The sequence below is a fragment of the Nomascus leucogenys genome, chromosome 9, assembly GCF_006542625.1.
Source record: "Nomascus leucogenys isolate Asia chromosome 9, Asia_NLE_v1, whole genome shotgun sequence".
Taxonomy (NCBI): domain Eukaryota; kingdom Metazoa; phylum Chordata; class Mammalia; order Primates; family Hylobatidae; genus Nomascus; species Nomascus leucogenys.
Window position 1 is genome coordinate 100,231,570 of NC_044389.1, and position 287,706 is coordinate 100,519,275.

General features: G+C 44.9%; 3 protein-coding genes and 2 non-coding genes across 12 annotated transcripts; 3 read left to right on the plus strand and 2 right to left on the minus strand.

Moving 5' to 3' along the window:
- Window positions 1-16,070: 16,070 nt before the first annotated feature.
- Window positions 16,071-73,369, plus strand: DHTKD1 (dehydrogenase E1 and transketolase domain containing 1). The gene is made up of 17 exons (XM_003257672.4): window positions 16,071-16,335; window positions 26,465-26,620; window positions 29,307-29,518; window positions 32,449-32,643; window positions 33,903-34,172; window positions 36,564-36,735; window positions 39,439-39,637; window positions 43,322-43,634; window positions 45,807-45,891; window positions 46,663-46,802; window positions 51,900-52,050; window positions 53,553-53,659; window positions 58,760-58,924; window positions 63,497-63,579; window positions 64,557-64,726; window positions 68,735-68,820; window positions 71,015-73,369. The coding sequence occupies exons 1-17, from the start codon at window positions 16,158-16,160 to the stop codon at window positions 71,114-71,116; spliced, it is 2,784 nt and encodes a 927-aa protein (XP_003257720.2). The 5' UTR covers window positions 16,071-16,157; the 3' UTR covers window positions 71,117-73,369.
- Window positions 62,108-62,214, minus strand: LOC115836883. The gene has a single exon (XR_004031875.1). It is a non-coding gene; the product is annotated as a U6 spliceosomal RNA (small nuclear RNA).
- Window positions 73,370-80,189: 6,820 nt separating the features above from the next.
- Window positions 80,190-189,385, plus strand: SEC61A2 (SEC61 translocon alpha 2 subunit). Of its 6 annotated transcripts, XM_030819259.1 has the most exons (21): window positions 80,190-80,366; window positions 83,754-83,821; window positions 86,953-87,018; window positions 97,094-97,172; window positions 103,585-103,716; window positions 103,842-103,951; window positions 109,878-110,031; window positions 111,004-111,164; window positions 112,002-112,199; window positions 115,019-115,210; window positions 116,296-116,372; window positions 134,805-134,933; window positions 153,013-153,202; window positions 156,082-156,153; window positions 167,329-167,386; window positions 167,663-167,695; window positions 169,568-169,663; window positions 171,171-171,277; window positions 183,200-183,248; window positions 187,280-187,355; window positions 189,339-189,385. In XM_030819259.1, the coding sequence occupies exons 1-14, from the start codon at window positions 80,360-80,362 to the stop codon at window positions 156,127-156,129; spliced, it is 1,611 nt and encodes a 536-aa protein (XP_030675119.1). In that variant the 5' UTR covers window positions 80,190-80,359; the 3' UTR covers window positions 156,130-156,153; window positions 167,329-167,386; window positions 167,663-167,695; window positions 169,568-169,663; window positions 171,171-171,277; window positions 183,200-183,248; window positions 187,280-187,355; window positions 189,339-189,385. The 6 variants fall into 6 exon arrangements, with proteins under 6 accessions (XP_030675119.1, XP_030675121.1, XP_030675120.1 ...); XM_030819261.1 differs by lacking the exons at window positions 153,013-153,202; window positions 156,082-156,153; window positions 167,329-167,386; ... (4 more) ...; window positions 187,280-187,355; window positions 189,339-189,385 and adding exons at window positions 136,842-136,979; window positions 149,830-149,847; XM_030819260.1 differs by lacking the exons at window positions 153,013-153,202; window positions 156,082-156,153; window positions 167,329-167,386; ... (4 more) ...; window positions 187,280-187,355; window positions 189,339-189,385 and adding an exon at window positions 136,842-138,291.
- Window positions 99,658-99,761, plus strand: LOC115836839. Its single transcript, XR_004031845.1, has one exon. It is a non-coding gene; the product is annotated as a small nucleolar RNA U13 (small nucleolar RNA).
- Window positions 122,070-153,027, minus strand: NUDT5 (nudix hydrolase 5). 3 transcript variants are annotated; one of them, XR_004031760.1, is made up of 11 exons: window positions 152,650-153,027; window positions 143,136-143,239; window positions 141,488-141,555; window positions 135,710-135,759; window positions 134,430-134,537; window positions 130,733-130,828; window positions 129,776-129,877; window positions 127,918-127,926; window positions 127,735-127,788; window positions 124,263-124,530; window positions 122,074-123,472 (listed from the first exon to the last, which is right to left on the minus strand). XR_004031760.1 is itself a non-coding variant. In XM_003257669.4 (10 exons), the coding sequence occupies exons 2-10, from the start codon at window positions 143,196-143,198 to the stop codon at window positions 124,421-124,423; spliced, it is 660 nt and encodes a 219-aa protein (XP_003257717.1). In that variant the 5' UTR covers window positions 143,199-143,239; window positions 152,650-153,027; the 3' UTR covers window positions 122,074-124,420. The 3 variants fall into 3 exon arrangements, 2 of the variants coding, with proteins under 2 accessions (XP_012354894.1, XP_003257717.1); XM_003257669.4 differs by having other exon boundaries at window positions 122,074-124,530; XM_012499440.2 differs by lacking the exon at window positions 127,918-127,926 and having other exon boundaries at window positions 122,070-124,530.
- Window positions 189,386-287,706: the final 98,321 nt, after the last annotated feature.

The following is a 287,706-nucleotide window of genomic DNA, read 5'->3' on the forward strand; positions in this document are numbered from 1 at the left end:
GGCTATAATTTGTATCACACTAATCCTTGTGTCTTATGGAAAGCACTTTGTAACATTTTGGTAGAAGGACTAATGTAAATGAATGTTTTCTTTGGAGAGGATGAGAAACTTGTGTACTGAAGCAGGAATGTTTAGGATTTTTTTTTTTTTTTTTTTTTTTTTAAAGACAGAGTCTCACTGGCCTGGCACAGTAGCTCATGCCTGTAATCCCAGCACTTTGGGAGGCCAAGGCGGACAGATCACGAGGTCAGGAGATCGAGACCATCCTGGCTAACACGGTGAAACCCCATCTCTACAAAAAAATAGAAAAAATTAGCTGGGCATGGTGGCAGACAACCTGTAGTCCCACTACTCGGGAGGCTGAGGCAGGAGAACGGCGGGAGCCCGGGAGGCAAAGCTTGCAGTGAGCTGAGATCGCACCACTGCACTCCAGCCTGGGCAACAGAGCAAGACTCCATCTCAAAACAAAAAAACAAACAAACAAAAAAGACAGGGTCTCACTTTGTCACCTAGGCTGGAGTGCAATGGCACCATCCCAGCTCATTGCAGCCTCAACCTGCCAAAGTTCAAGCAATCCTCCTGCCTTAGACCCCCGCCCCCACAAGTAGCTGGGACTACAAGCTTATACCACCATGCCAGGCTAATTTTTATGTATTTTTTGTAGAGATAGAGTTTTACCATGTTGCCCAGGCTGGTCTCGAACTCCTGAGCTCAAGCAATCTGCCTGCCTTGGCCTCCCAAAATGCTGAGATTGCAGGCATGAGCCACCGTGCCCAGCCAAGAAAGGATATTTTGGAGGAAACCATTACATTATAGCCTGGAGTTTCATTTTCATTTACCAAGTGATATACTAACTCTTAACAGACTAAACACACCCCTTTTGGTGATTTGCATGAAAGCTATTCAAGTTTTTATCAGTGAGAGGTTGAGTGGACACCTCTATCTTAGTATGTGTCAGGCATTAATCCATCTAATGCTTCTATTTGATAGGTGCTATTTTCCCTATTTTTATAGATGGAGGAAACGCGCTTAGCATAGTTAAATAATGTGCCCAGGATTACACAGCTACTAAATAGAATCTCAACTCAGGGCTGTCTGATGACAAAGTTCACACTCTTATATAAGATTTCCTTCCATTCTAAGATGTTTCCCCCACCTTATACAACTGACTACCACATACAGTGGTAATACAGATATCCCCATTAACATAATCAGAATATGGAATAAGAAAAGACATGATTTTACAGCACTCTGGGAGGCCGAGACAGGTGGATCATGAGGTCAAGAGATTGAGACCATCCTGGCCAATATGGTGAAACCCCATCTCTACTAAAAATACAAAAAAATTAGCCAGGTGTGGTGGCGGGTGCCTGTAGTCCCAGCTACTTGGGAGGCTGAGCCAGGAGAATGGCGTGAACCCGGGAGGTGGAGCTTGCAGTGAGCTGAGATCGTGTTACTGCACTCCAGCCTGGGTGACAGAGCAAGACTCCATCTAAAAAAAAAAAAAAAAAAAAAAGAAAAGACATGATTTTATAATCTAGTTCAAACAAGACAGACCAATATATATAATAAAACAAGAATGTCTGCCTGGGTCACACCAGTGTGTTGCTAAATCTATAACCATGATAATACAAAGGAAAGAAGGCTGAAGTGGGAGTGAAAGACGTTTGTCTAGGCTTAGAGCCCAGCCAGGGCACGTGCAACCCAGCGAAACTAGGGCAAGTCATTTGTAACTGCTCCGTGACTCAGAGCCCTCATTTTACAAACCAATGGATTAGACTTCACCATCCCTAACCTTATTACTTTAATTTAATTTTGGGATGGAGTCTCACTCTGTCCCCCAGGCAGGAGTGCAGCGGCACGATCTCGGCTCACTGCCGAGGCTGGAGTGCAGTGGAACGATCTCAGCTCATTACAACCTCCGCCTTCTGGGTTCAGGCAATTCCCCTGCCTCAGCCTTCCAAGTAGCTGGCATTACAGGTGCCTGCCATCACGCCCGGCTAATTTTTGTATTTTTAGTAGAGACGGGGTTTCACCATGTTGGCCAGGCTGGTCTCCAACTCCTGACCTCAGGTCATCTGCCCCATGGGCCTCCCAAAATGCTGGGATTATAGGTGTGAGCCACCACGCCCAGCTGCTTCCAAACATTTCAGAGTCCAAGTGAAAAGTGGTTGCATGGGTAGGGCGTGGCTCATACCGCTACTTCCCCACGTCTAAGTTCTGGCCATAATAAATAACCTGCATACACAGGACTTCCTCTTCCCTTAGTGCACATTCACTTCTTGTGTCAGTTGCTAAGAATAATAATGTAAAGAAATAGGTGTCATTTCTAGCTGATTCTGGAAGTTTCTGGTTTCTTCTGGAAGGTATACTGAGACACAATAATATATGCATAATATATCCCTAAAGTTTCTCCATGGAAGCTTGAACCCAGGAGGCACAGGTTGCAGCAAGCCAAGATCACGCCATTACACTCCTGCCTGGGCGACAGAGTGACTTCTTGGTTCGATGCAACCTCCCCTCCCAGGCTCAAGTGATTCTCCTGTCTCAGCCTCCCAAGTAGCTGGGATTACAGGCATGTGCCATCACGCCCAGCTAATTTTTGTATTTTTAGTAGAGACGGGTTTCACCATGTTTACCAGGCTGGTCTCGAACTCCTGACCTCATGATCTAACCACCTCGGCCTCCCAAAGTGCTGGGATTACAGGCATGAGCCACCGCGCCCTGCCGGCAGTTCTATTTTTTTTTTTTTTTTTTTTTGAGACAGAGTCTCACTCAGTCGCCCAGGCTGGAGCGCAGTGGTGCGATCTTGGCTCATTGCAAGCTCCGCCTCCCAGGTTCATGCCATTCTCCCTCCTCAGCCTCCCAAGTAGCTGGGACTGACTGGCACCTGCCACCGTGCCCACCTAATTTTTTGTATTTTTAGTAGAGACGGGGTTTCACTGTATTAGCCGGGATGGTCTCGATCTCCTGACCTCATGATCCAGCTGCCTTGGCCTCCCAAAGTGCTGGGATTACAGGCGTGAGCCACCGAGCCCGGCCATTCAGTTCTATATTTTTAAGTGACTTAATTATGTAATCCTCACAATAAGTTATGTGGTAGGTACTTTTTTTTTGAGCCTGAATTTCATTGTCACCCAGGCTTGAGTGCAGTGGCTCAACTCGGCTCACTGCAACATCTGCCTCCCGTGTTCAAGTGATTCTCCTGCCTCAGCCTCCAGAGTAGCTCTGACTACAAGTGTGCACCACCACACCTAGCTAATTTTTGTATTTTTAGTAGAGACAGGGTTTCACCGTGTTGGCCAGGCTGGTCTCGAACTCCTGACCTCAAGAGATCCATCTGCCTCGGCCTCCCAAAATGTTGGGATTACAGGCATAAACCACCTCACCCTGCCATAGATACGATTATTAAGCCCATTTTACTGATGTGAAAAATGAGGGTTAAAGAAGTCAGGTAACCTGCGTAAGCTCACACTTAAGTGCCAGAGCTAGGATTAGGAATCAGGTTCTTTAGATTAAAAGTGACTTAGCCAGGCGGGGCACAATGGCTGACGCCTATAATCCCAGCACTTTGGGAAACCAAGGCGGGAGGATCACCTGAGGTCGGGAGTTTGAGGCCAGCCTGACCAACATGGAGAAACCCCATCTCTACTGAAAATACAGAATTAGCCAGGCCTGGTGGTACATGCCTGTAATCACAGCTACTTGGGAGGCTGAGGTAGGAGAATTGCCTGAACCCAGGAGGCGGAAGTTGCAGTGAGCCGAGATCACACCCTTGCACTTCAGCCTGGGCAACAGAGAAAGACTCCATCTCAAAAAAAGAAAAAAAAGCGTGACTTAGCCACAACCTTATGCTAGCTTTCTCTAAGATAGGCTTCTTTATCTCCATTTTACAGCTGGAGACCAAGATGTGATCCCAGGTCACATAGCTAAGAACTCACAAAACACATTCAAACCCTCATATTTCTCTCCCAAGCCTTGTTTCCTAAAAATTATCTTGCTACTTCTCATTCTCCTTTGCTGGAACTCCTCATCCCAACCTTTAAACTTCTGAGTTCTTCGGCATTACGAGTCTAGGCTCTCTCTTTCATACGCAGGACCTCAAAAATATCTTTATTTTATTTTTTTGAGATAGAGTCTCACTCTGTTGCCCAGGCTGGAGTACAGTGGCACAATCTCAGCTCATTGCAGCCTCCACCTCCCGGGTTCAAGAGATTCTCCTGCCTCAGCCTCCCAAGTAGCTGGGATTACAGGCAGTCGCCATCATGCCCGGCTAATTTTCGTATTTTTAATAGAGACAGGGTTTCTCCATGTTGGCCAGTCTGGTCTTGACTCCTGCCCTCAGGTGATCCACGCGCCTCGGCCTCCCAGATTCTTGGATTATAGGCATGAGCCACCGCACCCGGCCAGATTTCTTTTTTTTTTTTTTTTTTTTGAGATAGAGTCTCACTCTGTCACTCAGGCTGCAGTGCAGTGGCGTGATCTTGGCTCACTGCAACCTCCGCCTCCCGAATTCAAGTGATTCTCCTGCTTCAGCCTCCTGAGTAGCTGGAATTACAGGCACATGCCCCCGCACTGCTAATTTTGTATTTTTAGTAGGGATGGGGTTTTACCGTGTCGGTCAGGCTGGTCTCAGACTCCTGACCTCGTGATCTGCCCATCTTGGCGTCCCAAAGTGCTGGGATTACAGGCATGAGCCACTGTGCCCATTCTCTCTCTCTCTCTCTCTCCTCTCTCTCACCTCGTGATCTGCCCACCTTGGCCTCCCAAAGTGCTGGGATTACAGGCATGAGCCACTGTGCCCATTCTCTCTCTCTCTCTCCTTGCTTGCTCTCTCTCTCTCCTTACTCTCCTCTCTCTCTCTGTTGTCTCTCTCTCTCTCTTTCTCCCTGCCCCCTCCCCGCCCCTTTTTCTCTTCTCTGAGGAAAGCAAGCTTCCACGTTGGGAGCTGTCCTTTGGGGAAGCCCACATGGCAAAGAACTGAGGGTGGCTTCTGGCCAGCAACCAATAAGGAACTCATGCCTGCCAACAGCCACGTGACTGAGCTTGGAGGCCAGTTCTCTCCCAGCTGAGACTTCAGATGGAATCACAATCTCACCGGAAGCGCAATTGCCTCCTAAAAGGCCTTGAGCCAGAGGCCCTAAGCTAAGCTGTCTGGCGTACTGACCTGAAACTGTGTGATAACATATGGCTGTTGTTTCAAGGCACTAAGTTGTGGGGTAATTTGTCACACACCAATAGATTACTAGTACAATGATAATCATTATTTTAATATTACCTATCAGCCGGGCATAGTGGCTCATGCCTATAATCCCAACACTTTGAGAGGCTGAGGCGGGAGGATTGCTTGAGCCCAGGTGTTTTGAGACCAGCCTGGGCAGCATAGTAAGACCCCATCTCTACAAAAAAATACAAAAATTAGCTAGGCGTGGTGGTGCATGCCTGTGGACCCAGCTTCTTGGGAGGCTGAAGTGAGAAGATTGCTTGAGCCCCGGAGGTAAAGGCTGCAGTGAGCCATGATCATGCCACTGCACTCTGGCCTGGGCAACAGAGCAAAATCCCATCTCAAAAAAAAAAAAAGAAAATTACTGTCATATACATGTACTTATATTCATATATTTTTGTAAATATGATACATTTCACAATGAGGGTGTTTAAATGAGGAAAAAGAGATGATCATGGGTATTAGCCAGAAGAAAGAAAAGAAAGTAAGTGATCATTTTAAAAATGTTATATATGTATTTTAATTTTATTTTATGAAATAGAGACAGGATCTTTCTATGTTGCCCAGGCTGGTCTTGAACTCTTGGCCTCAAGCAGTCTTCCTGCCTTGACTTCCCAAAGTGTTGGAATTATGAACAGGAGCCATCACTGTTGGCTGAAAATAAGTAATTTTTTGTTTTGTTTTGTTTCTGTTTTTGTTTTTGAGACAGAGCCTCACTCTGTCACCCAGGCTGGAGTGCAGTGGCTCTATCTTGGCTCACTGCAACCTCCACCTCCCAGGTTCAAGCGATTCTCCTGCCTCAGCCTCCTGAATAGTTGAGATTACAGGCAACTGCCACTAGGCCCAACTAATTTTTTTGTATTTTTAGTAGAGCCGGGGTTTCACCATGTTGGCCAGGCTGGTTTCCAACTCCTGACCTAGAATGATCCGCCCGCCTCAGCCTCCCAAAGTGCTGGGATTTCAGGCATGAGCCATCATTTTTTAAGGAATTTCTGTCAACCAAGGAAGAAATGAGAATAAGTAATAGCAATAGCAAAAGGATGTTTTCGTCTACCCTAAAGAGTTGATTTGAATAAATCCCATCTTCTCGCCCTTCTGGGTCTGAATAGTTGGTCATGTATACCCTACTCTTCTTAAAACTCTAGTAAGCTGGGAGTGGTGGCTCACGCCTGTAATCTCAGCACTTTAGGAGGCTGAGGCGGGTGGATCATGAGGTCAGGAGATCGAGATCATCCTGGCTCACACAGTGAAACCCCGTCTCTACTAAAAATACAAAAAATCAGCTGGGCATGGTGGCAGGTGCCTGTAGTCCCAGCTACTGGGGAGGCTGAGGCAGGAGAATGGCATGAAGCCAGGAGGCGGAGCTTGCAGTGAGCCACGATGGTGCCACTGCACTCCAGCCTGAGCAATAGAGTGAGCGAGACTCCTTCTCAAAAAAAAAAAAAAAAAAAAAAAACTCTAATTAAAGTGGGCAGGGGTAAGGAAAGCAAGTGAAACTAGTCCTCTGTTTTGATAAATTTTGAGTTACATATCAAATTCAATAATACATGTACATGCCCCATCATCATGATCATTTGAGAATTTCTATTAACAAAAAGTTGTTGGTAGAAAATACGGTATGCAGCTGGGTGCGGTGGCTCACACCTGTAATCCCAGCACTTTGGGAGGCCTAGGTGGGTGGATTGCCTGAGATCAGAAGTTCGAGACCAGCCGGGCCAACACAGTGAAACCCCGTCTCTACTAAAAATACAAACATTAGCTGGATATAGTGGCACGCACCTGTAATTCCAGCTACTCGGGAGGCTGGGGGAGAAGAATCGCTTAAACCTGGGAGGCAGATGTTGCAGTTAGGAGAGATTGCACTAGAGCACTCCAGCCTGAGCAACAGAGCAAGACTCTGTCTCAAAAAAGTTTTAAAAATAAAATAAAAGTACAAATTCCAGATGGGTGTGGTGGCTGGCAGGCCCCTGTAGTCCCAGCTACTCAGGAGGCTGAGGTAGGAGAATCGCTTGAGCTCAGGAGGTCAAGGCTACAGTGAGCCATGATCACGCCACTGCACTCCAGCGTGGGTGACGGAGTGAGACCCTGTCTCATAAATAAATAAATAAATGTGTTATTTTGTTTTATTTATTTATTTATTGAGACAGAGTTTCACTCTTGTAGCCCAGGCTGGAGTTCGGTGGTACCATCTTAGCTCACTGCAATCCTCACCATTCTGGTCCAAGCGATTCTCCTGCCTCAGCCTCCCAAGGAACTGGGACTACAGGCACACGCCACCACACCCGGCTAATTTTTGTATTTTCAGTAGAGACAGGGTTTCACCATGTTGGCCAGGATGGTCTTGAACTCCTGACCTCAGGTGATCCACCCGCCTTGGCCTCCCAAAGTGCTGGGATTACAGGCATGAGCCACCATGCCTGGCCGTTAATTTAAAAAAGTGTAAATTCTAGCATGCTCAGTGCTTTAAAAAAATAAACCAAAGAGTCCAAGCAAACACCTTTCTTCAAAAATAAAATAGTCCTGGGTCTAGCCTAGTGAACTGACCATTCGCATATTTGAACACTGTATTAATGAGAAAAAATAAGCCAATACCTAGAATATTCCAGCCCAGGCTGGAGTGCAGTGGTGTAATCATGGCTCACTGCAACCTGGGCTCAAGTGATCCTCCGACCTCAGCCTATGGAGTAGCTTGGACTGCAGGTGCACACAACCATGCCCAGCTAATTTTTTTTTTCTTTCTTTGCTTTTCTTTCTTGCTTTTTTTTTTCTTTTTTGAGATGGAGTTTCACTCTTGTTGCCCAGTCTGGAGTCCAATGGCGCGATTTCAGCTCACTGCAACCTCCACCTCCCGGGTTGAAGTGATTCTTGTCTCAGCCTCCCAAGTAGCTGGGATTACAGGCACATGCCAGCACGACTGGCTAATTTTTGTTTTTTTGTTTTTTTTTTTTTTTTGAGATGGAGTCTTGAGATGAGATAGCCGAGGTGCTATCTCGGCTCACTGCAAGCTCTGCCTCCTGAGTTCACACTGTTCTCCTGCCTCAGCCTCCCGAGTAGCTGGGACTACAGGCGCCCATCACCACGCCCGGCTAATTTTTGTATTTTTAGTAGAGACGGGGTTTCATCGTATTGGTCAGGCTGGTCTCGAACTCCTGACCTTATGTGATCCACCCGGCTTGGTCTCCCAAAGTGCTGGGATTACAGGCGTGAGCCACCCCGCCTGGCCTTAATTTTTGTATTTTTTGTAGACACAAGGTTTCTCCATGTTGCTTAGGCTGGTCTGGAACTCCTGAGTTCAAGTGGTCCACCTGCCTTGGCCTCCCACAGTGTTGAGATTACAGGCGTGAACCATCATGCCTAGCCTCATATTCCTATTCTTACACCCAGTCATTGCTAATTGTCTTGAACCCTGACGTACAGATTTGCTCACCAGGCCTCATCCATGTTCAAGATCGTTAAATCCCAGGAATCATGCCAAGGGCCACTGTCGTGAATAAGACCTTGTTATAATAATAGTTAATATGCCTTAAGTACTTACAATATGCCAGGGACTGTTGTAAAGTGTTTTACATATAGTTACACCAAATCTATCAGGTAGGTACTATTACAACCCCATTTTACTTATTTATTTATTTATTTTTATTTGCTTATTTTTGAGATGGAGTTTCGCTCTTGTTGCCCAGGCTGGAGTGCAGTGGCATGATCTCGGCTCATTGCAACCTCCACCTCCCGGGTTCAACCAATTCTCCTGACTCAGCCTCCCAAACAGCTGGGATTACAGCTGCACAACACCATACCTGGCTAATTTTTTGTATTTTTAGTAGGGACAGGGTTTCACCATGTTGGCCAGGCTAGTCTGGAACTCCTGACCTCATGTGATCTGCCCACCTCGGCCTCTCAAAGTGCTGGGATTACAGGCATGAGCCACCGTGCCTGGCCACAATCCCATTTTACAAATAGGGAAATTGAGGCTTAGAGGGTTTAAATAACTTCCCAAGGCCCCACAGCCATAAGTGCTAGCATCAGTACTTGAATACAGGCAGTCGGGTGCTGACACCCATACGTTCATTGGACAAATATTTACAATGCACCTATTTTGTGGCAATCACTATTCCAGGCACTTGGTTCTTCAGTGGTCATCTAGGCACAGTGATCAGTTCATCCAGGCATGAGGCTCATAAGCTCATCAGTGAGCAAGACCTACAGAGATCTTTACCCTCATGGAGTTTTCTCGTTAGTCAGGGGAGATAGACTTGGCCTCCCGAAGCGTTGGGATTACAGGTGTGAGCCATCGCGCTCTTTTCTCTCTCTCTGTCTTTTTATTTTTATCCCTAGTCCTGCAGTCCTTCTCTTGTCTGACCACTTGATTTCCCAACTGTTAGCAATGCATTCATCAGACAGGGATGTATTGATGGCTTATTATGTGCTAAGACCACAATACCAGAATCATTTCCTAGAAGGAAGGAATGGTTTTAACATCTGTGCTTCATCACATTCAATCCTGAAATACTTAATTTTGTGGAGTAGAAGATTAAAAGAAACTATTTGTAATAGCACTAATATAAGACCTTGACTTCGGTTATGGTAAGTAATAGAGAAAGACCATTTTGACGGATTTTGAAATCTTTACTTTCTTTTCTGAATCCCAGACCCAAAAACCCATCTCTGTTGAATGGAGCAAGCAAATTAAATGGAGCGTAAAATGAAACTGTGATACTGTGTCTGTCAGCGGAAACTGATGGGTCTTACGAGTTTAAGATTTGCAAGTCTAAATACTTGAAAAGTATGGCCACCTTAATTGTTTTCTGATTTAGCTCCTAATCCTCCTCAAGCAGTATTTATGCAAAAGCAATGCCAGCAGCAGTCGGGAGTTCTTAATTTTCATCCTGTTTTGCTTTATCCTAAAGTACAAGTGAACTCACGTAAGAAAGAGGTTTCTCAGCCAGGCGCGGTGGCTCGTGCCTGTAATCCCAGCATTTTGGGAGGCTGAGGCAGGCATATGACTTGAGCCCAGGAGTTCAAGACCAGCCATGAGCAACATGGTGAAACCCTGTCTCTACAGAAAGTACAAAAATGAGCCTGGTGTGGTGGCATGCACCTGTATTGCCAGCTACTCGGTGTAAGGTTAGCTGAAAGAAAGGACGAGAGAGAGACCCAAGGTCAGGCAAGTAATTTTATAAACCTGCCGGGCTGCTCCACCACAGTCAGAGGAGGCAGCCCTGAGCTTACAAAATGAGGGGTTTATATGGGGGAGACAGACCCTGGGGTTGTTTGTTGGTTAACTTTACCAATAGCATCTCCTGAACGGCTTACAATACATTATCTTGTGAAAACAGGAATTTACAAGAGGTGTAATTTAGGTTTATCCATGTTTCTTGTGACCTCCTCCATGCTGCCCGCAGGGCTGTAATAGCAAGTCCGGTGACCTTGCTGTGGTGCCTAGATAAGGGTTCAGGAATGCAGCTGCAGAGTATTCAGGGTAAGGGCCAGCTGCATTGAGGTGGGGGTTCCTGGGGCAGCTTGTCCCTAACACTCAGAAGGCTGAGGTGGGAGGATCACTTTAGCCTGAGAAGTTGAGGCTGCAGTGATCACGCCACTGCACTCCAGCCTGGGTGAAAGAGCAAGACCCTATCTCAAAAAAAAAAAAAAAAAAAGAATGAAGCAGCTCATTATTTATTGAATTGGAACAATTCCTAAGATATATATGTATGTGTGTGTGTTTGTGTGTATGGCTATATTTTTATTTCATTTCATTTCATTTCATTTTTTGAGACAAGGTGTTGCTCTGTCTCCCAGGCTGGAATTCAGTAGTGTGATCATGGCTCACTGCAGCCCGGACCTCCCGGGCTCAACCGATCCTCCCACCTCAGCCTCTTGAATAGCTGAGACTACAGGTGTGTGCCACCACACCCCACTAATTTATTTTTATTTTCTATAGAGATGAGGTCCCCCTATGTTGCCCAGGCTGATCTTGAACTCCCGGCCTCAAGTGATCCTCCCAGCTCAGCCTCCCAAAGTGTTGGGATTATAGGTGTGACCCATTGTACCCAGCCATGCTTTGTTCTATTTTACAACTCTATAGTATTCCATTGTATAGGACTTTTATGTAATCCCCTATTTTTGGATATTTAGGTGCTCACAAGTTTTTTTTTTTTTTTTTTTTTTTTTTTTTTTTTGAGACAGAGTCTAGCACTGTCGCCCAGGCCGGAGTAAGGTGGCACGATCGTGACTCACTGCAAGCTCCGCCTCCCGGGTTCACACCCTTCTCCTGCCTCAGCTTCCCAAGTAGCTGGGACTACAGGTGCCCACCACCACGCCTGACTAATTTTTTTGTATTTTTTTAGTAGAGATGGGGTTTCACCGTGTTAGCCAAGATGGTCTCAATCTCCTGACCTCGTGATCTGCCCGCCTCGGCCTCCCAAAGTGCTGAGATTACAGGCGTGAGCCACCGCGCCCGGCCTCACAATCTTTTCTTTCAATTATAGACAACGCTGCAATGAATATGTACAAAATTGTGTGTGAATGTGTACATGAAAGTCTGTTCTTTGTATGAATTCCTAAAGGTGGAACTGCTGGGTCAAACAGAATGTATTTTATTAATTTTGTAAGATATTGACAGTCTGCCCTCTATATAGTTCGTACCACTTTACATTTTTACCAACAATGTATGAGAGTACCTATTGCCCATACCTTTACCAACACAGCGTGCTATCAAACTTTTAGAAACATTTTGAACTCTGCCAATCTACATCAAGGATTCTCACCTGAGGTCCACAGGCCTCAGGAAGGGGTTTCTCTCGCTGTAGTACCAATGTCCACCTTCCATACAAAATCTCAGTTTCAAGCATCCCACTATCTGACCACCAGTTGACTCACACTAGTGTCTGCATTTCAACTCTCTGCCTCTTGTTACCCTCAATCCACTGGTCCTATCAATTTTTCAGTGTCAACCTCCGTTTTGCTTGTCCCCTTACCCAGCCCGGTTTCTATGGCTCAATGCTGTGAACACTCCCTTGCCTAATGTCTTCATCAAACCCGCTAAGCAAAACCCCATACTTGGGTAAACTCATCTCCATTCTGCTCTATACCTGCAAAGGGAGCTGAATATATCTGGAGAAAAACTCGCAACCATTCTGACTGGTCTTGAAGCCTCAGTGGGCTGTTGGCAACCCCCAAATCATGATTGTTCCCAATAAGTCCTCTTTCTCAGCCCATTATCTCAAAATTGTTTCTTCCGTTTCAAACCTCCTCCCGTATCTCCTCACTCCCTCTCTCAGCTGCTGATCTTGCTTTTTCACCAAAATTAGAAGCAGAAAAGAACTCCCATATCCTTCCATGATCAAATCTATCAATGCACATGAGTATGTATCTGATTCTTTGCCTTTCCTTTTTTTTTTTTTTTTTTGAGATGGAATTTCATTCTTGTTGCCCAGGCTAGAGTGCAATGGCAGGATCTCGGTTCACTGCAACCTCCACCTCCTGGGTTCAATTGACTCTCCTACTTCAACCTCCCAAGTAGCTGGGATTACAGGCGCCTGCCACAGCGCCCGGCTAATTTTTTTGTATTTTTAGTAGAGACGGGTTTTCACCATGTTGGCCAGGCTGGTCTCGAACTCCTGACCTCAGGTCATCCACCTGCCTCAGCCTCCCAAACTGCTGGGATTACAGGCGTGAGCCACCGTGCCTGGCCTCCTCTTCTTATATCATATAAATTCTTTTTTTTTTTTTTTTTTTTTTTTTTTTTTTTTTTTTTTTTTTTTTTTTTTATGATGCATTAGCATTCTCCTGCTCCTACTGGACTACAGGCCCGCCACTGCTAATTTTTTTTTTTTTTTTTCATTTAAATGTCTCGATTTGACTCTATGCCCCTGACTAAGTGCTGGATACAGGTGAGAGGGCAATTATCTTTTCATTTGTGGATCAACTCGAGGGACGTTGATCCTGTAATTACCCCCTCCTTTCTACTCAAAGCTCTTTAGATCATCCAGTTATCCCATATCTACTCTTCACTGCCATCTCCTTGGTGTGCTCTTGTCTTTGTGCATTTGCCTAACTCCTCATGCCTCAAGATTCTGTTCCAATGTCCCTTCCACTTGCAGGTTCCCCTAACACACTCAGATCTCAGAAATTTTCTTTTCCCACAGCCCTACCTGTCCAAAGAGCTAGGTTCCCACAGGTTCACAACCAAGGAATAAAAAAGACAAGTCCGGCCAGGCGCGGTGGCTCACGCCTGTAATCCTAGCACTTTGGGAGCCTGAGGCAGGCTGATCACTTGAGGTCAGAAGCTCAAGACCAGCCTGGCCACCATGGTGAAACCCCGTATCTACTAAAAGTACAAAAAATTAGCCAGGGCTGGGCACGATGGCTCACGCCTGTGATCCCAGCACTTTGGGAGGCCAAGGTGGGTGGATCACCTGAGGTTGGGAGTTTGAGACCAGCCTGACCAACATGGAGAAACCCTGTCTCTACTAAAAATACAAAAATTAGCTGGGTGTGGTGGCGCATGCCTGTAATCACAGCTACTTGGGAGGCTGAGGCAGGAGAATCACTTGAACCTGGGAGGCGGAGGTTGCAGTGAGTGGAGATCTTGCCATTGCAGTGAGTGGAGATCTTTCCATTGCACTCCAGCCTGGGCAACAAGAGAGAATCTCTGTCTCAAACAAACAAACAAACAAAAACAACAGCAACAAAAATTAGCTGGGCTTGGTGGCAGGCGCCTGTAATCCCAGCTACTCGGGAGGCTGAGGCAGGGAAATTGCTTGAACCCGGGAGATGGAGGTTGCAGTGAGCTGAGATTCTGCTACTGCATTCCAGCCTGGGCGACAGCGAGACTCCGTCTCAAAAAAAAAAAAAAAAAAAGACAAGCCCTTCCAAATCCAGGTCCAAACTAGCAAGATGGGGAGGCCACCAAAGTATGGACCTAAGGGGTCCCAGCTACAGTACCTGTGCTGGATGACGCTCCTGTGCTTGCAGGGGGCACCTACATGTGCCTACATTAAATAATCTATCATCCTGTGTGCTGAGTTCTACCTACGGCTAGACTGGGAACTAAGGGCAGAAACTGTGCCTTATTAATCTTTGTAACCCAGCAGAGTGCTTTATGAGTGTACTGGTTGAATGAGTAAGAAGGAGGATGTCTTGGGCTTGTATGTATAATATTCCTAGGAGTTTGGGGTATAGCTGCACAGCTTACTGGAACGAAGGATGACCGACCAGGTAAGGATGCAGACTCTCTCCCCTACCATACTGGCAAAGTTTTTTTTTTTTTTTGAGACGGTGTCTCGCTCTGTCGCCCAGGCTGGAGTGCAGTGGCGCAATCTCGGCTCACTGCAAGCTCCGCCTCCCGGGTTCACGCCATTCTCCTGCCTCAGCCTCTCCGAGTAGCTGGGACTACAGGCGCCCGCCACCACGCCTGGCTAAATTTTGTATTTTTAGTAGAGACGGCGTTTCACCGTGGTCTCGATCTCCTGACCTCGTGATCCGCCCGCCTTGGCCTCCCAAAGTGCTGGGATTACAAGCGTGAGCCACCGCGCCCGGCCACTGGCAAAGTTAAAAGTCAGCCACAGAAAAAAATCATTTGGGAAACTCACTCAGAGACAGACCAACTAATCGTTCATGTCCAATTTCTTTTGACTCTCATCCCTTTCTTCCCTGCTCCCTTTATCCTATTTTCTTCTTTCTCTCTTAATGTTTTTTGTTTGTGAGACAGAGTCTCCCTCTGTCGCCCAGGCTGGAGTGCAGTGGGCACATCTTGGCTCACTGCAACCTCTGCCTCCAGGGTTCAAGCGATTCTTCTGCCTCAGCCTCCCGAGTAGCTGGGACTACAGGCACCCACCACCACACTCGGCTAATTTTTGTATTTTTAGTAGAGACGGAGTTTCACCATAGCAGCCATGATAGTCTCGAACTTCTGACTTCGTGATCTGCCCTCCTCGGCCTCCCAGAGTGCTGGGATTACAGGCCTGAGCCACTGTGGCCAGTTTATGTTTGTTTTGTTTTGTTTTTTTTGTGACGGAGTTTCGCTCTTGTCGCCCAGGCTGGAGTGCAATGGCGCCATCTCAACTCACCGCAACCTCTGCCTCCCGGGTTCCAGCGATTCTCCTGCCTCAGCCTTCTGAGTAGCTGGGACCACAGGCACCCACCACTATGCCCGGCTAATTTTGTATTTTTAGTAGAGACGAGGTTTCTCCATGTTGGTCAGGCTGGTCTTGAACTCCCGACCTCAGGTGATCCGCCCGCCTCGACCTCCCAAAGTGCTGGGATTACAGGTGTGAGCCACCGCGCCCAATCTAATTTTTGTATTTTTAGTAGAGATGGGGTTTCGCCATGTTGGACAGGTTGGTCTCAAGCTCCTGACCTCAGATGATCCTCCTGCCTTGGCCTCCCAAAGTGTTAGAATTACAGGCGTGAGCCACCGCGCCCGGCCTCTCTTAATGTTTCTTAAGAAAACAAAAAAAATAGGGGTATTGATTTTGTAGCTGCGCTAAATAACCTTTGCTTTTTGTGTTCCCTGGTCTCAGTCCTAGCCATTTCCTATCCACCCTGTGGCTAATTTGTCCTTTCTGTAACAGACCCCCTAGACTGTGTCTATGCGGTTGGACAGAGGCGTGATGGGTGAACACTCCCGGCCGGAGACTACAGGCGCTGCAGCTACATCCAGTTTCGTACTGGGAGCAGGTGCCGCCCCGCGGAACACTTACTTGCCCCGCGCTGCGGTGTAGCAGAGCGGTCTCAGCCGCCCGCACCGCCCTGGAATCCCGCCCCAATCCTGGGCGTGGCTTCGCTGTGAGTGCTGCTGCCACGGATTGGCTTCCAGCGTCCGGCCCCTCGGCCAATCAGGGGTGGGGGCGTTGTCTGGGGGCGGGGCTCCGGCCTCCCCTTGGCGAGTCCCGGATTTACCAGGGCCGGTGGGACCCCTTCGGGCTCCCGCCTTAGCATGCTGGCAGGGAGATCGGTGAACATGGCCTCTGCTACTGCGGCAGCAGCACGACGGGGCCTCGGCCGGGCTCCCCCTCTCCTCTGGCGTGGCTACCAGACCGAGCGGGGCGTTTACGGCTACCGGCCGAGGAAGCCCGAGAGCCGCAAGCCCCAGGGCGCCCTGGAGCGCCCCCCAGGTCGGGGATGGGGCCTGGGCGGCGGGAGCGGGGCTGGGACGCAGAAGCTTCCCCTGGCCGACTTGCGGTGGGGTGTCGGGGTCGGGGAACCGGCCGCCGGCCTGAACGCGCGGCCGGTGGAGAGGAGGGGGAGGTGAGGGGAGCAGAGGGTAGGTGTGGGTGCGCAGTGTCGGGGTCATCCCCCGTCCGGCCTATGTAACTGAGGATCCTTGAGGTCCACGCTTGGGTGGTCTTCCCATCTTGCTGGTCCAGACCTGGTTTTGGAAGGGCTTTTCTTTCCTTTGTTGGAAACGTGTGAGAAAATCTTTTTTTCTTTTTCTTTCCTTTTTTTTTTTGAGAGGGAGTCTCGCTCTGTGGCCCAGGCTGGAGTACAGTGCTGTGCCCACAGCTCCCTGCAGCCTTGAACTCCTGGGCTCAAGCTATCCTTCCACCTCAGCGTCCTGAGTAGCTGGGGACACAGAGGGACCACCACGCCCGGCTTTTTTTTTTTCTTTTTTTCACTTGTAGTAGAGATGGGGTCCCACCATGTTGCCCAGGCTGATCTTGAAATGCTGAGCTCAAGCTGATCCTGCATCCTCGGTCTCCCAACGTGTTGGGATTACACGCTGAGCCACGGCACCCAGCCTAGAAAACCAACTCTTTAATGAGGCGGAGCTGTGGGAGAAGTAAAGTTTTAAGGTCTCCCAAGGATATATTTCCAGGACCATCTCTGAGGCTTTTATGTGAGCAGGTGGGGGGTCCAAGACTGCACTGCTTGGGAGAAGTGGGCAGTTAGTTCCAGACTTGGAAGACAGCCTGATATTTATTATGTATTTGTCTCCTTGTAGCTAGTCTGTTACTTTAATTTCAGAGTTTAACTCTTAACTCTGCTGAATTTGGAACTATGTGCTGGTGGGGTTTCTTTTCATTTTAGCCACTCTATTGACTCCTCGATATGTGCTGGTGGTTTTAATGAATTAACAGTCATGAGTATCAGTTTTTGGAACTTCTGTTGCATGCTCATTTGAGAGACTAATTTTGAGTATTTGGTTTATACTCTAAAATTATTGTATCATTATTTATCCTCACGGAGTAGAAGATAAATACAGATTGCTTATTAGAGGAAAATCATTTGGCATCTTTGATCTGATCATTAGATTAACGTTGAAGATCCCCTTCAGCATCTGGGCACCTGACCTTTGAATGTTCCATCAATCACACACTAGAACTTCAATATTTTGCTCTTCACTTCGGAGGGCATTTAAAATAAACCTCGTATCTCTGTCTCTCTCTCGTTTTTTAATCCTAAAATGGAGTCTGGCTTTGTCGCCCAGGCTGGAGTGCAGTGGCACGATCTTGGCTCACTGCAACCTCCGTCTCCCGGGTTCAAGCGATGGTCCTGCCGCAGTGTTCTGAGTAGCTGGGATTACAGGCACCCGCCACCATGCCCAGCTAATTTTTGTATTTTTAGTAGAGATGGGGCTTCACCATGTTGGCCAGGCTGGTCTTGAACTCCTGACCTGCAGTGATCCACTGGCCTTCGCCTCCTAAAGTGCTGGGATTACAGGCATGAGCCAGCCACCGTGCCTGGCCAAGAGGATACCTCCTTTTTGCAGAGCCAAATTCCCCTTCCTGTCTACTTCCTCATTAGGGAGCTCCAACTTGACCTCATCTTTCTTCTTGGGCCTTCCTGAAAGTGACAAGAAACAATGAACATACCCTCCTGAGCTACAGGTTTCAAGGGCATGTAGTCTGCCTCAGTTTCACCAAATGTTTTGTCCTGTAGGATAACACTGCCCATCAGCTTTCTAGGTGGAAATACCTGTGTCCTTGGTACCCATTGCCTGGCTGCTAATCCAATGCCATATATATTTTTAGGCTCTGTTAGGGCAGCAACCCACCTCTGGTACCAAATTCTGTATTAGATTGGAAGAGTTCAGGTGTTGTGATATACACAGAGAAGGGATATTTTCTTTCCTTCCCCTTAAGGTCATGACCCAGAAGTTGCATACATTGCTGCCACGTTCTCATTGTCCAAAACTTAGTCACATGGCCACCAGGTTATGGGGAAGGCTGGGAAGTGGCTCTTTATTCTGGGTGGCCATATACTGGGCTCTCTATTACTATCAAAGAGAGGGGAGAATGGAATTTGGGAATTGTAGCAGTCTCTGCCACAGAGGTATTATAGTAATCTGGGATGAGCAATCCACCTTTATCTTTTTCACCTCATATTTCATATCAAATCTTTTTATTTTTTAAATTTTATTTATTAGGCCGGGCGCAGTGGCTCATGCCTGTAATCCCTGCACTTTGGGAGGCCAAGATGGGTGGATCACGAGGTCAGGAGTTCAAGACTAGCCTGGCCAACATGGTGAAACCTCGTCTCTACCAAAAATACAAAAATTAGCCGGGCGTGGTGGCAGACGTGGGGCTGGGCGCAGTGATTCACGCCTGTAATCCCTGCACTTTGGGAGGCCGAGGCAGGCAGATCACTTGAAACAGGGTCTCACCATGTTGCCCAGGCTGGTCTCGAACTCCTGTCCTTAGGTAATATGCCTGCCTCAGCCCCCTAAAGTGTTGGGATTATAGGCGTGAGCCACCGTGTCCAGCCCCAAATAATTTATACTTCCTAAGGAATGAAAAGAGGGTTCTATATATGCAATTTATTTGTGACATATAGTATATTTGCATTTTGTATGTGCAAACATAACATTAATTATCAAGTATCTTTATATATGGGGCAACATATTAAACTGTTACTGTGTTTTATTTTTATTTTTGAGACGAGGTCTTGCTATGTCACCTAGTCTGGAGCGCAGTGGTGCAGTCACAGCTCACTTCAGCGTGCACCCGGTTCACTGGTCTTCTTTCTTCATATGTTTATCTTCTTCATGTGTTTATCACCATGCCCGGTTCACTGGCCTTCTTTCTTCATATGTTTATCTTGGCTAAAATAAATGTCTACATAGGATGACCACATCATTCACTAAGACTTCCCTTGTATTAAGGCTTTAAAGAGATATTGAGGCTGGACGTGGTGGCTCATGCCTGTAATCCCAGCACTTTGGGAGGCCGAGCTGGGAAGATCACTTGAGGCCAGAAGTTCGAGACCACCCTGGCCAACATGGTGAAACCCCATCTCTACTAAAAATACAAAAATTGGCCTGGTGGTGTGTGCCTATAATACCGGCTACTCAGGAGGCTGAGTCAGGAGAATCACTTGAACCTGGGAGGCTGAGGTTGCAATGAGCTGAGATGAGGCCACTGCACTCCAGCCTGGGTGGCAGGGCAAGACTCTTGTCTCAATAAATAAATAAATATGTACAAATAAATAAATAAATAGATATTGAATTTGCCTCTAGTAAGCTTTTGGATGGCAGTGGTTTCACTAGTTACAATTTGACCCATGATGAGTGTTCTTTGTAACTAGGTATTTGTAACAGCTTGTACTTTCACCTCTGTAAACCTCAATTTCCAAGGAAACTTGAATTTATTTATCAACAATGCCAATTTAAAATGGAGGTGGGTTTAGGAGTAGTGATTCACGGGTGTTCTTTATTTTTGAGATGGAGTTTTGCTCGTCTTGCTGAGGCTGGAGTACAATGGCATGATCTCGGCTCACCACAACCTCCACCTCCTGGGTTCAAGTGATTCTCCTGCCTCAGCCTCCTGAGTAGCTGGGACTACAGGCATGTACCACCATGCCTGGCTAATTTTGTATTTTTAGTAGAGACGGAGTTTCTCTGTGTTGGTCAGGCTGGTCTCCAACTCCCAACCTCATGTGATCCACCCACGTTGGCCTCCCAGAGTGCTTGCATTACAGGCATAAGCCACCATGCCGGACCTGTTTATTGGTTTTTTTGAGACACAGTCACTCCGTGGCCCAGGCTGGATTGCAGTTGGGCGATCTTGGCTCACTGCAACCTTTGCCTCCTGGGTTCAAGTGATTCTCTTGCCTCAGTCTCCTGAGTAGCTGAGATTACAGGCATGTGCCACCCCGCCCAGCTAATTTTTGTATTTTTAGTAGAGATGTGGTTTCACCATGGTGGCCAGGGTGGTATCAAACTCCTGACCTCAAGTGACTCACTAACCTCTGCCTCCCAAAGTTCTGGGATTATAGGTATAAGCCACCGCACCCAACCCATGAAAATATTAGCTCTTTTACTTTTTTTTTTTTTTGGACAGGGTCTCGCTCTGTCACCCAGGCTGGAGTGCAGTGGCATGATCTCGGCTCACTGCAACCTCTACCTCCTGGGTTTAAGAGATTCTCCTGCCTCAGCCTCTTGAGTAGCTGGGACTACAGGTGCTCACCACCATGCCTGGCTGATTTTTGTATTTTTAGTAGAAACAGGGTTTCGCATATTGGCCAAGCTAGTCTTGAACTCCTGAGCTCAAGCCATCTGCCTTCAACCAGGCTTTTCTGAAGGCCGCAGTCTCTGGCTAGCTCTTTTCTCATGAGCTATCTCTCAATTCCGAGTTTCAAAATCTGGAAAAGCTCAGTCTGGCCTAGCTTGACTCAGCCTCTCCAGCAGCAAGGCAGACTGGAGTAATGTGTGCATGCCCACCGGGCCCCACAGCTTGGCATGGGAGGGTGCACAGTGAGGGAGAAGAAGCTGCTTCAGCTCTTGTACTCTAAGTTTGAGGGCTCTGAAAAGCTTTTATCATGAAGCATGACTGTTGATCTCAGGACTTCATTCAAATAATAACAAGTATTTCTTGAGCGTCTACCATGTGTTAGTCTTCTTAGCCAGAAGCATGCCTCCGATATTCTCCTTTATTTTTAAGAGGAGTGCAGGCGTGTATCTGCTGTTGTTTTCTCTATTCTCTCTGGCTTCGTTAGGGACTTAAACATCAAATCTAATTCCTGTGACCTTTTGCAGATATTATGAACAGTAAACTGTTTGGGTGGTATTACGCCTAATGTAAAGGTATTCATTTTTCTCTTGTAGTAATTCTTTCATTTCTGCAGTAATAGAAAGTTTTGTTTTTGTTTTTGTTTTGTTTTTGTTTTGTTTTGTTTTCTTTGAGACACTCTGTGTCGCCCAGGCTGAGTGCCGTGGCACAATTACAGCTTACCACAGCCTCAGACTCCTGGGCTCGAGTGATCCTCCCACCTCAGTCTCCTCAGTAGCTGAGATCACAGGCACGTGCCACCGCAACCAGCTAATTTTTGTATTTTTTTGTTTTGTTTTTGAGACAGAGTCTCAGTCTCGCTCTGTCGCCCAGGCTGGAGTGCAGTGGCACGATCTCTGCTCACTGCAAGCTCCGCCTCCCAGGTTCACGCCATTCTCCTGCTTCAGCCTCCTGTGTAGCCAAGACTACAGGCGCCCGCCACCATGCCTGGCTAATTTTTTTGTATTTTTAGTAGAGATGGGGTTTCAGCGTGTTAGCCAGGATGGTCTCGATCTCCTGGCCTTGTGATCCGCCCGCCTGGGTCTCCCAAAGTGCTGGCATTACAGGTGTGAGCCACTGCGCCCGTCCAATTCTTGTATTTTTTGTAGAGACAGGGTCTCACTCTGTTGCCCAGGCCGGTCTCAAACCCTTGACCTCAAGAGGCCCTCCTGCCCCAGCCTCCCAAAGTGATTACAGGTGTGAGCCACAGTGGCCATCCAGTAATAGGAAGTATTTTATGAATAATTCTATTGCTGTGCTCTCATTCTTTTAAATTTTATTTTTATTTATTTTTCTATCCTTCCAGAGAAAAAGAATTAAATCTTTTAATTTCGTTCTTTATTATAAAGGTAGTACAGTTGAAGTACGTTTTATCTAGAGCGTTTGAAATTGGAACTTGATCAGTTAATTCCATTTATTTTTATTTTGCTTCTTTTTTTTACTTCTTTTTTTTTTCTTTTAAAACAATTTTGACAGAGCGAGACTCCGTCTCAAAAAAAAAAAAAAGAAAAAAGAAAATAAAGCAATCTGAATGCAAAATCTCTAGATTTTTCTGATTTCTCCCCCTAATTTTACTTTTTCCCACAGCAACTGGCTTAGGGACAAATAGAACTGATTCTTATAAGCACAAAGTCAACTGATGAGAGCAGTGCTGCATATGCTAGAGAGAAGCCACAAACCAAAGCTTTTAGAGTGCGTCAGGCAGCAAGTCCACTAAATGGCTGCATTTGAAAGAGCTTTATTGCCGGGTGTGGTGGCTCACGCCTGTAATCCCAGCACTTTGGGAGGCCGCGGTGGGCGGATCACGAGGTCAGGAGATACAGACTATCCTGGCTAACACGGTGAAACCCCGTCTCTACTAAAAATACAAAAAAATTAACTGGATGTAGTGGCACAAGCCTGTAGTCCCAGCTACTCGGGAGGCTGAGGCAGGAGAATCGCTTGAACCCAGGAGGCAGAGGTTGCAGTGAGCCGAGATGGTACCACTGCACTCCAGCCTTGGCAACAGAGCAAGACTCTGTCTCAAAAAAATTAAAAAAAAAAAAAAAAAAAAAAGAGCTTTATTAGGCTGGGCGCGGTGGCTCACGCCTGTAATTCCAGCACTTTGGGAGGCCGCGACGGGCGGATCACGAGGTCAAGAGATCAAGACCATCCTGGCTAACACAGTGAAACCCCGTCTCTACTAAAAATACAAAAAATTAGCCAGGCGTGGTGGCGGGCGCCTGTAGTCCCAGCTACTTGGGAGGCTGAGGCAGGAGAATGGCGTGAACCCGGGAGGCGGAGCATGCAGTGAGCCGAGGTCACGCCACTGCACTCCAGCCTGGGCGACAGAGCGAGACTCCATCTCAAAACAAACAAACAAAAAAAAGAGTTTGTACATGTTCACTGTGGAAAACTGCGAGAATACAGTAAGCAAAAAATAACAAATCTGCCTGGGTGTGATGACATGCACCTGTAATCCCAGCTACTTGGGAGGCTGAGGGAGGAGGATCTCTTGAGACCAGGAGTTTGAGTCCAGCCTGGGCAATATAGCCAGACCCTGTTTCTTTTTTCTTCTTTCTTTTTTTTTTGGGACGGAGTTTCACTGTGTTGCCCAGGCTGGAGTGCGGTGACGCAATCTCCATTCACTGCAAACTCCGCCTCCCGGGTTTACACCGTTCTCCTGCCTCAGCCTCCCGAGTAGCTGGGACTACAGGCGCCCGCCACCACGCCTGGCTAATTTTTTGTATTTTTGTAGAGACGGGGTTTCACCGTGTTAGCCAAGATAGTCCTGATCTCCTGACCTCGTGATCTGCCTGCCTCCGCCTCCCAAAGTGCTAGGATTACAGACATGAGCCACCAAGCCCGGCCAGCCTGACCCTGTTTTTGATGAAAAAAAAAAAAGGAAGAAAAAAGAACAAGTCAGCAATTTCTTCATAGGATTATCACTTACATTTTTGATCAGTTTCTTTTGTTTATGAAATATGTGTGTGCATATATATAAGTATATATAATTACATATACTAATATATATAGTAAAAGATAAAATATATATTATAAACTACTCGTATATACATACACAGTGTAACAACGTAGTGCATGCTTTATATATTGTGGTCATTCATTAAGAGTTTTTTGGGTTTTTTTTGAGATGGAGTTTCATGCTCGTCACCCAGGCTGGAGTACAATGGCACAACCTCGGATCACTGCAACCTCTGCCTCCGGGGTTCAAGCGATTCTCCTGCTTCAGCCTCCTGAGTAGCTGGGATTACAGGCATCTGCCACCAGGCCTGGCTAATTTCTTGATTTTAGTAGAGACAGGGTTTCACCATGTGGGCCAGGCCGGTCTCAAACTCCTGACCTCAGGTGATGAGGTCACCTTGGCCCGCCTTGGCCTCCCAAAGTGCTGGGATTACAGGCATGAGCCACTGTGCCGGCCATTCATTAAGTCTTGATGCTTTTTCATCAATCATTCTTCTACAATATTATTTTTTAATGGCTGTCGGCAATTTGAGATGAGTTAGTGCCATTGCTTGTCCCTCAGAGGATGGGTTTATAAAGACAGAACTAATGATAGGGGGCTGTCAGTGAAGAATGAGGAGGGCCTACCTTTGTCTTCAAGATGGGAGGGTGCGGGTGAGGGCCACTGAGTGCCTTCACGTTGTACTCATGCCCTCTAGGGACAGCCAAGTTCTGATTAAGCCCAGGAGTGTGAGGAACGTTCAGAGAGCTGGGGAGTACCAATATTTTATGTATTTTATTTTTTAGAGATGGGATCTTGCTCTCTCACCCAGGCTAGAGTGCAGTGGTGAGATTCCAGCTCACTGCAGCCTCGAATTCCTGGGTTCAAGCTCCTCCTTCAGCCTCTTGAGTAGTTGGGATTATAGGTGTGCACCACCATGCCTGGCTACCAATATTTCGAGATGGGCAAAGAGAAGTCCCCCAAAAGTGACTGAGGTTGAGTAGCTCTGGAGTTAGAAAGAAAATCAGGTTCCTGCAATGCTGTAGAGCCCAGGGAAGAATATGTTCTTAAAAGGAGAGAGTGGGAGCTGGGCGCGGTGGCTCACGCCTGTAATCCAAGCACTTTGGGAGGCCGAGGGGGCTGGATCACGAGGTCAGGAGATTGAGACCATCCTGGCCAACATGGTGAAACCCGATCTCTACTAAAATACAGAAAATTAGCCGGGTATGGTGGCACGCACCTGTAGTCCCAGCTACTCGGAAGGCTGAGGCAGGGGAATAACTTGAACCTGGGAGGCAGAGACTGCAGTGAGCCAAGATTGCGCCACTGCACTCCAGCCTGGCGACAGTGAGACTCCGTCTCAAAAAAAAATAACAAAATAAAAAAATAAAAGGTGAGAGTGGCCCACAGGGCCGTGCTTTAGACATAGTCTATCTGGATTTTAGCCACAAATATGAAGGCTTCCTACTTCATATGACAGTGATGGAGAACTTGAATAAGGTTCAAAATAGAATCCTTAGCAGTTTATAGGACTAACTCCCAAGCTGAAATCAGTTCATTTCCTGGGATGGTTTGATTTGTTTATTTGACCTATTATGGCATCACCTAACTGCTGTATTAGTGCAAACACATCCTGTGCGTGTTCAACACCTCTGTGTTCTTTCCTCACTAAACCTGCTACAAGTAAAGAGGTGTGCTTTGGCAGTGCCTAGAATACAAACCCAAATGCATAGATGGCTCTGAAATCATTCCATGGCAATGCTTGTTCATAAAATAGACCTTAGAAGTTTTAAAATATGTGGGCCGGGTGCAGTGGCTCACGCCTGTAATCCCAGCACTTCGGGAGGCCATGGCAGGCAGATCACGAGGTCAGGAGATCAAGACCATCCTGGCTAACACGGTGAAACCCTGTCTCTACTAAAAATACAAAACATTAGCCGGGTGTGGTGGCGGGCGCCTGGAGTCCCAGCTACTCGGGAGGTTGAGGCAGGAGAATGACTTGAACCTGGGGGGCGCAGGTTGCAGTGAGCCAAGATTGCACCACTGTACTCCAGCCTGGGCGACAGAGCAAGACAACGTCTCAAAAAAAAAAAAAAAAGTTTGAAAATATGCTAACAATTGTCTCTGGGTTCTGAAAATAAAAACACAAATTGTAAAAATGTGTTTCTTGGCCTTCTTTGGGAGGCCAAGGTGAATTAATCACTTGAGCTCAGGGGTTCAAGACCAACCTGGGCAACATGGTTAAACTCCATCTCGACCAAAAAAAAAAAATTAGCCAGGTGTGGTGGTGCATGCCTGTAGTCCCAGCTACTCGGGAGGATGAGGCAGGAGGATCACTTGAGCCCAAGTTGCAGTGAGCTATGATGGTTCTTGGCCGGGCGCGGTGGCTCACGCCTGTAATCCCAGCACTTTGGGAGGCCGAGGTGGGCGGATCACAAGGTCAGGAGATCAAGACCACCCTGGCTAACACGGTGAAAGCCCATCTCTACTAAAAATACAAAACAATTAGCCGGACTACTTGGGAGGCTGAGGCAGGAGAATGGCATGAACCCGGGAGGCGGAGCTTGCATTGAGCCTAGATTGCACCACTGCACTCCAGCCTGGGCACCAGAGCGAGACTGTCTCAAAAAGAAAAAAAAAAAAAAGTGATGGTTCTACTGCACTCTAGCCTGGGCAATAGAACAAGACCCTATAAAATAAATAAATAAATGAAAAGTAAGGTGTCTAGGGCTGTAAGAGCTTCTTTGAAAAACTGATTTTTGAGATTTGTAGTCGTCTCCTAAACTGTTTGTATTTTTAAATTTTCCCCTGATTTAGTTGATCACGGCCTTGCCAGGTTGGTGACAGCATATCGCGAGCATGGTCATAAAGCTGCCAAAATCAACCCCCTCTTCACTGGACAAGCCCTGCTGGAGAATGTGCCTGAAATCCAAGCCCTGGTGCAGGCACTGCAGGGACCCTTCCACACGGCAGGTATGGCTTCTGCATAGCAGACGGGAGCACGGAGCTGCACACCAGGCCAGGCTCCTGCCTCTGTTCTTGAAGAAGCGGCATCCCCACCGGAGCTGAGGCTCCCACAGGTGTGAGGAGACCCAAGGGGCACACTGAAGTGTGGTCAGGGAGGAGCATTCTTGGGATTCTAGAAGTTCTGAGGAGGCCTGTTTTCTCAACATTCAACAACATTGAATTGGCTGGGCACAATGGCTGACACCCATAATCCCAGCACTTTGGGAGCCTGAGGTGGGAGGGTCATTTGAGCCCAGCAGTTTGAGACCAACCTGGGTAACATAGTGAGACTGTCTCCACAAAAAAAAAAAAAAAAAAAAAAAAAAATTAGCTGGGCATGGTGGTGCATGCCTGTAATTCCAGGCACTCCAGAGGCAGAGATGGGAGGATCGTTTGAGCCTGGGAGGTCAAGGCTGCAGTGAGGCTTGATCATGCTACTGCACTCCAGCCTGGGCAACAGAGTGAGACCCTGTCTGAAAAAACAAACAAACAAAAAACCTTGAACTCTAAAGTGCCATATGTTTAGCATATGTCAATTTATTCTCAAAACCACTCCCAAAAGTAGTTATTGTCCTCTTTATGTTGTAGATGGAGAAACAAAGAGAACTTATATAACTCATAGCTGCTCAGTGGCAGAGGTGGGGTGAAATCCAGGGCTGCTTCCATTCCAAAGCTGGCACCCCCTCATTCTGTTTTCTTTCCCAGCATGGGAACTTCGAAAAAGTTGGGCCTGCATCATCAGTCATGATTTCAGGGTCCTACCTCATGTTACTTTTTGAAGTTAATCTTGCAAATATCAAATTCTGATTGTGTGTATCAGTGAGTCATGTTTCAGTCATCTAATGCCGTGTAATAAACTACTCCAAGACATAGTGGCATTTAAACCCTCAACGATCATTTTAGTGTCTCTTAGGGTTCGGGGGGTTACCTGGGCTTTGCAAGGTGATAGTTTTCTCTCTTTTTTCTTTTTTTTTTTGAGAAGGGCCTCCAAAGGCCCTTTTCTTGAGCCTCTGCAGAAAGAACTGATTCCTCAGCACCTCATAAAAGCAAACGAGTTAATGTGGAAAACATTAAGTGACATGATTAATGACTCAGCTGGAATATAGTGGGGATGCATCTAACTTCCTCAAAAGACCAATACTTTAAATCTTTTTATACAAAAAAGAAATACAATAAACTTTGTTGTAAGAAACCATAAGCCGGCTGGGCGTGGTGGCTCACGCCTGTAGTCCCAACACTTTGGGAGGCTGAGGCGGGTGGAGCACGAGGTCAGGAGATCAAGACCATCCTGGCTAACACAGTGAAACCCCATCTCTACTAAAAAAAATACAAAAAAATTAGCTGAGCATGGTAGCAGGCACCTGTAGTCCCAGCTACTCAGGAGGCTGAGGCAGGAGAATGGCGTGAACCCGGGAGGCGGAGCTTGCAGTGAGCCAAGATCGCGCAACTGCACTCCAGCCTGGGCGACAGAGCGAGACTCCGTCTCTAAAACAAAAAAAGAAACCATAAGCCAGGGGTGTCTAATCTTTTGGCTTCCTTGGGCCACGTTGGAATTAGAATTGTCTTGGACCACACATAAAATACACTAACACTAATCATACCTAGTGAGCTAAAAAAAATCACAAAATCTCACAATGTTTTAAGAAAGTTTATTCATTTGTGTTGGGCCACATTCAAAGCTGTCCTGGGCCACATGCAGCCTTGGACAAGCTTGCTAAGCAATATAAAGTAAAGGTTGGGGCCGGGTGTGGTGGCTTATGCCTGTAATCTCAGCACTTTGGGAGGCCGAGGCAAGAGGTTCACCTGAGGACAGGAGTTCGAGACCAGCCTGGCCAAGATGGTGAAACCCCATCTATACTAAAAATACAAAAATTAGCCAGACATGGTGGTGTGCACATGTAGTCCCAGCTACTCGAGAGGCTGAGGCAGGAGAATCACTTGAACCCAGGAGGAAGAGGTTGCAGTGAGCCAAGATCGTGCCACTGCACTCCAGCCTGGGCAACAAGAGCAAAAACTCCATCACACACACACACACACACACACCCACACACACCCACACAAGAAATTACTGTAGAAACAAAACTTGGCATAAAGCAGCAGCAGGCTCTGTCCTTGTGAAGGAAGTAGGGGTTTTCTCCCCTTCTAGTTTTACTACTTCATGACCTTTGACCATATTTTTAGTTTTTTCTTTAGAAAAAAATCTAGTAAGCATTAATAATGACCCAAGTTATTTATTTATTTATTTATTTTGGGACGGAGCCTTGCTCTGTCGCCCAGGCTGGAGTGCAGTGGCGTGATCTTGGCTCACTACAACCTCTGCCTCCCGGGTTCAAGCAATTCTCCTGCCTCAGCCTCTTGAGTAGCTGGGACTACAGGCGCATGCTACCACGCCCAGCTAATTTTTGTAATTTTAGTAGAGACGGGGTTTTACCATCTTGGTCAGGCTGGGCTTGAACTCCTGACCTCAGGAGATCCACCCGCCTTGCCTCCCAAAGTGTTGAGATTACAGGTGTGAGTCACCGCACCCGGCCAATAATGACCCAAGTTATTAAGAACAAAGCACTCTGTGTTGAAGTAATTATTTTGGTATGTTCCAGAATTAACTTGCCACGTGATTATTTTTTAAAGTGACTCCTTTGATTGTATTTCACAGGATTATTGAACATGGGGAAGGAAGAGGCCTCACTTGAGGAGGTGTTAGTCTATCTCAATCGAATCTACTGTGGGCAGATTTCTATTGAAACCTCCCAACTTCAGAGCCAGGAGGAGAAAGACTGGTTTGCCAAGCGGTTTGAGGAACTGCAAAAGGAGACGTTTACCACAGAAGAGCGAAAACATCTGTCGAAACTAATGCTGGATTCTCAGGTAAAAAGGAGCATCTAGGCTGGGCGCGGTGGCTACTGCCTGTAATCCCAGCACTTTGGGAGGCCGAGGCAGGCAGATCACCTGAAGTCAGGAGTTCAAGACCAGCCTGACCAACATGGAGAAACCCCATCTCTACTAAAAATACAAAAATTAGCCAGGCATGGTGGTGCATGCCTGTAATCCTAGCTACTCGTGAGGCTGGGGCAGGAGAATTGCTTGAACCCAGGAGGCAGAGGTTGCAGTGAGCCGAGATCGCGCCATTGCACTCCAGCCTGGATAACAAGAGCGAAAACACAGTCTCAAAAAAAAAAAGGAGAATCTAATAGCAAGGGCATAGGTCAGCCTCACTGCCTATAAAGATATATAGCCTGGCTGACATAGAGAAACCCTGTCTCTACTAAAAATACAAAAATTAGCCAGGGGTGATGGTGCACACCTGTAATCCCAGCTAATCAGGAGGCTGGGGCATGAGAATCCCCGAACCTGGGAGGTAGAGGCTGCAGTGAGCTGAGATTGCGCCACTGCACTCCAGCCTGGGTGACAGAGCAAGACTCTGTCTCAAAAAAAAAAAAAAAGATAAATAACTACTGAAGAGAGGGAATTGAGCCATTAACTCTGAACTTAAATCCCTCATTACTTCAACACAACAGATCATAAAACACACACCATTTTATTATTTTATTTTTCCTCAGAGATCCTTGTTCTGAGCACATCATTTTATTCTAAGTAGCAAAATGTTGGTTGCCAAAATATTGACCTATTGGCTCTCCTCAGAGTCAAAATACTTCTTGTGTATGTGTCTACTCACTCTATAGAAGATGACAAGATCCTTAAGACCTTACTTCTGACTGGGCACAGTGGCTCGCGCCTGTCATCCCAGTCCTTTGGGAGGCTGAGGTGGGCGTATTGCTTGAGGTCAGGAGTTCAAGATCAGCCTGTAATGGGTGCAGGAAATCAACATGGCACATGGATACATATGTAACAAACCTGCACATTGTGCACATGTACCCTAAAACCCTAAAGTATAATAAAAAAAAAAAAAAAAAAAAAAAAAGATCAGCCTGGCCAACATGGTGAAACCCCATGTCTACTAAAAAAAAAAAAAAAATACAAAAAATTAGCCTGGTGTGGTGGAGCATACCTGTAGTCCTGACTACTTGGGTAGCTGAGGCAGAAGAATTGCTTGAACCCAGGAGGCGGAGGTTTCAGTGAGCTGAGATCGCACCACTGTAGTGAGCTGAGATTGCATCACTGCACTCCGGTCTGGGCAACAGAGCAAGACTCTGTCCAAAAAAAAAAAAAACAAACAACAACAAAAAACACACATAGTTCTTAAGGTTTTATTTATTTACTTTATTTTTATTTTTATTTTTTTGAGATGGAGTCTCGCCCTGTCGCCCAAGTAGCTGGGATTACAGGGGCGTGCCACCACACCCAGCTAATTTTTGTATTTTTTAGTCGAGACGGGGTTTCATCGTGTTGGCCAAGATGGTCTCGATCTCCTGAGTTCATGATCCACCTGCCTCGGCCTCCCAAAGTGCTGAGATTACAGGCATGAGCCACCATACCTGGCCTTTAAAAAAAAAATTTTTTTTAATTTATTTAAAATTTCTTTCTTTCTTTTTTTTTTTTTTTGAGATCAATTTTCCCTGTCACCCTGGCTGGAGTGCAGTGGTGTGATCTCAGCTCACTGTAACCTCCGCCTCCCAGGTTCAAGTCATTCTTCTGCCTCAGCCTCCCAAGTAGCTGGGACTACAGGTGCGTGCCATGATGCCTGGCTAATTTTTTGTATTTTTAGTAGAATGGGGTTTCACTGTGTTAGTCAGGATGGTCTCGATCTCCTGACCTCGTGATTCACCCCCCTCAGCCTTCCAAAGTGCTGGGATTACAGGCGTGAGCCACCGCGCCCGGCCTAAAATGTGTTAGCCAGGATGGTCTCGATCTCCTGACCTCGTGATCTGCCCACCTCGGCCTCCCAAAGTGCTGGGATTGAGGCGTGAGCCACCGCGACTGGCCTAAAATTTCTTTTAATATGTAAGCAAAAAAAAGTCTTTTGATAACAGGACATACTGTCACCATTCAGGGCTATGTATAGTTGCAGTCCTTGAGACAGTCTTGCTCTGTCACCCAGGCTGGAGTGCAGTGGCACGACCTCAGCTTACTGCAACCTCCGCCTCCTGGACTCAAGCAATTCTCCTGCCTCACCCTCCTGAGTAGCTGGGATTACGGGTGCGTACCACCACACCTGGCTAATTTTTATATTTTCAGTAGAGACGGGGTTTCACCATGTTGGCCAAGTCTTGAACTCCTGGCCTCAAGTGATCCACCCGCCTTGGCCTCCCAAAGTGCTGGGATTACAGACGTGAACCACCATGCCTGGCCTGGTCTTACTTCTTAAGAACTAAAGATACTTAAGTTCAGAACTTAATCTGAGATGATCAAAAGATGACATGTGGAAGAGAGGCTCAATACAAATGAATGGAACTGAACCTCTGTTGGGGCTGTGACCAGGGCTCTGGAATGTCAAGATGGCAAGAAGCCCCTTCCTAATAGTTTGGGTAGTTGGATAGTTTGCAGCCTTGATTCATACCATAGAGCCCCATGTGAAAACTGGGATACTGGGAAGAGGCAGCAGAAATCTAAGGCCTCGCTTCCAGTCCAGAAGAACACACATTCTAAGGGGGTTTCCTTGGGGTGAGTTATTCTGCCGCTCAGGTTATTCTCCTCGGCCCCTCCTGCTGTCCGGGATCCTTGGAAAGCCATCCTGCTGTGTCCATGTTATGTCTGTCTCTGGGATATGTAGTAAAGTGGCATTGCTGTGGCCACTTGGGGAGTGTGGGGCCATCTCACAACACACACAGACTTATCTGCCTTCCACCGGAGAAGCTGGCTGTCTCCAGGCAGCTCATGTCTCACATGATGTTCTGCAGGAGTTTGACCACTTTCTGGCCACCAAGTTCTCGACAGTGAAGCGATATGGAGGCGAAGGGGCTGAAAGCATGATGGGCTTTTTCCACGAGCTGCTGAAAATGTCGGCCTACAGCGGGATCACTGATGTCATTATTGGGATGCCCCATAGAGGGAGGCTGAATTTATTGACAGGCCTTCTGCAGTTCCCTCCAGAGGTAAGGTTACTCGCTGTGTTTCTCAGTAGCACTATATGATTGATTGTGACAGAATAAAACTGCTGGTTTCATTCTGGTGATAAATGATGTTGATGGTGAGGGCTGGGCACTGTGGCTCACACCTGCAATCCCAGTCTGTTGGGAGGATGAGGCAGGAGGATGGCTTGAATCTAGGAGTTTGAGACCACCCTGTGGAACAAAGTGAGACTTTGTCTCTATCAAAAATAAAATAAGTTAGCCAAGCATGGTGGCATGCACCTGTGTTCCCAGCTACTCAGGAGACTGAGGCCAGAGGATCACTTGAGCCCAGGAGTTTGAGGCTGCATGAGCTATAATCTCACCACTGTGCTCCAGGCTGGGCAACAAAGCAAGATGCTGCCTGAATATAAATAAATTTTTAAAAAGTAAAACTCATGATGATCATTCATTTTAGGAAGTCAACTAAGGCTAGGCAAGGTGGCTCACACCTGCAATCCCAGCACTTGGGAGGCTAAGGCAAGAGGAGTGCTTGAGTCCAGGAGTTCAAGACCAGCCTGGGTAACCTCGCAAAACTCTGTCCCTACAAAAATAAAAATTAGGTGGCATGGTCTCTACAAACATAAAAATTAGGTAGTGCACCTATGGTTCCAGCTACTCGGGAGGCTGGGATGGGAGGATCTCTTGAGTCCAGGAGATGGAGGCTGCAGTGAGCCGAGACTGTGCCACTGCCCTCCAGCCTGGAAGACAGAGCCAGATCCTGTCTCAAAAAAAAAAAAAAGAAGAAAGGCGACTAAGCATACGAGCAATCGGTCCAGGAGGTAGCTTAGACAGTTTAGTTAATTGACAGAGCTGGTATTTGGATTGGTTTTCCATATATTCTTACTTATTTATTTATTGAGACCTAATCTCGCTCTGTCACCCAGGCTGGAGTGCAGTGCCGTGATCTCGGCTCACTGTAACCTCCGCCTCCCAGGTTCAAGTGATTCTTATGCCTCAGCCTCTCGACTAGCTGGGATTACAGGCGCCTGCCACCACGCCCAACTTATTTTTTGTATTTTTAATGGAGACGGGGTTTCATCATGTTGACCGGGCTGGTCCCGAACTCCTGACCTCAAGTGATCTTCCCACCTCAGCCTCCCAAAGTGCTGGAATTACAGGCATAAGCCACCACTCCTGGCTTTAAATTTTCGTTTTCGTTGTATGATTTCAACTCAGCACTTCTTCCCTAGCCTCCATTGTGATGAATGCCATGTTTTTCCTTTTGAATGTATCCACAATAGCTGATGTTCCGTAAAATGCGAGGCTTAAGTGAATTTCCAGAGAATTTCTCAGCCACTGGAGACGTCCTGTCTCACCTGACCTCCTCTGTGGACCTGGACTTCGGGGCGCACCATCCCCTCCACGTGACGATGCTGCCCAATCCCTCGCACCTGGAGGCCGTCAACCCCGTGGCCATGGGCAAAACTCGTGGCAGGCAGCAATCTCGACAAGACGGCGATTACTCTCCAGACAACTCAGCCCAGCCGGGGGACAGGGTCATTTGCTTACAGGTACTTGGAGCTTCTGGAAGTGAGGCCAGAGGTGGGGAAAACTGGGAAGAATGTGTCGGTTGGGAGGGCTGAAAGCAGATGGCAGACATTCATGATGAAACTAAGATGACCTTTTGGAAAAAGATTCTGGGATTGTTTTAAAAACTAACAGGAGATTCTTGAGGTTTAGTCTTGGGGCAACTGGCTTTAGCCTGGGCCTTCCACTTCTGTTTTCCTTGCTTGGCTCATGAATTAACTTAGGGGTATGGGCTGGCAAACCTGCTCCTTCTGAGAGCACAGATGTCATTATTTCTCTGGAAGTATGGCTCTCCTGGAAACTTCGTGATATCCATACATCTAACAAGACAAGTGTGAAAAAAAAAAAGACTTTAAGTGTAGTTTTACTTCGTTTCTTGTTTACTTTATTATCTTTTCTTTTTTATTGCTTTTTATTTTGAGACCAAGGCTCGCTCTGTCACTCAGGCTGGAGTGCAGTGGCGAAATTTCAGCTCACTGCAACCTCTGCCTCCTGGGTTCAAGTGATTCTCCTGCCTCAGCCTCCCAAGTAGCTGGGACTACAGGCACGTGCCACCACGCTCAGCTAATTTTTGTATTTTTAGTAGAGACAGGGTTTCACCATGTTGGCCAGCCTGGTCTCGAACTCCTGACCTCAAGTGATCCTCCCACCTCAGCCTCCCAAAGTGCTGAGATTACAGGCATGAGCCACACTATACCTGGCCTATTTTTTTTTTTTTTTTTTGCCTGTTTATTTTAAAATGAAGGTCTTTGGCATTAAGGCAAATAACACAAATGATCAGTGTGGTTCGTTCTTCTTCTACCCTGTCTCCCAGTTTTTGGTAACACAACAAGTATCTTTTAGAGGTTTGGGCTGTGGTGGTGTTTCTTCTGTGAGTATTCATTTAAATATGAACCTTTAACTACAGGAGATCATGAACGCTGGATTTCAGAATCAGTCTTCAAATTCCACAGAAATAGATAAATATATAAGGCAACCAAATATTCTATTATGCCTATGAATAGCCACGTTATCTTATGCATTTTAATTTTTCACAGGCCAGAAACATGTAGTGAATAAATTGGGAGTAGGCAGAATTGGATTTCATTATGATATGGCCGGCCCTTCCTTCCTTCCTTCCTTCCTTTTTTCCTTCCTTCCTTCCTTGCTTCCTTCCTTTTTTCCTTCCTTCCTTCCTTGCTTCCTTCCTTCCTTTTTTCCTTCCTTCCTTCCTTGCTTCCTTCCTTTTTTCCTTTCTTCCTTCCTTGCTTCCTTCCTTTTTTCCGTCCTTCCTTCCTTCCTTTTTCTTTCCTTCCTTCTCTCCTTCCTTCCTTCCCTCCTTCCTTCCTTCCTTCCTTCCTTCTTCTTTCTCTCTCTTTCTTTCAAGATGAGGTCTCAATCTTTTGTCCAGGCGGGAGTGCAATGGTGCAATCATAGCTCACTGCAGCCTCAAATGCCTGGGCTCAAGCAATCTTCCTGTCTCAGCCTCCTGAGTAGCTGGGCCTACAGGTGCGTGCCATCATACCTGGCTGATTTATTTTATTTTATTTTGTGGAGACATGATCTTGCTGGGTTGGCCAAGCTGGTTTCAAATTCCTAGCTTCAAGCAACCCTCCTGCCTTGGCCTCCCAAAGTGTAGATATTACAGGTGTGAACCACTGCACCTGGCCTGATAGGGTGTTTCTAAATAGAAATCTTGAAATCATCAGCCAGACATTCTGTTTACCTTTCACATAATTTATAATACTCTATTTTAATCCTTCATTTTTACCCAGTACATTGAGCTGATCTTAAGACTGTGATGGCGGGCGCCTGTAGTCCCAGCTACGTGGGAGGCTGAGGCAGGAGAATGGCATGAAGCCGGGAGGCGGAGCTTGCAGTGAGCCGAGATTGCGCCACCGCACTCCCACCTGGGCGACAGAGCAAGACTCCGTCTCAAAAAAAAAAAGATTGACTTCTGAAATAAAAGGTGAAAAGGCCATTTTCTTTAAAATGATGATAAATGAGGCTGGTCACTGTGGCTCATGCCTGTAATCCCAGCACTTTGGGAGGCCGAGGAGGGTGGATCACCTGAGGTCAGAAGTTCGAGACCAGCCTGACCAACATGGTGAAACCCCGTTTCTACTAAACATACAAAAAATTAGCCGGATGTGGTGGTGCATGCCTATAATCCCAGCTACTAGGGAAGCTGAGGCAGGAGAATCGCTTGAGCCCGGGAGGCAGACGTTGCAGTGAGCTGAGATCATGTCATTTTACTCCAGCCTGGGCGAAAGAGCAAGACTCTGTCTCAAAAAAAAAAAAAAAAAGAAAGAAAAATTATTCCAACCTGAAAACCTAAATTTCTTAATCCCTTATGTTTCTTTTCTCCCCACCGCTCCCCTTGCCTCATGATTTAGGTCCATGGTGATGCTTCTTTCTGTGGTCAAGGGATTGTTCCTGAAACATTCACGCTGTCCAATCTCCCGCATTTCAGAATTGGTGGGAGTGTACATTTGATTGTTAATAACCAGCTGGGTTACACCACTCCAGCCGAAAGAGGAAGGTCTTCTTTATACTGCAGTGATATTGGTACGTAACAGGGAGGAACTGATGTTGCTGAAGCCGACATGGAATTCCTAGGGAAACCTCTGGTGCACACAGAACAATGAGCCTCACTGATTATCCCTCCTTTCATTTAATTAATTAATTAATTAATTAAATTTTTGAGACGGAGTCTTGCTCTGTCACCCAGGCTGTGGTGCAGCAGCACGATCTCAGCTCACTGCAACTTCTGCCTCCCGAGTTCAAGTGATCTTCTTGCCTCAGCCTCCTGATTAGCTGGGACCACGTGCATGCACCATCATGTCTGGATAATTTTTTTTTTTTTTTTAAGATGGAGTCTCACTCTGTTGTCCAGGCTGGAGTACATGATCTCAGCTTACTGCAACCTCCGCCTTTCGGGGGCAAGTGATTCTCGTGCCTCAGCCTCCCAAGTAGTTGGGACTACAGGCATACACCACCACACCTGTCTAATTTTTGTATTTCTACTAGAGACAGGGTTTCACCATGTTGGCAGGCTGGTCTCGAACTCCTGGCCTCTGGTGATCCGCCTGCTTAGGCCTCCCAAAGTGCCGGGATTATAGGCATGAGCCACCATGCCCAGCCTATCAGTGTGATTTTTAAATCTAAAGAAATAAGACAAGGATGGAGCCACAGTGTGCCATCTGAAATTTCTTATAACTGGTTGGGTGATCTGGTGCAAGTCAGAGATCAGCACAATGAGTACAACACCAGAGTCGTTATCTCTAGGATATTCAAACTTGGAGCGCCTGGGGCTTAGTGAAAAGGGATATGTTCAACTACTAAACTTGGTGAAATAGTATAGTTAGAAATAAGATGTGAAGGCCGGGCGCGGTGGCTCATGTCTGTAATCCTAGCACTTTGGGAGGCCGAGGCAGGTGGATCACCTGAGCTTGGGAGTTCAAGACCAGCCTGACCAACATGGAGAAACCCTGTCTCTAATAAAAACACAAAATTAGCCGGGCATGGTGTCGCATGCCTGTAATCCCAGCTACTCGGGAGGCTGAGACAGGAGAATCACTTGAACCTGGGAGGCGGAGGTTGCAGTGAGCCAAGATCAGGCCATTGCACTCTAGCCTGGGCAACAGAGCGAAACTCTGGCCAGGCGCGGTGGCTCACGACTGTAATCCCAGCACTTTGGGAGGCCGAGGCAGGCAGATCACAAGGTCAGGAGATCGAGACCATCCTGGCTAGCATGGTGAAACCCCGTCTCTACTAAAAAGTACAAAAAAAAAAAATTAGCTGGGTGTGGTGGCGGGTGCCTGTAGTCCCAGCTACTCGGGAGGCTGAGGCAGGAGAATGGCATGAACCCCAGAGGCGGAGCTTGCAGTGAGCCTAGATCGAGCCATTGCACTCCAGCCTGGGCGACAGAGCGAGACTCTGTCTCAAAAAAAAAAAAAAAAGGCGAAAGTCCGTCTCAAAGGAAAAAAAAAAAGAAATAAGATGTGAAGAATCAAAGTCAGCTTCTTTTTTACCTGTGGAAATTGGTAGGTTTTTTGTTGTTGTTGTTGTTTTGAGAGTCTTGCTCTGTTACTCAGACTGGAGTGCAGTGCTATAATCATGGCTCACTGCAGCCTTGACATCCCTGGCTCAACAGATCCTCCCTCCTCAGCCTCCTTAGTAGCTGGGATTTACAGACACATGCTACCATGCACAGCTAATTTTTTTTTTTTTTTTTTGAGATGGAGTTTCACTCTTGTCGCCCAGGCTGGAGTGCAATGGCGCCATCTCGGCTCACCACAGCCTCTGCCTCCCGGGTTCAAGCAATTCTCCTGCCTTGGCCTCCCAAGTAGCTGTGATTATAGGTGTCCACCACCACGCCCAGCTAAATTTTGTGTTTTTAGTAGAGACGGGGTTTCACGTGTTGGTCAGGCTGGTCTCAAACTCCTGACCTCAGGTAATTCACCTGCCTCAGCCTCCCAAAGTACTGGGATTACAGGCGTGAGCCACTGCACCTGGCCACAGCTAATTTTTAAAATAATTTTTGTAGAGATTGAGTCACCGTGTTGCCCAGACTGGTCTTGAACCTCTGGTTTTATGTGATCCCTCTTCAGCCTTCCAGATTGCTGAGATTACAGGCGTGAACCACTGTGTCAGGCTGAAATTGGTCGTCTTAAGAGAAAGACAGGGCTGTTATTACCCATTCCCAGTTTCACAGATTACAAGGCTGTTTGATGGTAGCAGCTATTCTCCTTTTATACAAACAGCCTGGACTGGATGCCTCTTGGGCTTGTTTATGTGAATCCTTTATGATTAGTCTCATGAAGATACTGAAGATCCATTCTTGAGCTTCTTTGGAGAAAAATTATCTTTTTCTAGGGTACATCCTTTAATGACCCTTTTATCTCAGGGAGAAAGAGAGTAATAATAATAACAATAACAAAATAAATATTAACTACTATGTACCAGGCACTGCTAGGCATTACAATGGTATGTGCATTCACTCATTGAACCTTTGCACCATCACTAAGAGGTAGGAGCCCCATTCCCGGGTCATAGATAAGTAGGCTGAGATTTGTAGCTTTACCAAGGTCACACAATAAGTCCCAGAGTTGGAACTTGTCAGCTGGTCTCCAAAGCTGGGGTTGTTAACCAAACCAATATGTACCTGTGAGGACTGGGCTGTCTTTTGATGCAGGAAGTAGGGCTTAGAGAGAGCCAGTGTCATTCTGGGTTAACTGTCCTGTTTCGGCTTGGTCTTCTGTCCTTCAGGGAAGCTTGTGGGCTGTGCCATCATCCATGTCAATGGAGACAGCCCAGAGGAAGTGGTCCGTGCCACACGACTGGCTTTTGAGTACCAACGCCAGTTCCGCAAGGATGTGATTATTGATCTGTTGTGCTACAGGCAGTGGGGCCACAATGAGCTGGATGAGCCATTCTTCACCAACCCCATCATGTACAAAATCATCAGGTACAATTATAAACCCTTGTGTGATATGCCCCCTAAAAATTAAAATTATTATTTTTTTTCTTGAGATGGAGTCTTGCTTTGTCGCCCAGTCTGGAATGCAGTAGCACGATCTTGGCTCACTGCAATCTCCACCTCCCAGGTTCAAGTGATCCTCCTGCCTCAAGTGATCCTCTTGCCTCAACCTCCCGAGTAGCTGGGATTACAGGCATGTGCCTCCGTGCCTGGCTAGTTTTCGTACTTTTTAGTAGAGACGGAATTTTGCCATGTTGGCCAGGCTGATGTCAAACTCCTGACCTCAGGTGATCTGCCTGTCTCGCCCTCCCAAAGTGCTGGGATTACAGGCATGAGCCACCATGCCCAGGCAGGACATGAAACTTTCAAAGCTAAAGCTGACACAGTTCTGGGCTGAAATGCAGGTGGCACGGTCTTGGCTCACTGCAACCTCTGCCTCCTGGGTTCAAGCAATTGCAATTCTTGTGCCTCAGCTTCCTGAGTAGCTGGGATTACAGGTATGCATCACCACGCCTGGCTAATCTTTGTATTTTTAGTAGAGACAGGGGTTTCGCCATGTTGTCTAGGCTGGTCTTGAACTCCTGGTCTCAAGTAATCCACCCGCCTTGGCCTCCCAAAATGCTGGGATTACAGGCATGAGCCACCGTGCCTGGCCTCCCATACTCTTCACACTTGACATGGTTCCTCATTGAATAGAGAAAGGGCAATTTAGCAACGCAGCAGATGGGAAGATTGAATTAAGCAAACCTCGCCCAAATCTATTTACTGCAGTGTCGGCAGGACCAGAAATAGAACCTCAGTGATTCATTTCTACAAACCATAGCTGCAGACCTGCCTGGCACCTTGGTGAGAGGTAACTCGGAAGATTCTAATGAATGTTCAAAACCATGCTGTCCAAGATGGAAGCCACTAGCCATCGGTGGCTATTGAGTACTTGAAAAGTGGCTAGTCCTGATTAATGTGCTGTAAGGATAATACACACACCATATTTTAAAGACTTAGCTTGTAAAAATATAAACCCAAACTAGTATTTTTTAAATTTATTAGATATGGAAATTACAATATAATGAGTATATTGACTTAAATAAAATATATTATTGAAATGGCCAGGTGCAGTGGCTTATGCCTGTAATCCCAGCACTTTGGGAGGCCAAGGTGGGTGGATCACTTGAGGTCAGGAGTTTGAGACCAGCCTGGCCAACATGGTGAAACCCCGACTCTACTAAAAATAGAAAAATTTGGCCAGGCGCAGTGGCTCACCCCTGTAATCCCAGCACTTTGGGAGGCCGAGGCGGGCGGATAACGAGGTCAGGAGATCGAGACCATCCTGACTAACACTAATAAAAATACAAAAAATTAGCTGGTCGTAGTGGCAGGCGCCTGTAGTCCCAGCTACTCAGGAGGCTGAGGCAGGAGAATGGCATGAACCCGGGAGGCGGAGCTTGCAGTGAGCCGAGATCGCACCACTGCACTCCAGCCTGGGTGGCAGAGCCAGACTCTGTCTCAAAAAAAAAAAAAAAAAAAAAGAAAAGAAAAGAAAAAGAAAAATTAGCCAGCATTGTGGCGCGTGCCTGTAGTCCCAGCTACTCGGGAGGCTAAGGCAACAGAATTGCTTGAACTGGGGAGGCGGAGGTTGCAGTGAGCTGAGATCGTGCCACTGCATTCCAGCCTGGGCGACAGAGCGAGACTCCGTCTCAAAGAAAAAAAACAAAAAGAAAAGAAATTAATTTCACCTGTTTCTTTTTATCTTTTCTAATGTGACTGCCAGAAAATTTTAAATTACTCTTGGCTTGCATTTCATTTCTGTCCCATGGTGCTGATTCAGATGGTTAATGTGACAGAGGGGGAATTTGTTACTTTGGAACTTCCTTTTCTAGATACTAGAAAATAAAATAGATTCCCCTCCTCCAAGTTTATTTCCTTATAGATATAAATTAAAGCAGAGGAATACACATTTTATGAGCTTTTCTGATCCTTGGTACCAGAAAGAGGACTGCTCTCAGAAGAACTAATTGTGTTCTGTTTAGCTCTGAATTTAGCAGCTGAATGACTCAATGAACCTCAGGGCCCTATTTTATTTTATTTATTTTTTTGAGACACGGTCTTGCTCTGTTGCCCAGGCTGTAGTACAGTGGTATGATCACGGCTCACTGTAGCCTCGACTTCCTGGGCTCAAGCGATCCTCCCGCCTCCACCCTCTGAGTACCTGGGACTACAGGCGCTTGCCACTACGCCTGACTAGATGGGGTCTCACAGCATTAGCCAAGCTGGTCTCGCCGTCTGCCCATCTCGGCCTCCCAAAGTTCTGGGATTGCAGGCATGAGCCTCCTCACCTGGCCCCAGGGCCTTATCTTTAAAATCTATCCTGCTTTCTTCTCTCTTATCAGGATTAAATATGATAATACATGTGAATAGACTTTATAGTTTAAAGTATTACATGAATGTAGAGTGACATTTATTGTAACACCCAGGTGCTGATGATTGTAGTTAAAGGATGATAGACGCAACCTGAAAGATTGCGACTTTCAGAGACTGGGGCAACTTTGGACTCCATACCTTTTTAGATAAAGGGGGGTGCTGATTGGATAGACAGTGTGAGTCAGTCTTGGAAATAATTGTCAGAATTTACTAAATCATAGAAAAACTCTGTTAATTATTTCTGCTTGGATGCAGACAAAAACTTATAAAGATAAATTTGTTTTCTCTTACTTGCCTGGAAAAGAGGTTGTTACTATGAGTGCCTTCATTTACTAAATTAATTTATTATATTTAGGCCAGGTGCGGTGGCTCATGCTTGTAATCCCAGCACTTTGGGAGGCCAAGGCAGGCGGATCACGAGGTCAGGAGATCGAGACCATGGTGAAACCCCGTCTCTACTAAAAATACAAAAAAATTAGCCGGGCGTGGTGGCGGGCGCCTGTAGTCCCAGCTACTCGGAGAGGCTGAGGCAGGAGAATGGCGTGAACCCGGGAGGCGGAGCTTGCAGTGAGCCAAGATTGTGCCACTGCACTCCAGCCTGGGCGACAGAGCAAGACTCCGTCTCAAAAAAAAAAAAAATTTTATTATATTTAACATTGTCTATTTATTTTGTTTATGTTTTATAAACTTATTGAGATGAACATGACATAATATAAAATTGGCTGTCTTAATGTGAACAACTCAGTGGCATTTATTTACTCACAAAGTGGTGCCACCACCACTTCTAGCTAGTTCCAAAACATTTTTCCTGAATGCCTTTTTATTTTATTTTTATTTATTTTCAATTTTATTTATTTATTTTTTGAGACGGAGTTTCACTTTTGTTGCCCAGGCTGGAGTGCAATGGTGCCATCTCGGCTCACTGCAACCTCCGCCTCTTAGGTTCAAGCAATTCTACTGCCTCAGCCTCCTGAGTAGCTGGGATTACAGGCGCCCACCACCATGCCAAGCTAATTTTTTGTATTTTTAGTAGAGACGGGGTTTCATCACGTTGGCCAGGCTGGTCCCGAACTCCTGACCTCGGGTAATCCACCCACCTTGGCCTCCCAAAATGCTGAGATTGCAGGTGTGAGCCACTGCACCTGTCGAATGCCTTTTTAGAGTGCTGACACTCCACCGCCCTTGACAGTGACTCTGTCTCTATTAGATTGTTACATGTCAGATTGAGTTTTGTTTCTTCTCTTTCTTGGACAGAGCTCGAAAGAGCATTCCAGACACATATGCAGAGCACCTCATTGCTGGTGGACTCATGACGCAGGAGGAGGTGTCTGAAATAAAATCCTCCTACTATGCCAAGTTGAATGATCACTTAAATAACATGGCCCACTACAGCCCCCCTGCCCTGAACCTGCAGGCCCACTGGCAGGGCCTGGCTCAGCCAGAAGCGAGAATCACCACCTGGAATACAGGTGTGCCCCTCGACCTCCTGCGGTTTGTTGGTGTGAAGTCTGTAGAGGTGCCGAGAGAGCTGCAGATGCACAGTCACCTGCTGAAGACACATATTCAGGTGGGCAGCCTCCAAATGGCTGGTTATTGCTTCTCCTTCCTTCTCAGCAAAGGGACTGATGTTGGTCTGGTCTTTTTGGTTGGCTGATTCATTTGATAAATATTTATTGTGTGTCATTAGGTTTTAGAAACTGATCCTAGTGTTGTTTTGGTACTGATAGTCAGTTACCTCAGATTTTCTCTTCTTTTCTTTTTCCTCCGTGTACTTATTTACTTACGCATGTTCATACATTACATATACGTGGAATACATGCACACTATAAAAAATACAGAGATACAAGAATGTCTGTTTTTGTTTTTCCAACCAGTGAGTAGAAAACACTTTGTTTCAGGTGGTTTAAATAAAAGAAACAAAAATCAACACACATACCCCAAAGTAGCCCCTTAAACATGCTGATGTTTTACGTATTGTCTTAGGATCACTGTAGGATGACAAACCACCCTGGTGGGCCTGGGACATAGGGGTTTTCTGGAATGTGGGACTTTCAGTGCTAAAACAAGGAGAGCAAAGAGTTAAAGGTCTTTATCTTTCTTAAGCTTGGATGAAGGAACTTTGCCCTCTGAATTATTTTATTTTATGTTATTTTTGAGATGGAATCTCACTCTGTCACCCAGGCTGGTGTGCAGTGGTGTGATCTCAGCTCACTGCAACCTCCACTTCCCAGGTTCAAACGATTCTCCTGCCTCAGCCTCCTGAGTAGCTGGGATTACAGGCACGTGCCACCACGCCCAGCTAATTTTTGTATTTTTAGTAGAGATAGGTTTTCACCATGTTGGCCAGGTTGGTCTTGAACTCCTGACCTCAATTGATCCATCCACTTTGGCCTCCCAAAGTGCTGGGATTACAGGTGTGAGCCACCGTGCCCAACATGAATTATTTTCAAACACTAACTTGGCCAGGCACAGTGGCTCCTATCTGTAATACTAGTGCTTTGGAAGGCCAAGGTGGAAGGATTGCTTGAGCCTAGAAATTCAAGACCAGCCTGGGCAACATAGTGAGACCTTATCGCTAGTAAAGATTAAAAAATTAGCCTGGCATGGTGGCGCATGCCTGTAGTCTCAGCTCCTCAGGAGGCTGAGGTGGGAGGATTGCTTGAGCCCAGAAGATCGAGCCTGCAGTGAGCTGAGATTGCACCACTGTACTCCAGCCTGGGTGACAGAATAAGACCCTGTTTCTCCAAAAAAAGGAAATTAAGAAAAAACAACAACCCACTAACTCTAAGTTTTTATTATAGGTACAGAGACTATTACAACAAACTATTAATACATACTCATCACCCAGCTTAGGAAATAGGATGTTATAAATACAGTTCCCCACATACCCCCCTCCTTGTTCCGTCTCCTCCCACCTCCGCAGAGGTAACCAGTAACCTAAGCACGTGTTTGTTTTGCCTGTTTTAAAATTGTATATAGGCCAGGTGTGGTGGCTCACGCCTGTAATCCCAGCACTTTGGGAAGCTGAGCTGGGCAGATCGTTTGAGTTCAGGGGTTCAAGACCAGTCTGACCAACATGGCGAAACCCCTTCTCCACTAAAAAGTACAAAAATTAGCTGGGTGTGGTGGTGCGCACCTGTAGTCCCAGCTACTTAGGAGACTGAGGCAGGAGAATCACTTGAACCAGGGAGGCCGAGGTTGCGATCAGCCAAGATCGCGCCACTGCACTCCAGCCTGGGTGACAGAGTGAGACTGCCTCAGGGAAAAAAAAAAAAAAAGCTGTATGTAATTGCTGTCCTTCTCTAATGTATCCTTTTGCACTGTTTTTATTCAGCATTGTTTTTGATGCTTAATTTTGTTGGGTTTTTTTTTTTTGAGATCAAGTCTTGCTCTGTCGCCCAGGCTATATAGTGTATGGAGCCATCTCAGCTCACTGCAACCTCCGTCTCTCAGGTTCCAGTGATTCCCTGCCTCAGCTTCCTGAGTAGCTGGGATCATAGAGACACGCCACCAAGCCTAGCTAATTTTTGTATATTTAGTAGAGATGGAGTTTCACCATGTTGTCCAGGCTAGTCTTGAACCCCTTACCTCAAGTGATCCACCCGCCTCAGCCTCCCAAAGTGCTGGGATTACAGGCATGAGCCACCATGCGCGGCCTGCATTAAATTTTTTGTACTCATTGTGAAAAAGGAAATGGACTCTTAGACATTCCTTTTTTTTCTTCCTCTGAATTTTACAGTCCAGAATGGAGAAGGTGATGGATGGAACCAAGCTAGACTGGGCCACTGCGGAAGCTCTTGCCTTGGGTTCCTTACTCGCTCAAGGTAAGAATTTTCTTTCTTTTTTTTTTTTTTTGAGTCTTGCCCTGTCGCCCAGGCTGGAATACAGTGGTGTGATCTCAGCTCACTGCAACCTCCGCCTCCCAGGTTCAAGTGATTCTCCTGCCCCCGCCTCCCAAGTAGGGCGCGCCACCACGCGCAGCTAATTTTTGTATTTTCAGTAGAGATGGGGTTTCACTATCTTGGTCAGGCTGGTCTCAAACTCTTGACCTCATGATCCGCCTGCCTCGGCCTCCCAAAGTGCTAGAATTACAGGCGTGAGCCACTGTGCCCAGCCAAGGTAAGAATTTTCTGTCTAGCTAGTAGAGAGTACTTTTAATCACATTTGCTACCTGTTACCTTTGCAGTTTATTTGAGTTATAACTACCTCCCATTGTGTTCATTGACCAGAGAGGTTCTAAAATATGTTAATTTTTCTTTCTTGACAATATTACTTAATTGTAGTATAAGTCATGCTGACAACCTTCATCAGAGTGTAGACATAGGACAGTTATGCCTGGGAAACAAAGGGCTAGTGCTGGATGTACTGGAAAGATAGTTTTCTCTAAAAATTGCAGGGCACATGATACCTCTCCATTCTTATACAATCTCATCTTAACTATAGACTTTTGAATAGCGGACAGCATATGTTAATAACTATCTGTTATCCTAAGGAAAATTCTCAAGATTAAGCCAGTATATAAGAATTTAGAGTCACCGTGCCTTATTATTAGGTTATTTATGGGAATCTGACTTTTTTTTTCTTCCTTGCTTAAGGTTTTAATGTTCGTCTAAGTGGCCAAGATGTTGGCCGTGGAACTTTCAGTCAGAGGCATGCAATGGTGGTTTGCCAGGAGACCGATGACACCTACATCCCCCTGAACCATATGGACCCAAATCAGAAGGGGTTTCTAGAGGTGAGATGTTTCCATAGCTGTTGTAAAATCCAGGTGCCAGTGATTACACTTCCAGGATTCTTAGAACAAGTAGGAACGAGTGCTGGCAACTTTGGGTTCAGTACTTTTGGAAGTAAAGGGGTGCTAAATGGGTGGATGAGGTGGGTCTGTCAATTTGGGATGGAAGTAACCCACTAGAGAGTAGGCTGGAGCTTTCTTCTTCTGATGACATATCTGTAATTATGTAAATGTCAAATTGATGTGTGTTTTGTCAACTCAGAGTTGACATTATCATCTGCATATTGCTGTAATTCATTAAAGTTAGTCAAAGATGTGGATAAGTCAGTATTCCTTGCCTACTTAAGGAAAGCAAAATCATACATCCTCAAGGTTACCTGTTCCTTAAGGTATGATCGGCTTGATGAATGTACACATAACCGTGTATTTCTTTCTTTTTTTTTGGAGACTTAATCGTGCTCTATTGCCCAGGCTGGAGTGCAGTGGTGCCATCTTGGCTCACTGCAACCTCTACCTCCCAGGCTCAAGGGATCCTCATGCTTCAGCCTCCCGAGTAGCTGGGACCATGGGCATGAGGTGTCATTCCTGGCTAATTTTTTTATTTTTAGTAGAGATGGAATTTCACCATGTTACCCAGGCTGGTCTTGAACTCCTGGCCTCAAGCAGTCCACCTGCCTTGGCCTCCCGAAGCGCTGGAAGTATAGGTGTGAGCCACTGCACCCAGCCAGATATAACCATGTATTTCTGTGTGGCAGCCTCTGTGCCCTTCTCTTTAGTGCCTTAAGGGCAGTAGTGGAGTCTTCATTTATTTATCTCAAACAATTATTCAAGTGTCTAGCACATGATGTTTATGAAAATAACTTATTCCTTAAGGTAAGTTGAGTGGCATGTCGTCTTCTTTCCTACTCTAGCCATTAGTTTGAGAACATCATTTTGAGTTACTGACACCCTATAAAAAATTCACTTGGCAGCCGGGTGTGGTGGTTCACGCCTGTAATGCCAGCACTTTGGGAGGCTGAGGCGGGCAGATCACAAGGTCAAGACATCAAGACCATCCTGGCCAAAATGGTGAAACCCCATCTCTACTAAAAATACAAAAATTAGCTGGGCGTGGTGGCGTGCATCTGTAGTCCCAGCTACTCAGGAGGTTGAGGCAGGAGAATCACTTGAACCCGGGAGGTGGAGGTTGCAGTGAGCCAAGATTGCGCCACTGCACTCCAGCCTGGCAACAGAGCAAGACTCCGTTTCAAAAAAAAAAAGAAAATTCACTTGGCAAAAGCCACATTTTAGGAAGATAACTGAAGGGATATGGAGCTCATCTTTTCTTTAAGTTAGTCCAAAATCTACCCTTGGATCAAGTCAGATTGCTGAACTAGATACTGAAATGTTTAGCATTCCCCTACCTCAGATGAGGCTTTCATTGAATTGTGCTTTGATATTTATTATCAGTTTTGAATTTTGCTATTGAAAAAGTCCCAATTAAATGCCTTGTGTCTGTTTTGTGGATACTGTCGAAGATTTAATTTATTTTCATTCATTCATTCATTTATTTGAGACGGAGCCTCACTCTGTCGCCCAGGCTGGAGTGCAGTGGCGTGATCTAGGCTTACTGCAAGCTCTGCCTCCTGGGTTGGAGCAGTTCTCCTGCCTCAGCCTCCCAAGTAGCTGGGATTATTTGGCCTCCCAGAGTGCTGGGATTACAGGTGTGAACCACCACGCCTGGCCGAAGATTTAATTTATTATTTAGGCCTGGTGCAGTGGCTCACACCTGTAATCCCAGCACTTTGGGAGGCCAAGGCAGGCAGATCACTTGAGGCCAGAAGTTCAACACTGGCCTGGCCAACATGGCGAAACGCTGTCTCTACTAAAAATACAAAAATTAGTCGGGCATGGTGGCGCACGCCTGTAATCCCAGCTACTCGGGAGGTTGAGGCAGGAGAATTGCTTGAACCCAGGAGGTGGAGGTAGTGAGCCGAGATCATACCGCTGCACTCCAGCTTGGGCAACAGAGCAAGACTCTGTCTCAAATAATAATAATAGTAACTTATTATTTAATATCATGTCCTCTATGTGAAGACTCTGGGAGAAACTCCTGTTTGATCTTGGTAGTGAGAGTAGCTGTATTTTCCCGAGTAGTGATCTGCCTTCACTGTCTGTATTGAATTTTGTAACTGACCAGCGTTCCCTTATCAATAATGGCTTCTAGGAAGGGACCGACATCAGGCAGCCTTCATGATAAGTGAATAGGTCCTTGGGGTGTGTTTTTCCCCCAACTCTGTTGTACATCTCAATCTGTGTGTGTGTGTGTGTGTGTGTGTGTGACAGGTCCTCCTCTGTTGCCCAGGCTGGAGTCCCATGGTGCAATTATAGCTCACTGTAGCCTCCAGCTCTTAGGCGCAAGCAATCCTCCTGCCTCAGCCTCTCAAGTAGCTGGGACTACAGGCAAGCACCACCACGCCTGGCTAATTTTAAATATTTTGTAGAGATAGGAGTCTCGCTGTGATGGCCAGTGTCATCTTGAATTCCTGGCCTCAAGCAATCCTCCTGCCTTGGCCTCCCAGAGTGCTGGGATTATAGGCGTGAGCCGCCATGCCAAGCCTAGAGCGTTTTTATTTTTTTAAATAAAAGCTTTATTGAGCTATAACTCATAAAATTCAACCTCTCAGTGTGTACACTTGAGCAGTTTGTAGTCTATTCACAGAGTTGTGCATCATCACCACTATCTAATTTTAGAACCTTTTCATTACCCTAGAAAGCAAGCCCATGCTTGTCAGCAGTCACTGCCCACTCCTTCCTCCCTCCAGCCCCTGGACACCACTCATCGACTGTTTGTTTCTATTGATCTGACTATTTTGGATGTTTCATGTGAATAGAATGGTATAACATGTGGCCTTTTGGGACTGGCTTCTTTGAGTTGGCATCATGTTTTCAAGGTCCATCCATGCATGTAGCATGTATCAGTACATCCTTCTTTTTTTTGAGACCAAGTCTTGCTCTGTTGCCCAGGCTGGAGTGCAGTGGCACAATCTCTGCTCACTGCAACCTCAGATTCCTAGGTTAAAGTGATTCTCCCACCTCAGCCTCCCAAGTAGCTGGGATTGCAGGTGTGCACCACCAGGCCCTGCTAATTTTTGAATTTGTAGCAGAGACAGGGTCTTGTCACATTGGCCAGGCTGATCTCAAACTTTTGACCTCAAGTGATCCGCCCATCTCAGCCTCCCAAAGTGCTGAGATTACAGGCGTGAGCCACCACACTCTGCCCATCCTTCCTTTTTATTCCAAAATAATATTCTATAAAGATGTAACTTAAACATGTATTTTTTTAAAATTTGAAAGAAACACAAAATTACCAAAATGTTGTATACAGTAAGGAACTTTTTCTCATCTTTATTTTTTCTTTTGAGACAGGGTCTCGCTCTGTCACGCAGGCTGGAGTGTAGTGACGCAGTCACTGCTCACTGCAGCCTCGACCTCCTGTGTCCAAGTGATCCTCCTAGCTCCTTTTTTTCATCTTGAACCATCTGAGAGCAAGTTGTATCCCTAGTGTGTATTTCCACAAACAGGGACATCCTTCTCCATCATAACACACCAAAATCAGGAAATGAACACAGACATGACTACCATGTATTTCTCAAACTAAGATCAACAATTTTTTTCTTTTTTTTTTTTTTTTTTGAGGCAAAGTCTCATTCTATTGCCCAGGCTGGAGTGCAGTGGCACAATCTCGGCTCAATGTAACCTCCACCTCTCAGGTTCAAGCAATCCTCCCACCTCAGCCTCTTGAGTAACTCAATGCAACCTCCACCTCCCAGGTTCAAGCAATCCTCCCACCTCAGCCTCTTGAGGCCTGCATCACCATGCTCGGCTAATTTTTGTATTTTTTGTAGAGACTGGGTTTTCTCCATGTTGGCCAGGCTGGTCTCGAACTCCTTACCTCAGGTGATCCGCCTGCCTTGACCTCCCAAAGTGCTGGGATTATGTATTGCATTTAATTGTCATGTCTTTTTAACCTTCTCAGAGATATAATTTGTATTCTGCTTTTTTTAATGTTAACATATCATGATGGTTCTTTTGATTTACCATGCAAATACGGTGTTAGAATAATGATTTTAACCAAAGGTAGGCCTTTATTTTTTAACTTTCCTCACTTTGTTTTGTGACAATTTTTTTTCTCTTTTTTTTTTTTTTTGAGACAGGGTCTCACTGTGTCATGCAGGCTGGAGTGCAGTGGTGCGATTATAGCTCACTGTAGTTTCAACCTCCTGGGCTCAAGTGATCCTCCCACCTCAGCCTCCCAAGTAGTTGGGACTACAGGCATGTGCCACCACGCCCAGCTAATTTTTGTCTGCTTTTTGTAGAGACGGGGTTTTGCCATGTTGCCCACGTTGGTCTCAAACTCCTGTGCTCAAGCGATCCTCCCATCTCGGCCTCCCAAATTGTTGGGAGGCCACCACGCCCGGCCACAGGTTTTTGAAAAGCTTAGAAGACACCGTTGAATACTCAGCTCCAGAGGAGGGTCATCTGAGAAGTATATGTGCTTACCCTTGAAGAAACTCTGTAATACCCACATTCCGGCCTCTTTTATCTTTTCCTCTCTTTGTCCCAACTTTTCTCATCTGCATCACTGACACTGAAGATCAAATCTCTTCTCAAAAGAATGTGGTGATGAGGCCGGGCGTGGTGGCTCATGCCTGTAACCCCAGCACTTTGGAGGGCCAAGGTGGGTGGATCACCTGAGCTCAGGAGTTCGAGACCAGCGTGGCCAACATGCTGAAACCTGTTTCTACTGAAAATACAAAAATTAGGTGGGCGTGGTGGCGGGAGCCTGTAATCCCACTACTCAGGAGGCTAAGGCAGGAGAATCACTTGAATCTGGGAGGTGGAGGTTGCAGCAAGCTGAGATGGAGCCATTGCACTCCAGCCTGGGAAACAAAAGCGAAACTCCATCTCAAAAAGCAAAAACAAACAAACAAAAAGAATGTGGTGATGAATGAGAGCAAGGCTCCCTCTCCGCACCACCTCCCTTCGATAAGTTCCCAGGAGTCCAGTGCTCTGCCGTGGCCCTCACATGCAGCGTTTCCTTCTCTTTCCTGGGATTAGGTCAGCAACAGCCCCCTGTCAGAAGAGGCCGTCCTGGGATTTGAATATGGGATGAGCATTGAGAGCCCAAAGTTACTGCCCCTATGGGAGGCACAGTTTGGCGATTTCTTGAATGGTGCCCAGATCATCTTTGACACATTCATCTCTGGAGGTTGGTGTCAGCGTGTAGGGTGGGTACAGGTGGGGGTCCCTGCGTGGCCCCAGCCTCACGGGGACAAATGAATGAAAAGGGGCCGCTGCTGCCTTGAGACTCCCTTGTGCAGCGGCACCTCCAGGGAGTTGGGGGTCACCCTGTTATGATGGGAGTGTGGCCACTGTCAGGTTAATGTGTTACTGGGAAAAAAACCCAAGCTCTCTGTCAGCAGGAGCACTGGTGCCACCCAGCACCTGTGCCCAGGAGTCAGTAGGGCCATGAAAACCCGTTCCAGTGTCTGAAAGCTTCCGAAGCAGTACTTGCTCACTGTAAAAATTAGAAGTAATTGAAGTAAACGTCTAAGTCTCTCCCCAGACCCAGAATCCCATTTTCCAGGGATGCCCACTCTTGGGTTTTGAATACCTGCCTTAAATGTTTCCTATAGTTATGCTTCTCTGTAACATTTTCACTGGGAGAAAGAAAAGTGCCTGAGGGCCTGGACTTCTGACTTGTCCAGAGACTGTCCTGTCGTGCCTACCACCCCGTTTCAAGACAGTGGCCTGTGTTGTCAGCTGGGCTGTGAGAGTTGCCCATTCTTTTTTTTTTTTTTTTTTGAGAAGGAGTCTCGCTCTGTCGCCCAGGCTGGAGTGCAGTGGCGCGATCTCGGCTCACTGCAAGCTCCGCCTACTGGGTTTGCACAATTATCCTGCCTCAGCCTCCTGAGTAGCTGGGGCTACATAGGGGCTCATCACCATGCCCGGCTAATTTTTTGTATTTTTAGTAGAGATGGGGTTTCACCGTGTCAGCCAGGATGGTCTCGATCTCCTGACCTCATGATCCACCCACCTCGGCCTCCCAAAGTGCTGGGATTACGGGTGTGAGCCACTGTGCCCAGCCGGTAGCTGCCCATTCTTGTAAGAGTGGTGCCTGTGGTGGTGTTGGAGCGGCATGTGCTGTCCAGGAAGCTGGGAACGTTCCCTTTTGAGTTTGTCTTCCACTCGTAAAAGCCCAGTGCCTGTGCCGTGATAGGTTATGGTTTTCTTTTTTGAGACAGTGTCTCACTCTGTTCCTGAGGCTGGTGTGCAGTGGCATGATCTCAGCTCACTGCAACCTCAACCTCCCGGGGTCAAGTGATTCTCCCACCTCAGCCTCCTGAGTAGCTGGGACTACAGACATGTGCCACTACAGCTAGCTAATTTTTGTATTTTTAGTAGAGACGAGGTTTCACCATGTTGGCCAGGCTGGTCTCAAACTCCTAACCTCAAGTGACCTATCCGCCTCAGCCTCCCAAATTGCTGGGATTACACGTGTGAGCCACCGTGCCTAGCCCATGATAGGTTTTCATTCAATGAAATGGACATTTCCCTAAGTATAGCATAACGGTTCTAGAAGGTGCATGTAATGAAAGCAGTTCTGGGGGGTCAGGCAGAAAACTAACATTGATTTCCCTGGCTGAGTCACGTCAGGCCACTTTGTCCCCGCTTCGTAGAGCTCTCACTCCCCACATGGTACTTCTCCAGGAGAGGCCAAGTGGCTCCTACAAAGTGGCATCGTCATCCTCCTTCCACACGGCTACGACGGGGCTGGGCCAGACCACTCATCCTGTCGCATAGAGCGTTTCCTGCAGGTAAGGGCAATGTCTTCTGGAGCCAAAGAATCATTTTCCTGCTTCCTAGAGCTTTTCTACCTCCTGCGGATAGCTTATCGCCCACCTAACTGTAACATAGCTTAGCATTTGAGTGAAACAGATTTGATGCAATGTCAATTTTCTTTGGACACATAATGCCTCAGGTATAATTGTATCATGGTTTTATGGCAATTAAAGTTCTCTTGTGCCAGGATCAGCAGTTATTATACCAGGCTGATCATCAGAATGCCCTAGAGAGGTTTTTTTTTTTTTTTTTTTTGAGATGGGGTCTTGCTTTGTTGCCCAGGCTGGAGTGCAGTGGTGCGATCTTGGCTCACTGCAACCTCTGCCTCGTAGGTTCAAGCGATTCTCCTGCCTCGGCCTCCAAGTAGCTGGGACCACAGGCATATGCCACCATGCCCGGCTAATTTTTGTGTTTTTAGTAGAGATTGGTGTTCTTCCATGTTGGCCAGGCTGGTCTGAAACTCCTGGCCTCAAGTGATCCGCCCGCCTCAGCCTCCCAAAGTGCTGGGATTACAGGCGTGAGCCACCAACCCTGGCTGGTTATTAAAACATTTGAAATATCCTCCCAGAAATAGCCATTGTCCTCATTTGGTGTGAATCATTACAAATGTCTCTTTTTGCATGTTATTTCCGTATAGTTTATTATGAAGACTTTCAGATATACAGAAAAGTTGGAAAGAATTTACTGTGAATACTCATATGCCCACTCCCTAGAATTCACCATTATTTTTTATTATACTTGTTTTTTCACATATCTATTCATCTGTCATTCTGGTATCCTTCAATCCATCTTATTTTTTGATTCATTTCAAAATAAATGGAGACATCAGCTGGGCGCAGCTGTAATCCTGGCACTTTGGGAGACCAAGGCAGGTGGATCTCTTGAGGTCAGGAGTTCGAGACCAGCCTGGCTAACATGGTGAAACCCCGTATTTACTAAAAAAACAAAAATTAGCCAGGTGTAGTGGCTCATCCCTGTAATCCAAGCTACTCGGGAGCCTGAGGCAGGAGAATCGCTTGAACCCAGGAGGCAGAGGTTGCAGTGAGCCGAGATCGCGCCACTGCACTCCAGCCTGGACAACAAAGACTCTGTCTCAAAAAATTAAATCAATAAATAATAAATAGAGATATCAATACATGTCACCCCAAGTACTTCAGCATGCATATCGTTAATGATTTTGGCATGTGTGCAGCTAAAATGTATAAATAGATGATAGCTTAATAGATAGGTAGATAGAACAACAGATAGATGGATAGTTACATTAATGATGACATCGAGAATTTTATTTAAAAAGAGATTAGAGTAATGGTAGATAAACTAAAGAATGGCATGTGAAATACAAAACTACTAGTTTTTGAAGAAACGGAAAATGAGTAGGTGGGGGATACAGTTTCGGAGTCATCGGCCACTAGATGACATTGACAGTCATGAGTCTGGATGAAGTCATCAAAGCAGTGAACACAGTGGAGGAGAGAAGGTGCCTGAGCTCTGGGCCCTGGGATGGTCCAACCTCAGAGGATGCCGAGGAGAAGAAGAAGTGAGACGAAGAAGGAGCAACCAGTGAGGTGGGAGGAAGATCTTAGAAAGCAAGCGAAGGAAACATATCAAGGAAGAGGGAGTGTCAGTGTCAATTAAGATGAGGAGTGAAATAATCCCAGCACCTTGAGAGGCCGAGGTGGGAGGATCGCTTGAGCCCAGGAGTTTGAGACCAGCCTGGGCAACATAGTGAGACCCTGTCTCTACTAAAAATATATAAGTAAATAAATAGATGAGGCATGAGAATGAACCACTGGATTTAGAAATCAAGAGTCCATTTGTTGGTTGATGACTGCGGTTTTGATGGAGTGGTAGGGACAAAAGTCTGTCTGGGACATATTAAGGACTATCTAGAGCAACTTGTCCAACCTGTGTCCATGGACCGCATGTGGCTCAGAACAGCTTTGAATGTGGCCCAATACAGGGCGGGCACGGTGGCTCACGCCTGTAATCCCAGCACTTTGGGAGGCTGAGGCAGGCAGATCACGAGGTCAGGAGATCAAGACCATCCTGGCTAACATGGTGAAACCCCGTCTCTACTAAAAATATAAAAAATTAGCTGGGCACGGTGGCAGCCGCCTGTAGTCCCAGCTACTTGGGAGACTGAGGCAGGAGAATGGCGTGAACCCGGGAGGCGGAGCTTGCAGTGAGCTGAGATCACACCACTGCACTCCAGCCTGGGTGACAGAGCAAGACTCTGTCTCAAAAAAAAAAAAAAAAAAAAGAGAATGTGGCCTGATACAAATTCATAAACTTTCTTAAAACATTATTTGTGATTTTTTTTTTTTTTTTTTTACCTTATTAGCCATTGTTAGTGTTAGTGTATTTTATGTGTGGCCCAAGACAATTCTTCTTCTTCCAGTGTGGCTCAGGTAAGCCAAAAGATCGGACACCCCTGATTCCTGATTCTAGAGAAAGGAAAGTGTATTTATTTAAAAATTTTTAATTGACAAATGTACAATTGTATATATTAATGGTATAAAATGTGATATTTTGATACAGGTATACATTGTGAAATGATTGAATCAGTCTAATTAACAGACCCATCACCTCACATGCTCACCATTTTTTGTGAAGAAAACATATAAAATCTATCCTCTTAGCAATTTTCAGGTATAGAATATGTTAACTACAGTTACCATCCTATACAGTAGATCTCCAGAACTTGTTCAAGGGAGGAAAGTTGGCCTAGCATGGTGGCTCACACTTGTAATCCCAGCACTTTGAGAGGCCGAGGTGGGTGGATCACTTGCTCAGGAGTTTGAGACCAGCCTGGGCATCATGGTGAGACCCCATCTCTGCTAAAAATAAAACTAAAAAAATTAGCTGGGCGGGTGGTTCATGCCCATAATCCTCACTACTTGGGAGGCTGAGGTGGGAGGATCACTTGAGCCTGGGAGGCGGAGGTTGTAGTGAGCTGAGGTTGCACCACTGCATTCCAGCCTGGGCAAGAGAGCCAGACCCTGTCTCAAAAAAAACAAAAGGGAGGAAAGTCAACTTAACTCTTTTGAGGACTATTGCTGTAAATAGAACAAGAAAATGAGACAGTAGCTGGTGGGAAAATTTGTGTCAAGAGTTCTTTTTGTGTTTTGTTTTCTTTTTGTGATGGCGTCTTGCTCTGTCACCCAGGCTGTAGTGCAATGCTGCAGTCTTGGCTCTCTGCATCCTCTGCCTCCCAGGTTCAAGCAATTCTCCTGCCTCAGCCTCCCAAGTAGCTGGGATTACAGGCATGTGCCATGATGCCTGCTATTTTTTTTTTTTTTTTTTTTTTTTTTTTGAGGAGTCTTCTTTCACCAGCTGGATGCATGGCGATCTCCTCACTGCAGCTCCGTCCCCGGTTCATGCATTCTCTGCCTCAGCTGCGTAGCTGGACTAGCCGCACTCGCCGGCTAATTTTTGTATTTTTTAGTAGAACGGGGTTTCACCGTGTTAGCCAGATGGCTCGATCCCTACCTCTGATCCCCCCCCCTCCCAAGTCGGATACACGTGAGCCACCGCCCCCAATTTTGTATTTTTATTAGAGACGGGGTTTCACCATGTTGACCAGGCTGCTCTTGAACCCCTGACCTCATGTGATCCTCCCACCTTGGCCTCCCAAAGTGATAGGATTTCAGGCGTGGACCACCGTGCCAGGCCTTTGTTTTGTGTTAAAGGTAGGAAATAAGGCCTGTTTGGTGATAGGCATGATCCAGTAGAGAAGAAGAGCATGATGATGTAGGAGTGCAGATAGAAGAACTGAGTGATTTCCTTGCATGGGTAAAATGGGGTGGGCTGTAGTACATGATGGATTAAATTAGCTTTAGACAGGCGCATGGTTGGTGGCAATAAATGGAAGGCAGAGAAGATGGGTGCAGGTGAGAATGTGTGTGTAGATGGTCTGAGGACATGATCTTAGGTCATTAGCTGAGAGCAGTGATGGAGGAGGAGGTCCTGAGTTTAAAGGTGTGAATTAGTCACCTGGGAAAGAAGGAGAATGAGTGAGTTAGGGAAAGAGAGTTTAAGAGTCTAGGGTTATTAAGGGCCCACCTCAGGTTGTTGGTCAGGATTCTAAAGTAAGACCATCGGTGTGATTTTGTGTTGTCTCCAGCTACCTTCTCTGCAGACATGGAACAGGCAGAAAGTGGGGATTAACTAGGTTTATGGGTTGGAGTGAAGGGTCATGGGAATCAAGGGTGTATGCAGAAAGAAGATGATCATGATTGAGGCCAGGCACAGTGGCTCATACCTGTAATCCCAGCACTTTGGGTGGCTGAGGCGGGAGGATCACTTGAACCCAGGAGTTTGAGACCAGCCTGGACATCATAACGAGACCCCATCTCTACAAAAATATTAAAATTAGTCAGGTGTGGTAGCAGGCACCTGTAGTCCCAGCTACTTGGGAGGCTCTGGTGGGAGGACTGCTTGAGTCCAGAGTTTGAGGTTATAGTGTGCTATGATCATGCCACTGAACTCCAGCCTGGGCGAGAGAGCGAGACTCTGTAACAGCAACAAAAATAATTGTCCAGATTTTGTCAACTCTCTTTCTTTCCTTTCACTGCCTTTGGGGTAGGGTTAAGAGTTATGCCTCGGCTTTCTGTCCCACCAGGATCTTCTGAGATTTAACTTCCTTGCCCTCAATTTTGCAACCTTTCTATTAGCTGCTTTTGATTTTGTTTTTGTCTTAAAACACACACACAGACACACAATCATTTTGTTTATTACATTAGGAAAGTGAGATTCTGAAAGTGCTTCCTTCCCCTATCTTAATCCTGTAGTAATCAGAATATGTATTTTTTTTTTTAAGTCCTTTCCAGATGATTCTTGCTATCAGCCGTGTTTGGGAACAATTGTGTTAGATGACACAGAATTGGGCCAGTGAGAACTTTGGTTAATACCTCACCGTTAATAAATTCACCTGCTGGTATTTTTCTGTCATGTTGGGCAATAGCGTTTCTGCTATAATCGAGAACACCTGTTTTTCCCTTTGGCTCGCCCATTGTCACTACAACTGAAATAGATGATCTGAATGTTCGTCTCCTTTCTTGGCACTTCTCTCCCAGATGTGTGACAGTGCGGAAGAGGGGGTGGACGGGGACACTGCGAACATGTTTGTGGTTCACCCAACAACTCCTGCACAGTATTTCCACTTGCTTAGGAGACAGATGGTCCGGAACTTCAGAAAACCACTCATTGTCGCTTCCCCTAAGGTGTTACTCAGGCTCCCGGTAAGTAGAAGAAGCTGGCGAATAAGCCTTCCTCCTTTTGTCATTTTTTGCACTCCATTTTTCTCTATTTTCCATATCTAATTATATTTAAATTACAGAAACACCTTTTTAGTTTCAACTGACTTTGCTACTTTCATTTTTTTGTTGTTGTTTGTTGTTTGAGATGCAGTCTTGCTCTGTCGCCCAGGCTGGAGTACAATGGTGCCATCTCAGCCCGTTGCAACCTCTGACTCCTGGGTTTAAGTGATTCTCCCGCCTCAGCCTCCCGAGTAGCTGAGATTACAGGCATGCACCACCAAGCCTAGCTAATTTTTGTATTTTTAATAGAGACAGGGTTTCGCCATGTTGGCCAGACTGGTCTCTAATTCTTGACCTCAGGTGATTCGCCCGCCTCGGCCTCCCAAAGTGCTGGGATTACAGGCGTGAGCCACCACACCCCGGCCTGCTTTCATTTTTTAAACAGCCTTTTAAGGAAAGATAGGTTTCCTGGTTCAAACCTGGAAAGATAGGTTTTCTGTCAATTGTAATGAAGGACAGGGATGGCAGATGTTATACTAGTGTCCTGAGCAGAAATAATATTTAGAAAAGCTTTCAGGCTATTAGGCTGGGCATGGTGGCTCATGCCTATAATTCCAGGACTTTGGGAGGCCTAGGCAAGAGGATTGCTTGCACCCAGGAGTTTGAGAGCAGCCTGGGCAACATTGCAAGACCCCATCTCTAAAAAAAAAAGATTAGCTGGTGTGGTGGCTCACACCTGTGCTCTCAGCTACTCCGGAGGCTGAGATGGGAGCATCTCTTGAGCCCTGGAGTTCAAGGCTGCAGTGAGGTTATGACCATGCCACTACACTCCAGCCTGGGCAACACAGCAAGACCTTGTCTGGAAAAGAAAAGAAAAAGTTTTAAAGCCCAAATGGTCTAAGCAGTATTTTTGTTGATAGCAGCAATTTGGGAATTCAAAGTATTTTGTTGAAAATGAATGGCATTATTTGTCATTCTTTTTTTTTTTCTTTTTGAGATGGAGTCTTGCGCTGTTGCCCAGGCTAGAATGCAGTGGCGTGAAATTTATCATTTCATCATTTAACACATACGTAGGTTTACCTATTTATCTGTTAAGTGTACGTTATTTTTGAAATCACAAAAATATGCTAGTTTTCAAATAGAAATGTTCAAAATAATAAATACTACTAAGCGTGTATTTATCCCATCTGCTATAATTTTTCAGGTTCATAGGAGTTTTAATTAGAATTAGTATTAAATTTTTTTTTTTTTTTGAGACAGAGTCTCGCTCTATCACCCAGGCTGGATTGCAGTGGCACTGTCTCAGCTCACTGCAATCTTCAACTCCCGGGTTCAAGCGATTCTCCTGCCTCAGCCTCCTGAGTAGCTGGGATTAGAGGCACTCGCCGCCATGCCCAGCTAATTTTTGTATTTTTAGCAGAGATGGGGTTTCACTGTGTTGGACCAGGTGGTCTCGAACTCCTGGCCTCAATGTGATCTGCCTGCCTTGGCCTCCCAAAGTGCTGGGATTACAGGCATGAGCCACCGCACCCGGCCGGGAGTATTACAGTTTTTACATTTATTTGGATATGACTGCTGAGGTGAAATAAGACATTTAGAATTTGGCTGTTCAAGAATATCTTGTGCTGCTCGCAAAGGTTTGAGAGTGTATATTTGGAATTGAGAGGTACTGAAGAAAAGCTGCGAGTGATTTGCTTCCACCCCTTGGTTGGTTGGTTGGTTGGTTGGTTGGTTGGTTGGTTGGTTTTTTGAGACAGAGTCTCGCTCTGTCGCCCAGGCTGGAGTGCAGTGGTGCGATCTCGGCTCACTGCAAGCTCTGCCTTCCGAGTTCAGGCCATTCTCCTGCCTCAGCCTCCTAAGTAGCTGAGACTACAGGCGCCTGCCACCATGCCCGGCTAATTTTTTTGTATTTTTAGTAGAGACAGGGTTTCACCGTGTTAGCCAGGATGGTCTCGATCTCCTGACCTCATGATCCGCCCGCCTCGGCCTCCCAAAGTGCTGGGATTATAGGCATGAGCCACTGCACCTGGCCTGTTTGTTTGTTTCTTGAGACGGAGTGTCGCTCTGTGGTCCAGGCTGGAGTGGAGACTGCGATCTCGGCTCACTGCAAACTCCACCTCCCAGACTCAAGCAGTTCTCCTGCCTCAGGCTCCCAAGTAGCTGGGATTACAGGCTTGCACCACCATGCTCAGCTAATTTTTGTATTTTTAGTAGAGACAGACTTTCATCATGTTGGCAGGCTGGTCTTGAACTCCTGGCCTCAAGTGATCGGGCTGACTCGGTCTCCCAAAATGCTGGGATTATAAGTGTGAGCCACTATGCCTGGCCTCGTTGTTTTAAGCAGTTTTTAGCATTCAGAGGGGAGTAGGGAGGTACTCATTCTCAGGGGCGATATTTTCATGGCCCTAAAATCAGTGCCTCCTTAAACTTTTTGCACTAGGTACCTTACTTGACTCACCCTAGCCTGGCCCTAGGAGTCAGTATCTAGTCAATAGCCAGGAAATGGATTTCAGTAGTCTTACCAATAGCAGCCAGTGTTTCGCAAACAATCTTACAGATTTCCAGGTGACCTCATAAGCCTGGAAGCATCACCGAACATTTAGGAAGAGTTAATGCAATGCCTTTAGCACCATTTTTCTGATGGGGCTCTTTTTTTTCTTTTTTTTTTTTTTTTTTTATTTTGAGAGAGTCTTGCTTTGTCGCCCAGGCTGGCATGCAGTAGCATAATCTTGGCTCACTACAACCTTTGCCTCCTGAGTTCAAGCAAGGCCTCAGCCTCCAGCGTAGCTGGGACTATTAGGTGTGTGCCACCACACCCAGCAATTTTTTTTTTTTTTTTTTTTGAGATGGAGTTTTGCTCTGTCACCCAGACTGGAGTGCAATGGCACAATATCAGCTCACGGCAACCTCCGTTTCCCGGGTTCAAGCGATTCTCCTGCCTCAGCCTCCCAAGTAGCTGGGATTACAGGCATGCATCACCATGCCTGGTTCATTTTTGTATTTTTAATAGAGACGAGGTTTCGCCATGTGGGCCAGGCTGATCTCAAACTCCTGGCCTCAAGCGATATGCCTGCCTCGGCCTCCCAAAGTGCTGGGATTACAGGCATGAGCCACCGCGTCCAGCCTGATTCTTAATTATGTCGTGGCACCAGGCAAAAGGTAATCTTTTTTTAAATTCATTTGTCAATTTTTTTTGTCATCTTTGTGCAGGGGCCATGCTAATCTTCTCTGTAGTGTTCTAATTTTAGTATATGTGCTGCCAAAACAAGCACAAAAGGCAATCTTTTTACTTTTTTTTTTTCTTGAGATGGAGTTTCCTGTTACCCAGGCTATAGTGCAATGGTGCAATCTCAGCTCACTGCAACCTGCGGCTCCCAGGTTCAAACGATTCTCCTGTCTCACTCTCCCCAGTAGCTGGGATTACAGGCACGCACTACCACGCCCGGCTAACTTTTATATTTTTAGTAGAGGTGGGGTTTCACCATGTTGGCCAGGCTGGTCTTGAACTCCTGACATCAGGCAATCCATACACCTCTGCCTCCCAAAGTGCTGGGATTATAGGCATGAGCCACTGAGCCCAGTCTTTTTCTTTTCTTTTTTTTTTTTTTTTTTGAGAAAAGGTCTGGCTCTGTCACCCAGGCTGGAGTGCAGTGGCATGATCATGGCTCATTGCAACTTCTGCCTCCCAAGCTCAAGCTATCCTCCCACCTCATCCTCCTGAGTAGCTGGGACTACAGGCATGCACTACCACACCTGGCTAATTTTTGTATTTTTTTGTAGAGACGGGGTTTCGCCATCTTGCCCAGGCTGGTCTCAAACTTGTGAGTTCAAGCAATCCACCTGCCTCAGCCTCCCAAAGTGCTAGGATCACAGGCTGGAGCCACTGCAACTGGCCAGTTTTGGTTTGTTTTGTTTCGGATGGGGTCTTGCTCTGTTGCCCAGGCTGGAGTGCAATGGTGCGATTTCAGCTCACTGCACCCTCAGCCTTCTGGGTTCAAGCGATTCTCCCACCTCAGCCTCCTGAGTAGCTGGGATTACAGACACCCGCCATTATGCCCAGCTAATTTTTGTATTTTTATATTTTTGTAGAGACGGGATTTCACCATGTTGGCCAGGCTGGTCTTGAATTCCTGACCTCAGGTGATCCGCCCACCTTGGCCTCCCAAAGTGCTGGGATTACAGGTGTGAGCCACTGCACTTTTTTTTTTTTTTTCTAATAGAGGCAGGGCACCAGTGGGGATGGTGGAGTAGGAGGTGCAAAGGGAGTCTCGCTATGTTGCCCAGGCTGGTCTTGAACTGGCCTCAAGCGATCCTTCTGCCTTGGCCTCCCAAAGTGTTAAGATTCCAAAAGGCTATCTTATGTAACCTCAGAAACATAGTTTTACTCTGAAGTATACAGAACTGATATTTTTTGGCAAGGCATCTATTAGTACATGTGTTTCCTTGCAGTGCTAGGCTAGAACTTTGGTACTCATGTTTGATAGCGACCCTTGTAAGTGACAGCATCACATCTTTCTGTTGCTTGCTGGATATGTGGCCTCTTCTCCCTCATAGGCAGCTGTGTCAACTCTTCAAGAAATGGCACCAGGAACAACATTTAACCCGGTCATTGGTGATTCATCTGTGGATCCAAAAAAGTAAGATATGTATCTCTGTTTTCATACTCTGTGGCAGAATTTTAATTAATGGGAAAAGTAGTTCACAGTAAGAGATCACAGGTGATGCAGATCTCCCCTCTCCTATTTTTATTTATTTATTTATTTATTTTTGAGACTGAGTCTGGCTCTATTGCCCAGGCTGGAGGGCAGTGGTGCGATCTCAGCTCTATGCAACCTCCACCTCCCGGATTCAAGTGATTCTTGTGCTTCAGCCTCCCAAGTAGCTGGGATTACAGGTGCCCGCGACCACACCCTGCTAATTTTTTTATTTTTAGTAGAGATGGGGGTTTCACCATTTTGGCCAGGCTGGTCTCGAACTCCTGACCTGAGGTTATCCACCCACCTCAGCCTCTGAAAGTGCTGGGATTACAGGCGTGAGCCACCATGCCTGGCCTCCCCTATCCTAATATAAGTCCTTTAAGTCAGTGGAGTATGAGTTAAGTGTGGGTGGGAAAGGGGACTTTGTAGGTCCATGTTGCTGAAGAAGGATCTCCAGGAATAGCCTGTGACTGAACTCAGCTGCAGAGACCCCCACCACCTTGTTCATGAGGCCTTTAAATCTGCACCGTCTCCCCTTTCTTCTGACATAATTCTCTTTTTTTTTTTTTGAGATGGAGTCTTGCTCTGTCACCCAGGCTGGAGTGCAGTGGCGTGATCTCGGCTCATTGCAAGCTCCGCCTCCTGGGTTCACACCATTCTCCTGCCTCAGCCTCCCAAGTAGCTGGGACTACAGGTGGCTGCCAGCACGCCTGGCTAATTTTTTATATTTTTAGTAGAGACAGGGTTTCACCGTGTTAGCTAGGATGGTCTTGATCTCCTGACCTCGTGATCCGCCCGCCTCGGCCTCCCAGAGTGCTGGGATTACAGGCGTGAGCTACCACGCCTGGCCTCTTCTGACATAGTTCTTACTTTAAAAAATTTCTCCCCCGCCCTATTCTTCCTTTTCTGTCCAACAGGGTTAAGACTCTCGTGTTCTGCTCCGGCAAACATTTCTACTCCCTGATGAAGCAAAGAGAATCTCTGGGGGTCAAGAAGCAGGACTTTGCCATCATCCGAGTAGAGGAACTCTGCCCCTTCCCATTGGATTCTTTGCAGCAAGAGATGAGCAAATACAAACATGTTAAAGGTTAAGGGTTTTTCTTATTCTGGTTTTGATGTTCAGATACCTGAAACCCATTTCAACTCTTTTAAATGAAAAGACATGGTGGGGGTTATTAGAAAATAGAATCTTGGGCCGGGTGCGATGGCTCACGCCTGTTATCCCAGTACTTTGGGAGGCCGAGATGGGAGGATCACGAGGTCAAGAGATCGAGACCATCCTGGCTAACACAGTGAACCCCCCATCTCTACTAAAAATACAAAAAATTAGCCGGGCGTGGTGGCGGGCGCATGCAGTCCCAGCTAATGGGGAGGCTTAAGCAGGAGAATGGCGTGAACCCAGGAGGCGCAGCTTGCAGTGAGGCGAGACCGCACCAATGCACTCCAGCCTGGGTGACAGAGTGAGACTCTGTCTCAAAAAAAAAAAAAAAGAAAAAAAAAAGGAAATTGAATTTCTGCCGGGTGCAGTGGCTCACACCTGTAATCCTATCACTTTGGCAGGCCAAGGCAGGCAGATCACTTGAGGTCAGGAGTTCGGGACCAGCCTGGCCAACATGGCAAAACCCCATTTCTACTAAAAATATAAAAATTAGCTGGGCATGGTGGTGCACGCCTGTAGTCCTGGCTGCTTGGGTGGCTGAGGCAGGGGGATCGCTTGAGCCTGGGAGGCTGAGGCTTCAACAAGCCCAGATTGTGCCACGGCACTCCAGCCTGGGCTACAGTGTGAGACCCTGTCTCTAAACAACAACAAAAAAGTCCCAGCATGGTGGCTCACACCTGTCATCCCAGCACTTTGGGAGGCCAAGGTGGGCAGGTCACTTGAGGTCAGGAGTTCAAGACTAGTTTGGCCAACATGGAAAAACTCCGGCTCTACTAAAAATACATAAAATAGCCAGGCTTGGTGGCGGGCGCCTGTAATCCTAGCTACTCCAGAGGCTGAGGCAGGAGAGTCGCTTGAACCCAGGAGGCGGAGCGTGCAGTGAGCCAAGATTTTGCCACTGCACTCCAGCCTGGGCGACAGAGTGAGACTCCATTTCAAAAAAAAACAAAACAAGGCCGGGCGCGGTGGCTCACGCTTGTAATCCCAGCACTTTGGGAGGCCGAGGCGGGCTGATCACGAGGTCAGGAGCTCGAGACCACGGTGAAACCCTGTCTCTACTAAAAATACAAAAAATTAGCCGGGCGTGGTGGCGGGCGCCTGTAGTCCCAGCTACTTGGAGAGGCTGAGGCAGGAGAATGGCGTGAACCCGGGAGCCGGAGCTTGCAGTGAGCTGAGATTGCGCCACTGCACTCCAGCCTGGGTGACAGAGCGAGACTCCGTCTCAAAAAAAAAAAAAAAAAAAAAACAAAAAAAAACAAAAAAAAACAAAACAAACAAACTCAAAGAAAACAAATAATCCAATTTTTCAAAATGTGCAAAAGCTTTGAGTAGGCAGTTCTCCAAAGAACTGAATGGCAAATAAGCACTTGAAAAGATGCTCACTATTATTCATGTTAAAAGAAATGAAAATTTATCCAGAATGAGCTATGGCCACACACCTATTAGAACGGTTAAAACTAAAACAAAACAAAACAGCAGACTCATGCTATGAAGTGTTGATGAGGAGCAGAGCCACTGGAACCCTCACTCGCTGCTGGTGGATGAAAGCTGGTACAGCCACCTTTGAAAAAAGTAAGTTTGTTATAAAGTTAAACACCGAGTTACCATATTCCCCTAGCGGGCTCACTCATAGGTATTTATGCAAGAGAAATGAAAACACATTCACAGCCCAGGCATGGTGGCTCATGTTTGCAGTCCCAGCACTTCGGGAGGTCGAGGCAGAAGGATCACTTGAGGCCAGGAGTTGGAGACCAGCCTGAGCAATATAGCAAGACCCTGTCTCTACAAAAAATAAAAGAAATTAGCCAGGCATGATAGCACATGCCTGTAGTTTTAGCCTACTCGAGGGGTTGAGGTGGGAAGATTGCTTGAGCCCAGCAGTTCAAGGCTGCAGTAAGCCGTGATCATACCACTGCAATTCCAGCCTTGGTGACAGAGTGAGACCCACTCTCTCAAAAATTTTTATTTAATTACAAAAGAGAAAATAGTCCAGGCACAATGGCTCGTGCCTGTGCCAGCACTTTGGGAGGCCGAGGCGGGTGGATCACTTGAGCTCAGGAGTTCAAGACCAGCCTGGGCAACATGGCAAAACCCCTTTTCTAAAAAACAAATAGAAAAATTAGCCAGGTGTGCTGGCGTGTGCCTGTAGTCCCAGCTATTTTGGAGGCTGAGGTGGGAAGATCACTTGAGCCCGGGAAGTTGAGGCTGCAGTGAGCTGTGATTACACCACTGCACTCCAGACTGGTTGATAAAATGAGACCCTGTCGCAAAAAATAATAATAAACAGGTTTACAGAAAAATCTGTGGGCAAGTGTTTATAGCAGCTTTATTCCTAATTGCCCCAAACTGGAAACAACCAAAATGCCCTTCAACCAGTGAATGAATAAACAATTAGTGGCACATCCATATAATGTGCGACTCAGCAATGGAAAGGAGTGAATCATTGCCGTCCATAACAACGTGAATCAATCACAAATGCTTATTACAGTTCCAGGAGCCCCAAGACTGCATGATTTCATTTATATGACATTATGGAAAAGAAAAAAACTGTAGCGATAGAGAAAAGATCCGTGATTTTCAGTGGTGGGGGTGGGAGCTGGAGTCGACTACAAAAGGTCAGGATGAGGAAATTCTGGGGGTTGATAGAACTGTTCTGTATCGTGATTGAGGTGGTGGATACATGACTGTATTTGCCAGGAAAAAAAGAGGCAAGCAACACTATGCCATATTGGAAAAGCGTATATTTAATTGAATTTGAATATATAGAGAAAAATCTCTCTAAACATATCTCTAGATATTCCCCTTCATGTTTTGGTGTACGGATGCTCCTCAACTTACGAGGGGGCTACATCCCAATAAATGCATCTTAAGTTGAAAATACTGTTAAGTTGAAAATGCAGGCCATGCACAGTGGCTCATGCCTGTAATCCCAGCACTTTGGGAGGCCGAGGTGGGTGGATCACCTGAGGTCAGGAGTTTGAGACCAGGATCAGCAACATGGTAAAACCTCATCCCTGCTAAAAATACAAAAATTAGCCGGGTGTGGGGCACATACCTGTAGTCCCAGCTACTTGGGAGCCTGAGGCAGAAGAATTGCTTGAACCTGGGAGACGGAGGTTGCAGTGAGCCGAGATTGCGCCAGGCACTCCAGCCTGGGTGCCAGACTCTGTGTCAAAACAAACAAACAAACAAACAAAACACATGAAAATCTGGTACATATACACGAGGGAATACTATGCAGCCGTAAAAAGGAATGAGATCATGTCTTTTGCAGGGACAGGGATGGAGTTGGAGGCCATTATCCTCAGCAAACTAATGCAGGATCAAAAAACCAAATACCGCATGTTCTCACTTATAAGTGGGAGCTGAATGATGAGAACACGTGGACACAAGGAGGGGAATGACACACAGTGGGGCCTGTCCGAGGGTCACAGGGGAGGAGGGAGAGAATCAGGTAGAATAGCTAATGGATGGTGGGTTAATACCTAGGTGATGGATGATCTGAGAAGCAAACCTCCATGGCACACATTTACCTATGTAACAAACCTGCACATCCTGCATGTGTACCCCAGAACTTAAAAAATAAAAAAGAAAATGCATTGAATACACCTAAACTACAAAACACAGCTTAGCCTAGCCTGCCTTAAACACGCTCAGAACACTCACATTAGCTTATTGTTGGGCACAATCATTTAACACAAAATCTATTAAATTTTATAATGAAATGTTGAATATCTCAGATAATTTATCGAATACTGTACCAAAGGTGAAAAACAGAACTGTTGTATGGGCACTTGAAGTACAGTTTCTAGTGAATGTGAATCCCTTTCACACCATCATAAAGTTGAAAACTCCATTGTAGGTGGAATCATAGTAAATTGGGGGCCATCTGCATGTGTCTACTTGAAGTGCTGAAATGAATTTCTTCTCTCATAGATCACATTTGGAGTCAGGAGGAGCCTCAGAACATGGGTCCGTGGTCATTTGTTTCTCCAAGGTTTGAAAAGCAGCTGGCCTGCAAGGTAATCACACGTTTTCTCTGGTAGTGTTTTGTGTGCATGTTGTTTTTCTTTTCTGTTTTTTTTTTGTTTTGTTTTTTTGTTTTTGAGACAGAGTCTTGCTCTGTTGCTCAAGCTGGAGTGCAGTGGTGCAATCTCTGCTCACTGCAAGCTCCGCCTCCCAGGTTCACGCCATTCTCCTGCCTCAGCCTCCCAAGTAGCTGGGACTCCAGGCGCCCGCCACCACGCCAGCTAATTTTTTTTTGTATTTTTAGTAGACGCAGGGTTTCACCATGTTAGCCAGGGTGGTCTCGATCTCCTGACCTTGTGATCCACCCGCCTCCACCTCCCAAAGTGCTGGGATGACAGGCGTGAGCCACCGCGCCCAGCCTATGCATGTTGTTTTTCTTGGAGTATCAACAAATGGATTTCTTCCCTATTGCCAGTTCAATTCTGTAAAGTTAACTAAAATATAAAATCTAGTTTTAGGCTGTTCTTGCAGAAGAAAATACTTGAGTCTTTACATGTTTCTTTCTTTTTTGCGGTGGGGAATGAAGTCTTGCTCTGTCACCCAGGCTGGAGTGCAATGGTGTGATCTCAGCTCACTGCAACCTCCACCTCCCAGGTTCAAGCGATTCTCCTGCCTCAGCTTCCTCAGTGGCTGGGATTACAGGCACCCGCCATCATGCCTGACTGATTTTTTGTATTTTTGTAGAGACTGGGTTTCACCATGTTGGTCAGGCTGGTCTTGAACTCCTGGCCTCAGGTGATCCTCCCACCTCGGCCTCTGAAAGTGCTGGATTACAGGCACGAGCCACTGCACCCAGCCTACATGTTTCTTTTCTTTTTTGTTTTGCTGCATAACAACATTTTGGTCATCAAAATATTAAAATCACGTTCTAAAAAAGTGGTTATACTTGGCCGGGCACGGTGGCTCATGCTTGTAATCCTAGCACTTTGGGAGGCCAGGGCGGACGGATCATGAGGTCAGGAGATCAAGACCATCCTGACCAACATGGTGAAACCCCATCTCTACTAAAAATACAAAAATTAGCTGGGTGTGGTGGCCTATAGTCCCAGCTACTCAGGAGACTGAGGCAGGAGAATCACTTGAACTTGGGAGGTGGAGGTTGCAGTGAGCTGAGATTCCAGCCTGGCGACAGAAGGAGACTCTGTCTCAAAAAAAAAAAAAAAAAAAAAAAAAACAGTGGTGATACTCAAAAAAGTAAAAGCCCTTACCTTTCGGCTCCCCGTCCCACTACCCTCCTCAGCAGGTCTTATCCAAGCCTTGGACAAGCCAGAGGACGAGCAGGCTTGTTTTACAGTGTGGGACTGGATACACCCAAAACACTCGATCTAGGCCCATCGTATTAGTCCGTTCTTGCACTGCTGTAAAGAAATACCTGAGGCCAGGCGCGGTGGCTCATGCCTGTAATCCCAGCACTTTGTGAGGCTGAGGTGGGCTGATCACCTGAGGTCAGGAGTTCGAGACCAGCCTGGCCAACATGGTAAAATCCCGTCTCTACTGAAAATACAAAAATTAGCTGGGTGTGGTGGTGTACGCCTGTAGTCCCAGCCACTCGGGGGGCTGAGGCAGGAGAATCTCTTGAACCCAGGAGGCAGAGGTTGCAGTGAGCCGAGATCATGCCACTGCACTCCAGCCTGGGCAACAAAGAGCAAAACTTCGTCCCAAAACAAACAAACAAAAAAGAATAGGACAAATTCAAGAACTTGTCTTACCTTATCTTCCCTAGCACTCTATTAGTTGTTAATGGTGACATATTTGCCTCCAATCTATTTTTTTTTTTTGCTTAGGCTGGAGTGCAGTGGCACAATCTCAGCTCACTGCAACCCCTGCTTCTGGAGTTCAAGTGATTCTCGTGCCTCAACTCCCGAGTAGCTGGGATTACAGGGGCAGACCACCATGCCTGGCTAATTTTTGTATTTTTAGTAGAGAGAAGGTTTTTTCATGTTGGCCAGCGGTCTCAAACTCCTGGCCTCAAGTGATATACCCACCTCGGCCTCCCAAAGCACTGGGATTACAGGCATTGAGGCACAGAGCCCTGTCCCTCTAATCTCTTCTGTGTAACTCATTATTTGAAAGAGGTGATTTATGGTTAAACAAGCTAAGAGAAATACATGCACTGTCTTGTTGGAACTAAGCAGAGCTCTGATCTAGTCAAAATGTCATTTTATTTCTTCTCTGCTGCACTTACAGCTCCGTCTGGTGGGCCGGCCCCCTTTGCCAGTACCCGCTGTAGGAATTGGCACAGTTCACTTGCACCAGCATGAAGATATCCTCGCCAAGACCTTCGCTTGATGATGACTTTTGAAGAAACACTATTTCTCTTTAAGAAAATGGCCATTAAGGCCGGGTGGGGTGGCACATGCCTGTAATCCCAGCACTTTCGGAGGCCAAGGCCGGTGGATCACCTGAGGTCAGGAGTTCGAGACCAGCCTGGCCAAAACGGTGAAACCCCGCCTCTACTAAAAATACAAAAAATAGCCAGGTGTGGTGGTGGGCACCTGTGATCCCAGCTTCCTGGGAGGCTGAGGCAGGAGAATTGCTTGAATCTGGGAGGCGGAGGTTGCAGTGAGCCAGGATCACACCATTGCTGTCCAGCCTGGGTGACAGAGCAAGACTGTGTCTCAAAAAAACAAAAGGGCCATTAAAAGAGGCCTCCTTCCTCTGCTCTCTCTCCCCCTCTGTTGGGTAACATAAAAAGACTGTATTCCTTTAAGATGTTGGGATTGATATACATGATTTAATCTGGACTAGGTGGAATAACCAGGGGAACTGGTTATGAATATGTGAATGCAACCAGCAAATTTATCCTTGAAAGTGTGATGGTAGAAATAGGAAAACAACAAAAGAAAAACAATAACAAAAAAAGAAAGTGTGATGGCTGGGTGCAGTGGCTCACGCCTGTAATCCTAGCACTTTGGGAGGCTTAGGCGGCTGGATCACCTGAGGTCAGGAGTTCAAGACCAGTCTGGCCAACATGGTGAAACCCCGTTTGTACTAAAAATATGAAAATTAGTTGGGTGTGGCGGCATGCGCCTGAGTCTCAGCTACTCCAGAGGCTGAGGCGGGAGAATTGCTTGAACCTGGGAGGCAGAGGTTACAGTGAGCCAAGATGGCGCCACCATACTCCAGCCTGGGTGACAGAGCAAGACCTCATCTCAGAAAATAAAAGGAAAGTATGATATTGTTATGGATTTTAGCTCTGAGTGAGCTGGAAAACTAGGTCATTATCTAGATGATTTCAGACTTGACCCTAATTGACCATATATGACCAGGAAATACTTCTGAGTTTACAGCTCCACGGAGATGACCTCACTGCCTCTTGATTTGTTTGATGCATGTCACGTTCATTAATTTTCCCCCTCCTTTTTAAAAGTCCTGTGGCAGTACTAATATTTTCATTTTATGTAATCTCTGGTGTTGCTTTCCAGCCACTGTATGAAGTGTCTCCCCAACACTAGCAAATCTAGGTCCTACTAAATACAAATCTCTGGGTGGATGATCTTCTAGTGCTGTATTTTTAAATTAAGGAGTTTTAGTTATAATGAAATTGATTTATAGTCTGTTTTGCCGTAAACTTGTTTTTCTTTGAATTGTTCTTACAGTGATATCTTACTATTTTTAACTGTCTTGGGTTTCTGATATGGGAATTTCAGCTCCTAGTTAATCAGTCTTTCCCCTACAAGTCCCTGGTGCAGTATGTTTATTTGTGGTGTTTAAAGAACATTTCCTGGCTGGGCTCCGCGGCTCATGCCTGTAATCTCAACACTTTGGGAGGCTGAGGTGGGTGGATCACCTGAGGTTGGGAGTTCGAGACCAGCGTGACAAAACATAGCGAAACCCCGTCTCTACTAAAAATACAAAAATTAGCTGGGCATGGTGGTGCGTGTCTGTAATCCCAGCTACTCGGGAGGCTGAGGCAGGAGAATCACTTGAACCTGGGAGGTGGAGGTTGCAGTGAGCTGAGATCCTGCCACTGCACTCCAGCCTGGGTGACAGAGCAAGACTCCATCTCAGAAAATAAATAAATAGAGAGAGAGAGAGAAAGAAAAGAAAAGAACACTTCTTTATTTGAGGGACTTTTCCAGCACCAGGTGCTTGGGGATTTCTTAGAGATCACCAACCGACTCCCTCACTGTGAAATTAAACCGAGTACTGGAAGCATAACTAAACAGCGGATGATATAGCTTCACCTGACTCAGTGCTGGGGGCCTCTACCATCTACTGTTCTTGTGTCATGACGCTTTTTCTCTGAAGTGGTGTGGGAAGTACCAGGGGACTGGCAGAAGCCCAGGCCCTCTCTACTTTTACCAGCAACTGATGTCTTTCAGAATCCATGTACATACAGGCTGTTCTAGCCACAGTGGTAGATTTATGATTCACATCCAAAAGTGTGCCTTAGTTATCGATTTAACATTTCTCTAGTATTCATATCCCTATTCTTACCATATACCTCAGTGCATCCTTCCTGTGTCAAGCCTTATAAATCATGTAATTTAGCGCCACTCATGTAAATCAGTAAAATCACAAAGGTCTATTTAATGAAAATGATTTACCAATGTTGTATTTTTTTTTTTTTTTTTTTTTTTTTTTGAGACGGAGTCTTGCTCTGTCCCCCAGGCTGGAGTGCAGTGGCGCAATCTCGGCTCACTGCAAGCTCCGCCTCCCGGGTTCACGCCATTTTCCTGCCTCGGCCTCCTGAGTAGCTGGGACTACAGGCGCCCGCCAACACGCCCGGCTAATTGTTTTGTATTTTTAGTAGAGACAGGGTTTCACCGTGTTAGCCAGGATGGTCTCAATCTCCTGACCTCGTGATCCGCCCGCCTCGGCCTCCCAAAGTGCTGGGATTACAGGCTTGAGCCACCGCGCCCGGCCTGTTGTATTTTTTTAACAAGAAAAAAAATAAAAGCACATGTCATTTTTTTCCCTCAGGGCTCCTGGATTTCTTGAATCAAAAGATTTCATAAGTCTAAGCACAAAAATGAGATGGAAGATTAGATCCTTGTAAAAGTTTAGTTTAGGCTGGGCGTGGTAGCTCACGCCTGTAATCACAGCACTGTGGGAGGCCAAGATGGGCGCATCACCTGAGGTCAGGCATTCAAGACTAGCCTGGCCAACATGGCTAAACCCCATCTCTTACTAAAAATATAAAAATTAGCAGGGCATGGTGGTGCATGCCTGTAATCCCACCTACTCGGGAGGCTGAGGCAGGAGAATCACTTGATCTTGGGAGGCAGAGGTTGCAGTGAGCCGAGATCGCACCACTGCACTCCAGCCTGGGTGACAGAGCGGGACTCTGTCTCAAAAAATAAAAGTAAAAAAATAAAAGGTTCCTTTAAATCTCTCCAAATTTCTTTTTTTTTTTTTTTTTTTTTTGAGATGGAGTCTCACTCTGTCGCCCAGGCTGGAGTGGTGCAATCTCAGCTCACTGCAACCTCCACCCCCTGGGTTCAAAAGATTTTCCTCCCTCAGCCTCCCGAGTAGCTGGGACTACAGGCACGTGCCACAGCTAGTTTTTTGTATTTTTAGCAGAGATTGGGTTTCACCGTGTTAGCCAGGATGCCCTCAATCTCCTGACCTCATGATCTGCCCACTTGGCCTCCCAAAGTGCTGGGATTACAGGCGTGAGCCACTGTGACTCGTGGATCTCTCCAAATTTCTAATTTTACACCTCACAATCTGTTCATGGTTTCTTTTTATGTCTTCTCTAACTCGAGCCATGAAATGTGTCTTCTGTCGTCTTAACCTTTCTACTCTCAATCACTACTGCAACATGGATCAGCATTTTACATTCCCTTGCAGGGAGGGACCATTTGAGGAATTCCAAATCAAATACTCATTACTTTTTTTCCCTGAAAAATTTAGTAGGCCAGGCGCGGTGGCTCATGTTTGTAATCCCAGCACTTTGGGAGGCTGAGGTGGGCTTATCACCTAAGGTCAGGAGTTTGAGACCAGTCTGGCCAACCTGGTGAAAGCCCGTTTCTACTAAAAAAATACAAAGATCAGCCGGGTGTCATTGTGCATGCTTGTAGTCCCAGCTACCTGAGAGGCTGAGGCAGGAAAATCACTTGAACTACTCCAGCATGGTCAACAGAGCAAGACTCCATCTCAAAAAAAAAAAAAAAAAGTGTAAAAGGGATACTATTTTTATTGTCAACCAAGGAATTTTTAAAAAATAATAAAATTTCAAAGGTAATACAATCAGACTAAAGATGTCTAAGCTTCAGAATATTTTTCCCAAATAGCATGTGTGTGCAAGACATAGAAAAGCTGAGCAAAATAGTTCTTATTATTCTTACTAAAAATTTTTTCATTTTACTAAGAATAATTTGTCATTTCAGATAAAACTAAAATTTTTCCATGGTTGCTACTATTTCTACTTCTTGAATACCCAATTTAAGGTTTATTCCTCGTTGATCATGAAAATGGCATACATAGATATAAATAATAGATATAAATAAGATACAAATATAAAATTACTAAGGTTTTCTTTTTTTCTTTTGAGACCAAATCTCGCTCTGTGGCCCAGGTTGGAGGGCAGTGGCGCGATCCCGGCTCGCTGCAACCTCCGCCTTTCTAGTTCAAATGATTCTCCTGCGTCAGCGTTAGGCTGTCTTGGCCTCTTAAAGTGCTGGGATTACAGGCGTGAGCCACCACGCCTGGCCCTTTTACAAAATTGAAGAAATAAAAGGGTTACCCTGCGCCCCCCCCAAAAAAAGATTATACTGGAAGGAAGTCACAGATTAAGGATCAAGATATTGAGTCTTGAGGTTCCAAAAGCTTCACCTACATTTTTCTTACATGTATTTGGATATTAAAGAAAATAAGTTACATATATACAATGGAATATTATTCAGCCATTTAAAAAAAATAAAATCTTGTCATTTGTAGCAACATGGATGGAACTGGAGGTCATTATGTTACGTGAAATAAGTCAAGCACAGAAAGACAAAACTTGGATATTCTCACTCACATGGGAGCTTAAAAAGTGGATTTCAGCCAGGCACGGTGGCTCACGCCTGTAATCCCAGCCGCTTGGGAGGCCAAGGCGGGTGGATCACCTGAGGTCAGGAGTTCGAGACCAGCCTGGCCAAGATGGTGAAACCCTGTCTCTACTAAAAATACAAAAAATTAGCCGGGTGTGGTGGCGGATGCCTGTAAATCCCAGCTAATGGGGAGGCTGAGGCAGGAGAATTGCTTGAACGCAGGAGGCAGAGGTTGCAGTGAGCTGAGATCATGCCATTGCACTCCAGCCGAGGTGACAAGAGCAAGACTCCGTCTCAAAACAAAAAAAAAAGGGGGGGGGGAGGATTTCATGAAGACAGAAAGTAGATCGGTGGTTATCAGAGGTCAGGAGGGGAAGGGGTGGGGGGATGAAGAGAAGTAGATTAATGGGTACAAATATATGGTTTGAAAGAAGAAATAAGACCTACTGTTAGATGGATCATTAGGTGACCATAGTTTAATCAGTAGGTGACCGTAGTTTACAATATCTACTATACATTGCGAAATAGCTAGAGGAGAATTCAAATGGTTCTATCATAAAGAAAAGACAAATATTTAAGGTGATGGATATCCCAAATACACCAATTTGATATTTACAAATTATATGAATGTGTTAAATTATCACATGTACCTTGAAAGTATGTACATCTAGTATTCATCAATTAAAAAACCCCAAAAGCTCCTACTCTATAGAAATAGTAATTCATTGTCATTTTATTTAAATCTGATAAAGCACAATCTAAAGCAGACTCCTTTCCTCACTGCCAATTGCGATTTTATTTATTTATTTATTTAGAGACAGGGTCTCACTCTGTCCCCCAGGCTGGAGTGCACTGGCACGATTACAGCTCACTGCAGCCTCGAATTCCTGGGCTCAAGTGATCGTCCCATCTCAGCCTCCCAAGTAGCTAGAACTAACGTGCCTGCCACTATGCCCGGCTAATTAAACAAATTTTTTTTCTTGTAGAGACAAGGTCTCGCTATATTGCCCAGGCTGGTCACAAACTCCTGGCCTCAAATGATTTTCCCGCCTTGGCCTTCCAAAGTGCTGGGATTAAAGGCATGAGCCACCACACTCAGTCTAATTTTTAAAAATTATTTAAGTCAGACCAGTGGCGCATACCTGTAGTCCCAGCAACTCCGGAGGCTGAGGTGAGAAGATCCTTTGAGCCAAGGACTTTGAGGCTGCAGTGAGCTATGATCTCACCACTGCACTCCAGCTTGGGAGACAGAGTGAGACCCATACTGTGAAAAACAATAATACATAAAAAATTAAACAGGGCGCACAGTGGCCCATGCCTGTAATCCCAGCTCTTTGGGAGGCTGAGGAAGGCAGAGCGCTTGAACCAGGGAGGTGTAGTTTGCAATGAGCCAATACAGCGCCACTTCACTTCAGCCTGGGTGACAGAGCGAGACCCTGTCTCAAGAAAAGAAAAAAAAGTATTAAATTTATATTACTTTAATGTCGTGTCCCTGTTTTCTTCGACTCATATGGGGATCCAGCTAGAATTGAACTGAACCCCAGAAATGACCTTTTAAGAGTAAAATGGTATTTCATCAATAAATACTTTATTTGACATCTATTCCCTATATTATATTTTTATGGACCTTAGAAATACACAGAAGTAAAAGATAAAATGGGTTGCCCACCGTCCTCAATGGGCTAACAATCTATTTGAGAAGACAAAGCATTTTATATATAGAGACATTTTCTTGTTGGATGTGCTAACAATGAAAGATCAAGGTAGAGTGAGAGTCTGGATGGATGTAGATTAGGTGGCACATAACAAGGAAAAGCCCTAGGTGGCATGTAGTGGTAGAAAGAATGGTGAAAGGGGCCAGGAGCAGTGGCTCATGTGTGTAATCCCAGCAGTTTGGGAGGCTAAGGCAGGCAGATTACTTGAGGTCAGCAGTTCAAGACCAGCCTGGCCAACATGGTGAAACCCCGTCTCTACTAAAAATACAAACTTAGCCGGGCAGGGTGGCATATGCTTGTAATCTTAGCTGCTCAGGAGGCTGAGGCATGAGAATCACTCGAACCTGGGAGGCGGAGGTTGCAGTGAGTTGAGATTGGCCACTGCACTCCAGCCCAGTGACAGAGCCAGACTCTGTCTCAATGAGAAAAAAAGGAATGGTGGAAGGGTAATTCACAGTTTATCCAGAGTGTCAAAGTTCATTCCCAGGCTCTTACTTGAACCATGGAACTATCCCAGAAATCGGCAGTAAAAAGAGGCACAAGATACTCTTCACCTTCTGTGATATTTTCAATTTAGTGCATCTTCCCCCCACCACCCCCTGCTTGCTGGAGTACAGTGGTGCGATTTGAGCTCACTGCAACCTCTGCCCCACCCCCCACTGCTGGAGTACAGTGGTGCGATTTCAGCTCACTGCAACCTCCACCTCCAGGCTCAAGCCATCCTCCTGGGGCCTCCTGACAAGCTGGGACAACAGGCGCAAACCACTATGCCCGGCTGATTTTTCATAGAGACGTGGTCTCACTGTGTTGCCCAGGCTGGAATTCAGTGCATCTTTATTGAAAGGATATTGCATTCATGAAATTAGCTCGTAATTTAGTGTCAAAACTGCACTTAAGTCAATCATTTTGTAGGCTATTGTATATACTAGAAAAAGTAAGAACGACCACTCTAGAAGTTTACTGCATAACAGGGGAGATTAGGCAAGTATAAAAATGACTAATACAAAGTAGAGTGAGGTAAGGATGAATTAACAGATTATTACTGTGGCAGATTGCATTTCCCAAAAATTCCCACAGCGGTATTTTGAATCCCACATGTTCTTCCAGAATCTTGCCACAATCTCCCCTAGAGGTGGTGTCCCTAGGACTTGTGGCTGCCCCTGCAGACACAATGCAGTAAAAGATGCTGGTTCAGTTCTGAGGACATCCTTTGGACCCCAGCTGCCACGTTGTGAGGAAGGCCAGGCCACTTGGAGAAGCTATCTGGAGGTGCTGGAGCTGACATCAGCACCCAATGCCAGACTGGGGAGTGACAGAGCCACCTGATCATTCCAGTCCCCAGCCCTGGGGCTGTCCCAGCTGACCTCAAGTACAGAAGAGACTCAGGCAAGCTGGACCTAAATTGCACACCCCCCTGAAATATATAATTTATTTCATGGACATAGATCTGAACATTAGAACAGATTATTGAGGCTGGTTTTGGTGGCCCATGCCTGTAATCCCAGCACTTTGGGAGGCTGAGACAGCTGGATTGCTTGAGCTCAGGAGTTCGAGACCAGCCTGGGCAACATAGCAAGACTCCACCTCTACAAAAAATACAAAAATCAGCTGAGTTTGGTGGCGCAAACCTGCTAGTCCCAGCTACTCGGGAGGCTGAGGTGGGAAGGTCGCTTGAGACTGGGAGTTCGAGGCAGCAGTAAGCTATGATCGTGCCACTGCACTCCATTCCAGCCTGAGCCACAGAGCAAGACAGGCTCTTAAAAAGAAAAAGAAAAAGAAAAAAGAGAACAGTGGCTTCAGGAAAACTGTTCCACGGTAGGAGGCATACGATCCTGATCTCTGTATTTTGGAGAAGATGGAGAGGCCTAGCTTACGTCGGGACAGGGGAGTTCATAACTATTAACTATACACAACGACGTGTCACAAATTCTTACAAACTTCCAAGAGATAACGATAAGAAGGAAGCGGCCCGGCCGGATGGCTCACGCCTGTAATCCCAGCACTTTGGAAGGCCGAGGGGGGCGGATCACGAGGTCAGGAGATCGAGACCATCCTGGCTAACACGGCGAAACCCCGTCTCTACTAAAACTACAAAAATTAGCTGGGCGTGGTGGCGGGAGCCCGTAGTCCCAGCTACTCGGGAGGCTGAGGCAGAATGGCGTGAACCCGGGAGGCGGAGCTTGCAGTGAGCCGAGATCGCGCCACTGCACTCCAGCCTGGGTGACAGAGCGAGACAACGTCTCAAAAAAAAAAAAAAAAAAAAAAAAGAAGGAAGCAAAATAAGATTGGTTCGGTCCCGTCCGCTCTCAGTGGCTCAGCCCCAGGCCCCAGAACCGTGTTCCCCTCGCTACTCCGGCAGCGCCGGGATCGCGGCCTCCCCGAAGGGTGCCCAGGAGGCCTAGGTCGGCCGTGGCGCGCGAGGAAACCGCGGGTTCTCCACACTGAGCCGCGAAAGCCTGTAGGCGACGAAGAACCCGGCAGCCTTGGCCTCGGCGCGGCTTCCACGTCCCGCGGCTGCCGGCCCGAGCCCTGCCCCCAGGCGTGCCAGCCCCGCCTCCCGGGGCCCGGGACCCGGGCCCCGGGCCCGCAGTGCCCCAGAGCCGGTGGTCACCATGGCAATGCAGCGGACGTCGCCCAACGGCCGGCCTGGGGGCGGGGCTGGGCCGGGCCAGCGCGCGGGTCACGTGGCGAGGGGCGGAGCCTGCGCGGGGTTGGGCGGAGCCTGCGCGGGGCGGCAGGATCGCGTCGAGAGCCGGTACCTAGGCCCGAGCCGCGGGAGCCGAGCGAAGGCAGCGCCGAGGCCGCGGTTCCCTTTCTGGGCCTCCCCCGCAGCAGCCATGGGCAGTGAGTAGCGGCGGCTGGAGCGGGGCTCTGGCCGGGAACGCAGGCCCAGCCTGGGCTGCGGGCGTTGGGGCTGGTGCTCGCTCGGAGTCCTGGGGGCCGGGGATGCGCGGGCCGCTACGGGCCTTTGCGGAGGGCACGGGCCGGGGGGCCTCCGCCGAGGCTCCCCTAGCCGTGCGAGGCCTTGCCCGGCGGGTACCGGGACCCGGAGGCCCGGGGTTTGCGTTCGATAGAGGGCGAGGATGGCGCTGGGAGGCCGTTGGTTTTGGGGGCGGGGAGTTAGGGCACCAGGTGAACCTGGACCACTTTTTAATTTTTCAGGAGTTAAAGAAATCCTATGTTTTTGTTCCCTCGTCATCCTTCCTTGGCATGTTGCATTGAATAAAGCCCCCCTAACTCGTTTAATTTTTAAAAAAGTGATGCATGGCGTGTGTTTTAGGGAGGAAAGGAGTACATTGGTAACACAGCGTTTTCCTTAAACTGTTCATTCTGTAGCGTTTACTGAAAACTGTAAGGTTGTAGAAGCCTTAGGGACAAGGCCTTATGTTATAGGAATGTTTTTCAGGGCTCTCCCCCTAACACTCAACCCCACATATGTGCACGTAGCTACTTGCATAGCTGTGAAAATGTTCGTTGGATGAATGGGTCGTGCATACCCAAGCAGGGCACCCATTGGCCAACTAGTGGACATTTGGGGGAAATTAGAAAGGAGTAGGAGAGACCCTTGATAAAATTCTGCATCACAAAGATAGACAGGGGGCAACCAAAAGCTTTGCTTGAACATGAATACCCCTTACAGATGATCATGAAGTGTCAAGAAATCTGAGAGTGGCTTGGATTGAGGGGGGGAGGAAAAGGGATGGAGAGGTTCTAGGAAGCCTCCTGATGTGATTGATACTTGTTTCGCGTTAGCGATAAATGCTTTCATAATTCAGATTTACTTTCCAGAAAATCCAAAATATTAGGTTGCTGCAAAAGTAATTGCAGTTTTCAATGACCTCTCAAAAACCGCAGTTACTTTTGCACCAACCTAATAGTACTTGGGTAACAAACATCTCCATGACAATTAGTTAATCCTTCTATCAAACATCAGTGACTGGTGGGGCGCAGAGGCTCATGCCTGTAACCCCAGCACTTTGGGAGGCAGAGGAGGATGGATCACCTGAGGTCAGGTGTTCGAGACCAGCCTGGCCAACATGATGAAACCCCATCTCTACTAAAAATATAAAAATTAGCCTGGTGTGGTGGTGGGCGCCTGTCATCCCAGCTCCCCAGGAGGCTGAGGCAGGAGAATCTCTTGAACCCGGGAGGTGGAGGTTGCAGTGAACCGAGATCATGCCACTGCACTTCAGCCTGGGCGATAGAGCGAAACTCCATCTTGAAATAAACAAACTTACATCAGTGACTGCCCATCATTTGTAGAGGCTTTTTTAAAAAAGATAATATAGTCAACTTTAGGCAACTATGGAAACGTAATCACTCACGTCAGCTTTAAGACAATTTTGGGATGTTAGTATATAGAATCCAGTGTCTGTAGGGGAAGAAAAGCCGCAGAGCCTAACTAATACCTAGCTGCGGCTTGTCTTTCTCCACATTACGGATCCTTTGGCAAAGGACAGAAGCTTGAGAGATTGTCATTTTCGCCCTCAAGTTCTCTGGCAGGACTTGACTTAAGCCATGCCAGAAGACAGTGTTTATCCTTAAAGAACCTTGATTTATCTTACCTTTATATATTATAAAAGTAGTCTGGGAAAACAATACTTTCTGATGAAATGTAATTGTTAATTCTCTGGGTTATTTTACATAAACAAGTACTTTGATATTACCTGGGAGAGTAACTAGGCAATGAAATGTGGTCTGATGAAATGAAGCAGGGATTACATACTTTTTTTTTTTTTTTAGACGGGTCTCACTCTGTTGCCCAGGCTGGAGTGCAGTGGCTCCATCTCGGCTTACTGCAAACTCTGCCTCCTGGGTTCATGCCATTCTCCTGCCTCAGCCTCCTGAGTAGCTGGGACTACAGGCGCCCGCCACCACACCCTGCTAATTTTTTTTTTGTATTTTTAGTAGAGACAGGGTTTCCATGTGTTAGCTGAGATGGTCTTGATCTCCTGACCTCGTGATCTGCCCACCTCATTCTCCCAAAGTGCTGGGATTACAGGCGTGAGCCACTGCGCATGGCCTACATACTTTAAAAAGGTAACTATGGGGGTTGGGTGCCATGGCTCACACCTGTAATCCCAGCACTTTGGGAGGCCGAGACGGGCGGATCATGAGGTCAGGAGTTCGAGACCAGCCTGACCAACATGGTGAAACCCCAGCTCTACGAAAAATATAAAAATTAGCCAGGCATGGTGCCGTGCGCCTGTAATGCCAGCTATACAGGAGGCTGAGGCAGGAGAATCGCTTGAACCCGGGGGGCAGAGGTTGCAGTGAGCCGAGATTGCGCCACTGCACTCCAGCCTGGACGACAGAGGGAGAATCCATCTCAAAAAAAAACAAAACAAAACAAAAACAAACAAAAAAAACCCAGTTAACTATAGGGGCCAGGTGCCATGGTTCATGCCTGTAATCCCAGCACTTTGGGAGGCTGAGATGGGAGGATCACTTGACGTTAGGAGTTTGAGACAAGCCTGGCCACAATGGTGAAATACTATCTCTAGTAAAAATAAAAAAATTAGCCGGGCGTGGTGGCGCACGCCTGTAATCCCAGCTACTCGGGAGGCTGAGGCAGGAGAATCACTTGAACCTGGAAGGCGGAGGTTGCACTGAGCCAAGATCGTGCCACTGAACTCCAGCCTGGGCAACACAGCGACACTGTCTCAAAAACAACAACAACAACAAAAAAGTTAACTACAGAAGGTGATTCCATGGTTGTTTTGTCACCTATGCATTTCGGCATCTTTCAGTTGTTTAAGCCAGTTCTCTACAGAAGAGCCCATTTCCCGTTGTGCTTCCTGAGTGCAGAAGGCACCCTCCTGTCTTCCTCCTCTGATACCTGCTTTCTTCTGTCATGCATTGTCTCACGGGTACCACGGTAGAGTACATTTGCTCCCTTTTGACGTCGTGATGCCCTTTAAATAGCCTCTTTTCTGTATATGTAAAATGATTGGATACAAGTGTGAGGAAGAAAGTTCTGGGAAAAGGGTGCTTGGATTGCTTCACTTCTACTGACCAGCCATCAAACCATTTGGACTTCTTTATCCCTGGAATGATATCTCTTCCTTTACGTATCATTTGAAATGGAGAACAGTATGATTATTTAATTTGGGGCTGTAGGGATGGGGTAAATTGCTGGTGAAAGAGAATCTTTGTATTTGATTTTCTAGAAAGGTAGATCTTTTTTTAACTTTATAATAATAGGAACATTTATTCTTTTTCTTTTTACAGTCAAATTTTTAGAAGTTATCAAACCATTCTGTGCAGTTCTACCAGAAATTCAGAAACCGGAAAGGAAAGTAAGTATAATATTTTAGTAATATAGAGGGTGGCTCAAGGGCTTATCCTATGAAACCAGCAAAATTCATTTCCTTTCCTCAGTCCTTCTCTATTGGTAATTGGAAAACTATTGGTGCTCACCCTCCTTGCAAGAGGCACAAAGTGAATAAAACTAATATAAATATGTTTAAATCTAGATAGGTTAACTCATGCTTTCAAAAATGACTGTTCTTTAAGTTGCGACATTTCCAAACCAAGTGTTTCTTCGGCCTATGTGTTAGTTAAGACAGGGTAGTCCCCTGTCTGCAGTGATCCTTTATAAATCCTGTAGTATTGGGTGTGTATTGTGTTTGCTAATGATGTGACCTACTGGACTAGAAATAACCCAGTCTGCTGGATAGGTTTTGATGAGTACAGCTGTTATATGTAAATGAATTGCATTTGCGCAAATATATACCTCCTATTTCTTTTCTTTTCTTTCTTTTTTTTTTTTTTTTTGAGATGGAGTCTTGCTCTGTCACCCAGGCTGGAGTGCGGTGGCGCAATCTCGGCTCACTGCAAGCTCCGCCTCCCGGGTTCACGCCATTCTCCTGCCTCAGCCTCCCGAGTAGCTGGGACTACAGGCGGCTGCCATCACGTCCGGCTAATTTTTTTGTATTTTTAGTAGAGATGGGGTTTCACTGTGTTAGTCAGGATGGTCTCGATCTCCTGACCTCGTGATCCGCCCACCTCGGCCTCCCAAAGTGCTGGGATTACAGGCTTGAGCCACCGCACCCGGCCGCTCCCATTTCTTCATTCATTCATTGGAAAGAAAAATGACAGGAATACATTCAGAAGATATTGTGACTGGGTCAAATCATTCTTCCATCATTGCAAACTTTCAGAGTTAAGGTATTTAAATTCTGGAAATAGATAATCCTAGATTGGCCAATTTCTAGAAATTCTTCATCAAACTACAAATTTCTCATCAAACTAACAGGAATAGAGACATAGAGATAGCTAAAAAAATTTTAAACTTACTATTTGATTTAGAAGTATATATTTATTTGTTTGTTTTACTTTTTATTTTTTTTTGAGACGAAGTCTTGCTCTGTCCCCCAGGCTGGAGTGCAGTGGCGCGATCAAGGCTCACTGCAAGCTCCGCCTTCTGGGTTCACGCCATTCTCCTGCCTCAGCCTCCCAAGTAACTGGGACTACAGGCACCCGCCACCATGCCTGGCTAATTTTTTTGTATTTTTAGTAGAGACGGGGTTTCAACGTGTTAGCCAGGATGGTCTCGATCTCCTGACCTCGTGATCCGCCCACCTCGGCCTCCCAAAGTGCTGGGATTACAGGCATGAGCTACCGCGCCCGGCTAGAAGTATTTTTTTTATTGCTTTGAGATTGTAAAAATAGTTGTTCTATTTACATTTAAGGCATCCTGAGAAACCCTGGCTTTGCAGTCTATAAAATACTCATATGGCACTGTCACCAGCAGGCCCACCTTCACACAGTGCAGTGTTCACCAAATCGTGTGCATGCTGGATCCCTGTTTTGCTTTGTCTCCTTTTCAGTTTCATGTAACACCGTGCAATGCAGATGAGAACTGCCTGTATTTAAATTACCTTTTTTATGAAAAGTAAAGAAACGTGTATTTAGGAAGTTCAGCTGTTTGTTGTAGCTGCTACTAAGGTGAAAGGGACGTTAAAAAACAATCTAGGCCGGGCACGGTGGCTCACACCTGTAATCCCAGCACTTCAGGAGGCTGAGGCAGGTGGTCAAGAGATGGGGACCATCCCTGCCAACATGGTGAAGCCCCGACTCTACTAAAAATACAAAAAAATTAGCTGGGCATGGTGGCGTGCGTCTGTAGTCCCAGCTTCTCGGGAGGCTGAGGCAGGAGAATTGCTTGTACCTGGGAGGGTAGAGGTTGCAGTGAGCCCAGATTGCGCCACTGCACTCCAGCCTGGGCAACAGGGTGAGACTGTGTCTCAAAAAAAAAAAAAAAAAAAAACTACCTAGGATGGTACTTCAAAAGGGGCATTTAAGAGTGAATAATAGGATGTCACGATAGGGAACATTAGTTACGTTTTTGTGTGGATTTGTGCTTTAAATTTGCTGTTTGGAAAACCGAACACCACATGTTCTCACTCATAAATGGGAGCTGAACAGGGAGAACACATGGATACAGGGAGGGGGAACATCACACAGGGGCCTGTGGGGGTAGGGGGAAAGGGGAGGGAGAGCATTAGGACAAATACTAATGCATGCGGGGCTTAAAACCTAGATGACGAGTTGATAGGTGCAGCAAACCACCATGGCATATGTCTGCCTATGTAACAAACCGGCACGTTCAGCACATGTATCCTAGAACTTAAAGTAAAATTTAAAACAATAATAATAAAATCAAAACATTTAAGGTAAAAATTTTGAAGTAAAAGAGAAACTGAAAAATCTAGATTTGAAAATTCTTTCCTCAGTAAAAGTAGATTTAAAAAAATATAAATATAAGAAAGCTTAATTTTTTAGAGCACATTTCTCTTTTTAAATTTGTATAAATATAAGTAGCACAAATGCAGTTTTGTTACATGGATGTATTACGTAGTGGCAAAGTCTGGGCTTTGAGTGTATCCATCACCCAGATAACGTTCATTGTACCCATGAAGTAATTTCTCATCATCCATCTTTTCCTGCCACCCCTGTACCCTTTGGAGACTCCACTTCTGTCATTCCATACTCTATGTCCATGTGTACACATTGTTTAGCTCCTACTTTTAAGTGAGAACCCACAGTGTTTGACTTTCCACTTCTGAGTTGTTTCACTTAAGATAACCTCCTCCAGTTCATTCCATCCAGGTTGCTGCAAGGGACAGGGTTTCATTCTTTTCATGGCTCAAAAGTATTTCATTATTTATATACAGCATATCTTCTTTATCCAGTCATCAAGAAGCATCTGTGCGTGTGTGTGTGTGTGTGTGTGTGTGTATGTGTATGAGAGAAAAAATTGTTTGTAAAACTTTGTACCTAATAAAAATGCTTCCTTTGTAACACATATGGACATACCCAATTTCTGAGAATTAGGCCCCAAAGAATAACCTCAAAAATCCACTGCCCCCCAAAAATTTGCTGTTTCTTGGTTTTGATTGATGATTCTTTATATTTTGTTGTACAGATCCAGTTTAGAGAGAAGGTTCTATGGACTGCTATAACGCTCTTCATTTTCTTAGTATGTTGTCAGGTATGTAACTATACTATTAAATAAATGTCTCTACCATTGTTCTAAGGTTTTGATTGGTTAGAATTTGAGAATTTTTTTTGTTAAGATAAAAAATACATTGAGCTCAATATATTGAGCATTATCATCCTTTTATTTTTTATTATTAATTTTTTTTTTGAGATGGAGTCTCACTCTGTTGCCCAAGCTGGATGCAGGGGCATGATCTCTGCTCACTGCAACTTCTGCCTCCTGGGTTCAAGTGACTCTTTTTCCTTGGCCTCCCAAGTAGCTGGGACTACAGGTGCCTACCACCATCCCCAGCTAATTTTTGTATTTTTATTTTATTTTATTTTTTTGAGATGGAGTTTCACATTGTTGCCCAGGCTGGAGTGCAGTGGTATGATCTTGGCTCACCACAACCTCTGCCTCCCCAGTTCAAGTGATTCTCCCGCCTCAGCCTCCTGAGTAGCTGGGATTACAGGTGTATGCCACCAAGCCCAGCTAATTTTTGTATTTTTAGTAGAGATGGGGTTTCACTGTGTTGACCAGGCTAGTCTCGAACTCCTGACCTCAAGCTATCAACCTTCCTTAGCCTCCCAAAGTGTTGGTATTATAGGCATGACCCACCATGCCCAGCCGAATTTTTGTATTTTTAGTAGAGATGGGGTTTTTGCTGTGTTGGTGAGGCTTATCTCGAACTCCTGACCTCAGGTGATCTACCTGCCTCAGCCTCCCAAATTGCCGGGATTACAGGCATGAGCCACTGCACCCTTTTTTATCTGGGAATTTTTTGTTTTTAAATAGAGATGGGGTCTATGTTGCCCAGGCTGTTCTCCAACTCCTAGGCTCAGGTGATCCTCCTGCCTTAGCCTCCCTAGTAGGTAGGACTGCAGGTGTGCCCCACCATGCCTGGCTAATTTTTAAATTCTTTTGCAGGGAAAGGGTCACACTAAAACCAAATTTTTAGAATCTTGGGTTGTACTATGTTTAAAAATTACTAAAATTCGATGATAGTGTTTTTTTTTTTGTTTTTGTTTTTTGGGTTTTTTTTTGAGACGAGGTCTCACTGTGTCACCCAGGCTGGAGTGATCACTTCAGCCTCAACATCCCCAAGCCCAGGTAATCTTCCCACCTCAGCCTTCTGACTTGCTGGGACTACAGGCACGAGCCACCACCCCCAGTTAATTTTTTTTGGTATTGTGGAGATGGGGTTTTGCCATGTTGCCCAGGCTGGTCTCGAATTCCTGGGCTCAAGCCATCCATCTACCTCTGTCTCCCACAGGGCTGGGATTACATGCCTGAGCCACTACACCCAGCCCAATGAGACTTTCAAATAAAATGTTGCAGACATATTAAGTTCACAGTTTGAGTGTAAAATGTGACCTACCTGTGTTTTAGGGTTATTGTAAAGATTAAATAAGATAGTTTAGGTCAAGGTGGCTGGGCATGGTGGCTCATGCCTGTAATCCCAGCACTTTGGCAGGCCAAGGTGGGCAGATTACTTGACGTCAGGAGTTGAGACCAGTCTGGTTAACGTGGTGAAACTCCGTCTCTACTAAAAATACAAAAATTAGCCGGGCATGGTGGCGTGTACATGTAATCCCAGCTACTCGGGAGGCTGAGGCAGGAGAACCACTTGAACCCAGGTGGTGGAGGTTGCAGTGAGCCGAGATCACGCCACTGCACTCAAACCTGGGCAACAGAGCGAGATGCTGTCTCTAAATAAATACATACATACATACATACATACCAGATAATTTCGGTCAAGGTTTTTTGGGGAGTTCAAAAAGCTATTGTAAGAACTTTTAAAAAATTATATTAGGAAGCAGTAGAACAGATTAGGTACGTAATCTGGAGAAAAGCTAACTATATTTTCTTTCTGAAGGATGAAATGATCTGATAATTAAAGTACTTTTACTACTGTACTTGCTTTAAATTTGTTTTAAATGGTCAGGGTGAGAAGTTTAAAGAAACAAAGAAAAATACAAAGAAAAAAAGAATAATCATCTATATTTCTACCATTTACTTTCAGCATCTTAGAAACTCCTCTCCCCACCATTTAAAAAAAAAGTCAACCTTATGGAGGTATAATATATATACAGTAAAGTACACCTGTTTTTAGGCATACATTTTGAAGAGTTTTGACAAATTTGTACACCCACATGACTACAACCTCTGTGGATATAGAACATTTCTGTCACCCCCGAAGTTCACTGTAACCTTTCTCAGTGAATCTCCACAGGCCCAGGCCGCCACTCTTCTGCATCCTGTGACTGTACTTTGATTTGTTTTTTCTAGAGCTTTCATGTAAATGGAATCATACAGTAGTATATTCTCTAGTGTCTAACTTCATCATAATATTTTTGAGATTAATTCATATGGTCGTTACATCAGTAATTCATCCCTTTTTATTTCTGAATACTGTTCTGATGTATGAAGTTACCACAGTTTATTCATTCATTCTCTTGTTAGACGTTTGGGTTGTATCCAGATTTTGGCTACAACACATTCATTTGCTGTGAACGTTCATGTATAAGTCTTTCTGTGGATATTTTTCATGGGTGAGTACTTAGAAGTACAGCTGTTGGCTTTTATAGTAAATGTATGCTCGACTTATAAGAAATTGTCAGCTTTTTTCCAAGTGGTTGCCCCATTTTGTTTCTTTGTTTTTTTGAGACGGAGTCTCGCTCTGTTGCCCAGGCTGGAGTGCAGTGGTGCAATTTCGGCTCACCGCAAGCTCTGCCTCCCGGGTTCAAGCGATTCTCCTGTCTCAGCCTCCTGAGTAGGTGGGATTTCAAGCATGTGCTACCATGCCCAGCTAATTTTTGTATTTTTCGTAGAGCTGGGGTTTTACCATGTTGGACAGGCTGTTCTTGAACTCCTGGCCTCAGGTGATCTGCCTGCCTCAGCCTCCCAAAGTGCTGGGATTACAGGCATGAGCCACCACGCCTGGCCCTTGATTGCCCCATTTTGTATTTCCACCAGCCGTGTTTTGGAGTTCCAGTTGATCTGCATCCTGGTCTACTTTTGGTATTTTTGAGTATTTTAATAGTAGTCATCTTGCCGGGCGCAGTGGCTCACTCCTGTAATCCCAGCACTTTGGGAGGCTGAGGCTGGTGGATCACCTGAGGTTGGGAGTTTGAGACGAGCCTGACCAACATGGAGAAACCCTGTCTCTGCTAAAAATACAAAATTGGGCCGGGCGCAGTAGCTCCCGCCTATAATCCCAGCACTTTGGGAGGCCGAGGCGGGTGGATTACGCAATCAGGAGATTGAGACCATCCTGGCTAACACGGTGAAACACCATCTCTACTAAAAATACAAAAAATTAGGCGGGCGTAGTGGCGGGTGCCTGTAGTCCCAGCTGCTCGGGAGGCTGAGGCAGGAGAATGGCGTGAACCCAGGAGGCGGAGCTTGCAGTGAGCCGAGGTCGAGCCACTGCACTCCAGCCTGGGCAACAGAGCGAGACTCCATCTCAAAAAATAAATAAAAAAAACAAAAATACAAAATTGGCTGGGCATGGTGGCAAATACCTATAATCCTAGCTACTTGGGAGGCTGAGGCACGAGAATCGCTTGAACCGGGGAGGCAGAGGTTGCGGTGAGCTGAGATTGCACCATTGCACTCCAGCCTGGGCAACAAGAGCGAAACTCCATCTCAAAACAAACAAACAAACAAACGAACAAACAAAAAAATAGTCATCCTAATGCATGTGGTTTTAATTTGCATTTCTCTGATAAATGCTATTGAGCAACATCTTCATGTGCCTATGAGTGCTTGTTTATTTATCAGAAGAGTAAAGTGTCAGATTTGTAAAGTGTCTGTGCAAATCTTTTGCCTATTTAAAAAAATTGATTATTGTCTCACCATTGAATTATAACCATTTTTACATTTTCTGGATACAAGTCCTTTGTTAGATGTGTGTATTATAAATTACTTCTCCCAGTCTGTGGCTTGCCTTTTTTCTTAACAGTGTCTTTTGAAGAACAGAAGTTTAAACATTTATTTTTATTTTTATTTTTTTTCAGAGACAGACTCTTGCTATGTGGCCCAGGCTGTCCTCGAACTCCTGGGCTCAAGCAATCTTCCTGCCTCATCTTCCTGAGTAGCTGGGACTACAGGCGCGTGCCACTGTGCCCAGTGGGAGTTGTAAATTTTGATGAAGTTTAGTTTATGTTTTTTTGTTCCTTGGATGGCTTAGAGTTTTTGCTTCCTAAGGAATTTTTGCCTGTTCTAATGTCATGAAGATTGTCTCCTGTGTTTTTCCAAGCATTTTATAGTTTTAGCTTGTATGTTTTGGTCTGTGATCTGTTCCAAGGTAATTTTTGTGTGTAGTGTGAGGTAAGGGTTGATTTTCATTTCCTTTTACATGAGTATCCAGCACCATTTGCTGAGAAAAATTCCCCATTGAATTACGCAGGCCTCTTTGTTGAAAATTGGTTAACCACATAAGCACGAGTCTGTTCTGTGTTCTCTATTGATCTATGTATGTGTCCATCCTACTGTAAGCCAATTCTTAGTAAGTCCTGTGATCGGTTTGTAATCATTACTCCAACTTTGTTCTTCTTTTTCAGAAGGTCCTTCGTATTTCCATACAGATTTTAAAATCGGTTTGTCAGTTTCTACAAGAAAGCGTGCTGGGATTATCATTCGTGTTACTCTGAATTCAGAGATCAATTTAAGAGAATTACCATCTTGACAATATTGAGTCTTCTAATCCAGCGCTCAGTGAATTTTTTTCTGTCAAGGTTCAGATAATACATATTTTAGGCCCTGCTGCTAAAGTTCAAGAATCCAAGAAGAAAACAAAGAATGACATTTCACATGCCTGTTCTTTTTTTTTCGATTCTCCTGCCTCGGCCTTTCAAGTAGCTGGGACAACAGGCCTGAGCCGCCATGCCCAGCTAATTTTTTTGTATTTTTAGTAGAGATGGGGTTTCACCATGTTGGCCAGACTGGTCTCGAACTCCTGACCTCAAGTGATCTGCCCACCTTGGCCTCCCAAAGTGCTGGGATTACAGGCATGAGCCACCGTGACTGGCCTTTTTTGTTTGATTTTTTTAATGGGCCCAGCCTCACATGACTGTTTCATGTAATAAATTAATTTATGCATCTTAGGGTTATATTATTTCTTCTCTAATACGTTTATATAGTTGCCAAACTGTTTCTTTTCATCTTTCTCATGCTTAGGCAGCTCTGTCTAGTATGGGAGATTTCTTTATTCTCTTTCCTCTGAATCTCAAAGAGATTCTAGCCACTTTTCTTTAGGGAGTGGTAGGAGGTGAGATAAACTGAGATAAGTACAGTACATGCTGCCTGGACTCTGCTCTCTCTTCACTTACAAAAATTATTTAATTGGTATGTAACTGATGTATATATTTTCAGTGGACATGTGATAATTTAATGCATTTGTATAATGTATAAAGATTAAATCAGGGTAATGAGGATATCCATCACCTTAAATAACTTGTCTTTACGCTAGAAATATTTGACATATTCCCTTCCAGCTATTTTTTGTTTTTGTTTTTGTTTGAGACGGAGTCTCAGCTCTGTCACCCAGGCTGGAGTGCAGTGGTGCAGTCTCAGCTCACTGGAACCTCCACCTCCCGGGTTCAAGCAGTTCTTGTGCCCCAGCCTTCCAAGTAGCTGGGATTACAGGCGCGTGCCACCACACCTGGCTAATTTTACTGTTTTTAGTAGAGACGGGAGTTCAGCATGTTGGCCAGGTTGGTCTTGAACTCCTGAGCTCTAGTTATCCACCTGCCTCTCTCCCAAAGTGCTGGGATTACAGGCGCGAGCCACCGTGCCCTGACCCTTCTAGTTATTTTGGAATGTGTAGTATTTCTTGGTCTTTTGTTAACTGTCTTGAGAAGCTGTCTGCCATATGACTGAGGGGCTGTGTCTTTCATTCTAGGCTCCAGATTGCTGCCCTGTAGTGGGAGAATTTTTCATTCCCAATTCAGTGTAGCCCATTATACTTCACTTCCGTCAGAGAGGCTCAGCCGGTTGCTGTCTTCTCTTTTATCCATTTCTTCCCAGCTGTTGTTTCTCTTCCTTCTTATCCAGAGGAGGGAATAAGACAAGAATATCTGCGGTTTACTTCCTCCAGATTTGGAACGTTGGTGGGAGGTCTGAGATCCTGTCGACCTCCCATTGTGAGGGTCACGAGCAGCTCTGGTGCTGAGTCTCCTTCCTCCTCAGCTGTCTGGAGTTTTTCCCCTAGGACCACCAGGCTTCAAGTTGACAATCCCTTTTCTTGTTTGGGTGCTTCACAGATGTTTTTTCTCTTTCCATAGCTTTTTTTCATTCTTGGTAGCTTTTGCTATTTTACATGTTTTAAAAAATGTTTTTTAGGCTGGGTGTGGTGACTCACACCTGTAATCCCCTCACTTTGGGAGGCAGAGGCGGGCAGATCAGGAGTTTTAGACCAGCCTGGCCAAAATGGTGAAACCTCGTCTCTACTAAATATACAAAAATTAGCCGGGCATGGTGGCACACCTGTAATCCCAGCTACTTGGGAGGCTGAGACAGGATAATTGCTTGAACCTGGGAGGCGGCGGTTGCAGTGAGCCAAGATCATACCACTGCACTCCATCCTGGGTGACAGTGAGATTCTGTGTCAAAAAAAAAAAAAAAAGTGTTTTATTATGTGTCAGTGGAGGAAAATGCTGTGATTTAATTTCATCTTGCTATCTTCCCCCAGAAATACCTTGTTGGGTTTTCGGTTTGGAAATCCCTGGTGCTAATTTTCTGTTTCTCCATCTGATTAGTTCAGGTTTCCATTAGGGCATGGAATGCTTTGTTTCTCTAAGTACTATACTGTATTTTGTCAAGTTTGTTAAAAGAGAAACTTCAGACAAGATAAACTTAGGGTTTATTTGAGCATTAAAGGATTCCTGAACCTGACAGCACTCAGCATGGGTAGAGAGGCCGAGAGCTGCTCCATGGGTGTGGGCAGTGAGCTTTTTTAGCAGAAGTAAAGAATTGCAGAAGTAAAGAAATTACTTGATTGGCTACAGCTAGGCGTTTGCCTCATTTCATTATGTTCCAGTGAGAGGTTTCTGTGTAGCCAGTAGGTTGGTTGGCTGTCTGTAATTGGCTGAAACTCATTCAGAATTAAATATCCTCTAAGGTCATTTTCAGTTTTCTTTTGTGAGATTTCAGGGTACAGAAACAACGGCAGGCTAATGGCCATCTGCTTAGAGTGCCTTAACAAGTTGAAACTGATTATTATTTTAAATATAGTGCAAAGTTTGGAACTCTGCAACTGTGACAGATTCATACAGAATAGGCTCCTATTGTTGCCCACCTGTTGTTGTACATGATCCTCTAGCTCTGGAATTTACTAAGCGAAATAAAATTAGAAACCAATTTTAATAATCCTACTGGCTGCAGGAAAGGAGGGTATACCATTGATTATGGGAGGTTGGCTTGTTCCGTTTCCCACAGAGCACCTAACCATGGGGAATTAAAGAAGGTCTTTGGGCAGAGTGATCGCTCTCCACTTGTGGAATATTTTGGTATGGACTCTCCTGTAATGTTTCTCTTGTTTGTTTGTTTGTTTGTTTTTGAGACAGAGTCTCGTTCTGTCACCCGGGCTGGAGTGCAGTGGCGTGATCTCGGCTCACTGTAACCTCCGCCTCCTGGATTCAAGCGATTCTCCTGCCTCAGCCTCCTGAGTAGCTGGGACTACAGGCACGTGCCACCACACCCAGCTAATTTTTTGTGTGTATTTTTAGTAGAGATGGGGTTTCACCATGTTAGCCAGGATGATCTCATCTCAATTTCCTGACCTCGTGATCCACCCGTCTCGGCCTCCCAAAGTGCTGGGATTACAGATGTGAGCCACCACTCCCAGCCATTTTTGTTTTTTTTTTTTTTTTGAGATGGAGTCTTGTTCTTTTGCCCAGGCTGGAGTTCAGTGGCACGATGTCTGCTCACTGCAACCTCTGCCTCCCAGGTTCAAGCAATTCTCCTACCTCAGCCTCCCGAGTAGCTGGGATTACAGGCAGGAGCCACCACTCCCTGCTAATTTTTGTATTTTTAGTAGAGATGGAGTTTCACCATGTTGGCCAGGCTGATCTCGAACTCCTGGCCTCAAGTGATCTGCCCACATTGGCCTCCCAAGATGCTGGTGTTACAGGCCTGAGCCATCGTGCCTGGCGCTCACCTCTCACTTTAAATGAAGAGTGTCTACAGCTGCCAGGTGCACATAAAATATCCATGTTTCATGCTTCACCAGTTTTATTACCCAGTTAATAAATTCAGACTTTCAGAGAGGTTTAGGTTGACCACATGAGTTGTTTAAAATTGCTGCCAGCATCTTTTGTAACTTTCTTAAAAATCAGTTTCATATAGAGAAGGTTTTTGAAATGTCTTTGTCTAATCCCCACATCATTAAGGAGGGCTTAAGGCCAAGTGCTGTATCCTAAACATGGGTTGTATAATAGGAAGCAATCCGAACTTGAGTTGTTTTTTGGTGGTGGTGGTGTTGTTTTAATGAAAAGTTAATGTCCTCATTATGGAAAATTTGATACGTTTGAAAAGAATACAGAAGAAAAAGTCAACCATAATCCCACCATCTACAGATAACTGCTGTTTAGGATTTAAAAAGATATCTCCTCCTAGTTTTATTTTCTGTACATCTATTTACAGTGTCATAGTTTATATAGACACTTTTGTACTTTGTTTTTATACTAGGGCTTCTTAACAGTTGCACTCCTGAATTTGAGGTAGGATGACTCCTTGTCCCGGGGGTCTGTCCTGTGTATTTTAGGATGTTCAGCAGCATCTCTGGCCTCTACTAGCCATCACCCCCTGTTCTGTGAAAGGGCTGTATATGCAAAATGATCCCCATGAAGGAGCTACGAAACCAATGAATGAAGGAGACAAATCCAGTTTGTCAGTAGAGGGTGATTTTATGGACAGAAGCATAGTTTGGGGCAGCAGTAAGACGGGGAAAGGCCTGCATTCTTACTCCCGCACCCAGGGCTAATCTATCATAGGGAAAGGGTGTACGTGCTTTGTGCAGGACAATTGAAGGCAGCCTTCCAGAACATGCAAGAATGCTGTGTGTCACAGCCTGTTATTTGTGTAATAGCATCAAGGTTGCTTGGATCTCAGGGCAGGATTTATAGCGAGTACATGTTCTTACACTAAGGACTGTAAATAAAGCAGGAATCAGGAGTTATCCCTGGGACCAGGGTTGAGCAGAAGTCAACATGGTAGATTAGCATCGAAGATGGAGTCACTTTGGTCTCCACCTCGGCCCCAAGTTGTGATAACCAAAAATGTCTCTAGATATTGCCAAATGTCTTGGGTGGGGGCTAAAATCACCCCTGGTTTAGAATTGCTATTTTATATTTAGTTTTATGACATAAGTACTTCTTCCATGTTATTACAGGTTGAGTAAGCATAATTTTTAGTGGCCATGTAATATTCCATTGTGGATATCATCTTCAGTCTTACATTGAGAAGAGTGACCTTGGCTGTCTTTAGTACATAGAGCTTTGCAAAATTATTCTATGACCAGGCAGGTATAATATTCCATAATCTACTGGTGGGAGTGTTTTTTAAATTGTGGTAAAAGTATAGAAAATATGCCATCTTACCCATTTCTAGATGTGCAGTTTGGTAACATTAGGAATATTCACATTGTTGTACCACCACACTCCGTAACCGTAAATACTAGTGAGTATTTACTAGTGAATGCACTAAGTAATGATTTGTTGTTTTTATTTTTATTTTCACTTTCTGGTTCTTTTAATTATTTTTTTATTAACTCTTATCTGTGTGATGGAATGTTTTTCTTTTTATTTTCTTTTTAATAAGCAGCTTTACCTTGAAGATACGCTTGTTTTTGTTAAAGAACATAAGAATAGTTTTTAAAAAAGTATTGCAAACAGTAAGTGAATACACTGTAAATTAAGTGCACACTTTATACTTTTTTTTTTGAGACAGAGTCTCCTGTCACCCAGGCTGGAGTGCAGTGGCGCGATCTCAGATCACTGCAGCCTCTGCGTCCTGGGTTCAAGCGATTCTTATGCCTCAGCCTTATATAATACAGTTTCATAAACTATTTTGTGTACTATTTTAGATCCCACTGTTTGGAATCATGTCATCAGATTCTGCAGATCCTTTCTACTGGATGAGAGTTATTCTGGCTTCCAATAGAGGTATGCGTGTCTCTTCTGTCTCCACACTCCTACTCATAGCAAACAGATGGAAACATGTGGATTAGCAATGAGTTTTCAGTGTCTACAGGGAGGGGGAGGATATCATTGCCTAGAAAAGCCTAACATGTAGATAATGACACACCGTGTGATTACCATTATGATAGAGAAACCTGTTCTTGGGTTTTCACGGACTAGAAAACCCTGATCTTCAGTGTCAAAGAAGGTGATGTCCAGATAACATTGGAATTGGAGTCCAGGTGGGGTGCCGTGGCTCACCCCTGTAATCCCAGCACTTTGAGAGGCCAAGGTGGGCGGATCACCTGAGGTCAGGAGTTTGAGACCAGCCTGGCCAACATGGTGAAACCCCCTGTCTCTACTAAAAATAGAAAAATTAGCCAGGTGTGGTGGTATGCACCTGTAATCCTAGCTACTCAGGAGGCTGAGGCAAGAGAATTGCTTGAACCTGGGAGGTGGAGGTTGCAGCGAACTAAGATCGCACCACTGCAGTCCAGCCTGGGTAACAGAGTAAGACTCTGTCTCAAAAAAAAAAAACAAAAAAGGAGTCCAGTGTGTGTGAGCCAATGGGGGAGCTCAGCTGGAGCTGAGCCTGAAGCCTCAAGCAGCATGGTTCATCTGGGAAATTGTGGCTGGGGATGCTGGACAGTGAGACTAGCAACGGGTATGACCAGTCGTGAGGTTTCTTGCATTTAGGAACAGTGGTCGCCTCTTTTTTGGAAACACTTTTTTCAGGTGATCCTCCCACTTCAGCCTCCTGAATAGCTGGGACTACAGGCGCGTGCCACAATGCCTGGCTAATTTTTGTAGTTTTGTGAAGATGAGGTTTTGCTATGTTGTCTGGGCTGGTCTCAAACTCCTGGGTTCATGCCATCCTCCCTCCCCAGCCTTTCAAAGTGCCGGGATTACAGGTGTGAGCCACTGTACCCAGCCTGGAAACACTTTAAGTAGATGGCAGATTTTTTTTGATGTTTTTAGGTTATAAAGGTAATATTGATTTATTATTTTAAAAATGCACTAGCAATTTATATACAGATTTATAGGAAGCTGAAAAGAAAAGTGTGACTTCTGAGGGGAGCTCTGGAGGAGTTGGTAGATTGGTGACTATCCATTGAGGCCTTTTCTTTGCACATACGTTCACCTACATGTGTCTATATACTTCTTATAACTCAAAAGTAAGATGTCCTGTATATACTATTCTGCTACTTTGTTTACTTAATATCTTACATGAGCTGTTAATGGCCATGTTATTATTCCATTATAAGGATACACCGTGATTTATTTGATCATTCATTCAGCAAATACTTACTGAGTTCATATTGTGTGTCAGCCTTTGTGCGAGGTGCCGAGATTAGAGCAATGAACAAGACAATGTCCCAATTGTCATGGAGTTGATATTTGCTGTTTGGGGAGGTGCCTGGGGTGGGGAAGGTGCTCTAGGAAGGTGATCTTTGAAGACACCTGCAGGAAGTGAGAGAGGAGGCCACATGAAGACCTGAGGGAGGGACATTGTAGGGAAGAGCCAGTGCAAAGGCCCTGAGGTGAGCCTGTGCTTGGTGTGTTCAAAGATCATTGAGGAGAGGCTGGGCACAGAGGCTCACACCTGTGATCCCAACACTTGGGAGGCTGAAGCGGGCAGATCACTTGAGGTCAGGAGTCCGAGACCAGCCTGGGCAACAAAGCGAGACCCCATCTCTACTAAAAACACAAAAATTAGCCAGGCGTGGTCACGTGTACTGTGGTCCCAGCTACTTGGGAGGCTGAGGTGGGAGGATGGCTCGATCCTGGGAGGCAGAGGTTGCAGTGAGCCGAGATCACGCCACTGCACTCTAGCCTGGGTGACACAGCCAGACCCTATCTCAAAAGAAAGGAACATTGAGGAGGTGAGTATGGGGTGGAAGAAATGAAAGGAGGGAGGAGTGGTGGGACCTGATGTTGCAGATGTATCTAAGTCAGATCATGAAGGGCTTGGAGACCGTTGGATGGAGCACATTTGAAGGAAGATGGGAAACTTCTGCAGGCCACTAGCGTCCTTTCTTGTCATATATTATGTTTTTTCCCCCGATTTCATATCATTATAAACAATGCTACAATGAAGGCTATCACACCCTTCTGTAACTTTTTGATAGAATGAATTTCTAGAAGTTCAACTGTTAGGTCACAAGATAGGCACGCTAAAATTTTTGACAGAGAAAGCTAAATTATCTTCCAAAACAGTTGTTGGATTTTACACTCTCAGTGACAATATATGAGAATGACCGTTTCTCTTTCAACAGTGGATATTATTAGTATTTTAGTCCTTGTCAGTCAGACAGGTAAAAGCTGGCATCAGTTACTTAATTTTGATTTCTTTATAGATTGGTGAGTTTGAACATTGTTTTCTGTTTTTATGGAACATTTGTATTTCTTGTATAAGTGGACTTTTATTAGTGTGTTAGATTCCTTTTTGTTATAAGTAATAGGAAACTAGATGCTTTCATCGTCTGTAGATGTGATGATTGGATCTTCACGCTCATGTGTGAGATGTGCCTCTCTCCAGCCTTGTTAGGCTGTTGGGACATTACCCATCTGACATGAAAAGAAAAAAGAAAAAAAAATTTTTAAATAAAGGAGAAAATGAATAGGAAATCACTGACTAGCTTAAAGAGAAACATGATACTTGCTGGAAGGATACTGGTTATTTTTTGGAATCTAAAGTGGAGGTGAACAGCTAAGCCCCAGGAAGAGGGAGAGCCAGGCCAGCCCTTAGGCCTCAGCAGCAGGGATTGGTGAATATTTTCCATTTTCTGTGCGATTCAGCTCCACACTCCCAGATTTTTTTTTTTTTTTTGAGACCGAGTTTCGCTCTTGTTGCCCAGGCTGGAGTACAGTGGCGTGATCTTGGCTCCCTGCAACCTCCACTTCCCAGGTTCAAGTGATTTTCCTGCCTCAGCCTCCTGAATAGCTGGAATTGGAGGCACAGGCTACCATGCCCTGCTAATTTTTTGTATTTTTAGTAGAGACGGGATTTCACCATATTGGCCAGGCTGGTCTTGAATTCCTGACCTCAGGTGATCCACCCGCCTCTGCCTCCCAAAGTGCTGGGATTACAGGTTTGAGTCACTGTGCCTGGCCCCAGATTAGTTATTAGTTTAAAATTCCAGATGACCAGGGTTCACGCCAGGTAGGATCAGCTTCCATTAGAGTTCCAGGGTTGCACAGTACAGGTTTGGATGCTGGGGGCCTACTCCTGTGCTGCATTTTCCTGAGAAAGCTTCATCAGGAGCAGACACATCATGTATCTGCTGCTTCCTTTTTAAATTGGTTTGTTCATTTTTTTTTTTTTTTTTTTGAGATGGAGTCTCGCTGTGTCGCCCAGGCTGGAGTGCAGTGGCGCGATGTCAGCTCACTGCAAGCTCTGCCTCCCGGGTTCACACCATTCTCCTGCCTCAGTCTCCTGAGTAGGTGGGACTACAGGCACCCACCACCATGCCTGGCTAATGTTTTGTATTTTTTAGTACAGGTGGGGTTTCACCGTGTTAGCCAGGATGGTCTCGATCTCCTGACCTTGTGATCCGCCTGCCTCAGCCTCCCAAAGTGCTGGGATTACAGGTGTGAGCCACCGTGCCCGGCCAGTTTGTTCATTTTTTAAATTGATTTGTAAGAGCTCTTTGCATATGAGAGATAAGAACTTTTTGTCATTTGTGTTTAATTTTTTTTTCTTCTTTTGGGACAGGCTCTTGCTCTGTTGCCCAGGCTGGAGTGCAGTGGTGCAAACACAGCTCACTGCAGCCTTGACCTCCTGGCCAAGTGATACTCCTGCCTTAGCCTCCCATGTAGCTGAGACCACAACCAGGCACCACCATGTCTGGCTAGTATTTTAATTTTTTGTAGAGACAGGGTCTCACTTTGTTGCCTAAGCTGCTCTCAAACTCCTGGCCTCAAGTGATCTGCCTGCCTCAGCCTCCTAAAGCGTTGGGATGACAGGCTTGAGCCACTGTGTCCGTCTAAATAGTTTTATTTTAACCATTATGCTGCCTTTTGCGACGTGGAAGTTTTGTAGTTGTATCTAATCATATCTTCCATCTTTTTCTTTGTGGTTTCTAGATTTTTTGCCATGGTTAGAAAGACTTTCTTCCCCAAGATGATAAGCTACTCACCCATATTTCCTTCTAGTATTTTTGTCATTTATTGTTTATGTTTAAATTTTCTATACATGGAGGCTGGGTGCAGTGGCTCATGCCTGTAATCCCTGCACTTTGGGAGGCCAAGGAGGGCAGATTACTTGAGGTCAGGAATTTGAGACCAGACTGGCCAATGTAGTGAAACCCCATGTCTACCAAAAACACAGAAATTAGCCGGGCATGGTGGCTCACGCCTGTAATCTCAGGTAGTCGGGAGGCTGAGGCTGGAGAATTGCTTGAATCCAGGAGGTGGAGGTTGCAGTGAGCCAAGATCGTGCCATTGTACTCCAGCCTGGGTGACAGTGAGACTCTGTCTAAAAAAAAAAGACAAAAAATTTCTATACATGTAGCGTTTGTTTTGATGTGAAGCCTGAGGCATGAGGTAAGGAATCTAGGTTTAATTTCCTAAAAATGGCCAGTTTTTTTGCCAAGGTCCATTCTTTTTTTCTCTACTGATTTGAAATGCCGTATTTCTTATATCAAATACTCATTAAAGCTTGATTAAGTCTATTTCTGGACTAGAGCTATTTGCAATAATAAATTTTGGTGATTTAACTTAAGAAATGTATCTAATGTCTTTTTTTTTTTTTTTGAGACAGAGTCTTGCTGTGTCGCCCAGGCTGGAGTGCAGTGGCACAATCTCGGCTCACTGCAACCTCTGCCTCCCAGGTTCAAGCGAGTCTTCTGCCTCAGCTTCCTGAGTAACTGGGACAACAGGTGCCCACCACCACGCCCAGCTAATTTTTGTATTTTTAGTAGAGACGGGGTTTCACCATATTGGCCAGGCTGGTCTCAAACTCCTGACCTCATGATCCGCCCGCCTCGGCCTCCCAAAGTGCTGGGATTACAGGTGTGAGCCACCATGCCCGGCCATTTTTCTTTTCTTTTTTTTTTTTTTTTTTTGAGACAGAATTTCGCTCTTGTTGCCCAGGCTGGAGTGCAATGGTGGAATCTTGGCTCACCACAACCTCCACCTCCCTGGTTGAAGCGATTCTCCTGCCTCAGCCTCCCAAGTAGCTGGGATTACAGGCATGCACCATCATGCCCGGATACTTTTGTATTTTTATTAGAAATGGGGTTTCTCCATGTTGGTCAGGCAGGTCTCGAACTCCCGACCTCAGATGATCTGCCCGCCTTGGCCTCCCAAAGTGCTGGGATTATAGGTGTGAGCCACCATCCCTGGCTTTTTTTTTTCTTTGAGATGGAGTCTCACTCTGTCGCCAGGTTGGAGTGCAGTGGTGCAATCTTGGCTCACTGCAACCTCCAGCTCCTCGGTTCAAGGGATTCTCCTGCCTCAGCCTCCCGAGTAGCTGGGACTACAGGTGCACGCCACCATACCCGGCCAATTTTTGTATTTTCAGTAGAGACGGCCAGGATGGTCTCAATCTCCTGACCTCAGGTGATCCGTTGGCCTTGGCCTCCCAAAGTGCTGGGATTACAGGCATGAGCCACCACGCCTGGCCAATAAATCTATCTAATGTCTTAAACACTAAAACATGTTTTTATTTTTTACTATTGAGGAAGTATCTGAGACGACATCAAAAATCCCCCTTAAGTTGGACTATTTTCTCACATGAAGGCCACCTTTTCAGCATTTATGAAAACAGGATTGAAGGGAGTGATGTGACAGAGTGGCCCAGGAAAAGTCTCAGCACTGTAGAATTACTTGATTCCATACCTTCCTTATACAGTTGGCATATTTGGTTTTCTTATTTCTCCCTGTAAATTCTATTTTTTTGGTTTGTTTTTGAGACGGAGTCTCACTCTGTTGCCTGGGCTAGAGTGCAGTGGCACAATCTCGGCTTACTGCAACCTCTGCCTTCCAGGTTCAAGTGATTCTCCTGCCTCAGACTCCTGAGTAGCTGGGATTACAGGTGCCCACCACCACACCCGGCTAATTTTTGCATTTTTAGTAGAGACGGGGTTTCACCATATTGGCCAGTTGGTCTTGAACTCCTGACCTCAGGTGATCCACACACCTCGGCCTCCCAAAGTGTGGGGACTGCAGGCGTGAGCCACTGCGCCAAGCCTATAGTACTTTTTATTCAGGGCATTGCTGCAGGATTGTGTTAATACATGAGAACTTTTCTTAGCAATTAATGTTTAAGAAATGAAAATTTGCTTGTTAAAATTTACAGGTGTTTCAGTTGAGGTAATTAGGGAGTGCGACACCTCTAAATCAGTTTGTATCGTGTACAACAAACATTGCACACTTCTCTGCCCTTCCTTTCCAGGAACTTTAATGGAATTGGGTATCTCCCCAATTGTAACATCTGGTTTGATTATGCAGTTGTTAGCTGGAGCCAAAATCATTGAAGTTGGAGATACACCGAAAGATAGAGCTTTATTCAATGGAGCCCAGAAACGTGAGCATTAATGCAGTTAAAGAGCGTTTTCCAAATTTGAGACTGCTCGTGGTAAAGATGTTTTCTCTAGTGTTTTCTTCTCTTTGGTGGTAAGCATGCTCTCCTTTCCCCCCAACTTTCATCAGTGTTTGGTATGATCATTACCATTGGGCAAGCCATTGTGTATGTCATGACGGGGATGTACGGGGATCCTGCGGAAATGGGTGCCGGGATCTGTCTCCTGATCATCATTCAGGTAAGAAATCCTATATTTTCCTATGCAGATAACAAAACGGTTTGATTCCTTTTTCCTTTTCTAACAGTTTTTCAGGTGATTGGCTTATTCATTTTCTTACTTTTGAATTATTTAATTCTAGTATTTTGATCATTGAAGTGACACATGTAAAATTTTTTTAAAACCTTCTATGACCGTGATGTGTTCAAATTGTGTTGATGTGAAAAATTCAAATTTACTCTAATAGCTTCATAACTGCACAATACAAAGAATTATGGATCAACTGTATTTTACTGATTCTTGAGACACACATTTGTCACATTTTGATGTCTCTGGAGTCAGGATGTTTTTGTACAGTAAACAGTGCCTTCCACTTGCGGTCTGCCAGGAGGCAGTCATGGTGTTGTCACCGCCTGCGCGTGTGTCAGCCTGTTAGGTCATCCTGACCTGAGTTGGCTGAGTGTGTTCTTCACAGAATGGGTGTTTGAGTTCAATCGCTGTCTAAAGGTGTTCAGAAAATCTGTTGTGATTTGTAACTGAAATGAAAGTTATTGTTTATGTGTAGAAGGGCAAGCTAGATGATAAATATCTACCTCTAGGTCTAAAATACCTTTCTGTAAGTAGAAAATTAAAATTCTTTGCAATAAGGTGGGTATTGTGTAATAAGTTAATTGGCAGTATTCGTTTCTTAGTAGTGCACAAAATAATGATGTTTTAAATGGTAATATCTTAGAGTCCGTGAAACACTATTTATACACACATAAATATATTCCATGGGTTTTTTAAATGGATGCTTGGGAATGGAATTTTTAAAGGTCAACATAATTATCAGTGTCCTAAGTATCTTTTTTTTTTTTTGAGACGGAGTCTCACTCTGTTGCCTGGGCTAGAGTGCAGTGGCACGATCTCAGCTCACTGCAACCTCTGTCTCCCATGTTCAAGCAATTCTCCTGCCTCAGCCTCCTGAGTAGCTGAGATTACAGGTGCCTGCCACCACGCCCAGCTAATTTTTTGTATTTTTAATAGAGACGGGGTTTCACCATGTTGGCCAGGCTGGTCTTGAACTCCTGACCTCGTGATTCGCCGCGTCGGCCTCCCAAAGTGCTGGGATTACAGGCGTGAGCCACTGAGCCCAGCCCTAAGTATCTTAAGAGTATGTTAAGTTTAGAAGATATTTCTCTATTGTAAAATCCTTAAAAACCATTTAGATAAATTACTCAAGAACAGATCATACTTAAGTTATCTTTCTTGTGTTTTGAAAAGAAGTTTGTTTAAGTTAATAAACAATGGGTATCTGGAGTCCTGATTTTCTTGGAAATGCCTCCTCTTGTTCACTTTATGAAATTGGGATTAGTTTAGGAAATTTTTTTCTTTTTTTTTTTTTTTGAGACAGCGTCTCGCTCTGTCGCCAGGCTGAAGTGCAGTGGCGCGATCTCGGCTCACTGCAACCTCCCCTTCCTGGGTTCAAGCAATTCTCCTGCCTCAGTCTCCTGAGTAGCTGGGACTACAGGCGTGCACCACCACGCCTAGCTAATTTTTGTATTTTTAGTAGAGACGGGGTTTCACCATGTTGGCCAGGATGGTCTTGATCTCTTGACCTCGTGATCCGCCTGCCTCGGCCTCCCAAAGTGCCGGGATTACAGGCATAAGCCACCGTTCCCGGCCAGGTATTTTTTTCTATCAGTTCAAAAGATCAAGATCAAGCTGAGAAAAATATTTTTTAATAATCTCAAATACCAGTTTATTAATATATACATAGAAGGAAATCGGACTGTCTCAGACTGGCATGGTTGAGCATTCTGTTTTTTTTGGTTTTGGTTTTGGTTTTTTTTTTTGAGATGGAGTTTCACTCTTGTTGCCCAGACTAGGGTGTAATGGTGCAATCTCAGCTCAGCACGATCTCGGCTCACCGCAACCTCTGCCTCCCGGGTTCAAGCGATCCTCCTGCCTTAGCTTCCCAAGTAGCTGGGATTACAGGCATGCACCATCATGCCCGGCTAATTTTGTACTTTTAAAATAGAGACGGGGTTTCTCCATGTTGGTCAGGCTGGTCTTGAACTCCCAACCTCAGGAGAACCGCCCTCCTCAGCCTCCCAAAGTGCTGGGATTACAGAGCATTCTGTTTTTTAAATTAGAAACGTTATGTAGGAAGCAAAACATGATTATTTAATGAATGTGACTTATATCCAGGAAAGTTATGCTGTCCGAGTGTTTATTTAGCATTGTTAACAATAAACATGACTTTTCTAATGAGATGGAATTGTTTTGTCATTTGACCAGGGCAGGAATTTTTTTTTTATCTTTATTTTTTTGAGACGGAGTCCTGCTCTGTCTCCCAGACTGAAGTGCAGTGGTGCAATCTTGGCTCACTGCAACCTCCACCTCCCAGGTTCAAGCATTTCTGCCTCAGCCTCCCCAGTAGCTGGGATTACAGGGGCCTGCCACCACGTCCAGCTAGTTTTGTATTTTTAGTAGAGATGGGATTTTGCCCTGTTGGCCAGGCTGGTCTTGAACTCCTGACCTTAGGTGATCCACCTGCCTCGGCCTTCCAAAATGCTGGGATTACAGGCGTGAGCCACCACGCCCGGCCCATGGCAGGAATTTTTAATGAAAATCAGGTTATTTGGAAGCTTTCTGATCCCCAGTGTGTTCGCATTTGGTAAAAGATAGGTTTCCTTAAAGAATAACTGTCAGATGTGGTGGCTCACACCTGTAATTCCAGCACTTTGAGAGGCCGAGATGGGTGGTTCACTTGAGGTCAGGAGTTTGAGACCAGTCTGGCCAACATGGGGAAACCCTGTCTCTACTAAAAACACAAAAATTGGCCGAGTGCGGTGGCTCACACCTGTAATCCCAGCACTTTGGGGGGCCTAGGCAGGCAGATCACGAGGTCAGGAGATCGAGACCATCCTGGCCAACATGGTGAAACTCTGTCTCTACTAAAAATACAAAACTAGCAGGGCGTGGTGGCAGCTATTCAGGAGGCCGAGGCCGAACCCAGGAGGCGGAGGTTGCAGTGAGCTGAGATTGCGCCACTGCACTCCAGCCTGGCGACAAAGCGGGACTCTGTCTCAAAAACTAAAATAAAATAAAACCACAAAAATTAGCCAGGCGTGGCAGTGTGTGCCTGTAATCCCAGCTACTAGGGAGGCTGAGGCAGGAGAATCGCTTGAACTCTGGAGTCGAAGTTTGCAGTGAGCCGAGGTCACACCACTGCACTCCAGCCTGGGCGACAGAGTGAGACTCTGTCTCAAAAAAAAAAAAAAAGATGAACTTTGTCTTTGTCTTTATTTGTCCATTTACAAATCACTTGATTGGCAAATTTACAGCCCTTGGGGATTAGGGAAAGAGGCACATTGGATGGAGTCTGATTTTAGTATCGCTCAGGGCTTAGGCTTTCTCTTCATATGCTTTAGGCATTGTTGAGGGTATGGACAGGCCAGTTGTTGCCTGAAGTTTTGTTTCTTTACAGCATTTTCCTTCTGCAATCCAGAGTTTAGAATAATCTTGATTTTTAAAAGACACTTGGAACTGGCATGTAGCTCGTGGAACATTATACATCGAGAAAAGGTCTCTAGTGTCTCACTTGAGGATCTATTCGGATTCCTAAGGAATCTCCACTGAGCGATTCTCAGCCAGCTCGCTACAGGGTTGACTTCTTAAAGAGTCAGTTCTGGATTTAAATTGATATAAAATAGAGTTAAGCTATTTTGCTGTTCATTTTCAGTATTCAGAAGTCAGAAATACAGTCCAAGAATGAAACAAGTGAAGTGGATGTATACTGATTCATTTACATGCATTCTGATATACAAATATGTGTGTTATGGTTAATTCTTCTAGTGTTAATGTATAAAGAGGTATGTCATGTTTGATTATAGGTGGGCAGTGACCCATTTGTGTCTTTTCAAGGCGTTGCTAACATTGAAAATATGTGGATACACTGAAGAGCTATGATTGGATCAGTGTGTTTCACCCAGAAACATAGGTTTTGAAAACTGTTTGCATGCCGTTGTGGAAGGTATTTCTCACCCTATTTGTTCATGTTTCATTCACATGGTTAGTGTTTTTCAGCTAGTGAGTTTAGAAATCTAAATAGCAGGTCTTGATTAACATTTTAAAAAACTATTAGAGAATATCAATGTGCATGGCACATAATAAAGGTAAGTATGTTTTGACATACTGAACAAAAGATAGTTTGACAAAACCAAGTTGTGTGTAGGTGTTGTGCAGGGTTAAAATGTTAAGTGCCATATTTATACCAGCTCATCAAACATGTCGTCCATTCCCCGTGAACACATGGCAGTTAGGGTTCTGGGTCCCATCACTGTAGACGCTGCTGTCACTTCCTGGGTTCTCATCCTTTTTCACAGGCATGCATGATGTTTACTGGCTTTTATTCCCTTAATTATAGAAACCGTTTCTCATTTCTGTATAATTTCTTCCTCCCTTTGGAAAAACCCGAGTTTAATTTTCACAGGACATACGTGAACCACTCTGTAGTCCAACGGTCACTGTTCTGAACGGGGGTGTGGAGAATTAGAGTTGTTTCAAAGCTGCTGTGGGACTCCGGAGAGGTCCCTTCTCAAGGCCCATCACGATGCTTTCTGTGGCTGATGTTCATGGACGGCTGTTGCCTCCTGCATAGGATGGGTTTCTCTATTTATGATGGAGAGTCTCTGTTCACTCATTACATGATTGTGGTTGAATAGAATCAGTAGTAAGTCCTAACCTCTACATTATTTTGTCAAAATGTCAAACTTGGTTTTCAAGCAGTAAAGGATTAGCGTGATCTTTCTTAGAAGTTTGGAGAATCGTACCCTTTCTCCTGCCCATTGAAACTCAGCCTAAAAGCCTGTAAATAGACAAGTTAGGCTCTGTCCAACTACTGAAATGGCAGTTAAGGAGAAAAACAACACTGTGTAAGGTAAGCATGCCTAAAATGGTCTCATGTGGTTAGTTTGGTCGCTCTTCCAGCAGGTGATACTGGATAAAGTGAGTACAAAATGAGGGTGGGCGGCTTGAGAGCTGGGAGGAATGGAAGTGACTTCCTCACTTCTGCCGGAGGGTGTCTTTAAAGTGGGGACATGTGTGAGGTTGGAGGCATGGAAGCATATTGTCTTCCTGTCTTGATTAGGTTATTCAAGTGCAGGGAAGGGGTCATGTGACTGAGGAGGTCACTTGAAAGGCTAGGGACTGTTTTTAATTAATGCATGCTTTTACAGGAATGCCTTCTCCAAGAAGCAAGTTCAGAATTTTCAATATCCCATAAAGTCAATATGCTTTCATTTTTAAAAACATTATGAGCTTAACCTTAACTGTCTTCAAATTTACATTCAGTCTTTGTCACTATGTGTATAGAATGCATTTTTACATTGTTGCTCGAGTATGTATTTGAGTACATATTTGTGTTATAGTTTTTTATTCTGTACACATTGTATAGAATATACATATATATAATATATATAATGCTTTTTTCAAAGGATCAACACAGCCCTTAGACTTATCCTTTGATGGCAGTGTACATTTCCATCTTGCTATTATACCAGAATTCATCTGACTTTTTACTTCCTTGGAGGTATTTGGGATGTTTTCAGTTTCTTGCTGTCATAAATTCTAGAATACTGTGATCATTTTTTGTTTCAGTGTGCTTTTCAAACAGGCTTTATTTAAACATTGCAAAAGAAACTATTCAGATAAGTGTAAATAGACTTTAAAAGTTGAAATGTCTGCTTTATAATGCAACAGTATTTCCAGTCCTCTTACTGTCCTGGATTGGCCTGAGTAAATGAAAGCAGGCCAAAAGATGCAGTTGGTCATCACAGTGAGATTGCAACGATCAGGCCTTAATATTCAAAATGCCCCTAGCTTGGAAGTAGCCAATGGTGTTCCTCTCCCCCTTTCTTGAGTTTGTTCTTGCTTCCGCTTACTTGCATTTCTTTCCCCACAGTTGTTTGTTGCTGGTTTGATTGTGCTGCTGTTAGATGAGCTGCTACAGAAGGGTTACGGCTTGGGGTCTGGGATTTCCCTCTTTATTGCCACCAACATCTGTGAGACCATTGTCTGGAAGGCCTTTAGTCCCACTACCATTAACACTGGCAGAGGTACATCGCACAGTGACTGCAACTGCACGCGTTTTGCTGGATGTGTGCTGGGAACAAACCCATCGTGTCGCAGTACATGCCTAGAGCCATTCTGGTTTGCTCTCCTAGGGGATAAGGAATGCGAATTCTTCAAAACTTAATAAGCAGAGATTTGTGGAGTAAGCAATACTACCTCAGAGAGAATAGTATCAAAATTTTAGCCTCTGCTCATTTAAAATTTCAGTGGTTGCAAACAGATTTTCAAAATTTCGTTTGTTAACCTTGCTGAAGGCATTGCTGCAGAAGTCATTTATTTGACTGATTTCCGCATCCGTAGGGGGATAAAAAGGTAGTGGATTTTAGATTTTTCAAATGAAAAGACTGTTGTTCTTTGAATCCACCTGGAGCACCCCAACTTTGCTGCTCTTCTAATTGGCTTTGTAATAGCACCGAAGTTTTGAAATATTTCATTCTCTCTTTCCCCTTCCTCATCTCCACTTCTAACAGATACTGTCCTAAGTGGTTAATATCTAAACTCTCATCCCAGCCTTAAGAAAACTGTAATGATGATTAATGTTCTTGGTGCGGTAAACTTCGAGGCAGGCTCAATAGAGTGACATCTGTCTCTTATTCTGACATCTCTGCTCTGCTTCGCTGCTGTTTATTTTTCCTAAAAACACTCTCTCCCTTCCCTGAAGTAAAAGAGAGGCAAATCTCTATGAATGAAATTTTGCTTTGGTAAATTTTACGTTGTATGTTTTCTTCAAGAATAGTCTCTTGAGAAAACTTCGGATTTATGCTATAAAAACATAGATTTGCCTCAATGATCTAAATGTTTGTAGAACCTGCTCACATGGCTATATCATAAAGCAAACATTGGTAAATTCTTTTGACTCATATTTTCTGCTGTATACTGGACTTTCACGGTTAGTTTGAGCTTTGGGACAGCTTTGGACGATGAGTCCACAGGTCCTATCTGTCTTGATTTTCCAGGTACTGAGTTTGAGGGTGCAGTCATAGCTCTGTTCCATTTGTTGGCCACCAGGACGGACAAAGTCCGAGCTTTACGGGAGGCGTTTTATCGGCAGAACTTACCCAATCTCATGAACCTCATTGCTACAGTTTTTGTGTTTGCTGTTGTTATATATTTCCAAGTAAGTATAATCTTTTCACCAAAGTAAGTGGGATGTGGATTTTTCTTTTGCTCTTAAAGAGAATGCCATCTGACATGCTGTTGTTTAACAAGTCAGGGTTTAAGATCAAGGGAAGTATAATTTTGCAATTAGAGTCTCCAGACTCTGATTTTAAGGCGTGAAATATTGGAGTCTCTGTACTTTTTTTGTTTTTTGTTTTGACCCATCAGCAGGAAGCAGACTCTCGACACTTTAAAAGGCAGAACGTCTCTGTTAGCATTGTCTTTTCTTTTCTTTTTTTTCCTGAGACAGAGTTTTGCTCTTGTTGCCCAGGCTGGAGTGCAGTGGCGCGATCTTAGCTCACTCCAACCTCCTCCTCCCGAGTTCAAGTGATTCTCCTGCCTCAGCTTCCTCAGTAGCTGAGATTACAGGCACGTGCCACCACGCCCAGCTAATTTTTTTTTTTTTTTTTGAGATGGAGTCTTGCCCTGTCGCCAGGCTGGAGTGCAATGGCACAATCTCGGCTCACTGCAACCTCCGCCTTCTGGGTTCAAGCGATTCCCCTGCCTCAGACTCCTGAGTAGCTGGGACTAAAGGTGCATATCACCATGCCCGGCTAATTTTTTGTATTTTAGTAGAGATGGGATTTCACCACGTTGGCCAGGATGGTCTCGATCTCCTGACCTCGTGATCCGCCCGCCTCGGCCTCCCAAAGTGTTGGGATTACAGGCATGAGCCCCCGTGCCCGGCAGGCATTGTCTTTTCATCCTCCCCACTGTTCTTTGTTTTCCCTCTCTGGTCTCTGTTTTTTTCTTTACGTGTCTAGCTCCCCCACTTACTCTCAGTTTCGTTTTTTAGGGATTTCGCGTTGATCTGCCCATTAAGTCAGCCCGCTACCGAGGACAGTACAGCAGCTACCCCATCAAACTCTTCTACACCTCCAACATCCCCATCATCCTCCAGTCGGCCTTGGTGTCAAACCTGTATGTTATTTCCCAGATGCTGTCTGTTCGATTTAGTGGCAACTTTTTAGTAAATTTACTAGGACAGTGGGCCGTGAGTATTATGTTTATTTATATTATTTACAGTTTATTATAATTTGCATTTCATGGTCGTATTTTTAATGGAATGAGGTCGACATTGGAGCATTTGCTATATTTTCAGATTCACTTACCTATATAGCAGAGTTTAGTAGTTGGCTGGAAGAACTGGTAAATGTTGTAGAAGTAAGATTGGCCAAGTGCTTTTTATTATTTTGCTGTCTAGGAAGCACTTTCACATCTCATTTGAATGACCTTTTAAGCTAAAATTGTGGTTGATTTCATAAAAGTAATTTCATATTTTGTCATCTTATTCCAGTATTGTCTATAATAATGTTTTCTAAAAAATGCTATTTGCTGGCTAGGCGCGGTGGCTCACTCCTATAATCCCAGGACTTTGGGAGGTTGAGGTGGGTGGATCACCTGAGGTCAGGAGTTCGAGACCAGCCTGGCCAACATGGTGAAACCCCATCTCTACTAAAAATACAAAAATTATGCGTGGTGGCAGGTGCCTGTAGTCCCAACCATTCAGGAGGTCAAGACAGGAGAATTACTGGAACCCAGGAGATGGAGGTTGCAGTGAGCTGAGATCACGCCACTGCACTCCAGCCTGGGTGACAGAACGAGACTCCATCTCCAAAAAATAAAAACAAAAAACGCAATTTGCTGCTGCTAACATATGATATACTGGACTCATCCTAACCTTTCCTATCTCCCACCCCGCCTCCAGGCCTCCTCCATTTTTCATGGTCTGAATGGCAATAAACCAGCTTGTGATGAGCTAGGCTGGAGATAAGCGTGCTATTAACTAGATGGTAGAGACAGCGGTGCTGCTAGTAATATAATCCTGTGCATTCTCATATACATCCCCCTTGTCATAATTTTTTCTTTTTTTTTGAGACAGAGTCTCGCTCTTTTGCCCAGGCTGGAGTGCAATGGTACGATCTTGGCTCACTGCAAGCTCTGCCTCCCGGGTTCATGCCATTCTCATGCCTCAGCCTCCCAAGTAGCTGGGACTACAGGCACCCGCCACCATGCCCGGCTAATTTTTTGTATTTTTAGTAGAGACGGGGTTTAACTGTGTTAGCCAGGATGGTCTCGATCTCCTGACCTCGTGATCCACTCGCCTCGGCCTCCCAAAGTGCTGGAATTACAGGTATGAGCCACCACACCCAGCCCATAATTTTTTCTAAAGCCGTCTAGCCACGCTGTTATTGAAGCGTGAGTTACTGTGGGACTGAATTTTCATTGGTTTAAATTCTGTCACCTAACAAAGTGGTATTTTCCCTCTTAAAATTATAGATTTTAGCCAGGCATGTTGGCTGTCATCTGTAATCCCAGCACTTTGGGAGAACAAGGAGAGAGGAAAGCTTGAAGGCCAGGACATGGAGATCTGTATGGGCAACATAGCGAGACCCCATCCCTACAAAAAAATTTAAAAACTAGCCGGGCACAGTGTTACGTGCCTGTAGTCCTAGCTACTTGGGAGGCTGAGGTGGGACGATTGCTTGAGCCCAGGAGTTCGAAGCTACAGTGAGCTGTAATCATACCACTGCATGCCAGCCTGGGTAACAGAGTGAGACCGTGTCTCAAAAATAATAGAATTTTAAAAGACTAATGTCCTTTATTCTTTGCCACAGTACGTAATTCTAGAATTTGCACCCCACCAAAGAATAGTATTTTTCTGTACAGTTATTCTTGAAATATGGTGTTTATTCTGTGCATTTGTCTTAATATGCTATCTTTTGCATTATAAGTTATAAAGACTCATACCTTTCTGCTTTTACTGAATGTCATTTAAAAAGAAAGTTTTTTTTTAGATAATAAGACAGTAACTCTTATATATTAGTTGAAGGGAATAGGATTCCCTTTATTCATAATACTTCTTTTCCATTCATTTAAGAGAAATGTGATGACCTCTGTTGTATTTTGGCTAATATTATAACGAGGACAGGAAAGTCAAGAGACAGGAATAAGAAGAATGCTGTTTCTCCCCTCCTTAGAATAGTCCAGCAGCAGTTATTACTCTGATCAGAATTTCATAGTGTTAGTGCTTTGAGGAGTTGGTCCTGTGCAAATTGTGTTATGATTTTGAGTAAGATTCTTCTGAATGAGAGAATGATTGGGAGATAGTGCTTTTTATCTGGGGTTAATGATTCTAGGGGCACAGTAAAGAAATCATTGGGCCGTCATAAATTCAAGAACCAGATACTGTAATCATTGCAACTAAAAATTGGTTTCTCACCCCCTATCTGTATACCCCAAAACTTTATTTAATATGAGCAAATAATGCTGTTCCTGTTTCTGTAAGACTTATGTAGATAAAAATCCAATTTTTATAAATACTTATTAAAAGATTGCTCCTTATAATAACATAGAAACCACATGAAGTCTAGGCAGCAAGTTAAGTCTTATGTCAGTATTTTAGTTGATTGCATTAATATTTTCATATGGAAGGATCATTCATAGGGATCTTAATGTACTGACTGGATACTCTCATAGCTCAGAAAATTTCAGATTTTAAGTATAATCAGAGGTTGATTGTAAATGTAATCATATTCCTATTTTCAGTAATGGAAGATTTTGTAATATATTACAATTTCTAAAAATGACTCAATATTTTCACAGTGTCTTGCATGTAATAGGTGTTCATCGTATGACTTTGAAGGAGTGAAGGTAGTAGACACAAAAGTACATTCTGAAGCTACATAGAATTACTAGCTGTAGATGCCTTGAACTTAAAACACTGTCATTTCTGAGAAGTTTGAAGTGTCATACAAATGTATTCCTGACTAATTAGGTTGACCACTTGTTCTTTGTACTCCTGTTCTGTAGGATGTCAGTGGGGGAGGACCCGCACGTTCTTACCCAGTTGGAGGCCTTTGTTACTATCTTTCTCCTCCGGAGTCCATGGGCGCCATCTTTGAGGATCCTGTCCATGTCGTTGTTTATATCATCTTCATGTTGGGATCATGTGCATTCTTCTCTAAGACATGGATTGAAGTGTCTGGTTCCTCAGCCAAAGATGTAAGTGTTTGGTTTATTTTAAAATAAAACTCTTGGCAATGCGTGGTGGTTCACATCTGTAATCGTAGCACTTTGGGAGGCTGAGGCAGCTGGATCGCTTCACCTCAGGAGTTTTGAGACCAGCCTGGGCAACATAGCGAGACCTCGTCACAACTGAAAAAATACAAAAACAAATTAGCCAGGCAAGGTGGTGCGTGCCTGTGGTCCCAGCTACTTGGGAAGTTGTGACGGAGCATTAACGCTTGAGTCCGGGAGGTGGAGGTTGCAGTGAGCCAAGATTGCACCACTGTACTCTAGCCTGTGTGACAGAGCGAGATCCTGTCTCAAAAAAATTAAAAAGGCCAGGCGCAGTGGTTCACGCCTGTAATCCCAGCACTTCGGGAGGCCGAGGTGGGCAGATCACAAGGTTAGGAGATTGAGACCATCCTGGCCATCGTGGTGAAACCCCTTCTCTACTAAAAATACAAAAATTAGCTGGGCATGGCAGCGCATGCCTGTAATCCTAGCCACTCAGGAGGCTGAGGCAGGAGAATCGCTTGAACCTGGGAGTCAGAGGTTGCAGTGAGCCGACATTGTGCCACTAAACTCCAGCCTGGCGACACAGCTAGACTCCGTCTCCAAAATAAATAAATAAATAGATAAGTAAAAAATTTTTTAAAAAGTAAAATAAAACTTTGTTTTTGGAAAATTCATATTTAATTGTCAAAATAGTAGTTGATACACTCCTTTATAACTTTAATTTATACATTTTTAATGAGTCAGTGTCACCCCAACAGGCTAAAAATTGGTTCCCAAAAGGTAAAAAATTCTTAGATATTACAGTGGTTTGCAACCCTCCTGCAAAACAAAATCTTGTTTGGTAATTGAAGAAGGGTTGAGAAGCACCAGTTTCATATGGTTAACATGGAGCGGACTGGCACTGAAGCTTTAGTTTCCTCAGGCTTAATGCAAATGATATGACAATGCAACTTTCAGGTTATTGTATGTTACTTGTTAGTGTGTGGTGAGCACTTTGCATAGAACGTGGTAGATGTAAGCAGTGAAATGTTAGAGTTGGATTTTGAAAGTAGTTTTTCTCTCGACAGGTAGCTAAACAGCTGAAAGAACAGCAGATGGTGATGAGGGGTCACCGAGATACCTCTATGGTTCATGAGCTTAACAGGTAAGGCCGCTAGACTGACGCCTTTATAGGCCTGTGTTTGTGTTTCAGTCTTTCAGTGATGGCTAAATGTTTTTCTTTGTTCAAGTTCATATTTAAAGCCCTTCTATTCACACAGATGAATCAAAATTTCACGCAAAACTTGTTTTCCATGTCAAAACCAACACCTGAATTATTCATTGAAATTGTGAGCACTGCCCTGCTCATCCCAGTGATAAAATCTTGCAGATCAGTGCTGTTCTCAGCATTGGCTGGCTGCACATAAAATCACCAGAGAGCTTTTAAAAAGGATTTCCCAGGAACTGTGGCTTATTTGGTCTGGGGTGAGTTCCAGGCATCAGGGTTTTATTTTTTGGTAACAGCTTTATTGAGATAAAATTCAGATAATGTGTAATTCACTCACTTGAAGTATATTGTTCAGTGTTTCTTAGTATATTCAGACTTGTACAGTCGTAAGTTTAAACACATTTTCACCACCCAGAAAGAAACCCAGTACCTACTAGCCCACCTCCCCAAACACCAGCCCCAGACAGCCACTTTTAACTTTGTCTCTAGAGATTTGCCTATTCTGTACATTTCATATAAACGGAAACATATAATGTATGTTATTTTGTAAGTGGCTTCTTTCACTTGGCATCATGTTTTCACAGTTCATATGCTTAATTCTTTTCATGAATAATATTCAATTGTAGGGCTTTACCACACTTTATCAGTTGATAGAAATCTGGGTTGTTTCCACTTTATTATTATTATTATTATTATACTTTAAGTTTTAGGGTACATGTGCACAATGTGCAGGTTTGTTACATATGTATCCATGTGCCATGTTGGTGTGCTGCACCCATTAACTCGTCATTTAGCATTAGGTATATCTCCTAATGCTATCCCTCCCCCCTCCCCCCACCCCACAACAGTCCCCGGAGTGTGATGTTCCCCTTCCTGTGTCCATGTGTTCTCATTTTTCAATTCCCACCTATGAGTGAGAACATGCGGTATTTGGTTTTTTGTCCTTGCGATAGTTTACTGAGAATGATGATTTCCAGTTTCATCTACGTCCCTACAAAGGACATGAACTCATCATTTTTTATGGCTGCATAGTATTCCATGGTGTATATGTGCCACATTTTCTTAATCCAGTCTATCGTTGATGGACATTTGGGTTGGTTCTAAGTCTTTGCTATTGTGAATAGTGCCACAATAAACATACGTGTGCATGTGTCTTTATAGCAGCATGATTTATAGTCCTTTGGGTATATAGCCAGTAATGGGATGGCTGGGTCAAATGGTATTTCTGGTTCTAGATGCCTGAGGAATCGTCACACTGACTTCCACAATGGTTGAACTAGTTTACAGTCCCACCAACAGTGTAAAAGTGTTCCTGTTTCTCCACATCCTCTCCAGCACCTGTTGTTTCCTGACTTTTTAATGATCACCATTCTAACTGGTGTGAGATGGTATCTCATTGTGGTTTTGATTTGCATTTCTCTGATGGCCAGTGATGACGAGCATTTTCTCATGTGTTTTTTGGCTGCATAAATGTCTTCTTTTGAGAAGTGTCTGTTCATGTCCTTTGCCCACTTTTTGATGGGGTTGTTTTTTTCTTGTAAATTTGTTTGAGTTCATTGTAGATTCTGGATATTAGCCCTTTGTCAGATGAGTAGGTTGCGAAAATTTTCTCCCATTTTGTAGGTTGCCTGTTCACTCTGATGGTAGTTTCTTTTGCTGTACAGAAGCTCTTTAGTTTAATTAGATCCCATTTGTCAATTTTGGCTTTTGTTGCCATTGCTTTTGGTGTTTTAGACATGAAGTCCTTGCCCATGCCTATGTCCTGAATGATATTGCCTAGGTTTTCTTCTAGGGTTTTAATGGTTTTAGGTCTAACATGTAAGTCTTTAATCCATCTTGAATTAATTTTTGTATAAGGTGTAAGGAAGGGATCCAGTTTCAGCTTTCTACATATGGCTAGCCAGTTTTCCCAGCACCATTTATTAAATAGGGAATCCTTTCCCCATTGCTTGTTTTTGTCAGGTTTGTCAAAGATCAGATGGTTGTAGATATGCGGCATTACTTCTGAGGGCTCTGTTCTGTTCCATTGATCTATGTCTCTGTTTTGGTACCAGTACCATGCTGTTTTGGTTACTGTAGCCTTGTAGTATAGTTTGAAGTCAGGTAGCGTGATGCCTCCAGCTTTGTTCTTTTGGCTTAGGATTGACTTGGCGATGCAGGCTCTTTTTTGGTTCCATATGAACTTTAAAGTAGTTTTTTCCAATTCTGTGAAGAAAGTCATTGGTAGCTTGATGGGGATGGCATTGAATCTATAAATTACCTTGGGCAGTATGGCCATTTTCACGATATTGATTCTTCCAACCCATGAGCATGGAATGTTCTTCCGTTTGTTTGTATCCTCTTATTTCATTGAGCAGTGGTTTGTAGTTCTCCTTGAAGAGGTCCTTCACATCCCTTGTAAGTTGGATTCCTAGGTATTTTATTCTCTTTGAAGCAATTGTGAATGGGAGTTCACTCATGATTTGGCTCTCTGTTTGTCTGTTATTGGTGTATAAGAATGCTTGTGATTTTTGTACATTGATTTTGTATCCTGAGACTTTGCTGAAGTTGCTTATCAGCTTAAGGAGATTTTGGGCTGAGACAATGGGGTTTTCTAGATATACAATCATGTCATCTGCAAACAGGGACAATTTGACTTCCTCTTTTCCTAATTGAATACCCTTTATTTCCTTCTCCTGCCTAATTGCCATGGCCAGAACTTCCAACACTATGTTGAATAGGACTGGTGAGAGAAGGCATCCCTGTCTTGTGCCAGTTTTCAAAGGGAATGCTTCCAGTTTTTGCCCATTCAGTATGATATTGGCTGTGGGTTTGTTATAGATAGCTCTTATTATTTTGAGATATGTCCCATCAATACCTAATTTATTGAGCGTTTTTAGCATGAAGGGTTGTTGAATTTTGTCAAAGGCCGTTTCTGCATCTATTGAGATAATCATGTGATTTTTGTCTTTGGTTCTGTTTATATGCTGGATTACATTTATTGATTTGCGTATGTTGAACCAGCCTTGCATCCCAGGGATGAAGCCCACTTGATCATGGTGGATAAGCTTTTTGATGTGCTGTTGGATTCGGTTTGCCAGTAGTTTATTGAGGATTTTTGCATCAATATTCATCACAGGGATATTGGTCTAAAATTCTCTTTTTTGGTTGTGTCTCTGCCAGGCTTTGGTATCAGGATGATGCTGGCCTCATAAAATGAGTTAGGGAGGATTCCCTCTTTTTCTGTTGATTGGAATAGTTTCAGAAGGAATGGTACCAGTGTTTCCACTTTTTATGAATAATGCTGTTGTGAACATATTTGTACAAATTTTGTGCCGCTCAGCTGTCTTCCAGGGTGGCTGCTCTAGTCCACATTCCCACCAGCAGTGTATGAAGTTCCACTGCTGCCTGTCCTCGCCAGCACTAGCTCTGGCTTTTTAATTTCAGCCATCCTAGTGGATGTGAAGTGGGGCACAATCACAGCTCACCGCAGCCTCTTGGGCTCAAGCGATCCTCCCCACCTCAGCCTCCAGAGTAGCTTGGGACCACAGCTGTGTGCCACAGTGGCCAGCTAGCTTTTTTTTTTTTTTTTTTTTTCTGAGATGGGGCCTCGCTTTGTTGCCCAGGCTGGAGTGCAGTGGCACCATCTTGGCGCACTACAACCTTGACCTTCCAGGTTCAAGCGATTCTCCCGTCTCAGCCTCCTGAGTAGCAGGGATTACAGGCACACACCACCATGCCCAGCTGATTTTTGTATTTTTAGTAGAGACGGGGTTTCCACATGTTGGCCAGGCTCGTCTTGGACTCCTGACCTAATCATCCGCCCGCCTTGGCCTCCCAAAGTGCTGGGATTACAGGCGTGAGCCACCGTGCCTGGTGGGTTCCAGTTGTCCCAGCATCATTTGTTGAAAAGGCACTAGTATTTTTCCTTAAACTTTTTATTTATTTAGAACACAGACTGCAGAGTAGTATGATGGATCTTCAGCTCCAGTTGTCATCATCCTGCTGTTCTTGTTTCACTTATCACCGCCTCTAATCTTTTTTGAGTATTTTAAATCCCATTTTTAAGTTTTCCAGGTGATTCTAATGTGCAGCCAAGGTTGAATTACTGAAGTGGATCCTCAAAATCTTATGACATAAATTTGTTCATACTTACTCTTCATTCCACAAGAGGGAACGAAAGGTACTCATTTAAAAATCTTAAACATTTTAATATTTAAATCTGTCCAGGAATCTCATGTCCTGTAAGATTATGTAGTCTTTCTTGGCTGTTGACTGGTTCCTGGAAATTAGGGTCAGTCTTTGCCTGGATCAGAGCTCCCGTTCCCATGCTGTGTCGTGCACACCCCTCTACACTGCAGCCTGTTCCCTCAGGAGTTCAGGGACGCTTTAGACCCAGCTATGGCTGCTGCGCCTTGACCTGTCTTCATCTCTAGCTGCTGTGCTGTTCCTGGTCTCTGCTGCCGCCTAACTCGGGGTTCTGTCTCCTAGGTACATCCCCACCGCAGCTGCGTTTGGTGGTTTGTGCATTGGCGCCCTGTCGGTGCTGGCCGACTTCCTGGGGGCCATTGGATCCGGCACTGGAATTCTGCTAGCAGTCACTATTATTTATCAGTATTTTGAAATATTTGTTAAAGAACAGGCCGAAGTTGGTGGGATGGGTGCTTTGTTTTTCTAAATGTTCAAATATTTCATTTTGTGCGTGTGAAAGGGAAAACACTTTGACGGATCGTTTCTGTCAGATGATACTGGCGGCTCCCCTTTTCTCCCCTCACAGTTTCTTGTTTCAAGTGCTGACTGACCCGTTTCTGAAATGGGCACCGAGCTAAGTTTGTGTGCAGCATTAGTACCCGCTGCCTTAAAACTCAAGTTTACATTCTTCATTTAAAAAAGTACATCTAGTGTTGCCTGTAATGATGGAAACCAATGTATCTACCTTGCTGTGTTAAATCATGACAGTGAGATGGTGAGATGGATTCGTTGTGCACACAACATTCAAAACACTTAATATTGCCCCCACTTGTTTAAAAATAAATGTAGTTCAAATTGCCACTTTCCAGTATTTTTGAGCTTATTTAATGAGTTCTGGAACATTTATATCTAATCTATATTTTAGATAATTACTTTTTATACTTTTTTAACTCATGGTATCCCCACTCCCCACCCCCACCTCATTTTTATTTGTCCCTTCTCAAAGCAGCCACTTAGCCCACATGGGCAAAATCAAGTCTCCAGTTATTTGTCACTAGAAACAACTGCTTCTAAGGCCTCCTCCTCCTCCTCTTCTTCCTCCTCCTCCTCCTCCTTTTCCTCCTCCTCCTCCTCCTTTTCCTCCTCCTCCTCCTCCTTTTCCTCCTCCTCCTCTTCCTCCTCTTCCTCCTCCTTTTCCTCCTCTTCCTCCTCCTTTTCCTCCTCCTCCTCTCTTCCCAGTGACAGCATCATCGTGCTGTTTGCCTGTATTGGCTATGCCTTCTAACTCCAACTAGTCACTTGAGAATATTCTTTCAAGATTCTAGGCCCCGATTCTTTTCTATTTAAATCCCTAAAGCAAAGATCTAATTCTCAAGCAATGTCTGTAGTTCAGTGGGGGTGAACAATGAATATATTCATGCTAGGAATTTGTGTCTGTTGTTGTACTCACAGCAGCAACATGAGTGTGAACAGTAGACAATAAACTTTTATTTAAGAAAACTGATTCAGTTGTGTTGGAAAAAAATAAAGAAATCTGATATTAAATGTTTTCTAAGATCATTTGTATAGGTTCAGTGTATTCATAAGAGGTCCACCCTGAGATCCCTATAAAAGTCAAATGTAATTACACTTCAAACTTTAATCCTAAATTATTGACAGATAGTGACCAACTTAAGGGTAATCATATATGTGACTGACATTTGGGAGGAAACAGGAAAATAGTGGTCTCAAAACAATATCCCAGTCTCCATTTGAAAGACCATAGTTCTTGGTAAATCATTTTGAAAACTATGTGCTTTATTTCCCAACAGATCAAACTTAATTTTTAAAAGACACCCTTTTCAGAAGTATGGGTTTTCATTGCTGTTTAGTTTCTTAGGTGTAGTATGTCTTATGTAGCTTATGCTTACAAAGCCAAATAATCGCAGGGCAAGGCAGATAAAGGCAGGCAGGATAGTAACAGTGGCTCGGTGAGCATCTGCCAAGGGCCTCAGACCACTGTTACCATAAAAACATCGACCCAGTGTTATGACGTCCGATTTTTTTTTCCCCTTAAGAAGGTGGAAATATGGCTTTTAATACATAGGAAACCTTCAGTTTTCAAATGCAGGGCAAATAAACATTTTTAAACAGTGCCAGCCAGACTGCCAGTTCTCAAACAGACTTAATTTCCAAAGCACAGTCTTTTCATGTTTATAAAAAATAGAAATGGCATTTAGGGATACATTCTAGGATTTGGCTCTCACTTCTAAGTTGCACTCTTAGGAAGAAGGAGAGGATAAGCTTAGGTCAGCTGCAGAGGTCATTCCCATGGGGAGTGGCTGGGGAGGAACTGGGCTATGTGGAAAGACTGGGCTGCGCCCGTCTACGGATGCCTTCTCTCTCGATTTCAATGATAGCATGTGGCTTTCAGAGCTAAGGAAGAGTTAGAGCTTTGGAGAATCACAATGCCTGTGATTGAAATCAGGATTTTAAAAAGGGTTAGAGGCATAGGGGAAGGCTACCATTATAGGGAGTAGTTGGGTCTTAATTTTCACATGTATAGGGCTGGACAGCTTCATCTGTAAAGTTCTGTATTTCCATAATTGTTTTATCTTTAGAAAGTCCAGTGTAAAGATCTTATAGTTTCACTCATAAACATATCCTGGGCTCAGACAGTGAGCCTGTGGACAAATGGAGGATACTGCAGCATTCTGGCATTAGCACTCTGATTTTATCTGGAGAGCCCTTTCATATGGTTCTCAGGGCCTGGCTTACCCGCTGGAGCCAGGCTAGAAACATGACTTAGGGCTGGATGAGAATAATCCTGAGACTTCTGTGGGGGCCAGACTGGAAAGTCCTGGAAAATCATGGAGCTGCTGGAGGCCCTAAAAGTCAACACAAAAAGAGCTAAACTCACTCAAGAGGCTAAGAAAATGGCCCAGGAACACTGGTAGAACTGCTGGATGACAGGGATTCAGGCATGGGAGCCAGATCAATCTGTACTTCTCTGTATTGGGTTTCAGGTACTGGCTGATCTTGCTGGTTCTGTTCATGGTTTAACATCAAGATATTACTGCCGCAAACCATGTCAGTCTTATGGATTTGTTTTCAGAAACTTCAAGTACTCTTTGAGGTAAGAATAGGAAAAGAGATCCTCAAGTATGTGCAGATGCTTGAGGGATGGACCTGAATTTTCATTAGTCTCCTAGCCTTGGTGTAGTGAATGGAATCAACCATTTTCCTTACTTAAAAGCTGGTGCAGCTTCAGTAAATAGGTGGACTTAAAACTAGTAGAGGATTCTATTGAATCCTACCCTAGTTGGATTCAACTACCCTAGATGAATTTTGCATAGTAAAAATTCAATTAGAAAAGGCCAGAAAGCCTTTTTTTTTTTTCGTTTTAACGCTGTTTTAAACACTAACGGAGTACATGGTTACTTGCATACCCAGCTTAGAATTTTATATTGGGGGTTGAGAGTGGAAATGATCTGAGAAGTCAGGTCTGTTTTTCTATACAAACACCCCCGTCTACCAGACTAGACCAGAAAAGTAATTGAGCTGTAGTTAACTGCTGTTGAGCTTTAAAAAATTGGAGTAAACATACTTGCATTTATATTCTTTTTTTGTTAATTTTAGCTGGAGTTATAACAAATTTAAATGAAGGTCATAACCTACCTGTAATTACAATTCCATACCACCACCACATCTGTTCTGTGCTTTTATTTTACGAAAAAGCTAATGGCAAATCTATATTAAACTAAGTTGAATACAAAGTCTTAGTGAAGAAGGCCTGGTGGTCTCGTTTACAAAAGTGGCCAGTGTCATATTTGGCCTTAAAATTTCAAGAAGGGCACTTCAAATGGCTTCGCATTGGCATGTTTCAGCGCTAGAGCGTAGGAATAGACCCTGGCGTCCACTGTGAGATGTTCTTCAGCTACCAGAGCTGTGGAAAGCAAAGAAAACAACTTAGATCATGCCGTTAAGGAAGAACAAAACATCTTATTCAATCAGTGTTTGCAGAGCAGGTACTACTATATGCCAGTTCCTATGCTAGATGCTGGTGATAACATTTTTTTTTTTGCCTATAAGGATCTTAAAGAATAAAGACTATAAAGGCAAGATTACATTCCTAGCATGAGACAAGAACATCAGGGATAATGATTTTTTTTTTTTTTTTTTTTTTTTTGGTGAGACAGAGCCTCGCTCTGTTGCCCAAGCTAGAGGGTGATGGCGTGATCTTGGCTCACTGCAACCTCTGCCTCCCGGGTTTAAGCGATTCTCCTGCCTCAGCCTCCTCAGTAGCTGGGACTATAGGCGCACGCCAACATGCCCAGCTAACTTTTGTATTTTTAGTAGAGACGGGGTTTCGCCATGTTGGCCAGGATGGTTTTGATCTCATGACCTCGTGATCCGCCCACCTCAGCCTCCCAAGGTGCTGGGATTACAGGTGTGAGCCACCACACCCAGCCAGCGATTATTTTATGTGTTAAAACAGCAAAGTTGGAAGTGTATAGAGCCAATCGCTATACCTCATTTATCGCTGGGGTAGGGTTTTGCTTTTCTGAAACTAGATGGTGTTGATTATGTAGGATCTTAGGGATTCCATCTTTTCTGCTGCTAGGGGATACGTATGTTCCCCGGGCAAGTTAAACCGTGTGTGTGTTAGGACTGGAGGTATACTACCAAGAATGCAGTCTCAGGACCTTACTACCACAGGCTTTCATTAAAATTTGTTTCACTCAGATGGAGGTTGCTAGATGTAAAATCAGCCTTTTGTTTTCCTAGCTGCTTGTTTGGGAACAAGCCTGGGGACATTTGCAGGCAGGCAGCATGTCCTACTCACCTGGGCATAGCAGGTGCTTGGTAACTGGCAGATGCTACTCTTTGTAGCAAACTGATCTTTTTTTAAATTTTTTTTTTTTGAGATGGAGCCTCGCTTTGTCGCCAGGCTGCAGTGCAGCGCCACCATCTTGGCTCACTGCAACCTGCGCCTCCTGGGTTTAAGCGATTCTCCTGCCTCAGCCTCCTGAGTAGCTGGGACTACCGGCATGCACCACCATGCCTGGCTAATTTTTGTATTTTTGGTAGAGATGGGGTTTCACCATGTTGGCCAGGCTAGTCTGGAGCTCCTGACCTCAAGTGATCAGCCTACCTCGGCCTCCCAAAGTGCTGGGATTATAGGCGTGAGCCACTGCACCCGGCCAGCAAACTGATCTTAAAGTGTAATACTTTCCTTCCAACTTCTCAAATGTTGCTTGTTAAATAAACAGTTTGATTACTGTATTTTGATTCTACTAAAGCCAGGCAATTTGGTTCTTTTATCCCTCCTCCTTTATAGCCATAGTAGCCCTCTCTCCACCTCTCCTCACTTATTCTATTTTTTTCTCCCTTTTCTAAGACCAAAAGTGAAGTTTAGAAGGTGGAAGGGAGAAGGAAGACATTTTACAAAAAGGATACTCTTCTACTAAAAGATAACCCCGCATGGCATTTCACACTTGCCTATGTCACCCTGCTTTCCACACACCTCCTCAGAGGGAGGGGCTATCTGTTATTGTTCCTGTTTTATGAAAAAAGCCGAGAGAGGCTACAGAACCTGTTTGATGTGATAGCTAATTATGGTCCGCGGAGTCTCAAACCGAGTCGGGCCTGTGACTCCGAGCTGCGCTGCCTCGTATTGATTGTCATGCCTTTCTCCAAATATGCGCCAGATAAATTATTGTATCTATTCAGTATGATTGTTCTAACTCTGGCTTTGAGCTCTCGAGGTGGCTTCTACCTTAGGTCTAGTTTTTGGAAAGGTGAAGCAGGAGTGGAAGCTCTCTAAGGGATCTGAAATCTGATTTTATCCAAAGAAATCACAGCAGCCTTTGAAAGACACATTCAGATTTTCAAACAAACTGAACAGACATTTCAAAACCAGACGCTCTGCTTATTCATTGAAACTATAAGCTGCTGAAACTCAGGGAAAAGCTTAAGAAACTGGTCTTAAAGCTTCAGGCCAAACAATGCTTCAAATCACATTTGAAGTAATCACTTAAAAACAGTAGAAAAATCAGTTATCAATTCCTAAAACACTTGTACCCAATAAAATATTCCCATGATGACAAGTGTCTGCTTCTTTCTAGATGAGTGAAAGGGATGTGCCAGCCCAGACAGAGGTGTTCCTTGAAGGGCCCATGACATGTCTGCATACAGTATCTCCTCATGTCTCCATACAGTATCTCCTCTTGTGGTTTTATCAAAGGACTTTTCTCCCCATAAGCTTACCTACTGTTTACAAAGTCCCTAAAAGATGGGTGGCCAAGAATTATACAATGCATCAGGCCGGGCGTGGTGGCTCACGCTTGTAATCCCAGCACTTTGGGAGGCCGAGGCGGGCGGATCACGAGGTCAGGAGATTGAGACCACGGTGAAACCCCGTCTCTACTAAAAATACAAAAAAAAATTAGCCGGGCGTGGTGGCGGGCGCCTGTAGTCCCAGTTACTCGGAGAGGCTGAGGCAGGAGAATGGCGTGAACCCGGGAGGCGGAGCTTGCAGTGAGCCGAGATTGCGCCACTGCACTCCAGCCTGGGCAACAAAGCGAGACTCCGTCTCAAACAAACAAACAAAAAAGAATTATACAATGCATCTACATGACCAGTGATTTCTAAGGGCCACACAGCTAGTTTGGTTTATTATGTGAAAAGCATATCACACCGAGTATACAGGAAATACCTCAAGTATTTGTTGAAGGAGCATCGTCAATTTCTCCTTGAACCTCCACAAAGGACCATCCCTCATACTAGCATACTTGAGGAAAAGCCAACAGCTTATCTACCCACACCTTTGCATCGCTATAGACTGAAGGTTTAAAGTGTAGAATCGTTTTGGCTACTCAGCAGGAATGTCATCTGGGCCGTTCTGTAGGAGAAAAAGCCCCTACCAAAAGTTTGCACTTCACCCAGAATGCTTTGCTCCTATTTTCAAACTCTGTGCCACCCAGAAAGGAAAATTAGTAGTGGTCACCTGCAGTTTTACAAGTTGCTAGGCATTTGACTTTAGTGATCCCAAAAAGATAAAGAAATGGAGTTATATTTAGTACCCAGTTTGCTGGGATGGGGACGGGGAGAACTGGAGAAACTGGGTGGCGGTCTGGAGAATGCTTACCATCGAGTCTCTGCAGCAGGTCATTCTTGGGTAAAGAAATGACTTCCACAAATTCTAAACAGACAAGGTGCAAGTGAAAACAAAGCTAACGTCAAGAGCCTACCAAAACAACCCAAAATGTCTGCAGCCATCACCACTACACTAAGCCATACACGCTCGGCCACCAGGAGTTGCAGAACATACCTCCATCCCCTGGAAATAAACAGAAGGAGAACATTTCAGCAAGGCCTGGAGTGGTAACGTCGGAAGACTTTTATGCAAGAGGCGTCAAAAAGGCTTTGAGAATTTCACAGAAACCTGGGTCTCTGCTAACTTAATTTATATACATTGTCAAACTCAAGCAGTATGAAGTTATTCTCCACATAATGTTAAGTAGCAAAATTTAAAGCATATTTGATAGTATGTATATTTTTATAGATATGAATCTGCATATCATGTAAAATATACAGAACATATAAAAAGTTACCATTTTAACCACTATGAAGGTACAATTCAGTAGCATTAAATAACATTCAGAACGGTGCACAACCACCACCAGTATCCATCTCCAGAACTTTTCATGACACCCAACAGAAACTTGGGATCCACTCAACACTAATTCCCCATCCCTAGTAGTGCTTACTCTACTGTCTTCCTCTATCAGTTTGTCTATTCTGGGCACCTAGATAAGTAGAATCAGAGTATTTGCCCGTCATGTTATCGCATGTTTCAGCATGTGCGTGTGTTTGTGTGTATACTACATTTTGTGTATGCATTCATCTGCTGGCAGACACTTGGGTTGTTTCCACAGAGGTGGCCATGAACACAGGCACACAAGTATCTGAGTCCCTGTTTCACTTCTTCTGGGTGTAGACTTAGGAGCTGAAATGCCAGATCATATAATAGTTCTGTATCTAATATGCTGAGGAACTGCCAAACTTTTCCACAGTGTGTCATATGTATATGTGCAGTTCAAAAATTAAGATAGATGTATGTATGTATGTATGTATGTATGTATGTATGTATGTATGTATGTTTTGGAGACAGGGTCTCACTCTGTTGCCTGGGCTGGAGTGCAGTGGCATGATCTTGACTCACTGCAACCTCCACCTCCTGGGTTCAAGTGATTCTTGTGCCTCAGCTTCCCGAGTAGCTGGGACTACAGGTGCGCACCACCATGCCTGGCTAATTTTTGTATTTTTAGTAGAGTCGGGGTTTCACCATGTTGGCCAGGCTGATCTCGAGCTCCTGACCTCAAGTGATCCACCCACCACAACCTTCCAAAGTGCTGGGATTACAGGCATGAGCCACCACACCCAGCAAAAAATCAGACTTAAAATTAGTTGCAGTGGGATACTGAAACATAAATATGAACTACTCAAGAGGGTGAGAAATTAAAGAATATCACTGATACTGATTTACTGTGGTGCACATATAAATACCCCCTTTAAAAGGATGGGAGAGACAACACGGAATTGACAGAGACATCACAGCTTTTGAATCCAAAGTTGCTAAGAAATATTATAGAGCGAAGAGAAATAGTGAATAATCTGCTGCCCCTTAACAATTACTTAGGCATTTTTTTTTTAAGAGAGACGTGGTCTCATTCTGTCACAGAGTGGCACCATCATAGCTCCTCCAACTCCTGGGCTTAAGTGATCCTCCCACATCACCTTCCAGAGCAGCTGGGACCATAGGGGAATTTAGGCCATTCTTACAATATACATGAAGACAGAAACCAGGGTGATTTAAGTTTCTCACTGTTTACTACTTAAACCTGCAGCTCATATTACTAAGTGGGAATACACTTCATGTAGAAAACAGGGAAATATGTCATTTAATTTTTTTTTTTTTACAAAGAAAGCATAAAGATGAATGAAGTGGCAAAAGAAAAATGCTAAAATACATGATTAGGAAGAGAGACAAGAATACTGATGAAGTCTATTTGAAAGACTGATTCTTTCCATGAAAGACTACATTCTTTTAATAAATCAAACTAGCAGCAAGTTCCAAGACACGTAATGCAACCACACCACCTGCATCACAGCCGACGCACACATACCTGGCTTTGGCTTTGGCCTTGCGTTTTCGGCATCATCTCCGTTAATGGTGACTGTCACGATGTGTACGGTACAGTTTGACAAGCCTGGGTCCAAACAGACCGCTGTGGAGAGAAGGGACAGTCAGATGCGTCAGTCCCTTTGGCATTTGTTTCACTATGGTCTTAGGAAGAAGATGCGTCTCGCAGCTCAGCATTGACATGGAGGTAATGCAGGAAAACTAGTTCTCACATTTGGCAGGCAGATCTGCAAGCTGCAAAGCATCTGGGCACTCACACTCTCCCCAGAGCTCCCGAGTCAAGCTTGCTAGGTCTGTGGGGTTAGATGGTACTGTCAAGTTGTAAAATCCCTTCGCCACATCAAACTCAAAAAATCTTCCAGCGATGAGGGTAGCACATGGATGAGATGGGTGAGCAATAAAACTCAGGGTGTAGGAAATTCCAAAAGGCAATTTATTTTTTGAGACAGAGTTTCACTTTGCTCTTATTGCCCAGGATGGAATGCACTGGCGTGATCTTGGCTCACTGCACCCTCTGCCTCCTGGGTTCAAGTACTTCTCCTGCCTCAGCCTCCCGAGTAGCTGGGATCACAGGTGTGCACCACCTGGCTAATTTTTGTATTTTTAGTAGAGATGGGTTTCACCATGTTGGTCAGGCTGGTCTTGAACTCCTGACCTCAGGTGATCCACCTGCCTCGGCCTCCCAAAGTGCTGGGAATACAGGTGTGAGCCACCACATCCTGCCAAAAGGCAATTTAATTTCATTAATTCTCCCCCAACTTCAGGCCCTTCTGGCTCCAGTTTCCTCCTGGAAAGGGAGGGGAGATTCCCTTACACTTGGTGACCATTCCTAATCTATGATTTCTCTTCAGTGAATTCTGAGCATAAAGCACACCCAAATAATCAATCCCTTCCCACATAGAGGAATCCATCGCTTGGTGAATTTTCAAGCAATACCAACCTGGAGAGCATTCAGCAACGTCCCCTTTGTAGCCAGTTTCTTCTTCAAGCTCCCGGAGAGCAGCTGCTTCTGGGGTTTCGCCATCATCTATGAGACCTGCAAGTCCAAATCATTGGTGTGATGGGAGCGGGAAATCCGGTTCTTCGAACCCCTCCTTTTCTTTTTTTTTTTTTTTTTTTTTTTGAGATGGATTCTCGCTCTGTCGCCCAGGCTGGAGTGCAGTGGCGTGATCTTGGCCCACTGCAACCTCCGCCCATCCAGGTTTAAGCAATTCTCTGCCTCAGCCTCCGGAGTAGCTGGGATTACAGGCGCGTGCCACCACGCCCAGCTAATTTTTTGTATTTTTAGTAGAGACGGGGTTTCACCATCTTAGCCAGGCTGCTCTTGAACTCTTGACCTCATGATCCACCAGCCTCAGCCTCCCAAAGTGCTGGGATTACAGGTGTGAGCCACCGCGCCCGGCTGAACCCCTCATTCTTCTAACACACCTGCTGCTGCGTTACGTTAGAAGAATCAGAGCACTGTGAAAAGTGGTCTTACAGAGAAACCTGAGGATTGGAACTCTTTTTTTTTTTTTTTTGAAAATGGAGTCTCACACTGTTGCCCAGGCTGGAGTGCAGTGGTGTGAACTTGGCTCACTGCAACGTCTGCCTCCTGGGTTTAAACGATTCTCCTGCCTCAGCCTACTGAGTAGCTGGGACCACAGGTACGCACCACCACGCCCGGCTGATTTTTGTATTTGTAGTAGAGGCTAATTTGTATTTTTAGTCTCACCATGTTGGCCAGGCTGCTTTCGAACTCCTGGCCTCAAGTGATTCACCCGCCTCAGCCTCCCAAAATGCTGGGATTACACGCATGAGCCACTGTGCCCAGCTTGGAATTTTTATAGAAACAAAAAGGCAAAAGAATAAAACTCTAAGCAGACAAATCAGGTTCTGAAGGCATCACCCAGTCATCCTATTCAGACCCAGATCCTTCATGATCCTTCACGACCATCTCCATGCTACTCTGCACAGCATGGGCAGCATGTGTGAGGAGATGTGACATGGTGGTGACCAACTGGCTTAGGCTTGGGAGCTTGCTGTGTGACTGCAGCACAGGAAGCCTGTTCATATTCTGCTTCCTTACATGTAGGATGCTGACAGCATCACCTGTCTTGTCTTCCTCCCTCACAGTAAAATACCGAGGCCCGGGAATGAAAGGCCAGAAAGGAGCAAACTGGTGGCCATTAGGGGACTCCCATGGCCACTGTGAGGAGTGAACAGAGAGCCCAAGGAAGAGGAAGGGAGCAGCAACGCAGACTCTTTTTCCTGAAAGGAATTAAAAAATATAATGAGGCTGGGCGTGGTGGCCCACACCTATAATCCCAACACTTTGGGAGGCCAAGGTGGGCGGATCACCTGAGGTCAGGGGTTCGAGACCAGCCTGGCCAACATGGTAAAACCCTGTCTCCACCAAAAATACAAAAAATTAGCCAGGTGTGGTGGTGCACACCTGTAATCCAGCTACTCGGGAGGCTGAGGCAGGAGAATCGCTTGACCCTGTTAGGTGGAGGTTGCAGCGAGCTGAAATCGTGCCACTGCACTCCAGCTTGGGCAACAAAAGCGAAACTCCGTCTCAAAAATAAATAAATAAATAAAATAAAATAATGAAAAACGGGCTGGGTGCGGTGGCTCACGCCTGTAATCCCAACACTTTGGGAGGCTGAGGCAGGAGGATCACTTGAGGCCAGGAGTTTGGGGCCAGCCTGGGTGACAAAGCAAAACCCCATCTCTACACAAAATTTAAAAATCGAATGCGGTGATGCACGCCTGCAGACCCAGCTACCCAGGAAGCCAAGGCAGGAGGATCACTTGAGCCCAGAAGGTCAAGGCTGCAGTGAGCTGTGATTGTGCCACTGCACTCCAACCCGGGCAAACAGCTAGACATAGTCTCAAAAAAAGAGCCTGGGCATGGCGGCTCACACCTGTAATCTTAGCACTTTGGGAAGCTAAGGCGGGCAGATCACTTGAGCCAAGGAGTTAGAGATCAGCCTGGGCAACATGGCAAAACCCCATCTCTACAAAAAATACAAAAAATGAGGTGGGAGGATCACCTCAGCCTGGGCATGTTGAGGCTGCAATGGGCTGTGACTGTGCCAGAGCACACCAACCTCAGCAACAGAGACCCCATCTCAAAGAAAAAAGGAAAAGTGAGAGAAGAATTTATTAACGTTAATATTAAAAGTTATTAAATAGCCTGGCCAGGCGTGGTGGCTCACGCCTGTAATCCCAGCACTTTGGAAGGCCGAGACCAGCCTGACCAACATGGAGAAACCCCGTCTCTACTAAGAATACAAAATTAGCCAGGTGTGGTGGCACATGCCTGTAATCCCAGCTACTCAGGAGGCTGAGGCAGGAGAATCACTTGAACCCAGGAGGTGGAGGCTGCAGTGAGCTGAGATCGTGCCACTGCACTCCAGCCTGGGCAACAGAGCAGGACTCCGCCTCAAAAAATAATAATAATAATAAAACGTATACCACTAATAACAAATAGATGAGATTTAATCTCTTTAGATGGGAACAATCCAATAAATTGTTACCCTATCCAATAATAGAGGGCAATAAATTCTGGAGAGCTTTAATTACTGTGCAAGAAAAATATTCTAGTTGAAATGAAGAGTCTCCTTGGCCTGTTCCCACACAGCAGAGCAAACCGTCTTCTGCATTCATATTTCTTGGAGTTAAGAGCCTGGCCTAGGCTGGGCGTGGTGGCTCACGCCTGTAATTCCAACACTTTGTGGGGCCAAGGTGGGTGGATCACCTGAGGTCAGGAGTTTGAGATCAGCCTGGGCAACACAGTGAAACCCTGTCTCTACAAAAAATACAAACATTAGCCAGGTGTGGTGACACACGCCTGTAATCCCAGCTACTCGGGAGGCTGAGGTAGGAGAATCGCTTGAACCCAGGAGGCGGAGGTTGCAGTGAGCCGAGATCACGCCACCACAGTCCAGCCTGGGTGACAGAATGAGACTCCATCTCAAAAAAAAAAAAAAAAAAAGCCTGGACTACTTATCAGTGGAAATTTCCATTAGCAGATGGCTAATGACAAACAAATAAGCTGAGAAGGGCGATTACTCAAAAGGCTGGAGACGGCCGGGTGCAGGGGCTCACGCCTGTAATCCCAACACTGCGAGGCGAAGGCAGGCAGATCACGAGGTCAGGAGATCGAGACCATCCTGGCTAACACGGTGAAACTCTGTCTCTACTAAAAATACAAAAAATTAGCCGGGCGTGGTGGCGGGCGCCTGTAGTCCCAGCTATTCGGGAGGCTGAAGCAGGAGAATTGCTTGAACCCAGGAGGCGGAGGTTGCAGTGAGCCGAGATCGTGCCACTGCACTCCAGCCTGGGTGACAGAGCGAGACTCTGTCTCACAAAACAAAACAAAACAAAAAACACAAACAAACAAAAAGGCTGGAGGCAGCATTGCCAAGAGGAGGTTGGGATGGGTGGGGGGTGGCCTTGTGTCACCTTCACGGGTTCAGAGGGTTGTTGGGGTGTTCTGGGGACCTGGAGGAGCATCGCTACGAAATGGTTTAGTTTTACTTAAATCCACAAGGACAGATTAAAAACTGCAGAGCTGAGCTTTGCAGTTCTCAGGCTTTACCCTGGTTCAGGCCAACATCCCCTAAGAAGCAATTCGATGTTGAGTGACTCACCTGCAGGGAACTCTATGCAGTAGCCCCCCACTGGTGGTCGGAACTGTTTCACCAGAACGATACACTCATAGTGAAGCGTTCTCTGCAGCACGGGGATGACCGCGACACCTGTCAACAGGAAATGGAACCAAGGAAATCCCTAATGAGAGGTCAGCAAAGCCAGCACGTTGTTTAGAGCAAGCTCATGAAAACCCCAGACTTTAAGAAACTCCGCTTTAATCTACAATACTGGCAGTTAATCTTGGAAGCTATTTTAAAAATGTAATTAAAAATCATCACTTCTATGTTGTTTACACTTTCTTTTTTAAACAAAAAGCCTGTTTGTCACAGTTTCTTAAAACTAAAATTGGAACTAAAACGAAACATTCCCTACAGGGTCAAGGATGTAAGGTTTCTGACTACATCAACCTTCCACAGAACCACTTTCCAGCGTGTGGCAGCCCTGCCGCTGGTGAGGCCACAGCCATCCCGGTGCTCCTGGGTCAACTTTGAGCAAGAAATCAAGTAAGTTCCACTGTCTGCAATAAATGCTAGCAAGACTGATTTTCCTGTTTTAGGGTAAAAGACCTTTCCTCTCAAGCTACTTGGCCTTCATTAAAACCTAAGAAAAACAAAAACGACTGGGTTTCAGAAAACACAAAGCACCCAGGAGGGTCCCCTGGCTCCCCACAGCTTCCTATCTGTGAAGCCAGCAGCTGCAGCACAGCTACTGTTTGCTTCCAGCAAAAACGGAAACCAAAACTAAATGGAAAAATAAGAAAAGCCTAGTGCCCAACTTCCCCTCGACCAGAGTGATTCTCAGGATTGTGGGCTCTTTGCAGTCAAGGAATTCAGGCCTGGAGGGGAAGGTGAATGGAATAGGCTTTGCCCAATTAATTCCGTGTCCTCATTAACCTGTAAAGCAAGTGGTCCATAAGCATAAGGGTGTGCCAAGTAACTTTTCCAAACTAAAGGCTCTCACCTAGATCCTTCGAACAGGACACAAGGATTTCTAGAAGTCATAACATGTCTAGACACTGTGTGGCTTCAAACTACACTGATTTACATTTAGTTATAAACATCAGAACAACTTCCCCTCAAAAACACTGTTTTGAGCTTAGATAAGAGAAGCCAGAAATTACTTACAAAGAAAGCTTAATTTAGTTATATAGTATGGCAAAAACTAAGCGGAGAAAGACACAACATCATAATAGAAGTTAACTTGGTTCCACTGAAAACCCTTTTACGATCACAAGTGCTAACTTCCTTTCTAAAGGGTTGGAATAGGTTTGCACTCCTACCATCCGCAGTCTGTTCTTTCCTGGTTGTACGTTTCACTGATTCCCAGGTTCTGTTCAGGCAGAGAAGAAAAAAAGGCATTAGTGCTAAAGAGGAGAATTTTCTTAGGTTTTCTGTGTACAACCAGAACTTCTTAAATGCAATGCATGCAAATGTACTCATGATACTGGTCAAGAAGACCACATCATCAAATGTCTGCATTAAAAAAGCTAATTCTGCTTTCCTATAGCTTCTGAAAATTAACAACGAAAACTCTTGCCACCCTACCCCTCACCTTCTGGGTGCCCCCGAAACAGAAAGCCTGCTAAGCATGTGAGCTACCGCTTTCTCAGAAAACTTTAGTTTGGATCCTCTGTCTCTGGGCAAGGAGCACAGCCAGTGGCGGATTAATAAGCAGGTAATGCAAATGAAGCCACAGGCAAAGACTCATCCCGTCTCTAGCTACCGTGGACAACATGAACTATTGAGATTTTCATATCATTTTGATTTTTAAAATATGTGACCTAAAACACACAATTTAAGAAGGTCGAACCTTCCCATTTATTAATGGAAGAATTATTAAATAGAGGCAAGTGCCCTACTTTGCATGTGTGAGATCTTATCTAGAAAAAGTGGGCTGAGTAACAGTACAGTCCTGCTCTCTTGTATGGCTTTGTTCCTGGTTAGCTGTTGGTTTCTGACTGTTACCCAACTCAGCTTTTGGGTAACATCTGTGCTATTTTACTTTCTGGCCTTGGAACATGGGGCACAGTTGTACAGGAAACCCAGTTACTGACACAATTATGCAGTTTAAATGGACGAGGCATAAAAGGAACATTCCCCCTTCACTCTCTTCTCCCTACAACAGAAAAAAGCAGTGGTAAGAGACCAGAGTGGAGAAGCAAACAATTTTAGGATCTCTTTTAAAGGAAGTGAGACATGTGGGTGGCTCTGGAGCTTGGGATAAAAAGGAGTTACCACCTGCATCTCAATAGTAAGAGCTGCAAGATATCCTCCTCGGAAGAACCCTCCTGCTCATGCTTCCTATCTGGCTGTCCTTAAAATTTGGACCTTGTCATATTTTCATTAAAACTGTTCAAATATTTAATTTGCTTTTTAAAAAAACAAAACAAAAAGACTGTCTGGCAATCGTAGGTCTTTCAGCATTGTACCCAAATTCTGAAGGCCAAATATGTCAAAATGAACACAGGAAAATCAAACAGACTTCTATGACAACTCACAGCAGCTCAACATTCCTGTTAGTAGCAAGGAGCTGACCAACAAGCAATGCTGGTAAGTAAATCATACAGATTGCAAGAGATGAAACACCTTTTGGCATAGCTCTCTCTGCTGCTTCCTAAGGTTAGTCCTAAAGACTGAAGAAGACAGTGCTGGGAAAAGCACTGAAGGTCCCATCCCAAACACTAGGAATAAGGGAAACAAAAAGAGGAGCATCATTATCGTGGTTAAGGTGAAGGAAATAAGCAGTCATGAGCCATAAATCACCAGCAATAAAATGGAAACGCATTGATAAGAAATCTTGGAATAAGATTGCCCAGTGAGAGCTCCAGCAACTTCAAAGGGCCTGTGAGATGCACACCTGACTGGAAGTCAGCTCTTAGTCTCTACTTGCCTACCAGCTAAGCCTAGAGCTCCAACCTCCCGGAGACTCTCCTCTCCTTTGTAAAAAGCAGGAATGAGTATGTTATCTCCAAAACCTCTTCTGGCTTTAGGATTCTGCTTCCAGTAAGATCATCCTATTCCTAGTCTCCTTTGTTACGGGAAAGCCTGTTGGCCTTCCTCTCTCTAGTTCACCAACACAAGAGGCAGGAGGGTCACAGAGGGTGACTTCGGCACTGTCTTGAATGTCAGTAAAGACACGACACTACTGAATATTTTTATATTTCTAAAATTAACCCCACATCCCCGTTCATGAATGAGACGGTGGAACACAGGATTCTCTAGCTGCTATTTTATCTCTTAGACTCGGCCCTCCATATCCATGGGTTCCACATTCGTGCATTCAACCAACCACCCATTGAAAATACTTAGGAAAAAAATTGCATCTATACTGAACATGTCCACACTTTTTCTTGCCATTATTCCCTAAACAATAGAGTACAACTGTTGACACAGGATTTGCATTGTATTAGGTGCTGTGATAACTCTAGAGATGAAGTGTGTGGGAGGATGTGCGTAGGTTAGAGGCAAATACATATTGAATATATGCATTTTCGTATCAGGGAGTTCAGCATCTGTGGATTTTGGTATCTGCAGGGGGTCCTGGAACCAACCCCGACAGACACCAAGTGACAGCTGTACAGGTTGAGTATTCCTTACCCGAAACGAGAGGCCGGAAGTGTTTCAGAGTTTGGTTTTTCAGATTTTGAAATATTTGCCTTACCCTCTGGGTCTCAGGCCTTTTTGACATTTTGAACAGTATCTTTACCCCACAGAGCAGGAAATAAGCCAAAGAACCCCACAATGAGTCATGCACATAGGTCTCAGCCCTGTGTTGTGGGGAACTGCTGCTGGGCATCCGGCCTGCACACATGCCATTTCATGACCCTCTGCGGGAGTGCTTGTGGAGGGAAGTTGCCGTGTGCGTGCAAAGGATATATCCGGCCGGGTGTGGTGGCTCACACTTGAAACCCCAGCACTTTGGGAGGCCAAGGTAGGAGGACTGCTTGAGTTCAGGGGTTCGAGACCAGCCTGGGCAACATAGTGAGACTCTGTCTCTACTAAAAAAATAAAAATTAAATTAAAAAAGAAAGGATATGGCCGGATGTGGTGGCTCATGACTGTAGTCCTAGCACTTTGGGAGGCCAAGGTGGGTGGATCACCTGAGGTCAGGAGTTTGAGACCATCCTGGCCAACAACCCTGCCTCTACTAAAAATACAAAAATTAGCCAGGCATGGTGGCATGCACCTCTAGTCCCAGCTACTCGAGTGGCTGAGACAGAATTGCTTGAACCAGGGAGGTAGAGGTTGCAGTGGGCTGAGATCACACCATTGCACTCTAGCCTGGGCAACAGAACAAGACTCTGTCTCAGGGAAAAAAAAAAAAAAGAAGGATATAGCTGAGCTGAAGGGGAGGATCCCTTTTCCCCTGGAGGACACTGAATGCCTGTGTTGTATGCCTGTGTTTTGACTGCAGCCCGTCACACGGAGTCAGGTGTGGAATTCTCCAGCTGGAGCATCATGTTGGCAATGAAAAGGTTTTGGATTTTGCAGCATTTTGAATTTCAGATTTTCAGATTAGGGCTGCTCAACCTGTACACACAGGCTTTTATATCAGGTCAGAGATAACACATCCTATTACTTATACATCGTGGCATACTGGAAAGTACAAAGACTCATTCTTCAAAGGGTGACATTCTGGTATGAAACATTAGTGCTTTACATAAGTCCTCTTCAGAGGCCAGGAAAAAAACCCTATGTATGGAAGAATGGACATGATTATGCTATAAATATGGTAGTTTGGTGGATTTTAGAGCCTACTCCCAATCTACTGAAACAGATATTCTGAAGTGAGATTTCGTTCTATTTTCAGAAAAGTCCCCATATGATTCTGATGTACGTCCCTGATCAGGAAACGCAGGAAGGGCAGAGAAGACCAGTCAGGTGAAGAGATGAGCTGGTATGAACACATTTTTTTATTTTATTTTTATTTTTTGAGACGGAGTCTCGCTCTGTCGCCCAGGCTGGAGTACAGTGGTGTGGTCTCGGCTCACTGCAACCACCACCTCCCGGGCTCAAGCAATTCTCCTGTCTCAACCTCCCAGGTAGCTGGCATTACAGGTGCCTGCCACCACGCTGGGCTAATTTTTGTATTTTTAGTAGAGACTGGGTTTCACAATGTTGGCCAGGCTGGTCTCGAACTCCTGACCTCAAGTGATCCACCTACCTTGGCCTCCCAAAGTAATGGGATTACAGGCGTGAGCCACCATGCTTGGCCTCAAACACAAGTTTAGACTCATTAGAATTGAGGGCTATGTTTTGTGTTATAAACTTAATTTGATAGGCAAAAGAGAACCAAAGTGTATCACTATACATTGGGCTCCAACCTCTCTATAGTTTCACAAATATAAATTACATTTGAACATATGGTGCTCCCTAAGACTTGGGCCTTGCCACATTTCTGTATTGGGTTTGGGCCCTAACTTACTTCATACATTTAGTTTTCCATATCAAACTCACTTGGCATTTTAAGTGAAGAGTTACAGTCTTTCATGGTCGATGGATCATACTGTGCTTAGCTTTCTTACTGCTGGGTTTTAATTCAGCAGTGCTATCTTTCTCTTAATATGTTGCCCACAGCTCTCCTACATTAGGCCTTATTAAGGGATTTGCTAGTTTAGTAGATATAATCAAAGTTGTTCAGATTACTGGCAAGTCCATGTGTTTGCATCTTGATGATCTATTTCATCACAAAGAAATTATGTACTCTTATTGGATCACTTTGCAAATGGAGTTTTCATATTGATGAATTTGTATCATGTGATCTGGTTACTAAATTTCATTCTCATTCTGTTGTACTCCTTTTTATATTTCACTAAGTAAAAAATTTATTTTCACAGTATTTTCTTCTCATAGTTTATAATATCAAAGGATTGCTATGCAAAAATCTGGAAAGTAAAAGAAGAAAGGTTAACCACATAGCTTTTTTCTCACTTTGCTATAATTTTCCTTCCGGCTTTTTCTTACACATTATTTGGCAGAGTTTGAAAAGCATATACACACTTTTCTACTTTGTTATCAACTTAGGAACTTTTCCCATATTGCTAGGTTGTCTTCAGAATCTGCTTTTTAGACAGCTGCAGAGATTTTACCAAGCGAATACACTATAACAATTCCTTACCTATTTTTAAGATATTTAGGTTGCTTTCAGTTTTTCTGTCTCTTAAAATTTTGGTGAACATTTTCTATACATAAATTTACTTCTGAATACTAATTTACTTAATACTTTCTTTTTGTTGTTGTTTTTTTTTTTGAGACAGAGTCTCACTCTGTCACCCTCTGGAGTGCTGTGGTGTCATCTCAGCTTACTGCAACTTCTGCCTCACGGGTTCAAGCAATTCTCCTGCCTCAGCCTCCCAAGTACCTGGGATTACAGGGCCACTAGGCCCAGCTAATTTTTGTATTTTTAGTAGAGATGGGGTTTCGCCATGTTGCCTAGGCTGGTCTTGAACTCCTGACCTCAACCGATCCCCACCCCCAACCCTTGGCCTCCCAAAGTGCTGGGATTACAGGCGTGAGCCAACACACCTGGCCCTTAACACTTTGTTAACACTGGGATTACTAGGTCAAAGGGTACAATATCTTCAGGGCTATTGACGCATATTGTGAAATAGGGTGTACAAAATGTTTTTTTCCCAATTTGCATTTCCATGAGGCAGGCACGTACCTCAAAATTAGCAATGTTGTTGTTTTCTCTTTATTTCTTCTAATTTAGAAATTAAAAGCTGATTTTACTAGAAGGAAGCAACATGTACTGTTAATTATTCTGTTGCCTTATCAGCTTAAACTAGGTTTGGCCCAAAAGTTTTAGGTCTATACTTGTCTAGTTAGAATGGTATTAAAATAGTTTTCTGATTAGTTATTGTAACACATTTACAACCCAATTTTATTCAGCAACTATAAATGATCCAAACATCCTAACACTGGAAAAACAGCTAAATTAGATTCTTCATTTAAAACAGAGTTTACAAAAAAGAAAACATCAAAGTTTATGCAAAACACTCAACAGATAACCTGAGAACCCAAGTAACCAACATTTTATAAGAAAAAAAAAAGTTTACCTAGTTTTACCAGTAGGATCCATGTACGTTGTTTTTTCAAGCTTGACCCATTTTCCTTCTGAAATTAACTAAAAGGATATCAGATAATAAGTTGGGAAACTTTCAAACCAAGTTGTTTTTATCTAAAAGGGTTTTTTCTTTCACATTTCCTCTGTCCTTCCCCAGACTCCCAATAATCATATTTCCTTCCTAATAATTTGTGGGCACGTTTTTCAGTTCAGAGTAGGTAGGTATTCAGGGTTGTTTTTTTTAAAGGGCACTTCTGCTTCTTTTTGAAATTTCTTGGTGGTAGTAGTAACAGGTGAAAAGAGGCCGGGTGCGGTGGCTCACGCTTGTAATCCCAGCACTTTGGGAGGCCGAGGCGGGCGGATCACAAGGTCAGGAATCGAGACCATCCTGGCTAACATGGTGAAACCCCGTCTCTACTAAAAATACAAAAAATTAGCCGGGCATGGTGGCGGGCGCCTGTAGTCCCAGCTACTCAGGAGGCTGAGGCAGGAGAATGGCGCAAACCCGGGAGGCGGAGCTTGCAGTGAGCCGAGATCGCGCCACTGCACTCCAGCCTGGACAACAGAGCGAGACTCCCTCTCAAAAAAAAAAAAAAACAACCAGGTGAAAAGAAATGACAGTCTAAAAACTCCTGGGGGTTGGTGGGGCGGGTGTGGGGCATGGAGGTAACTGGAAGGGAGCACATGGGGTGAGGGTCTCCTGGGACACTCCTGGTCTGTCCCCTGACCTGGGTGCATACAACACAGGTGAGTTTCGTATGTAGAAATGGCCATTTCTAGACACTGGTATTTTTCCTGTCAGTGATGACACAGGAAGGCGGACTGTGGGGAAACAAGGTCCGGGATTGGATCTCCTATCATGACACGTGGGTTTCCCACCCAACCGCAGATGGACACCCCAGATTCGTTCTGCCTAGACATTGGGGAGTTCTGGTGTTGGAGACTAACTTACCTACGGCACTATACTGAACTGAGAGGAAAGCGTCACTGCGTATAAAGCAGTAGCCTTTCTCCTACTATCCTATCTTTCACTTCTTGCCAGCAGCAACCTAATCATTTTCAGCATCTGTTCACAGACAACATGGAAAGATTTTAAACCAAAAGGAATTCCAGAAAGGTGTCAAGATCAGAGTTCCAAGATGAAGGATTTAAAATTTATCCACTGCAATGGTTCCTGCAGGAAGAGACTTTTAAAGCTAAATTGAGTAACACAGAGACATACATTGGTTCTAGAATTCATTGGAATTTAGACTACAATTAACAACGTAGGTTTTTATTGTTCTTAAACACTCATGTTGGGCCATAAACAGCCAAGTTGTGACAACTACATATGAAATATCTGAGTCCGCAAATGCATATATTCTTTCTTCTTCTATCTAGGGAAACATAGGAAGGATTAAGAATTTTTCTGTTAAGAGCCCAAATCTACCTAGAGTCTCAATTTCACTCATACACAGAGACACACTACTCCTCCCACACAACAGCAAAATGTGCCCGAGCCCAAAAAAGGGAGTAGGAAAAACCTTCACAACTGTCTTCAAGAAGGAAAGCCCACCACTGTAACAACAAATAGTCTAGATATTTCTACTAAACTCAGATTTATGTGGCGGAGGGAAAGGAAAGTGAAAAACAAGTTATACCTCCTCTGAAATGATATACTGTTTGCCATTCTGAGAAGATTCCGTTGGTTCTTGGCTCTCCATTTTCAAACTAGTCTTTACAGCCCTCAGGTGAGAAGTTCACCCTGCAAGATAATGAGATTTGTTTAGGCTAAAATTATTTTTCTGAATTAAACATTTGTCCACAGGCCACTAGTCAAAGTACTTAAATGGCAAAAAATTCATCTGCCATGAACACTGCCTGTCTCAGTATCGGAGGGAACTGCCACAGGTAGAAACGTGAACAGGGAGGCCTGGGGATTAGCCAAGAAGGATGTGACAGCAGTCCCAGTCACACTCAGCCACACCAGCCAAGCTCCTGCCGTGCCTATTCTAGGCACTTAGAGGCCGACCTTCTTCATCAGATTTTTCTTTTTTTTAAGAGAGTCTCACTCTGTCCCCCAGGCTGGAGTGCAATGGCATGATCTCAGCTCACTGCAACCTCTGCCTCCTGGGTTCAAGCGATCCTTGTGCCTCAGCCTCCGGAGTAGCTCGGATTACAGGTGTACATCACCAGGCCTGGCTAATTTTTATATTTTTAGTAGAGACAGGGTTTCACCACATTGGCCAGGCTGGTCTCGACCTCCTGACCTCAAGTGATCTGCCCTCCTTGGCCTCCCAAAGCGCCGGGATTACAGGCGTGAGCCACCGCGCCCAGCCTGATTTTTTTGACTCCGAATCTTAAACTCTTTCCAAGGGAAGACAGCAGAAAGATTATTTACCACTCTCCATGCCCACCTCTCAGTCTTTTATCCATCCGTTACACCTAAACTTACTTATTTTTTGAGATGTAAGATCTCATTCTGTTGCACAGGTTGGAGTGCAGTGGCGAAATCATGGCTCACTGTAGCCTCTACCTCCCAAGCTCAAGCGTTCCTTGCATCTCAGCCTCCTGAGTAGCTGGGACTACAGGTGCATGCTACCACAGCCAACTAATGTTTTAAACTTTTGGTAGAGGTGGGGTCTCACTATGTTTTGCAGGCTGGTCTCAGACTCATGGGCTCAAGCGATCCTCCTCCCGCCTCGGTGTCCCAAAGTGCTGGGATTACAAGCATGAGCCACTGTCCCCACTTCCCCATTTAAGTTTCAGCATATATCAAAGTTACAGCTGCAGAGAAAGGATCGAGTAGTACTACAAGTTCTGTTATGAAAAGAGCAGGCCCTTATCCCATTTATTGTAGATTATTATTTCCTTTTTCTTTATTCCTTCATTTTCGGACCTTGCCTGTCCGAAGGTCAAAGTCTTTTTCTCTTACCCACATGGTTGATAATTCAGCTGTACATAGAATTATAGACCCAAAGCCAACTGTCTATGAAACTGTAAGGCATTGCTTAGTTGTCTTGCTTCTGATGCTACTGTTGAGAAGTCCAAAGCTATTCTTATTCTTGATCTTTTTGCCACGTGACCTGTCTTCTTCCTCTGGAAGCTTGTAGTTAGTCACTTTCATGTTGATGTTATTGTATTGGGAAGTCAAGTGGGTCCTTTCAATCTGGAAACTTCTTACTATGCTTCTATACATTTTTCTTGAATGACTTCACTGATAATTTCCTCCCCTGTGTTTTCCTCTGTTGTTTCTTTTAAGAACTGTTACTTGGACCAGGCACAGTGGCTCACACCAGGAATCCTAGCCCTTTGGGAGGCCAAGAGTCTGAGACCAGCCTGGGTAACATGGCAAAACCCTGTCTCCACAAAAATAAAAACTAAAAAAATTAGCCGAGCGTGGTGGTGGGCACCTGTAGTCCCAGCTACTCGGGAAGCTGAGGCAGGAGGGTCACTCGGACCCAGGAGTTGGGGGGTTGCAGTGAGCTGAGATCACACCACTGCACTCTTACGTTCCACGGTTCTCTAACCTACCCCACCTAACTTCGGCTTCAAAGAAAATACAGCCCACCCAGCATCAATTCTCTTCCTGTCTTAAAGGAAAATGAGTCTGCTCTTTGTTTCTTCTGGGACTCAAAGTGATCATACTGCCCATCTGATCTTCAATTTGTCCCCAAGACAGCAAGCTTCCCTATCCTAAAATACAATCAATAACAAAACCAACTGTATGAATATTAATGAAGTGCCTTTACAAATCAAATATCTGATTGACTATCATAGGTAACCTGGCTGAGCCCCTTGTGGCCAACCTGTGAAAGGTGAGATGACATTTTAGGAAAGTGGCGGTGAGGCCGGGCGCAGTAGTTCACGCCTCACGCCTGTAATCCCAGCACTTTGGGAGGCCAGGGTGGGTGGATCACGAGGTCAAGAGATGGAGACCATCCTGGCCAACATGGTGAAACCCTGTCTCTACTAAAAGTACAAAAATTAGCTGGGTGTGGTGGGGCGTGCCTGTAGCCCCAGCTACTGGGAAGGCTGAGGGAGAAGAAAGGCTTGAACCCAGGAGGTGGTGGTTGTAGTGAGCTGAGATCGTGTCACTGCACTCCAGCCTGGCAACAGAGTGAGACTCCATCTAAAAAAAGTGGTGGTGAGTGGGACAAAGACCCTCACTCCCCCAGACCTCACTTTCCAGTGAGGAGAAAGGAGAAACAGTGAGGAAGAACCCAAAATTTATGTCAAGTGACTCAGCGTTTCATGGAGAAAGATTAAAAAGGATGAGAAGTGTGGGGAAGATGGGAAGAGTAATCTACACGGAGTGATCAGGCAAGGCCTGTTTAATTTGGTGACTTCTGAATGGAGACCTGAAAACAATAAGGAAGTAAACCGCGTAGAAGTTTAAATATTTAGAGACAGATATTAGCATATTGAAACCTGCAGCCCTACTACGAAAACAGGCACTTATTCCTTTGAAAGCACCACAGATGATAATTTATTAGGCAAACTTTTTTGTTGTTGTTGAGATGGAGTTTCGCTCTTGTCGCCCAGGATGGAGTGCAAAGGCGTGATCTCGGCTCACTGCAACCTCTGCCTCCTAGATTCAAGCAATTCTCCTGCCTCAGCCTCCCCAGTACCTGGGATTACAGGCTCCTATCACTGCGCCTGGCTAATTTTTACATTTTTAGTAGAGATGGGGTTTCGCCATGTTGGGCAGGCTGGCCTCGAACTCCTGACCTCAAGTGATCCACCCGCCTCAGCCTCCCAAAGTGCTGGGATTACAGATATGAGCCACCGTGCCTGGCCGCTAAAAGAGAGTATTTCTTTGGAATGCAATCAGCCTCAAAGGGAAACAGTATCGTGCAGCAATCCACTGATTCCGTGAATGACAAAAATGAGCTATTTCAAAACTATATTCTTTACTATGAGATTCCCAAACATTTCAGAAGGACTGTAAAAGTACCTCAGAAATTTTTAGAAACAGAAAAGGAATGTTGTTTTTAGCACCATTTCAAAAGCAGAAGCCAAATAGTGCCATTCAGGGGCCAGTCACTACCAGCAACATGCTGCAGAAAGAACGAGAAATGAGCTTTAAATTCCATGCTTTGTACGCCAGTGTCTCCACCACTGCGACGGAGTTTGCCTTAACTGACTCAATGCTATTTCAAGATTTAAAAGCAAACTTTGATATGAATTTTATCCATTTCATTAGTTAGAATTTAAGGTTATTTGCATATTGCCAATATGTGTATGGTATGAAAAATATACATGTACACGATGTTGAGTGTTCTACAATTTCCTTTTTTTGAGACGGAGTCTTGCTCTGTTGCTCAGGCTGGAGTGCAGTGGCACCATCTCTGCTCACTGCAACCTCTGCCTCCCGGGTTCATGCCATGTTCCTGCCTCAGCCTCCCAAGTAGCTGGGATTACAGGTGCCCGCCACCACGCCCGGCTCATTTTTTTGCATTTTTAGTAGACACGGGGTTTCACTGTGTTAGTCAGGATGGTCTCGATCTCCTGACCTCGTGATCTGCCAGCCTCGGCCTCCCGAAGTGCTGGAATTATAGGTGTAAGCCACCGCGCCCGTGAGTGTTCTGCAATTTCACTTATGATTGTCCTTAGTCTTTAAAGTCACAAGCTGTTTTAATTCTCATAAATCGTTTTAACTCAATTCAGTTTGAACACTGACGGTCTAGGATATGTTGGATGTGCAATTCTCCAGAGCATAAGAAAAACAGTAGTGAGGGGAAACGCTCTAAGATTTTTAGACGTCTTGCACAGTGGCAGGCAGAAGTCTCTAACTAGCTTTGAGAGCACCAGCAGTGGAAACGTCTGTGTATATACTCAGTGCACACTGACCACTGTGCTTGCCCTTGAGCACGTTACAGTTTAGCAAGCACATCTGGGGCAAAGACCTGCCTCAGAGACACCACCATACCAGGACGTTTTAAAGGAGGGACACACACATCCACTTGGGAGGCAGTGAAGAAAATGAAAAAGCCTTTTTTTTTTTTTTGAGACTGAGTCTCGCTGCAATACCCAGGCTGGAGTGCAGTGGCACGATCTCGTCTCACTACAACCTCCACCTCCCGGGTTGAAGCAATTCTCCTGCCTCAGCCTCCTGAACAGCTGGGATTACAGGCCCGCACCACCACACCCAGCTGATTTTTGCATTTTTAGGAGAGACGGGGTTTCACCATATTGGCCAGGCTGGTTTCGAACTCCTGACCTCAAGTGATCCACCTGCCTCAGCCTCCCAAAGCACTGGGATTACAGGGGTGAGCCACCACGCCCAGCCAAGATTTTTAAAGGATAGTTTGATGTGAAGACATGGCTTAGAGACCAAGAGTGCAGGGAAAGCATTCCAACTAGAAGACACCACACGAACAAAGGCAGAGACATCGGGGCAAGGGCGAGAAATTCTGAGTGGATGGTAAGCTCTGTGGTTCTCAAGCTCCTCCTCCACTTCCTCCTTTAAAAAACAAAGGAAAGGCCGGGCGCGGTGGCTCACGCCTATAATCCCAGCACTTTGGGAGGCTGAGGCGGGTGGATCACGAGGTCAGGAGATCGAGACCATCCTGGCTAACATGGTGAAACCCCATCTCTACTAAAAATACAAAAAAATTAGCCAGGCGTGGTGGCAGGCGCCTGTAGTCCGGGCTACTCAGGAGGCTGAGGCAGGAGAATGGCATGAACCCAGGAGGTGGAGCTTGCAGTGAGCCAAGATTGCGCCACTGCACTCCAGCCTAGGCGACAGAGCGAGACTCCCTCTCAAAAACAAAACAAAACAAACAAAAAAACCACAAAGGAAAAACCACCACCACCACAAAACTCCCAAAACAACTCCACGTATAATGAGATTTGCGAACACATTTCTAAGGCCATACACAGATTTGGCTGGATCTCTGCCTCCAAAACTGCAGGCCAACAAAGCACACAAAGCTAACTGGCATGGCACAAATTACTGTTGTGATATGAGGTAGTTTTGGGGGCCAGTGCCATGCATTGCATGTGCCTATAGTCCCGGCTACTCGTGGAGGCTGAGGTGGGAGGATCGCTTGAGCTCAGGAATTCGAGATGACCCTAGGAAACATAGTGAGACCCTATGTAAAAAATGAAAAAACAAACACCAAAATAAACTAATTTTGGGGTTAGGCAAGTACAGCCCTCTACTGAAAGGGAGGAAGTGATTAATTTTTCACCAACTTCAGCATGCCAGTATTAGTAACAACAGCTGCATAAAGAGTTAAGTGGGAATTTAGATTCCAGAAGTTAAACTATGAACTCAAAAGCCTGGTTCTGCAGCTGGCACTGAGGCTCATTACTCGATCACCGTACCCGAATCCCAGCCATCTGCTGAGGTTGCAAAGTGAAGCAAAAAATCCTAACAAGAAATTGTATGTTGGCTAGGTGTCTCCCTGATAAAAGATGAATATTGTTAATATCAACCATACTCAACCAAATACAAGATGCAGGAGCCCACATCATAAGCAGAGCCTCTGACTGACAAAAGAGGGTCAGCCACTTGGAACAGTTTAATAATTGAATAGGGAAATCAACAAGGCACTTTGAAAGAAATTAAGTGGGAAGCTGAGGCAGGAGAATCGCTTGAACCAGGGAGGTGGAGGTTGCAGTGAGCCGAGATCATGCCACTGCACTCCAGCATGGTGACAGAGTGAGACTCTGTCTCCAAAAAAAAAAAAAAAAAGAAATTAAGTGGGAGAGAGGATCAATTTTTTTTGGAGTAATAACTTACTTTATGATTGTCTTGTTAAAGTCAGGCATCAAATTGGGCATGTCTAAAGTGGCAATCTACATTCTGGCAGAATAATTACAAAGAAAAGTCACTTGATTTAGAAGGAACAAAGAATCAAATAATTTGTAGTTATATTTAATAATTTTGGTCATAGTTAAACATTTTTAAATTCTATTTTTAAAAGATAATATTCTGGCCGGGCTCGGTGGCTCATGCCTGTAATCCCAGCACTTTCGGAGGCCAAGGCGGGTGGATCGCTTGAGGTCAGGAGTTCAAGCCTAAACAACATCGTGAAACCCCCCGTCTCTGCTAAAAATACAAAAAATTAGCTGGGTGAGGTGGCACACGCCAGTAGTCCCAGCTACTCGGGAGCTGAGGCACGAGAAAAGCCTGAACCCAGGAGGCAGCAGTTGCAGTGAGCCAAGATTGCATCACTGCATTCCAGCCTGGGCGACAGAGCGAGACTCTGTCTCAAAAGAAAAAAAAAGGATAATATTCTGATGTATCCTTCTTTTGTGCCATTTACAGTAAAAAATTTGGGTACCCACAATTGAATTCACTTATGGGTTTTTTGGTTTTTTTTTTTTTTTTTTCATTCTCTTCAGGTGTGGCCATTGGGTGGGCAGGGAGGAATTAACGTTTACTGAAATGATGCTACTTGGTGATGTCCAGGAATCATTTAGCAGGTGGTTTATGATCCTCACATGTTAATTCTGGTTGACCAAAAGTGAACTGACTGTAGTGACCCTTGGGAAGGTGAATTGGTTACAGACGTATGGTAATGAGACTGTAAAGAACCGCTTATAATAGTCCAGGCAGGAGATAACAGGTCTGGAGTAGAGTGGTAGCCGTGGCAAAGTGACATTTAATTTCCACGAAGACGGTTTTAAGGGAGACTGGGACATCGGAAGAAAAAAGGGGTGATGCAGGGCTCAAATCTGTACACACTTGTTTGAGGTGATGGCAGACATCCAGATGAAGAAAACCAGCAGACAGGTGAAAATATTAATCTAGGATGATTAGTCATGCTATGGATTCAGAGAAATATGTTTTTGCATTACTTCATTAGGAATTGCACAATAAATCTCCTCCCCCATAATCACATGACTACTGACTTTTCAGCATGCAGGAGAAAAAGCAACTATTTCCACTGTTGAAAGGTTTTGTTGGAGAAACTTGATGAATACAATGACTTCATGGCTTAGTGAAGACAACCACGGTGGTTAAAATACAGTGAACGCTCATTTAGCTGTATCCATTCAAAGTATTTGAGCATCTCCTATTTATAACGTCAATTTATTTGATGCTGGTTAAATGTGTAACAAGTTACTTAAAACCAACTGTAATACTAAAAAGTCATTGAACACACTTCTAAAGTATACTGCCTGAATAAAAGGTATCTATAAAAATTCCTTCCCTGTAGTATCTATATTATTTATGCTTACAAACTTAGCTGCTTTTCTACACACAACTGCAATTCTATATTAAAGCTTTGCAACTGCCTTAACCTCTACACTCTTTCTTTTTTTTTTTTTTTTTCCGAGACGGAAAAAAAAAAAAGAGTCTCACTCTGTTGCCAGGCTGGAGTGCAGTGGCGCGATCTCTGCTCATCGCAACCTCCGCCTCCCGGATTCAAGCGATTCTCCTGCCTCAGCCTCCAGAGTAGCTGGGACTACAGGCATGCGCCAACACGCCTGGCTAATTTTTGTAATTTTAGTAGGGACGGGGTTTCGCCATGTTGGCCAGGCTGGTCAAACTACTGACCTCAGGTGATGCGCCCGCCTGGCCTCCCGGAGTGCTGGGATTACAGGCATGAGGCACCGCGCCGGGCCTATGCTCAAATGTTTCTTGGGCTGTTAAAGCACTGCTCCTCGCAGAAGGACTATGTTCCCGGGATCTATTTTCTTCCGTACATTCATTCCTATCTTCATTAGAAAACATCTGACCTAAATAAATCCCCCATCGATGCTAACATCTCCTTCCGCTGCAATTTTTTACTTTCTAAGTCAAATCAAAACAATTATTTGAGCGACCGCTCCTGTCTGCCATTAAGTCTTTCTGGCACCACCCTCCAGACATATATACAATGTTGCTTCTTTCCCTCAAAACAGAATGGACTGCATAGTTCCGGATCAAGGCATAAATGAATCATTACTGTCCAACCCCCACCAACATACTCTGCAACATTATAATCTATTTACCTCTGCTTTGAAAATGTATTCTTTAAAGCACTGCTTCCAACTAGCCACTTAGTAACATTTTTGAGAAAAACAAAAGAAAACCTAAAACAATATATATATTTCTGGGGGGAAGAGTTCCTAACTCAAAATACGCAGATAATTCTGTTTATTATTCTAAGGAATACCCTTCTGAAGAGGCCTGCAGTCGGTGGGGCTGTTTCTAATTTAAAACTACTTAGGTGGACCAGGAAGAATGTACATTTAAGGAGATACCTTTAGACATAGCCTCGCGCAAGCCTAAAGCTCGTATGGTAAGCAACACGACTAGGGGTTAAAAGCGGCTAGTTAGTAGGCCCGGCGCGGTGGCTCACGCCTGTAAGCCCAGCACTTTGGGAGGCTGAGGCGGGCAGATCACCTAAGGTTAGGAGTTCGAGACCAGCCTGGCAAATATGGTGAAACGCCGTCTCTACTAAAAATACAAAAATTAGCCGGCGTGGTGGCGCGCGCGCGCGCTCTCAGCTAAGGCAGGAGAATCACTTGAACCCAGGAGGCAGAGGTTGCAGTGAGCCAAGATTGCGCCACTGCACTCCAATCGGCACAGAGTGAGACTCCGTCTCAAATAAATAAATAAAAGCAGCTGGTTATTTCTAAATCCTTTTAACGAAACAAACAAAACTGAACTTTGCTGGGTGACAGGAGTGAAGCAAAGGAAAAAACGATAGTACAAGTTCGATTCGAATTCTTCCAGCCTTATGATTCGATCATTGCAGGAATACTGATAAAAAATCTGCTTTTTTCCAGGTTGACAACTTTTGCGAGGCCAGACTAAACGAATTCAGCGCTCCAATGAGACTCCTCTTTCCTCTGCTTTCTCAGATTTACCTCTCTCCTTTTACCTCCCAAAGTCGAACCCTCCAGGATCGTACAGGCGGTATTCCCTCTACCAAGCATTCTTACTCCTCTGCAGATGCTGCAATCTTTACACTGGAACTAACACTCAGCTGTGGTGTTGCCCGCTTTCTTTACTCGGAGTAGCCCAGGCTCTTCCGCTCCAATCCCCAATTTCCCTCCAATCCCCAGTTTCCCTCCAATCCCCAGTTTCCCTCTTGGGCGCCTGGACGCGTGCCCAGCCGCAGCCTGGGAGACACCGCGCGGCTGCACGCACCATGCAGATGTGCTCCCTCTCCCCTTCTTCTTCTCTCCAAAGAGATTTTGTGCTGTGACTGGCTTGCCCCGGTTACTTACTCCAAGGTGTAGGGGTGAAGAACGGAAGAGGACGAAATAACTAGCTGGAGGCAGCAGTGTCAGCCGATGCCGGTGCCACGGCTCGAAACACCGGCGCCTCTCGCGGTGCTAAAAGGATGGGCGCGCGCCCTCTTCCCGGCATCCGTAGAACCCCCGCCTTTGACCTAGCTTCAGGTGATTACTTTCCGGGTCAGCGTGCGTCTAGGGCGAAGACGGAGTTGTAAACTTCTTAAAATTCCTCTCTCAACACTTCGGTAATTCCTCTTTCGAGACTAAAGCTCTTTTTGTGTGCTTGTGTGTCAAGCGTATGCCCCGGGATTCGCCTTGTCCGCTTCCTTTTCTCGGTCTTCTTTCTTGCTTTAGGGACCGGAAGAGTCCTGGAACCAAAATAGCTCGGCGGGCACTTCCGGGGCCGGATCCCAGGGTTCCCGGAGGGTGCAGGCAGGAGAGGGAAAGGCAGCGGCGGCGGCAGCTGGAGGATGAAGAAGGAGCATGTGCTGCACTGTCAGTTCTCCGCGTGGTACCCGCTCTTCCGAGGCGTTACCATCAAGAGGTGAGATGGCAGGGGGTTCGCCCGGCCGCCCGGCCAAAGGGAACTGCGACTTGTGAGCGAATCTTACTGCCCTCCAAAAAAATGCAGGCCTTCTAGCGACTGCATGGGAGGGAGTGTGTCGAGAGGGAAGTAGATCTGCAATTGTCTGCGTCCTGTTGCAAGCCAGCGAGTGTGCTGGCTAGGAGGGTCAGTTGTGGTTTCAGTGAGGGTCGGAGGCGGGAGGAATAGTGGATTAACCTAGTTTAGGCTTGGGGGTTCACCACTACTACTTTTAGAATGGCCCCAGGCGCAAGGTAATCACTGCCTAAGTCCACTGGGTGACTTAATTGCTTTTCGCCACCACCCCAGACGTTGGAGATTGGGAAGGTGAAAGGATACGTAATGACAGATACGAGAACAAGTTCATAGATCTGTTGTACAGCCTGTAGACTATAGTTAATGACGATACACGTATTCTTGAAAAACGGAGAGGGGATGTAGTGTTCTCACCACAAAAATAACTATGTCAGGCAATGCATTTTAGTTAGCTAAATTTATTCCACAATGTATATATACTTCAAAACATCAGGTAGGCGGCAAGTATTAATATATACAATTTCATCTCAGTTTTTTTAAAGGTGTTAATAGAAAATCTGGGGTTTGCACTTACTGATTTTCTGAGCCAATATTTCAGTAATTGCTGATTCATTATATAATGGTTTCATTCAATAAACATCGGATATGTACTTGAAAATGTGTAACTGGCTTAGAATGGTCAGTTAAAATGTGTAAGAAAAGTTTCAGGTTCTTTTTTTTTTTTTTTTTTTTTTTTGAGACAGAGTCTCGCTTTGTCGCCCAGGCTGGAGTGCAGTGGCGCAGTCTCGGCTCACTGCAAGCTCCGCCTCCCGGGTTCACGCCATTCTCCTGCCTCAGCCTCTCCAAGTAGCTGGGACTACAGGCGCCCGCCACCACGCCCGGCTAATTTTTTTTTTGTATTTTTTAGTAGAGACGGGGTTTCACCGTGGTCTCGATCTCCTGACCTCGTGAATTGGAATGTCTGGTAGAACCTTAGATTCATTGTACTTAACAATTTCGCTTGTTAGCTTTGTAAGAGTAAAATACTTAGGAAGGCTTATTTGTAATCGGCAAATAGACATATTAAAAAAGAAACTTGAGTAGATTATAAATAGGATTTAAATTTTTAAAGAGACTTTTAAGTTGCAAAGTTTCACTTGAAATTGATTAAAATTTAGTAGATTTTCAAACATAATAAGATTTGTTAGATGAAATTAAAAGCCTGAGGAAGAACTAGATTTTTTTTTTTTTTTTTTTTTTTTTGAGACGGGATTTTGCTCTGTCGCCCAGGCTGGAGTGCAGTGGCACGATCTCCGCTCACTGCAAGCTCCGCCTCCCGGGTTCATGCCATTCTCCTGCCTCAGCCTCCCAAGTAGCTGGGATTACAGGTACCTGCCACCACGCCCGGTTAATTTTTTGTATTTTTAGTAGGGACGGGGTTTCACCGTTTTAGCCAGGATGGTCTCGATTTCCTGACCTCGTGATCTGCCCGCCTCGGCCTCCCAAAGTGCTGGGATTACAGGTGTGAGCCACTGCGTCCGGCCAGAACTAGATTATTTATTTATTTATTTATTTATTTATTTATTTATTTATTTTTAGATGGGGTTTTGCTCTGTCGCCCAGGCCAGAGTGCAGTGGCGTGATCTCAGCTCACTGCAACCTCCGCCTCCCGGGTTCACGCCATTCTCCTGTCTCGGCCTCCCCAGTAGCTGGGACTACAGGCGCCGGCCACCACACCCGGCTAATTTTTTGTATTTTTTTATTAGAGACGGGGTTTCACCGTGTTAGCCAGGATGGTCTCGATCTCCTGACCTCGTGATCCGCCTGCCTCAGCCTCCCAAAGTGCTGGGATTACAGGTGTGAGCCACCGTGCCCGGCCAGAACTAGATTTTTGAATGTGAAATCATACCTTTGATAAATCAAATATTTATTTTTAAAGCCGAAGTAGCCCATGAATACTCTTTTTTGTTCACAAAACCATTTGTAATGTACCAAAAAAAAAACTTGTTCCATAAATAAATGAGACATATTATAAGTCATTGATGTTCTGTTAACTTCCTGAAAGCAGGCTGTAATCTTTTCTGCTTTTTAAAAATGTATATGCCTCAAGATCAAAATAATACCAGCACTCTTCGGGTATCTGTAGGGCTTTTTGATAACTTATTATTTCAAGATAAAAAACAAATTATCCCATAAGTTTTTAAGAGACTTCAAGTATGGCTTTGGCATCCTTAATTATGATTACCTGAAACAAATTAAGCTAAAGCACGCCCAGTTTAAACAGCTTTATATCTGTGGTGATCAGTTGAATAGAATGCCAGCAAGACACATCCAAAAGTATTATGAATTCTTAATGGTAGGTGCTCATTGCCAACCAAAGAATGGTTTCCAGATCCTGACTCTACTTCTGCCCTCTATCTTTAGAAGGTGACCAAATGTTAGTCATCTTCTGGTTGGGTTTGCTGCATTTCCTGTGTTGCAGCAAATATCTGCTGGTCTCTGATTTCTTAAAGACACATAAATATTGTGCTCACTCAGAATCCTTTTGAGCTTGCTGCTGTCATACTGTGATTTCCATCTGGTGGTTTGGATTTGGCTGGTTTTTGTTTACTGCAAAGACCATTGTGGCAATAAGGTGAACCGCAGTATTTAATCTTATTATTCTAATTCCTTGTCTACTGCTACCAAATGTACATCATTAACATTTTCTACTTTATATTAAAATAAAGACAAATAATTCCAAAATTAATCAAGTGTGGACATTTTTCTCTCTGCTTATAGTTGGTCTTTTTAAATGATGCCTTTTTTGGTGTTTTTTTTTTTAGTGTCATTCTTCCACTTCCTCAGAATGTGAAGGATTATTTACTCGATGATGGAACTCTGGTGGTTTCAGGAAGGTAAAGTATTTTAGAAGAAAATTTCTTAAACTTTATCATAAAGAAACACATAAAGTGAATGAATTAGCTTAGGCACCATTCTTTCCCTTTAGCTCTTTTTCTCCCCTAGCCAAAATGATGTGCTGATCTTTGTCTCATATTCCTTCTCAATGTTCACTTAATATTTTCAACATTAAGTACTTTTCCCTGTAATAATTACAAGTTGTGAAATTGAGCAGTTCCTTTCATCTCTGTCTTTAGAAAACAGTTATGATGACAACTTTTCCTTCAGACAGTAGCAGGGTGGGGGAAGTACACATTAAAATTCTTTGAGATCCTTCAGTTTTGATGATTAAAAATTCATTGTTGCAAACAGGCTTTATCATTTAATTCCTCAACATTTTCTTCCCCACGATTGAACTACTGTGGCCCCCCTTCCACTTTCTAAAAGCTGTTCAGGTAGTTTCCCTATTTATAGAATAAAGGGAAGAAGTTACTGTGTTTCAGTCTTTTGGATGCAAACTTGAAAACGTTGAAGAATCATAGGATTTAGTGAAGTTCTCATTTTTTTCACTCGAGGCTGCTCAGAAGTCACGTTATGAGTGTTCAGCCCTCACCAGCCTTTCTAAAATAGCCTAACAGTAACCCTATGCCCTGACCTCCCTTCATTTTTCTGCATAACACTTACTTCCACCTGACAATTGTTAATTGTTCCATTAGAATGCAGTTTCACAAAAACAGGGACTTGGCCCATTTGTTCACCCCAGCTCATGGAACAGTGCCTGATACAGCAGAAGTGCTTGATAAACATTTGTTGGATGAAGGAACTATAGAAATACAGTAAGAATTGTGTGTTTTCAGTAACACTAACTGGACCCCATGTTTTTGCCTGCTGGTTTTTAGTGTGGTTTTCTGGATTATATTTCTGTTTTTGGTATTCACAGAGCCTCAATAACCTGAAAATTATTAATGTAGCACCTCAACTTTGAATAATTTGAGGCTAAGGAAACAGTGGGAAAGTCAGACAAGTCTCAACTTGAGGATATTTACAGGTATAATTTTTTTTGTTTTGTTTTTCTTTTGAGATGGAGTCTTGCTCTGTCACCCAGGCTGGAGTGCAGTGGTGCGATCTTGGCTCACTGCAAGCTCTGCCTCCTGGGTTCACGCCATTCTCCTGCCTCAGCCTCCCAAGTAGCTGGGACTACAGGCGCCCGCTACCACGCCCGGCTAATTTTTTTATTTTTAGTAGAGATGGGGTTTTACTGTCTTAGCCAGGATGGTCTTGATCTCCTGACCTTGTGATCTGGCCGCCTGGGCCTCCCAAAGTGCTGGGATTACAGGTGTGAGCCACCACACCTGGCCTTTTTTTTTTTTTTTTTTTTTTTTAAGATGGAGTCTTTTTCTGTCAGCCAGGTTGGAGTGCAGTGGCTCAATCTCAGCTCACTGCAACTTCTGCCTCCCAGATTCAAGTGATTCTTTTCCTGCAGCCTCCCAACTAGCTGGGAAAACAGGTGTGCACCACCACACCCAGCTAATTTTTGTATTTTTACTAGAGATGGGGTTTAACCATGTTGGCCCTGCTGTCTTGAACTCCTGACCTCAGGTGATCCACCTGCTTCAGCCTCCCGAAGTGTTGGGATTACAGGCGTGAGCCACTGTGCCTGGCCAGTTTTATTATTCTCAAATACATATACCCTATTTGCTTTATAAATGAGCTTATATATAATAAGCTTATGTAAATGAGACTGTAAGTAAAATAGCTTTTAATATTAGAAAATAATTGGCAAATCTCAGTAGTGTAAACATGTTGAAGCGCTCCTATGATGATTCTCACTGGCCAGATGTTTGCATGACCTCTGGCTTAGGCAAGCACTGACGTTAAATACTGTTAAACAGGGCAGGGCGCGGTGGCTCATGCCTGTAGTCCCAGCACTTTGGGAGGCCGAGTTGGGTGGATCACCTGAGGTCAGGAGTTCAAGACCAGCCTGACCAACATGGTGAAACCTCATCTCTACTAAAAACACAAAAATTAGCTGGGCAGGGTGGTGGGCACCTCTGATTCCAACTACTCAGGAAGCTGAGGCAGGAGAATTACTTGAACGCAGGAGGCTGAGGTTGCAGTGAGCCGAGATCGTGCCATTGTGCTCCAGCCTGGGTAAAAGAGCTAAACTTCATCTCAAAAAAAAAAAAAAAAAAAATACTGTTAAACAACACAGTATGGTGCTTTACAGTAACCCACAAATCACATAGGGACCCTGCCCTTTTGGAGTTGACAGCTCAGCTTCATATTTTGTGAAAGCTAACATGGCGTAGTGCTGTTTCTTTAGTCAGATGGCCTAATTTTAAGTAATATCTTTGCTATTTTCTAGCCCTTCCCTCTGTGCCTCAGTTTCCTTGTCTGAATATGGGGCAAATGACAGTATAGAACTTACTTTATAGGGTCATTGCAAACATACAAAGTGATAATACGTAAAATGTTCAGTCTAATGCCCACTATATTGTATGCTCTTAAGACATGGAACTACTTTTATTATCATTAATCTTAGATGAACATAGCAAACACACAAGAGAATATATAATGAAAATTGGGATAAGTGCTATGCAGAAAATGGGGTGGTCATTGCCCTTAAATTGCTGGGAGAGCTGAGGATCGCGAGGAGGGTCAGGGAATGCTCCAAAGAAGGATCTTTAGAGCCTCTGAGATGTGAAGATTGGAGGAATATAGTCAGTTGAAGGGCGAAGGGAAGAATCTTCCAGGTGGGGGGAACAGCATTAATGAAGGCTCTAGGCCTGGAAGATCTTGACATACAAGAAGCTTGGAAAAGGTCATGTAGCTAGAGTATGGGGAGTGAGAGAAGGGTAAGTGGCATGAGATTCACAGTTGATGACATGGGGGAGGACAGTTCAGATTAGGGGTGTGTGTGGGAGTCATGTTAAAGATGCTGCAATTTATTCTGAGAATGTCAGGAAGGCATTGAAGGGCTCTGAGCAAGAGAATGACTTGATCAGATTTCAGTTTGCAGCTGTAGCAGGTGACTGTGGAAACGGAGGATGGGTTAGGAGGATATTGTGTTGGACTGGGTGAGACCTGCCAGTGGCTTGAACTAAGATGGTGACAGTGGGGTAGGGGGAGGAAGTGGCTTTCAGAAGATTGGGAGCTTGCACCTTCAGAACTTGATGACAGGGATGTGTCAAGAATTCCTCTCAGATTTCTGATGGAACAACTAGATGAATGAAGATGTCATTTGCTCAGGTTGAGAGAAGCATTGTCTTTTGAGCCTTTTTGAAACCTCAAATCTTGAGAATTTTGAAAGGTTAGTGATTTTAGATTAGGTTACTTTTACAGACAAAAACTAGAAAATTTTAAGTATAATTTAAGTGAGATACATTTACCATAAAATGTATAGGTCTTAAGTGTACAACTTGGCGAATTTTGATAAATTGTTACACCTGTTTCACCGTCACTCCATTCAAAACGTGGAACATTTTCATTCCCTAGAAAAGTTTCTCTTGTCCCTTTCTTAGTTCAGTTTTGTCAGTTCTAGAATTTCGTGTAAGTGGAATTACATATTATGTATTCTTTTATGTCTGTGTAAGTGGGAAAAATGCAAACCGTTTTTCCTTTGCTCTCACACCACAACAATCAACACAGAAGACCTCTGTGACCACATGTGTGGGATTTTCTTCCCATTAAGAAGCAATCAGTTCTGCAGCAGACGCCAGCTAAGGGTCCTCCAGTCCAGTTCAGTTGACGCCGTCTACCTGGAGGAGCATCAGATCCCACAGGTTGAGGGCTCAGTCTCACGAAGACTGCCCCCCACTCTGATGTCAATTGCAAGCCCCAGGTTCCTCCACCCGTGCATCTGACCAGGCAGCTAGAAATGAGTGTCCCCTCCTTGGGTTTGATTCATTTGCTAGACCAGCTCACAAAACTGAGGGAAACATTTACTTAGGTTTACCAGTTTATCATAAAGGATGTTAAGCCCTGGTCTGGTGGCTCATGCCTGTAATCCCAGCACTTTGGGAGCCCAAGGTGGGTGGATCACTTGAGGTCAGGAATTTGAGACCAGCCTGGCCAACATGGCGAAACCACATCTCCTAAAAATACAAAACTTAGCTGGGCGTGGTGGCGCACTCCTGTAATCCCAGCTACTCAGGAGGCTGAGGTAGGAGAATCACTTAAACCCAGGAAGTGGAGGTTGCAGTGAGCCGAGATCGCACCATTGCACCCCAGCCTGGGCGACAGAGCGAGACTCTGTCTCAAAAAACCAAACAAACAAAAATAAAGGATATTAATAATGGATACAGATGAAGAGATGCGTAGGGTGAGGCGTGGGGGAAGGGATGCAGATCTTCCTGCCCTCCCTACATGCGCCACCCTCCAGAAGCTCCATGTGTTCAGCTATCCGGAAACTGTCCGGAAGCCCTTCGTACTTCGCAAGAAAGTGGGAGATGGCTATGGAGGTCTGCCACGGACCCTAATTCTTCATGCCTCATCCTCCGTTACTTCCACATACAGTACGTGCCTTTCTCTCCAAACTCTGTAAGGTATAGTCTTGTTTACAGTTACAAGTTAGCACATAGTCTGGGTTCAATAAATATTGGTTGAATGAGTGAATGAACATGCTTATCCTGCTTTCTCTCCATGGTAACCTCTACTGAGTTCAGTGAATAGAATAGGCCAAGTATGATGACTAGTTTACCTTGTTTGCTGAGTCAGATCTAATGGTAATGGTTTCCTGGAGTGATATGTAGAGGATTCTGAGGCTGCATCCAGGGTTCAGTGAGAAAGCATGCTTGGTTTGATTCTCGTTACCTGCTGTGGGTGTAGGAAAGGAGGCTGGCAATGTGCATTTCTGGTATAGGACAGTGATTCAATTTCACTGAACAGTTATTGCATGCCTAGTATGAGATGGGCACTAAGCTTAATACTAGCATAACAAGATGAGCAGGGCATCCTCCCGTAGGAGTCTCGGCTTATTAGCAAGTCAAACATAAATAAATCAATAAATGTCTGAGTTGTGTTGTGAAAAATGTTTTTGAATAAAAGCATCAACCAGCTGTGGTGGCTCATGCCTGTAATCTAGCACTTTAGGAGGCGGAGGTAAGAGTATCACTTGAGGCCAGGAGATGGAGACCAGTCCAGCCAACATAGTGGGGCCTCGTCTCTACAAAAAAATAAGAAGTTAGCTGGGCATGTTGGCACACACCTGTAGTCCCAGCCACTCAGGAGGCTGAGGCACAAGGTTGGTTTGAACCCAGGAATTGGAGGCTGCAGTGAACTACGATCATGCTGCTGCACTCCATCCTGGGCCGCAGACCTTGTCTCAAAAAAAAAAAAAAAAGCATCAAGTATTCTGATAAGTAATGTATTTGCGGTTTAATTAATCACTGTGAGCTGGGGTCATCCAGAAAGTCTTTACAGTAAGGTGATACTTGAACTGAGCCCACACATTGGGTCTGACGCAGATGGTACCTCCCTTCCAGTCACTAATCCTCATTGTCTCTTTTTGGTCACGAGTTCTTTCCTGACCTTGTCTCCCTTAAGGCTGAATAGTAAAATGAGTTGAGCATCCCTAATTGGAAAATCTGAAATCTGTCCAGATGGGTACCGAGATAGTGACATTTTTGCTTTCTGAATATTGTATAAAATTATCTTTGGGCCATGTGTATAAGATGTATATGACACTGACACATAAATGACTTTTTTAATTTTTAATTTTTAGTTTTTATGGGTACATAGTAAGTGTACATATTTATGGGGAACATGAGATGTTGTGATCCAGGAATGCAATGTGGCATAAGCACATGGAGATAGGGGTGTCCATCCCCTCAAGCATTTATCCATTAAGTTGCAAACAATCCAATTACAGTCTTTGTTTTTAAATGTACAGTTAAGTTATTATTGACTGTAGTCACTCTATTGTTCTGTCAAATAGTAGGTCTGTGGTTGGGTGCTGTGGCTCATGTCTGTAATCCCAGCACTTTTGGAGGCCCAGGTGGGCAGGTCACCTGAGGTCAGGAGTTCAAGACCAGCCTGGCCCAACATGGTGAAACCCCCGTCTCTACTAAAACTACAAAAACTAGCTGGGCGTGGTGGCGGGTGCCTGTAATCTCAGCTACTTTGGAGGCTGAGGCAAGAGAATCACCTGAACCTGGGAGATGGAGGCTGCAGTGAGCCAAGATTGTGCCACTGCACTCCAGCCTGGGTGACAGAGTGAGACTCTATCTCAAAAAAAAAAAAAGGTCTTATTCATTCTTTCTTCTTTTTTTGGTACCCATTAACCCCCACCTCCTCACAGTCCCCTACTACCCTTCACAGCCTCTGCTAACCATCTTTCTTCTCTATATCCATGAGTTCAATTAGTTTTTAGATCCCACACATAAGTGAAAACTTGATGTTTGTCTTCCTGTGCCTGGCTTACTTCACTTAACATGATGATCTCCAGTTTTATCCATTTTGTTGCAAACGACTGGATCTCATTCTTTTTTAATGACTGAATAGTACTCCTTTGTGTATAGGTACCACATTTTCTCTATCTGTCATCAGTTGATGAACACTTAGGTGGCTTCCAAATCTTAGCTTTTGTAAACAGTGCTGCAACAAACAGGAGTTTACGTTTAGACTTGGGTCCCATCCCTAAGATATCTCATATATATGCGAATACTCCAAACTCCAAAACACTTTTGACCCCAAGCATTTCAGATGTAGGATCCTCAACCAGTAGATGCCAATTATAAAATACATTAGGCATATTCATATTTTGATTCTTCACAATTCTGTGAAGTAGTTGCTATTTTCCCAGTTTTATAGATGGCATATTGATGCAAAGTTCTGGGCTGACAGTGGCAGAACTGAGATATTTAAACTGTCTGCCTGCCTCCAGAGCCAGTGCTCTGGTGTGCCAGCTCTGTGTAAGTTGTAATATAGAAAATATAGCATCCTAAATATTAGCACCATACTTTATCTATTTAGTTCTCTGCATGCAGAGGGTTACCTTAGAAAGCCAAGTCTAATAAACTTGCACCTTTTTTTTTTTTTTGAGAGAGAGAGAGTCTCACTGTGTCACCTAGGCTGGAGTGCGGGGGCGTGATCTTGGCCCACTGCAACCTCTGCATACCGGGTTCAAGCAATTCCCTTGCCTCAGCCTCCCGAGTAGCTGGGACTACAGGTGCCTGTGACCATGCCCAGCTAATTTTTTTTTGTATTTTTAATAGAGGTGGGGTTTCACTATTTTGGCCAGGCTAGTCTTGAACTCCTGACCTCGTGATCCACCCGCCTTGGCCTTCCAAAGTGCTGGGATTACAGGCATGAGCCACCGTGCCTGGCCAAACTTGCATATTTTTATACATTGTCACCTTTTACAGTGAATAAAATTTGTCATACTTTAGGCACTGCAGCAACTTCTGAAGAACTATATGAATACCTTGATAACAAGTATGTTTTTTAAAATGTATGTTGTTATACTAACAAAAATGGTAAGTGATTTTTAGAGTGGTAGAATATATTTTCATATTTCATCTTATATTGTACGATTAGGTAAACCATGTTAAAGATAATGTTGCATTTTAAAATATTATGTGGCAGATAAAGAGAGACGTAAGAGAGAAAGGCTGTCCCCTTGGGCAGGGATTCATAAGCTGACAGTGTGTTAGTATTTCCACTATAGAACAGTTCTTAGCTTTGACTGGTTCTTAGCTTTGTGAATCTGGAAAAGCAAGAATTACAAAGAGTTGATTAAAACTTGGGGAAGGCCGGGTGCGATGGCTCACGCCTGTAATCCCAGCACTTTGGGAGGCGGAGGCAGTTGGATTATCTGAGGTCAGGAGTTTGAGACCAGACTGACCAACATGGCGAAACCCTGTCTCTAGTAAAAATACAAAAATTATCCAGGCATGAGGCCAGGCGCGGTGGCTTATGCCTGTAATCCCAACACTTTGGGAGGCCAAGGAGGGCGAATCACAAGGTCAAGAGATCGAGACCATCCTGGCCAACACGGTGAAACACCATCTCTACTAAAAATACAAAAAAATTAGCCGGGCGTGGTGGCGGGTGCCTGCAGTCCCAGCTACTTGGGAGACTGAGGCAGGAGAATGGCGTGAACCTGGGAGGCGGAGCTTGCAGTGAGCCAAAATCATGCCACTGCACTCCAGCCTGGGCGACAGAGCGAGACTCCATCTCAAAAAAAAAAAAAAAAGGTTGGAAGCATTATTGTATCCATTTTTGCCCATTTAAGGTATTTTTTCTCCATTTATTGTGTTAAGTACTTGGTGAGCTCTTTCATTCTAAAGACTTTAATTTCCTGTTTTAGGATATTAAAAAAGAATCTTTGATAATTTCCTCTAATTTCTTGCTTCTCTTTCTGGATCTCCTGTTATTTTGGTGTTTGATCTTTTGGCTTAATTCTCTGAATTTTATTATTTCTTCTCTATTTTCTCTTTCCTTGTCTTTTTTGTTCTACTTTCTAGGTGATTATTTGCCCATTCTATTGAATTTTAAAATTTCAACTATCATGTTTTCAGTGTCTACAAGTTCCTCTGTTCCTTTTTTATAGCCTCCTGTTATTCCTTAATGGATGTGACATCTTTTATATTCGAGGATATTAATGATTTTTAAAATTATCTTTCATCTGGTCCCTTTATTGTCTTTTTTTCTTCCATTTTCTTCTTTTTTCTTCCTTTTTTCTCTCCTTTTTGAAAACATTTTTCATCTTGGAGTTTTTCTTCTGTTTTCTAATCATTGTAGGCCTTCCTTCATATTTAAGAGTGAGGAGGACACACACAGATATTTGCAGACTTTGCGTACCTGGGTGGAGCTTGATGCCTGAGGATGCCAGCAGGCAGCAAACATTGATGGAAGATTCCCAGATAATGGTGTGTCCTCTGGGGTTGCTCAGTTTCTGCCCGGAAGAATCCTTTAATCTGTCTGTGTTGTGGGAGCAGGGTAGGAGGAAGGGGACTAGGGGTCGCAGTGTTCAGTTTGACTTTCACATAACTTGTCATCATAGTCCAGGTCCAACATTTCACCCCGATATTCATCTGGGCCATTATGTACCTCAACCCTTTTGAGTTCATTTTTTCCAGAGAATAAATCTGCTTACCAAAGGGGCTGAGGAGAATTAGTTGCTAGGATGTGCAAGGTGAGGAGACGGATGTGTCTCACTGCTCCTTGGATGGACTTCAGAGCTTCAGTTCCATATTCCAGGATAACTCTAAGTTCTAACCTGTTGCCCCTTGACTTATCCCTCCCCTTGACTTTCTGTTTTCCAAACTTTTGTTGCCATCTTTCTTCTGTGGTTGATTCGTTTTCACTCAGTATTGTCCTTGGGATCTTTTTTTTTAGTACAGTTTCCAGAGGGAACATAGAGATAAAAGCACATGTTTAACCAGAATCTTCCTTTTCCTTTTCTTTCTTTTGTCTTTGCATAGCTGCTATGCTTGTTCTTATGATTATTTTTCTCAATGATATGAGTTATTCCTAGGCTAGTTATTTGTAGTTGTGTGTTGAGGAGGGGCCAGAGTGGTGTTCTGAGTCTTCCGTCTGAGTTCTTTCAGCCTCTGATTCCCTTTAGGCGATGAAGATGAGCTGCAGGGTGGCCTTTTTCAGCCCTTGTGTTGCAGGTGATCAGTGACTATCTGGGGCCAGTGGTGTGGGTGGTAAGAAGAATTTACCATGACAGTTGGAGGCAGAGAACGGCAAATTTATTAGAGAAAGTGTGAAAATATGTTGCAAGGGTACAATGGGCAGGTCAGCAAGAAAGGAGCTGACTGCAGGGAGACAAAGGCTTGCTGGGGATTTTGTAAGATGGTACTTGTGCTGTGTCCTGAAGAGGACTTTGTGCAGGACTGATAACGCCAACCTTGCAGTGAGCTCACTTGCATTTTTCTGTCAATTGAGGGTGAGGTGATAGCTGGGCGTGGAAAGATAGTGAGTTACTTGCGCAGGAGGGCTGTGTGTCTTGGACCATGAAGAAAGGCAGACTTATAGCTTATCTGCCTTGTCTTTTTGTTTTCCCCTCCTCCCGCCAGTCCAACCCCTTGTCCCTAATGAGGACTGCACACCTTGCTTTGCTTCTGTCTTCTTCAAAGACATTATGCCTGTTTATTTTCCCCTCTCTCTCTCACCCTTTGCTGTGGTTCAGTCTAGATGCAGAATGAATTTCTGACACCAGCCCACACACCCTGTTTTCACTGTGCAAAGAAAAGATTCTTGGTTTTGCCCCTACAGTAGTTCCATCATCTGTGTAGACAGCTCTTCAGACATTTGCTTCTGGTGTCTTCCTTTATCCTATTCCATCTTCCCTTTCTTGAGAGAACTTTCTCATATGCTGAGGTTCAGAGTCTAGATGATTCTCAGTATTATCAGAGATGGAGTTTTTTTCTCTTTCCCTTGTTTTTAATGATATCTGAGAACAGGACAGAAAGATTTTATTCTGTCATCTCTTCATGCAACCGTGCTCTCATTTATTTATTTCTTCTTTTTTTGAGACGGGGTCTCACTCTCTTGCCCAGGCTGTAGTGCAACGGTGTGATCATGGGTCACTGCAGCCTCAAACTCTTGGGCTCAAGGGATCCTTCTGTGTCAGCTTCCTGAATAGCTGTGACCACAGGTGTTCTCCTCCACACCTGGCTAATTTTTAATTTTTTTGTAAAGACAGAGTCTCTGTGTTACCCAGGCTGGTCTCAAACTCCTGGGCTCAAGCAATCCTCCCATCTCAGTCTCTCAAAGTGCTGGAATTACAGGTGTGAGCCACCATGACTGGCCTTGTTCTCCAATTTTAAGGCTTTTATTTTTTTTTATTTATTTTTCAGACAGTGTTTTACATTGTCACCCAGGCTGGAGTGCAGTGGCAGGATCTTAACTCACTGCAGCCTTGACCTCCCATGTTCAAGTGATCAATCCTCCCACCTCAGCCCCCCAAATAGCTGGGACTACAGGCGCATGCCTCCTCGCCCAGCTAATTTGTGTATTTTTTGTAGAGACAGGGTTTTGCCATGTAGCCCAGGCTGATCTCTACCTCCTGAGCTCAAGCAATCCACTCACCTCAGCCTGCCAAAGTGCTAGGATTATAGGTGTGAGCCACCACACCTAGCCTAATTTTAAGGCTATTTTAAAACATACTCAGTACCCCTGAAATTAGGACCACACAGTGAGCAAGTCCTTTTCTTTCTTGATGTTTGTTTGTGTTTTTTTAGGGACGATCCACCAACACATTCTCAGCCAGACAGTGATGATGAAGCAGAAGAAATACAGGTTGGTGCCAAATAAAATAATCTGTTCTGTAGACTGTTGTAATTTAAATGATCTCTGAGATGGTTCTGACTTGTAGATATTATCTTACATCTGATAAAATGAGAAATTACGTGAGAATCTTACTTTGACATATATTTACATATATTTTCACATATACTCTGTGTTCCGGAAAAGATGTCTCCCGTTTGATTTATAATTTTTAGATGGAGCACTGCTTTTTGAAGCCCAGTGCAGTATTTAAATTTAATGTTTTTTTTTTTCCTCTTTTTCATGCAGTGGTCTGATGATGAGAACACAGCCACGCTTACGGTAAGAGCACAGCAGACTTAGCGTGGGGATAGCCTCACACTGTCACACAAGGGTTAGCGTCAAGGTTTAAGTGCGTACCTCTCTAAATTCCTAGTCACCATTTCATATATTATTTTTCCTGTGGGCTGTTGTTTTTATTTTGAAAAATAACTTGAAGCATCATTTATCAGGCAAACATGATTTGTCCTTTTTCCTTTTGATTGCAAAGGAAATATTTCGAGTGCATAGTTGCTGCCTTGACTTATTTCTGTTAAGCTCTGATGCTCTGCAAGAAGGAATTACGCCTAACATTAAACTTTAAGATTCCTGAATCTCTGGAACATAAAGTGAAAATCTGTATTTCCTTATTCAAGTATATTTATTTATTAGTTAGTTGTTTTGTGTATTTATTTTTGAGACAGATTCTTGCTCTGTCACCCAGGCTGGAGTGCAGTGTTGTGATCTTGGCTCACTGCAACATCCGCCTCCCAGGTTCAAGCTATTCTCCTGCCTCAGCCTCCTGAGTAGCTGGGATTACAGGCACCTGACACCATGCCTGGCTAATTTTTGTATTTTTAGTAGTGACAGGGTTTCACCATGTTAGCCAGGGTGGTCTCGAACTCCTGACCTCATGTGATACGCCCGCCTCGGCCTCCCAAAGTGCTGGGATTACAGTTGTGAGCCACCGCGCCTGGCCTCAAGTGTATTTAAATGGCATAAAAATTACTGTTTCTTTCAAGCGAGAGTAGAGAGGTATGTGACTTTTACCAGTGTTTTACATAAAAATGTAGAAGTTATCAAGCATATTACAGTGTTTCAGGATAAGAGTGCTGTTGTGAAAGTTAACCTAAAATTTTTTAAATGAAGATATTTTTAAAGGAGTGAGTGAAGCAGATGATCTATTTCTAAAAATAGGTGAATGAAACTCCTCATACCTTGAGTTGAAAGGGGAACGTTTTTAGTGAAACTCCTTACAAGTAAATGTAAAGGCAGAAATAGAGAAAACTAGCTTTGTGGGGGGGTTTGTTCTAATCCAGCTCTAAATAAGAAGATACTTGTTTATTTTAATGAACGAGATATGATTGCCAGGGTAGAAGAAAAAAAAAAAGGAGTGGAGCTGCTCAAAACTGACATATTTCTTTAGGTGTAAAAAGAGAAGCCTGCTGGCAGGTACCTAAGTGGAAAGTTTACGTGTTTCATTTACTCCAGATGCCACTCAGATCACTCTCCTTTTATGAAAATTCCATTCAGTGTCATGTAAATGTTACTTATCTGCCATACTCAGGGCACTAAACTGGATTCCGTGAGATGAACAAAGATGAATATGATTTTTAACTTGACCAAGGTTCAGATTTTGAGTTTTGCTTGTTTTAAAACTTGTCTGGAAATAGCAGTGTTTAAATACAGTTTGCCACGTCATTTATTTTTCATTCTCTCCGTGGCTTTGGGGGATACCATATATCTAAGACTCCTCTGCAAGTGGAAGGGCTTCTAGCTCTTCAAGTAGGGATGTTACTTCTGACAACTGGAGTATTGCTACAGGTGATACTCCACCTGTCTCTTTTCTCTTGATGAATACTGGTTTTATGTCGGTGTACAGAGAACCATTCATTCCTTCCTCACATCCTCAGAAGCCTAGTAACGTGTCATTTCAGCTTTGCAGGCTTCGATTGTCTGGAAAATGCCATTTAAGCAGCTGATTATTTTATTTCTCTTTTTGGTAAATGTACTTGATCACTGATTTTATTTAGCTGGGTTCAGAAATTCTGATAGTAATTTGTATTCTAAATTCTGTTTTTAACACCCTAAACTATAACCTTGAGATTTTGATCTTGTTTTCCATATATACTGTGATGATATTGACGTGCCCAATGATTTCTTCTCTCTCTGTAGGCACCAGAATTTCCTGAGTTTGCCACTAAAGTCCAGGAAGCTATCAATTCCCTCGGGGGCAGTGTCTTTCCTAAGCTTAACTGGAGTGCCCCAAGGGTAGGAACACATAAGTAATTCTCTTACTGTTTGAATATTCTTTGTTTTGCTATTTATTTCATTTCATATCCCTACAGAGGGTCTAATTATATTCCTAATTCTAGGAAAAATGATGTGGAATTTATTATTAATTTCCCTCTACTGTTTTGCTTTCCGGATTTTGCTATACACTTGCCTGGGTCTGTGAAATACTATATATTCTGCCAAAAGGTAGTTTCCACCTCTTGTGTTGCTGACTGTTTTCGAATTCTGAGGAAATTCATACTCTGCCCTTTTCAAAACTTCAGCTGTTCAGTTTAACAGAGAAATTTTTCTTTGTTGAAAAGTAATAAAAATAAAAGTGTCATAGGCTATAGAAATAGAGTGGTTGGAGAAGTCAACTGATCTTTTCTTAAATTGTGTCTTATTATTTTAATACTGCATTGACAAGATTTTTATAAAAGTTAAGGCCTGTGGAAAAATCCGTTAGTTGTTTTAATCCAATAGAAAACACTTTTATATCAGCAAAGCTTATTTAAGGAATCAGAGACCTATTTATAATTTCAAAAGTTATCTCATGCCTTTTTTATTCCAAAATGAATGATAATTTGTAATCTTTGTTTTTACTTTTATTATTTTTTCTTTTTTGTTTTTACTTCTAAAAATTAATTATACTCTACATGTACAGAATTTAAAATTTCAAATAAATTTGGAAGCTTGCCATGAAAATCAGCAGGTCTTGACCCCTGTTTTACTTCACCATTTCCTACTCCCCAGAGGTAGCTGTTTTCAGATATTTTAGTACTTTTCTTCCATGTAGTGTGTGGATAACTGGATAGTGGTTTGCAACTGTTAGTTTTCTCAAAATTCTGTTGTATCCTGTGTCTGATCTGTCTGTGGGAGAGGTGTATTTTTTAAATGACTTAATTATTCTGTAATTTTTAGGCATGTTCCACTGAGCTTTGTGCCTACTTCGCATTTGCCGTTCCATCTTTTGTTCTTACGTATGAGACATTCACCACTTGAAGTTGTAGTGGTTCAGAATAGCTCACCTCCTTCTCTTTCAGATTTGATAGACGTAGGGTATAACTGCTCCAGCCGCCAAAGTTCAGGTGTTTGGCTGCCACTCCCCAGAAACGGGAAGGGTGGAAATTGATCTCTTTTCTTGGAGAGTAGCTGGTCAGGCTATTTCTTTACCACCTTAATCTTGTAGCCAAAATGTCAGTGTTTCTGATACTTCATTTTCTTCTCTTCTATTATCAGTAAGAAAAACATTGTGAAGTACTTAGGCCTGGGTTGAAATGTGAGGACCCTGACATCTCAGTGTTCATAACCGAGTGTCTGAAATGCAGTGGTGACGCTCTTTGTTGTTAAGCATAATTTAACATTTGACAGTACTGCTAAAATTTACTTGACTTCCTTCTTTAAACCCTTGAGGTGGTATGCATTATTGATTTTGTTATAGGTCTGAGCATTCATAGCAGCCAACATGGAATATGGACTAAATAGCATGTGCTTCATTCTTTAGGATGCGTATTGGATAGCAATGAATAGTTCTCTGAAATGTAAAACCCTCAGCGACATCTTTCTACTTTTCAAGAGTTCTGATTTCATCACTCGTGACTTCACTCAGCCGTAAGTATCTGTTATTCTCTCGTGTCATTAGTTTCAGTATTTGTGCAAATTTCTCTATAGATGAAATTCCATTACTTATAGTACTATTATAAATCATAGCGCCATATAACAAAGCTATTTCATATTGCCAAAATGACCTGTTAAAGCAAATCTTTCTTTTCCCTTTATAAAAAATGGTATATAATGAATATCTGAAAATGTTAAGGACTTTCTGTATCTCTGCCCATTAAACATTTCAGTAATTTTTTTCCTATTATAAAACTGATAAATATTTATCATAGAAAAGCAAAATTAGGGATTACAGCTAAATAAAAACAGGAAATATAAAAGCACTCATGGCCAGGAGTGGTGGCTCACGCCTATAATTCCAACACTTTGGGAGGCCAAGACAGGTGGATCACCTGAGGTCAGGAGTTCAAGACCAGCCTGGCCAATATAGTGAATCCCTGTTTCTACTAAAAATACAAAAAATTAGCTGGGCGTGGTGGCACGCACCTATAGTCTCAGCTACTCGGGAGGCTGAGGCAGGAGAATTGCTTGAACCCAGGAGGTGGAGTTTGCAGTGAGCCGAGATCGCGTGCCACTGTACTGTAGCCTGGGCAACAGAGCAAGACTCCATCTCAAAACAAACAAAAACATAAAAGCACTCATGATCTTGCCACAATTGGTTCTTATACTTCTAGAATTCTATCTATAAATAAATATAATATAAATATATCTATCTCTACCTATATACAGATTTTTTTTAATGGGATCCTGCAGTTTGTATTTCTTTTTTTTTTTTTTTTGAGACAGGGTCTCACTCTATCGCCCAGGCTGGAGTGCAGTGGCGCAATCTCAGCTCAGTGCAACCTCTGGGTTTAAGCGATTCCCCTGCCTCAGCCTCCCAAGTAGCTGGGACTACAGGCATGCACCACCATACCCGGCTAATTTTTTATATTTTTAGTAGAGGCAGGGTTTCACCATATTGGCCAGGCTAGTCTCGAGCTCCTGACCTCGTGATCTGCCTGCCTCGGCCTCCCAACGTGTTAGGATTATAGGTGTGAGCCACCACGCCCAGCCTATAGTTTATATTTCTTAGTAGGCTGCTTTTGCACTTACCGATGTGACATCATTGCATGTGTAAATTCATTATTTTCCATTCCCTTAATGCTGCGCCTCTGGAGAGCTGTAGCATAACATATTTGACCTACCTTCTGTTCTTCCAGAGCTGCAGTGAATATCCTGGAGCTAATTCTTTGTGCACTCCCCTAATTTTTTCCTTAGGATAAGTTTCTAGAAGTAGAGTTGCTGTATTTCTTTCCTTTTGCCAGTCACTCTATAGCTAAAGAATTTGACAGTGCAGTCAGCGTTGTAGGCGGATGGAATACCTGCCCTGCTGAGCCACAGGTGCTCCCTTTATGCTTCTTTTGTTGTCTTCAAATAGCAGCTATTTTTCTAGGTTTCTCTTCCTGTCGCATCTTAAACAGACCAGTTATCTCAGGTAAACTCATCTTTAAATGAGTCTTTAAAATAAAGCATATCCCAGAACCTAGAAGCAGGAGCATGAGAGTGAAAATCTTGTATAGGCATGCCACTTCTGCCCTGTCCAGTTGAGTTTGTCCTGCCAGTTCATTCCATGTCAGACTCAAATCCTTTTTTTGAAGTAGATCCTGGCATGGATAACTAAGTTCACTCCATGACGGTCGTGCATCAACTCTGGCGTCTGAGCTCTGCAGCTTGGACATAAGGTTTTAATATTATATTAATTAAAGAAGGGGAAGTTAAGTAACCAGTGAGGGTGGTTGTGTTACATCATATTACATGTTTATTGTATAAGGATTTTACCTGTATTGGTATTTCTAGTTTTATAGAAAAAAGTGTGTGTGTGTGTCTGTGTCAGTGTCTGTGTGTGTGTGTTTAATAGAGATGGGGTCTCACTATGTTGCCCAAGCTGGTCTCAAACTCCCAGTCTCAAATGATCCTTCTGAGTCTGAGCAAGTATTGTTTTGACGTGTAATTGTCAGCCCTCTGGTTGTGTTGGCACAGGTGTTGGTAGACTGTTTTAGTAACCAGTAGTATTTTCATTCTAGGAGATACTCTCTGAAAAACAGAACAAAGTTGTGCCTCTTTTTTCCATTGTAAAGCTTTTTGACATGTAATGCTTTAAGAGGTCTTAAAATATGTTACACTGAAAACACTGTCTACTTGATAATTCAACTGATAAGTGTTTTTTTTTAGACGGAGTGTCACTCTGTCGCCCATGCTGGAGTGCAGTGGTGCAATCTTGGCTCACTGCAACCTCCGCCTCCCGGGTTGAAGCAATTCTGCCTCAGCCTCCCGAGTAGCTGGGATTACAGGCGCATGGCTACCACGTCCGGCTAATTTTTTTTGTATTTTTAGTAGAGACGGGGTTTCACGGCGTTAGCCAGGATGGTCTCCGTCTCCTCACCTCGTGATCTGCCTGCCTAGGCTTCCCAAAGTGCTGGAATTACAGGTGTGAGCCACCGCGCCCGGCCATGCCCAGCTAATTTTTGTATTTTTAGTACAGAAGCAGTTTCACCTTGTTGGTCAGGCTGGTCTTGAACTCCTGATCTTGTGATCCGCCCGCCTAGGCTTCCCAAAGTGCTGGAATTACAGGCGTGAGCCACCACACCCGGCCATGCCCAGCTAATTTTTGTATTTTTAGTAGAGAAGCAGTTTCACCTTGTTGGTCAGGCTGGTCTTGAACTCCTGATCTCGTGATCCGCCCGCCTTGGCTTCCTAAAGTGCTGGGATTACAGGCGTGAGCCACTGCACCTGGCCCTTATAAGGATTTTTTATATGCCTTTAGTGTCGGTTGCAGGGAGAGTGGGAAGACACTTTTGCCTTTCCAGAACTAACTATAAATTGCTTTTAATTCTGAGGCTGATGTTTTTTTAAATCAGCTTTGCAATTTAATGATCAGCTGCCTCCTCTTAAGCTATGTCTTGCTTTTTATCTTCATTTAACTGATGTTCCAGTGGATGGTATGAATAATAGTCTGTTGTTTTGCATTTTGTACTTTTTGACTTTTGCATGGCAAGGAAGTTAAATGAGCAAGTGAGTTTGAGGTCTTGGATTTACAGTGTTTACCCACAGAATGCCATCCTTCTACTATTATAAATAATTCGGAATTGGCAGGAGCAAATGCCAAGCACTGGGCTTTCAGCCTTTTAGCTGGGCATCACTAACGTGTCACTTTGTCTAGAAATAACTGTTGGTAGTTGCTTAGCAATTAATAAATCAGTTGCATAACAGGAAGTGTTGCCATCACATAAAAATTCCTTATTGATAGAACTCAGTAAAGATGAATGTCACAAAGGCCTTGAAGAGCTCTTAAAAGATTAAATGCTGGGCACGGTTGCTCACGCCTGTAATCCCAGCACTTTGGGAGGCCAAGGTGGGTAGATCACGAGGTCAGGAGATCGAGACCATCCTGGCTAACATGGTGAAACCCTGTCTCTACTAAAAATACAAAAAATTAGCCTGGCATGGTGGCGGGTGCCTGCAGTCCCAGCTACGCAGGAGGCTGAGGCAGGAGAATGGCGTGAACCCAGGAGGCGGAGCTTGCAGTGAGCCGAGATCGCGCCACTGCACTTCAGCCTGGGTGACATAGCAAGACTCCATCTCAAAAAAACAAAAAAAAGTTATAGATTCATTATTTCCAAAATACTTCCATTAAAATATTATATAATAGACTAGAACATTTAATATTATAATGCATAGTTATATATAATATGTATAAATTTATATAACATAAAAATGAGATTATGTTGTTTATACTGTTTTGAGGCTTGACTTGACAAAAAAGGAAATATGTTACAGTCAGAATTGCAAGTTAACAGAAGCCGAAAATAGCTTACACACAGGATTTAAAAAATACGTTATTTAACGAGGAGCCTGGAGATTGGGTATTTTTAGGAATGCTCAGTGGCTCACCAAGGTCGCCAGGAACCCATGCTCTTTCAGGCCCTTTCCTTCCGCCATCCTTGACTTAGTGGCCCGGTCTTTGGGTTTCTCACCTAATGGTTAAAAGATTGCTGCTACAGTTCCAAGTATCTGTCATACGAAGACATGACCATATCTCAACCAAAAACAGGAGGGATAGGTTATGTTTCCTCTCGTTGTTTTCTGTACGTGAACGAGTACAACATTCCTGAGGCCTCCTGGGAGACTTCCTCTCAGCCCTCATTGGTCACAGTTACCCAGCCTAATCCAGTAGTTGGCAAAGAGAGCAGAATTGCTGTGATTTGTTTAGATCAAGCTTGTCCAAGCTGCAGCAGCCCATGGGCCGCAGCCCGGGTGGCTTTGAATGTGCCACAACACAAATTCATAAACTTTCAAACGTCATGAGATTTTTTTTGAGATTTTTGTTTTTTAGATTTTTATTTATTTATTTTTTAGCTCATCAGCTATCATTAGTGTTAGTGTATTTTATATGTGGCCCAAGACAATTCTTCCTGTAATGTTTCCCAGGGAAGCTAAAAGTTTGGACACCCCTGGTTAGACCAAGGTTCTCGACACGAGCATGCGTTAGGGTTATCCAGAGAGTTAGATGAAACACAGGTTCCTGGGCCCCAGGGTTTCTGGTCCAGCGGGCCTGGAGGGGGCCTAAGCAGATCATTTCTAACCTGTTCCCAGGCAATGTGGATGCCGCTGGTCCAGGCCCACGCCTTGGTGGCTGCTTAGATGAGTCAGCACATGCATCCCAGTGATTAGAGAGGGAACCAGGAAGCACAAATGCTCCCAGCATCTGAACAATCCAGGTTCCATTGGACAGGCTGAAGATGGGAACCCTGGAAGGTAGACAGCTAGTGCTGTCTCCCTGCCTATAATTTACTCTAGAATATTAAGTACTGCTTTTTTCTTTCCTTTTCTTCAAATGGTTACTGTAGAGAAAAAGCTTTAAAAAGTGGAGGTTGACATATGACATATGGCTGGGTACAGTGGCTCACGCCTGTAATCCCAGCACTTTGGGAGGCCGAGGTAGGCGGATCACGAGGTCAGGAGTTCGAGACCAGCCTGGCCAACATGATGAAACCCCGACTCTACTAAAAATCAAAAACAAAAAGAAAGAAATACGACATGTATAAATTTGCTGACTGTATTATTTGCCAAGGTATAAACATTCTAGGTGATTAAACTTGCTGAGTCACAGGCTGCTTTCATTATTTTATTGTCACTTCAGTGGGCTGAGTAGACAAGAAAAAATTTTGATACTCAATTGGCATTTAGAAAAAGGAGCTGAGTGAGTGAAAAAATAAATTTGTTAATTGTTTCTCTGAGGGGCTCATGATGAAGGAGAAATACATTTGACTGGAGGTCAGGGAATTTGATTTGTCTTAGTAATTTTTTTTTTTTTTAATTTTTTCGAGATGGAGTCTCACTCTGTCACCCAGGCTGAAATGCAGTGGCACGATCTCGGCTCACTGCACCCTCTGCCTCCCACAGTCCCAGACCGACATGCTCATCACTGGATATGTTACATTTATCCTCTTTTTTTTTTTTTTTTTTTTTTTTTTTGAGACAGAGTCTCGCTCTGTCGCCCAGGCTGGAGTGCAGTGGCACGATCTTGGCTCACTGGAAGCTCTGCCTCCTGGGTTCACGCCATTCTCCTGCCTCAGCCTCCCGAGTAGCTGGGACTACAGGCGCTCACCACCACGCCCAGCTAATTTTTTTTTTGTATTTTTAGCAGAGACGGGGTTTCACTGTGTTCGCCAGGATGGTCTCAATCTCCTGACCTCATGATCTGCCCACCTTGGCCTCCCAAAGTGCTGGGATTACAGGCGTGAGCTGCTGCGCCTGACCCATTTGTCCTCTTTCAATATGCAAACTATTTGGAACAGCATGAGAGAAACTGTGTGTTGATTATTATTCATTTATTTATTTTATTTTTATTTTTATTTTTTTCTTGAGACGGAGTCTTGCTGTGTCACCCAGGCTGGAGTCCAATGGCACAATCTGGGCTCAGTGCAACTGCTGCCTCCCAGGTTCAAGCAATTGTCCTGCCTCAGCCTCCCAAGTAGCTGGGACTATAGGCGTGTGCCACCACGCCTGGATAATTTTTGTATTTTTAGTAGACGCAGGGTTTCACCATGTTGGCCAGGCTGGTCTTGAACTTCTGACCTCAAGTGATCCACCTGTCACGGCCTCCCAAGGTGCGGGGATTACAGGCATGAGCCATTGCACCAGGCCTAATTATAATTATGAAGTCCACAAAAAATAGCATGTCAGTCCCAACGCATGTTTAGGGCATAATAAATATACCTATTTATAGTAAGGCCATTTGGCTGGCAGAAAAACTAAGGCTTGTTTATGCTGTGGATGATTTGGGTAGTAATAAAAGAAAAAATATGGCACTCCTTTTATTTTTATTTTTTTGGTAAAATTATTTCAGTGTTTATTTCGCTTCTGAGTAAAGACAAGGGATGTGTAATTATCTGTCATTGAAGCACACTATGTATTTCCCCCTGTACTTTTTTTTAAATTTTTTTAATTCAGTAGGTTTGGGGGAACAGGTAGTGTTTGATTACATGGGTACGTTCTTTAGTGGTGATTTCTGAGCTTTTGGTGCACCCATCACCTGAGCAGTGTACACTGTACCCAACGTGTAGTCTTTCATCCCTCGCCAACCCTCTCACCCTTTCCCCTGAGTCCTAGAAGTCCAATGTATCATTCTTATGCCTTTGCGTCTTCATAGCTTAGCTCCCACTTACAAGTGAGAACATACAATGTTTGGTTTTCCATTCCTGAGTTACTTCACTTGGAATAATAGTCTCCAGTTCCATCCAGGTTGCTGTGAATGCCATTATTTTGTTCCTTAAAAAAAAAAAAAGACATCCAATTAGTCATCAGTACTAGTTAAGCATATTTCTTTAGTTTGGGGATAGAATATTTTTTCTTTTCCTTTCTTTTTTTTTTCTTTCCTTTCTAAAAATTTGTGTCTATAACATTGCTTTCCAAAATTCCTGTTAACTGGCAAATTTTAAAGTGTAGTAAAAATATGCTGGCATAATTTCGTAGTAGCTTTCATCACAGTAGGCCTTTGGGATTTTGCTTTTTTTCTTCAGAATAAAATCTTTGCTATTATTATACCTGAGAATTCTTTTAGTTTGCCACTTGCATTGTAAATAATGTAACATTCATTACTTAATCACATTTGTGTTTATTTTAGAATTTTCATAGCTAGCTAGAGGAACTATAATTATTCTGCCAAGAATTTGAACTTTGAATTCAACATAAGAGCCTCCTTTCAGCTTAGACCACAAATCAGTGACTTTAGTTGAATACCACGTTCTGTTGGTACTTTGCTGAAAATTTTAGTTGAAGAAATCTTCCAAATTAGTGTTAAATAGTAACCTAGGAAAAAAATTTGGGGAATTTTTTTTGGTGGTGTTGGTGGTGGTGGTGGCTTTTTTGTTTTTGTTATTGTTTTTCTTGAGACGGAGCCTTTTTGTTGTGGGAAATGTGCTGAGTCCTCCAGTGACCTTGGTGGGATTTAGGGTAGCCAGACTGAGTTTTTCAGCTGAAGCTGCGGCCCTGAAGGCTATGCTTGGGGTCCCGGCCGCTCCAGTTTGCTGCTTCCTTCCTTTTCCCTGTTTCTTCCTTTCCCCAAGAATGGTGCAGACTTCCTGCTGAAGCCTGTAGTTGGTAGACAGGCATCTCCTGGCCCTTTTCCCAAGAACCCCTTACAGAGCTTGAACTGCAGCTACTCCTCAGAATAACCATTTCTAAAATATGGGCTAGGTGCGGTGGCTCACATCTGTAATCCCAGCACTTTGGGAGGCCGAGGCGGGCGGATTACCTAAGGTTGGGAGTTTGAGACCAGCCTGACCAACATGATGAAACCCCGTCTCTACTAAAAATACAAAAATTAGCTGGGCGTGGTGGCACACGCCTGTAATCCCAGCTGCTTGGGAGGCCGAGGCAAGAGAATTGCTTGAGCCCGGGAGATGGAGGTTGCAGTGAGCCGAGATCGTGCCACTGCGCTCCAGCCTGGCTGACGGAGTGAGACTCTGTCTCAAAAAAATAAATAAGTAAAATAAAATATGTGTCTGGTCCCCGTCTTGGACACTTCGGATTGGAATCTCTGGGGAAGTATTTTGAAAAATCATCTCATTCCACTCTCTCATTTTCAAACCTGTGTTCTAGAAGCTCTGACACACCCTGAGGTTCATCGTGCAATACGTAGTTAACTGAATATAAAGACAGGGAAGAAAAAGGGGGCCTGACAAGTTGTCTACAGATTTGATTGCATAATGAACTTTAGAAATCGCCCAATACCATCTGCCATTTACTGCTGAGGCAACTACGAGCCAAAATTATCCCAAAAGATAATTGACTTTTCTAAGATGATAAAATACTGATACAGAGCCCAAGGTCCTGATTGTGATTTTTAACCTCTGGTCTGTTGTTTTCTTACATTCATTGGAATGTTTTCCTTTTCTCCTTATGTAGATTATCTAATCTAAAATATTTCACTTGGCTGTATACTGGATATGTGTACAAAAATAATTTTCTTTCTTTTTTTTTTTTTCTTTGTGAGACAGAGTCTCACTCTGTTGCCCAGGCTGGAGTGCAGTGTTGTGATCTCGGATCACTGCAACTTTCAACTCTTGGGTTCAAGGGATTCTCCTGCCTCAGCCTCCCAAGTAGCTGGGCTTACAGGCATGTGCCATCATACCCAGCTAATTTTTATATTTTTGGTAGAGATGGCATTTCGTCATGTTGGCCAAGCTGGTCTCAAACTCCTGACCTCATGATCCGCCCACCTCATCCTCCCAAAGTGCTGGGATTATAGGTGTGAGCCACTGCACCCGGCCCAAAAATAATTTTCTTAAATAATAGAAAACGTATAGTGGAAAGCTCTAGATACATGTAGTACTTATCAATATGCTGATCCTTGGGGGCGAAAGGGCAGTTTTTTAAAGGATAAAAATAATAAGTTAATTTTTATTAACTTGTGCGAGTTCATGACCTTAATTTTTGAGGCAGGGTCTCACTCTGGGCTAGAGTGCAATGGTGTGATCATAGCTTACCGCAGCCTCAAACTCCGGAGCTCAAGTGATCTTCCCGCCTCAGCCTCCTGAGTAGCTGAGATTACAGGCGTGAGCCTCCATGCCGGCTAATTTTTATATTTTTTGTAGAGGCAGGACCTAGCTTTGTTGCCCAGCCTGGTCTCAAACTCCTGGCTTTAGGCAGTCTTCCCACCTCAGCCTTCCAAAGTGTTGGGATTACAGGTGTGAGCCCTGTGCCCAGTCCTTAATTTTTATTAACATAAAATAACTGGTAAGCTTAATTTTTATTGAAATAATTTTTAATCGAAAGCTAGTTTTCTAGTTTTAGATTATTAGTCCTCAAGATAATGTACCGTTAAGTTAGTTTGATTTGAAATAAGAGATTTTTGCTTTCCAGAGAAAAACTAGGTTGTTCTTAGGTTTTTTTTTTGAGATGGAGTCTTACTCGGTCACCCAGGCTGGAGTGCAGTGGCGCAATCTTGGCTCACTGCAACCTCTGCCTCCTGGGTTCAAGCAGTTCTCCTATCTCAGCCTCCTGAGTAGCTGGGACTACAGGTGCACACCACCAGGCCTGGCTAAGTTTTTTCTTTTTTTGAGACGGAGTTTTACTCTTGTTGCCCAGGCTGGAGTGCAATGGCGCGATCTTGGCTTACCACAACCTCTGCCTCCCGGGTTCAAGCGATTCTCCTGCCTCAGCCTCCCGTGTAGCTGGGATTATAGGCATGTGCCACCACACCCAGCTAATTTTGTATTTTTAGTAGAGATGAGGTTTCTCCATGTTGGTTAGGCTGGTCTCGAACTCCCAACCTCAAGTGATCTGCCCCCCTCGGCCTCCCTAAGTGCTGGGATTACAGGCGTGAGCCGCTGCGCCTGGCCACGCCTGGCTAATTTTTCTATTTTTTGTAGAGACAGGGTTTTGCCATGTTGCCCAGCCACCATGCCGGGTCTGCTCCCTCCCTTTCGGTGAGTCACCAAGTGATCTTGCCTCCACCTCTACGCTTCTCCTTTCCCTGTCCACTCCGGTTCCCTTAGTTAGACCCTCATCTCCCCGAGGCTATTGCAGCAAGCCTTCTACCAGGTTTCTCTGCCTCCCAGGTTGCCGCCCTTCCCCTAAACTGTCCAACACCATTGTGCCATAGTGATATAGATGCATTTTTTAAATCCCTGGTACCTGTGAACACAGTGATATTCTTAACACCTAAATGGAATGATCTCCCTTGCATACTTGAAGACTTTAGGGCTCCCCATTGTCCTTATAATGAAGTCCAAGTGCCCTGGGTGGGCACACAAAGCCTCTCATGACCTGGATACTTCTCTTTGTCCAGAGTTTCTGTCCAGCTCCATCTGTTGCAGTTCCCCCTTGCGCCCCGCACTCCATCAGCTCCATCTGTTGCAGTTCCCCCTTGCGCCCTGCACTCCATCAGAGCTGATCTCCTCTAGTTATTTGAATGCTCTGTGAGATCTCTCACTGCCCTCCCTGCCTTAGCACGTTTCTCTGTGCTTTAAATGCGGACCCCTTCTTGACTACCACTCCCCTCCGACACACAGCAGCCAGCTAATCAGTTCTTCCTTGGTGCTGCAGAGTATTTTTTCTCCAGTGTTTTTAAAATAGTGTCTATTTTTTAGCTTTCTCCACCAGACTAACCTTATACAGAACAAAGGAGTCTTCATCATTTTAACATTTCCAATGCCTAGCCCAAGCTTTGGCATAGATGGGCATTTAATAAGCGATATGAAACATCGTTGATGAAAGTGAGGATTTTTCGAGGAGGAAGCAGTATACTTAATGGAGGGCTGAATGGATCTATCCGAGTTTTAAAATGGCATGTGGGAGAAGGATTCAATTAACCGTGTGGCTTTCGATGGCCAACGTTACATTGAGAGAGAAGTAGGCTGCTGGCTCCACTGTAAGATGCACACAACAAGAACGTGTACAATGACAGTGCCTTCCTGCCCTCGAGAGAATCGGGAGTTAGACAGTTGGAGTCTTGATGTGACCACTACGTTTGGGCTTTTCTGCGTGTTAGTTTCTTTGCCTTTTGACAGAAAAGTGGAGATTATACTATCTTCATGGTTACAATAGCTCATAATATTTTTTAATTTTTGTGGGTACATAGTAAGTGTATATATTCATGTGGTACATGAGATGGGTGTTGTTTTTTGGGTTTTTTTTGAGATGGAGTCTTGCTCTGTCACCAGGGCTGGAGTTCAGTGGCGCTATCTTGGCTCACTGCAACCTCCGCCTCACAGTTTTAGGCAATTCCCCTGCCTCAGCCTCTCAGGGAGCTGGGATTTCAGGCATCCACCACCACAGCCGGCTAATTTTTGTATTTTTACTAGAGACAGGGTTTCACCATGTTGGCCAGGCTGGTGTCAAACTCCTGACCTCAAGTGATCCACCTGCCTTGGCCTCCCAAAGTGGTGGGATGACAGGCGTGAGCCACTGCACCCATCCTGGGGTACATGGCATGTTCTGATACAAACAGGCCATGCCTAATTATCACATCATGTAAAATGGGGTACCTGTTCCACTCAAAGACTTATCCATCCTTTGTGTTACAAATGATCCAGTTATACTCTAGTTATTTTAAAATGTACAATTACATCATTGTTGACTACAGTCACCCTGTTGTGCTGTCAAATATTAGACCAACTGTAGAACTGATCCTCGAAAATACAGTCTTGCTGTTAACATTGTTTTGATGATTAAATGAATTAATATCTCAGGGTGCCTAGGCTAATGCATAGCATTGAATATGGCTTAATAAGTGTTCATTGAATTTGAGTTAGTCCCCTGTTTCTGGATGCTTTCAGTAAAATGTTACTCTCGTTAAATATAAGTTATGTGTGTGCATAAACTGGCACCAGTAACAGAAAGATTCAATTGCCTTTTCTTCTTCCAAAGGTTTATTCATTGTACTGATGATTCTCCAGATCCATGTATAGAATATGAGGTAAGAAGCTTATTTTCCTTGATAATTGTAGATGAAGATGTCTTGAGAATTGCTATTTATTCTTGAGTGAAATGAATGAAGTTTCTTGGATTAATTTCTTTGGGAACCTAAAGCCACTGAAATTTTAAATTTATGAAATATACACATAAAAGGATATATATTATATATAGAATGTATATACCAAATACATGTATGCAGTATGCACTTGCTACAGGATATATGCAGACACCTTTAATAAAACAAACACCTTTATACGCCTCACAGCTGTACCTAATTGTTTCAGCATTTTACCATTTTTTATATTGTTCACTCACCCTACAAATAACTTAAAAGAATAAGAGGATAGGCCGGGCGCGGTGGTTCACACCTATAATCCCAGCACTTTGAGAGGCCGAGGTGGGTGGATCACCTGAGGTCAGGAGTTCGAGACCAGCCTGGCCATCATGGCAAAACCCCGCATCTCTACTAAAAGTACAAAAATTAGCTGGGCATGGTAGTGGTCGCCTGTAGTCCCAGCTACTGGGGAGACTGAGGCTGAAGAATCGCTTGAACCCGGGAGGTGGAGGTTGCAGTGAGCTGAGATGGCGCCATTGCACTCCAGCCTGGGCAACAAAAGTGAAACTCCATCTCAAAAAAAAAAAAAGAATAAGAGGATAGTGAAAAAACAACTTCATTGGAAATTTTGATGAGTTTAAACATAGTAAATCTCAATTTTTATTCCAGATTTTCCTAGTTTTGAAAGTATACACACAACACACACACACATACCCTGATCTGGACCGGGTTCTTAGCTACAACTAACTGCTCATCAACTGTCATGAATGGATCTGAAACATAACTTTTTTTTTTTTTTTCTTTTTTGAGACACAGTTTTGCTCTGTTGCCCAGGCTGGAGTGCAGTGGCGTGATGTTAGCTCACTGAAACCTCCGCCTCCTGGACTAAAGCAATTCTCCCGCCTCAGCCTCCCGAGTAGCTGGGATTACAGGTGTGCACCACCACCACCCAGCTAATTTTTGTATTTTTACTAGAGACTGGATTTCACCATGTTGGCCAGGCTGGTCTCAAACTCCTGACCTCAAGTGAAATGCCTGCCTCAGCCTCCCAAAATGCTGGGATTATAGGCGTGAGCCACTGCACCCTGCCTAACTTTCTTTTAAATGCAGAATCCACGTTTCAGCTCTCGTTCCTGGTCCTTCTTGCACTTGCATTGTCAAAATGCAAATTTTCAAAAACTGACAGCTCATAGTTTGTTGAAAAGAGGATGGCCATCTTTGCTCCATAATTGCATTTTTACATTTACATGAAAATTACATTTTCATTTTTGGTCTTATAACACCAATTCAAATTAGTGCAGTAATTTTTAAAATATGTCTTTAGTGTCTGGTTGCTTCTAGCTACTTTTATATATATGTACACATGCTTTCAAAATGTCTGCTGACTCACTGCATTGAGTAATTTTTAATGTGTTGACTGTAGATATTGACATATCTTTTAGGATTATACCATATACATGGAACAGTTAATTTACTAGTTAAGTTACTCCTTACCAAGCCACCAATTACTAGATCTTAGAGTGCTTGTAGGTGAGATTCTTACATACAACTTGTGAGATTTTTTCCCCTCACTTAATAGCATAGTGTGAGCATTTTCCCAGCTTATTAAACACTCCTATAACTTTATATGATATAGTCACAGCTATTGCTTCACGCAGCAAACATCTGTCTATTAAGTACCTGGCTGTGGTGCTTCCTGCCAGGTACTAGAAAGAGATCATTTCCTTACCTTTCTTTCTTTTTTTTTTTTTGAGACAGAGTCTCGCTCTGTCGCCCAGGCTGGAGTGCAGTGGCGCGATCTCAGGTTCACGCCATTCTCCTGCCTCAGCCTCCTGAGGAGCTGGGATTACAGGCGCACGCCACTATGCCCAGCTAATTTTTTGTATTTTTAGTAGAGACCGTGTTAGCCAGGATGGTCTCGTTCTCCTGACCTCGTGATCCGTCCACCTCCACCTCCCAAAGTGCTGGGATTACAGGATTTCCTTAGCCTTTCTCTGAGGCACAGTCTTTCTTAAGAAGTCATCATCTACCTCCAAGATTTATTTACCAGCAGTTTGCTCTCTTATTGCCATTTTGAAAGACACCATTATCATGTGTATAAAATTTAAAACCTAGTTTTAAAAGTGTAGGAAAGTGATACTCTTCAAGTAATTCAAATGAAAAAAGTTGCAAGTAGAATCCTGTGTATCATTTTCTCCTGTCTGTGTGTATTTAAAATACACACACACACTCACACACACACACACTCTATAGATACTTGTATATTCATAGGATGAATCTGGAAAGATGCGCAAGAAACCTATAGTACTGGTTGCCTCTGAGGAGAAAGACAGAGGGACAGGGTGGGGGAGAGACACTCCCTATGCCCTTCTGTGTTTTGTGAAAATCAACCACAGTGTAGGTATTACATGCACAAAATAGTATTTTGATAAACATTATGCAAATTTTCCAATAAATTGTGTGCTGCAATTGCTTATTTATTTGTTGCTAAGTAAAACCACTGTAGCCTATATATATGTATATATAACATATATAAAATTGTGTATGTATATGACTGTATGGGCTTTTAATCGATAAGAACTGTGTAGTATTTTAGTTTCAGATTCATTTAATAATTACATATTTTTTTTAAAAATCAGATAATATGGCTTGACTAAGAGCTTATAATAAATGAAAAATGAAATCAGTGCATTTAAAATTTCTAAGGCATATTTTAAACATTTTTTTAAATACATTCAGAATGCCCACCTGAAATTTTCCTGATTTTTAAGATGAGAAACTTATTAGTATATGAGAGTTTATATCTATTAAATAATTATTAATTACAGTAATAAGACCCATTTGTTATTTAACCCAAGGGTAGAATTGATTGACTGAAATATTGAGAAAATAGTGAGAGAGTCATTTTGGTGATTCATTGTGACAAACCTCAATACTAATTATATCAAAGTAAGGATTACCTCATGGTACTTAAGGTAGACAACTTTAGAATTATTTTATTTTATTTTATTTATTTTATTTTATTTTATTTTATTTTATTTTATTTTATTTTTTAGGTGGAGTTTTGCTCTGTCGCCCAGGCTGGAGTGCAGTGTGGCGCAATCTCGGCTCACTGCAACCTCTGCTTCCTGGGTTCAAGCGATTCTCCTGCCTCAGCCTCCTTAGTAGCTGGGGCTGCAGGTGCCTGCCACCATGCCTGGCTAATTTTTTGTATTTTTAGTAGAGGAGGTTTCACCATGTTGGAGCGCAGTGGCGCAATCTCGGCTCACTACAACCTCTGCCTCCTGAGTAGCTGGGATTACAGGCACCCGCCACCATGCCTGGCTCATTTTTTTGTATTTTTAGTAGAGACGGGGTTTCACCATGTTGGCCAGGCTGATCTCGAACTCCTGACCTCAGGTGATCCGCCCGTCTCAGCCTCCGAAAGTGCTGGGATTACAGGTGTGAGCCACCGCACCTGGCTGGAATTACTTTATTATTTGATACTCCTCAAGGGATGCAGAACATATGAATGAACATACGGCACTGTGGTGAAAAGATGTGACTACATTCTTGATGTGTGCTTGTATGTCAGAACTCTCAAAATGTCAGTTATGTGACAAGGATGCATTTTGTCATAGAATTTTAGCAGAATTTTCCTGTGGTTATTAGAATAATAGATCACAACTCTATTCCCTACTTTTTTTTTTTTTTTTTTTTTTGAGATGGAGTTTTGCCCTTGTTTCCCAGTCTGGAGTGCAATGGCGTGATCTTGGCTCTCTGCAACCTCCACCTCCCAGGTTCAAGTGATTCTCCTGCCTCGGCCTTCTGAGTAGCTGACAGGCATGTGCCACTATGCCGGGCCAAGAATGTCATATGCCTCTTTTTTAAAACCATTTGATAATGGCAATCATTAAGATACAGTGTTGACCTAAAATTGCCTAGTAGACCTTACCACATAGTTGTGTTATATTAAATATTTTTTCCTTTGTCTACAGCTTGTTCTCCGAAAATGGTGTGAATTGATTCCTGGGGCTGAGTTTCGATGTTTTGTCAAGGAAAACAAGCTTATTGGTGAGTTTTTTTGGTTTGTTTGTTTTATCCTTCAAAGTAATCTTTAAAAGAAGACAAGCTTTTGTTGGAAGTAAATTTCCAGTAATTAGGACAGGGATGTCAATCTGTTTTCATCTCAGATGCCACCTCTACCAGTTGATACTGACTCTCTGGAATGCTGTGTTGACAGGAATCCTGAGCCCGGATTCACTTGCCACAGGAAACAGTATTGTCAGATAATCATGGCTGTCTGGATTCCAGAGATAAAAGTGGTGGTTGTCACTGTTCCTGATTTAGGAATCAGGAACTCTCTGTATGGAATTTTCCTAAGCAGTACTTAGCAATAGTCTGCTTATTTCAAGCGTCATAAAAAGCCAAGTTTTGGAACCTTTATTTCTATTATTGGGGCACTGTTTATTATTCTAGCAAGAGAAAATATGTGGACAAGTAAGTGTATTCTTCTAAGTCACCCATTTTCTTTCCTCTCAGGTTACTATTTTGTTTGCTATGATTGATTTCAGTTAAATATTGAAGATAATTTGTTCTTTATTTTGTTATGCATATTTTCCATGAAGTAAAATTTATCTTCAACCTAGAAAAGTGTAATTTGAATACAATCACATCAGCACTATTGATGCATTGAATGTGATGTTGAAATGTATTAACCCACCTGAAAGAAACTTGGGGTGTTCGCATTTCTCATATTGCTCGATATTCTTGAAGAAGCTGCGGGGGGTCCCGTTGGCACAGGATTCAGGAATAGGAAGCCCGTATTTCAGAGCAGAGAACTTTTCCCTAGGACTGGAGCAAATTCAGGGAGTTCGTGTAATAGTCCCGTTAGTGTGTTTGGAATCTTGTCAGCAAGTCACTCCGAAAAAAGGAATGTTTACTTTTCCATGGCTTGAACGAGAGCAGGCTGTGAAGGCCAAGTAGCACATATGAACAAGAAAAATAAACTGCTTCTATGCAGTACAGTATGAATATGACAGGCATCTGGTGAAGAATATTTGATATTTTCCCAAAGAAAGTGGAAGAGAATACCAATTTGCAGAGACTCTTTGGAAGAAAGCAAAGCAGCAGCAGTTGATCATGTGTGCAGGTTTAGAATTGCTGCTTTAATTTTTTACATAAGAAGACTTTTTGTGACTTTGAATTCCTTCCATTTTACTAAATGAAAATAACTATTTCCATGGGCTAGGTGCTGTGGCTCACACCTGCAATCCCAACAGTTTGAGAGGTCAAGGCTGGAGGATTCCTTGAGGCCAGGAGTTCAAGACCAGCCTGCGGAATGTACTGAGACCCTATCTCTACAAAAAATAAAACGATGAGCAAGGCATGGTGGCACATGCCTGTAGTCCTGGCTACTCGGGAGACTGAGGTGCGAGGGTCACCTGAGCTCAGGAAGTGGAGGTTGTAATAAGCTATGATTGTGCCACTGTACTCCAGCCTGGGCAACAGAATGAGACACTGTCTCTAAAAAAAAAAAAAGGCCGGGTGTGGTGGCTTACATCTGTAATCCCAGCACTTTGGGAGGCTGAGGTGGGTGGATCATAAGATCAGGAGTTCAAGACCAGCCTGGCCAAGATGGTGAAACCCCATCTCTGCTAAAAATACAAAAAAAAATTTGCCAGGTGCGGTGGCAGGCACCTGTAATCCTAGCTACTTGGGAGGCTGAGGCAGGAGAATCGCTTGAACTCGGGCAGCAGAAGTTGCAGTGAGCTGAGATCATGCCACTGCAGTCCAGCCTGGGCGATAGAGTGAGACTCCGTCTCAAAACAAAACAAAAAAACAGTAAATTCTTCCAGAAGTAAGAAGACATGGCAGTGTAGGACTTCAGGATTCACCTGTTCATATGAATCCTTACAGCTGGGTCGTGCGTAATGCAGTACCCATCAGGGTGGTCTTCTAATCTACTTTAATGGTTCTTTCCACAAAATGTTTAAATCACGTATTGATGTTTTTGAAAAGAATATAATAACAGAATGTAAAATATTTTCTTGTCAGGTATTTCTCAAAGAGACTACACACAATACTATGATCATATTTCTAAACAAAAGGAAGAAATTTGCAGATGCATACAAGACTTTTTCAAGAAACACATACAGTACAAATTCTTAGATGAAGACTGTGAGTATTTTTTTATTGACCCAGTAAAATGAAATGAAATGTACGTTGTTACTGGACCTTATTTACTGTGGTGTATATCCTAATAACTAGATTTGAAATACTGTATTTTAAGCATTTTACTATATTATTATTTGTTATTTTTGATAGTTTGTATGTTAATTTATTTTATTTTTTTTTATTTGGAGACAGTCTCACTCTGTCACCCAGGCTGGAGTGCAGTGGTGTGATCTCGGCTCACGCAGCCTCCACCTCCCGGGTTCAGGTGATTCTCCTGCCTCACCCTCCCAAGTAGATGGGGCTATAGGTGCACATCACCACACCCGGCTAATTTTTTGTATGTTTAGTAGAGATGGAGTTTCGCCATGTTGGCCAGGCTGGTCTTGAACTCTTGGCCTCAAGTGATCTGCCCACTTCAGCCTCCCAGTGTGTTGGGATTACAGGTGTGAGCCACCGCACCAGCCATGTTGATTTCATCTTACTTAACTAAAATCTATTTTTACTACTAAGTCAGTTCCCTGTCTTGTTTCAGATGTTTGATTGTGTATTTCAAAGGGGCTATCTACAGAGAACAAAGTCCATCTACCTTTCTAGCTTCTTTGAGTGATCAAAGACAGCACCAGTTACAAAGTAAACATTTGTGGGTTGTTTTTAGGAATTGAAAGTATATTGTGTGAGAGTTTTCATACATCTGAAAATTATATCTGCTATGATTTACATTTTCTCTACTTGCCAAGACTGGGCTCTGTGGCAGATTTGACTTAAGATGAATCATGCTTCAAGGCTCATTAGATTTTATGCTTTCTATTATAAGCTTTACTCATTGCATTCTCCCAGATCAGTGACTGATGCCCCTTTCACTAGTACTGTGCTCAGTGACTCCTTCCATCTTTCCCATAGAACCAGTCTGTAGTGGGGAGCTGGTTGAGATGATGTTGGTGTTTGGTTTGAATTTTTAAATATAGGGGATTATGGTTGGGGAACAGAGAATAGTAAAGCAAAGTTATATAAATAAAACATTGCAGGATGCCTTTTTATGTTTGAGGTTTTGAGGTTTAGAAGCATAAAGTCCTCAGGGTCATTTATATTCTGCTGTCTTTGATTAAAACGTACTTTAATTTTCAAAAGATTTACATTGTGAAATATTAGTTCATTAATAACTGACTTTTTTCCTCCTTTACAGTTGTGTTCGATATATACAGAGACAGTAGGGTAAGTAAAAACTCTTTCTGATATGCTTTAAAATAAGAGCTGGTTTTATAAGCAGGCAGAGCATGCCTTTGTTATGTGTGTGAAGGATCCACTGCTCAAAAAATATTTTGTCTGGGTGCAGCAGCTCACGCCTGTATTCCCAGCACTTTGGGAGGCTGAGGCAGGGAGATCATTTGAGCTCAGGAGTTAGAGACTAGCCTGGGCAACATAGTGAGACCTCATCTCTACTAAAAATAAAAATAAAAAATTAACCCAGGCCAGGCACGGTGGCTCACGCCTATAACCCCAGCACTTTAGGAGGCCGAGGCGGGAGGATCACTTGAGGTCAGGAGTTCCAGATCAGCCTGGCCAACATGGTGAAACCCCGTCTCTACTAAAAATACAAAAAAATGAGCCAGGCATGGTGGCGGGTGCCTGTAATCCCGGCTACTCAGGAGGCAGAGGTTGCAGTGAGCTGAGATCGTGCCATTGCACTACAGCCTGGGCAACAGAGCGAGACTTTGCCTCAAAAGAGAAAAACAAAATATCCGGGCTTAGTGGTGTGTGCCTGTAGTCCCAGTTATGCAAGAGGCTGAGCTGGGAGGATCACTTGAGCCCGGGAATTCAAGGCTGCAGTGAGCCTTGATTGCGCCACTACTCTCCAGCCTGGGTGACAGAGTGAGACCCCATCCCCTCCTCAAATTTTTTTTTTCTCACACCAACTAAGGTGTTTGAAATTCAGCATGGTCAAAAATCTCCCCTTTAAATATACCTAACATTAGGGGACCTAATACCTGAAATCATTGTGTACCATGATTTAGGGATTCTTTATTGAACTGGTAGGTAAATGGACACCTTACATCCTACTTCTCATTTGTGTCAGAGGTCAGGGCCTGCTTAAAATAGTTCAGTTTGCACACTTAAATGTGGCCAGGAGTTTGTCACTTGATATGTATATAATTATTTTGGCCGGGTGCGGTGGCTTACGCCTGTAATCCCAGCACTTTGGGAGGCTGAGGCAGGCAGATCACCTGAGTCCGGGAGTTCGAAACCCGCCTGACCAACATGGAGAAACCCTGCCTGTACTAAAAATACGAAATTTGCCAGGCATGGTAACGCATGCCTGTAATCCTAGCTACATGGGAAGCTGAGGCAGGAGAATCACTTGAACCGGGAGGTGGAGGTTGCAGTGAGTCAAGATTGCGCTATTGCATTCCAGCCTGGGCAACAAGAGTGAAACTCTGTTTTAAAAAATAATAATAATTATTATTATTATTATTTGTAGTCAACTAAAAGTGACTCAAAGTTTGAGTTACTTTTATCTTTAGACAGAAGAGGATTCGTTTATTTTTTAAATCTTAAAAGTGATGAAAACTTCTGTAAGGAAAAAGTTAAAGTGACTTAGTAAAGTTACTTACTGCTGACTTAATGAAGAATTACTAGGGCAGAGATTTCACTGTTCAAGACATGTCATCTTTATTAAGAAGTTTAGGTCACTAAATGTTGTTTGGTGCTGAGTGCTCTTTGACATTGTGAAGAAGCTAGCAGATGCGTTTTCCCGTGTGTCACCTACACACAAGCAGAGTATTTCTCATTCTCCCTCCGTGCTTAGATCAGCCTCATTGTAAGTGAGACAGTTATTTGAATCTGAATCACCTTTGGACATCTTTAAGTCATCTTTGGACAAAAAGATATGGCCCATATGGTCATGTCCCAGAATAAATGTTAACTGTTCATTTAACTCTTACGTCAAAAGACATCACTATATTTTCACCTCTTTGTCTTCAAAGATGATGGTGTCTGTTAAGAGTTACTAGAAAGAGGGGCTTTAGGCCATTGTTGTGGCTCACGCCTTTATTTTCAGCACTTTGGGAGGCTGAGGTGGGAGGATGGCTTGAGCCCAGGAGTTTGAGATCAGCCTGGGCTCAACATAGTGAGACCTCGTCTCTACATAAAAATCAGCCAGGTGTGGTGGTTTGTGCCTGTAGCCCCAGCTACTCCGGGAGCTGAGTTGGGAGGATCGCTTGAGACTGGGAGGTTGAGGCTGCAGTGAGCCATGATCATACCTGTCATGACCAGGTTGTGTCTGGTCTTCCTCAGACTGCCATGGTGAATAATCCCGTACGTGTGTCATTTCACACGCTGCAGGTGAATCTACAGGGTGAATTCCTAGAAGCGGGATTGCTGGCTCAAAAGTGAAATGTATTTTAATGCTTCAGTTTACCCTCGGTAGAGGTTACACCTGACCAGATCCCCCCAGGAACGCATCAGAGTACCTGCAGGCTTCCTCAGAGCTTGCCATTACAATATAGGGTCACACTCTTCAGGGTTTTTGGGGTTTCATAGAGAAATGATGTTTCACTATAATTTCTATTTCTATTTTTCTTAGTAAGTGAGGATGCAGTTTATCTTTTCATATATTTAAGGGTCGTTTCTGTGAACCATTGCTTCATGTCTTTTTCACCTTTTTCTATTGTCTCATTTTCCTCAAAATAGAGGCACTGTTTATGTATTATAGAGATTAGGCCTTTGTCATTAGTCTTTTCCTGTGAACAAGATCACATAGATTATTTGTTTCTTTTCTGGCTTTTGAATTTTAGCCATCATTTTAAGAAATACTTCCCCATGATTTTTGTCTAGTTCTTTTGTAATTTCTTGTTCTCCATTTCAATATTGGATGTTTGGCTTTTGTTCCTTTGCGTGTTTGGTATGCGGTATGGATCCCCCTTAGACTTTTTGTCTAGCATCAATATATTTATATTATACTGTCCTTCAGACTGATGATGATTTCCCAAGTTCTTGGGGCTTTAATCCCTGTTGTGTTTACAGACTCTCATCCGGGTTGGTTGTTTCTTTTTTGTTTTGTAAATCAGTTTATTTATTTACTTTGAGTTCATCTTCAGTGAGCTTGTTGTTTTTGTTCATTCTTTTCTTTGTGAGAATCCCAAAGATCCTAAATTTTGAGTTTTTCATTTGCTTCTACCATGTTCCTCAAAACTCATTCAGAGAAGGACAGTGTCATCATCTCCTGCCCCGTCATTAGAACTGTCTCCTCACACTCCCTTTCCTGAGGCTGTCGCCTTCTGGAGTTTGCGTCTGAGTTCTGATTCCCTTCCTGTGGCCAGTCTGCTAGGAGACCGTCCCACGGGTTCCCACAGTGCTAGAGTTGATACACTTAGTTCTGTTCTTCGGGTTCTTCTTGTTTCTGGCCCCTGGGGATTTCCCGGTCTTTCTCATAATCTCAATTACACTTTTAAATGGCTTGTCGTAGCATGTGTTTCATCCTGTTTGGAACAGCAGGCCTTGACAGTTAACCATAGCTGGCTGTATTTCTGGAGCCCTCACATATCTCACACTCCAGCCAAAATAACCTGTTCCCACAACGGGCGGTCGTGGCATGGCCTCTGCACGTGAGAGCCATCATTCTTGTTAAGTGGTCCGCTTTTCCTGCCAACATCACCCTCCTCCCAGGGCATCGCTGTTATCCCTCAGGTACCCAGGTCCTTTGGGAAGCGTTTCCAGCCTTCCCTCGCACATGTAGGCAGGCTCTCCTGTGCGCCTCTCCACTCTCACAATTCCCTGTTCTTGCCTCTCTTGAAGCAAAATACCCTGCACATTGCCATTGTTGGATGGTTTTTGGTTCTGTTTTGGGGAGGTGGAGATGTGTGTTCTGCTCAAGGCTGAGCTCTTGGAAGGAGTCGATTTTGTTTTACGATCTTCATGCCCTAGTGCCTAACACAGTGTCTGGTCCCTAGAGCTTGATCAGGGCAGGGAGACAGTCAGTTGGTACAAGCACAGTTAGTCTGACTGCTCTTTGCTTATTGGATTGCCTCAAAGCAGAATTAACTTCTCAGGTTGTTTGTGCTTGAGATGTCACATGAAAACATGTTATGGCCGGGCGTGGTGGCTCACACCTCTAATCTCAGCACTTTAGGAGGCTGAGGTAGGCAGGTCACCTGAGATCAGGAGCTCAAGACCAGCCTGGCCAACATGGGAAACCCCATCTCTACTAAAAATACAAAAATTAGTCAGGCACAGTGGCAGGCGCCTGTAATCCCAGCTACTTGGGAGGCTGAGGCAGGAGAACCACTTGAGCCCAGGAGGAGGAGGTTGCAATGAGCTGAGATTGCACGACTGTACTCCAGCCTGAGCAACAGGGCGAGACTGTGTTTCAAAAAAAAGTTATAAAATCCTGATCCTGATCCTCCTAGTTTATAGAAGTTACAGCTGGGTTTTTATTATTTACTTACTCAGTTTTTTGTACTAGAGGATAGCTTCTGAGCTACAGAGTACACTACCAATTAACAGTGGTGGTTTGTTTTCATTTAAAAATGTGTTTTGGGCTGGGTGCAGTGGCTCATGCCCTTAATCTCAGCACTTTGGAAGGCCTAGGCGGGCAGATCACCTGAGTTTAAGAATCGGAGACCAGCCTGACCAACATGGTGACACCCCGTCTCTACCAAAAATAGAAAATTAGCCAGGCATGGTGGTGCATGCCTGTAGTCCCAGCTACTTAGGAGGTGGAGGCAGGAGAATTGCGTGAACCCAGGAAGGGGAAGTTGCAGTGAGCCGAGATCTCACCATTGCACTCCTGCCTGGGCAACAAGAGCGAAACTCCATCTCAGAAAAAAAAAAGGAAAAAATGTGTTTTGGTTTTTTGCATTGTGGCATATTCCTATATTAAAGATGTGATGGTTTAAAAATAATGAGTTAGTTTTACTGATTATAAAAAGCCAAGTAGAGGCTGGGCGCAGTGGGTCACGCCTGTAATCCCAGCACTTTGGGAGGCTGAGGCAGGCAGATCACGAGGAGATCGAGACCATCCTGACCAACACGGTGAAACCCTGTCTCTACTAAAAATACAAAAAATTAGCTGGGTGTGGTGGCGGACGCCTGTAGTCCCAGCTACTTGGGAGGCTGAGGCAGGAGAATCACTTGAACTCGGGAGGCGGAGGTTGCAGTGAGCAGAGATCGCACCACTGCACACTCCAGCCTGGGTGACAGAGCCAGACTCCATCTCAAAAAAAAAAAAAAAAAAAAAGGTCAACTAGAAAAGGTTTGGAGGTTAGAAAATATCCATTTTGTTATCATGACATGTATTGAAGACATCTTAGCAGTATTCTCCAAAATAAAGTTGACATCGTTACCAAGAAGTTGTCTGATGGCTGATACTGTTTCACATAGTTCCAGGAATGAAGAAGTGGGTGCCCAATGGAGGTGAGGAAACAACTCAAGCGGTGAGAGATTTGCAGGGTGTCTCCTGGGGCTTGTATAAAATGAGGAACTTACCTAAACAGGGTGTGCTGAAAACATCCTGCGACAGGCCTGTGCCACTTAACTAGAGGTTCTGGTATTTGAAGCAAGTCCTAATTAGATGTTTCATCTTTCTTAACATTTTGCTCTTGCTCAGCTGAGAAACAGCGCCAGATATTAGGCATGCTGGCTCAGCGGTCTTGGTGCTTGGAATTTCACACACACACACCCGCTCAGGACATTGCGGCAACACATTTATAGAAAAAGAACAAATTCATTATTAACCAAACGGCACAAATATATGAAGGTTTCAGTGAGAAAAGTGAAAAGGAGGAGCAAAGATAAACCTTTGGAGGAAACATCCATCCACTTTGTGTCAATAGGTGTTCGTGATCAGATGCCATGGCTGTCATTCCTGGCGGCGCAGCCCATGTGTCCCCGCTCTGTGCGTGTCAGCACTGGCTATTTTCTGCTCAGAGGCCCTAGCCCTACCTCAGCGCAGTGCCCCCAGCTCAAAGGTGACCTTTCCCTGAGGAGCGTCACCAAATTGCCCACCTGTGGTTTCAGAACAGGACAAGGTAGACATTTCATTCAGAGGTTGGGGTGTGTTTTTTTTTGTTTTTTTTTTAACCTCCCCTTCATATGCTGTCAAGCTCTATTGTACAAATGGAACACTTACTACATTCACCTAGAAAGAAAACGGCATCTTCAGGCTGGGCACAGTGGCTCACGGGGAGGCCAAGGCAGGAGGACATTTGAGGTTAGGTGTTCGAGACCAGCCTGGCCAACATGGTAAGAGCCTGTCTCTAGTAAAAATAAAAAAAATTAGCTAAGCATACTGGCGCATGCCTGTAATCCCAGCTACTCAGGAGGCTGAGGCAGGAGAATCGCTTGAACCCAGGAGACGGAGGTTGCAGTGAGCCAAGATTGCGCCACTCTACTCCAGCCTGGCAACAGAGTGAGACTCTCACAAAAAAAAAAAAAAAAGGAAAGAAAGAAAGGAAAAAGCATCTTCATACTTGCATATGGTAAAAAAAAATCCACTCTTGGCAGCACCCCGTCCCAAGTCAGAAGCGCTGCTCTCTGGAGCCACAGGCACTGCCTGGCTCTGTCCGGCTCCCCCTGAACGGAGCACTGAAAGCTCCAGGAAGGCGCTTTGGTCAGACTGCAGACCCTTAGCCTTTGAGTGACAGTTCCCTTTCCTACTGGAATTTTTTTTTTTTTTTTGGAGACACAGTCTTGCTTTGTCACCCAGGGTAGATGGAGTGCAGTATTGTGATCACAGCTCATAGCAGCCTTGACCTCCTGGGCTCAAGCAGTCCTCCTACCTCAGCCCCCCAAGTAGCTGGGACTACAGGCGTGTGCCACTGCATTCAGTTAATTTTTATATTTTTTTGTAGAGATGGGGTTTCACCATGTTGCCCAGGCTGGTCTTGAACTCCTAAGCTCAAGTGATCTGTCCGCCTCAGCCTCCCAAAGTGCTGGGATTACAGGTGTGAGCCACCGCACCCGGCCCTGCTGGAATCTTTGACCTAAAGTTCTAATGTGGCGTGAGGCTGCAGTTGGAAGATATCTCTTAGGCAGAGCTTTTCTGGGTTCCTTCTCTCTACATCCACAGGGGGCCATCCCTTTAGATCTCTGTCTACTGTATTCAGACAGGTGGCCCTTTCTCATATGGGACCTAGAGGGATGATCTTTTGAAATAAGTGAGAAGATTTTTAAGATTAGAATAATATGAAGAATATCTTTCTGGCCAGGTGACGTGACTCATGTCTGTAATCCAAGCACTTTGGGAGGCTGAGGTGAGGGGATTGCTTGAACCCAAGAGTTCAAGACCAGCTTGGGCAACATGGCGAGACCCTGTCTCTAAGAAAATACAAAAATTAGCTGCATGTGATGGTGCATGCCTGTAGTCCCAGGTACTCAGACGGCTGAGGCAGGAGGATCCTTTGAGCCCAGGAGGTCAAGGCTGCAGTGAGCCGTGATCACACCACTGCACTGCAGCCTGGGCACAGCATGACACCCTGTCTCAGAAGAAAAAAGCGTTTCTTTCTCAGAAGACAGAGTACAGACGGTGTTTTTGTTTTTTCTCTCTCTGTGCTACAGGGGAAGGTGTGGCTCATTGATTTTAATCCATTTGGCGAAGTCACAGATTCACTGCTGTTCACCTGGGAAGAACTGATATCTGAGAACAACTTAAATGGCGATTTTAGTGAAGTAGACGCTCAAGAGCAGGTACGACATTTTTAAGATAGATACAACGTAAACCTTTCCAGTCTACTGACTGACTGCTTGTTGTTCAGATGCATAGGTAGGCGGCATGGCCAGGACCCTTAGGAAGTGCAGAGTGTAACACAGCTTTACTAATAGCTAACTTGCCCGTGGTGGTGGTCAAAGAAGGGAGCCCCACTTAACTTTGCATACAGAAGTCAGGATCATCTGATCAGTTTTTTTAGTTCTTTTTCTGAGCTTCTTCTGTCACACCCCCCCGGAGGAATCTTGGTCCCAGATCAGCTCATGCATCTGTTCCTTCTGACCCCAGCCCTAGCTGCTGAGGCTGACGGAGAAGTTACACACGTGCAGACCAGTGGATTCCTGTCAGCTTTCTTCTCCATTTTCACGGTGACGGGTTCACGCCTTGACGCTTCTCAGTCTCCCATCATTCCTTCCTTCCTCTCACTGGATGATTTAACTTCCTCTTTCCAGGAAAAGGGAACCCACTGATGAGAATTCCCTCAGTTGATTTCTCATCACACCTACAAGCTTGTCCGTCCCTTCCTGAGTCTAATCTCCCCCCTCCGGACACTGTGTCCTCCTCTCTCACCTCCCCCTCAGGACACCGTGTCCCCCTCTCTCACCTCCCCCTCAGGACACCGTGTCCCCCTCTCTCACCTCCCCCTCAGGACACCGTGTCCCCCTCTCTCACCTCCCCCTCAGGACACCGTGTCCCCCTCTCTCACCTCCCCCTCAGGACACCGTGTCCCCCCTCTCTCACCTCCCCCTCAGGACACCGTGTCCCCCTCTCTTACCTCCCCCTCAGGACACTTTGTCCTCCTTCTCTTTCTCCAGATGCCCTCTGCTCTTTTTCCAATTCTTCCTCTCTACCAACTCTGTCCATCCAGATTTAGTCTGTTCAGATACCTCCCATCCGAAAAACACAAAACATTGTTCAACCCAGTTTCTTCACCCAGCCACTCTATCCTTTCCTGCCAGCTTCACAGTCAGACCTTCCTGAAACAACTTTGTAGTGCTGTGTGTTCTGCCCATGAAAGTAACATGTCCGAGATGGGCGGATCACGAGGTCAGGAGATCGAGACCATCCTGGCTAGCACGGTGAAACCCCATCTCTACTAAAAATACAAAAAAAAAGTTAGCCAAGCGTGGTGGCAGGCGCCTGTAGTCCCAGCTACTTGGGAAGCTGAGGCAGGAGAATGGCATGAACCCGGGAGGCAGAGCTTGCAGTGAGCCGAGATCATGCCAGCGCATTCCAGCCTGGGTGACAGGGCGAGACTGTCTCAAAAAAAAAAAAAAAAAGTAACGTGCTCATTCTTAAAAGAAAATTATAAAATCACCTATGATTTGAGAACCTTGAGAACCAGTGTTTATATTTTGATATATAACATGCATTTAAACACATACATAGACCTTTGTAAGTAAATGAGATCATACTACATACGCAGTTACATGTCCTGAGATTTTCACAGTGTTGTCTTGTGAGCATTTTATATCTTTTAAAAAATAGTTTTGGGCCAAATGTAGTGGCTCACACCTGTAATCCCAGCACTTTGGGAGGCCGAGGCTGGTGGATCACCTGAGGTCAGGAGTTCGAGACCAGCCTGGCCAACATGGTGAAACCCTGTCTCTACTAAAAATACAAAAAATTAGCCGGGAATGGTGGCAGCTGCCTGTAATCCCAGCTACTTGGGAGGCTGAGGCAGGAGAATTGCTTGAACCTGGAAGGCGGACGTTGCAGCTGTGAGCCGAGATCACGCCATTGCACTCCAGCCTGGGTGACAGAGCGAGACTCGATCTCAAAAACAGGCCGGGTGCGGTGGCTCACACCTGTAATCCCAGTACTTTGGGAGGCCGAGGCAGGTGGATCACCTGAGGTTGGGAGTTTGAGACCATCCTGACCAACATGGAGAAACCCCGTCTCTACTAAAAGTACAAAAATTAGCCAGGCGTGATGGTGCATGCCTGTAATCCCAGCCACTCAGGAGGCTGAGGCAGGAGAAACGCTTGAACCTGGGAGGTGGAGGTTGCGGTGAGCCGAGATCGCTCCATTGCATCCAGCCTGGGCAACAAGAGTGAAACTTCGTCTAAAAAAAAAACTAGTTTTGGCAGCTGGGCATGGTGGTTCATGCCTGTAATCCCAGCACTTTGGGAGGCCGAGGCAGGCAGATCACCTGAGGTCAGGAGTTTGAGACCAGCCTGGCCAACATAGTGAAATCCCCATCTCTACTAAAAATACAAAAATTAGCCGGACGTGCTGGCACATGCTTGTAGTCCCAGCTACTCGGGAAGCTGAGGTGGGAGAATCGTTTGAACCTGGGAGGCAGAGGTTGCAGTGAGCAACAGAGACCTGGGCAACAGAGATTGCGCCCCTGCACTCCAGACTGAGAACAGAGCGAGACTTTGCCTCAAAAAAAAAAAAAAAAGGAAAGAAAATAGTTTGGCAGGGTGCAGCAGCCCACCGAGCCTGTAATCTTAACACTTTGGGAGGCCAAGGCGGGAGGATTGCTTCAGCTCAGGAGTTCAAGACCAGCCTGGGCAACATAGTGGGATCTTGCCTGTACTAAAATTTAAAAAACTCAGCAGGGCGTGGTGGTGCATGCCTATAGTCCCAGCTACTTGGGAGGCTGAAGTGCGAGGTTCACCTGAGCCCAGGAGGTCAAGGCTGCAGTGAGCCACTGCACTTCAGCTGGAATTACAGACGTGAGCCACCATGCCCGGCTCATTTTAACTTAAGAATCTTCCTTTCTCCTTATCAAGTAGAGAGGAAAACATGGAGTTGAAATTGTTTTGCTAGGTTCTTTTTTAGTTCAGAGAATAGGCCTAAAAATAAATGATTGACATTCTTTCTCCTTTTTCTTCTTTGTACAGGATTCCCCAGCTTTCCGTTGCACAAACAGTGAAGTGACAGTCCAGCCCAGCCCCTATTTGAGTTACCGGCTACCCAAGGACTTTGTAGACCTCTCTACCGGGGAGGACGCTCACAAGCTAATAGACTTCCTTAAGCTGGTAAAGTCTATGTGCATTTAGTATGCTGGCCATCTTTTCAAATAGACCTTCAAATTGGCTTTTATATGATATTTCATTGGAATCCTGTATCACCTAGACTTTGATGGTTATGAATAGAACCGAGTTACTGAGTTAGAGCATTTTCTAATTAGATATGAAATAGGAACTGAAGGCATAATTTATTGATTAGAATGACAGAAAATGTTTTTATGCTGTACATGCCTTTTGAACATTTTTCAAAATACTTGTAACTTTGAAGAAAGTGTGTATATTGTTAGAGGGCTGCAAGGAGAGCAGGTCTCTGCTCTGGTGGTGATTTTGCTCCAGAGGGAATGTGAATATTTATATTTTTGTGTGGATTTCTGTGTAGGAGTTTTTGTATGTATGGAAGAAAGAGAAGAAAGTACTCAAATACCTGAGGATAATTTGCTCAGGAGTCAAAGTGATAAACTAGTTTAATGAATTAAAGCATGGTTTTCCATGACAATTTTTAATCACATCCTTTGCCAAGACCTCTAGAAAATTACACCTGCTGAGCAGATATCCCAAGAAGCATGTGCTATTTTAACGTCCCCTTGGTTTTCTTTGACAGAAGAGAAATCAGCAGGAGGACGACTGATGAGCCTGCTGGAGCTGGAGAAGAGGAGGCCCCGCCCTGCTGCTCCTGGAGCTGCTCAACAGCTGCAACTTCCTGCCCACCCTGATGTGGGCGGGCCAGGCAGTGTGGCCATCAGCCGCTTTTTATATTCATGTACATTCACCTGGGGAAAAAAACAGAGGGACTTTGCTACTTGTAAAAATAACATAATAAATAGATCTCAAACATAGGAAACCATACTCTTCTGATAATAAAGTGCTTTCTATGAAATACATTGCTTTTCTACCGAGTCATTATTTTATTTATTTATTTTAATTTTTATTTTTTGAGACAGTCTCTCTGTGTCGCCCAGGCTGGAGTGCACTGGTGCAATCTCGGCCCACTGCAACCTCCGCCTTCTGGTTCAAGCGATTCTCCTGCCTCAGGCTCCCAAGTAGCTGGGATTACAGGTGCATGCCACCACACCCAACTGACTTTTATATTTTTAGTAGAGGCAGGGTTTCACCGTGTTGGCCAGGCTGGTCTGGAACTCCTGATCCTCAAGTGATCTGCCCACCTTGGCCTCCCAAAGTGCCGGGATTATAGGTGTGAGCCACCACGCCCACCCTGTTTTATTTAGGGACAGTCTTGTTCTGTTGCCCAGGCTGGAGTGCAGTGGCACAATCACAGCTCACTGCAGCCTCAATCTCCTGGACTCAGGCAGTCCTGCCTCAGCCTCCTGAGTAACTAGGACTACAGGTGCACACCACCACGCCCAGCTGATTTTTGTATTTTTTTGTAGAGATGTGGTTTTGCCATATGGCCTTTTTAAAAGGCCACCATTTTTAAGTGATATCAATTGTGCCTAATTTACCGAGGCTTTATGATGTGCCAGACATTCTACTAAGAGCTCTTTCTGTATTAGTTGACATCACCAAGCAACTTGAAGGATACAGACATCACAATTTCCCAGGGTAACTGCCCGACGTGGTATCCCGTGGTAATCTTCGTCCTCAGTACTTGATCTTTATATTCAGTACATCAGATGCCCTTTCTTTTTTTTTAATTAGTAGAGATGGGGTTTCCCTGTGTTGCCCATACTGATCTCAAACTCCTGGCCTTAAGCGATCCTCCTGCCTCAGCCTTCCAAACTGCTAGGATTACAGGTGTGAGCCACCACGTCTGGCCTCAACTGCCATTTCTGGGGCCAGTTATTTTTTTGTTTGTTTTTGAGATGGAGCTTTGTTCTTGTTGCCAAGGCGGGGGTGCAATAGTGCCATCTTGGCTCACCGCAACCTCTGTCTCCTGGGTTCAAGCGATTCTCCTGCCTCAGCCTCCTGAACAGCTGGGATTACAGGCAGGCGGCACCATGCCTGGCTAATTTTGTATTTTAAGTAGAGACGGGGTTTCTCCATGTTGATCAGGCTTGTCTTCAACTCCTCACCTCAGGTGATCTGCTTGCCTCGGCCTCCCAAAGTGTTGAGATTATAGGTGTGAGCCACCGCCCCTGGCCTCAATTGTTTAATGTACAGGTACTTCAAAAATACTTTTGTTTTTTTAAACTGCTTACAGGTGCCTACCCACCTATGATGGATTTAGTATCAAGGGTTGATTTTAAGTTTAGCTCTGGAAGCTGGCTTTGTCAAGATGGCATTTTACCAAGCCAAAGAAAATGTAAATATATTTGATACCAATTGAAAACATTCAGACTAGGCTGGGTGCGGTGGCTCACGCCTGTAATCCCAGCACTTTGGGAGCCCGAGACCGGCAGATCACCTAAGGTCAGGAGTTCAAGACCAGCCTGACCAATATGGTGAAATGCCATCTCTACTAAAAATGCAAAAATTAGCTGGGCATGGTGGTGGGCGCCTGTAGTCCCAGCTACTTGGGAGGCTGAGGCAGGAGAATCACTTGAACCTGGGAGGCAGAGGTTGCAGTGAGCTGAGATCGCACCACTGCACTCCAGCCTGGGTGACAGAGCGAGCCTCCATCCCCCCGAAAAAAAAAACTATATTCAGACTATATAAAATAAAAAGACCCAAGCAAAATTTGGCAGAGCGTTCATAAACTGTACAATTCTCATTACACTTTTGCACACATTTTCCTGGGGAAACTGGACTTCAACTCTCAGGTCACTTTCTAAGATGTGATTTTTGTACATTGTTTACTTAGTGTTTTTAATTTTAGTTGATTTTCCTGATGTTAATATCAAATGTAGGATAATAGGCAGGAAATATTCTCCTAAAGCCCAATATAATTTATACTTGCCTAAAAATTACTTCTGTTTTAAGACAGAGTCTCACTCTGTCTCCCAGGCTGGAATACAGTGGCACGATCTCGGCTCACTGCAACCTCCGCCTCTTGGGTTCAAGCAATTCTCCTGCCTCAGCCTCCCGAGTAGCTGAGATTACAGGTATGCACCACCACACCCAGCTAATTTTTGTATTTTTAGTAGAGATGGGTTTTCACTATGTTAGTCAGGCTGATCTCAAACTCCCGGCCTCAAGAGATCTGCCCGCCTCAGCCTCCCTAAGTGCTGGGATTACAGGCGTGAGCCACCGTGCCCAGCTCTTAAGTTTTGAGTCGTCCTTTTATTTTACTGGCATTTGTTCTTTCTTTGAGGTACCTCAGGCTTGTGCTTGAATTCAGAAAATGGAAACCTGTGTCCTTCCTCAGCACATCCCTGCAGTCCTCCCTTCTGAAGAGAAGACACTGCCGCGGTTGCCTTTGAAGGGTTGGGGTAAATACGTGCTTTGTCCTGCAGGCGGTGTCATGTCGCATGGGCCACCTGGAGACAGCACGCTTTGCCAGTTTTGTTTTCGAGAGTCTCATTTGATTTGCATTTTCTGAGTTCGTAAGGTTTTCTTATCTCAGCCATTTCTCTTTTTGATGATTTAGGATCGTTAAAAAACAAGCAGAAACCTTATGTGACAGTTTTTTGACTAAGTTTGTTACCTGCAAAGTGTAAGAAGATTTTTCTGGAGTCTGTTAAGTGAGATAACTCATAAACCTGTAGTGTAGTGCACTGCACATCACAGACCACAGACAAATGATAGCTATTGTCAATCATTCTGCTTGGCAGACTTCTGTACAGTATATGAAAGGCACGTTCTTTTTAGCAGAGTCAAGAAAATACATATATATATTTAGTAGAGACGGGGTTTTGCCATGTTGGCCATGGCTGGTCTCGAACTCCTGACCTCAGGTGATCCATCCACCTCAGCCTCTCAAAGTGCTGGGATTATAGGCGTGAGCCACCACGCCCGGTCCCTTCTTTTCTTTTTTAACAGATGACAAAATTGCTCCCCAAAGATGTTGGCTTTCCCAAAACCTTCCCTGTAGCAGGATCTAAACATTGTTTTATTCACATGTTGTCCTTGGCTCATGCTAAGGAAAGAATAAATCTCACTTACCACTCACACACAGTGCAGGTATGTATACACCTTAGAAAGAGATACGACCGAGCACGGTGGCTCACGCCTGTAATCCCAGCACTTTGGGAGGCCTAGGCAGGTGGATCACAAGGTCAGGAGATCGAGACCATCCTGGCCAACATGGTGAAACCCTGTCTCTACTAAAATACAAAAAATTAGCCGAGCACGGTGGTGCATGCCTGTAGTCCCAGCTACTCGGGAGGCTGAGGCAGGCGAATTGCTTGAACCCAGAAGGCAGAGGTTGCAGTGAGCTGAGATCACACCACTGTGCTCCAGCCTGGTGACAGAGTGAGACTCCGTCTCAAAAAACAAAAAAAAAAAGATGCTTGAGGACTAGGCTGTGCGTGGTGGCTCATGCCTGTAATCCCAGCACTGTGGGAGGCTGTGGTGGGTAGAGTGCTTGAGGTCAGGAGTTTAAGACCAGCCTGGCCAACAGGGCGAAACCCTGTCTCTACCAAAAATACAAAAAATTAGCCAGGTGTGGTGGTGTGCACCTGTTTTGAATCCCCACTATTTGGGAGGCTGAGGCAGGAGAATCACTTGAACCTGGGAGGCAGAGGTTGCAGTGAGCCAAGATTGTGCCACTGCACTTCAGCCTGAAAGACAGAGCAAGATTCCGTCTCAAAAAAAAAAAAAAAAAAAAAAAAGTTTGAGGAACAGAAATCTAAGACATGGTAACAAAAATGTAGTGAAGAAATAGCTAAAAGTTTTAGGGTTAGGCAATAAGTCTGGCATGAATGACCTAAAGAAAGAACGCATTCAGGTGTGTCTTTTTTTTTTTTTTAATCAAAGAAAACCAAAATAAAACGATACTGGCAACATAGTAAGACCCTGTCTCTAAAAAAAGTTTTTGCTTTTTTTTTAAAGACAAATTAGCCAGACATGGTGGTGCATGCCTGTAGTCCTAACTACACAGGAGGCTGAGGCAGGAGGATCGCTTGAGCCCAGGAGTTCAAGGCTGCAGTGAGCTATGATCTCACCACTGCACCACCACCCCCCAAAAAAATAAATAAAAAGGAAACAAAGGAAGAGTCCTGGCGCGGTGGTCCACGCCTATATTCCCAGCACTTTGGGAGGCCAAGGCGGGTGGATCACCTGAGGTCAGGAGTTTGAGACTAGCCTGGCCAACATGGTGAAACTCTGCCTCTACTAAAAATAACAAAAAATTAGCCTCTACTAAACTGGCCTGGCCAACATGGTGAAACTCTGCCTCTACTAAAAATACAAAAAATTAGCCAGGCGTGTTGGTGTGTGCCTGTAATCCCAGCTACTCAGGTGGCTGAGGCACGAGAATTGCTTGAATTTGGAGGGTGGGGGTTGCAGTGAACCGAGATCGCGCCACTGCACTCCAGCCTGGGCAACAGGCGCAGAGCCAGGCCGAAGCCCTAGTGTTCTCCAAACTGTCACCCCAGACTCACAATATGTACTAGATAAATTGTAGGTCTTCTTTTCTTCCTTCCAACTGAGTTCATTCCCCCACCCTCCCTCCGTTTTCTCCTCCTAAGAAGTCATTTTGTTCAGCCACAGTTTATAAGCAGGGCTCACTGTTTAGGTCTGAGGAACAGGACAGGGTTGTACTAAGCGCTTAGGCAATGATTCTTATCTGGGAAGGGCTGACAGCTTATTCTTTAATGTCTACAAATTGCTTTGAAGATGAAAAATGCTACAAAAATGTCAAGTAATGTTATTGCTTTTAGGAACATTTGTTTTCCATCTTGTAAAAGACATATATCTCAGGCCAATGAAAGCCAGAGCTTCCAAAGCCAGACTGAATTTCTCTCACTTACAAAAGAACCGTAGCCTCCTCTGCATGTATTGGTAATGCTGAGAGCATTGGAGTTCTTAGTTCTTTACAAAAAAAAAAAAAAAAAAGTCACCAAAGAAAGAGGACACCAGGAGGCCAGGTACGGTGGCTCATGCCTGTAATCCCAGCACTTTGGGAGGCCGAGGCAGGTGGATCATGAGGTCAGGAGATCAAGACCATCCTGGCCAACATGGTGAAACCTCGTCTTTACTAAAAATACAAAAATTAGCTGGGTGTGGTGGCACATGCCTGTAATCCGAGCTACTTGGGACCCTGAGGTAGGAGAATCATTTGAAACAGGGAGTTGGAGGTTGCAGTGAGCTGAGATCAGGCCACTGCACTCCAGCCTGGGGACAGAGTGAAACTCCATCTAAAAAAAGAAAGAGGCCACCAGGAGCTGGATGCAGTGGCTCAAGCCTGTAATCCCAGCATTTTCGGAGGCTGAGGCGGGAGGATCAATTGAGGTCAGGAGTTTGCGACCAGCCTGACCAACATGGCAAAACCCCCGTCTCTACTAAAAATACAAAAATTAGACAGGCGTGGTACTGGGCACCTGTAATCCCAACTACCGGGAGGCTAATGTGGGAGAATCGTTTGAACTCAGGAGGCGTAAGTTGCAGTGAGCCAAGATCATGCCATTGCACTCCAGCCTGGGCAACAGAGTGAGACTCTGTCTCAAAAGAAAAAAAAAGTGCCAGGTAGGGACATAGGAAAGAAGGAATGGAGAGGAAGGAATACTCTCAAATACTTTTTTTTTTTTTTTTTTTTTTGGAGACTGGGTCATGCTCTATTGCGCAGGCTGGAGTTCAATGGCATGATGATAGCTCACTGAAGCCTCCAACGGCTGCCCTCAAGCGATCTTCCCACCTCAGCCTCACATGTAGCTGGGACTACAGGCACACACCACCACGCCTGGCTGATTTTACTTTCATTGTTTTTGTTACCCAGGCCGGTTTGGAACCCCTAGACTCAAGTGAACCTCCTGTCTCAGCCTCCCAAAGTGCTGGGATTACAGGCATGAGCCACGATGCCTGGCCACTCTCAGGTCCTCATGGGGAAATAAATAGAGTATGAATGGATACAACATTGTAAACAGACAACTTAGAAGACAGTCCAGTGCAGAAAGGGCACAGGTACCTCTCAATGAGTTTATAGGTATGAGGAGTGAAAAGGACATCAGATGGCCACCTCTCATCACCCTTGGTGGCCACAGACTTGTCTTTTTTGAAATCAAAATGAGAATGTCCAAATGAATCTTTTTTTTTGGCGGCAGAGGGGAAAGGGGGATGGAGTCTTGCTCTTCTAGCCCAGGCTGGGGTGAAATGGCACAATCTCGGCTCACTGCAATCTCCGCCTCCCGGGTTCAAGCAAGTCTCCTATCTCAGCCTCCCTGGTAGCTGGGATTACAGGCGCCCGCCACCACGCCCCGCTTATTTTTGTATTTTTAGTAGAGACGGGGTTTCGCCTCCCAAAGTGCTGGGATTATAGGCGTAAGCCACCACGCTAGGCCCAAATGAGTCTTAAAGAGAAGAGAGACAAAGATCCCAGGATGTGATTTGCTCACTTCTGGATTTTGAATGCAAAATAATGCTCCCCCAAAACTCGAATAATGGGAAGAAGTATGGCCAATCAGTTAAGAAGTTTTGGTTGCAAACAACAGAAACTAACTCTGGTTAATGAAAGCATGTACTGGAAGGATGTGAGGTGCCTCAGGAAATTAGCGCAAAGTGTGTAAGCTCCACAGAGAGAACGGAGACAGGAAAAACTTTGGAGATGCAAAAGACACTATCCCAGGACTTAGCTACTAGAGAGATTCTGGCTTCTGTCCTGATGACACTAGGCTCAAGATTCAGTATCCGGCTCGGTGCCATGGCTCATGCTTGTAATTCCGGCACTTTGGGAGGCCAAGGCGGGTGGATCACCTGAGGTCAGGAGTTTGAGACCAGCCTGGCCATCATGGTGAAACCCCATCTGTACTAAAAATACAAAAATTAGCCAGGTGTGGCGGCGGGTGCCTGTAATCCCAGCTACTCGGGAGGCTGAAGCAGGAGAATTGCTTGAACCTGGGAGGCAGAGGTTGCAATGAGCCGAGATTGCACCATTGCACTCTAGCCTGGGCAACAAGAGTGGAACTCCATCTCAAAAAAAAAAAAATTAAAATTATTTTTTTGTCTCCCAGGCTAGGGTGCAGTGGCATGATTATGACTCATTGCAGCCTCAATTTCCCAGGCTCAAGCTATCTTCCCACCTTAACCTCCTGAATAGCTGGGACTATGGGAATACACCACCATGCCTGGCTAATTTATTTTTAGTAGAAACAAGGTCTTGCCATGTTGCCCAGGCTGGTCTTGAACTCATGAGCTCCAGCAGATCCTCCTGCCTCAGCCTCCCAAAGTGCTGAGATTACAAGCATGATCCACAACGCCGGGACCCTTCCCAATGTTCTCTATGATCCTTTCTGCATCTCCATCCAGTACCCTTAGGACCTCACACCTGTCTATCTGTAATAACCAAGCAGTTGGGCTTGCGAACCTGCTTTCTATCTTCCTTGCGCCTTTCTTGTTGGATGTAGATTCCATATACCCCATGTAATTTCACTCTGATCTGTGTAAACTTATTTTCCATGACCCTTAAAACATCCTCAGCTCCCAGCAAGTCTGTCTTCTCCATGTTCTTTCAATATCCCGCGGCAATCCTGCTGGCTGCCTCCCCTCGAAGCTTCCTGCTCACCTGGAATATGAATGCCCTCCTTAAGCTCATCGGTCCATTTAGGCCAGAGATTTTCAGTCTTAGTCATATATTATTTTTCTTTCTTTTTTTTTTTTTAGACAGAGTCTTGCTCTGTCTCCCAGGCTGGAGTGCAGTGGCGCGATCTTGGCTCACTGCAAGCTCCGCCTCCCAGGTTCACGTCATTCTCCTGTCTCAGCCTCCCAAGTACCTGGGACTACAGGCGCCTGCCACTACACCTGGCTAATTTTTTGTATTTTTAGTAGAGATGGGGATTCACTGTGTTAGCCAGGATGGTCTCGATCTCCTGACGTCGTGATCCACCCGCCTCGGCCTCCCAAAGTGTTGGGATTACAGGCTTGAGCGACAGCACCCGGCCATATATTCTTTTTCTTTTTCTTTTTCTTTTTTTTTTTTCACATAGAGACAGGTTTGTGCACTGGGCGGCGGGGGGGTCTTGCTATGTTGCCTAGGCTGGTCTCAAACTCCTGGCCTAAGGATCCTCCCACCTTGGCCTCTCAAAGTGCTGAGATTACAGGCATGAGCCGCTGCACCCGGCCCCTAGTCGTGTATTCTAATTACCTGGAGAGTATTTTTCTCTTAATCAATGGAAAATACTTATCCAGACCAATTAAACTGAAACCTCTGGGGCCCAGTAGTTTGTTCTTGTTTTTGTCTTTTGTTTTTGAGAGGGAGTCTCCCCTCTGTTGCCCAGGCTGGAGTATAGTGGTGTGATCTGTGCTCACTGCAACCTCCGCCTCCCGGGTTCAAGTGATTCTCCTGCCTCAGCCTCCTGAGTATCTGGGATTACGGGTGCCTGCCACCACACCCAGCTAATTTTTGTATTTTTAGTAGAGTTGGAGTTTCACCATGTTGGCAGTGGTTGGCCAGGCTGGTCTCAAACTCCTGACCTCAGGTGATCTGCCTGCCTCGGCCTCCCAAAGTGCTGGGATTACAGGCATGAGCCACCAGATGGGCCCAGTAGTTTGTTGTTTATGTTTGTTTGTTTTGAGACAGAGTTTCACTCTTGTTTCCCAGGCTAGAGTGCAATGGTACAATCTCAGCTCATCACAACCTCTGCCTCCCAGGTTCAAGCAATTGTCCTGCCTCAGCCTCCCAAGTAGCTGGGATTACAGACTGTGCCACCATGCCCGACTAAATTTTGTATTTTTTAGTAGAGATGGGGTTTCACCATGTTGGTCAGGCTGGTCTCCAACTCCTGACCTCAGGTGATCTGCCTGCCTTAGCCTCCCAAAGTGCTGGAATTACAGGCGTGAGCCACCGCATCCGGCCAAGGGCCTAGTAGTTTTAAACATCCCTCAAATAATTCTAATGTACTGCTAAGGTTTAGACTCCCTATTTAAATATTAGGCCTTATGTGAGCATCTGTTAACCCCTCCTGCTCCTGAGGCCCTCCCAGACCAATGTAGCCACTATACCTTTGTCCTCCTCCTTCTTTGACCCTCTAGAGAGCTACAGTCCACATTGTCAAACCAGCAGATTATGCTTAGAATCCTTGAAGCCCTGACCTCGTGGGATCAAGCGATCCTCCTGCCTTGGCCTCCCAAAGTGCTGGGATTACAAGTGTGAGCCACCGTACCCGGCCACTACATGGCCTTTGATTTCACTTTTCTCCAGCCCGCCAGCCACATCCTGCCTCCGTCTCTCACCTGATTCATGCTGCTGTCTGAGGTTTCTCTGTCTCATCTTTTTTATTTTTATTTTTGAAACGGAGTCTCGCTTTGTTGCCCAGGCTGCTGGAGTACAGTGGCACAATCTTGGCTTACTGCAGCCTCCACCTCCTGGGTTCAAGCGATTCTCCCACCTCAGCCTCCTGAGTAGCTGGGACTACAGCTACGAACATCCAAACTATGTTAGATGGTCATGAGGTGTCACAATAAACTCTCAGGAAAATAATGGGGGAGGCTGAAAGTGACTTTGAGTGTCAGGAAGGTTTCTGACCTCAACTCTCTGGAAGCCAGGGGTGAGCATATCTCAAAAGATGGGACAGGCTGGGAGCAGTGGCTCACGCCTGTAATCCCAGCACTTTGGGAGGCCGAGGTGGGCAGATCACTTGAGGTCAGGAGTTTGAGACCAGTGTGGCCAACATAGTGAAACCCCGTCTCTGCTAAAAACACAAAAATTAGCCGTGCATGGTGGCGTGCACCACCACGCCCAGCTAATTTTTTTGTGTGTTTTTAGTAGAGAAGGGGTTTCCATGTTGGTCAGGCTGGTCTCAAACTCCTGACCTCAAGTGATCTACCTGCCTCAGCCTCCCAAAGTGCTGGGATTACAGGCATGAGCCACTGTGCCCGGCCAGTTCATGAAATCTTAATCTGAACAAAAGAACTCAAGAGTTTGAGCAGCCAGGTGCTGTGGCTCACGCCTGTAATCCCAGCACTTTGGGAGGCCGAGGTGGGTGGATTGCCTGAGATCAGGAGTTCGAGGCCAGCCCGGCTACCATGGTGAACTCTGTCTGTACTAAAAACACACACACACACACACACACACACACACACACACACACACACACACACAAATTAGCTGGGTGTGATGGTGCGTGCCTGTAGTCCCAGCTACTCAGGAGGCTGAGCCAGGAGAATCGCTTGAACCCAGGAGGCGGAGGTTGCAGTGAGCCAAGATCACACCACTGCACTCCAGCCTGGGCGACAGAGCAAGACTCTCTCTCTCTCTCAAAAAAAAAAAAAAAAAAAAAAAAAAAAAAAAAAAGTTTGAGCAAGAGAGAATTCCGATTTAATTGAAAAAAAAAAAAAATACAGTGACGCAGGTATTTGTTCAAGGGCTGTTATGTCCCAGACCTTGAGTACTTCTGATGATGTGATGAGATCAGCCAGCCACACAGGACCATTCACTGAGTGTCTTCTGTAAACTCGACACTGTGGTATCACCATCAAAAAAGAGAAGAGTGAAAAAACAGAGAAGGGTGTTTGTAGCTTTAGGGGGCTGTGGCGTTTCATAGGTTGGTGGATTTGAGGGTCCATTTGCTGTAAGGCTGTAAAGATACCCAGTGGCTTGGAACTCCAGTGCCACCCCCCACCACTACCCAGCCACAGACCCCAGCTTTGATTTCATAACCACACAACATACAGACTTCACACCACTCCTAACCAGTGTGGTTTACTCTCTAAATTGAACACTAAGATCTACAGATAAGACTGGGGGGACTAAAAACAAGGACACCTTTGTTTCAGCCCTGGTTCTGCAGGTACACAGTCAATTGTGTGACCTTTTTCCTAAGTAAATGGGACAGCTGCATCGTTTACAAGTAAGATTCATGCAGACAGCTCTGGTTAATTCTTTCTCAAAATAAAAATGGTTAATAGACAAACCCAGACCTTAGGTTCATTTCAGGTTGTCTGTCTGAAACCAACCTATCCATTACTATGTCTGGAAAAATTCTCTTCCCTTTTAAACGATTCGGACATCAGCTGGTACAACATAGTCTTATGGCTTGAACCTCTGGATGAAGGTTTTTTTCTCAAAGAAAGAAAAGTAATTTTTTTTTTGAGCCAGGGTCTGGCTCTGTCACCCAGGCTAGAACTCAGTGGCACAATCTCGGCTCACTGCAACCTCCGTTTCCTGGATTCAAGCGATTCTCCTGCCTTAGCCTCCTGAGTAGCTGGGACCAAAGAGGTACACCACCACATCTGGCTAATTTTTGTATTTTTAGTAGAAATGGGGTTTCACCATGTTGGCCAGGCTGGTCTCCAACTCCTGACCTCAAGTGATCAGCTATCTTGGCCTCCCAAAGTGCTGGGATTACAGGCATAAGCCACTGTGCCCGTCCATAATTCTCATTTTAAAAACCTTTTTAGTTTTTATTTTTGCAGAACTGTCAAACTCCTTCCTCAAATTTTCTTCCTATTTTATGATTGCTGACTTTGGGGTGGGGGAAGTCGCAGTGAATATTTATTAACTCTTAGATCCAATGGAACATGTGTCATGGACTCTTTTTCAACTAAGAAGTGGAAGCTGAAGCTGTCTTTCTTTTTTGATTTTAAAATTTCACCTTTATGTTAGAAGTAAACGTGCAGGTTTGTGACAAGGGTATATTGCATGATGCTGAGGTTTAGGGTATGACTGAAGCCCTCATCCAGGTCGTGAGCTCGGTACCCAACAGCTCGTTTTTCACGCCTTCCCCTCTCTCTCCCTCTCCCCTCTGGGAGTCCCCAGTGTCTTGTTCCCCTCCTTCCGCCCATGTGTACTCTACATTTGGCTGCCACTTAATAAGTGAGAATATGCGGTATTTGGTTTTCTGTTTCTGCGTTAATTTGTTGAGCATCATGCTGTTTTTTTTTTCTTTTAGACAGAGTTTCGCTCTTGTTGCCCAGGCTGAGTGCAGCGGTGCGATCTCAGCTCACTGCAACTTCCACCTCCCGGGTTCAAGCGATTCTCCTGCCTCAGCCTCCCGAATAGCTGGGATTACAGGCGTGTGCCACCACGCCTGGCTAATTTTTGTATTTTTAGTTGAGACGGGGTTTCATCATATTGGTCAGGCTGGTCTCGAACTCCTGACCTCAGGTGATCCACCAGCCTCGGCCTCCAAAAGTGCTGGGATTACAGGAGTGAGCCACCGCGCCCGGCCATGCTGTTTTCTTAAACGAATCAAAAATAGTCTAAATACTGTACTTCACAAAATTTGTAAGGCGGGAAAATCGGCCTGTGGCTGCTTCCAGCCTGGGAAAGGGATGCGCCACAAGATGGCGCCGCGCGTGCGGCGGTGAAGGCGGAGGCCGCCCGTGCCAGGCGGATGCCCGCCCTCCCCCAGGCCCTCAGGCCACGAGCAGGGGCGGGGGCACGGCTCAGAATGCCATTTACACGGAGACAAAAGCCTGACTTGCTCCCTATGCTTTCAGTGACCTAGGCCTTCCTCTCGTATTCTCAAGTGTTTCTAGAAATGTGCGGTGGAGACATCCCCAATCCAGTCGCTCCTCCCTCATTCTGAGAAGGCGGTTTAGTGCAGCTGGTCTCTGAAGGTATTGGGTGTTCTCCCCTCAGCTCCCGAGGGACAGCGTGGGAGGGTGGTGCTCTGGGCCTTCTCTCTACTGGGCTTTGTCGTTGTTGATTTGTTTAAGCGCCAAACACTGGGTTTCTTTAATGTACCTGTGGGAAGATCAGCCGCAGAACTAGCAGAGGCTGTGTCGGGGCGCGGTGGCTTGCGCCTGTAATCCCAGCTACTGGGGAGGCTGAGGCAGGAGAATCGCTTGAGCCTGGGAGGTGGAGGTTGCAGTGAGCCGAGGTCACACCACTACACTCCAGCCTGGGTGACAGAGCAAGACTCCATCTCAAAAAAAAAAAAAGAACTAGCAACAAGCAAAGGCCGTGTTGCTTATGATACTCCTGACAAGGGAAGGATGAACCTGAACTCTTAACTCTAAGGTGTTACCGGAAAGGGGTCCCTATCCAGACCCCAAGAGACCCTCGCACAAGAAGGAATTCAGGGCGAGTCCATAGAGTAAAGTGAAAGCAAGTTTATTAAGAAAGTAGAGAAATAAAAGAATGGCTACTCCAGAGACATAGCAGCCCCGGGAGCTGCTGATTGTCCATTTTTATGGTTATTTCTGGATGATACGCTTAACAAGCGGTGGATTATTCATGCCTCCCCTTTTTAGACCATACAGGGTAATTCCTGATGTGGCCTTGGCATTTGTAAACTGTCATGGCGCTGGTGGGAGTGTAGCAGTGAGGACGACCAGAGGACACTCTCGTTGCCATGTTGGTTTTGGCCACTCTTTTATTGCAACCTGTTTTATCAGCAAGGTCTTTATGACCTGTGTTTTGTGCGGATCTCCTATCTCGTCCTGTGACTTAGAATGCCTTAACCATTTGGGAATGCAGCCCAGTAGGTCTCAGCCTTATTTTACCCAGCTCCTGTTCAAGATGGAGTTGCTGTGGTTCAAACACCTCTGACAGAGGGACAGTCATTTCACCTCACACATGAAAGCAAACCTAAAATTTGCAAGTTCAGTCTTGGCTAAGGGCATGATTTAGAAATCAAAGGAGTCTAACCTTCACATGGTTTTGAACACTTGGAGAGGTAGCCGTGGGAAGGGATGTACCCTTTGTAATGCCAGAGGAGAGAATGGGGTGTGGGGCGTGTGGCCCAGAAATGACACAGAACTCTGACAGCACTGCCCGGTTGCCATGTAGCTAGGTAAATATTTGCAAAGCACCTACTGTTTCTCCAGACTCAGGGCAAGTGTCTACTGGGCATGAAACCATCTCCGTAGGGAAGTGAGCCTTACCCAGTTCTTATCTCCCTCTTGAGGCCAAGTTCACAGAATATGACACAACTCTCAGAGGAAAGGGGGGCCTGCCAGTTCTTATCTTCCTCTCTCAGCTGGCATTGGGACATTTTAGTGGCCAGGACCAATGTGTTATCTGTAGGAGCCCTGAAGACAAGAGGTGGGCCCAGAGGCTTTTTTCTTTTCTTTTCTTTTCTTTTTGAGATGGAGTCTCGCTCTGTCGCCAGGCTGGAGTGCAGTGGCGTGATCTCGGCTCACTGCAAGCTCCGACTCCCTAGTTCAAGCGATTCTCCTGCCTCAGCCTCCCAAAGAGCTGGAATTACAGGCACGCACCACCACATCTAGCTAATTTTTGTATTTTTAGTAGAGACGGGGTTTCACCATGTTGGCCAGGATGGTCTCGCTCTCCTGACCTTGTGATCCGCCTGCCTCGGTCTCCCAAAGTGCTGGGATTACAGGTGTGAGCCACCGCTTCCGGCCAAGGCTCATCTTCTGGATATGAATTCCCGGAGTTGTCGTTTCCTGACAGCTCATGATCAAGAGGCATTGAGAGGTAGACCAGCTCGCTGTGTGATTGTTAGGGGGTGCCAATCTGTAAGGCACGCTACAGTGTCATGGAGCTGCAATGAGATGGAAAATCATATTTCTCAGAGCTATTCTCAGGTAGACTATTCTTTTTTAAACATTTCAAATAAAATTTAAAAACAAGTGCATGTTTTAAAATGTCATTTACCAAATCAAAAGCCAAACTAATAGAAAAAAAAATTTGTAACAAATATGCCAGATCAAAGCTTAATATAGTTAACATATAAATAAAAAGACTTCAAAATTTAAAAAAATAAGATTGGGTTAAGGATGTTATACAGGCAATTCATAAAGGAAAAAACACAAATATACAATAATATATAAAAAGATGTTCAAGACAGAATAAAAATGCATATTACACTGTTGTAAAATAATATTTTTATGTAACCAAGTGAGAAATATTTTTAAATGACAATATAATTGGTGTAGAAATGTAATTATATGTAATTATGCAATATATATGTTCAAAAGGCTTTTTTTTTTCTTTTTAGGAAAGGCCTCCATTATAGATTTGATTAAAAAAATAAATAAATATAGCCTGGCGCGGTGGCTCACGCCTGTAATCCCAGCACTTTGGGAGGCTGAGGCGGGCGGATCACGAGGTCAGGAGATCGAGACCGTCCTGGCTATCACAGTGAAACCCTGTCTCTACTAAAAATACAAAAAAATTAGCCGGGCGTGGTGGCGGGTGCCTGTAGTCCCAGCTACTCGGGAGGCTGAGGCAGGAGAATGGCGTGAACCCGAGAGGTAGAGCTTGCAGTGAGCCGAGATCACGCCACTGCACTCCAGCCTGGGCAACAGAGTGAGACTCCGTCTCAAATAAATAAATAAATAAATAAATATAGAACCGTTTAGATTTTCTATTTTTGTGTATCTGTTTTGCCATTTTTTTTGAGAAGGAGTCTCACTCTGTCACCAGGCTGGAGTGCAGTGGCACAATCTTGGCTCAAGGCAACCTCTGCCTCCCAGGCTAAAGTGATTCTCCTGCCTCAGCCTCCTGAGTAGCTGGGACTACAGGCACCCGCCACCACGCCCGGCTAATTTTTTTGTATTTTTAGTAGAGACAGGGTTTCACTCTGTTAGCCAGGATGGCCTCAATCTCTTGACCTTGTGATCTGCCTTCCTCGGCCTGCCAAAGTCCTGGGATTACAGGTATGAGCCACTGCACCCAGCCTTGTTTTGATTTTTTTTTTTTGAGGCGGAGTCTCGCTCTGTCTCCCAGGCTGGAGTGCAGTGGCGTGATCTCGGCTCACTGCAAGCTCCGCCTCCCGCCTCACAGGTTCACGGCATTCTCCTGCCTCAGCCTCTGGAGTAGCTGGGACTACAGGCACCCGCCACCACGCCTGGCTAATTTGTTTTTTGTTTTTTTTTTTGTATTTTTAGTAGAGATGGGGTTTTCACCATTCACAGGATGGTGTCAGTCTCCTGACCTTGTGATCTGCCCACTTCGGCCTCCCAAAGTGCTGGGATTACAGGGGTAAGCCACCGTGCCTGGCCTTTTTTTTTTTTTTTTTTTTTTTAGACTGTGTCTCACTCACTCTGTTGCTCAGGCTGGAGTGGAGTGGCATGATGTCAATTCACTTGCAACCTCTGCCTCCCAGGTTCAAGCAATTCCCCTGCCTGAGCCTCCCAAGTAGCTGCAATTACAGGCATGCACCACCGTGCCTGGCTAATTTTGTATTTTTAGTAGAGATGGGATTTCACCATGTTGGCCAGGGTGGTCTGTAACTCCTGACCTCAGGTGATCTGCTGGCCTCGGCCTCCCAAAGTGCTGGGATTATAGGCGTAAGCCACCGGGCCTGGCCTGTTTTGCAAGTTTTTTATATTAAATATATATTTTCAAAAACTCAAGTCCAAAAGATTGGTTTCTTGGGTCTCTCCTCCTTTTCCAGCAATTGTGGTTATATGAATTACCTGGCCTGATCACTGTACTTAATGTATAGTGCAACATCACTGTCTACCCTGTAAATATGTACAGTTATTATCTGTCAATTAAATGTGTGTGTGTGTGTGTGTGTGTGTGTGTGTGTGTGTGTGTTTTTAAATCGGTTAGACTAGGCTGGACATGGTGGCTCATGCCTATAATCCCAACACTCTGGGAGGCCGAGGTGGGAGGCTCGTTTGAAGCTAGGAATTCAAGACCAGGCTGAGCAACTTAGTGAGCCCCTGTCTATACAAAAAAAAAAAATTAAAAATAATAAAATGAAAAATCAGATAGACTGTTCCAAGGGGTAGGAAGAAATACTTTGATAAGTGACTTAAGATGGAGGTAAGACACTCCACTCCCCACCCACCCTACTTTTGAGGACATACTAGAGTGACAACTCCAAGCTGCTCAACTGCCTTCCATCTGAAGAACTTGTTCGCTAAGTGGGGCACACAGTGTGGAGTTGGAGCTAAATTGTTAGGGACAAAAAAGGCTGAGTTATCAGACCTGTGCCCCGTCTGTCTCAGGCTCTCATCTGCAGAATCAGTGAAGAAATCCCTAAAGACTATGAGTTTCAGGGAGTGCCCAGTTATGAGCCTGTTACAGCACCGTGTGCCTTCACCCTGCCCAGGTGAGGGGGGCCCACAGTTGGGGGCTTCGGCTTTGTTGTCTCTGTCCCTTAGGTCCCTGAGGACAATCAAGGTAGCCATACACCGTGAATTTGCAAGGGCTGTCTGGTTTTAAACTCTCTCCCTTTGATTCGGGAAAGTCGATTCTTACTTGTCAGTCTTGTCTTGTGTCCTGACTTTTGGCTCAGAAAATCAGTCACCACAGTCTCAGAAACTTTGAACTCAGCACTTCTCTCTTCCCTGCAGTAGGAAATCCCCTGTAAGATGATCAGAGACAGACCCCTTGGGAAACTGCTAGGCCAGGGGCTGGAAATTGCAGGTGTCAACTCCCAGTAGAAACACCATTGTGGATACTTAGGTGACTCAGTAGCTGTGGAAGATGAGACGGATGAGAGACCAGGATCAAGGGAGATAAATATTTTCAAAGAGCTTTGAGTTATTCAAGAAAGGACTCCTCAAATGGACAGGTATGGACTCATAAAAACAGAAATTCAGTCTTCTGGTTTTAGAATTTTGCTGCTTGACAGGTCCAGATTGCGGCCCCCTTCCCCGCCCTCCTTCCCCTGGCCCCTACCTCTCCTGCACCACCCACCCCCAACATTACATGCCACATCTTCTGGGTGAGACTTGACAATCCTTCTTTTAAAAATTTAATGAATTAATTATTTATATATTTTTTGAGGCAGAGTCTCGCTCTGTCACCCAAGCTGGAGTACACTGGTGCGATCTCAGCTCACTGCAACCTCCGCCTCCTGGGTTCAAGCAATTATTCTGCCTCAGCCTTCTGAGTAGCTAGGACTACAGGCATGCACCACCACACCCGGCTAATTTTTTGTATTTTTAGTAGAGACAGGGTTTCGCCATGTTGTCCAGACTGGTCTCAAACTCCTGACCTCAGGTGATCCACCCACCTTGGCCTCCCAAAGCGCTGGGATTACAGGAGTGAGCCACCGTGCCCAGCCAGTCCTTCTTTTTTTAATCCAATTTCTTTCCCTTTCTTTAATTCCTCTTTTGTTTTGTCAAAGTAGTTCCTGAGCAGCTTTTTCATGGTGACTACTTGGGGAATACATCTTCCAAGTTCTCGTGTGCACATCTTAATAGTGTCTCTTTGATTGCTTCACATTTGATCAATAATCTGAGTGGGTAGGGAATGCTAAATTCAAAATAGTTTCCTAGCTGGGCATGGAGTCTCACACGTGTAATTCCAGCACTTTGGGAGGCTGAGGCAGGAGGATTGCTTGAGCCCAGGAGTTTGAGACCAGCCTGGGCAACATAGCAAGACCCTGTCTTTACAAAAAAAATAAGAAAAAAAATTAGCTAGATGTGGTGGCACGTGTTTGTAGTCCTAGCTACTTGGGAGACTGAGGCAGGAGGATCATTTGAGCTACAGTGAGATGTGATCGTGTCAGCCTGGGTGACAGAGCGAGAACCTATCTCAAAAAAAAAAGTTTCCCATAAAAATTTCGTATCCATTGTTTGTCTTCTAGCAAAATTATTTTACATTTGAAAACTTTAGGCCAGGCTCACGCCTGTAATCCCGGCAGTTTAAGAGGCCGACGCTGGTGGATCACCTGAGGTCAGGAGTTCAAGACCAGCCTGGCCAACATGGTGAAACCCCATCTCTACCAAAAATACAAAAATTAGCTGGGTGTGGTGGCGGGTGCCTGTAATTCCAGCTACTCGGGAGACTGAGGCAGGAGAATCACTTGAACCCGGGAAGCGGAGGTTGCAGTGAGCCGAAATAGTGCCACTGTACTCCAACCTGGGCGACAAGAGGGAAACTCCGTCTCAAAAAAAAAAAAAAAGAAAAAGAAAAAGAAAACTTTCAACAAGTGTTTACTTTCAGCCATCAAGCCTTTCCACCCCCTCTCTACTTCTGCTTCTTAAGCAAAGCATTTCCTCATAATCAGGGTGGAGTAATCTATTTTTGTTAGAACTCCCTATAAAAATGCAACTACCTCAAGAGGATCAAACACTTATGATGATCCTCGGTGCCAGGGGCTGGAAGTTGGGCCTTATATGGAATTTGTGACTCATCATCCAAGAGCCTAAAAGATTTACTTACTCTGGCCGGGCTCCTAATTGCATGGGCTGAGCATCAGCTAGACGCCTGAAATCGAACACCTCAACACCTTTTAACTAACCTGGGAACATATTTCTGACTTGGTGCCAGGAAATAGAATACCTGTCTGGTAAACTGTCAACTTCTAGGTCGTCTGAAAAAAAATGCCCACAACTTCTGTTGAGTCACATCATAAGAGACTGTGAGGACACGTGGATGCCAAGACAAGATATAGGAATAATTCATTTTCTTAGCAAGAGGAGATATAGCTGATTTTAGTTCCTTCCACATAAGCAATGATTATGAATTAGGAAATAACCCAACGGAGGCTGGGCGCGGTGGCTCACACCTGTAATCCCAGCACTTTGGGAGGTCGAGGTGGGTGGATCACCTGAAGTCAGGAGTTTGAGACCAGCGTGGCCAACATAGTGAAACCTTGTCTCTACTAAAAATACAAAAGATTAGCCAGGTGTGGTGCCACGTGCCTGTAGTCCCAGCTTTTCGGGAGGCTGAGGCAGGAGAATTGCTTGAACCCAAGAGGCAGAGATTACAGTGAGCTGAGATCACACCATTGCACTCCAGCCTGGGTGACAGAGCGAGACTTGGTCTCAAAAAAAAAAAAAAAAGGCATTAACCCAAGGGAGCACTTTCTTTTTTCTTTTTCTTTTTCTGTTTTTTTTTTTGAGATGGAGTCTTGCTCTGTCGCCCAAGCTGGAGTGCAGTGGCCCGATCTCGGCTCACTGCAAGCTCCACCTCCCAGGTTCACGCCATTCTCCTGCCTCAGTCTCCCGAGTAGCTAGGACTACAGGTGCCCGTCACCACGCCAGGCTAATTTTTTTGTATTTTTAGTAGAGATAGAGTTTCACCATGTTAGCCAGGATGGTCTCGATCTCCTGAACTCGTGATCTGCCCACCTCGGCCTCCCAAAGTGCTGGGATTACAGGCATGAGCCGCCACGCCCGACCCAAGGGAGCACTCTCTTTCTTTCTTTTATTATTTTTTTGAGATGGAGTCTCTCTCTGTTGTCAGGCTGGAGTGCAGTGGTGCGATCCCAGCTCACTGCAACCTCTGACTCCCCAGTTCAAGTGATTCTCTTGCCTCAGCTTCCAAGGGAGCACTTTCTAACAGAGCTGAGTAAAAGTAGAATGGACTGCCATGGGAATCTGTGGGTTCCTCTCCATAAGAGTTTTTTTGTTTGTTTGTTTGTTTTCTTGAGACTGAGTCTCTCTCTGTCGCCCAGGCTGGAGTGCAGTGGTGTGATCTTGGCTCATAGCAACCTCTGCCTCCCAGGTTCAAGCAATTGTGCTTCAGCGTCCTGAGTAGCTGGGACCACAGGCATGTGCCACCACGCTCAGCTACTTTTTGTATTTTTTGTAGAGATGGGGTTTCACCATGTTGGCCAGGCTGGCCTTGAACTCCTGGCCTCAAGTGATCCACCCGCCTTGGCCTCCCAAAGTGCTGGGATTATAGGCGTGAGTGACTGCACCTGGCCTATGAGTTATTCTTGGTGGACATATTGTAAATTGGATGCAACAATCTGTGGACGGTTGGAATACGTGATCTCTATGTTCTTTTTCAACTATGAAAATTTGTGTTTGCAGTACTTGGTATGACGCCTGGCACACAGTGGATGGTCAATTTGTACTAAATAACATGTTTGTGGACTTCATTACACCACAGCCACAGAGACAAATGTCATCGCTGTTTCTACTTGCTATAATTTTCACTAAGAAGGTTTTAATCACAACTACCATTAGCTACTCATATTGAGAAATTACCAGAATATTCTCTTCTGCAAACAGTGGCTGAGTTTGGATTGAGGACTCTGTTTTGGCAATAACCTCTTTACTGCTTGAAGTAATTGCATCCTCTCAAAGTTGGTATCGCATACACGTACCCAACATGTAGAGGGCAGGAAGCAGTTAAACTGCAAAGCCCCATTGAATCATCTAGATTGGGCACAGGTGGAAGGGCTTTTGAATAATAGGACAGAGGCTTCCGGGCAACACTCGGCCTGGAAAACACGGCTTTTCTTGTCTGTGAGGGTTGAAGAAGGCATCCCAGAGCACGGCCCATCTCCTATGGCTCCGTCGCCTACCTGCTCGTGCAGAGAGGAACAGAATCTGTAAGGGTGAGAGCAGTAGAGACACAGCTGCTGGTGTCCATTAATGCAGGTAGAAAGCTTAAAAAGATGGGTCAGGTGTGGTGGCTTACATCTGAAATCCCAGTACTTTGGGAGGCTGAGGTGGGTGGATCGCTTGAGCTCAGGTGGTCAAGAACAGCCTGGCCAACATGGTGAAACCCCATCTTTACTAAAAATATAAAAATTAGCCAGGTGCAGTGGCGTGTGCTTGTAGTCCCACCTACTTGGGAGGCTGAGGTGGGAGAATCACTTGAACCCGGGAGGTGGAGTTTACAGTGAGTCAAGAACTCGCCACTGCACTCCAGCCTGGGTGACAGAGCTAGACTCTGTCTGTCTCCAGGGGAAAAAAAAAAAAAAGATGGGCTGGGTGTGGTAGTAATCCCAGCACTTTGGGAGGCCAAGGTGGGAGGATTGCTTGAGGCCAGGAGTTTGAGATCAGCCTGGCCAACATAGCAAAACCCTGTCTCTATTTTATTTGTAAAATAAAAATAATATAATTAATAAAAATACAAATAGGAACGCTTGACCAGGTGTGGTGGCTCACGCCCATAATCCCAGCACTTTGGGAGGCTGAGGCAGGTGGATCACAAGGTCAAGAGATTGAGACCATCCTGGCCAACATGGTGAAAACCCATCTCTACTACAAATACAAAAATTAGCTGGATGTGGTGGCGGGAGCCTGTAGTCCCAGCTACTTGGAAGGCTGAGACAGGAGAATCCCTTGAACCTGGGAGGCAGAGATTGCAATGAGCCGAGTTCTCACCACTGTACTCCAGCTTAGTGACAGAGCAAGACTCAGTCTCAAAAAAAAAAAAAAAAAAAAAAAAAAAAAGAAAGAAAAGAAAAAGAAAACTTGAAAAAATGGAATCTTTTAGATAGGTTTCAGAGGTACCCACAATAAGCATAACAGTTAGTACCAAGAAGTGACTGTTCCTGGCCAGCTGAGCTGCAGCCAAGGACAGCAAACAAGGAAGGGACCTGATGGCCCAGGCAAACTGTTCTAGCCACTCTTGATTTCTGAATCAAAAATTGGAACTCACGGTCTTGAATTTATTTTATTTTATTTTATTTTATTTTTTATTTTTCTTGAGACAGAGTCTCGCTCTGTTGCCCAGGCTGGAGTGCAGTGGCAGGATCTCTGCTCACTGCAAGATCCACCTCCCAGGTTTGCGCCATTCTCCTGCCTCAGCCTCCCGAGTAGCTGGGACTACAGGCGCCCGCCACCACGTCCGGCTAATTGTTTTGTTTATTTTTTTAGTAGAGACAGGGTTTCACCGTATTAGCCAGGATGATCTCTATCTCCTGACCCTGTGATCCACCCGCCTCAGCCTCCCAAAGTGCTGGGATTACAGGTGTGAGCCACTGCACCCGGCCTATGTTATTTTTTGAGGAAGTATCTCATTCTATCACCCAGGCTGAAGTGCAGTGGCGTGATCTTGGCTTACTGCACCCTCCACCTCCCGAGTTCAAGCAATTCTCCTGCCTCAGCCTCCGAAGTAGCTGGGATTACAGGCGCCTGCCGCCACGCCCGGCTAATTTTTGTATTGTTAGTAGAGATGGGGTTTCACTCTGTTGCTCAGGCTGGTCTCGAACTCCTGGGCTCAAGTGATCCACCTGCCTCGGCCTCCTAAAGTGCTGGGATTATAGCTGTGAGCCACTGTGCCCGACCTTGAATTTATTTTTATGTATGAAATGACAAGTTTATGGACAATTACAACAGAAAAGAAAAATGTATCTATGATCTTATCACCCTAACACAACTCTGTGGCACTCATTTGATGACTTCCAAGTTCTCTGTGGTCACATATGGCTATTAGAGATAAACTATTAGAATTATAGTGCAAGTATGGCTTGATTTGTGCCAAAAAGACTTTGAAAAGAATTATACCAATTTATAATATGTAAATTATATATAATTATATATCACCTCCATCCATCTGTAATTTGGAATTGGACTTTTTTTCCTATTTAACATATCACAGTGGCTGGGTGAGGTGGCTCAAACCTGTAATCCCAGCACTTTGGGAGGCCAAGGCGAGTGGATCGCCTGAGGTCAGGAGTTCGAGACCAGCCTGACCAACATGGTGAAACCCTGTCTCTACTAAAAATACAAAAATTAACCGGGCGTGTTGGTGCATGCCTGTAATCCCAGCTACTTGGGAGGCTGAAGCAGGAGAATCACTTGAACCCGGGAGGCAGAGGTTGCAGTGAGTGGGGATCGTACCATTGCACTCCAGCCTAGGCAACAGAGTAAAAATTTGTCTCAAAACAAAAACAAAAACAAAACAAATAAAACCATATCATAGGCATTTTGCTAAATATTTTCTCCCAATTTTTGTTTTATATTGTAGCTAAATGGTATTTGGGTTTTTGTTTTTGTTTTTTGTTTTGTGAGACAGGGTGTCATTCTGTCACCCAGGCTGGAATTCAGCATTCAATAGTGTGGTCTTGGCTTGCTGCAGCCTTGACCTCCTGGGCTCAAGTGATCCTCCCATCTCCGCCTCCCAAGTAGCTGGGACCACAGGCACCACCCCCAACCACACCTGGCCAGGTGTTTAATTTTGTAGAGATTGAGTTTCATCATGTGGCCCAAGGTGGTCTTGAACTTATGGGCTCAAGAGATCCTCATGCCTTGGCCTCCCAAAGTGCTGGGGTTACAGGCCTGAGCCACTGCACCCAGGTGATAAGTGGTATTTTGTCAAGTGGCAGGATTAATAATATCTGACATGGGCTGGGTGCAGTGGCTAACACCTGTAATCCCAGCACTTTGGGAGGCTGAGGCAGGTGGGTCACCTGAGGTCAGGAGTTCGAGACCAGCCTGACCAACATGGTGAAACCCCGTCTCTACTAAACATACAAAATTAGCAGGGCATGGTGGTGCATGCCTGTAGTTCCAGCTACTCGAGAGGCTGAGGCAGGAGAATTGCTTGAACTCAGGAGGCGGAGGTTGTGGTGAGTTGAGATCGCACCATTGCACTCCAGCCTGGGCAACAAGAGCAAAACTCTGTCTCAAAAAAAAAAAAAAAAGTCTGACATGTGCTATGTTTATTGTATGCTATGTTGAATGCTGTGTGAGCCCATGCATTAGCTCATCTAATCCTCACAACTGTAGGATGCAGGTGATAGCATGATCGTTTTTTCAGATGAGGAATTTCAGAGAGCCATTGGTAACGCAGCCTATTAGTGCCAGGGCGGGGCTTCTTGCCACGTTTGATTCCAGGTTCTAAACTCGTAACCAGCTGCCTAATCAGCCTCTGTCTCTTTAGACATTTAAATTACTGCCTTTTTGTTGTTTTTATTATAACGAACCCTACAAGAAACATCCCATTGTTCCACATAGGCTGTCTGCATTGTAATGTTGTTGACTCTGTAAACAAGTGGGTTCAAGAATGTGAATATTTTGATGACTGTTGAGGTCTTGTGCCAAAATAACTTTGAAAAAAATTATGCCAATTTACCATATGTAGGTTATATTCTCCATTTATATGCTCTCTATCTATAAGGTCCTTCCTTGTCAGTTTTATATATATATATGTGTGTGTGTGTGTATATATATTTTTTTTTTTTTTTTTTTTTTTTTTTTTTTTTTTTTATTTTGTTGTGTTTTGTGTGTGTGTATATATATATATATGTGTGTGTGTGTATATATATGTGTGTGTGTATATATATGTGTGTGTGTATATATATGTGTGTGTGTATATATATGTGTGTGTATATATATGTGTGTGTGTTTTTGTGTGTGTGTGTGTGTGTGTGTATATATATATATGTAGTTTTTTTTTTTAAGATGGACTCTCACTCTGTCACCCAGGCTGGAGTGCAGTGGTGTAATCTCGACTTACTGCAACCTCCGCCTCCTGGCTTCCAGTGATTCTCCTGCCTCAGCCTCCCGGGTAGCTGGGACTACAGGCACACACCACCATGCCCAGCTAATTTTGTATTTTTAGTAGAGACAGGGTTTCACCATGTTGGCCAAGCTGGTCTTGAACTCTTTTTTTTTTTTTTTTTTTTTTTTTTTTTGAGATGGAGTCTGCCCTGTCGCCCAGGCTGGAGTGCAGTAGCGCGATTTTGGCTCACTGCAAGCTCCGTCTCCCAGGTTCACGCCATTCTCCTGCCTCAGCCTCCCGAGTAGCTGGGACTACAGGCGCCCGCCACCATGCCCGGCTAATTTTTTGTATTTTTAGTAGAGACAGGATTTCACCGTGTTAACCAGGATGGTCTAGATCCCCTGACCTCGTGATCCGCCTGCCTCGGCCTCCCAAAGTGCTGGGATTACAGGCGTGAGCCAACACGCCCTGCTGTAATAGTCACGTTAATTTAACATTTTGTTTGGCTAATTTAGTAGCAAAATGAAAATTTAATATTTTAACTTCTTTTCTGATTAGAAAAATTGAGCCTTGTCTAGGTATGGTGACTCACGCCTGTAATCCCAGCACTTTGGGAGGCCGAGGTGGGCGGATCACAAGGTCAGGAGTTCGAGAGCAGCCTGGCCGATATGGTGAAACCCCGTCTCTACTAAAAATACAAAAATTAGCTGGGTGCAGTGGCAGGCTGTAATCCCAGCTGCTTGGGAGGCTGAGGCAGGAGAATCGCTTGAACCTGGGAGGCAGATGTTGCAGTAAGCTGAGACTGCACCACTGCACTCCAGCCTAGGCGACAGAGTGAGACTCTGGCTCAAAAAACAAACAAACAAACAAACAAAAAAACCTGAGCCTTATTTCATGTATTTGTTTACTGGTTATAGTTCTTTGAATGATAGCTTTATGTCCTTTTCCCATTTTTTCATTAGAGCCTTGTTTTTTCTTTTTCTTTTCTTTTTTTTTGAGACAGGATCTTGCGCTGTAGCTCAGGCTGGGGTGCAGTGGTGCAATTATGTCTCACTGCAGCCTTAACCTCCCAGGCTCAGTGGATCCTTCCACTGCAGCCTTCCCAGTAGCTGGCACCACAGGTATATGCCATCATGCTCAGCTAAATTTGCTTTTTTTTTTTTTTGAGACAGTCTCACTCTGTTGCCCAGGCTGGAGTGCAGTGGTGCGATCACAGCTCACTGCAACCTCCACTTCCTGTGTTCAAATGATTCTCGTGTGTCAGTTTCCCAAGTAGTTGGGATTATAGGCACATGCCACCACGCCAAGCTCATTTTTTTGTATTTTTAGTAGAGATGGGGTTTTACCATGTTGGCCAGGCTGATCTTGAACTCCTGGCCTCAAATGATCCACGTGCCTTGGCCTTCCAAAGTGCTGGGATTATAGGTGTGAGCCACCATGCCTGGCCCATTGGAGACAGAGTTTCGCTCTTGGCCTCCAGGCTGGAGTGCAATGGTGCGATCTCGGCTCACTGCAACCTCTGCCTCCCAGGTTCAAGCAATTCTCCTGCATCAGCCTCCTGAGTAGCTGGGATTACAGGTGTGTGCCACCATACCCAACTAATTTTTGTACTTTTAGTAGAGATGGGTTTTCACCATGTTGGCCAGGCTGGTCTCAAACTTTTGACGTCAGGTGATTGGCCCACCGTGGACTCCCAAAGTGACAGGATTACAGGCAGGAGCCACCATGCCCGGCCTGGAGACATTTTTTAAAAACCAGTTACTAAGCATTTTTCTCATGTAATGAAGATATTAATGCTTTGGTCAGATTTGGTACAAATATTTTTCCTGGTCAGTCTGCATTTTAATAGTTTGATTTTTTATTTTTGACATTTTTAAAAGTTCATATAGTCAGATAAACCACTTTTTTCTTTTTTCTTTTTTTTTTGAGATGGAGTCTTACTCTGTTGCTCAGGCTGGAGAGCAGTGGCACGATCTTGGCTCACTGCAACCTCCGCCTCCTGAGTTCAAGTGATTCTCCTTCCTTAGCCTTCTGAGTAGCTGGGATTACAGGCATGCACCACCACACCTGGCTAATTTTTGTATTTTTTAGTAGAGATGGGGTTTCACCATTTGGCCAGGCTGATCTCGAACTCCTGACCTCAAGTGATCTGCCCGCCTTGGCCTCCCAGAGTGCTGGGATTACAGATGTGAGCCACTGCTGCAATCATAGCTCACTGTAGCCTCGACCTCCCAGGCTCAAGTGATCCTCCCACCTCAGCCTCCCGAGTAGCTGGAACTACAGGTGTGCACCGCCACACCCAGCTGATTTTTCTGTTTTGTGTAGAGATGGGGTTTTGGCATGTTGCCCAGGCTGATCTCGAATTCCTGGCCTCAAATGATCTGCCTGCCTTGGCCTTCCAAAGTGCTGGGATTACAGGTGTGAGCCTGTAATTACCGGCCCTAATTTTTTATTTTTTTTCCTACCTCTGTGTCCCGCTACTCTTTCTAGTTGGTTAAAAAATACTAGTAGAAGTATATATTGATGTTTGCTGTTGTGTCTATGCCGAACATACTTAAGGCTGTTGCGTAACCAGCACAATCCATGTCTCACACTCTGCAGCCTTTCACCATCTACCCACCACCTACTGACGCCTCCACTGGGTCTAGTGTGGATTCCATCCCAGTTACACCAACGGAACAGCTCTTGCTCTCTCTTGACTCACTATTGGCCTTTCTCTTCTTCAGTGGATATTTCTCAAATGCATCTTTTTTTTTTTTTTTTTTTTTTTTTTTTTTTTTTTTGAGATGGAGTTTCACTCTTGTTGCCCAGGCTGGAGTGCTCACTGTAACCTCCACCTTCCAGTTTCAAGTGATTCTCCTGCCTCAGCCTCCCGAGTAGCTGGGAGTACAGGCACCTGCCACCACGTCCAGCTAATTTTTCTATTTTTGGTAGAGACTGGGTTTCACCATGTTGGCCAGGCTGGTCCCGAACTCCTGACCTCGTGATCTGCCCGCCTTGACCTCCCAAAGTGCTGGGATTACAGGGGTGAGCCACAGCACCTGGCCTAGAATGCATCTTAATTGAAGTATGGGAAGAGTTCAGGTCTTTTGTCAACATCCACCTTCCTGTAAATCTCACCAAGACAGGACTCACAGCTTAATGAGGAGATTCTTGCAAAATACATACAAAGCTGGCCTTCTAGTTGGTTGAAGGGCTTGGTTAAATTGAGCTCAACACTAAGCCTAGGAGTGAAGAAAAGACATAGGCAATTCTTTCTCTGTACTCTTTTCCAGTACTTAAAAAAAAAAAGAGGTAAATTTTTGTACAATAAAATGCACAGATGTCAAGTGTACAGTTGGATGAGTTTTGACATCTGTGTACACCTATGTAATCAACCGACCAACCCAGATAAAGAATGTTCTCATCAACCCAGAAAGTTTCTTCATACCCATTTCTAGTGAATTTTTCCCAGCAGAGGCAACCATTGTTCTGAATTCTACCACAATATTTTAGTTTTGCCTGTTTTAGAATATTATATACATAGAATCATTTAGTATTTACTTTTTTGTGTCTGGCATCTTTTTTCAACATAATATTTTTGAGATTTATGCACGTTATTGCATGTATCAGTAATTTTTCTTTTTTATTGCTAAATAGTATTCTAATATATCAACTTTTTTTTTTTTTTTTTGAGACAGAGTCTTGCTCTGTCACCCAGTCTGGAGTGCAGTGGCACCATCTTGGCTCACTGCAATGTCTGCTTCCCAGGTTCAAGTGATTCTCCTGCCTCAGCCTCCCGAGTAGCTGGGATTACAGGTGTGTACCACTACACTCTGCAAATTTTTGTATTTTTAGTAGAGATGGGGTTTTGCTGTGTTGGCTAGGCTGGTCTTGAACCCCTGACCTCAGGTGATCCACCCTCCTTGGCTCCCAAAGTGTTGGGGTTATAGGTGTGAGCCACTATGCCCGGCCTCAACATTCATTTAGTCAGGCACAGTGGCACAGCCACCTGTGGTCCCAACTACTTGGGAAGTTAAGGCAGGAGGATCGCTTGACTCACCCCAAGAGTTTGAGGTCTGCCTGAGCAATGTAGCGAGACCCTGTTCTCTAAAAATAAAATAAGTAAATAAATAAATTTTATCAGTAAAAAACAAGAAATCTTGTTCCATGCTAGTAATATAATGAGATATTACCATATCTTAAAAATTTTATCTCATTATCTGGCAATGGAAACTGGATTATCTCTATTTTTGGAATATGGAGTATAACGCTGATACCTACAAGCTTGTACTTGTATTTTTCAGGAAATTTGCTTTCGCTGTTCTTGGGTACATTCCTAGGAATAGAATTGGTGGATCATATAGTCAGTGTATGTTTTGTTGTTGTTGTTGTTGTTGTTGAGACGGAGTCTCACTCTGTTGCCCAGGCTGCAGTGCAATGGCACAATCTTGGCTCGCTGCAACTTCCACCTTCGGGGTTCAAGCAATTCTCCTGCCTCAGCCTCCGGAGTAGCTAGGATTACAGGTGCCCGCCACCATGCCTGGCTAATTTTTGTATATTTAGTAGAGATGGGGTTTCACCGTGTTGGCCAGGCTGCTCTTGATCTCCTGACCTCGTGATCCGCCCACCTGGGCCTCCCAAAGTGCTGGGATTACAGGTGTGAGCCACTGCACCCGGCCATGTCTAATGATTTTAAACACCTTTCCATGTGCTGATTCACTATTTGATTATCTTTTTTTTTTTTTCCATTCAGCAGACGTTTAGCTAGTCCTCAAATGAACTCTCCAGCAAGAGTCTTTGTTACTGTGACTTCATATACGAGAAAAGTGGTGCCCAGACAAGTTAGGAAGCTTTCTTAAAGCCACAAAGCAGAGCTTGCACTGGATCTCAGGTCTGTCTGAACCCCCAACCCCCCAACCCTCACAACATACCCTTAGTCTCATGCTGCCCAATCTAACATGCTAACAATGTGCCCAGACTTCTTGTTCAAAGGGAGGAAATGATGATCTATTCACCTTAAGGCTCTAAACAGGATGACTTTAGTCCTAGCTGTCCAGACATCCTTCTGGAAGTTCTCTGTGCCCTTGCTTTTGCACTGCAACAGCACTTCCCAGAGCACTTTTTATTTTGTAAGAGTTTTTCTTTTATTTTTTATTTTTTTTATTTTCATAGGTTTTAGGGGAACAGGTGGTGTTTGGTTACATGAGTAAATTCTTTAGTGGTGATTTGTGAGATTTTTACACCCATCACTGGAGCACTGTACCCTGAACCCAATTTGTAATGTTTTATCCCTCACCCCCATCCCACCCATTCCCCCTGAGTTCCCAAAGTCCATTGTGTCTTTTTTATGCCGTTGCATTCTCATAGCTTAGCTCCCACTTATGAGTGAGAACACACGATGTTTGGTTTTCCATTCCTGAGTTACTTCACTTAGAATAATAGTCTCCAGTCTCATCCAGGTCACTGCAAATGCCATTAATTCATTCCTTTTTATGTCTGAGTAGTATTCCGTCATATATATATATATATATGGATATGTACACCATAGTTTCTTTATCCACTCGTTGATTGATGGACATTTGGATTGGTTCCACCTTTTTTTTTTTTTTGAGATGGAGTCTCACTCTGTAGCCCAGGCTGGAGTACAGTGGCACGATCTCAGCTCACTGCAAACTCTACCTCCCGGGTTCAAGTGATTCTCGTATCTTAGCCTCCCGGGTAGCTGGGATTACAGGCACGCACCACCACGCCTAGCTAATTTTTGTATTTTTAGTAGAGATGAGATTTCAAAATGTTGCTGAGGCTGCTCTCAAACTCCTGACCTTGAGTGATCCGCCCGCCTTGGCCTCCCAAAGTGTTGGGATTACAGACATGAGCCACCGTGCTCTGCCTGGTTCCAGATTCTTAAAATTGTGAATTGTGCTGCTATAAACATGCATGTGCAAGTATGTTTTTCGTATAATGACTTCTTTTCTTCTGGGTAGGTACCCAGTAGTGGGATTGCTGGATCAAATGGTAGATCTACTTTTAGTTCTTTAAGGAATCTCCAACAGTGTTTTCCATAGTGGTTGTACTAGTTTACGTTCCCACCAGCAGTGTAGAAGTGCTCCCTGTTCACCGCATCCATACCAACATCTATTATTTTTTGATTTTTTGATGATGGCCATTCTTGCAGAAGTCAGGTGGTATCGCATTGTGATTTGGATTTGCGTTTCCCTGATTATTAGTAATGTTGGGCATTTTTTCTTTCTTTCTTTTTTTTGGGGGTATTATTGTGAATTTTTTTTTATACTTTAAGTTTTAGGGTACATGTGCACAACGTGCAGGTTAGTTACATATGTATACATGTGCCATGTTGGCGTGCTGAACCCAGTAACTCATCATTTAACATTAGGTATATCTCCTAATGTCATCCCTCCCCACTCCCCCCACCCCACAACAGGCCCCAGTGTGTGATGTTCCCCTTCCTGTGTCCATGTGTTCTCATGGTTCAATTCCCTGCTACGAGTGAGAACATGCGGTGTTTGGTTTTTTGTCCTTGTGATAGTCTGCTGAGAATGGTTTCCAGCTTCATCCGTGTCCCTACAAAGGACATGAACTCATCGTTTTTTATGGCTGCATAGTATTCCATGGTGTATATGTGCCACATTTTCTTAATCCAGTCTATCGTTGTTGGACATTTGGGTTGGTTCCAAGTCTTTGCTATTGTGAATAGTGCCACAATAAACATACATGTGCATGTGTCTTTATAGCAGCATGATTTATAGTCCTTTGGGTATATACCCAGTAATGGGATGGCTGGGTCAAATGGTATTTCTAGTTCTAGATCCCTGAGGAATCGCCACACTGACTTCCACAATGGTTGAAGTAGTTTACAGTCCCACCAACAGTGTGAAAGTGTTCCTATTTTTCCACGTCCTCTCCAGCACCTGTGGTTTCCTGACTTTTTAATGATCTCCATTCTAACTGGTGTGAGATGGTATCTCATTGTGGTTTTGATTTGCATTTCTCTGATGGCCAGTGATGATGAGCATTTTTTCATGTGTCTTTTGGCTGCATAAATGTCTTCTTTTGTGAAATGTCTGTTCATATCCTTCGCCTACTTGTTGATGGGGTTGTTTTTTTCTTGTAAATTTGTTTGAGTTCATTGTAGATTCTGGATATTAGCCCTTGGTCAGATGGGTAGTTTGCAAAAATTTTCTCCCATTCTGTGGGTTGCCTGATCACTCTGATGGTAGTTTCTTTTGCTGTGCAGAAGCTCTTTAGTTTAATTAGATCCCATTTGTCACTTTTGGCTTTTGTTGCCATTGCTTTTGGTGTTTTAGACATGAAGTCCTTGCCCACGCCTATGTCCTGAATGGTATTGCCTAGGTTTTCTTCTAGGGTTTTTATGGTTTTAGGTCTAACATTTAAGTCTTTAATCCATCTTGAATTAATTTTTGTATAAGGTGTAAGGAAGGGCTCCAGTTTCAGCTTTCTCCATATGGCTAACCAGTTTTCCCAGCACCATTTATTAAATAGGGAATCCTTTCCCCATTTCTTGTTTTTATCAGGTTTGTCAAAGATCAGATGGTTGTAGATATGCGGCATTATTTCTGAGGGCTCTGTTCTGTTCCATTGGTCTATATCTCTGTTTTGGTACCAGTACCATGCTGTTTTGGTTACTGTAGCCTTGTAGTATAGTTTGAAGTCAGGTAGCATGATGCCTCCAGCTTTGTTCTTTTGGCTTAGGATTGACTTGGCGATGCGGGCTCTTTTTTGGTTCCATATGAACTTTAAAGTAGTTTTTTCCAATTCTGTGAAGAAAGTCATTAGTAGCTTGATGGGGATGGCATTGAATCTATAAATTACCTTGGGCAGTATGGCCATTGTCATGATATTGATTCTTCCTACCCATGAGCATGGAATGTTCTTCCATTTGTTTGTGTCCTCTTTTATTTCATGGAGCAGTGGTTTGTAGTTCTCCTTGAAGAGGTCCTTCACATCCCTTGTAAGTTGGATTCCTAGATATTTTATTCTCTTTGAAGCAATTGTGAATGGGAGTTCACTCATGATTTGGCTCTCTGTTTGTCTGTTATTGGTGTATAAGAATGCTTGTGATTTTTGCACATTGATTTTGTATCCTGAGACTTTGCTGAAGTTGCCTATCAGCTGAAGGAGATTTTGGGCTGAGATGATGGGGTTTTCTAGATATACAATCATGTCATCTGCAAACAGGGACAATTTTACTTCCTTTTTTCCTAATTGAATACCCTTTATTTCCTTCTCCTGCCTGATTGCCCTGGCCAGAACTTCTAACACTATGTTGAATAGGAGTGGTGAGAGATTTCTTTTTTTTTTTTTTTTTTTTTTTTTGAGACAGAGTCTTGCTCTGTCACCCAGGCTGGAGTGCAGTGGTGTGATCTTGGCTCACTGCAAGCTCTGCCTCCCAGGTTCACGACATTCTCCTGCCTCAGCCTTCTGAGTAGGTGAGACTGCAGGCTCCTGCCACCACGTGCAGCCAATTTTTTGGTATTTTTAGTAGAGATGGGGTTTCACTGTGTTAGCCAGGTTGGTCTCGATCTCCTGACCTTGTGATCTGCCTGCCTTGGCCTCCCAAAGTGCTGGGATTACAGGTGTGAGCCACCACACCCGGCCAATGTTGGGAATTTTTTCAAGTTTGTTGGCCATTTATATATCTTCTCTTGAGAATTATCTATTCATGTCCTTAGTGCATTTTTTGATGGGATTTTTTTTTCTTTCTAGTTTGTTTGAGTTCATTGTAGATTCTGGATATTAGTCCTTTGTCAGATGTATACTATCTGTGTATTTTTTTTTTTTCTGACAGAGTCTCACTCTGTTGCCCAGGCTGGAGTGCAGTGGTGTGATCTTGGCTCACTGCAACCTCTGCCTCCTGGGTTCATGCAATTCTCCTACCTCAGCCTCCTGAGTAGCTGGGACTACAGGTGCATACCACCACACCTGGCTAATTTTCTGTTTTTTGTTTTTTTTTTTTTTGATAGAGAAGGGGTTTCACCATGTTAGCCAGGATGGTCTTGATCTCCTGACCTCATGATCCACCCGCCTCGGCCTCCCAAAGTGCTGGGATTACAGGCATAAGCCACTGCACCTAGCCCTCTTTTTTATTATTAAAAATTTTTTTTGGCTAGGCATGGTGGCTCACACCTGTAATCCTAGCACTTTGGGAAGTCGAGGCGGGTGGATCACCTGAGGTCAGGAGTCTAAGACTAGCCTGGCCAACACGGTGAAACGCTGTCTCTACTAAAAATACCAAAATTAGCTGGGCATGGTGGCATACACCTGTAATCCCACCTACTCAGGAGGCGGAGGCACAAGAATCACTTGAAAACCCAGGGGGTGGAGGTTGCCATGACCCGAGATTGCACCACTGCACTTCGGCCTGGGTGACAGAGCAAGATTCTATCTCAAAAAAAAAAAAGAATAATAATAATAATAATTTTATTGTAGAGGTGGGGTTTTGCTTTGTTGCCCAGCCTGGTCTTGAACTCTTGGGCTCAAGTGATCCTCCTGTGTCAGCCTCCTAAAGTGGTGGGATTACAGGAATAAGCCACCATGCCTGACCATAGGTGGCATTTCTTTGGAGATATTTAGGCTGTTCTGAGAAGACAGTGGAGGCAACAGCCATGTGGCCCAGGGGTCAGGGTGACTTTCTTTAGCCTTTTTCCCTCCACACCAAGCAGCTGCTTTGTCCCCTCAGGTCGGAAGCACCTCAGGAGGGCTGTCTTACAGCCACAGCGGCTCCTGTGTGGATGAAGGCTCGGTATTTGGAGTTCCCAGGTAGGAGTTCAGGTTTGTCCCCTTTGTGTCTCATGAAGCCCCTGCCTGAATTCCTATTGGGTTGTGAGGGGTCACCCAACCTACAGGTGGGGCCTGGCAGGTGGTCCTGGGAGCAGTGTGGAAGGCTTAAGTGGCATGGCCTGGAGCATACAGCACATATTATGTTTGGCACCACACCAGGTCCTATGGTCTTGTTTCCAAACACAGAGAAAATGAAGGTATTTTTCTAGCTGGAGGGACGATGGAGGATTTTTCCATCCAAAGCCAAATTCAGTGGAGCAATTGCAAAGCTACGTGAATTAAGAAAAACAAAAGCAGGGGCTGGGTGCGGTGGCTCACGCCTGTAATCCCAGCACATTGGGAGGCCGAGGCAAGCGGATCACCTGAGGTCGGGAGTTCAAGACCAGCCTGACCAACATGGAGAAATGCTGTCTCTATTAAAAATACAAAAAAAAAAAAATTAGCTGGGCATGGTGGTGAATGCCTATAATCCCAGCTACTTGGGAGGCTGAGGCAGGAGAATCGCTTGAACCTGGGAGGGGGAGGTTGTGGTGAGCCAAGATCGCACCATTGCACTCCAGCCTGTGCAACAAGAGTGAAACTCTGTCTCAAAAAAAAAACAAAAAGAAAAACAAAAGCAGGAAAACTGGTTAATGGTTGGGGTAAGAAAGAGTCTTTGTTTTAGACAGTTGAAAACCACAAGAGGTAAAGCAGGGAATGCAGGCTCGTCCAGAACAGGGAGGACATGCGCTCATGTGGTTATTGGTTTCCTAGGAATTACCATCCTTAAAATCTTGTTGAGGAATTGCTTTACTATGTAGAACGTTGGCTTCATCACGTCCCTCTGTTGCTCAAGACCTCACTCCCACCTGCCATGCAAAGGCTGCTGTTTGCTACAGCCTCAGGCCTGGGCTCTTTCCCAGGCTTTTCATCACCTTTCTTAATTTGATGCAATCCTGTCTTTCTAACCTCCTCTTTGAATTCCTACTGAAAAGAACCTAAGTAGGCCAGAGGCAGTGGCTTACGCCTGTAATCTCAGCACTTTAGGAGGCCAAGGTGAGCGGATCACGAGGTCAGGAGATTGAGACCATCCTGGCTAACACGGTGAAACCCCGTCTCTACTAAAAATACAAAAAATCCGGCGTGGTGGCAGGCGCCTGTAGTCGCAGCTACTTGGGAGGCTGAGGCAGGAGAATGGCGTGAACCCGGGAGGCAGAGCTTGCAGAGAGCTGAGATCACACCACTGCATTCCAGCCTGGGTGACAGAGTGAGACTGTCTAAAAAAAAAAAAAGAACCTAAGCCTCTTCCAAGGCAGCATCCTCACCTCTCCACATACCCCATGTCTCTGCTTGGCCCGTTTGCCAACTTAAAGGGCCTTTCTGTTCCCCAAGAGAAACTGCCCATCTATCATGACCCAGCAGCCTTCAATCATGTCAGTCCACACTAGACTCGATTTCCCTAACTCACCAGCATTTCCAGGCCCTCCCACCAACTTAGTGCCTGAATATGCACTGTCTGGCATTTTTCACTCATTGGTTCTCTGTCTCCCAGGTTAATTCTATGGGAGTAGGAAGCTTGAGATCAACTTCCTTGGGATTCTCCATAAAAGCCCGCACAGGGCTGGCTGCGGGAAAATCAAAATCATGCATTCATTGTTTGGTCGAGGAGCATGTTGGTGTGTTAGGTGCTGATGAGCTCAATCGAAGGGTTCGCAATGGTGTTCCAAAGAACCCTAGTTGGGCACGATGTTCATTGTTCTGTCTGCCATCCAGGATGACTTTTAACATCTTAGACTGTGGGTGCCCCACCCCATGGGCAACAGCCTCTTCATGTTAAAGGTGACTGGCCAAAGTTCAAACAGGACAGGAGAACGAAAGTGCGGTACATGCAGGAGGGGGAATACATTCTGTTCTTAAAATTTCAGTATTTGTCTATTTTGAGGAATATGTAAGGAAACATGAAGGATAGGCTAATTAAAACCCACTGACTTACGTCTGTAATCTCAGCACTTTGGGAGGCCAAGGCGGGCAGATCATGAGGTCAGGAGTTCGAGACCAGTCTGACCAACATGGTGAAACCCCGTCTCTATTAAAAATACAAAAATTAGCCGGGCATGCTGGTGCGAGCCTGTAATCCCAGCTACTCAGGAGGCTGAGGCAGGATAATTGCTTGAACCTGGGAAGTGGAGGTTGCAGTGAGCCGAGATCATGCCACTGTACTCCAGCCTAGGTGACAGAGTGAGACTGTCTCAAAAAAAAAAAAAAAATGTGGAGAATTTTTCAGTTTTATGAGAAGTGGCACTTGGTATTTCCCCCAATACAAAATGGCTGTAAAATTTTAAAAGGTTCTCAGTGAACATCATGTCTCTTAGACATTAATGAAGTTGGAATGAATAGATCTCACCAATGTCAAGGGGACAGGGGTAGGTGGATGAGACGCAAATAGAAACCAGGCCCAGCCCAACATAAAAAAATCTGTGGGCCAGGCGCGGTGGCTCACACTTGTAATCCCAGCACTTTGGGAGGCCAAGGCAGGAGGATCACTTGAGCCCAGGAGTTCAAGACCAGCCTGCGCAACGTAGTTAGACCTCATCTCTCCAAAAAAAATTAAAAAATTAGCTGGACGTGATGGTGTGTGCCTGTAGTCCCAGCTACTCAGGAGGCTGAGGTGGGAGGATCATTTGAACCTAGGAGGTCAAGACTGCAGTGAGCTCTGATCGCACCACTGCCCTCCTGCCAGGACAACAGAGTGAGACCCTGTCTCCAAAAAGAAAAAAAATCTGTGTATCCCAGGAATGACTACTCTTTCTCTACCACTATTTGCACATCCACACATATCCTTAAATCACCTTTGCTCAACAAAGACAAAAATGACAGCCACATCCATCATCCTTGAAGGTTGGTCCTCTGCCGCCACTTCCTTTTTCACTGGTAATGTTCCTTTTCAAAACTGTGACTCTTACTATGCAAATAATATATGATAAATGCATAAATACTAGAAAATACAGGTAACAAAATGAAAGCATTCACTTGAAATCACATCATCCAGACAAAACTACTGTTACCATTTTGCCAATTACATTCTCATCTCTTTTTTCATGAGTGTATATACAGAAATACGTAAATATGTAAGAGCAGTATCATAATAAACATATTGTTATAAAGTTTTTCACTCATCGGCATAATTTTGATCATATTTTCTCTTCTTTTCTTTTCTCTTTTCTTTTTTGATACGGAGTCTTGCTCTGTCACCCAGGCTGGAGTGCAGTGGTGTGATCTCGGCTCACTCCAACCTCTGCTTCCTGGGTTCAAAAAATTCTCTGCCTCAGCCTCCTGAGTAGCTGGGATTACAGGCACGCGCCACCATGTCTTGCTAATTTTTGTATTTTTAGTAGAGGTGGGTTTCACCATGTTGGTCAGGCTGATCTCGAACTCCTGACCTTGTGATCTGCCTGCCTCAGCCTCCCGAAGTGCTGAGATTACAGATGTCAGCCACTGTGCCCAGCCTTCTTTTTTTTTTTTTGAGATGGAGTTTCGCTCTTGTTGCCCAGGTTGGAGTGCAATGGGGCCATCTTGACTCACCACAACCTCTGCCTCCTGGGTTCAAGTGATTCTCCTGCCTCAGTCTCCCAAGTAGCTGGGTTCACAGGCATGCACCACCACACCTGGCTAATTTTGTATTTTTAGTAGAGATGGGGCTTCTCCATGTTGGTCAGGCTGGTCTCGAACTCCTGACCTCAGATGATCCGCCAGCACCAGCCTCCCAAAGTGCTGAGATTATAGGCATGAGCCACCATGCCCATCCCATATTTTCATATCACTGATCATCTACATTATTTTTTTTTTTCCAGACGGAGTCTCTCTCTGTCGCTCAGGCTGGAGTGTGGTAGCACGATCTTGGCTCACTGTAACCTCTGCCTCCCGGGTTCAAGTGATTCTCCTGCCTCAGCCTCCTGAGTAGCTGGGATTACAGGCATGTGGCACCATGCCTGGCTAATTTTTGTAATTTTAGTAGAGACGAGGTTTCACCATGTTGGCCAAGATGGTCTCAATATCCTGACCTCGTGGTCTGCCCGCCTCAGCCTCCCAAAGTGTTGGGATTACAGGTGTGAGCCACTATGCCTGGCCTCATCTACATCATTTTTAATGGTTAACAATAATTCTTTTGTGTGGAGGTATCATTTTGTGTGTGTGTGTGTGTGTGTGTGTGCGTGTGTGTGTGTGTGTATAGCTGTGGTGGTTGTTGTTTTGTTCTGGTTAGAGACAGTTTTGTTCTGTTGCCCAGGCTGAAGTGCAGTGGCACTATCATAGCTCACTGAAACCTCGAACTTCTGGGCTCCATTGATCCTCCCACCTCAGCCTCCCAAGTACTGGGACTACAGGTTTGTGTCTCTACACCTGGCTTTTTCTTTGTTTAAATTTTTTGTAGAGATAGAGGTCTCATTCTGTTGCCCAGGTTGGTTGTGAACTCCTGGCCTCAAGTGATCCTCCTGCCTTGGCCTCCCAAAGTGCTGGGATTGCAGGCGTGAGCCACCGCGCCCAGCCTACCATAATATTTTAACCATTCACCATTGATAGATACTTAGGATTTAAAAAATTCTATAGACATATTTTTTACGTATGTCTTTGGATACTTATTTGATCTTCTTAGGATAAATGTTTAGAAGACTTACTGGCTTGGCAAAATGGCCCATGTCTGTAATCACGGCACTTTGGGAGACCACGGCAAGAGGATCGCATAAGGCCAGGACTTTGAAACTAGCTTGGGCAACACGGCAAGATCCCATCTCTATTTATTAAAAAAAGAAAAAAAAAAAGGAAGAGGACTCATAAAGCCCTTTTCTTTTCCTTTTTCTATTTTTTTTTTTTTTTTTTTTTGAGACAGAGTCTTGCTCTGTCATCCAGGCTGGAGTGCAGTGGCATGATCTGGGCTCACTGCAACCTCTGGCTCCCAAATTCAAGCAATTCTCCTGCCTCAGCCTCCCGAGTAGCTGGGACTACAGGTACGTGCCACCATGCCTGGCTAATTTTTTGTATCTTTATTAGAGATGGAGGTTTCACCATTTTGGCCAGGCTGGTGTCAAACTCGTGGCCTTAAGTGATCCACCCACTTTGGCCTCCCAAAATGTCACGATTACAGGCATGAGCCACTGTGCCCGGCCCAAAGTATATGCATTGTTTCAAGACTTCTCCAAATTGCCAAATTCTTTCCTTTAGTGTCTTTGCCTCAGATGCTTGCCAACAGTAGGCACTAGTCTGATCTTGCCTTTTATCTGATACGTTTTTCTGGTTTTGACATAAACTGGTGTTTTTATAGCACTTAACAACTAGATCAATGTGTACAGAGTAAACGAGAGTTGGTTTTCAGTTCTAGGAAAGAATGTAGCGAGAGCTCGTTCCCCCAGGAGATGCTGGCGTAAAACAGAGAGCTGCGGTGTGTATTCGTGTTGATTTCTCCTTTTGTGCTCTAAAGACAAGCTTCTTGATCCGATAAGGTCTGGGCATAATGAAGCCATCAGCCACATTTTATTCACATGCCGGCCTCTCAACTTTGCAGCTGTCTTATTTCTTGCTGCCCACCCTTCCCTTGCTTTCTTCAGGCCCCAACTCTCCTGTTCTTTGTCCCTTCCTTCTTCCTATCCAAACCTGTCCTCAGGAAAAGATCTGGTATCAGCCATACCCACCATGACAGAAATTGGAATCGAAGAGTGCATTCTTCTAGTTGTCTGCATTTATTTATTTATTTTTGTTTATTTGTTTGAGATGGAGTCTCACTCTGTTGCCCAGGCTAGAGTGCAGTGGTGCGATCTTGGTTCCTGTAACATTTCTCTCCAGGGTTCAAGTGATTCTCCTGCCTCAGCCTCCCAAGTAGCTGAGATTACAGGTGTGTGCCACCATGCTTGGCTAGTTTTTTTTTGTATTTTTAGTAGAGATGGCCAGGCTGGTCTCGATCTCCTGACCTCAAGTGACCCACCCGCCTTGGCCTCCCAAAGTGTAGGGATTACAAGCTTGAGCCACCGTGGCTGGCCAAAAGCATTGTTCTTAATGAAAAAAATATGTCAGCTGAAGGTTTTTGTTTGTTTGTTTGTTTGTTTAAACAACCCTTATGTGTCAACCACATTAAGCCTAGCTTTGTAGCATTAACATGCTCCTGACTACCTGGGGAAGCTCAACTTTCCACATAGACCATTACCAAAGTGGCACTGAGCAGAAGACAGGAGGGGTGTCCACGTGGGAAGGGTGTGTGATTCTCTTTGTCAAGGGTTTCAGCATCATTCTTCAGTATGCACCTGTGGTACTGAAACCAGCCTAAGAGTCCCAGAGACAGTTGTTTCTGGATAAACATAGAAATGAACCCTTCTACTGTTAAAGCTTGAAACTTGTATTTTTTTTTTATCTGAGTTCTTCCTCGGGAAAAGACTTTCAGACCTCTAAAAAAAGTATCTGCCGGGCCCCCTGGCTCACGCCTGTAATCCCAGCACTTTGGGAGACTGAGGCGGGCCGATCACAAAGTCAGATCGAGACTATCCTGGCTAACACGGTGAAACCCCGTCTCTACTAAAAATACAAAATATTAGCTGGGTATGGTAGCATGTGCCTGTAGTCCCAGCTACTTGGGAGGCAGAGGCAGGAGAATTACTTGAACCTGGGAGTTGGAGGTTGCAGTGAGCCGAGATCACGCCACTGCACTCCAGCCTGGGTGACAAAGCAAGACCCCGTCTCAAAAAAAAAAAAAAAAAAATAGTATCTGCTGGGTGCAGTGGCTCATGCCTGTAATCCCAGCACTTTGGGAGGCTGAAGCGGGCAGATCATGAGGTCAAGAGATCGAGACCATCCTGGCCAACATGAAACCCCGTCTCTACTAAAAATAAAAAAAATAGCTGGGTGTGGTGGCGCATGCCTGTAGTCCCAGCTACTTGGGAGGCTGAGGCAGGAGAATCACTTGAACCTGGGAGGTGGAGGTTGCAGTGAGCCAAGATCCCACCACTGCACTCCAGCCTGGTGATAGAGCAAGACTCAGTCTAAAAAAAAAAAAAAAGTATCAAAGAACTGAAACTCGGGGGTTCAGGGTAGCAGGTGCCTCCTTGGCACTCCCTAGTTCCTGTTTTCATACACATTGTTACATTTCTTCCCTGCTGTAGTAAAGCCTAGTTTTAGTCAGTCAGGGAGATGGATTTGAGACTGAGCTCCCATCTCCTCGGTTGCAGCACCCAATTAAAGCCTTCTTCCTTGGCAGTAGTTGAAATCTCAGAGAATGGCTCTCTGTGCAGCAAGGAGCAGGACCTGAATGGAACCCGGGGTTTCTCAGTAACAGTATGCTGGTCAACCAGTTCTCTGTGGGAAAAGTAAGCCCACATTTGTATCATTTGCTGATATTCATGGTGTAAATACATGTGGCAGATTCAGGCTACCAATAGTATAACAACTGGCTCATAGTATTCCTATTTACCAGCCAGTCATGACGGCTCACACCTGTAATCCCAGCACTTTGGGAGGCCGCAGCAGGAGGATCACTTGAGGTCAGGAGTTCGAGACCAGCCTGGCCAACATGGTGAAATCCTACTAAAAATACAAAAATTACACAGGCATGGTGGCAGGCGTCTGTCATCCCATCTACTTGGGAGGCTGAGGCAGGAGAATTACTTGAACTCGGGAGGCAGAGTTTGCTGTGAGCCAAGTTTGTGCCACTGCACTCCAGCCTGGGCAACAGAGCAAGACTCCATATCAAAAAAAAAAAAAGTATTCCTGTTTACCAATCAGCACTTTCATTGAGAAAGTTTAATGGTTTCTTTTACAATAGAATCTTCTTTAAAGATGGTATTCAGGGATCACACTCATCTCACCTGTTTATTATGACAGACGTGACTAGAGGCATTGCTTCTCACTGTTACATATGTGTTAGGAGCCATATGAAATAATTCTGTGATCATGGTGGCCACTGGCTAACATGTCTTTGAAATTTAAGCCTATTTTTTTTTCTGAGACAGGGTCTTGCTCTGTAGCCCAGGCTGGAATGCAGTGGCACGATCCTAGCTCACAGCAGCCTCGGACTCCTGGGCTCAAGCAATCTTCCTGCGTCAGTCTCCTGAGTAGCTTGGACTCCAGACACATGCCCCACACCTGGTTAATTTTTAAATTTTTCCTTTTTGCAGGGACAGGGTCCCCTTTGTTGCCCAGGCTCTCTAGTATACTGTAGGGTGCATGATATTAGGCTGTAATTAGATGCTCATTGAGGCAGGCTCATAATTTGTCGTCAAGAAAAATTTGGATCATGCAACTTTGGGAATGGTGGCCTTTCTTTGAAAAAGAGAGTCTGGGCCTGATGCAGTGGCTCATGCCTGTAATCCCAACACTTTGGGAAGCCGAGTTGGGCATATCACCTGAGGTCAGGAGTTCAAGACCAGCCTGGCCAACATGGTGAAACCCCGTCTCTACTAAAAATGCAAAAATTAGCTGGCCGTAGTGGTGCAAGCCTGTAATCTCAGCTACTCGGGAGGCTGAGGCAGGAGAATCACTTGAACCCAGAAGCCAGAGGTTGCAGTGAGCTGAGACCACACCATTGCACTCCAGCCTGTGTGGCAGAGTGAAACTCTGTCTCAAAAAAAAAAAGAGAGTCTTTGTGAGACCCCTTAATTTTGTAACAGTCTGTCAATTCTGGTAGCTAGTGTCAGATATGTAAAGCATAGGGAACTCTTTCTAACTGGCAGTGCGGACAATACAAAAGAAAATGCCAGCCGGGCGCAGTGGCTCACACCTGTAGTCCCAGCACTTTGGGAGGCCAAGGCAGATGATGGATCACTTGAAGTCACGAGTTCGAGACCAGCCTGGCCACCATGGTAAAACACCATCTCCACTAAAAATATAAAAATTAGACAGGTGTGGTGGCATGTACCTGTAGTCCCAGCTACTCAGGAGGCTGAGGCAGGAGAATTGCTTGAACCTGGGAGGTGGAGGTTGCAGTGAGCTGGTGTTGCAGTGAGCTGGTATTGCGCCACTGCACTCCAGCCTGGGTGAGAAAGGAAGGCGACATCTGAAAGCAACAACAACCACCACCACAACAACATAAATGCATGTGGGGTCATACACACTTATTCTTTTCTACATCACAGTGTCTTAAAGTTTAGTGGGCATCAAAATCACCAAGTTGGGACATGGATGAAGCTGGAAACCATCATTCTCAGCAAAGTATCACAAGAACAGAAAACCAAACACCACATGTTCTCAGTCATAAGTGGGAGTTAAACAATGAGAACACATGGACACAGAGTGGAGAACATCACACACTGGGGCCTGTCGCGGGGTCGGGGGTTAGAGGAGGGATAACGTTAGGAGAAATACTTAATGTAGGTGATGGGTTGATGGGTGCAGCAAACCACCATGGCACATGTATACCTATGTAACAAACCTGCACGTTCTGCACATGTATCCCAGAACTTGAAGTGTAATTTAAAAAAAAAAAGGAAAAAAATCACCAAGTTTCAAAAATATAGATTTATGTCCCCTTCTCCCAATATTCTGATTCAAAAGGTCTGGGTTGGCTCTAGAATCTATAGTTTATGAGTAATTCAGGTGAATCTGATGCAGAGGCTCAGGGGACACTTGGAGAGGCTGTGGTCTAGATCTTCTGAGTCCCACCCTTGTATGAAGATTGGTCGTCAGAAATGAATACATTTGGACCTGTAGAATCACCCTGTCTCGGGCGCGGTGGCTCACGCCTGTAATCCCAGCACTTTGGGAGGCCAAGGCAGGTGGATCACCTGAGGTCGGGAGTTCAAGACCAGCCTGGCCAACATGGTGAACCCCATCTCTAGGCCAGGCGCGGTGGCTCACGCTTGTAATCCCAGCACTTTGGGAGGCTGAGGAGGGCAGATCACGAGGTCAGGAGATCAAGACCATGCTGAAACCCCATTTCTACTAAAATACCAAAAAAAAAAAAAAAAAAAAAATTAGCCGGGTGTGGTGGCGGGCGCCTGTAGTCTCAGCTACCAGAGAGGCTGAGGCAGGAGAATGGCGTGAACCTGGGAGGCAGAGCTTGCAGTGAGCTGAGATTGTGCCACTGCACTCCAGCCTGGGCTACAGAGCAAGACTCCGTCTCAAAAAAAAAAAAAAGAAACCCCATCTCTACTAAAAATACAAAATTAGCCAGGTGTGGTGGCGTGCACTTGTAATCCCAGCTGCTTGGGAGCCTGAAGCAGGAGAATTGCTTGAACCTGGGAGGTGGAGGTTGTGGTGAGCTGAGATCACACCATTGCACTCCAGCCTGGGCAGCAAGAGTGAAACCCCATCTCAAAAAAAAAAAAAAAAGAATCACCCTGGCTCAGCCGCAAGTCAGTATTCTCCCCTCTTGGCTTTTATCAAAGGCCAAAACAATAAAGAGCCAGAAAAGGAAATGTAGTGTTTTTACTCATTTTGATTTAATAGTAAATTCCTTTTCGAATTTAATTTTATTGTGAAAAAGCTATTATCTGAAAAGAGAGTCATCACATTTTTTTCCGTTAGTCCCTACAATGCTCAAAATGAGCTAAATTTAGTGTTCAATAAAAATCTTGTCCCACCCCTGGTTCTTGGTATAATTATGACTGCCTTTTTCTCCGTAGTTTCTGATGCCTCAGCTTTTATTTTAAAGTGCCTTAAATCCTTTTTGGAAATGCACAATGTGTAACAAAGCAAAAAATAGATAAAACACAGAGAGCTGTGTTAGATATCATTACATTAACAAGGGACTATCTCTTGGTCCATCCAAGGTTGTGGACTAGTAGGACTCTTTAGAGCACAGTTTGACGGTACCATTTCTTCTGCCCTTTAACATCAAATTCCCCTTTCTACTACCTTCATTAGCATACGACTGACCAGACCATCAGTAAACCATAAGCAATTGTTCTCAGCTCATTGGAACCTCTGCCTCCTGGGTTCAAGTGATTTTCCTGCCTCAGCCTTCTGAGTAGCTATGATTACAGGCGCCTGCCACCACGCTCAGCTAATTTTTGTATTTTTAGTAGAGACGGGGTTTCACCATGTTGGTCAGGCTGGTCTTGTACTCCTGACCTCAAGTGATCTGCCCACCTTGGCCTCCCAACGTGCTGGGATTACAGGCGTGAGCCACTGTGCCCTGGCCTAGTTTTTTGTTTTTGTTTTTGAGATGGAGTTTTGCTCTTGTTGCCCAGGCTGGAGTGCAATGGCGCAATCTCGGCTCACCGCAGCCTCCGCCTCCTTGACTCAAGCAATTCACCCGCCTCAGCCTCCCGAGTAGCTGGGATTACAGGCATGTGCCACCATGCCCGGCTAATTTTGTATTTTTACTAGAAATGGGTTTTCTCCACGTTGGTCAGGCTGGTTCCAAACTCCCAACCTCAGGTGATCTGCCTGCCTCGGCCCTCCAAAGTGTTGGGATTATAGGCATGAGCCACTGCACCCGGCCTAGGTTTTGTTTTTCAACCACACTTAAAAATTTTTTTTTGTTTTAGAGGCAGGATCTTGCTCTAAAGGAGTTGAGGCTAGAATACGGTGGCAAGATCCTAGCTCACTTCAGCCTCGAACTCCTGGGCTCAACCGATCCTCCTGCTTCAGCCTCCTGAGCAGTTGGGACCACGGCTATATGCCACCACAACTGGCTATTTTTATTTTTTGTTGAGAAAGGATGTTGCTATGTTGCTCAGGCTGGTCTCAAACTTCTGGGCTCAAGCGATCCTTTTACTTTGGCCTCCCAAAGTGCTGGGATTACAGGCGTGAACCACCACGATCAATCTTTAATCACACTTTTAACAAAGTCTCCGAAAGGTTAGGGAGCTAAGGTGGGGGGAAGGGAAGACGTATCTCGAAAGTGAAAGCTTAAAAGTAAGTAGGGGTGGGCCGGGTGCGGTGGCTCACGCCTGTAATCCCAGCACTTTGGGAGGCTGAGGTGGGTGGATCACCTAAGGTCAGGAGTTTGAGACCAGCCTGGCCAACATAGCAAAACCCCGTCTCTATTAAAAATACAAAAATAAATTAGCTGGGTGTGGTGGCAGGTGCCTGTAATCCCAGCTACTCAGGAGGCTGAGGCAGGAGAATCACTTGAACCCGGGAGGCGGAGGTTGCAGTGAGCTGACATCGCGCTGTTGCATCCAGCCTGGGCGACAAGAGTGAAACTCCATCTCAAAAAAAAAAAAAAGGGCGCGGTGGCTCACGCTTGTAATCCCAGCACTTTGGGAGGCCGAGGCAGGCGGATCACGAGGTCAGGAGATCGAGACCATGATGAAACCCCATCTCTACTAAAAATACAAAAAAAAAAAAAATTAGCTGGGCGTGGTGGCAGGCGCCTGTAGTCCCAGCTACTCGGAGAGGCTGAGGCCGGAGAGTGGCGTGAACCCGGGAGGCGGAGCTTGCAGTTAGCCGAGATCGCGCCACTGCACTCCAGCCTGGGCGACAGAGCGAGACTCCATCTCACAAAAAAAAAAAAAAAGAAAAAGAAAAAGTAAGCAGGGGTGATATAGTCACTTAGGTGCAGTTTATCACTCATAGGGAGAGCACACCCCTCTCTCATTTGTATTGTCTCTCTTGGTCACTTTGTTCTTTCATCATTTTGACCCGTAGAACTATCTAGAAGATTAGATGAAACTAAGATGGCCAGATTGCCCTGGTTATTTCGGCCTCTCCTTTTTTGGTAGACTGAGGGCTCCCTGCCTTTTTTTGCTGCAGTCCTCCATGCATCTCACATAGCTTAGAGGCCCGATTCCTCCACTGCTCCAGTCCCAAGGTTAATGGATGAGGGGAGAACTAATTCATTGATTTAGATGTTGGGTCAGAGCCAGGCTTTTGTTTGTGCTGAACTGCACTTAGGACTCAGAAGTTCTGCCAAAAAACCTGTGGCAATGCCATCCAATGTGAGACTGGGACCAGTAACTGGAAACAAAATAAGCTTTTTTTTTTTTGAGACAGAGTCTCGTTCTGCTGCCCAAGCTGGAGCGCAGTGGTGCAATCTTGGTTCACTGCAACCTCTGTCTCTCGGGTTCAAGTGATTATTGTGCCTCAGTGTCCTGAGTAGCTGGGACTACGGGCGCATGCCACCACGCCCAGCTAATTGTTGTATTTTTAGTAGAGATGGGGTTTCACCATGTTGGCCAGGCCGGTCTTGAACTCCTGACCTCAAGTGATCCGCCTGCCTTGACCTCCCAAAGTGCTGGGATTACAGGTGTCAGCCACTGCGCCCAGCCAAGAAGCTTTTCTAGAATGCTTCTCAGCTCCATCCATGAGCATGACAGAGGGTCTTCTCCATTATTCAAAACTATAAACACTGAGTGTCTGATGAAAACTGGGCCTTATGTAATTGTATTAGTCCATTTTTACACTGCTGCTAAAGACATACCCAAGACTGGGTAATTTATAAAGAAAAAGAGGTTTGGCTGGGAGTGGTGGCTTACACCTCTAATCCCAGAACTTTGGGAGGCCGAGGTGGGCGGATCATGAGGTCAGGAGATCGAGATATGTCCTCCTGGACAACATGATGAAACTCTGTCTCTACTAAAAATACAAAAATTAGTTGGGCGTGGTGGCACGTGCCTGTGATCCCAGCTACTCGGCAGGCTGAGGCAGGAGAATTGCTTGAACCAGGGAGTCAGGGGTTGCAGTGAGCCAAGATCGTGCCACTCCACTCCAGTCTGGCAACAGAGTGAGACTGTCTCAAAAAAAAAAGAAGTTTAATGGACTCACAATTCCATGTGGCTGGGGAGGCCTCACAATCATGGTTGAGGGCAAGAAGCACGTCTTACATGGTGGCAGGCAAGCACAGAGTGAAAGGAAAGCAAAAGGTGTTTCTCCTTATAAAATCATCAGATCTCATGAGACTTATTCACTACCAAGAGAACAGTATGGGAGAAACCGCCGCCATGATTCAACCATCTCCCACTGGGTCCCTCCCACAACATGTGGGAATTATGGGAGCTACAATTCAAGGTGAGATTTGGGTGGGGACACGGCCAAACCCTATCAGTAATAATAATCAGTATTATAATGGCTATCATTTTATATCATGTTTGACATTTTACAAGCCCTTCTATCTAAATCATCTCATGTGGTCCTGACAAAAATCACTGGAGTTGGTCCTAGTATCCCCTTGTGAAGTTCAGAGTAGATGAGTATTTGCCTAAGAACTCACAGTTAGTCATTTGTCTAAAGTTAAAGAAGCAGCGACGGAGCCAGGATATGAACACTGTGCTTTCAGCTACCCTGGAGAGGAGGTGGTGTGGTGGTTATGAATCCTGTAAGATGTAAGAACAATTTTTCAGGCTAGGCACCATGGCTCACGCCTGTAATCTCAGCAGTTTGGGAGGTCAAGGCGGGAAGGTCACTTGAGGTCAGGAGTTTGAGACTAGCCTGGGCAGCATAGTAAGACCCCATCTCTACCAAAAATACAAAAATTAGCTGGGTGTGGTGGTACACGCCTGTAGCCCCACCTGCTTGGGAGGCTGAGGCAGATGATCTCTTGAGCTCAGGAGTTTGAGGCTGCCGTCAAACTGTAATTGTGCCGCTGCACTCCAGCCTGGGCAACTGAGGAAGACCCTGTCTGTAGGAAAAAAAGAAATTGCTTATGGAAGAGATCTACATATAAAACTACTTGAGTTTTGATTTCTTGTTTGACCTCACGAATCCATTATGCTGGACTTTTCTCAGGGTTAGGGCCATATGAACTATAAACCTAGCATGGATGTGAATGTGGTCAAGATGGTAAGAACTGTGAGTATTTGTATAATTCTCCAAGCGTCCTGCCATTGTTGCAGAATCAGGGCCCAGCACAGAGAGAGTGGTCTTCTTTCGTCCCAGCCTACAAAGTGCCAGCTATCTACTGAGAGGGCCTCCCAGGTTCCACAGTGGAAGGCCAGGGATGAGGACGATGGAGGCAAGCTCTGGCCAGTGAAGTGGCTTAGCTAGGGCAAGAAGCAGCTGGGTTTCCAGGCCCTCCTATGATGGAGCTGGGCCATGTGGGTAAGAACTTCCCAAAGGCAGTTTGAACTCAGTCTGCTGGGCAAGGATCAGGTTGCAGGGACAAGGGGCACCAGTCTTGCTGATCACCAGAGACTTCCAATTTCTTCCTCTTCCAGGCTGTCACCCCTCATTCCTGCCCAGTAGGAAGGAGGAAGGCAGATTTCTTCTCCAAATGCTGCTTTTGTGAGACTGACCTCTGATTGGGTGACACGTGTCATGAGTACGTACCTGTTTTCCTTTTTTTTTTTTTTTGAGATGGAGTCTCCTTCTGTCACCCAGGCTGGAGTGCAGTGGCGCAATCTTGGCTCACTGCAACTTCTGCCTCCCAGGTTCAAACAATTCCCCTACCTCAGCCTCCTGAGTAGCTGGGATTACAGGCCTACACCACACCCAGCTAATTTTTGTATCTTTAGTAGAGATGGGGTTTCACCATGTTGGCCAAGCTGGTCTTGATCTCCTGACCTTAAGTTATCTGCCCTCCTCGGCCTCCCAAAGTGCTGGGATTACAGGAGTGAGCCACCGAGCCTGGCCATGTTTTCCCTTTTTTTTTCTTTCTTTTTTTTGAGATGCAGTCTTGCTCTGTCGTCCAGGCTGGAGTGCAGTGGCACTGGCGCGACCTCGGCTCGTTGCAAGCTCCATCTCCCGGTTCAAGTGATTCTCCCACCTCAGCCTCCTGAGTAGCTGGGACTACAGGTGCCTGCCACCATGCCTGGCTAATTTTGGTTTTGTATTTTTAGTAGAGACAGGGTTTCACCACATTAACTAGGATGTTCTTGATCTTCTGACCTCGTGATCTGCCCGCCGCAGCCTCCCAAAGTGCTGGGATTACAGGAGTGAGCCATCGCGCCTGGCCCCCATTTTTAACAGACAAGTAATGCGCCCTCAGCACAACATACACAAGAGACTTCCAATCTACCACCACCTTCCCTCTTACCCTCATCTCACGACATGCCCCAGTGTGCGTTATTCCTGGGTACAGTGGGTGTCTGAGGTTCTCCCCAATACCATGCTCTCTCATCTGTTCTTTTTTCCTGGTGTTTCCCCTGCCTGGAATGTTGCAATTCCAACCCTGCAGCTATAGAGTTCTCACATATCTATGAAGCCCCTTTCAGAAGATCATCACGGCCAGGCTCAGCTCACGCCTGTAATCTCAGCACCTTGGAAGGATGAGGTGGGAGGATGGCTTAAGGCCAGGAGCTTAAGACGAGCCCAGGCAACATAGCGAGACCATATTGCTACCAAAAATAAAAATAAAAAATTAGCTGGGCATGGCCGTATGCACCTGTGGTCACAGCTATACAGGAGGCTGAGGTGGGAGGATCGTTTGAGCCCAGGAGGTCGAAGCTGCAGAGAGCTATGATTACGCCACTGCACTCTAGCCTTGGTGACAGTGAAACTGCCTCAAAAGAAATAAAAATAAAACATAAAGACAGTAATCACTTGCTCCCATGCATTCCCAGTGAGCTCGGGATACACACATATTATGGAACCTATCAAAATTTCACTTTATTTTCCCATCAGCCTCCTCATTCCTGATCAGGGGCTCTGTATCTTTCAGCTTCCTAGCACACTTCTTGCATACAGTAGATGCTTCTTATTAGCTATAAGGAATCGATAATATGCAGCTTACAGCTTCAAATGAAAGCCCCCACAGGAGGAAGGGTAAGAGAGGCACACCAAGGAATGCACTATGACTTAATTCCAACGTCTCCAAGCAGGACATGTCTTTCACTGCCCATGAAGAATAGTAAACAGTGAGCCGGTCGCAGTGGCTCACGCCTGTAATTCCAGCACTTCGGGAGGTCGAGGCGGGCAGATCACCTGAGGTCAGGAGTTTGAGACCAGCCTGGCCAACATGGCAAAACCCTGTCTTTACTTAAAGTACAAGAAATTAGCTGGGTGGGTGCCTATAACCCCAGCTACTCGGTAGGCTGAGGGAGGAGAATTGCTTGAATCTGGGAGGCGGAGGCTACAGTGAGCCCAGATCGCGCCACTGCACTCCAGCCTGGGCAACAGAGCGACACTCCATCTCAAAAAAAAAAAAAAAAAAAAAAGAGTTTCTTTTAGAGAAGTCCTCATAAATAAAACGTGCTCTAGAATGTGCCTGTGCTAACGTACTGAAGGACTGAGAGGACTACAGCTGTAGGAACCAGGAAGAATGTGCACCAGGGTGGCCCACTATCCCCACCCCAATACTTCCTTCCAGACATTTCTGCGCTGCTGAGGGAACAGTGCATATTTCCTATTCGAAAGGCCCCAATCTGTAGCATCTTAAATTTGGTCTGCATCAGACTTCATTTTTTTTGGGGGGGGTGGAATCTCGCTGTGTTGCCCAGGCTGGAGTGCAGCGGCATGATCTCGACTCACTGCAAACTCCACCTCCTGGGTTCACGCCATTCTCCTGCCTCAGCCTTCTGAGTAGCTGGGACTACAGGTGCCCGCCACCACACCCGGCTAATTTTTTGTATTTTTAGTAGAGATGGGTTTTCACCGTGTTAGCCAGGACTGTCTCCATCTCCTGACCTCGTGATCCGCCAGCCTCGGCCTCCCAAAGTGCTGGGATTACAGGCGTGAGTCACCGTGTCCGGCCCTGCATCAGGCCTCCTTTAATTGGCCCTTGGATTTCGGAGAGGGTTTGCATTGAGTGGAAACACCAGGAGGACACTAAGAGCTTTGGAAAGGTCAACATGGAACCAGCTCTTTGCATTATAAAGGGCTTCTGTCTAAGAAGGCTGGGGGAAGCTGGTACGAAAGGAAACCATCTGACCAGGCGCAGTGGCTCACGCCTGTAATCCCAGCACTTTGGGAGGCCGAGTCGGGCAGATCACGAGGTCAAGAGATCGAGACCATCCTGGCCAACATGGTGAAACCCCGTCTTACTAAAAATACAAAAAGAAAAATTAGCCGGGCGTGGTAGTGGGCACCTGTAGTCCCAGCTATTCAGGAGACTGAGGCAGGAGAATTGCTTGAACCCAGGAGGCAGAGGTTGCAGTGATCTGAGATCCTGCCACTGCACTCCAGCCTGGGCGACAGAATGAGACTCTGTCTCAAAATAAAAAAAAAAAGAAACCATCTCACCTCACCTCAGTCTCATCTCAGACACCTGGGCATCTTTCAGATCCATAGCTGACTCTCAGGAGCAGAGAAGAGAAGCTATTCCAACACTATTCTAGGCATTTCTGTGATCACCCCCAACCCCATGACAAATAAGGCTGGCAAAACCCACCCATGGAAACAAGCTATTGGGATGACTTGTTTCCTGTGAAATCTCCACACTCAGCATAGTGCCTAGCCCATCATAGGTGCCCAATAAATGTTAAGGAGATAAATGAATGAATGACAACCAAACAAAATGGCCAAAGGATCCATTTGGTCAAACGGCTTTAAGGATCAAATCAATTACAATTTTAAGCCAAATAAGTCTCCTGCTTGTTTTGTTATGAAGACTAATCCAAGATTTGATTAGGTCATGTGCTATTTTACTGTATTCATTGGAATAGGCTGGGTCCCAAGCACAGAATTTAGATCCTTGAGGGCGAGGATTACACCTTATTTTGCCATCCTCTTCATCCAAATGCCATAGCTGATGGTGCTATGAGGTGATTAGATAGAGTAATCTTGAGATGTGAAATATTTAAATCCAATTTTTCTTTAGTAAATGATCTTTCTCCATTAATTATATTTAACTTAGAGTATTTTGCCAATAGAAATAATCCCAAGTGAACTGAGTGCATAGTTGATGTGACCTTTTTCATCTGAAAAAAAAGGGCTTCTGTTAGTATTATACACAGAACTTTCAGAGCACTTATGCCTGCAAAACCAGTTGTAGTTTTTGTAAAATTCATCTAACAATGAGAATTTCTCATTATAAAGGAAAAAAATTGGCCCAGCGCAGTAGCTCACACCTGTAATCCCAGCACTTTGGGAGGCCAAGGTGGGTGGATCACTGGAGGTCAGGAGTTTGAGACCAGCCTGACCAACATGGTGAAACCCCATCTCTACTAAAAATACAAAAATTAGCTGGGCGTGGTGGTGCGTGCCCGTAATGCCAGCTACAGGAGAGTCTGAGGCTGGAAAATCACTTGAACCTGGGAGGCAAAGGTTGCAGTGAGCCGAGATCGTGCCATTGTACTCCAGCCAGGGCGACAATAGCGAAACTCCATCTCGAAACAAAAAAAACAAAAAAGAAAAGGGAAAAAAATAATGCAAGAAAGAGGTAGAGGTTTCCTTGTCTAGGACATAGTAATCTGCCTTGAGAAAATTCTCCGGTTTGTGAGGGTGAGTTCTGGTTGGATGCCAGGGGATTCCCCTGACAAATGTTCTTATAATATTAAGTAGGAAAAAGTTTCCTGACTTGACTTTAATTTGATTCTCAAGGATTTAAAGATGTTTTCTTTGCAACCATGGCAAAGAACAAAACTGGAAACTATGAAAAGGCAAAATGAAACCGTAAGAAGGATAGTCATATATTCATGAAGAGCAAAATAATATATTTTTTGTCAAAATTTGAGTCACTTCTGGTTGGGCGTGTTGGCTCACGCCTGTAATCCCAGCACTTTGGGAGGCCAAGATGGGCAGATCATGAGGTCAGGAGATCGAGACCATCCTGGCCAACATGGTGAAACCCCGTCTCTACTAAAAATACAAAAATTAGCTGGGCGTGGTGGCACGTGCCTGTAGTCCCAGCTACTCGGGAGGCTGAGACAGGAGAATCACTTGAACCCCAGAGGTGGAGGTTGCAGTGAACTGAGATCACGACACTGCCCTCCAGCCTGGTGACATAGAGAGACTCCGTCTCCAAAAAAAAAAATAAAAGATACAAAAATTAACCAGGTGTGGTGGCACATGCCTGTAATCCCAGCTACTTGGGAGGCTGAGGCAGGAGAATCGCTTGAACCCAGGAGACAGAGGTTGCAGTGAGCCGGGATCACACTACTGTACTCCAGCCTGGGTGACAGAGGGAGACTCTGTCTCAAAAAAAAATAAAAAAAAATAGAATCATTTCAGATTCTGTGGTTTTGCCACCTCCACCCCCAAAACAGTCTTGGACTTTGGGCAACCTTGACTGGAGGGGACAGTTCTGTGCCTCTCAGCAGAGCTTGAGTTTAGCTGTCTCAGATGAGTTGTTCTACCCAGGGAAGTAGATTCCACCTCTGTCCCAGGGTGAAAATGTTTCAGTCAATTGCAGTGTTTAAAGCCAACAAATTCTTCCTAATACCCATGTTCTGGGTCCTTAGTAGATGTTCAATAAATATTTGCTCACTTAGGTAAACCAGATGTCCTGCATGAGACCCAAAAGCTAGGATTTCTGCTTCCCGGACATTTTGGTCATCAGTTATTGATGCATTTAGTCCTCAATAATTGGCTGCTTCACTGCCTTTATCCCCATTGTCTTCTGTGATCACCTAGAGTCATGCTTGCTTTTTTTTTTCTTTTTTTGAGACAGAGTCTCGCTCTTCTTGCCCAGGCTGGAGTGCAAGGGCGTGATCTCGGCTCATCACAACCTCCGCCCCCTGGGTTCAAGTGATTCTCCTGCCTCAGCCTCCTGAGTAGCTGGGATTACAGGCATGCGCCACCTCGCCAGGCTAATTTTGAATTTTTTTTTTTTTTTTTTTTTTTGAGATGGAGTCATGCTTTGTCGCCCAGGCTAGAGTTGGAGTGCAGTGGTGCGATCTTGGCTCACTACAAGCTCCACCTCCTGGGTTGATGCCATTCTCCTGCCTCAGCCTCCCGAGTAGCTGGGACCACAGGCGCCTGCCACCAAGCCTGGCTATTTTTTTTTTTTTTTTTTGTATTTTTAGTAGAGATGGGGTTTCACCGTGTTAGCCAAGATGGTCTCGATCTCCTGACCTCGTGATCTGCCCGCCTTGGCCTCCCAGAGTGCTGGGATTACAGGTATGAGCCAAGCTTTCTTGCTGACACTGAACCTCCTGGGAAAAGCTGAGGCTGGTGCTTCCATTTCCCTATAGATGATGGGACTTTTCCTCCACACTCAGATGGTCTTGCTCATCTCTCCACCCCAACCCCATTCAACTTTGCTTGATTGAATTTTCCAGCCCCGATTGCTTAAAAGTCATAGGTTGGGCGCGGTGGCTCATGTCTGTCATTCCAAGCAGCAGGCGGATCACTTGAGGTCAGGGGTTTGAGACCAGTCTGGCCAACATGGTGAAAACCCATCTCTACTAAAAGTATAAAAATTAGCTGGGCATGGTGGCAGGCTCGTGTGATTCCAGCTACTTGGGAGGCCTGAGGCAAGAGAATCATTTGGACCCAGGAGGCAGAGGTTGCAGTGAGCCGAGATCATGTCACCACACTCCAGCCTAAGTGACAGAGCCAGACTCCGTCTCAAAAAATAATAAAAGTCATGGTGAACTCCCACAGGTACCCCTTTACTCCTCTCTTTCCAGTAATCAGCATTTACCAGGTTGTTTTTGTTTGTTTGTTTAGTTTTTGAGATGGAGTCTCTGTTGCCCAGGCTGGTGTGCAGTGGCATGGTCTCGGCTCACTGCAAACTCTGCCTCCCAGGTTCAAGCAATTCTCCTGCCCTACCCTCCCCAGTAGCTGGAATTACAGGCACCCGCCACCACACCCACCTAATTTTTGTATTTTTAGTAGAGACGGGGTTTCACCATGTTGGTCAGGCTGGTCCTGAACTCCTGACCTCGTGATCCACCCGCCTCAGCCTCCCAAAGTGCTGGGGTTACAGGTGTGAGCCACCGCGCCTGGCCCTACCAGGCTCTTTCGTTTCCTCTTAGGATAGCAATAATTGACAACTAGTCCCCCCAAAATTTCCTGCGCAATGGAAGTGCCTTCCTTTCTGAATTGTCTTCATCAGTAGGAGCAGACAGCAATTTTCACAAACACTAGAAATGCCAGTGTCAGCTTCCCATCCTAGGGCACCCAGGTTAGCCCACCTATGCCCTCTTCGTAGCTTTCATTGCTTTGGGTTTAGAAATGGATCCAGGAACTCATGAGATACAGTGGCAGTATGCAGAGAATGTTCTACTGAAGAAGAGGACAATCAAGGCTCCTTCATGGGAGATGTTGCCTAATAGCTCTAAGAGTTGGGATTTCGGCTGGGCGTGGTGGCTCATGTGTATAATCCCAGCACTTTGGGAGGCCGAGGCAGGCAGATCACGAGGTCAGGAGATCGAGACCACCCTGGCCAACATGGTGAAACCCCATCTCTACTAAAAATACAAAAATTAGCTGGGCGTGGTGATGCGTGCCGGTAGTCCCAGCTACTCAGGAGGCTGAGGCAGGAGAGTCACTTGAACCCAGGAGGCGGAGGTTGCAGTCAGCCGAGACTGTGCCACTGCACTCCAGCCTGGTGACAGGGCGAGTCTCCGTCTCAAAAAAAAAAAAAAAAAGAGAAGTTGGAATTTCTTGGGAAGTCAAAATGAGACAAGGATGATCTCACAGGGCTCACATTTTCAGCCTTTCTCTCTTGTGGTGTGTGAAGGCTATTGGTGGTGGTGTTTTCTTTTTCTTTTTTTTCCTTTCATTGAGACAAGGTTTTGTTCTATCACCCAAGCTGGATTGCTGTGGTGTAATCATGGCTCACTGCAGCTGCAAACTCCTGGGCTCAATTGATCCTCCCATCTCAGCCTCCCTGGGAGCTGGGACCACAGGTGCGCACCACCACACCCAGCTAATTTTTTTTTTTTTTTTTTTTAGAGATGGGGTTTCACCATGTTGCCCAAGCTGGTCTCAAACTCCTGGACTCAAGCAGTCCAGCTGCCTTGGCCTCCCAAAGTGCTGTTCTTAACATGGAAGTTACTGATAAACATCCTGCTTACGAAGGCCACTCACATTTTCCGGGCCCAGCACCTAAGGGGAGGCCATTGAAGGGATGTCATGGTGCAAATGAGTTCCTTTGCCTCTCCGGGCTCCAGTCCTCATTAACAAACTGGAAGTGACAGCAGCCACAAGAACAACTCCCTAAAAGCTTTGCTGGCAGGAGGCAAAAGGGATGACACACCATGCCTGGAACATCCTAAGTGCTCAATAAACGGCCGCTGTGGGAGGCTACTTCCCCAGGTCCTCCTCCTTCACCGCAGGGTTCTTGTAAATTTCCTAACTGTCCTTGGCGGCCTACATTCCCTGCTGCGGCCATCCTGAGGCCCCTACTCTGTGCATGGTTTCATAATAAAGATAACGACAGCTGGGCCAGGTGCAGTGGCTCACCCCTATAATCCCAACACTTTGGGAGGTTGAGGCAGGAGGATTGTTTGATGCCAGGAGTTTGAGATCAGCCTGGACAACATAGCAAGACCTTGTCTCTACAAAAATAATAAAATTAGCCAGCTGCAATAGCATATGCCTATAGTCCCAGCTACTCGGGAGGCTGAGGCAGGAGGACCACTTGAGACCAACAGTTTGAGGCTGCAGTGATCATTCCACTGAACTCCAGTCTGGGCAACAGACTCTGTTTCTTAAAACAAAGAGAGAGATAACAGCTAATTTACTGAGCATGTGCTATGTGCTGGGAAGTACCTAAACACTTTATATGCATTAACTCAATCCTTGCAACAATGCCATGAGATAGGTACACTGTCATTTCCAATTCAAGGTGAGGAAACTGAGGTGCAAGAAGGCTGCATTTTGCTGCCCAGTTGCTGCAACTCAGCACGGCACTGGGCCCCAGGTTCAGGCTCAGCCCCGGCTCATCCGCCCAGCTTCCCCTTTAACTTTGGAATCTTTGTAGGCTTGATCTGACAAAAACCCAGCAACTCTATGGAAGATGGTTTGGAGGAAAACGTGCTTTGCATTTCTAAAGTCAACATCTCCATGAACTTTTGGAAAAACGTTCCTTTATCCAGTTGGGGCTGTTGGTATTTGAGGTGGGGTTGGGGCTCCTGAGGTGGGGCTGAGCTGTGCTACAAAGTGGTCATCCCAACCTTACCACAGAACTGCAGCCCACACCTCTGGGGACTCCTTCTGAGACAGCGGGTCTAGTAGGCTTCCAGCAGTTGTGTTTCTGGACCATCTACCTGGACTGGCCCAGTTTCCAGTGGCTTCCTCCATGTAACTCTCCAGAGACAGCCGGGATGTTTCAAGTGCTGGCTCCTTTTGAAGGAGGTCTCATTCACAGACTGGATCTTCAGGTTATCAAATACTGTTGTGTCCAGAATTGGTTCCTTCCAGTGAGTTCTTGGTCTCGCTGACTTCAAGAATGAAGCCACGGACCCTCGTGGTGAGTGTTACAGTTCTTAAAGATGGTGTGTCCGGAGTTTCTTCCTTCGGTTGGGTTTGTGGTCTCACTGACTTCAGGAGTGAAGCCACAGACCTTCACAGTATGTGTTACAGCTCTTAAAGATGGCGTGTCCAGAGTTGTTTGTTCCTCCCGGTGGGTTCGTGGTCTCGCTGACTTCAGGAGTGAAGCCGCACACCTTCGCAGTGAGTGTTACAGCTCATAAAGGTAGTGTGGACCCAAAGAGTGAGCAGCAGCAAGATTTATTGTGAAGAGTGAAAGAATAAAGCTTCCACAGTGTGGAAGGAGACCCGAGCGGGGTGCCCCTGCTGGCTCAGGTGGCCAGCTTTTATTCCCTTATTTGGCCCCGCCCAGGTCTTGCTGACTGGTCCATTTTACAGAGTGCTGATTGATTCATTTTACAGAGTGCTGATTGGTGTGTTTACAATCCTTTAGCTAGACACAGAGTGCTGATTGGTGCGTTTACAATCCTTTAGCTAGACACAGAGTGCTGATTGGTGTGGTTTTACGGAGTGATGATTGGTGTGTTTACAATCCTTTAGCTAGACACAGAGTGCTGATTGGTGTGTTTACAATCCTTTAGCTAGACACAGAGTACTGATTGGTGCATTTACAATCCTTTAGCTGACACAGAGTGCTGATTGGTGCGTTTACAATTCTCTAGCTAGACAGAAAATTTCTCCAAGTCCCCACCTGACCCAGAAGCCCAGCTGGCTTCGCCTCGCACTGTCACTATGACTTGTCACTTGCATGAAAGCATTTTCCATTTTCCATGTCCCTTCACCTCTTAGCTGCAGGGAGATGGAGGAATGATTTCATCTTTTCTGTCCCTGATTTATTTACTTATTTAAATTTTTTTTTTTTTTTGAGATGGAGTCTTGCTCTGTCACCCAGGCTGGAGTGCAATGGCATGGTCTCAGCTCATTGCAACCTCTGCCTCCCGGGTTCAAGTGATTCTCCTGCCTCAACCTCCCAAGTAGCTGAGACTACAGGTGCCTGCTATCATGCCCAGTTAATTTTTGTATTTTTTAGTAGAGACGGGGTTTCACTATGTTGGCCAAACTTGTCTTGAACTGCTGACCTCGTAATCTGCCCACCTCAGCCTCCCAAAGCACAGGGATTACAGGTGTGAGCCACTGCGCCCTGCAATTTTTTTTTTTTTTTTTTTACAGAGTCTTATTCTGTCCCCCAGGCTGGAGTGCAGTGGCATGATCATGGCTCACTGCAACCTCTGTCTCCCAGGTTCAAGCAGTTCTCCTGTCCCGAGTAGCTAGGACCACAGCAGCACACCACAACACCCAGCTCATTTTTGTGTTTCTAGTAGAGACAGGGTTTCACCATGTTGGCCAGGCTGGTGTCAAACTCCTACGCGCAAGTGATCTGCCCACCTTGGCCTCCCAAAGTGCTGGGATGACAGGTGTGCCCTGCCTCTTATTTAATTTTGAATTTTTATTTTTATTTTTATTTAATTTTGAATTTTTATTTTTATTTTTATTTAAATTTAAAATTTTTATTTTTATTTTTATTTAATTAGAGACAGAGTCTCACCAAGTTGCCCAGGCTGGTCTCAAACTCCTGGGCTTAGGTGATCCTCCTGCCATGGCCTCCCAAAGTGGTGAGATTACAAGCGTGAGCCACTGCACCCTGCCTAGTCCCTTATTTAGAAGTGGGGAGGTTGGTGCCTCCTTAGAAGTGATTCTTCTTTGCCACTGATGATAACAGCTATGGTTTCTTGTTTCTGTTCTTTGTCCTCAGCAAAGTGCCCAGGTCTTTATGTCCAATCTCGCCAGTTTCACAGATGAGGAAACGGAGGCTCAGAGGACTTATGTGCTAGGCGGAGCTGGGGTTGAAACCCAGTTCTGTCTAGTGCCAAAGCCTGTTTTCCTAACCACCAGACTCTCCTGCCTCCAGCTGCCTGCGGTCCTCCGTGGGGATCAAGAGGGTGCGCGTGGGGCTAATCCAAATGGCAGGTGACTTTGAAAAATCCCTGTTTGAGGCTGGGCGCCGTGGCTCACGCCTGTAATCTTAGCACTTTGGGAGGCCAAGGCGGGCAGATGACGAAGTCAGGGGATCAAGACCATCCTGGCCAACACGGTGAAACCCTGTCTGTACTAAAAATACAAAAGTTAGCTGGGCATGGTGGCGTGCGCCTGTAGTCCTAGCTACTCAGGAGGCTGAGGCAGGAGAATCACTTGAACTGGGGGGGCGGAAGTTGCAGTGAGCCGAGATTGCACCACTGCACTCCAGCCTGGGCGACAAAGCAAGACTCTGCCAAAAAAAAAAAAAAAAAGAAAAAAAAAATCCCTGTTTGCCTCTGGAATCCATTATTGATGAGACTTACTTGTTCTGTTTAGGCTAATATTAACGTTAATTTGCATTTTGTGAGCTTACAGTAGCTCAAGGTATGGAAACTGGGAGGGGGAATCAAGGAAGAAGTCAGATGGAGGTTGGAAATCAGCCTCATTGCGCCAATAAAGTAGTGGCTATAGAAGTGGGTAACCGAGCCTTGGCCATGTGTGCAGGTTTTATGGTAGATGATGAAATGATGAATTTCGGTCTGTGATGCAGATTCATTGAGTTCAGATACTTCTAATTTAAAATTCACAGCGACCAAGCAGTGGCTGATTTGAAGCCTTTCTGCATTTACTTAGCAAAAAAAAAAAAAAAAATTCTTTTCGCTGGGTGTGGTGGCTCATGCCTGTAATCCCAGCACTTTAGGAGGCCAAGGTGGGCAGATCATGAGGTCAGGAGTTCGAGATCAGCCTGGCCAGTATGGTGAAACCCTGTCTCTACTAAAAATACAAAAATTAGCAGGGCATGGCTGTGTGCACCTGTAGTCCGTGCTACTCAGGAGGCTGAGGCAGGAGAATCACTTGAACCCGGGAGGCGGAGGTTTCAGTGAGCTAAGATCGCGCCATTGCACTCCAGCCTGGGCAACAGAGCAAGATTCCATCCCCGCCTCCACCCCCCACAAAAAACGAAAACAAAAAAGATCATACAAATGAATACGATAAACAAAGATGTTGGAGACTTTACTGTTTTGGGGGAGTTTTCAGTGCCTTGGTAACATGCATTTCTTTCCAGACAACAGTCCCTATTAAGTATCTGTCTTATTCCCGGTTTATTAATGTGGTCCTCATGGACACCTCTATGAGGCAGCTTTCTGTTAGGCCAGATTGTCATCCTCCTTTTTAAAACGCTGAGATAAAGATTTTCTCCAATTATGATCAGTCTTCCTTCTGATTTAATGAGGTTTGATTTGTTTCAGAAAATTTTCATGCCTATACCTGTCACACTTTAGCAGCAGCCGACACCTGGCTTGCCACGGTGGGTGCATGTATTTATTGTGTGTATGGAGAGAAGGGAGGATGTCACTGTGAACCAAAGAAACCCCAACTAATTGCAGCACAAAGGGTGGGTTCCCTTGCTCAGGACCCCCTTTTTTTTCTCATGGCCATTTCTGGAAAAGATGAGCTGCCCCAGGCAAGATATTCTTCAGAAACATCAATTTCTGTGAAAACACAGTCCAAAGAAAATGCAGAGGAAATCAGATGCCTGTGCGCCTTCCTGGGCCAGCGCTTGTTTTTGTTTTTGTTTCTGGGTGGAGTCTTGCTCTGTTGTCAGGCTGGAGTGCAGTCTCATGACCTCGGCTCACTGCAACCTCTGCCTCCTGGGTTCAAGTGATTCTCCTGCCTCAACCTCCCGAGTAGCTGGGACTACAGGTGTGCGCCACCACACCTGTCTAATTTTTGTATTTTTAGTAGAGATGGAGTTTCACCATGTTGGCCAGGATGGTCTCCAGCTCCTGACCTCATGATCCCCCTGCCTCGGACTCCCAAAGTGCTGGGATTACAGGCGTGAGACACTGCGCCCGGCCATCAGCACTTGTTTTTAATGGGGGCGTCTGATACTTGTTCCCATAAACAGGCCCCTCTCTCTCCTTCATCTCATTCTTATTTACCCATCTGCAGAAAAAAACACAAAGCTGCCTCTCTAGCTCCAAGAAGACTTGGACGTGATGCGGCTTCCTTGGCACATACATTTTTTTTTTTTTTTAACATTCTTTTGAGTTGTTCAAGATAGAGAAATTACAGGCCAGGCACAGTGGCTCATGCCTATAATCCCAGCACTTTGGGAGGCCGAGGCAGGCGGATCACCTGAGGTCAGGAGTTTGAGACCAGCCTGGCAACATGTCAAAACCCCATCTCTACTAAAAATACAAAAATCAGCCAGACATGGTGGTGGGCACCTGTAATCCCAGCTACTCAAGAGGCTGAGGCAGGAGAATTGCTTGAACCGGGGAGGTGGAGGCTGCAGTGAGTGGAGATCGTGCAATTGCACTCTAGCCTGGGTGAGAAAGCGAGACGCCATCTCAAAAAAAAAAAAAAAAAAAGAAAAAAAAAGAAATTACACACATGTTCAGGCCATGTAAAAATTTCTAAATGGCTAAGATCATGACCTGATATTGACTATTATTTAGCCTAGGGCAGTGGTCTAGGCTGTCTTTGACAAGAATGAAGACATGTAAAAGACAGCCTAGACCGGTGTCATTCATTCATGCACGCATTCATTCAACGAGCGTGTGCTGATTGACAGTCATGTGCCATTCACTGATGGTAAGGTGGACCGACTTGCCTCTTCCTAAGAGGATGAGCACTTCTAGTTACTTTCTAGTGATGGCAGTGGGTTTTCCTGATGCACAGCTTGCCTAGAGATTGCTTGTGAACCAGGATACTAATTTCCCAGGGATAGATGAGTAACGAGTGCAGGGAAGACTGTTAGGGTAGAAGGACAGTCAATGACCCAGGCCTCCTGGCCACCATGTTCTGATCAGTTAGGCTGTTGCACTCAGCTGTGATGTGGCTTGTGATGATGGCAAAGGCTTCAAGTTAAGCTGATTTGCAAAGTTTATACTAGGATGAAGCAGACTTCCCTAAGTCCTTGATAGTTGACCCCATACTGAGGGAGTTGCATAGGTGATAGGTACCTACCACTACAGACCCTCTTTCTGGGAACATGAGCCCCAGTAGATGACATTCAGTGTGGACTCCGACAATGATTCATGTGTCACTCGTAAAGAATAGAGTAAGTGGGCTGGGCGCGGTGGCTCATGCCTGTAATCGTAGCACTTTGGAAGGCTGAGGTGGGCAGATCATGAGGTCAGGAGTTCGAGACTAGCCTGGTCAACGCAGTGAAACCCTGTCTCTACTAAAAATACAAAAATTAGCTGGGCGTGGTGGCACGCACCTGTAGTCCCAGCTACTCAGGAGGCTGAGGCAGGAGAATTGCATGAACCCAGGAGGCGGAGGTTGTAGTGAGCTGAGATCGTACCACTGCACTCCAGTCTGGGCAACAGAGTGAGACTCTATCTCAAAAAAAAAAAAAAAAAAAAAAAAGAATAGAGTAAGTGAATTTACTTCCGCTTCTATGGAGTCTGTGCTCATTTGGAAAGGTTTCTGTTTAGGAAAGTAAATCTCAGATGATTATAATGTTGGCTTCCTTTACAGATTCAGGTTTACCTTGAAATTAACACACCTGGCCGGGCGCGGTGGCTCACGCCTGTAATCCCAGCACTTTGGGAGGCCGAGGTGGGCGGATCACGAGGTCAGGAGATCGAGACCATCCTGGCTAACACGGTGAAACACCATCTCTACTAAAAAATACAAAAAATTAGCCGGGCGTGTTGGCGGGCGCCTGTAGTCCCAGCTACTCGGGAGGCTGAGGCAGGAGAATGGCGTGAACCTGGGAGGCGGAGCTTGCAGTGAGCAGAGGTTGCGCCACTGCACTCCAGCCTGGGTGACAGAGCGAGACTCCATCTCAAAAAATAAAAAAAAATAAAAAATAAATAAATAAAAGAAATTAACACACCCTTTCTCAATTTAAAAAAAATAAATGAAACAAGCTTATGCTCAGATTTCACTACTGTTTTGTTTTGGTTTCTTCAGTTTAGTAGTGTTTCATTTTAAAAACCAGACCACGCTTTTTATTTTGTTTGTTTTGTTTTTTTTCGCCCAAGAAGAGGCCCAGAATTGCAAAATCCTTTTCTTAGATTTAGTCCAGACATATGTTTCTGAGAACATTTGCTTTTACATGAGTAATAAGTGGGACAAAAGAAATGAGAGAAATGACTGATCTTTATTTTTACATGGAATAATGTATAAAAGTACATGTAAGGCTGGGTGCGGTGGCTGACGCCTGTAATCCCAGTGCTTTGGGAGGCCAAGGCGGGTGGATCATGAGGTCAAGAGATCGAGACCATCCTGGCCAACATGGTGCAACCCCGTCTCTACTAAAAATACACAAATGAGCCAGGCATGGTGGCACGTGCCTGTAGTCCCAGCTGCTTGGGAGGCTGAGGCAGAATTGCTTGAACCCGGAGGCAGAGGTTGCAGCAAGCCAAGATCGCACTACAGCCTGGTGACAGAGTGAGGTTCCATCTCAAAAAAAAAAAAAAGTATATGCATGAGGCCAGGTGCAGTGGCTTATGCCTGTAATCCCAGCATTTTGGGAGGCTGACAGGGGTGGATCACTTGAGGCTAGGAGTTTCAGCCTGGGCAACATGGGGAAACCTATCTCTACCAAAAACAACAACAACAACAACAAAATTAGGCGTGTGGTGCATACCTGTAATCCCAGATACTTGAGAGGTTGAGGCATGAGAATGGCTTGAACCTGGGAGGCTGAGGTTGCAGTGGGCTGAGATCACACTACTGCATTCGAGCCTGGGCAACAGAGTGAGACTCTGTCTCAAAAAAAAAAAAAAAAAAAAGGTACATGCGTACATGCATGAAAGATCTTTGAAACAGTGAAAAGTTCTATAGGTGTATGTAAGATTGCAGTAATTAAAGCAGTGTGTTATTGGTAAAAATAGTAGAATATAGATGAATAGAACTCAGAAGACAACCATAAGCAGATCCCAGAACACATAATGAGAGTTTATGATAAAGGTGTTTTACAAACCATTGCTAAAGGATGAATTATTTAATTAATGATGGTAAGAGAATGACATATCTGAGAGAGGTCTCAAGTTATGTTCACCTTCACCATCAGAGATCAAACCATCTCAAAATGAATTCAAGATGGATGAAGAGTAAGATGCAGTAACAAAACCATAAAAAAAAATCCAAAAGAAAATCTAAATAATCTCAGAGTCAAACAGGACATTGTAATTTATTATTTATTTATTTGTTTATTTATTTATTTATTTTTTGAGATGGAGTCTTGCTCTGTCACCCAGGCTGGAGTGCAGTGACATGATCTTGGCCCACTGCAAACTCCGCCTCCCAGATTCAAGTGATTCTCTGCCTCAGCCTCCCTAGTAGCTGGGATTACAGGCATGTGCCACCACACCTGGCTAATTTTTGTATTTTTAGTAGAGACGGGGTTTCGCCATGTTGGCCAGGCTGGTCTCGAACTCCTGACCTTAGGTGATCCACCTGCCTCAGCCTCCCAAAGTGCTGGGATTACAGGTGTGAGCCACCACACCAGGCCTATTTATTTATTTACTGAGACAGAGTCTCACTCTGTTGCCCAGGCTGGAGTGCAGTGGCCGCATCTCTGCTCACTACAGTCTCTACCTCCTGGATTCAAGCAATTCTCATGCTAATTTTTGTATTTTTGGTAGAGACAGGTTTTAAAATATTGGTCAGGCTGGTCTCGAACTCTTGACCTCAAGTGATCTGTCTGCTTTAGCCTCCCAAAGTGTGAGATTACAGGCATGGGCCACCATGCCCGGCCTATGAGGACGTTGTCATTTTAAAAAATGGAAGTAATTAAAAAGGGAAAGACCCATAGATTACATTATATAAAAGGTAAAACATTTTTTGGTCAAAATATCATAAGCAAAATTAAAACACATATTACAACAAACACCAATGAAATATATTAAGAGCTTTAAAAATATAAAACAGGCCGGTGCAGTGGCTTACATTTGTAATCCCAGTGCTTTGCGAGGCCCAGGTGGGAGGATTGCTTGAGCCCAGAAGTTTGAGAACAGCCTGGGAAACATAGCAGCATCCTGTCTCTACAAAAAATGAAAAATTAATCAGGTGTGGTGACGCATGCCTTTAGTCCTCGCTACTTGTGGGAGAATCACTTGAGCCCAGGAGTTCCAGGATGCTATGAGCTATGATTGCACCCCTGTACTCCAGCCTGGGCAACAGGGTAAGACCCTGTCTCTAAAAAAAAAAAAAAAAAAAAAAGTTATATATACATATATATGTAATGAATCCTTTGCACCAAGAGAAAACCAAGAGAAAAGTAGGCAAAATATAGGTAATTCATAGAAATACACAGTAATGAAAAATATATTTTAAAGAATTCAAACACACAAGGAACAAAATGATTCTTTAAATGCAATTCTGTGATTCTAGTTTTCCCTTATCAAATTAGTAAAGATAAGAAGAATATTTAACTCTAGGGTACATTTGCAGGAAAACAAGCCCTTTCATATACACTTGATGAAGGTGTAAATTGCTAAAATCTTTTTCAAAAACAATTTGTCAATATATATCAGCAGTCCTAAAAATATTTATGCCCTTTGCTCCAGTAATTTCATATCACAAAGTCACCAGAGAGATGCAGACCAATATTTATATCCTGGGATTTCATTGCAGCATTATTTGTAATAACGAACAATTGGAAGCAACTCAAATATTCAACAGAGAGCAATTATAAACAAGATTATGATACATCAAGAAAATGGAAGATTATATGGCTAGTAAACATTTTGTGCTATGGTTTGGATGTGGTTTGTTCCTGCAGAACTCATGTTGAAATTTGATACCCACTGTAGCTGTTTTGGGAGGTAGGGCCTAGTGGGAGGTGTTTGGGAGGGAGACAGTTCCCTCATTAGTAGATTAGTGGTCTTCTGCAGCCGGGCGCGGTGGCTCACTCTTGTAATCCCAGCACTTTGGGAGGCCGAGGAGGCGGGATCACGAGGTCAGGAGATCGAGACCATCCTGGCTAACATGGTGAAACCCCGTCTCTACTAAAAATACAGAAAATTAGCCAGGTGTGGTGGCGGGCACCTGTAGTCCCAACTACTTGGGAGGCTGAGGCAGGAGAATGGTGTGAACCCGGGAGGCGGAGCTTGCAGTGAGCTCAGATGGCGCCATTGCGCTCCAGCCTGGGCGACAGAGCGAGACTTCATCTCAATAAACAAACAAACAAACAAACAATTCATTAGTGCTTTTCTGCAAGGGTAAATGAGTTCTTCCTCTGGCAGGAATAGATTAGTTCCCTCGAGAGCAGATTGAGATTGTTAAAAAGAAAAAAAAAAAGTCTGGCTGGATACAGGGCTCACACCTGCAATCCCAGCACTTTGGAGGCTGAGGCAAGAGGATGGCTTGAGCCCAGGAGTTTGAGACCAGCTTGAGCGACATAGCAAGACCTCATCTCTACAAAAATAAAAATTAAAAAACTAGTCGGGCATGGTGGCATGGGCCTGTAGTTCCAGCTACTCAGGAGGCTAAGGTGTAAGTATTGCTTAAGCCTAGGGGTTGGAGGCTGCAGTGAGCCGTGATCATGCCGCTGCACTCCAACCTGGGTGATAGTGTGAGACCCTGAAAAAAATGTCTGGCTTCCTCAGTTTTTCTTTTTTGCTTCCTTTCTTGCCATGTGATCTTTGCACACCTCCACTTCCCTCCTGTTTTCTGCCTGGAGTGGAGGCCCTCACCTGATGCCCCTGCCCAATCTTGGATTTTCCAGCCACCAGAATCATGAGCCCAATACATGTATTTTCTTGATAAATCACCCAGCTTCAGGTCTTCTGTAATAACAACACAGAACAGACCAAGACATTTTGTTTTCAAAGAATATTCCATGTCATGGGGAAAGTCTCATAATATGGTGTTATGTGAAAATAGATACACTGGTTCTATTTTGAAATAAATGCATATTTAAAATGAAACAGGAAGAAAATATGCCAAAACGTTAACTGGTTCCCTTCCCCTCCCTCCCCTCCCCTCCCCTCCCCTCCCCTCCCCTCCCCTCCCCTCCCCTCCCCTCCTCTCCCCACCCTTCTCTCTCCTTCCCTCCCTTCCCCTCCCCTTTCCTTTCCTTTCCTTTTTGAGAAAGGGTCTTGCTCTGTAACCCATGATAGAATGCAGTGGTGCAATCATGGCTCACTGTAGCCTCGAACTCCTGGGCTCAAGGGATTCTCTCATCTCAAGAAGTTGAGACTACAGGTGTGTGCCACCACATCTGACTAATTAAAAATATATATATGGCCGGGCACGGTGGCTCATGCTTGTAATCCCAGCACTTTGGGAGGCCGAGGTGGGTGGATCACAAGGTCAGGAGATCGAGACCACGGTGAAACCCCGTCTCTACTAAAAATACAAAAAAGCCGGGCGTGGTGGTGGCCGCCTGTAGTCCCAGCTACTCGCAGAGGCTGAGGCAGGAGAATGGCGTGAACCCGGGAGGCGGAGCTTGCAGTGAGCCGAGATTGTGCTACTGCACTCCAGCCTGGGTGACAGAGCAAGACTCCGTCTCAAAAAAAAAATATATATATATATATACACTATATATTGATATTGCTAGAGACAGGGTCTCACTATGTTGCCCAGACTGGTCTTGAATTCCTGGACTCAAGTGATCCTCCTGCCTTGGCCTCCCAAATTGTTGGGATTACAGGCATAAGCCACTGCACCCAGCCGAGATTTCTACCATAAGCCTGGATTGTATAATGCAGAGCATAAATAACAATCAAATAGGAATACGTAGTGAAGTTTATTTTCACTAAACTGAAAAGCACTGCCTAAGTGCAATTTTGTTATATTTATTGTTCTCTAATACAGACTCTAAGCCCATTATCAATCAATCCAAAAGCCTGTTATCTAGATAATTCTAGACAATCCAAAATCCTTCAGGTCCCTGGCTACTTTCCCGTTCCTATTATTTACCATAACAGGCTGGCCTCCTCCCGGTTCCCTAAACACTTCTGGGTCTCCTCTGCTCCTTTTTTGTCTTTGTTTTTGAGATGGAGTCTTGCTCTTGTCGCCTGGGCTGGGCTCACTGCCACCTCCACCTCCCCAGTTCGAGTGATTCTCCTGCCTCAGCCTCCCAAGTAGCTGGGATTACAGGTGTGCACCACCACGCCTGGCTAATTTTTGTATTTTTAGGAGAGATGAGGTTTCGCCCTTTTGGGCAGGCTGGTCTCAAACTCCTGACCTCAGGTGACCCGCCTGCCTCAGCCTCCCAAAGTGCTGGGATTACAGGCAGGAGCCACCATTCCCTGCCCCTCTTCTCCTTTGCACATGCTGTTCTCAGTCCTTCTCCTTGCCCATCCAGGTCCCCAGGGGTTCAAATCAAGTCCTCCCTACTCTAAGAACATCTTCCCAGTCAAGCCTCTGAATTCCTACAAGCCTTTGTTTTATTAAATAATTCTCTGTTATCTAACTTTCTCTGAAGGCGTCTGTTTCTGCAACTGGATTGCAAGCACCTTGTGGTGTCTAGTGTGATACTTATATATATGAGTAGTGTTAGTACACTACAGGTGCTCAATAAATACTGCAGATTATCCCTTTTTTTTTTTTGAGATGGAGTCTCGCTCTGTCGCCCAGGCTGGAGTGCAATGGCGCGATCTCGGCTCACTGCAACCTCCGCCTCCCGGGTTCAAGCAATTCTCTGCCTCAGCCTCCTGAATAGCTGGGATCATAAGCACCCGCCACCACGCCTGTCTAATTTTTTTGTATTTTTAGTAGAGACGGGGTTTCACCATGTTGGCCAGGATGGTCTCAAATTCCCAGCCTCGTGATCCACCCACCTTGGCCTCCCAAAGTGCTGGAATTACAGACGTGAGCCACTGCACCTGGCCAGATTAGCCCATTTCTAAGCTACTCGTGGCAACATGGTCCTGTATGCATTTAGGAAACTTTTCTTTTTCTTTGCGTGTTTTCCCTCACCCTCCCATTTAGAGACCAATGGACCAGAGTTTGCGTAATCTCAGTGAGCCTGTGAGCATCCCAGACTGAACAGAAATTCAGCCGTAGACCTAGCAGATGTTTACTATCCTCCCTCCTTCTTTCGTTGCTTTTCACACACCTCTGTGCTCGAAAAGAGTCACCTGGCATATGAACTCTACACAGATGCTTGGACTCTTTTTCTCCTTTTAACCTAGCAAAGGAAGGAGTTGTAAAGCATAAAGACTTCTTTTAATTACCTTTTAAAATAAATGAAATCGGCTGGGTGTGGTGGCTCACGTCTGTAATCCCAGCACTTTGGGAGGCCGAGGCAGGCAGTTCACCTGAGGTCAGGAGTTCATGACCAGCTGGACCAACATGGTGAAACCCCATCTCCACTAAAAATACAAAAATTAGCCGGTCGTAGTGGCATGTGCCTGTAGTCCCAGCTACTTGGGAGGCTGAAGCAGGAGAATTGCTTGAACCTGGGAGGTGGCAGTTGCAGTGAGCCAAGATTGCACCACTGCACTCCAGCCTGGAAGACAGAGCAAGACTCTGTCTTAAAAAAAATAATTAAAAAAAATAATAATAAAATGAAATCATCTTTCATTTTAGTTATGGAGTTTAAGGAAGGGTGAGGCCTTCCTTACAGAGCTGGGGCCAGCTGTGTTTATACTGAACATCAGGGCCAGGACCTAAGAATGGTGACAGGTGTGGGTGGCCACAAGGTATTGGCAAGAGGTCACAGACTCAGATACCTGCATAGCCAGACATGTAGCAAACTGGGCGGGTGTGAAACAGTAGCTGTGGGTGGGACCAGAGGTGGAAACATGATATTTAAGCTTCCTGAGCCCTTACTTGCTCAGGCCTCTGGAGGGATCCTAGCAATTCTGTATTTATAATTTCAATTTATTTTACTTAGAGAAGTCACTCCAACTAATATAAGCTTCAGGCCTGATAAAACCTATCTTTGCCCTTGGTGGAACTCTGGTAGCCAACGTGCCCGGGCCTAAATAAGTTGGCTCATTCAGCCTCAAGTGATGACAGCTAATCAGAAGTGTTTCTAGGGCTTCTGGTTTTTCCAGAGCAGGAGGAGTCCAGATTTTTGTATGAAATCTCTGACATTTTAAATGTTGGTAATTTACAGCCAGGCACGGTGGCTCACGCTGTAATCCCAGCACTTTGGGAGGCTGAGGCAGGTGGATCATTTGAGGTCTGGAGTTCCCAGCCTGGGCAACATAATGAAACCCCATCTTTACTACAAATACAAAAATTAGCTGGGCCTGGTGGTGCGTGTGCCTGTAATCCCAGTTACTTGGGAGGCTGAGGCAGGGGAATCACTTGAACCCAGGAGGTGGAGGTTGCAGTGAGCTGAGATTGTGTGACTGCACCCCAACCTGGGTGACAGAGTGAGACTCTGTCTCAAAAAAAAAAAAAATGTTGGTAACTTAAAACAAAAAACCACTGTGGTCAAACAAGTTGTGTGTATATATAGCAGGGAGTGAACTCGTGGACTGCCAATCTGTGACTTCTGGTTATTTGAGTTCAGAGGAATTACAGAATTGCCAAATTCTGTCATTTGGCTCCATGGCGGGGTCTACCTGCCCTCTGTCCTCTACCCATTAGAACATGTTTGGATAGGTCTCTGCCAGGAGCTTTGATGTTTTCTGTGGCTGCAGCCAACAGCCAGACATTGTCTAAATGTCAGCCACTAGTCACAAGGACAGAAAGCCTACTGAGGGTGTGGGTAGACAAATTGGTGTAAATTCATTTCCACAATCGGCAAAGCCAACCAAAGCACGTGGTCCACTGACAGTGATGTGGCAGCAAAGTCACTTCAACATGTGAAGACAATGTGGGGTGGCTGTTGTTCTTCCCGGGCACTAATTAATCATGTAGGTGGGTAACTGTGTCATGCTCCTCCGGAGGGCTGCAGCCAATGAGTTCAGGGGAGATTTATATAACTGCTCAGACGGAGAGGAAGTCACTTCCCTCTAGCCCCCAAATCCACTTGAGGCCACACACCCAGCCTTTCATAACTACAGGCTTTCCACCTTGTGAACACTCTTGAGGAACTGCAAAGGGCCCCTAATTAAAGGAGTGACTTCTGTGTGTCATTTCATGTATAGAACACGATGGTTCTTCTAAAGCTCCCGGGATGACAGGGGACATCAGATGCAGCCACAGGCTGGTATTTGGGGCAGAACGCAACTGTCAAGGATATTGGGGAGAAAGACGAGGCTGATAAAAACAAGGGATTGCGAGTGACAGCCTGTGGGCGTCCTTCCGTTGTCAGCTCAGATCGGCCATAAAGCTGCTTTGAGTGGCTATGTTTCCATCGCTAATTAGCATGCTGTGGGAGCTGCTTTGCCATAGAGAGGTTTCAGGGCCTGCTGCATGGCTTTTTTTTTTTTTTTTTTTTTTTTGAGATGGAGTCTCACTCTGTCTCCCAGGCTGGAGTGCAGTGGCCCAATCTCGGCTCACTGCAACCTCCCAGGTTCAAGCAGTTCTCTGCCTCAGCCTCCTGAGTAGCTGGGATTACAGGTGTGTGACATCACGCCTGGCTAACTTTTGTATTTTTAGTAGAGACGGAGTTTCACTGTGTTGGCCAGGCTGGTCTCCAACTCCTGAACTCAAATGATCCGCCCGCCTCGCCCTCCCACAGTGCTGGGATTCCAGGCGTGAGCCCTGACGCCCGGCTTGCTGCTTGGCTTCTAAGTAACTACCAGAATCTGCAGTGGTGGTGAAGCGTGCTTTGCATAAGGCCAGAGCCTAGGAATCTGTTGTATAAACTCCACTTCTGCTTCTGATTGGGGGGGTGCAATTGCAGAACATTTAAGGGAGCATCCCCCCTCCTGCCCTCCATGCATGGACTCCTTCTGGAAAGGGCCTATCAGAAGCCCCCCACGAGGGGGGCTATTTATTTATTTATTTATTTATAGATGGAGTCTCGCTCTATTGCCCCAGCTGGAGTGCAGCGGTGCAATCTCAGCTCACTGAAACCTCCGCCTCCCAGGTTCAAGCAATTCTCCTGCCTCAGCCTCCTTAGTAGCTGGGATTACAGGCACACACCACCACGCCCGGCTAATTTTTTTTTTTTTTTTTCTATTTTTAGTAGAGATGGGGTTTCACCATGTTAGCCAGGATGGTATCTATCTTCTGACCTCATGATCTGCCCACCTTGGTCTCCTCCCAAAGTGCTGGGATTACAGGCGTGAGCCACTGTGCCCAGCCAATTTATTTATTTTTTTTGAAACTGAGTCTCGCCCTTGCATCCAGGCTGGAGTGCAGTGGCACCATCTCAGCTCACCGCAACCTCCACCTCCCGGATTCAAGCGATTCTCCTGCCTCAGCCTCCCAAGTAGTTGGGACTACAGGTATGTGCCACCACGCCTGGCTAATTTTTGTATTTTCAGTAGAGACGGGGTTTCACCATATTGGCCAGGATGGTCTCGATCTCCTGACCTTGTGATCCACCCTGCTTGGACACCCAAAGTGCTGGGATTACAAGCATGAGCCACGGCCCTGCCTGTCTTCAGTTTTTTACATCGTATCTAAGTGTGGACTTTTACAAATTTATGTTGCTTAGGATTTGCTGGGCTCTTAAAACTGTGAGTTGATGTCTGCCATCAGCTCTGGAGAATTCCTGGCTATTATTTCTCCAAACATTGGCTTTGCTCCAATATCTCATTCTTCTTTCTTTCTGTATGTCAATTAAATGTATGTTAGATCTTTTTAACACACTCTCCTTTTCGTATTTTCCTTTGTTATTTTCTTTTCAAGCTGAATTCTGGATAGTGAATTTTGGATAGTTTTTTCTGACCTGTTTTCTGGTTCACTAATTCTCACTTCAGCTGAGATGACCTGCTATGAAGCCAGCCGTTGGCTTTTTAACTTCAATGACTGTATTTTTCAGTTTCAGAATTTCTAGTTGGCCACTTAAAAAATCTTTTATGTCGTTTTCTATAGTTTCCAGTTGCCATAATTGTCAAGCGTGGCTTTTATGTTTCTGAAGGTGGTAAACAGAGTTGTTTTATGGCCTGTGTCTGAGGATTCTCATTTCTAAAGTCTCTGCGAGTTTGACTCTTGGCTGTTCCTGCCATCCTAGCTCTTAATGCCTTGTTTTCTTTTTTCTCTCTCTTTTTTTTTTTTTTTTTTTTTTTGCTACGGCGTCTTGCTCTGTCATCCAGGCTGGAGTACAGTAGTGTGATCTCTGCTCACTGCAACCTCCGCCTCCCCGGCTCAAGTGATCCTCCTACCTCAGCCTCCTGAGTAGTTGGGATTACAGGTGCATGCCACCACTCCCAGCTAATTTTTGTATTTTTAGTAGAGACGGGGTTTCGCCATGTTGGCCAGGATGGTCTCGAACTCCTGGCCTCAAGTGATCCACCTGCCTCAGCCTCCCAAAGTGCTGGGATTACAAGCTTGAGCTACCACGCTGGGCTGTAATGTCCTGCTTTCCTGAGTGCCTGAATTCTCTTAGGTGGTATCGGCCATTGCATATGTATGAATATATATATACATATATATTTGAATAATGGTGGAGTCTTCCAGAGAGGTTTTGAGCTGTGTCTGCCAGGCCTTGAGGCACCACCAGTCTGGAACCACCTTAATCCAAGTTCAAAGTTTGAGACTCCCGGACCACCCAGACCATCTGAACTTGACTGTGAGCCTGAGGGCTGCATACTTGCCCTTCTCCCCGACCCTGAGGACCTTGCTTGACATGGGGAGTGGTGTCATCGATCCCCAGCCTTGGCAGGTCCTGGGCTCTGAATTGTGTTCAAAGCCTGTGAGACTATGGAAAGAATAGCTCATTTTCAAAGCTGTTTTTTTTTTTTTTTCCAGATTGACAAATGCCTTAGAATAAAAGCTCTCTGGGCTGGGCAAACCTCTTCTGGGTTTGTCCTGGCCTTGATTTTGGCAGATGTTTCTTCACTACCTTATTATCATTTTTGATGCTCTTAAGAAAATTAAACAAATCTTTCAATCAGCTTTTAAGTTGTCTTTCGTAGGAGGGTTGATCTAAATTACTTAACCTGCTATTGGCAAAGGGAAAAGTACCAGGTGACCTAGGTTCAAATCCTAGGTGTGTCTATCACTTCCAGCTGCCTGATGTCAGCCAAGTTTGTTTCCTCATCTATCTGATGCACACAGTAAACCCTACCTACTTGACTGTGTGGCTGTAAAGTTTAAAAGTGAACATTGTTTTTTTGTAAAGAGGTATAGTCACAGGTTTGTTTATTGTTTGTGTCCCACACTAGAATGTCAACTCCAAAAGAATGTCACTTCACTGTTATTTCCCCAACAATACCTGTTACGTAGTAGATGCTCAATCAACATGGACTACAGGAAGGGTTACTTTGTAAAGATAATCAAGTACTTACCCAGGATACATGTATGTAGGCTGGGTACAGGCACTCATGCCTGTATTCCTAGCATTCTGGGAGGCTGTTGCAGGATCACTTGAGGCCAAGAGTCTGAGACCAGCCTGGGCAACATAGTGAGACCCCATCTCTACAAAAATAATTTTTAAAAAATTAACTGGGCATGGTGGCATGCACCAGTAGCCCCAGCTACTCAGAAGGCTGAGGCAGGTGGATCCCTTGAGCCCAGGAGTTCAAGGCTACAGTGAGCTGTGATGGCACCACTACACTCCAGCCTGGGTGACAGCAAGATTTTGTTTCTGAAACTTTTTTTTTTTTGAGACTCGCTCTGTCCCCAGGCTGGAGTGCACTGGTATGATCTCGGCTCACTGCAACCTCCACCTCTCTGGTCCAAGTGATTCTCCTGCCTCAGCCTCCTGAGCCGCTGGGATTACAGGTGAGCACCACCACACTCAGCTGATTTTTTATATTTTAGTAGAGATAGGGCTTCGCCGTGTTGCCCAGGCCGGTCTCAAACTCCTGACCTCAGGTAATCTACCCGCCTTGGCCTCCCAAAGTGCTGGGATTACAGGTATGAGCCACTGGGCCCGGTCTGAAACTTTTTTTTTTTTTTTGAGACGGAGTCTGCACTGTCGCCCAGGCTGGAGTGCAGTGGCGCTATCTTGGTTCTCTGCAAGCTCCGCCTCCTGGGTTCACGCCATTCTCCTGCCTCAGCCTCCTGAGTAGCTGGGACTACAGGCGCCCACCACCACGCCTGGCTAATTTTTTTGTATTTTTAGTAGAGGCGGGGTTTCACCGTGTTAGCCAGGATGGTCTCCATCTCCTGACCTCGTGATCTGCCCACCTTGGCCTCCCAAAGTGTTGGGATTACAGGCGTGAGCCACCGCACTCGGCCGAAACTTTTTTTTTAAAACCAAGCTTTGAACTTGGATTAAGGTGGTTCCAGAATGGTGATGCCCCAAGGCTTGGCAGACACAGCTTAAAAAAAAAAACAAAAAAAACCCCCAAAAAACAAAAAGGAAAACAAAAAAATCCCCACATGTATTTAAAGATAAAACCATATCGGAAAACTGCACTCTTGGGGAACAAGATCAAATCTTCATATTGGCATCTACTATGTAGAAGATCCTGTTTCCCTTTGTTAGTTTCTAAACCTGGTTGTTAGATTAATATGATCATTGTTACTTCATTTTAATTTTTTACTTGATAAATGATTTTTTTTTTGAGACAGAGTCTTGCTCTGCCACCCAGGCTGGAGGGCAGTGGCACGATTTCGGCTCACTGCAACCTCCACCTCCCAGGTTCAAGCAATTCTCCCGCCTTTGCCTCCTGAGTAGCTGGAATTACAGGCATGTGCCACCACAACCGGCTAATTTTTGTATATCTTAGTAGAGACGAGGTTTCGCCATGTTGGCCAGGCTGGTCTTGAACTCCTGACCTCAGGTGATCCGCCTGCCTAGGCCTGGGGTTACAGGCGTGAGCCACCGCGCTCGGCCCCTTGATATGATTTTGAACAGGATCTTCATCTTCAGTGAAAGGCTGATATTCTGTTTCTTTGTGGAAACAGTCTTGACTGGTTGGGCACTTGGGCTGTTTCCAGTTCTGGGCTATTAGAGACAATGCCAGCTTCTTTGTCTGCTGATGACAGTGAAAATGGTGTAATGTGTCTATTGTCAAACCTTGACACTGTGTTCAGGCCCATTTCAGAAGTATCTTTCGGTTCTTGAAGTTTGGCATCCTCTATAGTATAAACAAGATTAACAAAAATCGAGTCCTTTGCCTCCCAAGGGAAAAACTCAGGCTATTTCCAAAGGAGATCAAAGAAGGATGTTCAATATGGAATTCAGAGTCACTGTGCAATCTTAATGATAAACTTTGGTATTTCCTTTGACCAAAATCATTTTAATAAATGCTCTAGCAATCATCGCCACTGGTACATTTTTTTTTTTTTTAACCAAGGAGTGATTTAGAAATAGTAAGGTGATTTACCTTAAGCCATAGAAGCTGGTGTGCTAACTGACTCATTCTGTATTCTTCTGCAGCTTTTTAGATAAATAATTACCAGAATTTTTTTTTCTTCTTGAGACGGGGTCTCACTTTGTCACCCAGGCAGGAGTGCAGTGGCACCATGATGGCTCACTGCAGCCTTGACCTCCCAGGCTCAAGCAATCCTCCCACATTAGCCTCCCCAGTAGCTGGGACCAAGGCACATACCATCATGCTCAGTTATTTTTTTGTAGTTTTGGTAGAGATGGGGTTTTGTCATGTTGCCCAGGCTGGTATAACTCCTGGCCTCAAGCAATCCTCCCACCTTGACCTCCTACAGTGCTGGAATTACAGGTGTGAGCCACCATGACTGGCCAAGAATTACCATAATTTTATAATCAGAACAACTAAGTAACTGAAGTATGCTTTTATTTCATGCTCAAATAAAACTGACCAAGTGATCTTGTTTTTCAAGCGAAAATTCATGACAACAACAGTAGCTACTATTTATTGACTGCCTTCGGTTTAGGTATTTGACAGTCACTCACTGTCTAAGGTTCTTAAAACAACTTGGCAAAATAAATACAGATGCTCCCTGACTTATATGATTGGGTTCTGTTCTGACAAACCATTGTAAGTTGAAAATTATGTTAAGTTGAAAATGCTTTTATTTCATTAATTATTTATTTGAGACAGAGGCTCTCTCTGTCGCCCAGCTGGAGTGCATCTGCTTACTGCAACCTCCACCTCCTGGGTTCAAGTGATTCTCCTGCTTCAAACTCTGGAGTAGCTGGGGTTACAGGTGTGTGCCATTACGCCTGGGTTTTTTTTTTTTTTTTTTTTTTTTTTTTTTTTTTTTTTTTTTGAGATGGAGTCTCACCCTCTGGCCCAGGCTGGAGTGCAATGGTGCTATCTCAGCTCACTGTAACCTCTACCTCCCGGCTTCAAGCGATTCTCCTGCCTCAGCCTCCTGCGTAGCTGGGATAACAGGCACGCGCCACCACCCCCAGCTAATTTTTGTATTTTTAGTAAAGACGGGGTTTCACCATGTTGGCTAGGCTGGCCTCAAACTCCCGACCTCAGGTGATCTGCCCGCCTCAGCCTCCCAAAATGCTGGGATTACATGCGTGAGCCACCGCACCCGACCAATTTTTTTAGTTTTAGTAGAGACGGGGTTTCACCATGTTGACCAAGCTGGTCTCGAACTCCTGACCTCAAATGGTCTGCCCACCCTGGCGTCCGAAAGTGCTGGGATTACAGGCGTGAGCCACCATGCCTGGCTGAAAATGCATTTAGTATAACTAACCCACCCAACATCACATCTTAGTCTGGCCTACCTTACATGGGCTCAGAACACTTACATTAGCCTACAGTTGGGCAAAATCATCTCACCCAAAGCCTATTTTAAAATAAAGTGTTGATTTGGGAGGCCGAAGTAGGTAGATCACCTGAGGTCAGGAGTTCAAGACCATCCTGGCCAACATGGTGAAACCCCGTCTCTACTAAAAATACAAAAAAATTAGCTGGGCATGGTGGCACAAGCCTGTAATCCCAGCTACTCGGGAGGCTGAGGCAGGAGAATTGCTTAAACCCGGGAGGCAGAGGTTGCAGTGAGCTGAATGTGCCATTTCACTCAAGCCTGGGTGATAGAGCAAGACTCTCTCTCAAAAAATAAGTAAATAGGCCCGGCAAGGTGGCTCATGCCTGTAATCCCAGCACTTTGGGAGGCCGAGGTGGGCAGATCATGAGGTCAAGAATTCGAGACCAGCCTGACCAATATGGTGAAACCCCATCTCTACTAAAAATACAAATATTAGCGGGGCGTGGTGGCACACGTCTGTAATCTTGGCTACTCAGGAGGCTGAGGCAGGAGAATCCCTTGAACCCAGGAGGTGAAGATTGCAGTGAGCCGAGATCACACCACTGCACTCCAGCTTGGGCAAAAAGAGTGAAACTCTGTCTCAATAAATAAATAAAAAGTGTTGAGTATCTCGTGGAATGTATTGAACACTGTGCTGAAAATGAAAAGTGAACATTTGTATAGGTACTCAAAGTATAGTTTCTTTTTATTTTTTCTTTTCTTTTTTTTTTTTTTTGAGACAGGGTTTCGCTCTGTTACCCAGGCTGGAGTGCAGTGGTGCAATCATGGCTCATTGCAACCTCCACCTCCCAGGCTCAAATTATTCTCCTGCCTCAGCCTCCTGAGTAGCTGGGACTACAGGCGCTCGGCAACATGTCTAAGTTTGGTATTTTTAGTAGAGACAGTGTTTTGTCATGTTACCCAGGCTCGTCTTGAACTCCTGGGCTCAATCAATCTGACTGCCTTGGCCTCTCAAAGTGCTGGGATTACAGGCGTGAGCCATCACACCCGGCCTCAAAGTAGTTTCTACTAAATGCAAATTGCTTTCACATCATCATAAAGCTGAAAAATTTTAAGTTAGGCCGGGCGTGGTGGCTCATGCCTGTAATCCCAGCACTTTGGGAGGCCAAGGTGGGGGGATCACCTGAGGGCAGGAGTTCACGACCAGCCTGGCCAAGGTGGTGAAACCCTGTCTCTACTAAAAATGCAGAAATTAGCTGGGCTTGGTGGCATGCATCTGTAATCCCAGCTATTCAGGAGGCTGAGGCAGGAGAATCGCTTGAATCCAGGAGGCAGAGGTTGCGGTGAGCTAAGATCGTGCCACTGCACTCCAGCCTGGGCGACAAGAGCAAAACTGTGTCAAAAAACAAAAAAGAAAAATTATGAGTTAAATTATTGTAAGTACTACTATTATTTCCATTTTCCAGATATGGAAACCGAGACTGAGAGGAGTTATGCAACTTGCCGCCCTTAAAGCCACAAAATTAGAGCATGGTGGAGGCAAACCAGTGGTGCCTAATTTACCACTTGCTTATTACCACTGAAAGAAGAAATGACGTTTCCAGATGTTTGGGGTGCTAATTCAATTCTTTAAGTGCTTATTTGGGACCTGGCAATATTTGTCCCCCAGGGTAAGGGGTAGGGTATCTTTAGAGGTGACAATTGGTGTCCTTACATACAGGCGAGACTTTATCTCAGCTCTTATATCCATACAATAGAGTTTTACGGCTGGGCATGGTGGCTCATGTCTGTAATCCCAGCAGTTTGGGAGGTCAAGGTGGGCGGATCACCTGAGTTCAGGAGTTCGAGACTAGCCTGCCCAACATGGCAAAACCCCATCTCTACTAAAAAAATACAAAAATTAGCTGGGCGGAGTCTGCAGTGAGCAAGATCACGTCATTGCACTCCAGCCTGAGAGACGGAGTGAGACTTTATCTCAAAAAAAAAAAAAAAACAACAAAAAAAAAACTGAGATAAAATCTCCTCGGTATGTAAGGATACCAACTGAAATTAGCAACCAAAGCCAAAATTGGTGTATTTTGTTTTTCTGAGTGTACAGAAATAGGTGTATTTTTATAGGTGTATTAGCAACCAAGGCCAAAATTGGTGTATTTTGTTTCTCTGAGTGTACAAAACTTGGGATTAGAGGTCGGAAAATAAAAGATGTGAAACTACCCTTGGCTAGCATCCATCTGCCCCTTCTCTCAACCCTGCATCATTTGTCACTTGCAGGGAAGGTGGAGGGAAGGATGAGATGGCAGATGGAGGAAGAGAGGACTCGGAACCCCTCGTTTATTCTGGTTTGCTTCTGACTTGAACTGAAGCTCATGCCTCCATGAACCTGGGAACATTTTGATTTCTGGAAGGAACTACGCGCAGAAGGTCTGACTGGATCAAATTAAAACTTTGGGTTTTAGGTAGGTACAGCCACAGAAAAGTTGAAGCTGGCATGTCTTGTCCAAGGCTACCTATCAAGACAGAAATAGAAGTGGATCTCTAGCCTGGCCGTCTGGGACTGCGATGTCTCATCGTGGGGCCTGCCTGTAACTGAAGGTTCCGCATGAGTCACAGACTTCCCTGGTGCAGGGCAGCAACCCAGGGGCTTGGTAACTGGGTTGAGGGAAAGAGAAGTTTTTGTTTATGATCTCATTCCAATCAGAATGTGTCCAGACGCCCAAATATTTGATTTGAGCCTGGTTGCTAAGAGACCTCCCACTGGGACCCAGCTGCCTGCGGGCAGGAGGGCGGTATTGGCATCATTTCAGATTTCTGCCAATTTATTTTGAAACCAGAAAACCTAGAACCTCGGCCTCCTCAAGGCAACCAGGGGGAGAGGAGAGATCCGAGTCAGCCAAACTACAGAGAGAAAACCCCCGCTAACCTTCTGCCAGGGAGCTGTAGGAAGGTTCGGGATAGAATAGAATGATGACATTGTGCTTATTTACTTCCTGGGAAATAGGCCGGTAGGGTAATGAAGAAGAAATTGGAGCTCTGTGCTTAGAAATGCAAGTGTCATCTTGAAGAAACCTCAGGGATTCCAGAACAATGCTGGATTTCCGGGTAATAATTGGGCGTCGTGAAGGCTGCTCTGATTGGATCCACACACTCAGCGTCTTGGGGTTTAATTGCTTGGTGACTTAAACGCCTTAGGGAAATGGCATGAGTAACATTGTCATAGGTAAGCATGTGCGGGGTCGGTGCACACGGGACAGGTGGGGAAACCTGCTTCTGGCTTCTCTCCTTTCTCAGCAGAAGGCAGACAGCTGAAGGGAAAAGGCTTCGCATCTGTACTGGTATCAAGGAACACTGGGCTTTCCCACGCTAGTAGCAGCAGAACAGAACCTCTGGATGTGATCTCTGTCCCCAGTGCCACTTTCAGGACCAAGTAGTAATAAATACAGACCTAGACATTTTTCCAAGGTTTTTTTTGTTGTTGTTGTTGTTACCCAGGCTGGAGTGCAGTGGTGCAATCTTGGCTCACTGCAACCTCCAGCTCCTGGATTCAAGTGATTCTCGTGCCTCAGCCTCCTGTGTAGCTGGGACTGCAGGCATGCACCACCGCACCTGGCTAGTTTTTGTATTTTTAGTAGAGACAGGGTTTCACCATGTTGGCCAAGCTGGTCTCGAACTCCTGACCTCAGGGCAGGAGAAATTGGATGTCCCAGCTCAAACAATCAGGCAGGAAGGGGAAAAGGAGCAAATTCCTCTTTCCTCCATCTGTTTGCTCTATTCAGGCCCTCAACGGATTGGTCGATGCCCTCCCACACTGGGGAGGGTTTTCTACCTCACCGTGACCCCGTGGTTGCCGTCAAGTTGACACGTAAAATGAAGCATCGCAGTCTTCTCAGTGACATTCTCTGGAGCAGGACAGCACAGCGGGTTTTGCTTTCAGATGGAAACTTATTGCAGGCTCCACTCTTTTCTGATGAGCCTTGTGATCTTGGGCAAGTTCTGATGCCTCAATTTCCCCATCTGTCAAAAGCTATCTTGATATAGATTGTTACACCATACAGACATATGCACTCATATGTTCATCGTAGCACTAGTCACAATAGCAAAGACATGGAATCAACCTAGATGCCCATCGATGGTGGATTGGATAAAGAAAATCCAGATTGTACACACCATGGAATACTATGCAGCCATAAAAAGAACAAAATTATGTCCTTTGTGCAACATGAATGGAGCTGGAGGCCATTATCCTAAGTTAATAACACAGGAACAGAAAACCAAATACTGGCCGGGCACGGTGGCTCACACCTGTAATCCCAGCATTTTGGGAGGCCAAGGTGGGTGGATCACTTGAGGTCAGGAGTTCAAGACCAGCCTGGCCAACATAGCAAAACCCCATCTCTACTGAAAATATAAAAATTAGCCAGGTATGGTGGTGCACACCTGTAATCCCAGCTACTCACGAGGCTGAGGCAGGAGAATCACTTGAACCTGGGAAGCGGAGGTTACGGTGAGCTGAGATGCCATCACCGCACTCTAGCATGGACCACAGAGCGAGATGCCATCTCAAAATAAAAAGAAAACCAAATACTCTATGTTCTCACTCATAAGTGGGAGCTAAACATTGAGTACAGATGGATAAAAAGGGAACAACAGACAGCAGGGCCCACTGGAGGGTGGAGGGTAGGCAGAGGGTGAAGATTAAAAAACTACCTATCATGCCAGCATGGTGGTTCACACCTATAATCCCAGCACTTTGGGAGGCCAAGGTGGGCGGATCATTTAAGGCCAGGAGTTTGAGACCAGCCTAGCCAACATGGCAAAACTCTATCTCTACTAAAAAAAATACAAAAATTAGGTTTGTCACGGTGGCTCATGCTTGTAATCCCAGCACTTTGGGAAGCCGAGGTGGGCAGATCACGAGGTCAGGAGTTCAAGACCAGCCTGACCAATATGGTGAAACCCTGTCTGTACTAAAAATAAAAAAATTAGCTGGGTGTAGTGGCAGGCACCTGTAATCCCAGCTACTCAGGAGGCTGAGGCAGGAGAATCGCTTGAACCCGGGAGGCAGAGGTTGCAGTGAGGCGAGATTGCACCACTGCACTCCAGCCTGGGTGACAGGGCGAGACTCCATCTAAAAAAAAAAAAAGTTAGCTGGGCATGGTGGTGTATGCCTGTAATCCCAGCTATTTGGGAGGCCGAGGCAGGAGAATTGCTTGAACCTGGGAGGCGGAGGTTGCAGTGAGCTGAGATCGTGCCCCCGCACTCCAGCCTGGGTGCCGGAATGAGACTCTGTCTCAAACAATAACAACAACAATTTAAAAAACTACCTATCAGTTATTATGCTGATTATCTTGGTGACAAAATTATCTATACACCAAACTCCTAGAACATGCAACTTAGCCATGTGACAAATCTACACACGTACCACCTGAGCCTAAAATAAAAGTTGGAAAGAAAAAAACCCAAGCTATCCTGAAAGAAGTATTTGTTGGGTTTGAAAAGGATGGGTAGTAGTTTGGTGCTTGGAAAAAAAAATCAATGGAGAACAGAAGGGAGCTTTAAATTAAATATGGAAATAGTAGACAGAGGGGCAGGACCTGAGTCCAGCACCATGTGGATCACACAGGAACCAGCTTGTAAATCCTTCTGGATTGACTTTGTTTCTTTTTTTTTTGAGAGGGAGTCTTGCTCTGTTGCCCAGGCTGGAGTACAGTGGCGTGACCTTGGCTCACTGCAGCCAACCTCTGCCTCCTGTTGTTCAAGCAATTCTCTTGTCTCAGCCTCCCAAGTAGCTGGGATTAAAGGCCCATGTCACCACGCCTGGCTAATTTTTTTGTATTTTTAGTAGAGATGGGGTTTCACTGTATTGTTTAGACTGGTCTCGAACTCCTGACTTCAGGTTATCACCTGCCTCGGCCTCCCAAAGTGCTGGGATTACAGGCATGAGCCACCGTGTCTGGCCTGGATTGACTTTGAAGGGCTCAAATCAAGTTTGCTTGACTGGAAAAGAAGACGAGAAAGGAGATGCATGCACAGTTCCAT

Bases quoted from the DNA above. Each gene is read 5' to 3' on its own strand.
- DHTKD1 (XM_003257672.4), top strand. From the start codon at position 16,158: ATGCTGGCAGGGAGATCGGTGAACATGGCCTCTGCTACTGCGGCAGCA. The intron at 26,621-29,306 runs GTATGGCTTCTG...TGTATTTCACAG, and splicing joins GGGACCCTTCCACACGGCAG to GATTATTGAACATGGGGAAG. The intron at 64,727-68,734 runs GTTAAGGGTTTT...CTTCTCTCATAG, and splicing joins CAAATACAAACATGTTAAAG to ATCACATTTGGAGTCAGGAG.
- NUDT5 (XM_003257669.4), bottom strand. From the start codon at position 143,198: ATGGAGAGCCAAGAACCAACGGAATCTTCTCAGAATGGCAAACAGTAT. The intron at 129,878-130,732 runs GTTGGTATTGCT...TTCTCTCCACAG, and splicing joins CGTTGCTGAATGCTCTCCAG to CGGTCTGTTTGGACCCAGGC. The intron at 124,531-127,734 runs GTAAGCATTCTC...TGCTTTCCACAG, and splicing joins CCTGCTGCAGAGACTCGATG to CTCTGGTAGCTGAAGAACAT.
- SEC61A2 (XM_030819259.1), top strand. The intron at 115,211-116,295 runs GTAAGTGTTTGG...TTCTCTCGACAG, and splicing joins CTGGTTCCTCAGCCAAAGAT to GTAGCTAAACAGCTGAAAGA. The intron at 153,203-156,081 runs GTGAGATGGCAG...TTTTTTTTTTAG, and splicing joins CGAGGCGTTACCATCAAGAG to TGTCATTCTTCCACTTCCTC.